Raw genomic sequence first — 243,793 nt, 5'->3', positions numbered from 1 at the left:
TTCACATAACAATTAATCCCTAGCTCTTTATGAACAAGATAACAATATAGCACAGGTGAGGATGGTTTGGATCATACTTGTGTCTCCACCTCTTGTATTCCTTTTCCTAGTCATATTGCTCAAATGGGAGGCACTTGCGAGCAACTGAAGAGGAAAGGGCAGGACTGCGAGGCATTAAGAAATGAGCGGAGAACCTGCTCTTGGGCAGATCACTGCTACATTTCAGATTTTCAGCAATGGCAGTGTTTTGCTAATGGCTCTGATCCAAGTTAGCTTTAACAACTGAGTCACTGGAGGAAGCTTAAAATCATATTTTTTATATTAACTTACACTAAAAACTATTGTTCAAATATAATGCATTGTGGTCACATTACAGTGCATGCTTTAAGTCATTACTGACTGACAACATCTCTATTCTGGGATCCCAGCAGACTGATTTTGGGAGGACTGATCAGACTGGTTCCTCTGCAAGGGCTGCTCCTCAGTGCGCATGTGCCTCATCCCCGCGGGCGGTTACTAGGGACGCGCCTCTGTTACCAGGGCCACGGCAGGCCTCCGGCAGGGCTCGGCTTCCATCTCCGGCCGAACAATCGGCTCCGGCCCGAGGCCGAGGGTCCGGCGATCCATTCAGGGAAGCGGCGGTTCCGACACCTGCTTCAGGCTGTTGTCATGGCGAAGAGTCAGGTCGGAGAAGAGTCGGCCGTAGGGTAAGAGAACTGGAGTTCGGTCAGTCTCTGGGGCCTGAAGCCCTGTATGTCCGGCATCCTGTCATTTGGCCAGGGTCCTATATTGTGTGCAGTGTCCTATATTATGGCCAATGCCCTATATTGTGACCAGTGTCCTGTATCCTGGCTGGTCCCCTGTATTATGGCTAATGTCTTGTGCCCTGTAATATGGCCAGTGTCCTGTATTATGGCCAGCACCCTATATTATAGTCAGTGCCCAATATTGTATCCAGTGTCCTGTATTATGTCCAATGTCCTGTTCCCTGTATTATGGCCAGTGCCCTGTATTATGACCGGTGCCATATATTATGGCCAGTGCCCTATATTGTGTCCAGTACCCTGATTCATGGCACTGCATTGTGCCCATTCACCACAGTAAACAGAAGCCGCTTGTCAAATGAAGCTTTAAAGCGAGACTCAGTTTAATGACATGTGGTTGTAGCATCATTAACATTTGGCTTTTACAGCAGGACCATGAACCAATCCATGACCAGTTTCTACAAGCATTGTTTTCAGGCTACAAAAGAGGTGCATGTTTTGTACTTTGGTCTACACAGAATCAGTTGCTCTTAGTTTCTTAGTTAAAAGAAAAAAATTGCATTTATATTGCATCTTACATGGCCTCCGGATGTTCAAAAATGCTTTGCTACCAGTGAAGTACCTTTGAAATGTAGTCTTTATTACAATGTAGGAAGTGTGGCAGCCTATTTTCCCCACAGCAAGCTCCCAAAAACACAAATGTGATAGTCATCTGATAATCTGTTTTTAGTAAAGAAGTTTAAAGTAAAAAAGTTTGAACGATATATATTTTCCATGGTGTCGGGAGAACTGTGCTGCTTTTCTTTGAATTGAGCTGTGCGATCCACTTGAGAAGGCAGATAGGACCCCGGTTTAATGACTCATCCAAAAGATGGCACCTCTGATAGTGCAGCACTGCCTGAGTACCACACTGGATTGTCAGCCTGGGTTATGTGTTCAAGTTTCTAGTGTGAGACTCAAACCCACAACCTTCTGACTAAGAGGTGAGAGGGCTACCAGTCAAGCAACACTAACGCCTATACAAGTTGGCAAAGGGAATGGAAATGATAATTCTGAAATATTACTTTAAATGCTAAGAGTAGGACAATGGGTCTCAAATTCAAGCTGGCAAAATATCAATTTAGGACAATCAAGGTATAGCAAAATATCTTTGTTCTTGCAGTTTGTCAGTCATGAGTTTTTGAGTTTTTATTTATTAATTTTTTTATTTATTAATAGATTTTGAACATTTCTGCACTGTTTTTATTATTTATTTAATTTATAGACAGATTTTCTACATCTAATTTTCCTTCAAAAATATGGTTCACATCACTCTGGTGTTGTTGCTTGGTGCATAGCCACCAACAGTTGTATTAATCCATGTAAACTGTTGCAGCCAACGTCAGCTGTTCTGTTTGAAGCTTATTGATACCCGTTATTCGTTACATGTCTTGGTCCAGTAACAAAATATCTACTTTGAGCCATCAGAGAAGCTGCAAACACTCTACAAATAGTAACAGGTTTTTCATATTGAACGATGGATGGCCATAACAAAAACAGAATTACCTGGAAAAACTCAGCAGGTCAGGCAGCATTGGCGGAGAATAAAAAAGTTGATGTTTCGAGTCCTCATGACCCTTCAACAGAACTGGGTGAAATTAGGAGAGGGGTGAAATATAAGCTGGTTTAAGGTGGGGGTGGGGGTGGGGGGAGAGAAGTAGGGGGGGTATGGTTGCAGGGACAGGCAAGCAGTGATAGGAGCAGATAACCAAAAGATGCCACAGACAAAAGAACAAAGAGGTGTTGAAGGTGGTGATATTATCTAAACGAATGTGCTAATTAAGAATGGATAGCAGGACACACAAGGTACAGCTCTAGTGGGGATGGGGTGGAATAAGACTAACCGGGCATAAAAGGTATAGATTTAAAAATAATGGAAATAGGTGGGAAAAGAAAAATCTATATAAATTATTGGAAAAATCAAAAGGGAGGGGGAAGAAACGGAAGGGGGGTGGGGGTGGAGGAGGAAGTTCAAGATCTAAAGTTGTTGAATTCAATATTCAGTCCGGAAGGCTGTAAAGTGCCTAGTCGGAAGATGAAGTGCTGTTCCTCCAGTTTGCGTTGGGCTTCGCTGGAACAATACAGCAAGCCAAGGACAGACATGTGGGCAAGAGAGCAGGGTGGAGTGTTAAAATGACAAGCGACAGGGAGGTTTGGGTCTTTCTTGCAGACATGGCCATGATTAATGCTTGCACTATCTGTCATCTAAGCAGATGAACAAACATGATACATTTCATGAGCTAATTTATGCAATTCACAAATCAGGTTTGTTTTAAATTTACTATCATTGATATATTTCCTGACTATAAAGTATTACCAGAAAGATCTAACAAAATGAATGAATGTTTGTACATCTCACGTGTGTGTATTCCTGATTTTGTTTTTTAAATTAATTTATTGAGTCCAGAACTCAGGGCCATGTATATGTGCCCACTCCCCAGTATTGTACCCAGACGTGTTCTGCCTGGGAACCTGTATTGTGCCCAGGACATGGGGCCCTGTATTGTGCTTTGGTTCAGGGGACTGGTGCCTTGCATTGTGTCCGGCGCCCCTTTATTGTGCCAGGCACCAGGACTTCTTGTTATTTCACAACACATGTATATCTGTTTTTGTTTATTTTAACTGATGTTGCACAGTTTGGAGTTTCCCAATGGCATTGTGTGTAAATGCATTACCTGATATGTACTTGAGCGATACAGACCAAGGACGTCCTGTTATGACACAGCAGTTGGTAAAGGCTGAATTATTTAAAATCACAGAAAAAAACTTTAAACAACTGTCATAACCTTATTTTCAATTGGTATGTTTGAGATGCAGCTCTGAATTCAGAAATGAAACCAACAAGCCTCCAGATGTTTTTATATAAATTAAATTAAACATTTATTAATTTAACAAGGAATTAAACATATACACATGTCTACAAATTACTACCATAATAACTTTTGAACAAATCCCCAAATTAATCACTCCAAGGTAAATCTTCACCTGGGCAACAATAACCCATAGACTTAAACAGACCCAGACAAAGCACATTTTATCTTACAAATTCAAAATGAGGTTCCTTTCAATTTGGTTCCTTTGCACAGTTGTAGGCTTACAGGCAGCATGCCTCTGACTTACACACAAAAAACTCTTTTCTGTATATGCCTATCCTTTCCTTTGAATGTAAATTTTCATTGTATCACCAGGCCCTTTGAACTCCACCTTTTCTAACAGTAAAACCCCTTGGTGCTTGGTGTCTCCTAGGTTCCCTAGGTTCACACCCAGTCTTTGAATGGTTTATTCAACAAAATGTAAATGTACCCCCTACCTTACTGTTTAATATCTCAAAACTACTATATACAAAAGCACCCAGACTAGCTGGCTTTAATCCAGTTAAGACACACACATTCACACCCACAGACACAGACCCTACTACAAGTCCAATTTTAAATAATTTCCAATAACATTATATACATTAATATCTTCATGACAATCTGAAGTTTGACCCCCATCCTCTCTACTAGCACCCTACTCCCCACCTAAGCTCAGCTCAACCCAACCCCAGTATTTGCTGTGTTAGTGATTTCAACCAAGTAGCAGTTGGGGTGCCTTAAGTGTCAGGAAGATATAATAATTCTCGTACTGTTATTGGAACTTATTGTAAAATAATGGTGTGCATGCATCCACCCGCCCTCCCTCACTGGATTAAAGGCAGTTGGTCTGAAGGCTTTGATGTAAATATGGAGGAAGTTTAGAAACATAAGTGTCAAGGGAACATTTGCATTTTTAAATAAACCAGACTAGATTGTTTTCAAAGGAGGGTTGAAGTGTGTCACCAAGCCAGGTCAAGTTTAGAAACAGTGTGTTTATTTTTCCCAAAGATTACTTATATAACTTAGTGCTATGAGAGGTTTTTATTATCAGAAAGATAAAGTTCAAAGACATAGTGAAACAATGGGAATTTGCATTCAGAGGGGAAAATATTTATAAAGGAACCAAGATTGTGTGTAAGGGAAGGCATTGTAAGATCAAACAAGTGTGAAAAGCCTTCAGCATCTTTGCCTTAAGCTGCTGTCTTCAAAGAACTGAAGTTAAGAAAACTCATAACAAAAACAGAATTACCTGGAAAAACTCAGCAAGTCTGGCAGCATCGGCGGAGAAGAAAAAAGTTGACATTTCGAGTCCTCATGGCCCTTCAGCAGAACTGAAGTTTCTGCTGAAGGGTCATGAGGACTCGAAACGTCAACTTTTTTCTTCTCCGCCGATGCTGCCAGACTTGCTGAGTTTTTCCAGGTAATTCTGTTTTTGTTTCGGATTTCCAGCATCCGCAGTTTTTTGTTTTTATTATTAAGAAAACTCATGTTGAATTTGATTGGTTCAGGGTATCATGTTTCTTTGCCTGGGTCTTTTAAAATCTATGTGTCTTACTGTTGCCTTAATGAAAGTGTAACTGGGAGTTAGATTGATTAGTGGATTTAGAAGTTATCATAGTAATTTGTAGATCTATATATGTGCTTAGAAGTCATTTTTCTTGTCAATAAATTTTTAAACTAGTTTTTAAAAAATGATAAGACTTGGTGGTCTTATTACTACTGAATTCAAGGCGTGCATCTTGAAATTTATGCAAATTGCAGAACAAGTAGTGGCAGTTGTTTCAAGTTTCCCTTTTGGATTTGAACAACTCAGCATTTGCCATCGACTGTGTCATAACACAATTCATCTTCTTATTGCTGAGATGGAATGGGGAGAAAATCGGTTAGGAAACTCATTACTGAAGGTTATCCACTGAAAATTGCAGGAAAGTATATGACTATGTGTAATGTGACAGGATTAATTAATGACCTCAGTGTAAAGGCAACCCTAGGTAGCAGCGATCACAAAATGATCGAATTTTACATCCAATTTGAAAGGAAGAAGAGTGGGTCTAAGACTAGTATCATAAACTTAAACAAGGGCAATTTTGTAGGCATGAATGCTGAGCTAGCTGAAGTGAACTGAGATACTAAGCTAGGGGATCAATAGAGAAGCAGTGGCAGACATTTAGGGAGATATTTCAGATGATTCAGAATTAGTATATTCCTATTATAAAGAAAAATTCTAAAGGGAGGACTCACCTTCCATGGTTAACTAAAGAAGTTAAGGAAAGCATCAAACTTCAGGAAAAAGTATATAATTCTGCAAAGATGAGTGGCAGATCAGATGATTGGTCAATATAAAGAACAGAGAATGACCAAAAGGTTAATCAGGAGAAAGAAATTAGAGTATGAGAGGATTGTAAAAATGGATAGCAAGAGTTTATTCAGTTATTTAAACAGGAAAAGAGTAGGCAAAGTGAGTGTTGGTCCTCTAGAGAGTTAGAATGGGGAGTTAAGAATAGATAATAAGGAAATGGCAGATGAAATGAACAAATATTTTGCATCTGTCTTCACTACAGAGGATACAAAAATATTCCAGTAATAGCTGTAAATTGCAAGGTAGAGGGGAAAGAGGAGCTTGGTGAAATTACAATCATACGAACATACAAATTAGGAGCAGGAGTAGGCCACTAAGCTCCTTGAGCATGCTCTACCATTCAATAAGATCATGGCTGATCAGAATGTAACCTCAACCCCACATTCCTGCCTATCCCCAACAATCTTTCACCCCCTTGTTAATCAAGAATCTATCTAGCTTTGCCTTAAAAATATTCAAAGACTCTGCTTCCAACGCCTTTTGAGAAAGAGAGTTCCAAAGACTCACAACCTTCAGAGAAAAGAATTCTCCTCATCTGTCTTAAATGAGCGACCCCTTATTTTTAAAGTGACCCCTAGTTCTGGATTCTCCCATGAGGAAAGTTCCTCTCTGCATCCACCCTGTTAAGACCCCTCAGGATCTTAAAGGTTTCAATTAAGTCGTCCCTTACTCTAAATTCCAGTGGATACAAGCCTAACCTGTCCAGCCTTTCCTCATAAGATAACATAAGAAGGTATTAGACTAGTAAACCTTCTCTGAACCGCTTCTAACTCATTTACATCTTTCTTTAAATAAGGAAACCAGTACTGTACACAATACTCCAGATGTGGTCTCACCAATGCACTGTACAACCAAAGCAACCTCCCTGCTTTTATAATCAATTCCCCTCACAATAAATGATAACATTCTATTAGCTTTCCTAATTACCTGCTGTACACGCATACTAACCTTTTGTGATTCATACACCCAGATCCCTCTGAATCTCGGAGCTCTGCAATCTCTGCCCACTTAGATAATAAGCTTCTTTTTTATTCTTCATCCCAAAATGAATGATTTCACATTTGCCCGCATTATACTCCATTTGCCAGATCTTTGCCCACTAACTTAACCTATCTATGTCATTTTGTAGCCTCCTTGCATCCTCTTCACAATTTACTTTCCTACCTAACTTTGTGTCATCAGCAAATTTAGCCACCATTCCTTCACTCCCTTCATCCAAGTCATTTATATAAATTGTAAAATGTTGAGGCCCCAGCACTGATCCATGTGGCACACTACCTGTCACATCTTGCCAACCAGAAAAAGATCCATTTATGCCAGCTCTCTGCTTCCTGTTAGCTAGTCAATCTTCTATCCATGCCAATATGTTACCCCCAACACCGTGAGCTTTTATTCATTGCAATAACCTTTGAGATACCAAATGCCTTCTGGAAATCTAAGTACGGTACATTCACCGGTTCCCCTTTATCCACAGCACATGTGACCCCTTCAAAGAACTCCAATAAATTGGTTAAATGTAATTTCCCTTTTACAGAACCATATTAACTCTGCCTGATTGCCTGGAATTTTTCTAAATGTCCTGCTATAACACTTTTAATAATAGCTTCTAACATTTTGCCTGTGACAGATGTTAGGCTAACTAGCCTATATTTTCCTGTTTTCTGTCTCCCTCCCATTTTGAATAAAGGAGTTATATTTCCAATCTAATGGAACCTTTCCCGAATCTAGGTAATTTTGGAAAATTAAAACCAGTGAATCAACTATCTCACTTGTGTCACGACTCACTGGGGATAGTGTACTGTCATATCAAGCCCCACTGTTCCCCAAGCCGCGACAAATGTGAAAAGTTTGATCAAACAACCAGATTGCCCCAATTCTACCTAACTGTATAATTTAGATGAACAGAATACGAACACCAGGTTTGTAAACTTAATAAGTAAATAACTGTTTATTGAACAAACTATCTTTAACCAGTGGCAAAAGAAAGAAATATGAACTGCTAATTTCTAACTCTATAACCTAAACTCTACCCTTCCTTAAATCCCTATGCAAACACATACAAGACACTTAAGACAGACAAAAACATGGATTTTAAGGGTGGGATAAAGCAGTTCAATAGCACCAATTCTGGAGTGTAGGATTCGATGGGTTGATTTTGATCAATGTCTTCCAAATTCCTTTCAGTTCTTGTTGATAACACAAGGTGGTCTTCCAGCACTTTTACTATTTAGTTCTCTGGTTGAGCACTTGCCTTTCAATGCCTCTACCAGTGATTTCCCCCTTTGCTTTTTGACAGTGGTTTTCAGAGAGAGAGCAGGTTATAGAGATGTGAGAAGGAAAAACCAGCCAACTATCATTGTGGAATTACTGGAATATTCCACATACAGGAGCAAGAGGTTTTAGGTCTTTTTCCTTTCAGGCTAGGAGCTATTCTGCTGCACTGCCCTCACGCAAAACCTGGTCATCTGGTCAGGAGCCAATTAAAATGTTGTTGCTAGGCAGCTTCCTTCATTCAGGACTCCTTTCTGGCACCATCCTGCCTTTCATGGCGCACTCTGTTTCAGGACTGCAACATTGTATATATCTCTCATCCTGTTTCAGTGGACATGTCTTTCAAACTGCAGCTATTGTAATTTTAATCCACAATCCCTTCAGAAAATAAAAAGATATACTCTTTACGACAGTCCAACAGAAATAAAATACACTAGCCACTTCCTTCAAGTTAGGGCGAAGTCCATCCAGACCTAGGAGATTTGTCAGCCTGCAGCCCCAACAATTTGCTAAATACCACCTCCCTTGTGATTCTAATTTTCCTGAGTTCCCCCCTCCCTTCCATTTCCTGATTTGTAGCCATTTCCGGGATGTTATTTGTGTCCTCTATAATGAAGACCAAAGCAAAATACCTATTTAATTCACCCACCATCTCCCTACTTTGCATTATCAATTCCCAATGGCCTGTATAGGACAAATGCTCACTTTGTTAACAATTTTCTTATTTAAATATCAATAGAAACTCTTACTATCCATTTTTATATTGCTTGCTAGCTTTCTCTCATACTCTAATTTTTCCCTCCTTATTAATCTTTTTGTCACTCTTTGCTGTTCTTTATATTCTTTCCAATTTTCTGATCTGCCACCCGTCTTTAGGTATTTATATGCTTTCTTTAAGTTTGATACTATCTTTAATTTTTTTACTTAACCACAGATGGTGGGCCCTCCCCTTGGAATTTTTCTTTCTCATTGGAACTGATATATTCTCTGTATTCTGAAATATCCCTTTAAATGTCTGCCACTGAACTTCTATTGACATATTGCTTAACCTCTTTTACCAGTTCATGTTAGCTAGCTCTGCTTTCATGCCCTCATAATTGCCGTTATTTAAGTTTAAAATATTGTCTTGGATGCACTAATTTCTCCCTCAAAATGAATGTAAAATTCAATCATATTATGATCGCTGCTACCTAGGGGTGCCTTCACGAGAATGTTATCAATTAATCTTATCTTGTTGCTCAATACTGGGTCTAGTATAGCCTGCTCTCTGGTCGGCTCCAGAACGTGCTGTTCTAAGAAACTATCCCAAAAACATTCTATGAACTCCTCATCTACGCTATTTGCCCATCTGATTTTTCCCATCCCCATGGTTATTGTACCTTTCTGGCCAGCTCCCATTATCTCTTCTTTTATTCTCTGTCCCACTGTGTAGTTACAATTAAGAGGCCTGTACAACACACCCACAAGTGACTTCTTGCCTTCATCACTCCTCATCTCAACTCAAACTGCTTCTACATTCTGGTTTCCTGAATTTAGGTCATCCCTCTCTAACGTGCTAATACCGTCATTAATTAACAGAGCTATTGCTCCACCTTTTCCTAACTTCCTGTCCTTGCTAAATGTCACGTACCCTTCAATATTCAGGTCCCAATCTATGTCATTGTAGCCATGTCTCTGTAATGGGTATCAGATTGTACTTATTTATTTCTATTTGCATTATCAGTATGTCTGTTTTGTTACGAATGTTACGTACATTTAGATATAGAGCCTTTAGTGTTGTCCTTTTATATTTTTGTAGTGTGTAACCTTATCTGCTGATTTACTTTTAGAATTGTACTCTCTGTCCCTTCCCACCAGTCTGTTTATCATTTCCCACTTTAATACCTTTCTGTCTTGCTTTGTCTGTACTCTTTGGTTTATCACATCTTCCCAAATTTGATCCATTGCTCCTGCTATTCAGTTTAAAACCTTCTCTACTTCTCTAGTTAGGCGGCTTGCGAGTACACTAGCCCCAGCCCGGTTCAGGTGTAGCCCCGTCCCATGGTACAGACCCCACTTTCCACAATACTGGTGCCAGTGCCCCATAAACTGGTACCCACTTCTTCAACACCACAGTCTTTCAGCCACGCATTCATTCCTATAATCTTATTTGTCCTTATGCCAATTTGCATGTGGCTCAGGTAATAATCTAGAAATTATTACCTTTGAGGTTCTGCTTCTTAATTTGGTGCCCAGCTTGTCATACTGACTATACAGAGCCTTCTTCCTCATCCTGCTTATGTCATTGGTAGTCACATGGACCACAACCACTGGATCCTCCCCCTCCCACTATAAGTTCCTCCAGCCCTGAGCAGATGTCCCAAACCCTGGCACTAGGCAGGCAACAAAGCCATCTGGACTCTCGCTCTTTGCGACAGAGAACAGTGTCAATCCCCCATACTATTTTGTCTCCTATTACTGCTACATTCCTTTTTGCTCCCCCAACTTGGATGGCTTATTGTACCACGGTGCCATGGTCAGTTTGCTCATCTACCCTGCATCTCCCACTCTCATCCAAACAACCTAGAGGACCTCAAACCTGTTGGACAATTGCAGAGGCTCACACTCTGCGCTTCTGCCCTTTGGTCTCCTTACCTACCTCATCCGCAGTCACACCCTCCTATCCCTGGCCACTGGCCAAATCAGAAGACCCTATCCTAAGCGGTGTGACTGTCCCCTGTTATAAAGCACCCAGGTAATTTTCCCCTCCTTGATGTGTTGCAGAGTCTGCAGCTCAGCCTCCAAATCAAAGACTCTGAGCCGAAGTTCCTCAAGCTGCAAACACTGACTGCAGACATGTTTGCCCTGGATCACAATGTTATCCAGGAGCTCCCACATGCTGCAGCCTTGACACATCACCTGTCCTGCCATCCTTAATGTGTTTTAAATAATTGCTTAGTTATATTAATCACTCATTTAATATTGCTTTCTTATATATTTAATTAACTTTACCACCAAATTGTGTACTATTTTAAATCTTAGGGATAGAATATAACACTCAATTACCACTCACCAAACAGCTAGCGCCTTTCCCTGTGGTAGAGCAAGAACCAATTTCTATGGGGTGAGAAAGATAGAAAGAGGAAACTAACAACTCCCTGTTTACCCTGTCTAAACTGCAAGAAAGAAAGAACTTAACCTGTTTACACAGTACTTTCCAGTTACTGCTAATTACAGACTGGATTAGATTTTAAGAGCAATATTTAAGAACAAAATTAACACTTAAAACTCTCTCTCACCAAGCTCCAAAGGCAGAATCTTCTGCCTGTCACGTGGGCTGGCTGGGAGTGGGCGCGGAGCTGATCGCCGCCCGTGATTGGCTGTGTGCTGCCATTTTATGTGGGCGGGCCAATTAAGGCTCGCCCGGCAGTGCTCAGTGCTATCTGTGCGGATGGAGGGAGGAGGGTGAATAGGGGCTTGCGCTCTTTCATGCACGTGCGCGAAAGAGCGCAGAAATCTCCTTGAGGCACAGAGCTGCCTCAGGAAGATTAAATTCAAATTGAAAGCTCAAAATAAAGAAAGATTAAAATTATTTAGACATGTCCCACATGAGCTGGGACATGTTTATGAGATGTGTAAAAAATATTTATTAATTTAATAAAACCTTCATGAAACCTCATCCCGCCCGCGGATGAGGTTTCATGAAAAATGTGAAGGCTGCTTGGGCTCTTCACCTGCCCGCCCACCTTAAGGTTGGACTGGCAGCATTGAGAATTAGTTTAATTGGTTTATTAATGGCCTTAACAGTTCGGCGGGCACACAGCTGCCTCCGGCACGGGCCTGTTGAACAGAAGATCTGAATGATGAGTGGTGACATAAGGATGCACGTCTGACATCACAGTGCGTCATTTTACGTGACGTGACAATTCTCCCCCAGGTCTTCACTCAGTTTGTCAGCTGCACTCACTGGGGAAGCAGTACTAAACAAACTGATGGAGCTGCGGGACTTCATCCTAGGGTCTTAAAAGAGGTGGCTAATGAGGTAGTGGGTGTGTTGCTGTTAAATTTCCCAATTCCTGGAAAGGTTCCATCAAACTGGAAAGTAGCAAATATAACTCCACTATTCAAGAAGGGAGGGAGGCAGAATACAGGAAATAATAGGCCAGTTAGCTTGACGTCTTTCATGGGGAAGGTATTAGAATCGATTATTAAGGAAGTTATAAAGTTGACAGAGGAGTTAGAGAGCTGTTTCTGTTGGATTTGTCTTTCTCAACTTTTCTCTTGTGTGGATCTCTTTTTTTCCTATAAAAGCAAAAGGATGCTGGAAACCTGAAACAAAAACAGAAAATGCTGGAAAAACTCAGCAAGGCTATGAAGAAAGGTCATAGGGACTCAAAATGCTAACGCTGTTCCTCCCTGCACAGTTGCTGCTAGATCTACTGAGTTTTTCCAGCATTTTCTGTTTTTTTTACCCTTATGTTCTCACCCCTCCCCCCATCTCTCTCATTCCCTCTTGTTTCCCGCTCTCTCTTTATTCCTTTCTGTTTTGTGAGTGAGATTGTGGCATCCAATACACTTGGTATGATTAAATATTGGACTTTGCTTCTGATCATAGGGAACACAATGTCCAATTACTGGAGTGACTGGGAATGAGGAGCTCCAGAGATTATCAACTGTAGATCTAGGAAATTTGTAACTCTATTTGTAACATTAAGAATAGTCACTTGGATTATGTAATGAAGGGCTACTGAGACTCTTAAGACTGTACCTTGGCAATTGTCTGTATTGTTCCAGGGCGCTTAATAACATCTTAGAACTCAAGAAACTTTTATTTGAGTCTTTAGTACAAAAAGCTTTTCAGAATCTGCTGGCTTGGATATAAGAGTGTTATGACTGTTAGAAGTTATAATGTTTTAAACTGTATCTTTTAATTTAAACGTAAAATGGAGTAGTGGAGAGGGACTTGTGACTCCCTACTAGGTCCGCCAGGCAATAAGCCTATGTGAACTGGTTGGCATTTGGGCAAAGCGCCCAGGGCAAGTCCTGTTGAAAATCAAATGCCAGTTTTTACACTTTGACACAAAGAAAGGAGAAGCTGGCTTTGCTGAGTGCAAACTTATTGACTTAGACCCTGGACAGAGAGAGAGATAGAGATTCCTAGAGAGACAGAGAGAGACAGGGAAACAACAGCTGCTATGAACAGCTGGGGAAAAAGGCTGTTCTGTGTTGGCCACCAGGCATGATGCTGTTGGAAGCTCATCCTCTGTTCAAAGAGATGGGATCTGCAGAGATTTAAGGACACTGGAAGATTCGCCCTGGAGTGGTCAGGAAAAGGAGTTGCTGGAGTAGGCCCTGTTGCTGGAAGTTGGTTCAGGGATTCGCAGAAGACTGAGGGAAACAACTTTTAAACTGCACTAGATGTTACGGCTCAGCAAAACGGGGAGAAGTGAGCCTGTTGGACGCTGGGAGTAACTTTGGACTGGTTCTATTCAAGACTTCAATTTTGTGGAGAGTGCATTGTAACGTATAAAGGCAATGGAGTTTTTGGTCATGTTAGGAAGTTAAGGAGTAGTATCTTTTCTGTTGTTTAGTGTATTAGTCACCTACTAATTAATGTTTAGTTGCTGTTGATTTTAGCCTGTTTGTTATAGTAAAAGGGTTAAAATGTGAAATTTTGTTGTGTGATCCTTTGAATCGGTCACTGCGAATTCAAATATCTTTTTAAAAATTATTGGTCTCTATGGGGATTGTAATAATTAAGACAACTGTGACTGTCTGATAAAGCCCCATTTTGCATTTGCTACATAAAGAGTCTATATCATATATGATTACAAATTCAGCATCCTCAGGAGAGAAGTTTGAATGATTAGGAGAAAGAGATAGAGAAACAGGATATATTTTGGTGGCAGATTATATTGTACTGTACTTTTTTATTTATATTTTGTTTTAAAGTTAAATTATCTATCCATTCCCTAGGTGTCAAACCAGAGTGAAGAGACTACATAGCACTCAGGTTGCAAGATCAACCTGTTCCAAAGCGAAGCCGTCTGCTACTGTTAAAGATATTACAGCAGATAAAGATACTTCAAAAGACCAGGTTAGTGTAAATGTAAAAATATTTGAACTTGTAATGGTTGCTTTTTTTAAATTTTAAGTTCCTGTGTAGTAAAAGGGAAAGTACAGCCTAAAACTCAAAAATGTTTTAAGTGGATTTTCCCTCTAATTGAAGAGAAAAACAAAAAAAAAGTAGACTTAACATCATTAACATAATCTTGAAATGTGTAGGTGAATGTTAACCTCACCATATTTATTTTATTTAATGATACTTCCAGTTCTGGCTATTTTCTGCTCGTTGATGTTGCTTCACTGTTGGATTTCATTAGCCTCAACGGCAGAACCTCGGGCAGTCTGAACTCACCACAATAATGTACATTACAATTGTTTTAACTCATATAACTTGTAAAATAATGATCAAGGATGTTAGTCTGTTCTGATGGGCATAAGGTTAAGTAGAGTAGCAAATTTAAAGAATCTGATTGTTAAGATTAACATTTTCATAATTCGCCTCTGAACTTTGAAACATAAACAAAGAATAAACTGGAGTTCAAGTTCTAAACATTGTTTGGCATCTGCTTATGCAGTCTGTTGGAAAATTATATTTAAAGGAATTTCTTGATTCATACTGGGTTTCTTTTTATTTGTGAGGTTTTATGAAAACAACTGCATCTTCAAATTTTCAATTTCCCATGAAAGAGAATGGGAAAAAACTTGCTGAGCAGTGCATGGAGGCTTTTAGTTTGTTCCTGCTTTTAAAGTGTTAATGGGTAGACTGTTACTTAGTTGGTCAAAAATGCTTGTGAACAACCATAGTAGACTAACCGATCACATAGTTGACAGAGTCCTCAGTAGATCTACTGCCTCCCGCTGCTGCCAGGAACATGGGACCAGTTAATGTGACAACTGCAGCAAAATTCATGTTGTGCAGACACTTTGTCAAAGTGTTTAACTGTTCCATTGTTCAATTAACTGCAAATCAGTTGATGAGATCATTCTTACCTGGGTTGATTTCATTTTTCCTCCGGTGGGAAAACTGCCACATCTTTCTTTGAAAGTTAACTAATGAAGTCTGAAACAAAAATAAAAATACCTGGAAAAACTCAGAAGTCTGGCAGCATCTGCGGAGAGGGACACAGTTATATTTCACCTATTTTCTATTTTTACTTAGTTCTATTGAAGAGTCATATGGACTCGAAACGTTAACTGTGTTCCTCTCCGCAGATGTTGTCAGACTTGCTGAGTTCCAGGTATTTTTATTTTTGTTTTGGAATTCTAGCATCTGCAGTTTTTTGCTTTTATCTTAATCAAGTCTAAACATGCTAAAATTTCAGCATTTTAATAAATTTCACTTTCTGTTTTTTGGGAGGGAAGCCAGGATTAGTACATTGTTGGGGAAAAAATTGTTGGTTTCAGTTTGTTTCATGATTTTCCACATGAGTATCACCCCTGTTTCATTTTATGGAGTAGATTTGCTGTAAAATACTGCACAGAATAAACATCCAACAATTGAAAAATCCATTTCCCACACCAATCTCTGAATGAAGATGCCAAATTACAGGCAGTTTTGTGCTGTGGACATGTGCCCAGGAACCAGCTTAAGATTTCCTAAGCATATTTCACACTGGAGCCTTGCAATTAGAAGGCGGGGGATACTTTCATCTGATGTAAACTCAGTTGGCAAAGATGAGAGAAAGCACTCTAACCTATGACAGAAACAGGAAATTGAGTTCAACATTAATTATTATTTTGTAAAGGCTCAATTCATCCCTTCACAACCTACACCCCTGGCCCCTCCCACCCATCCTGATAGCCTGAAAACATATCAAAACATTTGTTTTTTCTCCTGGGGCATGGAGGGTGAAGAATATGAAGGTTTATATGCAGTAAGAAATGCTGTTATTAGCTGGAATTCTGGTACATCTGGGGCAATCCAAAGCCCCTTACGCTGAATTCTGAAAGACATAAAGTAAAAAAAGTACTATTGTTACTGGAATAATCAGGATTTTTTTTGTTAGTACACAGCAGAGGTAACATGCAAGTAAGTAAATGAATGCAAAAATAGATGAAAATCTGATGCTAACAGAATCTTAATGTTCTGTCTGTCTCTCTCTCTCTCTCTCTCACACACACACACACAAACACACAACGCAATCCTTATATACATGGCTGTTTCACTTTGCCCTCCAACTAATGCAACCTAACAGCTGTTATCCCTCAAGCTTTCCTTATCAACAATGCAAAGGACATATGCTTCTCTAAGTGAGGGCACTCTCATACTTTAGGATACACAAATGTTATAATTCCTTAAACTCATTTCTCTTACCATCTTTATAGCAAGTACAGGGAGGATTCCTTTAATCAGTTTGAACCAAAATGAAAGGCCAGTGGCTAACTCACTATGCCCACACATTCTCCCAATTGAGAACACTGATATTCCATTAACTAGCTCTTGATTATTTTACAAGTTTTCTGTAGAAAAATTGGATGGATGTAGGAGTGGCAATACATTAGACCTACATGGAAAAGGAATTAACAAGATACATAAGTTTGAAAAGGTAAGCATTCACTAATCCGTTATCATACTTTTCCTCTCATAAAAATCTTTTATTAAGTCACGAAATAAGTATAAATACTTTCTGGATGATTTTCAATTTAATGCTTCTGCTTCTTGAAGATCTTCATTCCTCATGGATCCTTTTCCAAGACAAGACTTTAAAGGTCCATAGTTTAAGCACTAGATAAAATTTGTTTTGTTGAACATTGAATTATTTTTCTCCATTTGTGATAATCAACGCAGTAGGGGCTAAATGGATCGATCTTTCATAGAGCTGGCAGAGGCATGATGGGTTGAATGGCTTATGCTGCATGATTTTCTATCAATCATGTTACGTGATAGGGTGGAGTGGGGGTTGAGGGTGGGGCGGCAGGAGGGCCTGTGGCAGAGGAGGACAGGGCAAAGAGATAAAAGATTTCCTTACTTCAGACCTGTTAAACCTGCCCATGAAAACAATGGGAGCTTCATTCTCTCAGTTTTCATCCAAGTTTGGAAGTAAATAATTTCCTCTCCATTTAGAATTTTTTGACCATACCTCCTTTGACCATGTGGAGCTAGATATGCTAAAGTGCAATGAAATGGAAATGGTAAAATTGATCTCTTTTGTTTTCTAATTCTTAGTGAGAAAACGCACATTAAAGCTAGCCGCTAGAATTTGTTAGTGATATTGTTACTGTGCAACCCACTCCATCAGTGGGTTGCACCACTGTTTATAGAACTATGCAAGTCAGTTGGTTTGTGTACCACAGAAGCCCATTTTAGCTTAATTGAGCAATGTGCTGCAGTAATAACGTTTGGTTTATCAAGTTTAGACATAAGAGGACATGTTGCTGTGTTCCTCAGCTTATCACATTTTACTTTGTGTAGGAATAATCGTGGATAAAGAAACTCCAGAATTATCTTGATTTTTAATACTGTTCTGTCACAAATTTGGTAAATTTGAGAAAATACTTCTTACCATGACTTCCTCCCCTCCAGCTGCTGCTTTGCTAGAATTAACCAAAACCTTGGAGAGGTTTAGGAAGGTAATTCCAGAGTTTAGGGCCTAGGCAACTGAAGATGCAGCCCCAAATAGTGAAGCAATTGAAATCGGGGATGCACAAGAGGCCAGAATTGGAGGAGTGCAGATATCTCAGAGGGCTGTGGGACTGGAGGAGATTACAGAGTTAGGGAGGGGCAAAGCCATGGAGGGATTTGAAAACAAGGATGAGAATTTTGTGTGACTGGGAGCCGATGTGGGTCAGTGAGCACAGGCGTGATAACTGAACGGGACTTGGTGTGAGTTAAGACATGGCACTGGAATTTTGGATGAGCTCAAGTTCATGAAGGATAAAATGTGGGAAACAAGCCAGGGTTGCATTGCAGTCATCAAGCCTAGAGGTAAACAAGGCATGAATGAGGGTTTCAGCAGCAGATAAGCTCAAAAGGAGGTGAAGTTGGGTGATGTTACAAAGGTGAAAATAGGCGATTTTAGTGATGGTGCGAATATTTGGTCGGAAGCTCATCTTTGTGTAAAAAGGGTGTGAACAGACTGGCTTAGTCTCAGAATGTTGTCAAGGAGAGGGATGGACTCAGTAGCTAGAGAAACCGAATTTGGAGTAGAGACTGAAAAAAATGACTTCAGTCTTCCCGATATTGTTCTGTAAGTACTTTAAGCTATTGACACCCTTTATGCAGAAGTACGCCTATAATGTTCTGACATCCCTGCTTATTTTAGCAAACATAATGGGGACTTGAAACAGGTTTTCATAAATCAATTATTTATCTGCTCAAGTTGCAAAATTTAATATCCAATTTTCTCAAATCTGGTTCAGATAAAGTAATGTACCTTTATTTCCTGTTATGCAAAGATGGAGTATATTCAGAAATTCTGCAATTTATTTTATTATAGTTGCCTGGAATAAAGATTTTGGACTTGTCCTGTAATTCCATAGAAGAAATTGAGAATTTGGACAATAATTATGAAATTACAGAGCTTAAACTATATGGTAATAATATCAGGAAAATCAAGAATCTAGAGAGGTAGGTGATGGGAAGACTATTTTATTGCGAGATAAATATTACTATTGTTTGGAATTTGTAATTGAGTTAGTTGCAGTTCTTTACTTAAACATTCAACCTGTGCTGCTGTGGTGAATGGTCTTTCAAGAATTTAAATGAAGTTTGAAGCCAAACTATGCTGTAATGATGTTCATTACAAAACCAAATGTATTTGATTCATATAAATTCATATACAATATATAATTGGAGCCAATGGCTATAAGTAGCATTACAGTAAAATGATTGCTGGTACGGTAAATTACCTGACAAATACACACAACATATTTTGTTTGTGTCAGTACCTGGCTTGTAATAGCATGTTTTCAAATCAGGGATGTCCAAATTTTTGATTAAAAGACGTGCGCTTTTTACAATGGGTTAGAATGCCCAATGTGGTAGGATTTCTGGTCACCTCAGTGATACCTCTCTGACTTTAGCCAAATCTTTAATCCTAAAGTCAATTGATTGCAAGAGATTGCAGGAGATTTGCACCAGGCTGGGAGGAGAGACTTCTTATGGTATGTCTTCAGGGGTGGGGAAGGGAGGGGGCCTGCCTCAGCCAGAGGTAGAACACAGTTCCCTAGTTGTCTGAAAAAATAATGATTTTTCACTTTGTTGAAACCCTTGTAATGCTGCTGCGGCTTGATCATGACTGCAGTCTGAGTGCACTAGCCCAAGCCCATTCGCCTCCTGAGGTTTCCTCTGTCAGCCTTCAAACATTGACAGATATAATAATGACCTATGTTGAACTGAGGAGGGAGGAATTGGATGTGATGTGTGTATGTGTGTATGTACATATGTACTCGCACAGCGGAATATTCCCTGATTTTTAATTTAATTTCCATGCACCCTCCCATATATGTGTGATGGGCAGGTGTATTCCAAACTGGCATTTCTGCAGATCAGAAAATTGGGGGTGTTTGGCGAGGGAACCATTTCTGTGTTGGAGCCTATCTGTGAGCAAGTCTCTGCCTGTGTCCACCCCAGATATACCTGAGATATGGAGCTGTGTGTGGGCAATAAACCTAACCCTGAGTTCTAGTCCTGGAGAGCAAGAAAGTAAAAATTTTTATATTATTACTTTGTTTTACTACCCCTTTTTCTTATTACCTGGCTGAGTCACTGTTTAGTTATGTCATTCCCCATTTGAAAAGCATAGCAGCCTTCAGACAAGCGTACAAGCCAAGAAAACTGTAAACAGCCACAAACCCTGTTCTGCTGTGCAACAGGCATCCACCTAATGCAGAGTACTTCTGTATTATTGTGGAGTACTAACTTATACTGAACCCTTCGAGTCATTTTTTTTGTGTTTCAGAGAATCAGTACTGTATATCACGATGTTTTATTGTTTACATCTTTTATAAGTTTAGTGAATGGACCAGTTGGATGTTTTTGTCCACCATTATTGGTTAACTCAATTAAACATTTGCGTGGAGAATAATATTCAAAAAACATATGTTCAGTCTGTTGAATTCTCAATTTGATGCCTCCTAAGCTGTCAGAAGATACAAAGGGGAATTCTGCATTCCTAATGGGGAAACTGTGCTTGAAAGGAGTGAGGATTGTAGAGAGAGCTATTTTGTTATAGCCATAATTCCCCATTCCAGTCTCCCTGTGTGGGCAGCTTCCTGCTAGATTGTAGCATTATCCCTATACTGTAATAACATTTTTAATTATATATTTTTTTAAAGATTGCTCAACACATTTAGTGATGCAAGGTTGTTTACAAGAGTAAAATTTTATTATATCAGAAATATTTGCTCTGTACTATGTGTATATAACTGAATTCAATCTGGATGCTTTTTAAGAAAAAAATCAGATGATTTTTGTGTCAACCTCCATCCCAACTCTCCTGTAGGCACTGTTTTACAATATCAACCCTCTAAGTTACTGTTATTCATATGTGAACTTAAACAATGTCTGCAGGCTATTTAATGGTGCAGCTGAACCTGATCTGGTGCTCACCTCAAGCCCAGGGGCAGTTAGATAAGGCTCAGCTAAACACCATTGAATACACTTTTCAGCAATTGCCACAGGATAGGGTTCAGGGGCAAGCAAGTTAATGATTTTAATTTTTAAAAAATATTTCCTTAGTCCAGGTTAGTGATGTCAGTTGCATATCCCTACTACCATTGCAACTGCAGTCAAATAAATCAGTGCACAGGGAAATAAACTTGGGTGGTTTTGGATGGTGTTAAGTACGATGCCAGTTGGTGCCTTGACGTAGTAGATCACAGTGAGCTGTCAATTAAACACTGTTGTCATCTCCTGTGGATAATATTGTAGGGTTCCATAATTTTCATGTACTAAATTGCACACAGTTAAGCATTGTAACAATATGAAAGCACATACGTGTGGGGCAATCTACAATGTAACTTATGGTACACAAGCATATGTACCACACAATACTTAATAAAGGCTCCCGAACAATTGCTCTAATCGGAACTCGGTCATGTCAGGAGACTCACAGGAGGACAGCGGAAACACTTTAGGGATGTCCTCAAAACATTCCTTAAGAGGACACACATTCCTGCTGACCCATGGGAAGACCTGCTTGTGACCGAAGGCTCATCCAACAAGGCACCAAAAACACAGAGACTTCATTGGGAATATGCAGAGGTGAAGTCGAGGCATTGGAGGGAGTGTACAAACCTTCAAACAATGCATCTACCCACCCCTTCAAGCACCACCTGCCCCACACGTGGTGACATCTGCAAATTGTGCATTCGACTTACCAGCCATCTCAGAACTCATTGAACTGGAAGGGAAGCAAGTCATCCTCGATCCCGAGGGACTGGATACCATATCTCAAAATTTTAACATCGTTTTTGCTTTCAAGTGTACTCAAACCTTCCTATTACAACTTGACATCAAAAGCTCTAATTTGGAATGAATTTGATATCAAATTTGATAGTGCTCTCAAACCTATGTCCATTGTGCTCAAAGCCATCAAATGCGCGTAGCAATCTACATTGAGAAATACAAGGAAATTAATTACTTAAATAATATCTGAATTTATTTAGTTTTTAATTTTGTGCAAAAAAAAATCATTCCGCTATACAGCACATGCTTGAGAACACCCCCCAGCCTCTAATATCAGGGTCTAAACTCCTTCCTCTCTCCCCCTCCAGTATCAACTCCCTCCCTCCATCCTCCAAACTTTCCCCCCCCCTCCCTCCAGGCTCCAAACTCTTCCCCCCTCAACCCCAGTCTCCAAACTCTCCCACCTCCCTCCAGCCTCCAAACTCTTGCCCCCCTCCCTCCAGGCTCCAAACTCTTCCTCCCTCAACCCCAGTCTCCAAACTCTCCCACCTCCCTCCAGCCTCCAAACTTTTCCCCCCCACCAGTCTCTGGGCTTCGGGACTTGCCACCCTCTCTTGACGCCTCCCACCCCCCTCCCTGCCTTCCCAAGCCCCCCCCCGCCACCCTGAAATCCCCAATACTTACCTCATTTTCAAGGTCCTTGCTGCTCCCGCGCCGACTTCAAATCTGCACCAGGGCTGGCTGGAAAACATCACTCCTGTTTCCAGCTGGTCCTGTGAACAGAGATCTCTGGTTGGTGTGTGTGTGTGTGTGTGTGTGTGTGTGTGTGTGTGTGTGTGTGTGTGTGTGTGTGTGTGTGTGTGTGTGTGTGTGTGTTGGGGGGGGAGGTGGAGGGAGGAGAGGAGGAGGAGGAGGAGGAGAGATGGGGAAGCGGGAGGGAGCAGGGGAAGAAGGGGAAGGGTCAGGGGAAGGTGAGGGAAAAGGGAAAAGAGGGGAGAGGGCAGGGGAAATAAGGGAGGGGGAAAGGAGGGAGGAGAGAAAGGGAGGGGAATAAGAGGAGTGTTGGGGAGGGAAATAAGCGGTAAGATAGGAGGGATGGGGAGAGAGGAAGGAGAGAGAACCAGGGGTCATAGTCTGAGGATATGAGGTAGACCATTTAGGACTGAGATGAGGAGAAATTTCTTCACCCAGAGAGTGGTGAGCCTGTGGAATTCGTTGCCACAGAATGTAGTTGAGGCCAAAACATTGTACGTTTTCAAGAAGGAGTTAGATGTAGCTCTTGGGGCGAAAGGGATCAAAGGGTATGGGGAGAAAGTGGGAGCAGGCTATTGAGTTGGATGATCAGCCAAAGTAGTAGGAGAAAAGATTAGGTGAAACAAGAAGCACCGAGTCTGGCTGCAATGTGGCTATAGTCCCACATCAATGTGGTTGACTCTTAGTTGACCTCGGAAGTGGCGTAGCAAGCCACTCAGTTGTATCAAACCAGTACTTGTGGTTCTAGAAAAAGGCCCCATTTGTCCACCATTTTCTAACTAGGGGGAAGGTAATAAGTGCCAACCTTGCCAGAAATGTCCTTAACCCAAGAATGAATTGATCGTAATGAATGGTGGAGCATGCTTGAAGGGCCGAATGGTCTACTCCTGCTCCTAGTTTCTATGTTTATATATTTCAATAAGATCAGCTCTCTTCCTTCTGAACTCCAATGGGTATAGGCCCAATCTGTTCAATGTTTCTTCATGAGAATAAAGGCTTCATTGTGAATCCCTGATTAGTTGTACTTATTCAATAGAAAGAGAGCATATGGACATTAAAAAATCATCTTTATTCATTGGGAAGTTTGAGAAAAATACTGTTTTAATCTTGACACCTATTTTGACCAAGGTGCAGTGGTGGAAGGGTTGAGTCAGGACTTCTTCCCTAGCAAATTTGAAAAGGGAAAGGGCTTGATTGGAAAAATAATACATCATCCCAGGTCTTTCAGTTAGTCAAGACACTATTGTGAATGCCCATGAGTGTGCTGTGCCGTATGTTCCAGGTACCTGTACTCTTTAAAAATTTAATGGACAAAAGCCTTCCTGTCAGTTTCTTTCTTCAAATCAGTCTCTCTGCTACAACAAAAGTGAAAGATCTGCAGCATGTGAGGCATAAACTGGAATGTGCAAGTAGGCTGGTTATTATTAGTCAAAAACCTAGAGGAGGGACGATATCCCAATATGCAGCACCCCACCAAAGTAGTAGGAGAAAAGATTAGGTGAAACAAGAAGCACCGAGTCTGGCTGCAGTGTGGCTACAGTCCCACATCAATGTGGTTGACTCTTAGTTGACCTTGGAAGTGGCGTAGCAAGCCACTCAGTCGTATCAAACCAGTACTTGTGGTTCTAGAAAAAGGCCCCATTTGTCCACCATTTTCTAACTAGGGGGAAGGTAATAAGTGCCAACCTTGCCAGAAATCCTTACCCCAAGAATGAATTGAAAAAAAAGTCTGAAAATACAATAAAGTGATGCTAAGCTTTAATTTTAAAACATTGAAGATCGTAGGGGGAAAGGACGAGGAGCAACGAGATGTTCCAGTCTTGAAAGCTTTAATTCTTGGGAAAGGATGCAATGAGACTTGATTTCAACAATATAGGGATGCAGAGATGAAGAAGAATATGTCGATTAGTGTACTTGGATACTGGAGTGAATAAGACATCCCATTGCTATGATCTATTCCCCATTTAAGTAGCTAACTTCTGGCAAATTACATTGCAGAATGGTATACTGAAAATGCATTGAACCTTTTATGTAATAACACCTTTTACTACTGTACTGGATGAATGTAGATCAGAAGTTAGCCTAGGACTGTGTGGCAATATGAAATTCATAATTTTGTGATTTACCATGGATATCTGATTTAAGCAGATCAACTTTAATTGTGAACTATTTTTCATTACTTCATATTTTATTTATAGGTTGCAAGAGCTCCAAATTCTCCAGTTGCAGTTTAATCGCATCACAAGTCTAAGTAAGTGAGACTTGCCACAAATTTTCAAAGTTAGAAGAGAGGTGCAAAAAGTGGGGTGATGCACAACAATAGTTTCGTTTATTTGTCTTTCTGTTGGTGGAGCAGACAGCAGCAGCAACAATAACAGCAACACCACACTGGTCTGCAGTTAGGCATGTTACTTTGGGGGCAAAAATTGCACAGGGGTCACCCCCAGGGCTTGCTCAAATTGCTTTTTGGGAAATTATGTGCTCTCAGCTACTGATTTCCCATACATTTAAAGGCAGTGGATGAAAGAATCAAAAAAGGGAATATGGGCTGAATTTCATGTACTGCTTGATAAAAGTCCCGAACTGACCAACTTTAAACAAGGTCACCCCGCAGCCCATAGCGAACTCCGGGCGGCCTTAATAAGATGAGGGAGGAAGTCCTGTCCTCGAGAGTTGTTGTTGCTGTCCAGTCTGATTAGCCAGAGTTGATCCATCTAAATCACATGGCTATTTGTGTCTACCAGAAACTCTCTTCACTGCAGTGCCCGTTGATTACAGAAGGTATAACAGTGCTGCTGATTAACCCATATGCATCACTTTTTATTTTCAATCATAGTACACTAATACAATAATAATACAGGGATCCAGACCTATCAAATACTTTCCTATAAATTCTTGTGAAGAGAGAATACAAAAGTCCTGCTCTGCATTTAGCTGCTTCATGGAGCTTTGTGTCTATCCAATCCAGGGAATTAATGTTTGCTTCCCTCCTTTCCTGAAGGTGCATATCCAAGTGACCATTATTTATGTGTGAGCCCAAGAAGCAAGTGTCTGCAAGCTACATCTGTCACAGCTAAGCACATTCTTGTCCTCATGCAACATGCACATCATAGCAATGGATATTGGATAGCAATAAGGATTGAAAATGCTAGCTGATTTTTATTTTCATTTCTCTCTCTCTCTAGCTCTGAGATGTTGATGCCATCTATAATGCCCCAAGGTATCAACCAAGGCTCAGCGCTAGCACTCTTGACCCTGAATCAGAAGGTTGTGGGCTCAAGCTCCTTTCCAGAGACTTGAGCGCATAATCCAGGCTGAAACTCTAGTACATCATTGAGGGAGTGTGGCACTTTAAGAGGTACCATCTTTTGGAAGAGACATTAAGTCAAAGTCAAAGCCCAATATGTTTTCTCAGATGGACATAAAAGATCTTGTGGCACCTTTTCCAAATAACAGAAGAGGAGTTCTCCTCAATGTCCTGACCTATATTTAAACAAGTTGTCTAGTCGACATTACATTGCTAAAACACTTTGGGATGTTCTGAAGTCCTCAAAGGCATTATATAAATGCAAGTCTTTGAGAAACTAAGATCAACTGACTCATTGTAAACTGGGGTTCAAAACGTGCAACCTTCCTGATGTGTTTGGCACAGCACCATATCCAGGCCACAAATGTACTTGTTGAGTTATTGCGGAAGTCCTGATGAGCATTTTTATGGATGCAGAAGTACCAATTAAAAGAAATTGCAGTTGAGGTAGTAGATGCATTGGTGTTCATTTTCCAAAATTCCCTACATTCTGGAAAGGTTCCATCTGACTGGAAAGTAGCAAATATAACTCATCTAGTCAAGAAGGGAGGGAGACAGAATACAGGGAAACTATAGGGCAGTTAGTTTGACGTCTGTCGTGAGGAAGGTGTTAGTGTCAATCATTAAAGAGGTTATAGCTGGGCATCTAGAAAAACCCAAGTTATCGGGAAGAGTCAGCATGGTTTTGTGAAAAGGAAATCATGTTTAACCAATTTATTATCGTTCTTTGAAAGAGTAATACGTGCTGTGGATAAAGGGGAGCCTGTAGACATACTGTACTTGGATTTCCAAAAGGCATTTGACAAGGTGCAACATCAAAGGCTGTTGTGGAAAATAAAAGCTCATGGTGCAGGGGATAGAGGATTGGCTGGCTGGCTGGCAGAAAACAGAATATGCAGAAATAGATCTTCGATTGGCAGGATCTGACTGGTGGAGTCCCTCAGAGGTCGGTGCTGGGGCCTCAACTTTTTACAATTTACTCAATGACTTAGACGAGGGGAGCGAAGGCATGCAAGCTAAATTTGCAGATGACACAAAGATAGGTAGGAAATTATGTTATGAAGAAGACAGAAGGAGTTTGCAGATGGATATAGATAAGGTGAGTGAGTGAGCAAAAATCTGGTAGATGGAGTATAATGTTGGAAAATGTGAAGTTGTTCACTTTGGCACAAAGAATAAAAAGCAGAGTATTACTTAAACAGAGAATGACTGCAGAATCCCAAGGTGCAGAGGGATCTAGGTGTTCTCGTGCATGAGTCACGAAAGGTTAGTATGCAGGAACAACATGTAATCAATCAAGAAGGCTAATGGAATGCTATCCTTTATTATGAGAGAAATTGAACATAAAAGTAAGGATGTTATACTTCAGTTATACAGGGCATTGTTGAGACTGCATCTTGAATACTGTGTGCAGTTTTAGTCTCCTTACTTAAGGAAGGATCTAAATGCTCGGAAGCGGTTCAGATGAGGTTTACTGGATTGATACCTGGAACGAGGGGGTTGTCTAATGAGGATAGGTTGGACAAGCTGGGCTTGTTTCCACTGGAGTTTGGAAGAGTGAGGGGTGACTCGATTGAAGTATATAAGATCCTGAATGGTCTTGACAAGGTGAACGTGAAAGGATGTTTCCTCTTGTGGGTGAGTCCAGAACTAGGGGGCACTGTTTTAAAATTAAGGGTCACTCTTATAGGACAGAGATGAGGAGAATTTTTTTCTGAGGGTTGTGTGACTTTGGAACTCTCTACCTCAGAAAGTGGTGGAGGCAGGGTCATTGAATATTTTTAAAGCGGAGGTAGATAGATTCTTGTTAGGCAAGGGAATCAGTTGTTACAGGAGGTAGATGGGAATGTAGAACTCGAAACACAAACGGATCAGCCAAGATCTTATTGAATGGCAGAACAGGCTTGAGAGGCTGATTGGAATACTTCGGCTCCTATTTCATACATTCATATGTTCATAGTTGCATTAAATCCATGGTTGACTGCGGCATTGGACCAAAACTAGAATGTTAATTGTTAACCTTTATCATGCTTAGGGAAAGGTCTTCTCAGACTCCGGAAATTACAGCGATTGAGGCTGGACAGTAATCAGCTGATCTGTGTGGAATCACGAGAGTTTTCAGGACTATCCCAACTGACGTCTCTGGATATCAGTCATAACCAGTTATCTGACATCACTGTAAGGAGAACTGCAACGGTTACAGGGATTTGGGAAAATGGTGCAATTCCCCTGTTGTGAATTGCTTTTGTTAAGTAGCCCAGTATATGAACTGCTCTTTAGATAACTAACTGGAGTTTACAAGAGAGTTACAAGCTGCATAATTGTTTTCAAGTACTTTTTAAACAAATGCTCAGAATTTAAGAAAATTATCCTTGATTTGTAGAAAACAAGATCACAATCAGTATGTATAATTTACCATTCCTTGCTTCACTTCAACTCATTGAACGATTTTTAGGGTCCGCTGGGGCTGGGATTAGAGGCGGGTAGGGCTAAAAATAGCACTGCCGGCCAGCGTGACTGTTGCTGGTCTCCATCCTACCCCTGGTCCATTTTTGCTGAGGAGGAACAGGGATTGGGGATGCAGCTACCCGTCCACATGTCATATGTTTGTTAATGATTACTTAAAGCCAATTAAAGAAGGCTGACTGGGATTTCCCAGTCGGCCTCTAGGTCCCTGCAGCTGACGGGGGACCAGCTTAGCTATTTGGAGGTAGTTGGAAAAAGGATGCCTGCTGGAAAGCCTCTGACTGACCCTCCGGCCATCTTTAATTGGACAACGAGCCCATCCTCTGGTCATTAATCAGTCATCGTGAGGAAAATTACAATGAGTGACTGTTTCCCACACAATATAGGTTTCTCATTTAAGTCTGATGGCGGGGTTCAGAAGCCTGCATGGAAAATCCTGTCTATTCTTCCTTCCCAAAGGTCCCACCAGTCTTCCCTTTTCTTCTATAATCTACAGGTTTTATAATCATAGGCTTAGTTTTATATAACCATGATTTCTTCTCAACCTTGGCAGTGTTTGATAAAGAAGGCTTAAGATTGTGACAAGTTCACAAATTTCCTCTTATTAATTTGCACAAACCCTGTTCTTTGAAAAGAATAAAGTTTTTACTTCAACTCAAAATGTGGAAGGATTGGTGGAATCTTTCTGAAATTATTATGATCCTGTTTTGAAATGCGTATGTCCAATTGTGGGAAGTGAGAGGAATAGACAGAATAATAAAGAAAAGACATAATGGCATCTATATTATTTGGTTATGGGGCTGGAGTAGTTTCATTAACTCCCCAAGACTGTTAGCTGCAAACAACCTAACTTTATTGTAGCATATCACAGAATTGTTACAGCGCAGAAGGAAGCCATTCACTCTATCGTAACTGCACCAGCTGTCTGAGCGTTTTAGTTAATGCTATTCTCCTGCCTTCTCTCCGTAACCCTGCACAAGTCTTCCTTTTCAGATAACCGTTTTAATTTATTTTTGAATGTCTCGGTTGAACCTGCCTTCACCACACTCTCTCAGGCATGCATTCCAGACCCTAACCACTCGCTATGTGAAAAAGTTTTCACATATCACTTTTTTGCTTCTTTTGCTAATACTTTAAATCTGTGCCTCTCGTTCTTGATCCTTTCACAAAGTTTCTCCCTATTTATGCTGTCCAGACCCCACGTGATTTTGAATACTTCTATCTAATCTCCTTTCAATCTTCTCTTGGGAAATTAGCCCCAACTTCTTCGATCTATCTGCATAACTGAAGTTCCTCATCCCTGGAACAATTCTCGTAAAACTCTTGTGCAATCTCTCCAGTGTCCTCATATCCTTCCTAAAGTGCAGCGCTTGGAACTGGACACAATGCTCCAATTGAGGCCGAACTAGTCTCTTATACAAATTCAACATTATCTCCTTGCACTTGTATTCTATGCCTCTATTACTAAAGCCTAGGATGTTACTGAAAAAAGGGACAAAGGCATTTTGTCTTGCACTCCTCATCAGGACAGATTGTAAGATTGCCAGTAGTAAAGGGGTTATGCTGCATGAGAAGAGAATGCTGATTGGCTGACAAGTGGACTCTGATTGATAGAAGCAATGTCATGGAGAATGCAACAGGGAACAGTTAACTGCCAAGCTTCTGTTCAAATTCAAATCAGGCAGGTCAACTCTAATTGGTCAAGGCATTACCATGGGGAATGAACCAGGGAATGGCTGTCCCCCAAGATTTTGTTTAATTGAAAAAGGCACAATGAGTGGACATGCTCCTTCTGTCCGTAAGGGACAGGGCCCTGTGTGTGAATATAAATGGCTTCTAGCATGTATAAGTGAGCCACGGTCCGAACCCGACTGATAATCTTAAATTGGTTTTCAGTGTTAGCACAGTTCTTAGCACAATCAGGATTGTTTGGCAAGTGTTGTCTAATTGCGAAAATCACATCTAACATTGGACACCATGTTTTGCATTTTGCAAGCCTGGATTAGTTGGGGACAGTCAATACTTGTCTTGTTGTGAACAGCCGAAGGTCCATGCGGTTTGATATGATCCACCAGTTGTTGGGATGTATGGCCTATGTACCTGGCATCACACCAGCAATTAAATTCATATACTACATTATTCATTTGTGTGATAGGCAAAATGTCTTTTTGGCTTAATGGCAGCATCCTTTTAGTGGAAAATACCACTCATGTTGCTACTGCATGGTAACACCATAAAACAGCTAGTTTCACTTGTTGCTCAAATTTTTGAGACACCTTACCCTTCCAGGTAATCTGAAGTACACTGGGTACTTTTCAGGATTGAAAGGGGCGGCCTTAGGCTCATTCATGAGTTTGAGCGATATACAGCGAGCAATGACCTGATCAAGGTAGTCATTATTCTGCAGGATGACTTTGATGCAGCTTATTTCAGCATTAAGCTTGCACGGTAAGCAAATGGCTCATGATCTATTTATAAGATTGCTGATAAGGCTAAACTTATAGCGTGTGGAACTGTAGGAATCCCAACATGGCCCACTTACACATGCTAGAAGCCACATATGTTCACACGCTGGGCCCTGTCCTTTGGAGACAGAAGGAGCATGTCCATCTATCGGACCCTTTTTTAACTAAACAAAAGCTTGGGGGACAGCCATTCCCTGGCTCATTTCCATGGAAGTGCCTTGACCAAACCTGCCTGGTTTGAGTTTGAACAAAAGCTTGGCGGTTAACTGTTCCCTGCTGAATTTTCGATGGCAATGCTTCTACCAATCTAGATCATTAATATATATCAGGAAAGCAAGGGTCCCAACACTGACTCCTGGGGAACTCCACTCCAAACCTTCCTCCAGCCTGAAAAACATCCAGTAAGTATTACTCTCTGTGTCCTGTCACTCAGCCAATTTTGTATCATGTTGCAACTGTCCCTTTTGTTCCATGAGCTCTAACCTTGCTCACAAGTCTGTTATGTGGCACTGTATCAAATGTCTTTTGGAAGTCCATGTGCATCACATGAACAGTATCGCTATCATCAACCCTCTCTGTTACCTCTTCAAACAGCTCCAGGAAGTTCGTTAAACACGATTTTCCTTTAAGAAATCCTGGCTCTGCTTAATTTGCATTTGTCCATGTAACTATTAATTTTGTCCTGAATTATTGTTTCTAGAAGTTTCTCCACAACCAAAGTTAAACATATTTACAGTTATGAGAACACTCCCTTACACGAGCTTCTTTCCATTCTGCTTTATTCTAGGCATTCAGATCACATGAGCATGTGTAACTTCCTTCTATGGCATCACAGACTATTACAGTTAACCTTTTATGGGACTTAATCTAACGTACTCCATTATACTACATTTCCCCCCCAGTTCTCTGTTCAGACTTCAGTGTTCTCTGACCTTCCTGGAAACCCAATGCTTCAGTCTTCTAGTCATTCTGAACATTTCAGTGTTTGAAGTCTCATAAAATGTAGCCTCTTTTTGCTCTCTTAGGTAAATGTTGTTTTTCTTTCTCTCCCTACGTTCTCTTCTTCTCTCTTTTCTCTCCTTCCTCCAGTATTTTGAGATTCCCACCTTACACTGATGAGTGTTTTGGTGCCTTCACTAGTCTACCGTACCTCGTTCCCCTTTTGTTCATAGGGAATAAGGCATTTGCATTCTGCTGTTGGTCCTCTGGATGCTGTTGAACAGAATTCAAATTAGCAGGTGGTTCTTTTGATTCCTGTCTGTGAATTGTATATGTGATACATCTGGATATCATTTCTTCCAATGACTTCAAGAGACCTGACCACCAAACTGAATACCGTGCTCTGGCTCTGCACTTGATAATACCTAAATGAGCTTGATGTGGCGTTGTGAGATTTCACATCTCAATGCTCTTGGGATTACTATTCTATCAACGTATACCAATAAATTATTGTTCAATGTCAGATGTGCTCTCTGCTCGAAATACGGGCTCAAGATAGGACTATGTGGTATATATGCTGGCTATCCTGCAATGCAAAATTCTTTGATCTTCGTACAATCCTCATTTGATTTTTCAGCCTCTTTGATTTCACTCATTCTTTGTGCAGTTGCTGGTAATGTATGGTCTGTCATTATAGCAAACTCCTTGGCTTCTTCCACGAATTCAATATCGCATTTTTCTGGATTCTGTTTCAACGTGTGATAATGCATCTACTGTGCCCTGTTGTTTCCCTTGAGCATATACTGTATGAGTGTCAAACCTCATCAATCTTAATTTAAATCTTTGGACTCTTGATGGCATCGCTGCAAGCTCTTTCGAATTCAGTAGTGTGACTAAAGGTTTATGGTCTTTTTCTATCATAATGTGAAGACCTAAGGCACAGTTCAGCAAATTTCTTGCATGCCCATGTGATTCCTAATGCTTCCTTTTCGATTACTGTATATCTGTTCTCTGTATCTGTTAATGATCGTGATGTTTAATAGATTGGTCTGCGTTTTCCATCTATTTGTACCCGAAAAGTACTTGCCCAATCCTGTAGAGGATGTATCCACTGCAATAATTGTAGGGAACCCCAGATCGTAATGTGCTAAAATCTTTGGTGACGTCAACCTATCCTTGATATTTTTGAACGAATTCTGATGTGCTTCTTCCCAACACCATTCATTATTTTGGTGTAACAACTGGCATAGTGACTTGTTAAGTTCTGTTAAGTATTTTAGAAATTTTGCCACTTGATTCACCATTCCCATGAATCTTTGTTCCTTGGAGCTGGAAATTATTTTCTGACTTTGGTCTTCAGTTGATCAACCTTAATTCCTCATACACTCACTATGTGACCAAGAAACTTAATTGTTGTCTGTGAAAACTCACGCTTACTGTTGAATGTCAATCCTGCCTCTTGTAGTTTTCTCAGCATTGGTCTCATTCTCATGTCATGCTCAGTTTGAGCGGAGCTATGTATCAACACATCATCCATGTGGCAAACAACTCCGTGAAAGCCATCTAAAAGATTTGCCATTGTTCTTTGAAAGATCTCTGGTGCTGCTGTTATCCCAAAGGGTAATGTGTTAAAACAAAATCTTCCAAATGGTGTTATGAATGTTACGAGAAGCTTGGACTCCTATTCTAGTGGTATTTGCCAGAATCTGCTCTTCCCTAATTTTGCTAAGCTCTAATCTACTGATACCATTGAATGGGCTTCTATTTTCACAGCTTTATTGAGCTGTATGAGATCAACACATATTCATATGGAACCTGTTGGCTCTTCTAAGGGTGAAATGACTACTTGTCTTACCTTTGAGTTGATCTCTTTTTATTTCATCTTTGGAAGTAATGGGTGTGGAACCTTTCTGGGTGTTTATAAGCATATTGTTTTCCATTCTGGCTTATTGTTATACGATATGCTGTTCTCAGCTTTCCCATCCTGTAAACATATTTGGGAGTTCTGTTCTGAAGTCTCCTGATTGACCTTCACCATTCTTTATTTCTTCTATTCTGCTGATTAGATTCAATTCCATAAATGCCCTTCTGCTTATAAGTGAACAACTCTGATCTTGAATTACGTACAGTACTTCATTGCTTTCTCTCTCTGCTGTAAAAAAGCTGTTGATTCTCCCAAAACTTTCTGTTCTGTTCCTCCTGGTCCATTTGGCTTTTTATAGGATGCTTGAAGAACTCTGAGCCACTGAACCATGGTTAAACAAGAAATTTTAAGAACTGAAACTGCTGCTCCAGTATCTGGTTTAAAGTGTGTCCCATGACCTCCTACCAGATTCTTGGCATTCCAATAGTTTCCACTTCTTCAATCTCCCCTAAGAAGAGTATCTCAATGTCTTGTAAATCTCCAACCTCCTTTTAAAACTTTTTTTTTTCTGAGTGTTCTTCCTGTTTTTTCTACTGCAACATACTGCCTGAAAATGCCCCATCTTTTTGCACCAATGGCATTGCATGCCTTTAATGGGACAATTCTCACACCCGTGCCTTTCGCTGCTGCAACAGCTGGTCTGGGCTGTTGCCATGAATTGCTTTTCATGCTGTACGTCTCTCCTCCTCACTATTTTCAATTTTATTATGTCTGACAAATTCGCCTGTATCTGTTACTTTGAGAATTGGGTTGTCTCTCTCTCTTTCTCCTCTGACTACTGATTGGTTTTGCCTCCATATCTATGTATGTCTACTTAATCAATTCGCCTTTGCCAATGTCAAGTCATCTCGGGATTGCAAATTATCTGATAATGCATCATCCACTACTCCAACAACTATTTTGTTGTGAATTAGCATCTCTTTCAGATGACCACACTTTCAGTCTTCTGCTAATCGGTAAAAATCATTAATGAATGCATTGATGCTTTTCCTGTGCCTCTGGGTATGTTTATTGAACTTTGCGTGTTCCACAATGGTTTTTTTGTGGAGACTGAAGTATGTCTCCAGTGCATCAATAGCCACAGCATAAGTGGCTTTACCCTCATCGATCTCCAGGGTAACTAGGATGTCGTCCATATAGTTGCCAGTTGTGTACAAAAGTGTACTGACCTGCTCGCAGTCTGGCTTCGCTGATGTAGTGTGAAATCAAGTGAATCTCCTGTACCACTTTGGCCATACTTCAGCCTGATTTAGGCCTGTGACTGTCACAAAGCGTGCTGGCAGAGGGAGAGATTTTTCTATTGCTATCCTTTTACTGCTTGCTGCCATATTACTTTGTTGGGTTGGAGTAGTCGCAATAACTCTCGAAGATTGTTAGCTGCAATTACTTTAACTTTATTGTACCATATTTATAGTTATGAGAACAATCCTTTACACTAGCTTCTTTCCATGCTGTTTTCTCTTAAACTCTCAGATCACATGAGTATGTGTCGCTTACTCCTGTGACGTCACAGGCTATTACAGTTCACCCTTTATGGGACCTAGTCTAACATACTCCATTATATAACAGAAACAAGAGAAAAATACATATGGATAGAAGGGAAAGGTAGCATAAGAAGCATATATAGTGAGAATTTACCTTTCTCATTACTCCCTATTTGAGTTCTTCCAATTTGGTTTCTGCTCTTTCCATGTCACCAAACCAAGCCTGGTCATAGTCAGCAATGATATTCTGCATAACTGAAACTCAATGTCCCTCCTTGACCCTAATATCCTTTGATACTATTGATCACTCTTTACGTGGTCAATCTACAAGGTACTGCTCTCTCATGAGTGCCCTCCTATCTGCCCCAGTCCTGTCATTACAGCTATTCAGAATTGTACGTAGGATTGGAGAATTCATCCAGAAAAGGCAATTGGAAAATGTAGTAAGAGCCATGGACTCAATGATAGTCAATGTAGTGTTTCCTCGCTTGGCGTTTGTACAATTACACCCAGCATGTCCCAGGGAAACTTGATCTTCTTCTATTTGTTATTTACATTCTACCTGTTGGCAACATCTTCTGAAGGCACAGAGTTAGTTTTCATAAGTACACTGATGAACCTCGTTCTGCCTCACTACATTGACTATCATTGACTCCATGGCTGTTACTACATTTTCCAATTGCCTTTTCTGGATGAATTCTCCAATCCTACATACAATTCTGGTAAAGCTAAAGCCATAGTATTTTTGCCCACCAGCAGCAACTGCATGGCTCTGGCCTGGACTCCTCCATTAACATCTGGGGCTAAGTCCAGTGGTGTGCAGATTTTGCATCCTACTTGATCTTGAAGCTTTCAACCCCACACCTGATCAGTCACCAAGATTGAATGTTTTTACTAGATTGCACTAGTCGACCTCTAGAAAAACCCTACTTTACCCCGTTATCTATGTTTGTTTTTTCTACCCCCTCGCCAATTGAAATCCTAGTCCACATCTTCACCCTTTTCAGCACCTTTTTTCACTTGCCTGCTGATCACACCCACAGAGCTCTCTGGCCCTAATCCACACCTGCAGGTTCATTGCTCTCTACCTTGCTGAGGTCCCTGAAATGGAAGAATGTTTTGTTGTTTCGTATAGACATTATCACCTTGTTAACTTCCTTCAGATAAATCTAATGTGAATAATCGTAGGTGGGAAGGTGTAATGGGAAAGGTTTTAAAGTTAATGGAACTATTCACATGCGAAGATGCGAACCATTTCTTGGACTGTTGGAAATTTCTGGTTTGATTTGGATCAAGCCAGGATGTGAACAAGAGTTAGTCTGTAACTTAATTAACATAAAAAGCCATGCTGTAGATGCAGAGATTCACTGAGGTGTAGTAACTACATTATGTTTTCATTCAGGCCGTGAATGTGTTGCCCTGCCTCGAGGAGCTGCTTGCATCCCATAACAAGTTGTATGGGGTTATTGATCTCAGCAAATGTAGTAAGGTCAGTATCAGATGCACAAATTCAAAAAACTTCGCTGAATATTTGCTGCATCTTTAACAGTTACACAAATAGCATTATTTCACCACATTTCTATTTCTCTTTAGTTCTGATGAAGAGTCATATGGACTCAAAACGTTAACTCTATCTTCCTCTCCGCAGATGCTGTCAGACCTGCTGAGTTTTTCCAGCAATTTTCATTTTTGTTTGACACAAACAGCATTGATGTTTTCTTCATTCTCTGCGGATTTGTAGAATTGGACTGAGAATTTTGAGTACAGCATCTATCTCGTTGCCTGTGAATTTTTTTTAATCCTCATTGGTGAACTGGTTTGTGAGCACTCTCCTCCAATAATGGATTTTCTAGGTTTGTAGAAGTGGTTTTATTGCTACTTAAATTATGAAGTTTCTGTGAATTCAGCTGTGATAAGGAACGAATGTATGCATTGCAACTGTTTTATACAATCCTTTCTGGCGCAAAAACACAACAGGAAAAGTGGCCCAGCCATGGCTATCAAAAGAAACTCAGGATTGAATTTGATCCAAAAAAAGAGTAATTTAAAGTTGCTAGAAAAAGTAACAAGTCTGAGAATTGGAAGCAGTTTAGAATTCAGCAAAGGAGGACCGAGAGATTGAATAAGAGAGAAAAAATAGAGTATGAGAGTAAACTTGCAAGGAACATAAAAGCAGACTTTAAGTATGTAAAAAAAAAAAATTAGTGAATTCAAATGTGGGTCCCTTAGAGCCTGAAATGGGAGAGTTTATAATAGAGAACAAGAAAATGGCAGAGCAATTAAACAACTACTTTAGTTCTGTCTTCACGGAGGAAGACACAAATAGCTTCCCAGAAATACTAGGATCTAGTGAGAAGGAGGAATTGAAGGAAATTAGTATAACTAAAACAATAGTGCTGGAGAAATTAATGGGACTGAAAACCAATAAATTTCAGGGCCCGATAATCCACATCTCAGGAAGGGGCCATGGAAATAGTGGATGTGTTGGTTGTCATCTTCCTAAATTCTGTAGATTCTCGAACAGTCCTGGGAGATCGGAGGGTGGCAAATGTAACCCCACTGTTTAAAAAAGGAAAGAGGGAGAAAACAGCGAAGACCAGTTAGCCTAACCTCAGTAGTAGGGAAAATGCTACTATCTATTATAAAGGATGTGATAACAGGGCACTTAGTAAATATCAACAAAGACAAAATCAGCATCAATCAATGAAAGGGAAATCATGTTTGACAAACCTACTGGAGTTTTTTGAGGATGTAACTAGCAGAATAGATAAGGGAGGACCAGCGGATGTGGTGTAATTTGATTTTCAGAAAGCTTTTGATAAAGTCCCACGTAAGAGGTTTCTGTGTAAAATTAAAGCACATGGGATTGGGGGTAATATATTGGCATGGATTGAGAATAGATTAGCAGACAGGAAACAGAGAGTAGGAATGAATGGGTCTTTTTTGGAGTGGCAGGCGGTGACTTTTGGTGTACTGGAGGGATCTGTGCTGGGGCCCCAACTATTCACAATATATATCAATGATTTGGATGAGGGAACCAAACGTGATATTTCCAAGTTTGCTGATGACATGAAATTTGGTAGGAATGTGAGCGATAAGGAGGGTGTTAAGAGGCTTCAAGGCAACTTAGATATGTTGAATGTTTGTGTAAATACATGGCAGATGCAGTATAACGTGGATAAGTGTGAAGATGTCCACTTCGATAGGAAAAGCAGAATGGCAGAGTATTATTTAAATGGTGATAGATTGGGAAATGTTGATGTACAAAGGGACCTGGGTGTCCTTGCACACCAATCACTGAAAGCAAGCATGCAGGTGCAGCAAGCAGTTAAGAAGGCAAATGGTATGTTGGTCTTCATTGCAAGAGAACATGAGTACAGGGGTAAGGATGTCTTATTGCAGCTGTACAGGGCCTTGGTGGGACCACACCTGGAGTATTGTGTGCAGTTTTAGCCTCCTTACCTAAGAAAGGATATACTTGCCATAGAGGGAGTGCAGCAAAGGTTCACCGGACTGATTCTTGGGATGGCAGGATTGTCGTAAAAGGAGAGATTGGGCCGACTAAGCCTGTATTCACTGGCATTTAGAAGAGTGAGAGGGGATCTCATTGAAACATATAAAATTCTGACAGGAATGGACAGACTGGTGCAGGGATGATATTTCTTCTGGCTGAGGTGTCTAGAACATGGGGTCACAATCTCAAGATACGGGGTAGACCATTTAGGACTGAGATGAGGAGAAACGTCTTCACTCAGAGGATGGTGAACCTATGGAATTCTCTACCACAGAAGGCTGTGGAGGCCAAGTCACTGAATATATTTAAGAAAGAAATAGATAGATTTATGGACTCTAAAGGAATCAAGGGGACAGGGAGAGTGCGGGAGTACGGCGTTGAGATAGAGGATCAGCCATGATCATATTGAATGGTGGAGCAGGCTCAAAGGGCCAAATGACCTACTCCTACTTCTATTTTCTATGTCTCTATATGTACAAAACCCAACAGTATCCCAGGCAAGGACCTCTGTGTCCTTATTGATTTGTTACCTTGATCAGCAGTCTGTAATTTTTGTCCAGCCCAGTTCATCAATATGATTTGGAGCCAAAGAGCTTGGCAAACCTTTGAACTCAGAGTCCATCACTTTTTGGACCCTGAAGGAGACCTGTGAGAAGTTTCATGACTGTCTGAAGAGAACCAGGGTAGTGCAAGGAATTTCTGTGTTATGCAAAGGATTATGAGGGGCCTATTTGGCTATTAAAGGTACAGTTATGACTGTAAGACATGTGAATGAAAAATAGTAAGTGGTATATACTTGAAATACATAAACGTGCTGTTGAGTAAATGAGTACTTTTAAAAAAAAATCTTAATTGGTTGTCACAGTTCGGTAGGCACTATAATTTGTGAATTAAATATTGAGAGATTTAAGTACTTATATGTGCTACTGAACAAATAGCTACTCCAAACATAATGGTTGAATATTTTTGTTTCTGTGTAAATTTCATCTTCTCACTTAATAAATAATCACACATACAAGTTAATGATTATTTGGTCATATGTCAAATTAGCCTGGTTCCTGTTTTGCTCTGGTTGCTCTGTTAACAAGCCAAACTAGCCTTGACCAACATAGCAAGAAACTCAACATGATGCTGTAAGGAAAAATCAAGCAATTAGAGAAAAAGTGTAATCAGGCCATAATTTTTTAATATTCTATCATGGGAAGTGGGTGTCACTGGCAAGACCAGCATTTGTAGCGCAACCATTTCTAGAAAAATAGCCAAATTGATTAGCATGCTTAGATACAAATAAGGTGCCATCTACTCTCTAACAGTATGGCAAACTAGTGCTCTGCAGCAGGACACTGAATAACATAATTCACTTCACAACAACGCATCGAGGCCAAGTAGGGGCACATAGATAAATAGCTCATGGAGATTAGTGATGTGACTAAAGCAGGTTTAATGGAGGTACATATTGCGAGTGTAAGTTGAGTGGCTAATACATCATGGCTGGAGATCACAACTGCTATTTGCCCCTTGAGATACATCTGGGAAAACTAATTAGTGGGCTTGCTTTTCAAAGAAAGCTATTGTAGCACCTGGAACATGTTGAGCACGCACTTGACTGCACACCCATGACTTTGCAAGATATGGAAGAACAGTTGGCTGCATTACAGATTGCTATTGGGTGAGAAGCAACACCAGTGATCACTCTCATTAATGCATGTCATAAACACATTAGATGCATCCTCGGCTTCATTAAATGCTTTGAGGTCCAGGATTCAAGAAACAGACAAAGGCCAATATATGTTCCGTGAGGCAAACTTTGTATGCACTCATTAGGCAAACCTTTGAGGGAGTCTCAGAATATTGCGCACTAACAGATCTTCAGACTTCCTCAGGAAATTTCTCTAAATGCTACATATAGAGTAACATGGGAACAGCCGAGAGCTATTGCAGTCATGACAGCACAAGTAGAAGTGAGCAATAGATCAAAAAGTATTGGTTCCCAGCAACTATAATACAGGATTTTTGTAGGCTCTGGCTAATAGACCACAGTTACTTACATGTGCAAGTAGTTGCAAAACCAGCTCAGCCATTAAGTTAAGGGAAGATTTTAGTATGGTGTATATGAGGAAACATGATGTCAAAGTAGACACAGGGAACAATCCCTGTGTTTGAATGGATGGGCCCAAGGTGCACTTCATAGGCCTCATTTAAATGACATTAACAAGTGACAGACACCTGCTGGGTGTCCCCAGGAAGCTCCCTGGTGAGTTACTTCCACTACTGGGGTGCTGTGTCTTTGGCAGTATGTGCTTGTAAGTAAGTAAGTGATTGGGAGAGAGAGGTCGATTGGGGGTGCTGGGAGGGACGGTGATGGGCTGCTGTTTTCTTTTAATATTTGATTTAATCAAGGTTGGTGGGTGGCCTCACCTTCAAAGAGGACAGTATCTTTACAACAGAGTGCCTCCAGAATCCAGCAATCCTCTTGATTTATAAGTGTATCAGAATGAAGGAATTCCTTAATAGATAGTTATTTTGTCCCTGTAAGTTGTCCATTTACAAATAGTCAGAACATTTACAAATCAGAAACCGAATGGACCAGCCATACAAACATTGTGGCTGCAAAAGCAGGTCGGAAACTGGGAATTCTGCAGTAACTCACCTCCTGACTCCCCAAAACCTGTCCACCATCTACAAGGCACAAGTCAGGAGTGTGATGAAATACTCTCCACTTGCCTGGATGAGTGCAGCTCCAACAACACTCAAGAAGCTCGATGCTATCCAGGACAAATCAGCCTTCTTGATTGGCACTGCATCCACCATCTTCAACATTCACTCCCTCCACCACCGACGCAGAGGCAGCAGTGTGCATCATCTACTGATGCACTGCAGTAACTCACCAACCCTCCTTCGACAGCATCTTCCAAACTTTCTACGATCCCAAGGGACGAGGGCAGCAGATGCATGGGAACACCGCCACCTGCAAGTTCCTCTCCAAGTCACACACCATCCTGACTTGGAACTATATCGCCGTTCCTTCACTGTCACTAGATCAAAAATCCTGGAACTCCCTTCCTAACAGCACTATGGGTGTACCTACACCACATGGTCTGCAGCAGTTCAAGAAGGCAGCTCACCACCCTTCTCAAGGGCAATTATGGATAGGTCATAAATGCTGGCCTAGCCTGGCCAGCGCCGCCCATACCCCATGACTGAATGAATAAATAAACTAGAGCAGTAATTTTTAGACTGCAGAGTGGGCCTAGCTTTTGATGTATTCCATCTTCTTGATTGGTAATGGTGGTGGAAATCCTACTTAAGTTGCCATCCATATAGGATAAAGGGCACAGAATTGGGACAATCAGCCCAACAAGTCCATGTGGGGAATTGTGCTCCACACCAGCTTCCTCCCATCTTTCCTCGTCTAAATCTATTTATTTCCTTCTCCCTCATTTTCTTGGCTAGCTTCCCCACATCTTTACTATGTGCTTCAACCATCCTCTGTGATAATGAGTCCCACACTTTCACCATTTTTTGGAAAATAAGTTTCTTTTGGACTTCTTGACTATCGTATAGTTATGCTCTTTTCCTACAAGTGGAAACATTTTTCATGGCTGGCATTTTCTGGTTCCTTTAGCATCATCATGCATGGAAAAATTTGGAGAGTGGCCACAAGTCAATTGACTTTTGGCTGCTCTCCAAATTTTCCTGTCCGCCCGCAACAATGCCCACCGCCAGCGGGGCTGAAAAATCCTTCCCTTGTATCTACTCTATTAAAATCTTTTTTTAATTCCACTATTAGGTCACCCCTTAGCTTTTTTTTTTCAAAAGAAAAGAGACTCAGTCTGTTCATCCTTTCCTGATATGTATACCCACTCGTCTTTGATATCATTCTTCTAAATCTTCTCTGAACCCTCTCCAGTGCCTGTATATCCTTTTTATAAGATGGTGACCAGAACTGCAATCAATACTCTAAGTCTGGTCTAACCAAGGGTCAATACAGGTTTAGCATAACTTCCCTACTTTTCAATTCTATTCCTCTAGAAATAAAGAGTAGTGCTTGGTTTGTGGTATTGCTGCTAAATTGGATGTTGTTGGCCCTGTGCTGCGCATCCTGTGGTGTACCCTATCTAATCACAAGGAGTGCAGCACATTCATAGATTTTCTGATATGCCTATTAGGACAGAAAACCCAGAGTGTAACATCACTCAGCAGTTATCTGGCCCCCACTGACTGCAGAAGATTGTGTTGTCTTGCAATGGTGATAAAAATTATTTGCTTTCAGCCGTCTTACATAGAAACTTTGGTCATTTTTCTCATTACTTACTCACAGGCCTGATGTGTATAAATAGCTAACCTTGTGGTTTACTAAGCCAAACACTCAAGTTTTCAGACAGATTAGTCTTTAGCAAAGCCCTTAACAAGCAAAATGTTTTTTTCTGGCCTCATCTCCATTCACACTTCTGGCATGTGAGAAAAACTGAATTGCCCTTTAATAATGAAAGGGAAGTTATGCCTCTTCCCAATTATTTTCCTCTCAAATTTATTCATACCTAGGTGTTGGTTAAATTCAGCTTAGTTTGGATATTTTCCCCGTGGAAGGTGAAGTGGAACAAAAATTAGACCATGGCTCATTTGCTCAGCTCCTAAAATCACTTCCAACTGATTTCAGCTAGAGTAGCTATAGGGTTGATAGTTACCCTCAGCATTCCTGTGTTAAGGAGGAAATAAATTATTGGGTTACATTATTAACCGCTATTGCAGTGTTTGCAAGTAGGCAGCAGATAAGGATGAGCCACTCGGCTGTGATGCTGCTGTGGTTGAACAGTCTGCTGATGCTTATTGTCTCATGTGAAGAATTAGCACTTAGTTGAGCAGCTGGCACTTGCAGAACTACACTTTAGCACAAGTTACTGCCTTCAGGATAAGAGATTTTAAACTAAAACATAATTTTTTTTTAAGTTCAACTGTACTCCCACTTTTTTGACTCACTTCAAAGAAGAATTAGCAAAAAAAATGCTTTTTAAAAGTGGTTCACATGCTGATTTTCTCAGCTTCCTTCCTTCCCTGAAGGTGTAGACACTTTGGCAGGGGACGATTCCACAGGGGTTTGACTCCAGTACTTGATTCCGACCATTATTTGTGTGCCTAAGGCAGGGGTGGGGAACCCCCGGCCCAGGGGCCGGATGTGGCCCGTTGCAGTTTTTCATCCGGCCTGCGGTGACATTTCAAAAACTATATCAGAGAAAACAATTCCTAAATAAATAGCAATAGAACAAAGAGCACACAAATAATTAGGGACTTAACAAAAGATTATTTAAATATTTTGATTAGTGTTTTAAATAAGAATGTTTAATATTTCAGCCCGTGCTGACACCATGGGAAACGAAATGACAGTGTAAATGAGCCCCCTGCCCAGACTTCAGGAAGCTACTGTAAAGGACAGGAACAGAACCATAAAGAAAGGGATTAATGATCGGAACCACATTCAAAGCCGCTTATTTTTGTGTATCATACATTTCCTTTAACAGATTTTTCCTGTCCCATTTTCTAATAGTTCAAATGCCTTTTTCCAACACTTAGAGCAGTGTCTGTGGTGAGAAATCAGTGGCATATGCATTGACACTCCCAGCTGATTTATGGTCGGTCTGCTGATAGATGGTCGGGTAAAGCCATGAATATTTTCAGAGAATTGTTGGAACCTAAACAGAAACACTGTGTTAAAATCTCCACCTGTATCAGGTTGTACTTCCATTCGTTACATCTCTCTGGGCTATCTCAGTGTTATGGAAAACGCCTGCATTAAGCTTCTGAATATCTCAGTGCTCTAGCGGTTAATTCAGAAAGTAACACAATCTGTGAGAAGCAAATTTCGTTCAGGAGTTCAAGGAAGTAACTTCTATAGTTAAGCCAGTTAATCTTAAAGCAAACCTACTCATATCAGAGAAAAAGAATCTTTTATAAGGTGACCTCCATGGATGGTGAGAAGTTTCCTCGCAGCGATTAAGTATTGTTTGGGATGGTTGAATATTAGCTTCTCAGCTCGTCCTCACCAAAATCTCCCCCACAGTAGAATGATTGTACCTTCACTCCCTCCCCCTCTCTCTGTGTTAACATAGCTTCTGCTGAGTGGTTAATATTTTATTCTTATTTAATATGACAAAGAGAACACCTCTGTCCTGTTCTGCCATTAACACTCTGTGTTTTTGGTTCTAAGTTGTAAATCCAGAACTCAGTGGTGCCTTATGAATCCCCCAGCCGTTTACCTGATTGTGTGAGTTTTTTTTTAACCAGTTCAAGGCTACACATTGCCTGATGGGGGTATCCTGTGATGTTCCTGCTGTTTAACAGCAGGCTCATTTTTTTTACCATTTCAGTTGCGTTCAGTGCAGATCTGGTTCTGCTCTTTCAAAGTGACCCTGTCCATTTCTGTTTGCCGCCACTCTCCTATAACGTCATGGGTATTGACCTCAGGACCATATACTCCCTAGTGGATGAGAAAAAGAGGACGCCAAGACAGATTGGAGGACCACCCCATAATGAAATCTAGTCTCAGAACCTAACTGAGTTTAGCAAGGAAGGCAAGTTTAGACTGTGCCATCCTTTTATTATTCAGTCATGGGGTGCGGGTGTCACTGGCTTGGCCACCATTTATTGCCCTTGAGAAGGTGGTGGTGAGCCAAACTCCACCATTTAAAGGTCACCACCAGCGGCACTTACAGCCCACAGTGTTCATGCCTCTACAATAACAAGGCTCATTAAGAAAAAGCAAACTCAGCCATCGTATTAAAGCAGCGGGTGAGTTGAATGTTTCTATATTCTCTCTCAAAAAAATTAATTAATTTGGTTCTTATATGTGTTTGGCCTGCAACTGGTTTTATCTATGTGTGAGTGGCCCTTGTTAAGAAAAAGGTTCCCCACCCCGGGCCTAAGGTGTTATTCAAAACCCAGTGCTGTTCTCAGCCAACACTCACACACCCATATTTCCAGTCAGGGATCTGTCTTTCTCTCTCTCTGCATAACAGTCAGCAACAAGAATCTTTCTCTTTTCTCTAACCTTCCAACTCCACTCCAGTCCATAAGCACTGAGGTTAAATGTATGTTATACACTGGGTATCATTGGTTTGCTTGGTGCAAATTATGGGGATCAAACGTGAGACCTTTCTGGCCTCCTTCATTAGGGAAACTATAAACATGAATTTAAATTAATTGGTACATTTTATAATGGCATACAATATTATTTTTCCTATCAGTTACAGGAACTGGATTTATCCAACAACAAAATATCAGAGGTCCAAGGGTTGTCTTTACAGGAAATGTTAACTGTGAGTGATGGAAAAAATCAGTAACTGTAATTAAACTAATCGCATATATTTTGCCGGTATTATTATTGCATTGAATTGTGCTGCTTTTCTGTCTCCACCACAGTCTGTCAACCTCTCTAGGAATGTCCTACGCAGTGCCGAATGCCTTGGATCTCTTTGGTGAGTTTGGAGTCATTCCATAAAACTGTTAAGAAGGCTCAGAATAAGAAAAGACCATTCATCCGGTTCCTTCCACAGATCATGCTTGACTGCTTCAATCATGAATTACCCCACTCTCCTCCTCCCCTTTCTAAACGTTGTGGTTAGACCTGTTAATCTGAAAGGAGGTTTCCTCTGTGCACAAAATGTGACAAGACTGTAACCGTGTTTGTAATCAATGTCTTGATAGCCTTGTTGCCCTTATTGCACAGAAGAAATCTCCCTCAATATATCTGTAGCCCTCAATCCCCTATTTTAACCTAATGGGTATTGATTCTGTCTCTTTTGTCAGTATGGTTTCTGTTTATGTTTTTATAACCTGCCCAGCTTCATCCTTGAATTATATTTACATGAGGGTTCAAATTAAGTAAATTAACTAAAATACTAGTGAGCTGGTATTCCCTCTCCACCATACCGTCTGGTCTGCAGTTTGTCATATAGTCCAAACCTGACGGCTGTTAGCTTTTGTGAACTATTTCATGCTCCATTATACATAAAAATAGTATTAAATGATCAACAAATGATTTTATTTTGGGCATTTGATATTCATCCAAGTGTTTATTGCAAAACCAGTTACCTAAAATTTATTCCCTTCCCCATAAGCACTAATCTTTCTCATTTGTGTGCACACCAGATGGAGTATTGGAAGATAATAAATCATCTTGTCCTCTGGCGCTTTCAGCTGCTTTCTAATGTGCTGTTAGAAAAATTTATTCAGGTTTTTCTGTTATTGCTTTCATGTGTCACCCTTCTTCACCCTGGAGGCTGTGCAAGTGAGACACCGTGTCCCTAAGACTGCTGCCACTGCTTGAAAATACAGCTCTGTACATATTGGCTGCCAGACAGTATACACCGTGTAGAGTTGCTAAATATTGCATGAGGATGACTGGATTTACAGACCGGATTTGTCTTTTGATTTAATCCTGAATATCTGAGCATTTACATTCATAAACTCTGAGGTTGGAAAGGGTGGGGAGCATTGGGGAAAAAGAACACTGAAAACTGTGAATGATTGCAGTTTTGACTTGTGTTGGGGGATGTTATGTTGAGTGTCTGTTGCCCTTCTGTGTCTCGTTTAAATGGTAACCTTTGGTGGATGTAAACAGATGGTGATTGTTGACTGGATATTTGATTGCAAGGATCATTTGATATTAAAAGGTTTAAACATAACCTCCAAGAAACAAGGTATCGGTTGCTACCTTCCTGCACAGCCCTCCGCCCCATCCCCAAAAGAAATTCCCACTGATTCTGCCAATGCTGTCACTGTGTGGGTGCCCTCTCCCACATGGTTTCTGAATTTAAATCCCAGCTGAACTGTATTCTTTGTCTCCATATGTATCTTTCTTTTGCACTTGTGTGCAATTCTCTCTTTATCTTGCTGTCTGCCCCACCTTCACCGGTCTCTCTCTCTCCCTTATTCTTTCCTGCTCTCTCTGCTATCTCTGTTCCACACCCGTATTCTAGCAGGGGTCACTGAATGGCGATGGGAATGCTTACCATTTTATCTCCCCCGCACCCCGTGCTCAGGAGTGCTTTGTTATGGCGGTCTAACCACTGCCCTGGCTGGAATTGGCTAATTTAGCACAGACTCTATATTGCCCTGTTTTTCTCTGCTAAGTTATTGACTCTTTTAGCTCTCCCTGTACTCTCAGACCCTAGTCTGTACTACTTTACCAGCTGCGTAGGGTTTGGGACACTGGTGCAGGATAATTCTGTTGACCTTTCCCGTTTTCTGCTGTGCATGGACCTGACTTCTATTTCTGCACATCTTTGTAACAGTGGAACAGAGATTCTGAATTTGTGGTGTTTGTACTAAATGGTCCCCATGGCAGCTCAGTAATCCCCAGTAAAGGAAAACAAAACAATCCACAAACTGCAGCGCACTAATCACAACCACCAGACGCCCCAAAGCACTTTACAGCCAATGAAGTACTTTTGAAGTCACTGTTGTAATGTATGAAATGTAGTGGCTAATTTGCACACAGCAAGCTGCCACAAACAGCAATGTGGTAATGACTACATAATCTGTTTCTGTGAGGTTGCCTGAGAGATAAATATTGACCAGGACACCAGAGAGAACTCCTCTGTTCTTCTTTGAAATAATGCCATGGGAGCTTTTACATCCACCTGAGAGTGGACATGGCCTCAGTTTAAAATCTCACCTGAAAGACAGCACTTCTGACAGTGTAGCCTCCCTCAGTGCTGCACTGGAGTGTCAGCCTAAATTTTATGCTCGGGCCTAGGAGTGAGACTTGAACCCACAACCTTCTGACTCAGAGGTGAGCGTCCTGCCAGCTAAGGCATTGCCTGACACACAGGGTGGAGAAAGTCATCTAGGGCTCCTACTGTGGCCACTACTAAGTGACACACAGTCCCACCCTCTGACACTACCCCTGCCCTTTAATTGCATAATGTGTGTTTGTGTGGACATCCAGTGTGGACTGCATCATGCTGATCCATAATGTCGCATGGTAGAAAAGCTTGCTAGGCTGCCGTGTGCATAATGATTACTTGGTTGAGGACCATAAAGTAACTGATACCAATAGAACTATATCTTACCAAGAGTCATCACTTTAAAAAGGGAGGGGAGAAATCTAACATTAGGATAAATTCACAGAGGAAGTGTTGTTAAGGCCTGTGATAATACAGCAGGACTACCCTGGGATGCAGATAACTTTAAGGCAGCTTTCTCTTAGGGGTGTGTTGCCCCCTGTGTCGGAGATTAATCACACCAAGGCATCATCTCGTATGTAAAAACCCCATTTATTACTTGTGCACAAGGGAGACAGCACAATGACAGCTACTGTATAGTCTCGTAGCAGAATACATGCAGACTTGTTAAAAGCATTTTTACAGCCAATCAGTAAGTTTTGCACAACACTCTCCGTTAACTGACCAATCGATGTTCCAGTAAATTTTCATTTCCCTCACAACAGATGTTTGGTTACGCAGTTGCTTATCACAACCCTGATTACATTCGGCCTGAGAGAGAACAAAATGGAATGTCTCAGGGCTCGTCCTACAACTGTGGTCAGACAAGATTGTATTCTTCTCAAGGTTGTAGTATTTTTCTCTTAGGCCTAGGCATACAATTCAACTTCTCATTAACCCTTCCAGCACCAAATGGGCTCCCTGCAGTTGCCTAGGCCACCACACCTGCAGATGTGTGGCTCTCCCATTGTTATTCATACAATTCGTGACTCCAGTAGTTCTGACTACGAGTGGAGGTCTGTATTCTCATGGGTGTCTCATGTCATTGTTGGATAATCTGGCCCTGCACTATGCTACCAAACGCGGAGCCAGGTCCTTTCTCAGTTTTGAGAAGCTCAGGGTGAGGTCTCTGTATCAGCCTCTCAACACATCTGAAGAGAGCAACAATGGATTATATTTCATGGGAGTCTCTCTAGTGTCGCCACCCAAGATCAGAGAATAAAGGACCAAAGGCCCAATTATACAAGACTTGGACTCAAAACGTCAACTCTATCCCTCTCTGCAGATACTGTCAGAGCTGCTGAGTTTTTCCAGGTATTTTTGTTTTTATACAAAACTTGTGTCAGACACACTATACTGAGGTGGGATTTCCCTCAATGATACAAGAAATGCATTTACGGAGAATTTGTGAAACCTGTTAATTCATGTAGCTGTTGGCTGTATCTGTCAGGCTGAAGTTCCAGTACTGGTTGTCATGAGGGCTGAGTAAGTAAGATTGTTTATAATTCCGATGCTATTCTCAAAAATTCACAAATTTTAAATCTCACTTCCAAACCTACATTTTAGTATCAAATACCACGACTTCAGAAAGGACAATGATGGCAATATTATTTGCAGTTGGAATTTGTTTCTTTTTTGGAAGGTGTGTGGGAGGGTGCTGCGGTGGTGGTGCAGTCACGCACATTTTTGAGTGTGTTGTCTGCAGATTTCTGCAACAGTGAAATACTGGTTTTACTCTAACAGGGCAAGTTCAGGTTAGATGCCTGTTTTACACCTTGCTTGATTTCACGTTCCATTGAGGTCATCATAATGTGAAATTGGGCATGGAATACATCAGGCAGCTGACCTGAACCCACCCTGTTCCTGCCCGTAAGATTAAAATCAGGTTTAAAATACCTGCATTTTCTTTAAGTAGAATTTTTTGCCCCCAGTTCTGTGTCTTGTAACGTGAATGCAATGGTTGCCTAGGTTTAATCAAAATCAGAAAAAACCTCAGATTTCAAGTTATGATCCTGTCCTATCCAAATTTGCATTTAGATTTGGCAAATTCTCTTCTGGAAACCACAAGAGTACAGATTAATCAGGCAAAATGTTGCAATGATGGTAGTGCTTCTTGTGATAAATTTTACTGGCCGCAATTGCATTTGCTGTCCAGTCTTCATGCCTTTGCTCCCTATAGCCATACATTTTCAGCACCAGATGTCCCTGGTGATGTATTGTTTCAGCCTTCAGGTCTCTGGAGATTAAAATAAGTCTTTTATGTAAATCCAGAGTTGGGAGCTTTAATGTGAAATCTGCGTGCATGCATGTAATTACTGAAAAGTGGCATCAGCTGCAGAGTCAAATCTCATACAATTGCAGCAAGATACTTTTTTTTCCTCCATTTACTAAACATAAAAGCTGTTTGTCTACAAGCCCCAATACCTGAAAGAGTGTATTTAAATCCAGATGTCTTTTGGTTTATTTAAAACTTTGGTGAATTTGCCTTGAATACTTACTATGTAAGAATGTCCAGGTAATTTCATTGTCTTATTGTAGTCTTTTACTCTTATGAGGCTGAGGCTGCAAGTATGTCACATACATCAGCGGATAATGCAAGTTAAGCTCAGTCCTCTAAAGGCCACTCTAGTTTAACTCTGTCACTGCGCAAATAAAAACAACTTTTATTTATATAGCACCTTTAACATAATAAAGCCTACCAGGGCACTTCACAGGAGCAATATAAAACAAATTATGACATCCAGTCACAAAAGGAGATATATGGACGGATGACCAAAAGCTTGGTCAAAGAAGGAATCTTTAAAAGCATCTTAATGGAGGAAAAAGAAGTAGAGTAGCAGAGAGGTTTAGGGAGGGAATTCCAGAAAGTAAGATCTTGGCAGCTGAAGGCATGACTGCCAGTGGTGGAGTGATTAAAATCAGAGATGCTCAAGAGGCCAAAAAGAGAGGAACCCAGCTATCTTGGAGGACTGTGGGACTAGAAGAGATTACAGCGATAAGGAGGAGGGAGACCCTGGAGGGATTTGAACATAAGAATGAGAATATTCAAATGGAGGTGTTGCTTAACCAGGAGCCTATGTAGGTCAGCGAATACAGGGATGTGTGAAGAGAGATCAGAGGCTGGGAATTCTGTGGCGAGTAACTCACCCCCTGACTCCCAAAGCCTGTCCACCATCTACAAGGCACAAGTCAGGAGTGTCATATAAATTTTCCACTTGCCTGGATGAGTGCAGCCATGACAACATTCATGAAGCTCGACTTCATTCAAGACAAAGCAGTCTGCTTGATTGGCACCACATCCACCACTTAAACATTCACTCTCTGCACCACAGGTGCACAGTGGCATTAGGGCGCACCAGCTACAAAATGCACTACAACAACTCAAGTTCGGCAGTATCTTCAAAGCCCATGACCTCTACCACCTAGAAGAACAAGGGCAGGAGATGCATGGGAACACTGCTATCTACTTGCAAGTTCCCTTCCAAGCTACACACCATCCTGACTTGGAATTATATCATTGTTCCTTCACTGTTGCTGTGCCACATTCCTGGAAATCCCTCCCTAACTGCACTGTGGTTGTACCTGTGCCACATGGACTTCAGTGTTTCAAAAATGCAGCTAAACATCACCTTCTTGAGAGCAGTTAGGGACGGGCAGTAAATGCTGACCTTGTCAGTGATGTTCCCATCCCAAGAACGCTTAATGAAATCATATTTTCTTCAGATACCCAGTATACTTTAATTATAGTTTTGTCATCAGCACTTTGGGAATAGAAATCTGGATTTTTGTTCAAGAAATTTAATGTGGTGTGAAATAATGAAGGAAAATAAATCACTATGCAAGCGCTAACAAAACAAAACACTTTTTATACAAGTAGGTTTTGCCAGCTCCGGATGCAGTGCAATTGAATCAAATATTCAGTGCAACCACGCCAAAATAATTTACTGCAAGCTGAACATAAACTTCTGTGTTTTTAGCCTGTGAGTTCAGTGAGCACCCGTTTGGTTTTGGCCTTATGCGGGGTACAGATTTCTCATGCCCTGTGATTGCAAAGCAAAATGGATATGTGGTGGGTTTGACATCATGAAAGTCTCAGCCTGGCTCAGTTGGTAACACTTTTACCTCTGTGTCAGAAATTTGTAGCCCAAACCACACTATGGAGCTGAGTACATTGCCTAGACTGGCACCTAAATGTAGTACTGAGAGAGTGCAGCACTGTTGGAGGTGCTGTGTTTTGGGTGAAATTTTGTGATCAGTGGCCTCTGTCCCTGCTCAAATGGATGTCAAAGATCCCACAGCACTATTGCTCATGTTCCCTCAACAGCAATACAGATTATCTGATCATTTGTCAACTGTGGAACCTTGCTGTGTAGAATTCGACTGTTGCTTTTCCCTACATTGCAACAGTGACTGCATTTCAAAAGTAATCCATTGGTTGCAAAGCACTTTGAGATGTTCTGAGGACCTCAATAAATTCAAGTTCTTACTCCAGGGAGCTTCCTCAATCCTTCTCTTGAAATTGGGCCTATTCTGGTTTCCTGGGATCAAGTATTCTTTGGGATATAGGACAGCAAGATAGGGTGGTAAGGATTTTTGGGCCCCAAGATCAGGAACAGATCGACGGGGCCCAAAAGTACTGGTTCAATCGGCATGTTGGTTTTGCTATCTATTCCCAGCATGGCCATTTTAGAGGAGATGGGTTTGGGGCCTGGGAAGGCTGCCCGTCCTCTTGAGGTGGGCTGTCATGTTAACGATAGGTAAAGGAGGTTGACTGGGATTATGCAGTCCTGACATGATGGGGACTGTTCAGCTGCCTGGAGGCAAGTACCCAGCAACAGACCAGGGGACCAGTGCTTCAGGCAGGCCTACAGACCCTCCCTGCCTGGCTGGAGGCTGTCCTGTAGAGGGATTTCTCCTCCCCCCCACCCTCCCAAACCCCTGCCCCTCTGCCCCTCAGCCCCTCAGCAATGGTGACTGGCTGTTTTTCTAGTTTTCATTTTTTTTTTTTAAGTTGCTGAGAGGGCACCTTCATGTTAAAATACCCTATCAGTTACTTACACTTTACTGCAGCCAGGTGCCTTTGAAGCTGGAAGGAATATGGTTGGCCCTCCAGCTTCGAGAGCTCACCCACAGCCCTAACCTGTCCCTATAGCAATTAAGGAGGCACCACAGCCAAAATTCCAACAAGTGACTGTATTCCTCTGAAAGTGGGTTCAGGATCCAGAAATATCCCAGTATCACAGCTTCTATTTTCCTGTCCAAAAAGCTGAAATTCAAAAGAGTGGTTTTGGGGCGATTGTATATTTGAGCGAATAACACATCAGCTCCATTTTGAATAGGAGGTGTTCTTGCAAATGGTCCATTGGTGGAATATTGTTCGGCCTTCATAACTGGCCTGTAGTCCTTCAAACTTCTGTAAAGGAGCTAGCTATTCTTTCTAAGGTAAAAGCAAAATACTCTGGATGCTGGAAATCTGGAATAAAAACAGAAAATGCTAGAAAAACTCAAGCATGTCTGACAGCATCTGTGGAGAGAGAAACAGGGTTAACGTTTTGAGTCTGTATGAACTAAAACTTCTCTTTAACTCTGAAGAAGAATCACATGGACTCAAAACGTTAACTCTGTTTCTCTCTCCACAGATGCTGTCAGACCTGCTGAGTTTTTCCAACATTTTCTGTTTTTATTTTATATTATAGAGCTATTCTCTCTCTTGTCTATATTTTCATTTGCTTTTCCCATTTTGAGGAGTGGTTGTTGCCAATGGTACTGCCATTTTAACTCATTATTTTGGATATGGATCATACATAAATTACTGAGGGGACCTGACTGTTTGGCATTGAGCAATATAATCATAACCTGCACATCCTCTTGGTATTGTTTTCCCTTCTTGCAGGCAAATTTTATAATATATTCTTGCCCAACTTCCTGTTCTACTTTTGAAAATAGTATTTTGTTAATTAAAAATGTATCAAAAGATTAATATTCAAAACTCATTTCTGCAATGTGTTGAAGGCAGTTATTTTGATGATGTGCATAAGGAGGCACATGATCCTTCCTGTGATTTCTCAGTCTTCAAGCTACAGGTACTATTTTTATTGTGCTCACAGTTGGTGTTTCTCAGTTCCTTGCAGGAGTTGAATCTTGCTGATAATCAGCTGAAGTCTGTTTGCAGCTTCTCTGAACAATTCCCTAACCTCGAAGTCCTTAATGTAGTCAACAATTACATTGACTTCAGGGATGGACTGGTAAGTAATATTATTTAATCTACCTACAAAATGATCATCCTGAATGATAATTGTAACTGTGTATAGATTTTTTTGATTTGTTTTTCTACCACAGAACAAAATTGTAATTTATGATTATGCGCGTGTTGCATGTTGTATTATGTAGACTGGAATGCCTATCCAATGCAAATTATGTTTGACTTGATGAGTTGCAGTTGCTCTGGGAACGACTGAGTTGAAGAGCTAATTATGTCAATGTTCTTTCCTTCAAGAAATCTCTGGCGCAGTGCTTCCACCTAGTGGAACTGAATTTAGATGGCAACATAACTGAGACATCAGAGGAAGAGCAAACGATGTAAGAACAATACTATATACCTGTAGACCTATATATTTATGGAGAGATGGTGACGTAGTGGTGATGTCAGCGGACTTGCAATCCAGAAGCCCCAGGCTAATTCTTTGGAGACCCGGGTCTCAGCAGCTGGTGGAACAATTAATAAATTATTAATGATGACCATGACCATTATCATCGATTGTTGTAAAAACCCATCCGGTTCACTAAGGTTCTTTAGGGAAGCAAATCTGCCATCCTTACCTGGTCTGGCCTACATGTAAGTCCAGACGCACAACAATGTGGTAGAGTCTTAACTGTCCTCTGAAATGGCCTAGCAAGCCACTCACTTGTATCAAATCACTACAGAAAAGTCAAAAAGGAATGAAACCAGACGGACCACCCGGCATTGACCTAGACACCAGAAAGGACAATAGCACACACGGCTCTACTGATCTATATAGACTAACTGGGGCAGGTGCCAAAATTGGGAGAGCTGTCCAACAGACTAGCCAAGCAACAGCACTCATCGAAAATACCTTAAAGACAATGTTCCAGACACTATCATTACCATAACAAATACAGAAACAGAAATACCTGGAAAAACTCAGCAGATTTGGCAGCATCGGCGGAGAAGAGTACAGTTGACGTTTTGAGTCCTGTTTAATTTAATTTAATCCTGTGTTTAATCTCTGCACTATCACCACCTCCCTGGCACAGGGATATATAGTCGAGAAGGAGTTGCCCTGGGAGTCCTCAACATTGACATCAGACCCCATGAAATTTCATGGCATCGGGTCAAACATGGGCAAGGAAACCTCCTGCTGATTACCAGCTATCCCCCCCCCACCTCGCTCAGCTGGTGAATCAGAACCCCTCCATGTTGAACACCACTTGGAAGAAGCACTGAGAATGACAAAGGCACAGAAGGTACTCTGGGTGGGAGACTTCAATGTCCATCGCCAAGAGTGGCTTGGTAGTACCACTGTTGATTGAGCTGGCTGAGTCCTATAGGACATAGCTACGAGACTGGATCTGCGGTAGGTGGTGACGGAGCCAACAAGAGCGAGAAACCTACTTGACCTTGACCTCACCAATTTACTTCACAGATGCTACATGACAGTATCAGGAGGAGTGACCACCACACAGTTCTTGTAGAGATGAAATCTGGCGTTCATGTTGAGGATACACTGCATTGTGTTGTGTAACACTACCACCATGCTAAATGGGATAAATTTCGAACAGATCTAGAAACTCAAGACTGGGCATCCATGAGCTGCTGTGGGCCATCAGTAGCAGTAGAATTGTATTCGACCACAATCCGTAAACTCATGGCCCAGCATATCCCCTACTCTACCATTACCATCATGTCTGGGGATCAATCCTGGTTCAATGAAGAGTGTAGGAAGGTATGCCAGGAGCAGCACCAGCCATAAAAAATGAGGTGTCAACATGGTGAAGCTACAATGCAGAACTACATGCATGCTAAACAGTGTAAGCGGCATGCATTAGACAGAGCTAAGCAATCTAACAATCAATGGATCTAGGCTCTGCACAATCAGATCTAAGCTCTGCAGTCCTGCCACGTCCAGTTGTGAATGGTGGTGGAGAATTAAACAACTCACTGGAGGAGGATGCTCCACAAATATCACCATCCTCAATGATGGGGGGCTCGGTATATCAGTGTGAAAGGCAAGGCTGAACCTTTTGCAATCATTTTTAGCCAGAAGTACCTAGTGGAGGATCCATCACGGCCTCCTCCTGAGATCTCTAAAATCATAGATGCCAGTCTTTAGCCAATTCAATTCACTCCACGTGAAAGCAAGAAGATCCAGAACTAGCTGCCTCCCTACCCAAGCTGTTCCAGTACCACCACAACACTGGCACCTACCTGGCAATGTGGAAAATTGTCCAGGTATGTGCTGTCCACAAAAAGCAGGACAAATCCAACCCGGCCAATTACCATTAGGAAAGTGATTGTAGGTATGGTCAACAGTGCTATCAAGTGGCACTTACTCAGCAATAACCTGCTCACTGTTGCTCAGTCTGGGGTCTGCTAGGGTCACTTAGCTTCTGACTTCATTACAGCTTTAGTATAAACAGGGACAAAAGAGCATAACTCCAGAGGTGAGGTGAGAGTGACTGTCCTTGACATCAAGGCAGCATTTGACAAAGTATGTCATCAAAGATCCCTAGCAAAACTGGAGTCAATGGGGAAAACTCTCCACTGGTTGGACTCATACCTGGCACAAAGGAAGATGGTTGTGATTGTTTTAGGTCAGTCATCTCAGTCTCAGGTCATCACTGCAGCTGTTCCTCAGGATAGCATTCTGGGCCCAACCGTCTTCAGTTGCTTCATCAATGACCTTCCCTACATTATAAGGTCAGAAGTGGCGATGTGCAGCCATCAGTGAACAATGTTCAGCACCATTCGCGACTCCTCAGATATTGAAGTAGTCTGTGTCCATATGCAGCAAGGCCTAGACAACATTCAGGCTTGGGCTGATAAGTGGCAAGTAATGTTTGCGCCACACAAGTGCCAGGCAATGACCATCTCCAACAAGAGAGAATCCAACCATCTCCACCTGACATTCAATGGCATTACCATCGTCCCCCACTATCAACATTCTGAGGATTACCATTGACCAGAAACTGAACTGGACCAGCCATATAAATACTGTGGCTACAAGAATAAGTCAGAGACTGGGAATTCAGTGGTGAATCTCTCACTATCTGATTCCCTAAAGCCTGTTCACCATCTATGAGGCACAAGTCATGAGTGTGATGGAATACTCGCCACTTGCATGTTTGAGTGTAGCTTCAACAACACTCAAAAAACTTGACACCATCCAGGACAAAACAGCCTGCTTGATTGGCACCCCATCCACCACCTTCAACATTCACTACCCTCACCACCACTGATGAGCAGTGGCAGCACTGTGTGCCATCTACAGGATGCAACTAACTAAGGCTCCTTCAACAGCACATTCCAAACTCGAGCTCTACCACTTGGAAGGACAAGGGCAGCAAATGCTTGGGAACATCACCACATGCAAGTTCCCCTCCAAGCCACATACCATCCTGACTTGGATCTATATTGCCGTTCTTTCACTGTCGTTGGGTTAAAATCCTGGAACTCCCTTCCTAACAGGGTGTACCTACACCACATGGACTGCAGCGGGTTAAGAAAGTAGTTCACCATCACTTTCTCAAGGGCAAATAGGGATGGGCAATAAATGCTGGCCAGCCCAGCAACACCCACATCCTGTGAAAGAATATTACAAAATATACCGGCAAATTATTACAGTGAGCAGTCTGATTCCAACATGTTCAGTAGCCTCCCCATTATGGGGGCACATCTCATGCAAAATTTTTTTAGAATTGTTAACAGTGGAAAAGTACTATGTTTAATTAATCGAGGAAAGCCAGCACAGGTTTGTTAAAGGCAAGTCATGTTTAACTAACTTGCTTGAGCTTTTTGAGGAAGTAACAAGGTTGATGAGGTTCTGAAGTTGAGGTGGTAGATGTGGACTTTCAAACAGTGACAGGAAGAGAAAGTAATAGTGAACCATTGATCTTTGGACGGGAGGAAGGTATACAGTGGAGTTTCCCAGAAACTAGGACCACTGCTCTTCTTGATCTATATTAATGATTTCATTTAATTGTTAAAATGTGTTAGGAAAAATGTAATAAAGGAAGCAGTGTCCTTCGAGGCATCTAGAGGCAGAGTCCAGACATGCCATTTTCATTTTTGCCTTTGCTAACGATCAGTGCAGGACCAACTGATTCAGTTGCTGTAAATAACACATATCCAACTTCTTCAGTGAGCTATCCTATTGTGGACTATTCAGCCACTTGGAGCATTGCAGCCAAGCCCGATCTTGCTTTGGCCTAACATGGCCGCTTGGGGAAGGTACCAGAGGGCTGGCAGCAACTGTGGAAGTCTTTACAGAAGGAGGGAATAAAATAGATTCATAATAGACATGAATTATCCAGGTTATGATAGGCTTTTATCTGCATTTACAACTTCAACATTTGTATATTGGATAATTCGGAAAGACGACACAATAGAGAGTAGTCAGGGGTAAGAACGTCGTCATGAAACCAATCACGCCATATTGTCAGCTCACGCAACTGAACACGCCCGACGCGGAGGGCACGGAAAATCTCGGCCATAGTCTCAGGACAAGAAATTGACTATTTAGGACTGAGATTAGGAGAAATTTCTTCACTCAGAGTGCTGTGAATCTTTGGAATTCTCTACCTCAGAGGGATGTGGATATTCAGTTGTTGAGTCAAGACAGAGATCTATAGATTTTGGGGCATTAAGAGAATCAAGGGGTATGATTTTAGAATGGGAAAGTGGAATTAATATAAAAGTTCAGTTATGATCTTACTGAACAGTGAAGAGGCTCAAGAGGTCGTATGACAAACTCCTGCTCCTATTCCTTATGTTCTTAATCGATGCCAGAGTTAGTGTTGTATTTTACAGAGTCTGTATAGTGTTGCACTTGTTTCATTCCATGCTGTCAATTAATATTAGTAATGACTTTCCCCAGGCACTTCATGGAAATCTCTTACCTCATGCCTCAGCTAGAACGGTTGGATGGGGTAAGTATGTTGAGATTCCTTTTCTAGATCAGATGAAAACCTGAAGTTGAATGAATTTGGATTAGGATTCTTTTTCTAGCTTTCTCCCCCTCTTCTGAAAGTGTAGGTGTACTCAGACATGGTTCCATAAGCATATGTAAAACTGAGCTAAATTATAAAAGCAAAATACTGTGGATGCTGGAAATCCGAAATAAAAACAGTAAGTGCTGGAAAAGCTCAGCAGGTCTGGCAGCATCTGTGGAGAGAGAAACAGAGTTAATGTTTCGAGTCCAATATGAGTTGAACTGTATGAGTAACATCACATCTGAGTCCAACATCTATTTGGACTGCTGAGCTCTAATTGACCAGCTCTAATTAACCAGGCTGAGCAGCCTGGTTCAGTCCCAATCCCTACAAATTGTGCTGTGTGTACATTCAGCTCCCATTCTGTGATATAGTGAGCTGATTTGGGGCACTGCTGTTGGCTGCAATTCTCCCGGGATGGCAGGGAAGGGAATTGACTACTTTTCCTGCTTCTGATGAAGAAATGCTGGAAAGTGTGGCTGATTTCGGCTTGGCTGTGATACCTGTCCAGGTTGAATAACTCAGCAATGATGACCATCAGGGCAAACCCATGAAGGGTGGTCACTTCAATGGGGCAGTGCAAGCTAGCTGGGATCTGTGGAAGCCTAACCTTACATGTGCCAGGAGAGGTAAGAAGAAAAACAAAATTACTTAAAATACCATAAATACCATATTGTCCAAACTGCAGAGTGGAAAGAGCAAAGCATTTAATGCAGCGGTCTTATCTTTAACATTCCAAAGAAAACAAAAAATCATCTTTATTAGCTGTGACTTACTATGTCAGACCCAGGATTGAATTGAAATAAGGTTTCAACATTTGGTATTCATTACTTCAGTCCCAGATTGTGCAAATAGAGTGAAGCTTACTTACAATGAATACGCAATGAATCTCTGATTGGATTTCCAGAAGGCATTTGATAAGGTGCCACATCAAAGGCTATTGCGGAAAATAAAAGCTCATTGTGTAGGGGTAGTATATCAGCCTGGATAGAGGATTGGCTGCCTGGCAGAAAACAGAGAGTATGTATAAATAGGGCTTTGTCTGATTGGCAGGATGTGACTAGTGGGGTCCTACAAGAGTCTGTGCCAGGGCCTCAACTTTTTACAATTTACATCGATGACTTAGATGAGGGGAGCAAAGGCATGCTAGCTAAACTTGCAGATGACACAAGGATAGATAGGAAAGTATGCTGTGAAGAAGACATAAGGAGTTTGCAAATGGATATAGATAAGTTGAAAGAGTGGGCAAAAATCTGGCAGATGGAGTATAATGTGGGAAAATGTAAAGTTGTTCATTTTGGCAGGAAGAATCAAAAAGCAGAGTATAACTTAAATGGAGAACGACTGCAGAATTCTGAGATGCAGAGGGATCTCGGTGTTCTCGTGCATGAGTCACAAAAAGTTAGTAAGCATGTACAGCATATAATCAAGAAGGCTAATGGAGTGCTATCTTTTATTATGAGAGAAATTGAACATAAAAGTAAGGATGTTATGCTTCAGTAATACAGGGCATTGGTGAGACCGCATCTTGAATACTTTGTGCAGTTTTAGTCTCTTTATATAAGGAAGAATGTAAATGCATTGGAAGCAGTTCAGAGGAGGTTCACTAGTTTGATACTTGGAATGAGGTGGTTGTCTTCTGAGGATAGGTTGGACAGGCTGGTCTTGTTTCCACTGGAGTTTGGAAGAGTGAGGGGTGATTTGATTGAAGTATATAAGATCCTGAATGGTCTTGACAAGATGGATGTGGGAAAGGATATTTTCTCTTGTCGGTGATTCCAGAACTAGAGGGCACTATTTTAAAATTAGGGGTTGCCCTTACAGATCAGAGATGAGGAGAAACTTTTTCTCTGAGGGTTGTGCAACTTTGGAACTTTGCCTCAGAAGGCAGAGGTAGATTGATTCCCTTGCCTAACAAGAATCTAACGTTCAGCAGGTCTGGCAGCATCGGCGGAGAAGAAAAGAGTTGATGTTTCGAGTCCTCATGACCCTTCGACAGAACTGTCGAAGGGTCATGAGGACTCGAAACGTCAACTCTTTTCTTCTCCGCCGATGCTGCCAGACCTGCTGAGTTTTTCCAGGTAATTCTGTTTTTGTTTTGGATTTCCAGCATCCGCAGTTTTTTTGTTTTTATAAGAATCTAAGGTTATTGGGGGTAGATGGGAATGTAGAACTCGAAACACAAACAGATCAGCCATGATCTTATTGATTGGCAGAGCAGGCTTGAGGGGCCAAATGACCTACTTATGTTCCTATCTTGTATGTTCGCATGATTATGTTGCTTAAATTAATAAAATATTGCTGCACATGTCATTTCCTCAGCAGCTTCTAAGTTATCCTAAACCATTTAAATAGGCTAGACCAGATTGAAGGGTGGATTTTTGTGATCCAGTGACATTCAGTCCAGTTTAATTAAGAACTGGTGTAAATCTAGCCAGAGGTGTAGTGCACTAGTAATAAGTAATTTTTCCAAGTCATCATATTTACATAGCTTGCAATGCAACATAGACCAGTTGTAGGAAGCTACTCCAGTATGGCATCAGAGAATCATATTATAGGTGCAATTTAAATGGATGTAGCCTCATAAAGGGGTGGTTGATTGGGAAATAATTCTTAACATCCGTTAGAAAGATTAAAAAAATCACAATTTTCCACAATGCTGATAAAGGAGAGGGGGAAAGACGTGACGGACAAAAAATGAAAACCTGTGTAGAAGTACCATGTACACTAGGGGGAAAGTGATGTAATAATATGTGGTACATCTACATAGGGTTTTTCCTTTTTACAACTCATTTCTTTCCTCTTTTTTAGTAGAGTGATCCAGCATCCATATCCACTTCATGCCTGTAAAACACCCTCACTAGGGCTATCTGTACCTCGCTTGTCCTGCTTTCTACCCTTAATTAGCACATTCCTTAGATAATATCACCCCCTTCAACACCTCTTTGTCTTTTGTCTATGACATCTTTTGGCTATCTCCACCTATCACTGGCCCTCTATCCAGCTCTACCTGTCCCACTCCCCCCCCTAAACCAGTTTATATTTCACCTCTTTTCTATTTTTACTTAATTCTGTTGAAGAGTCATATGGACTTGAAACATTAACAGTGTTCCTCTCTGCAGATGCTGCCAGACCTGCTGAATTTTTCCAGGTATTTTTATTTTGGATTTCCAGCATCCGCAGTTTTTTGCTTTTATTTTATAGTAATGATGTGGGAGCTGCTTATAAGAACAGTTGCCCCTTTAGGCACCCCAGGGTAACAATTTGTAACATGCCTGCAATAAGCTGAAGTGCACCAGGGTAAGGACTGAAGAGAACCTTGCAGCCACTGGCAGTGTCCTGACTGTACTTTGGGTCCAGATCAGCTTGCAGACTGCAACACTACCCTGCCACAGCCTCCCTGGTGAATGGTAGTGTTGACAAACATTGTGTCTCAGACAATTCCACTGGCCTCCTATGGTGTAACCTAGCTTGCCTGAAACCCATTTATTCTTCTTGCCCCTCTCCTTCCTCCAAGTAGCACAAGTAAAGAGAGATTTTTATCAGGATACTCATTAAAGACTGTTAGCAAACATGTTTGTGCTGAAACTCATTACTACAAAACCATTTCACCTGGTGAGGTTAAAAAACAGCAGCAGCAAAAATTGCACCCTACCCTGTCTCTTGCGGCCCAACACTATTTGTGTAACTTCACTGAGATGACAGTATTGGAAATACCACACTGATACTGCAGCAGACACTTTGCATTAAAATATTTGGTGAATAATTGGTCTTTGTTGTTCTGCTGTAGGCTCCTCTTAACCCATCCAATAACAAGAAGCAGAATGTTCCAGTTATGCAGAAAACACCGGCTAGCGGTAAGTTACTTTGTAGGAATTACTAAAACCCTTGAACCTTTGACTTAGTTTATATAATCGTACTTAATTCCTTACTTATCCTCCGAGGGGAAAAGGGCACCTCCATCATCTTCAGTATGGAAATTCACCTAGAGACATTATTCCTCTAGCTCACTAGCCTTCCCCACCATTCATTTAGAAGTAAAGGTCTTGTTTTGCCAAATCTTTGATCATCTATGTTCTACTTTATTGCACTCAATACAAAGAAAATCAAGTTTCTTAACACGTTTATTATGCTTCCTACATTATTGCCTTTTTCTTTGGGTAATTCAGTTATGTGGCTTTTGAATGTTTAGTTGTTAACATTCTTTTTAGACTTTTTTTTTTGCAAATTTCAGTGCAGTCCTCCAGTTTTAGGCTGAAGCCCAATTCAGTTGTCAGGCGACCTTTGTTCAATTTCAGCAAGTTCCAGGTTCAGCATGTTTATTGATGCATGTATCCCAGGAAAGTATTGACATTTGTACATGTCATCCTTCAATACTGCACAGCTTCTTTTAATGTTAAAAAATACACATTGCCCCAAAGATAGCAAGAAGGGATTCTCATTATTGTATGAGATATGTAGGAAGGTTGTCCTGACGACATGGAAGTTGAAGTTTTGTTACTCGGAGGTCACCTGGTGCTTGGGTTCTGTCAAAAGCTATTTTATTCCAGCATTGTGTGAGGCAGAGTCAGCATGTGTCCAGGAGCACTTGCAAAAGATACCTGGCTGACTGGAGTTCTGCTTCATCTGGTGTGTCCAGAGTGGGGAGCTGTAGATTCTCTGGGACTCAAGCCATATCTTCCAGCAACACCCACAAATCTGTTCAATCTCAGGGTCTACAGATAAGTGGAACTGTGCACATGTCAGAGCTTTCCACCAGTATTGGTAGGAGTGACCACTGCACAGTCCTTGTTGACCAAGTCCCATTTTTATTCTGAGGACACTCTTCATCGTGTTGTGTGGCACTACCAAATGCTCAATGGATATATTCAGAGCAGATCTAGCAGCTGAAAACTGGGCATCCATGGGGTCATCAGCAGCAGCAGAATTGTATTCCACCACAATCTGTATCCTCATGGCTCAGCATTTCCCTCATTTTACTGTTACCATCAAGCCAGGGGACCAACCCTGTTTCAATGAAGAGTGTAGGAGACCAGGCCCGGAGTAGCACCAGGCATACATAAAAATGAAGTGCCAACCTGGTGAAGCTCTAACACAGGACTGCTTGCATTCTGAACATTGGAAGCTGCATGCAGTAGGCAGAGCTAAGTGATTCCACAACCAATCAATTAGGTTAAAGCTCTGCAGTCCTGCCACATCCAGTCATGAATGATGTTGGACAATTAAGCAACTAACAGAAGGAGGCTCCACAAATATCCCCATCCTCAATAATGGGGGAGCCCAGCATATCAGTGCAAAAGACAAGGCCAGACCATTTGCAACCATCATCAGCCAGAGGTGCCAAGTATATGATCATCACAGCCTTCACCTGAGAGCCCCAGCATCACAGATGCCAGTTTTCAGCCACTCACTCCACATTGATATCAAGAAACAGCTGAAGACATTGGATACAGCAAAGATCCTGACTATTGTGCTGCAGATCTGTGCTCCATAACTAGCCATGCCCCTAACCAAACTGTTCCACTTCAACTACAAAACTGACATCTACCTGTCCACGTGGAAAATTGCTCCCAAAAAGCAGGACAGATCCAATCCAGCTGGTTATCACTCCATCTCTCAATGATCAGCAACGTGACAGGAGGTGCCGCAGACAGCACTATCAATAATATATCTGTTAGTAGATGTTGATAAGAAATAATTGTAGGGGAAACATTTTAATTGCACTATCAAGCGGCACTTACTCAACAATAACCTGCTCACTGATACTCAGCTTGGGTTCTGCCAGGACCACATGGCTTTAGACCTTATTATACCCTTGGTCCAGACATGAACGGAGAGGTGAATCCCGAAGTGAGGTGAGAGCGATTGCCCTTGAATTCAGCCAGCATTTGACCATGTTCGGCATCAAGAAGCCCTAGTAAAAATCAATGTGAATCAAGGGGAAAACTCTCCATTGGCTGGAGACATACCTAGCATTAAGGAAGATGATCCTGGTTATTGGAAGCCGATCATCTCAGCCCCAGGACATCACTGTAGCAGTCCTTCAGCATTGTATCATAGGTCCAACCATCTTCAGCTGCTTCATCAATAACCTTCCATCCATCATAAGACCAAAAGTGGGGATGTTTGCTGATGATTGCATTATTCATTTCCATTCTCAACTCCTCCAATACTGGAGCAGGCTGTGCCTGCACGGAGCGAGATCTGGGCAACATTCAGGCTTGGGTTGATAAATGGCAAGTAACATTTGTGTTAAACAAGTACAGGGCAATGACTATCTCCAGAGGGAATCTAACCATCTCCCCTTGTTATTCAAAGTGAATGTCAACACACAGTGGCAGCACTGTGATCATCATCGAGGCCCTCACCTGGGGGGTTATCATTGACCAGAAAATTAACTGGACCAGTCATATAAATACTGTCCACCATCTACAAGGCACAATATTCCGACAATAGTACTGAAGACTTATGCTCCAGAACTTGGCACGCCCCTAGCCAAGCTGTTCCAGTACAGTTACAACACTGGCATCTAAATGGCAATGTGGAACATTGCCCAGGTATGTCCTATACATAAAAAACAGGACAAATCCAACCCGGGCCAATTACCTCCACATCAGTCCACTCTCGATCATCAGTAAAGTGATGGAAGGGATCATCAACATTGCTATCAAGCGACAGTTGCTTAGCAATAACCTGCTCACTGATGCTCAGTTTGGGATTAGCCAGGATCACTCAGCTCCTGAGCTCATTACAGCCTTAGTTCAAACATGGACAAAAGAGCTGAACTCCAGAGGTGAGGTGAGAGTTACTGTCCTTGATATGACGGCAGCATTTGACCGAGTATGGTATCAAGGAGCCCTAGCAAAACTGGAGTCAGTGGGAATCAGGGGGAAAACTCTCTGCTGGTTGAAGTCATATCTAACATAAAGGAAAATGATTGTGGTTGTTGGAGGTCAATCATCTCAGTTCCAGGACATCACTGCAGGAGTTCCTCAGGGTAGGGTCCCTGACCCAACCATCTTCAGCTGCTTCATCAATGACCTTCCTTCCATCATAAGTATCAGAAGTATGATTGTGCAATGTTCAGCAGCATTCGCGACTCCTCAGATACTGAAGCAGTTCATGCCCAAATGCAGCAGGACCTGGACCAATATCCAGATTTGGGCTGACAAGTGGCAAGTAACATTCGCCCCACACAAGTAGGCAATGACTATCTCCAACAAGAGAGCATCTAACCATCACCCCTTACATTCAATGGAATTACCATAGCTGGATCTCCCATCAGTAACATCCTGGGGGTTACTATTGACCAGAAACTGAAGTAGACTAGCCATATAAATACTGAGGCTACAATAACAGGTCAGAGGATAGGAATCGTGCAGAGAGTAACTCACCTCCTGACTCCCCAAAGCTGTCCACCTTCTAGAAGGCACAAGTCAGGAGTGTGATGGAATACTCTCTGTTTGCCTGGATGAGTGCAGCTTCAACAACACTCGAGAAGCTCGACACCATCTAGGACAAAGCAGCTCGCTTGACTGGTAACCCATCCACAAACATTCACTCCCTCCACCATCAACACACTGTGCACCATCTACAAGATGCACGGCAGCAACTCACCAAGGTTCCTTAGACATCACCTTCCAAACCCATGACCACTACCATCTAGAAGCACAAGGGCAGCAGACACGTGGGAACACCACCACCTGGAAGCTCCCCTCCAGGCCACTCACCATTCTGACTTAGAAATAAATCAATGTTCCTTCACTGTTGCTGGGTCAAAATCCTGGAACTCCCTCCCTAATAACACTGTGGGTGTACCTACACCACCTGGACTAATGTGGTTCAAGCTGGCAGCTCACCACCGTCTTCAAGGGTAATTAGGGTTGAGCAATTGTCAAGAAGTTATAATAATTTTTATAATGTTATTGGAATTTATTGTAAAGTAGAATAATAGTGGGGTGTGTGTGTGACTTAATTGAATTAAAGGCAGCTGGTCTGAAGGCTTTGATGTATCAGAAGATAAGCTAAGTTTGAAATGTTAAGTAGGTAAACATGGGAGAAGTTTAGAATGTAAGATGTAAAGGGAACATTTGCATTTTCAAATAAACCAGCCTAGATTGAATTCAAAACAGGGGGTGAAACGTTACACCTAGCCAGGAGAAGTTAAGGAATAGTGTGTTTATTTTTCTTAACAATTACTGGTAAAATTGGTACTTTTGATGGATTTTTATTATTAGAGAGGTAAAGCCCGTAGGCATAGTGAAATAATGGGAATTTGCATTCAAAGGGGAAAATGTATAAAGGAGAGAAGGCTGTGTGTAAGGGCAGGCATTCTAAGATCTAATACAAGTGTGAAAAGCCTCCAGCATCTAAGCCTCAAGCTGCTGTCTACAAGGAACTGCAGCTGAGAAAAACTCACTTTGAATTCGACTGTTTAAGAGTATTTTGAGTTATTTTGCCTGGGTCTTTTAAAAATCTGTGTCTCATTGTTGCCTTAACAAACGTTTAACTGGAGTTTAGATTAATTAGGGGATTTAGAAGTTATCATAGTAATTTGTAGATCTATGTATGTGCTTAAAATTATTTCTTCTATTAATAAAAGTTTAATTTAGTTTTGTAAGAATCCTCTTAGATTTGGTGGCCTTTTTACTTAATCCAAAGCTCGTATCTCGAAACAAATGCAAATTGCAAATAGTTGTGGCAGCTGCTTCAAATTTCCCTCTGGGATTTGGGCAGCTTGACATTTACCATCCGCCTGCCATAACAGAATAAATGCTGGCCTATCCAGTGATGTCTACATCCCATGCATGTATAAAAAGTTAGGAATATGATAGAGTACTCGCTACTTGCCTGGATAAGTGCAGTTTCAACACTCAAGAAGCTCAACACCATCCAAGACAAAGCTGCCCCCTTGGCTGGCACTCCATCTATCACCTTAAACATTCACACTCTTCACCACTGGCACACACTGGCAGCATTCTCAGCCACTTTTAAGATGCACTGCAGCAATTTGCCCAGGGTCCATCAACAGCACCTTCCAAACCCATAATCTTTACCACCTCAGAGGACAGAGCAGCAGGCCCAGGGGAACACCAGCACCTGCAAGTCCCCCTCCAAGTCACATACCTTCCTGAGGTGGAAGTATATTGCCGTTCCTTCACTGTCGCCAAGTCAAAATCCTGAACTCCCTCCCTAACAACAGAGTGTATCTGTGCCACAATGGACTGCAGCAGTTCAAGGAGGCAGCTCACCACCATTTTCTCAAAGGTAATTAGGGATGGGCAACAAATGTTGGCCTAGCCAATGATGCCTACGTTCCATGCACAAATTAGAAATAGCAGGTAGCACTGTGATGATTCCTGGTTCGTTTTCACCCAGTCTGCCTCTGCTTTGTTGAAATGTCAGTTGTGTCAGGCAGACCACAGCATCAGACAAGAATAAGCAGCGAAGAGTAGAACCACCTGAATGGAGTTGCCAATTCTAACTGGATGTATTCCCAAAGTTTTAATCCTGTGATCTCCTGCCTTCAACTGGTCCATCCATGCTCCTGCCATTGGTCACTCTGCAGGTCTATCTTTGTGAAGCACCACCTTCTCATACTGATTGGAAAAACAAGACTCTCCCTCACCTGATTAGTGAAGCTTGTTGGTCAAACAGCTTTTTGTTCTCCCATCTCCAATACTTTTAAAATTAATAAATGAAAGTTAGTTTCCAAAAAATGAAAAGGAAAAGCAATTTAAAAAAAAATCCTTGTGAGCTCCAGCAGTTATTGCTTACTGCAATGTCCTGGCGATTAATCTTTAATTCCTGCAGACCCCAGGACAATCCTGGAGTGTGGCAACCCTGCACTTCTTGCTGAAGTGTATTTACCAGTCACATAATCCATCACATCAGTTACGGTGTTAAAATTAAAGACATTTTTTCATTAACAGTCAGGCTGCCAATAACCTTCGCTCCCTCAGTCTAATTCCTGGCCTCAAAAGTATAATAAATAGCATAATTATCCATCATTTGGCATTAACATATCAACCCCAGAATGCATCCCTTGATATTCGTTCTCTATTAACTTCATTAAGTTCTCATACTTCTATCGGCATTGCATTGTTGTTTTCTAATCCTTTGCTAAAATTAATCCCTTCCTTTGTTTAAACACTTGTAGGTTCCCTTGAGAGTACGCAAAAAATTGCAAGCTGCATGATGGATTTTGAGTCCCAAGTGGAGGATCTGCAACAATCACTAGCCGAAAGGTAGCAACTCCTTTTAAACTGAATACAACAGACTTTGAAATGCAATGCATTCGTTTGAACCCAGATTTCCATGCTCCTCCCTCCCCCGACCATGGAATTTGGCAGCAAATTGAGAGATGAGCTGTATACTATGTCTCAATTGGGTCTTTATTTATCTTGGTGAGCCAAGTGACTCACAAAGAGAAAGATGGATTAAAAGCCATTTCCTCCTGAAATTCTTATGAAAGCAACAAGTGCCATCTGATAAAGATTTGAGTTATCTTAATCAGATTTGTGCTCCATTATAGATGTTGTAATTGATTTAAACGTTTTCTTGGTTTTTCCACGAGATATTCCTTAGGCTTTAACATTACCAGCCAATCCCAGAAGTGGACCTTGCATCCTCTGTGATCAAGAATGCACCATTCACTGCCTATTTCTACTTAAACAATTGCATCACGTAGGAGTTGTAATTTGGAACTCTGCTGCATGTGTCACTATCTGGCATCAGATGTACCGTGATATGTATTTTCCTGTCTTTACAGAAAGTGGGCTGAAATTCACTTTGGTGAGATTCAAATCACAAACTAATTTGTTTCCCAAAAAAAAATGAAGAGATGATACTTTTAATTGTGTGATTTGTTAATTTCCTATGTGTCTCATTTTCTGAAAAAGTAAAAATGATGTCACGTTACTGATGCTCTAGGCATAAGCCAGCCCACTTTAATGATAGCACATTTATATAACCTGAGTTTTGCTTTACTTCTTGCTTTTGATGTTTGAGTAAGCTTGGTTTCTTCAATATCCTTATGGGATACTAATTCAAATGCAGTCACACCTTAGACTATTAGGTCGAATGTTATTAAAATTCTTGGACTAATACAGCACAGGAGACCATTCAGCCCATTGAACTTGTGATGGCTGTTTGAAAATTATGCAGCTAGTCCCATTCCCTTGTTCATTTACCATAGTCATGCACATTTTCCTTTTCAAGTATATATCTAATTCGCTTTTGAATATTACTATTGAGTTTGCTTGCACCACCCTTTCATACAACGTATTCTAGGTAATACATATAAAAAAATCTCATCTCCCCTCTGGTTCTTTTGCCAATCACCTTAAATCTCTGTCCTGTGGTTACCAACCCTCCTGTCGCAAGAAACCGTTTCTCCTTATTTACTCTGTCAAAACTGATCATAATTTTAAACACTTGTTACCTTTCCAGGTTGGAAGCAGAGCAACCGTAGTTTCTTTAGTGTCCCTACATAACTGAAGTCCCTCATCCCTGGTACCTAGTAAATCTCCTCTGAACCCTCCCCAAGACCCTAACATCTTTCCTGAAGTATGGCTTCAAAATTGGATAGGGTGCTCCACTTGTGGTCTAACGAATTTAAAGAAGAGCCAAGCCTTAGTCAAGTGTAGACAGAAGTACTGCCAGAGTTAAAGAGGCTAATACCATGCAGCTTACCAGCAGCAGATGACTGATAAGGTTCCCGCCATTCAAGCTTGGATTATTGTTCTTATAAGGGTAGCAGAATTACTGGATGGTAAGTGGGAAGAATCCTAACCCCCAGCAACACATCTATTTCTCCAAGTCCCTTTAACAAGCCAGAAAGGTTGACCAGTCATTAAGACTCTCCATGAGTCCTGCAGAGCTGTCTGCCTCAGATATTGGATTACTGAGTCTGCCATGATTGGCAATGAAAGGTCAGAACAGAGCCAGATCTCACTCTGCCTAGAGCAACGAAGAACACAACTCCTAAAGGTGAAACAATCTCATTTATCTCAGACACACTAAGCAGAAGTCAGACATTTCCTTTAAGGCACAGCCATATGGAGCCTCCCCAATGCATTTCCCAGCTGTCAGTTTTGGTACAGCAGTAGTTAAGTTCTGGTCACAGCTTGTCCACAAACTTTGAGCCTCAGAGTGCATGATGGATGGAGATAAATAAGTGGAAAATACAGATAGCGTGAGAGAGGGAGATTGGTTTTCTAATGAACCACTAAGAAACACTTTGGGTTCCACCTCATGACTTTTAAGATTGTGACACCATTCAATTTGTCTTTGCTTTATGAATATCTCCATGTTTTCTACAAACCTTACAGCAGTGCTATTTGACTAAACATATGTAAATAACTGCTGAAAATGGCCTTAATGCCTTCCTATTTTCCTTTGTTCCATTCAAAATTAAAAAGGTGGGAATATTGAATAAATGTGAACCAAAAGTAACACGCAAGAATTTTTATAAGTCAACCTTTAGTCAGGGTTTATTAGTTTGTCACTCTTTGTACCAAGGTGGGACTTGAGACTAAAAGTTGACTGATAGCTGTATTAAATCAAATAGAGGGAAGTTGCAGCAAACTGGAAAAGCTCAGTAAAAAATGACTGACATTGAACACCTCAATGTCATTTATTCAAATAGACCAATATGCTTTCTTGTAAGAATTCCAGAATGAAAGCCTGGTGTGTATCTTGTTGAGACTACTGGTTGCTTATAAACTAAGTGTACAATGTCCATCACTTCCTGTAGTAGATGTTTTACCACATTGCTATTTTATTTTTAAAAATTCTCCTTGCTCTTTGCTTCACCTACTTCTATGTCTATTCTCCAACTAAGGCAAATTCAATCTGAATGCCTACTGACTTGTGGCTCTGTCATCTTATTTGAAATAGTCATCCCAGGAAATGATAGCCATGCTGTTTTATTAAAAGCTAAGAGCATTGATCATAAGCGGAACTGCCTATGTCCCAAACATAATGGTGTTACGATCACAGCAGATGTTATTGTTGAGCAAGCCAGACCCAGAGTGAAGTTTGTCTCACTGATCACAAACCTTTCTTTTTATTATGAAAATTAGAATGAAAAGCTATTGATCTCAAAAGCACAGAACTCCAGTGACACCTTTAGAATTTTAAACAATAAAAGTTTTATTAAAAAGAAATAAAGAACTTAAGCACACAAGATTAAAGTTACACAGTTGAAACAGTCTTACAGAACAACCCCCAAAAACCCTGCTTGGTCAAAAGTATACAATTAAACTACCTTCTTGGCAATAACTCCTTTATTGATTTTAACTAAACAAATCCAGTAATATTACCCAAATCAAGTAATGGTTGTCACATTAATAAGGTATAACTCACTGCTTCTCAAATATCTAAAACTCTAATGTGGAATTCCAAAAAAGGTTTAGAAACAAAGTGTTTTCTAAGACAGACTTTCCTGGCTCAACACTGGGTGGCTGCCTCCAATTCAAAACTTTCACAGCTTTTCAATGGCTCACAAACTAAGGAGCTGGTCTTCAGAGCTTCTCTTCCACAGCCACCACCCCTCGGTTAAACACCCTTCCTTAAAAATCTTTTTTCCCCTTCTTTCATCTCAGATTCCATTGTCCACAAACACCTTTTTGAACTCAACTTCTCCTCATATAAAAATCTTTCATGTTTTCTATTTTACCTCTACTTTTAGGTGAATAAAATTTAATATCTTCCCCTGTTTACTCATGAAGCTTTTGTTAGATGCAGATGTTCCTTGCTACCTCTGAAAATTTTCGAAATTTAACAGCTGAGAAACCAAGTTTCCCACTTATCTCACAATGCAAATTTTAAATCTACCCTATTTACTTGTAACGCAACCTCACCATAACCTCTCATTACAAATGCATCAACCTAACAATTTTTATCTTTCATCGTTTAGCCCTCACAACCTGACTGTAGTAACCCCCCATCTTTTTAATTAACCCTGAACACAGAAACACACACAGCTTTCTTTACCTATACAGAATACCAACAAAATCTCCCAAAAAATGTCTTTCATCACAATGGCCCAGCAATTTTCTTAATGCCCACCTCCATATTTGTGGGTAGTGATAGTACAAAGATACCCAAATCGTATGCAGTGTCTGCAATAGAACAAGTTCCAGACTGTCACAATAGACAGTGGGCAAGGTGGAGTAAAGGTTCAATGCATTGTCCTGGCTGAGAACTGCCAAATAAATGACTAATATACTTTAGTATCCACTCAAACTGGGTCTCAAGGCTTCATTGTGAAGTGATTTCTAAAATATCCAGGAACAATAATATTGCAATCTTATTACCACAAACTAATTTCCCTAAAAGTTATAGAATTAGCATTGTGATAGTTCTTTATCTGCCATGTTTTGTGCTCTCTTGACTCAGGTTTAGTCAGGTAAAGAATCTGATGGCGTCCTTGCCTAAAAAGTTGCCATTCAAACCTTCACGTGAGTAATCATTTAGCTTTTCTGTATCCTTGGGCCTTTTTTAATTGTAGGCTGTAAACTTATCCTATGTTGTATTATACAATAGTTGTGGGCATGGGGGTGGGGGTGGATTTTCATGTCAAATTTGTAGGCTGGAATTTTATCGGCATATTGTGGGTCCTGCTGTTAGGACCAAATGCAGGTCCTGAACCCACGCGGGTGAATGGCAGTATTGTGGAGGGGATTTTACTGGCAGCGGACAATTAAGGGGACGCCGCTGGGACTGCCGTCCCATTAAGGATGGTGGCCTGCCTCTCTGAGCTGCCAGCACAAAGGACCAGCAGTGTCACCAACAGGTGTAGCTGCTGCTGATGTTGCATTGGAGGAGGGAGTGTCCATTAGTTACTTTTAAGTTTTGTTATGTATAAAAAACATGCGTGTTTTATACCCTGAAAGATCTCACAATAGCAAAACAGGAAAAGAGAAAAGATGAATCATTTATATAGCACCCTTCATGATGTCATGTGTCCCAAAAGTGCTTTACAGCAAGTGAAGTACTTTGGAAGTGTAGACACTGTTGTAATGTAGTGAAAAACAACAACCAATTTGCCCACAACAATATTCGGCATAAAGTAGAGATATAATAACCAAATAATGTTAATGTTAAAGGGATAAATATTGGCCAGGGCACTTGTTGAATTCCTCTATTTTTCTTTGAATAGTGTCAAAGGATCTTTTACAATCTCATGCGAAATCAGATAAGGCCTCAGTAATGTCTCATCTGAAACACAGCACCTCCAACATTATAGCACTTGCTCAGTAGTGTTGGTCTAGATGGTACATTCAAATCTCTAGAGTAGGAATTGAAACCCATAACTTTCTGACTCTGAGGTGAGCCATGGCCTTCAATATTGTGCCAGCCAGGACATCAGGAAAAGTCCTTGCTCTTCAACTTGTGCTGTGGATTTAATATTCACCAGAATCACTGAAACAAGGCAACTTGCAAATTGGTTTCAGGAGAACAGTCATCAGTGCAGGACTCGAGTGTCACCCTAGCTATACTCAAGTTCTGGGTCAGGTCTTAGACCTTTGACTCAAGTGAGAATATTCCCAAATGAACCAAGTCACCACAAGCTGGGTGGTACAGAAATCTGTTTCTAATTTCAGAACACATCCTAGTATTATTAGGCAGGGCTTGTGTTACTGACACAATAATGAGAAAATGTGGTAGAAATTATACTCTCAAACTACTTTGTAGCTTAAATTACAAAATTGTTTTTTCAAATGGCTAATGTATAATGGAAGCCGAATGATTTTGAACAAATCAGGGTGAAAACTGAAACTTGCTGCACAAGTTTAACTCACCATTTGTTGGAGATTTAGCCTAATTTGGAAGCTGCCTTTTCAACAGGCAAGCTCAAGAAAGGAGAGAGAGCTTGCATTGTAAGCTATTTATCAGAACTTGTTTTCCTTCTGAAATTTCAGACCTCCCAAGGACAAATGTTGCTCTTGCTAAACAAGGTTTTTTTTAAGAAAAGCACTTGGCTATCCTATATATTCTATATCTTTTGAAACACTGGTGTTTAATGGATACCATTGGAAATAGTGGTACATAGCCTGATAAATGTTTATTCATTAAAAACAAGTGAGTTGATTACTTGTATATAGTATGCAGCTTGCCCAGTGGTTACAGTTATACTGTATTTGTATGAACCTACAGATACACTAACAGCGAGATTGAGCCCAGTGCCTATCTATGGATCCCAGCCACAAACAAGCTGCAGGAGGTATGGAGCAATATTTAAGACATATCATTCAAGTGGAATGCTAATTAGATTCTTTCCCTGGACAAGCTTTTTAATTGCTCCTGGCTCACCCTCCTTTTGCTGTACCCCTGCTTCGATATGTGTCTCTTGAATGCTTTAGTTGAGACATCATTCAGTGCCCCAGTGTGAATCTATGAAATAATTTGTGAAGGAGTCACTCAACAATCTTGCTGTGGAATTGCATTGTTAAAGGACAGAGGTTTAGTTAAAGTAGTTCATCTTATTCAAATCAACAAATGTATATTCTACAACTTGTATTTATATAACACCATTAACAAAAAAAATCCCAAAGTGCTTCACAGGATGTTAGAAGACACTGCCACTCAAGGTGATATCAGGACAGATCACTAAAGAGGGGGTATCTTAAAGAAGGAAAGGAAGGCAGAGAGTTTCAGAGTTTAGGGCCTTGGCAGCTTGAAGGCATCACCATCAATGGTGGAGTGAATAAAATCGGGGATGCTCAATAGGCCATAAGTGGACTGGAGATGTATGGGAGGGTTGTGGGGCTGGTGATTATAAAGCTATGGAGGGATTTGAAAACAAGGAAGAGTACACTATTTAGCACCTTGAGCCTGCTGTGCCATTTAATAAGATCATGGCTGATCTGATCCCACCTAGTGCCGATAACTTATCACCCCTTGCTTCCCAAGAATCTATCCACCTCTGCCTTAAGAATATTCAAAGGCTCTGCTTCCACCGCCTTTTCAGAGAGATCCAAAGACTTACAACCCTCTGAAAAAATTTCACCTCATCTGTTTTAAATGGGCGACTCCACCTCTAATTCTAGGTTCTCCCACGAGAGGGAGCATCCTCTCCATGCCCACCCTGTCAAGACCCCTCAGAATCTTTTATGTTTCAATCAAGTCACCTCTTACTCTTCTAAACTCCAGAGGATACAAGCCTAGTCTGTCCAAACTTTCCTCATAAGACAACCCTTTAGTCTGGTAAACCTTCTCTGAACTGCTTCCAACCCATTTACATCCTTCCTTAAATATGATCAATACTGTACACAGCATTGCAAATGTGGTCTCACCAATGCCCTGTACAACTGAGGCATGACCTCCCTACTTTTGTATTCAATTCCCCTCTCAATAAACAAAAACAATGATAATATTCTATTAGTTTTCCTAATTAATTGCTGTACTTGCATACTAGCCTTTTGTTCTTCATGCACTAGGACACCCAGATCCCTCTGCATCTCAGAGCTCTGCAAATCTCTCACCATTTAGACAACATGCTTCTCTTTTATTCTTCTTCCCAAAATGGACAATTTCACATTTTCCCCACATTAAACTCCATCTGTCAGATCTTTGCCCACTCACTTAACCTATCTATATCTGTTTGTAGCCTCCTTATGTCCTCTTCACAACCTATTTTCTTACCTATCTTTGTGTCATCAGCAAATTTGGCGACAATCCCTTCATCCAAGTCATTTAAATAAATTGCAAACAGTTGAGGTCCCAGCACTGATCCATATGGCACACCACTCGTTATCATCTCAGATACTGAAGAAGTCTGTGTCCAAATGCAGCAAGACGTGGGCAATATCCTGGCTGGGGCTGACGTGTGGCACGAATGTTACTTGCCACTTAAGTGTCAGGCAATGACCATCTCCAACAAGAGAATCCAACCATTGTCCCTTGATATTCATTGGCATTACCATTACTAAATCCCCCACCATCGACATCCTGGGGGTTACCATTGACCAGAACACAACTGGACTAGCCATATAAATACTGTGGCTACAAGAGCAGGTCAGAGGTCAGGAATCGTGCAATGAGTAACGCACCTCCTGAATCCCCAAAGCCTGTCCACCAGCTACAAGGCACAAGTCAGGAGTGTGATGGAATACTCCCCACTTGCCTGGATGAATGTAGCTCCCACACTCAAGAAGCTTGATACTGTCAAGGTCAAAGCAGCCCACTTGATTGGCACCATATCCACAAACATTCGCTCCCTCCACCACCAACACAAAGTAGCAGCAGTGTGCACCATCTACAAGATGCACTGCGGGAATTCAGAAAGGCTCTTTCGAAAGCACCTTCCAAAACCATGACCACCATCACCTAGAAGGACAAGGGCAGCAGATAGATGGGAACACCACCACCTGGAAGTTCCCCTCCAAGTCACATCATCGTGACTTGGAAATATATCACCGTTCCTTCACTGTCGCTGGGTCAAAATCCTGGAACTCCCTTCCTAACAGCATTGTGGGTGTACTTGCACCACATGGACTGCAGTGGTTCAAGGAGGCAGCTAGGGATGGGCAATAAATGCTGGCTCTGCCAGCAAAGCCCACATCCCATTAATGAATAAGAAAAATAGTCCATCAGGATCTGGGCTCTTGTCAGCCCGCATCTCCAAAAATTTACTCAGTACTTCTCTGGTGACTGTAATCTTCTCAACTTCCTTCCCCACTTCCATTTCCTGGTTTATAGCTACTTCTGGGATGTTACTTGTATCCTCTATAGTGAAAACTGATGCAAAATATCTGTTCAATTCATCTGTCATCTCCTTGCTTTCCATTATCAATCCTCTAGTCTCACTTTCCATAGGGCCAATGCTCACTTTAACTCTATTTAAAAAAATATTATAGAAACTATAACTATTTTTATATTTCTGGCTAGCTTTCTCTCATACTCTAATTTTTCCCGCCTTATTAGTCTTTTAGTCATCCTTTGCAGTTCTTTATATTCTGTCCAATCTTAAGACCTTCCATCTATCTTTGCACAATTACATGCTTTTTCTTTAAGTTTGATACTATCTTTAATCTATCTAGTTAACCATGGACGGTGTGTCCATCTCTTGGACTTTTTCTTACTCGTTTGAATGCATCTATTCTGTACATATCCCCTTAAATATGAGCCAGTGCACCTCTATTGACCTATCCCTTAACCTAACTTGCCAGTTCACTTTAGCCAGCTCAGCTTTCATGCCTTCTTTATCGCCCTTATTTAAGTTTAAAAACTTACTCTCAGACCCACTCCTCTCTCCTTCAAACTGAATATAAAATTCAATCATATAATGGTCGCTGCTACCTAGGGGCACCTTCACTATGAGCCTATTAATTACTCCCATCTCACCACACAATACCAGGTCTAATATAGCCTGCTCTGGTTGGCTCTAAAACATGTTGTTCTAAGAAACGATCCTGAAAACACTCAATGTACCCCTCATCCAGGCTATCTTTGTCCATCTGACTTTTCCAGTTTATATGTATTGTGCGCTTAGGTCATTGAGCACATAGGCAATGGGCGAATGGGACTTGGTATGAATAAGGACCCAGGCAATAGAGTTTTGGATGACCTAAATTTTATGCAGGGCTTAATGGAGGCCAGGAATTCAATGTAGTCAAGTCTAAAAGGTAAAAAAGGCATGGATGAGTTTCATAAGCAATATGCTGAGGCAGGAACAGAGTTTGGCAATGTTACAGAGCAGGAAATATACATTCTCAGTGATCACACAGAGATGTAGTTGGAATCTCCAGGTCAAATATGATGCCAAGGTTAGGCACGGTTTTATTTAGCCTCACACAGTTGAGGGAGAGGAATGAAATTGGTAGCTGGATAATGGAGTTATGTCAGGACTGCTGATGAAAGCTCCAGACTTCCAACTATTTCATCATCAGAGGAAATTTCTGCTAATCCAGTATTGGATGTTGGACAGGTAGTCTGATAACTTAGAGCCTAGAGGGATCAAGAGAGGTAACAGTGAGCTTGGTATTATCTGAATACATGTGGAAACTGTTTTTGCTACGTCTCCGATGGGCAGAAATCAGATGAGAAATAGAAGATCCTTGGGGGACACTGGGATAATTATGTAGAAGCAGGAAAAGCTGTTGTTCATGGTTTTCTGGCTACGATAAGAGCAGAACCAGGTGAGAGCAGCCTCATCCAGCTGGATGAGTGACAGGTGCTGAGGATGATAGTGTGCTCAAGCATATTAAAGCCTGTAGACAGGTCAAAAAAGAGGTGGGACTGTTTATAATGGTCACAGTTACATAGGATGCCATTTGTGACTCTGATATGAGCAGTTTCAGTACTGTAGCAGAGGGAAAGATGGGCATTGATTTGGGAGGTGGTGACAATACGTTTAAGGGCTTTAGAGAGGAAAAGGAGGTTGGAGATGGGGCAATAGTCTGCAAGGACAAAGATGCCAAGTGTTAGAACATTTAATAAATTAAAACCATCCTCTAACTCATCCTCAAAATAAAGTTTCTTACTTTACCAGTACATACAGTAATCTACAACCATACCAAGTGTTTGGAGATGCAAATGTTAGTTTCAAATCAATACACAGGTTGATCGAAACCTTAGAACCCAAATACTCAATCCAATTTGTTGCTTTTATACTTTTCTCTTACCTCTATGTAAAATTTGCACGTTTCTATTCTTTTTTAACTTCTGGTATAATGTAAAACAAGAATTGCACTTATATAGGGCCTTTCAGAACCTCAAAATGTCCTAAAAGCAATTTTCAACCAATGAAGTACTTTTGAAATGTAGAGGGAGCATGACAGGTAATTCACCAACAGTAAGTAATGAAATAAATGATCAGATCCTCTTTTACAGGTTGATGGGCGCTGAATGCAAAAACAAGGATGTGATGTCAAATCACTGGTTAGGCCTCAGTTGGAGTATTTGTACAATTCTGGGTACCACTTTGGGAAAGAGGAACATAGCAGGAGTAGACCATTCAGCCCCTTGAGCCTGCCCGGCCATTTAACTAGATCATGGCTGATCTTCTACCTCAAAGCCATCTTCCCGCACTATACCCATATCCTTTAATATCATTGGTATCTAGAAATCTATCGCCCTCTGCTTTGAACATACTCAATGACTGAGCCTCCACATCCCGGTCCTAAATGGCGCCTCTCATTCTGGGATGGTGTCCCCTGGTTCTAGACCTCCAACCAGGGGAAACATCCTTTCTACATCTACCTTGTCAAGTCCTGTAAGAATTTTGTAACTTCAATGAGATCGCCTCTCATCTAAACTCTAGAGAATATAAACCCAGTCTCCCCAATCTTTCCTCATAGGACAATCCCACCATCCCACACCATCTGTGAACCTTCATTGCACACCCTCTATGGCCAGTATATCCTTTCTTAAGAGACCAAAAACTGCACATAATACTCCAGGTGTGGTATCATCAAGGCTCTATACAACTGCAGCAAGACTTCCTTATACCTATACTCAAATCCCCTTGCAATAAAGGCTAATGTTCCATTTGCCTTCCTAATTGCTTGTTGCATCTACATGTTGGCTTTCAGTGATTTATGAAGAACACCAAGGTCTCTTTGGGCATCAACATTTCCCAATCTCTCCCCATTTAAGATATACTCCGCATTTCTGTTTTTCCTATCACAGTTTGTCAAATTAGATTCCATCTTCCCTGTTCTTAACCACTCACTTATTCTGTGTAAACCTCCCTGAAGTCTCTTTGCATCCTCCTTGCAACCTTCATTCTCACCAAGTTGTGGCAAACTTGGAAATATTACATTTGGTCCCCACATCCAAATCATTAATACAGATTGTGAATAGCTGGGGCCCAAGCACTGATCCTTATGTTACCCTACTAGTCATACCTTACCAACCTGAGAATGATCTGTTTATCCCCACTCTCAGTTTTCTGTCCATTAAGCAATCCTCAATCCATGCCAGTATACTTCCCCCAATCCCATGAGCTCTAACTTTGCTTACTAACCTTCTGTGTGGGACCTTATCAAAAATCTTCTGAAAATCCAAATACACCACACCACTGGTTCTCCCTTATCTATTCTGCTAGTAACATGCTCAAAAAACTTCAACAGGGTATAGAAGCAGTTTACCAGAATAGCACCAAGGGTGAGGGAGTTCAATTATGTGGAGAAATTTGGAGAAACAGATTGTTAACCATTGCTGCTCTAAGGAGAACGTGATATCTAAGGAGAACATGATATCTAATACAGGTTTTAAAAATTGAAGGGTTTTGATAGACCAAGTAGTGAGAAACAATTTTCCCTGGCAGGGAGTCAGTACAGAGGTCAGATTTAAAATAATTGGCATAAGGGTGTTGATGAGAAATTATTTCTCAGCATTGTTGAGATATGAACACAACCTGAAAGTGTGATGCAGTCAGATTTCACACCAACTTTCAAAAGTAAACATGCATTTGAAGACCAATTTCCAGATTTATGGAGAAAATGCTAGGGCATGGGAATACATTGGAGAGCTCCTACAAAGCCTCTTCTGTGCTGTAAGATTCTGTACAGCATTGTGATAATGATCAGATAAACTGTTATTTCAGTGATGTTGATTGGAGGGACAAATATTGGCCAAGACACCAGTGCGCCCTCACTAGCTGTCTGAAATAGTGACATGGAATCTGTGGTATTCACCTGATGGGACAGACTGGACTTTGTTTTTTAACATCTCATTCAAAAGACAGCACCTCTGACAGCGCAGCACACCCTTAGTATTGTACTTTTTATATGATCAAGTCTCTTGGAGCAAAATTCATATTTCCACAATCATGCTACCACTAACCCACAGATGACATCTCAGCGAACAGTAATAAAACATCTAGGGCCTATTTTTGACCACAATTCAGTCAAAGTCCACACTTATGCTGGAGTGAGATACAAAACTGGCAGCTGTGCATACTGTCACAAGTGGACACCTTCATAAAAGGTGGAAGGGAGAGGATTATTTGTTTCAAGAAAGGATCAAATTGCAGTCTATTGTCCTATAAATAAGAAACAATGGACTGCACAAACTTTTGTGCAGTGTTGAAGCCTTTTGAAGTCATTTTGTAGAAACATTATGTAGCTTGGCAATTTCTAGGGGGTTAGATGTTGTCATTTTTAACCAGCACAGACATTATTACAAAGCGTACGACAGAAACTGACATCGGTTCTGTAGCAATTCACATATCAGTTGTTCAAAAAAAAAATGAAGCTTTGAAGTTTTCACATTAATGGGCAGAAGAAGAAAGGGAGGTGTAACATTGTAAATTCATTACCCATTGCTGCCAACACACGAAAAAGATAGATTCTAGCTTGCTAAATAACCACAGATGCATGGAAGTCATCCAAACATGGTTTTAATTATATACAAATTTAACAAAAAAGTTTTCGTTTTTACACTGGTCACGAGCATTAACTTTTCCTAACAACATCCCAAGGGAGATTGTAATGGTGCATACATGCACCACCAGAATGGTACAAAGTACCTTCCTGACAGTTATAGTGCTGGTGAAGGTGCCAACCAGAGACAATACAGGGGAAGGCCAGCAGCTATTCAATTACCTTCTGGAACTTGGTCCAACAGCAGCATTACCACTAATTCTGTCAGATATGCAATTCAACAGCGAGAGTTTGGGAGAGAGATGATTTAAAAAAAATAGACAATTCACAAATGCAAACAGTTAACTCACATCAATGACAATCTAGATGGAAATTGGTCTGTAAAAATGCCTTGGAACAGTGGAAACACAAAAGCACTCAAAATACTGCAAGCTTATAGGGAGTCAAGCAAAGAGATTGAAAACCACATTCTGTGGCTTTGTTACCATTAGTTTATATTCTGATTCAGTATAAAAATTGTTGAATATGCCACAAGTAATTTCACTTACCTTGATGTGCCACAGATCATGTTGTATCTTTATAATTACAATCTATATTTACACAGTAAAACAAAACAGTGCATAGTGTTCCATGGAAAACAAATGAGCTCATTTGAAAGGCACTGCACAAGGTCACCAAATTAACCAACAGAACCTGGACTTTGTAGTACATTACAGCATAAAGTATGGTTTTTAAAGCTATTTTGGACTGTGCTTTATCAAAGTACCTCATTTACCTTGTGCACCACTAATTATGTCGATGCTGGTAACTCAAACAAACACCGTCGTCCAAGACAATGCGGACTTGCTCCCCATTTCTTGCTGAACTCCACTCCACCCTCCAAAAGAATCTTTACAATCCTATAAGGGGATCTGACCCTCTCTCCTCCTCCCAAACTTTCTGGGGAAGAGGATTTCTCTCTTTTCCCCTGAAAAGGTTAGCCAGATGCTTTCGGAAAGTCTGCAGTTGGAATTGTAGTCTTTGAGATGCCACCAAACAAAATTTTGCTTGGTTATCTGCACCAGAGGCTAGGCAGGCTGTGTTATACTGTCTGTGGGAAAACTGGAGAAAGATTCTACTTAAAATGTAATTAGTGTAAAAAAAATACAAATAACCAGTTAAAAAGGGGAACTTGTTGGTCACGACATGGCAGTAACCTTAAATTGCATTTAATAAATCAATATGAACATTCGTTCATTTTGCCTGGATGTTTGCAGGAAGGAGAGAGAAAAAGTGTGTAACAATTCAAAGGCTCAAAGAAGGGATTTTCCAGTTTCTGAAACTCTAACATTATCTTCTGCACCCACAATTCAGCAAAATTAGTTCATTTATATGCTGTTCTTCTGCTGGGCAACTTCAATCTCCCACTTTACAAAATCAGTGTCAGCAGCCAATCCCTAGCCCAATTTTACTTTCCTCTTGTGAACTTCTAGTGCAGATTTCAGCCAAATTAGTGTCACGTTCAAGACAGTGATGTTCACCTGCTCTCAGATTTTAACTGTCTAACTTCCCTTTTTATGCCACAGTGCCCCATGTCTTGTCTTCTAATAATCATATTCACAAGTTAAAATGCATTTTGGTTAAAAAAGTTAATACTTTGAATGGTGGAAAGTTGGTTGATGTGGAAGAGAAGGATTTAGGGGTAAGTTTCCCTAGGTATTAAAGAAAGCAAAAAGACTTGCATTTATTTAGCACATTTCATTGTCATCAGATGTTTCAATGTGCTTTACAGCCAATGAAATACCTTTTTGTGAAGTGTAGTCATTGTTGTAATGCAGGAAATGTGGCAGCTAATTTGTGCACAGCAAGCTCCCACAAACAGCAATTGATAATGACCAGATAATCTGTTTTTTGTGATGTTGATTGAGGGATAAATATTGGCCAGAATACTTTATTAAAAGCTGCTTGTGGATAAGGCCATTAAAAATTTGCAATAATAGTGTTTTATGGCAAGAGATGTCGAATATAAAACTTGAGATGTATTGGTGAATCTGTATAAAATCCTCTAAGATCACTGTTGGGAGTGATGAATCCAGGTCCCAATCCAAACGATTATAAAGGTATTGAGGCAATGAAGTGCCTGGTATGAGAAAATACAAACAGAAAAGACTTACAAAAATAGGAGATTACGGTGTGATTTGATAGGTGATAGGTGTTTAAAATTAAGGGATGAGACAGAAACAGTGCTTAAGCAATTGAAGGATTTAGAACAAGGGAATGATTTTTTTAAAAAAGACAAATGAAATCTATTCCTGGAATGACTGACTGAAAGCAGAAACCATAGGATAGATTTTTACATTTACCACTTAGGTGCTATACACCAATCAATTCTAGTGTAAAAAGCAAAATCAAGTGGAAGGATTCTATGCCAGTTAACATAACCTGATTTTTAAAATTTGCATATTGTCCAGGTAGCAAATACAGAAAAATTTGCCCACTTGTTAAGATTGTCGTCTGAGAGAGAGATAAAGGGATAGGGACTATTGGTTGTGTTGGAAGAGAAACGCCATCATAGACTGGTTGGGTTTAAAGACTGTTTTCTTTGTTGTAATTTTCATTGTAAAATTCAAATCCCTCCACAGGCACTATGGATTGTAAAATACAATCTAATCTTGTGAGAATAAATGTTCTTTGGTTTTATTAGTTTAATTCTGTATTATCTGGTATTTACACTGCTGTTATTAGGGGGATGATGCAAATAATTGATCAGTTGCCAGTGGCAGATTGGCCATATACCTATAAATGTAAGTGGAAAAAATTACAAATTCAGACGGTCTTCTCACCACAGTGAGAACCACTTAATTAGAAGGGCAGGAACCAAACACTTCCAAATTAACATCCAATACAGTACTGTGGTCTGTGGCCGTGGAAATATTCATCTCCAGATGGTGTTGAAGAAACATTTCTCCTATTGCTGCTGTTGGAGAAGGATGTAGATTTTCTTACTAAGTTATATCTACAAAGATACAAATAAGCATTTTGTACATAGCTGTCTGGATACTTTTCTAGTCTGCAAATGTATTGAATTATATTTCGACTTCAATCTATTGCTCACATTTATAAACCAAAGGTAAGAGAATTCTCCCTCACATTATGTGTTGTGAAGCTGTGAACCAATCCTTTGTATAAAAGTAGTTTACAGATATACACACAATGCACAAAGGAAATGCAGTTGGTGTATGGTTATATTTCTGAAACTGCAATTTTGTTTTTGAAATAGAAGTTGCCTCCACTTCGCTATAATACAAAAGAATTTTAGAGCTGGTCCTGTAATAATAATTAATAAATAATGTCTTTACAGTCGCTCCAGAATTGAAGAAGCTAGATCATTTGCTGCCCAGCACTTTGAGAAGTAGTACGACTGTCAGATCGAACATTTCAATCAAAATCGCTTGCTTAGCCAGGACAAAAACAACAAAGAGCCAAAACACAAAGCCCAAGGAGGAAGCAGTTGTTACTGGTCCAGACGCTTGCAACTAACTTGTATGATGTATAACCAGTAAAATCGATTTTTCCACTTCAAAGTTTATTAGATGAAATCAGGTATAGTGCTCATACCTGTTTCACCAGACTGGCAGAAACAGCCCGTACACAACTTTGCTCTGTTAAGCTGAAAAAAATTTTGCCCAACACTATATAAAAGATACAATTCCATTTACAAGTCTCTTGCTATTACATCTCCTGCAACATGGATCTTTACCCAGATCAATCAGATCACTTACAACACCAAGACATCCGTGCTAAAAATAAACTGAATTTGACTACTACAAACCTATCCAAACCTGTGCCGTTTTATACAAATCTAGTAGCTATAAACAAAGCTTTTTAGTCAGAAATGCAGGCAGCATGTTGGCCCCGCCTGGGATGTGTTGTTAGAAGTCACGTCTGTGGTACAATTCTGGGTCATAGTACTTGGTAACTACAACTCTGTTGGCAAACTTTCGGCCTGTTAGTGCTTGCATTGCTTTTTGGCAGTCTAGAGGAGAGATGAATTCTACAAATATCTGTTCAGGAAAAAAAAAAGCAAAAAAAAGTTCATCTTTATTAAGCAAAATAAACTGGTTATTTAAGGTTCAGCAAAAAGGTAAATCAGCACTGCAATAAAGGATCTTCCTACTTGGAACCACAGGTAAAGGCCCTTGGACTGAACTGCTCATTTTTGCAGTTATCAGCTTCACCACTGAACAATTAAGTCAGTTGATATTCCCCAGTTTTAGGTGCGCTTCCCAGTTACTGACTGCAATTGCTGTGAACATTAATATCAATCATTTACTGTAGTCTTAATCTTCATTTATCACCTCCTTGGTAATTTGTTCAGCAAAGACAGCTTGCTGCACAAAGCATAAATAATTCTGTATATTTCAGCTTGACTTTCTGCTCTTAATTATACCATTAGACCAGGGGTCAGAGAGTGGTGTTGGGGGCTGGGAGAGAAAGAAAACAAACAGTCGGTCATTGGCGACTCTATTCTCACCTAGAAATGGGTTTTCTGTTGAGCAGGAATAGTCAAAAGATCTAGCCCCTGATAATACAATGTACATACTTTCCAGCTGCAGCTGTTTCTCCTCCACACCTGTTCCCTATATTGGAACCGAGGGCAACAATAGCACTTGATAAGAGATATTATCGACATGAGCACAGATCCACGTTGGCCGGAATTTAATCAACTAATCCATCTGGACAGCCAAGTTTATATTAACCATGTGGGACTTTGGAAACCTCAAATTCCTGTTTTTGTTAGACTAATTTTTAATTGATGTCTAAGAAATCTTCAGCTGCATTCAGATACCAGAGCCACCTCCAAGTATAAATAGTTGAATTCTACTTTGCAGAAGAATTAATTAAATAAATTAGGTTCCATAGATTCTGATTCAAATACTAACTTTTAAAACTTAATCATCCCATTACATTTGCCAGCTTGCTGTGTAACAAAGTTAAGGGGAAACTGTTAAGTGATTCAAACATTCATTCTACTACTCTAATTTCAACAGCAGCTTAATTGGTTAGAGATTTTAGCCTGTTCTAACCTAACATAGCCATTCTTTTACCTTGCCGCAGCCAGGCACTTCTAGCCCATCCAGTGGTCGTGGGATTTCAATGGATTTCACAGTCCCATATTTGCTACACTCTTCTCTAATGTCCTCCAGGATTTCCTCATACTCCTCATCATCGATAAGTTCATCTGGTGACACCATGTTTAACAGGCACAATACGTCAGTGGGCAGCCCCGTGCTCTGAGCTTGCATTGACGGAAGGCCCGGTACCTGCACAGTCACTGGTGTTTGGATAATGGCACTCTGCAACAGAAAATAAGGGATTTTCAGCAAATTAACTCTTTTCTTTTACACTGTCAGCTACCACTCCACCACATTATATCCCCACCCTCCTAAAGCTATAATCATGTTCCCCAACATCAGCAAAGGTTTGAACCAAGTTCCCTCACTGCAGCTGAATATTACAGCTAACACTGGAGAAACAATAACAGGATGGCACTAGAAAGAAAACGACAGCATCCCATCGCAGCTGACAACAGCATTGCTAATAGTAATGGTCACACAGTCTAAACTGGCAGCCATTTTGTGAAAAAATTCAACCATCATACAGCGTGATGATTATTGACTTAATCCATTTCTGGTTTTGTCGAGTGAAAAGAAAGTGGGTCAGAACTCCAATGTTCATCATGAAAGTTTGTCTCTGAACTCACAGGTGAGGCCTTGGTTTAACGTTACATCAAGATGATGGTACGCCAAGCCTGAATTATCTACTCAAAGCCTAAAACAGCATCTTAAACCTACCACCATCAGATACCAGTAAAAGAGCTACACCAACTGAGGTAAATAACATGAAAGGAAATGCGCTGCAGTTAGGTTTATACAGTGGAGGTCACAGGATTCAATTCAGATTGACTTCTTACAGCACAGTGGAGGCCATTCAGCTCACTATTTCTATACTAGCTCTTTACCCATAACCCTATAAATTCCTCCTAAAACCTTCTAAATTACATATTCAATTGCCTTTTGAAAGTTCAGATGGAATCTAATTCCACCACCCTTTCAAGTAGAGCATTCCAGATCTTAATAACCGAGTCAAAACGGGGGAGGTGCCAGAGGACTGGAGAACAGCTAATGTGGTTCTGCTATTTAAGAAGGGTTGTAGAGATAAGCCAGGGAACTACAAGCCAGTGAGTTCACGTCAGTGGTAGGGAAACTATTGGAGAAAGTTCTGAAAGAGAGAATCTGTCTCCACTTGGAGCGGCAAGGTTTGATCAGGAATAGTCAGCATGGCTTAATCAGAAGGAGGTCATGCCTAACAAATTTGATTGAATTTTTTGAGGAGGTGACCAGGTGTGTAGATGAGGGTAGTGCAGTTGATGTAGTTTATATGGAAAGCCTTTGACAAGGTCCCATATGGGAGACTTATAAAGAAGGCAAATGCACATGGGATGCAGGGTAATTTGATAAGGTGGATTCAAAATTGGCTTAGCTGTAGAAGACAGGGTGATGACAGAAGGATGCTTTAGTGGCTGGAAGCCAGGGTCCAGTGGCGTACCACAGGGATCTGTGCCGGGTCCCCTATTATTTGTCATTTATATAAAAGTGACATAGATGACTATGTGGGGGGGTAGGATTAGTAAGTTTGCGGATGACACAAAGATTGGCCAGGTGATTAACAGTGAGGTTGAGTGTCTTGGGCTACAGGAAGATGTAGATGGGATGGTCAAATGGGCAGATAAGTGGCAGATGGAATTTAACCCTGAAAAATGTGAGGTGATACACATTGGAAGGAGTTATTTGACAAGGAAGTATTCAATGAACGGCATGACACTAGGAAGTTCTGAGGAACAAAGGGACCTTGGCGTGTGTCCATAGATCTCTGAAGGCAGAGGGGCATGCTAGTCGGGTGGTGAAAAAGGCATATGGGACACTCGCCTTTATCAATCGAGGCATAGAACAAAAGTAGGAAGGTCAGGTTGGAGTTGTATATAATCTTGGTGAAGCCACAGCTGGAGTAGTATGTGTAGTTCTGGTCGCCACATTATAGGAAGGATGTGATTGCACTGGAGGGGGTGCAGAGGAGATTCACCAGGATGTTGCCTGGGATGAAACATTTAAGTTATGAAGAGAGGTTAGATAGACTTGGGTTGTTTTCGTTGGAGCAGAGAAGACTGAGGGGCGACCTGATCGAGGTGTACAAGATTATGAGGGCATGGACAGGGTGGATAAGGAGCAGCTGTTCCCCTTAGTTGAAGGGTCAGTCATAAGGGAACATAAGTTCAAGGTGAGGGATAGGAGGTTTAGGGGGGGATGTGAGGAAAACCTTTTTTACCCAGAGGGTGATGACGGTCTGGAATGCGCTTGGTGGAGGCATGTTGCCTCACATCCTTTAAAAAGTGCCTGGATGAGCACTTGGCACATCATAACATTCAAGGTTATGGGCCAAGTGCTGGTAAATGGGATTAGGTAGGTAGGTCAGGTGTTTCTCACGTATCAGTGTGGATTAGATGGGCTGAAGGGCCTCTTCTGCACTGTGAGATTCTGTGATTTCTTATTTTTCCTCTCATGCTTTAGCCAATTATTTTAATTCTATTTAATTCTGAGTCTGGTTAAAACTCACTTGTCAGAGGAATTGCTCTCATGCTACTGGCTCTGAAATTTTGAATAGCTTATTAAGTCACCTCAACCTTCTCTGCTCAAAAGAAACCAACTGCAGATTCTCCAATCTTTCTGCACAACTGAAGTCCATCATCCCTAGTATTATCCTGGTAAACCTTGCAAAGCATTATATTCTTGGGTCTTAGCCTAGGCAAAATAATTCTCAGTAAAATGTTAAACAGCACTTCTCATTTCATGTGTATAAATGGTACATGGACTTAATGGGCCGAACAGCCTCCTCCTGTGCTGTAAATTACTCTTTATGACTCTACTGAATTATTTTTAGTTGACTTGCATGCCTGGATCAACTGGATGAACAGCTGAGATGTATAGTGCCATATGTCTAGTTTATAATTATATCACTAGCTGATTTTGACTTTTTTTTAAAGCAGTACAATTTCAAGCTGAAGCAGAAGTAAACACATTTCAGCTGCCCATGAATTGCTAATACTTAGCCACAGGGAGTGACAGAGGCCATAGCTTATTTTAAAAGGGTGAAAAATTAAAGAACTTTAAGGGACATTGCAGTAGGATTAATTTTGGATTACTCTAGCAAAGAGCTGGCACAGACATGAAAGGGAAGATTGCTTTTTTCTGTGTGTAAATACCCATGGCCCTATCATTTGCAGAATGACTTCCAGGCACCTACCACAGCATGGCAAGAAACCATCAATTCAGCTACCAACTGTATTGCTGAGGTCAAAGGGTTACCTTATCTAAAAATGTTTGCCAAATGAAGCTTACACAGCCATGAAACATACTGACATAAAATCCTTGATGGCAAATACAGCTGAAACACACACACCTGAAACCCTCAGAATGGATCTCCACTAAGTCAGCATAGGTGTCAGGAGGAATATTACAATTGGCCTCAGTACCCAGGATTTGAGAAGAGGAAAAAATGATGGGTTCCACCACCTATCCCTATTTCACGACTGCCCTACTGGAAGCATATGTGTGGAATTCAGGGGAGGACAGGATTAACCCCAACTGTGACGCTCTTTCCCCAGGTGAATAGTTTGCTGACCCTCAAGGTTTAAATATAAATAATTAGATACTTGGTTAAAAATACAGCAAGTTGATCACTTTATATGGAATCTGTGTCCAACAAGGAGTCAGCATCTTCAAGGGGAAAAAATCTGACACTGGGAGGTATGGACTCAACTAGTCATGTGGTCATTATTTGGGGAACCTCAACTTCCACTAACCTTCTACATTCGTAACAAACAGGTCACACTCTGGTTTTCAGATTTGTAAGTGACGCTGCTCAAAGTTACATGACATTTTTTTTTTAAAATGAGTATTCAAAACATTCCAGCTGAATTCTATATAAACGCAATCCATTTTAGTATAGACTTCATTTAATATATACTCTATGTTAACTACACAAACCGGGGTAGAGTTAGCTTAATATAGCCTTGCTGTCCACCCAAATTTTCATCTGATTACATAATTTTATCTGGGAGTCACAGTTCCACTTGGTTAAGTTGCTTCAAAACTCACTCAAGATTAGGATCAGCCCAACCATATACTAGATCAAAAACAAAAAAGACCTGAAGGGGAGAGGGGCAGGTATGAGCAGATTTGCTGATTTTACAAATATAACAGATGGCTGTTCAATGGATGGGAAGATACCTAGCACTGTGCGAACATCAGACGGACAAAGAGAATGGAACTATAAATTAGTTACCGGATTGGCATTCTTTGCACCAACGCTGGCCCTCTGCACTATAAGCTTCTTATCTCCAAGCTGCATTCCATTCAGCCCTGCAATAGCCTAAAAAGAACACACATCGTTCAGAACAGACAGGACAGAAGAATGTTTGGTGAAAAATGTTCAAGAGCTGCATCAATTTTCAAATGTTTCAATACAGACTAGGCTCAAAACACGAACACAATTGGGAAAGATTTCCTTTGTGGACTTTATGCAGCAAACTGCAACCATATTCTTTACAATCCAGTTTATGATTTCATTGCACATAGTGGATAAAGCAAATCATCCCCAATATCAGCTGATTTAAAAACATCGTTCTGAAAAACACAAACTGCACATTGTTACAGATGCTGTACAACAATACTGAGCAGCATGAATGTCGGGCCTCAAATTACAGTTTTTTTTTTACAAACATTAATAGGCTTACTGCAGTTCAGATTTTACCACCTCCCCATTTTGAATCCCAATTCCCTATTGACACTCTTCATTATAAACCTACCAAGAAGCAGGCAACTGAAACTGTGGGCTTCTCCACAACTTTGCAAGGATCAGCTGGTAGGAGGTAAACATACCTGAAGCCCCTGGTGGAGACCCAGCAGAAAACTGATGAAACTCATCATGCTTATGGTTTGCAGGCTTGAGTGTTGGTCTCCACAGAAGTTTAAGCCTGCAACCAGAGATGCAGTGTGATCCCAGGCTATAAGAACCAAAAGGCTGGCCGTCACCAAGCTCTCCTAGAAGCCAATGACTAAGGTACTCCTCAGGACGGTGGTCCACTTTCCCCCTTACCTGTGGCCCTCAGGAGACCCCCATTGCTCCATGTACGTGGACCTGCACTCTCAGTCCATCAGCACGGAGAGTAAATGGAAAGGTGCAAGAGTGAGAATGACAGTTAAGATGGCAATGCTCAAAATTGAGTCACACTGCCTTGAGAAGGAAGCTACTGGCTGTAAGTCATCAACAGCTCTCCATACAGAAATGTTAATTTACATCAGTGGTACATTTAGCATACAAACTGCATGCAGCATGTTAGAAGGCTGATGTTCTGGAACTGCTGCTGGTTTAACAGTTAGAATTGGCTTGTTGAAACAAGTTGCTATTTCTTATTCCTAACTGTTGCCTTGTTAGCACTTCTACCCTTGGAAATCGATATTGGGGAAATCCCTGATCAACTGGTGAACCCAATCATTGATTCTTTACACATTTACTCAAAGCCATGAAAAGTTGTGATTGCACAAGTTTGAAAAATTGTCTGGCATCATTGGTCATTTTAGGTTTGCACCAGTTACAAAGTAAGGATTTCCACCCCTTTTTAATGTTATATATGACAGCATTCATGCAAACTTACCAACTGTAGTCAGCCGAAGCACAAGTGTGTTGACCAAAAGCGATAAAAGTGATGTGAAAGGATGACACCCACCATGCAAAACAAGGCAAGAGACACAGTGTACAATATACTGCAATGATGCATTCAACATCTGATCTCCAGTAACCACATGAGAGTTTTGAAAATAAGTGAGGATCATGTAGTTAAGTGAAGCAGAGCAACCAAAAATAAAACAAAGAGCAATTGCTGAAATAAGACACAAAGAGAAAGGAGGTGTACTAAGCAGTGTAACTTCTTTAGATTGCAGCCAGAGGGAGGAACAGCACACAATGCGACAAAAGCGAGTGCACAACAGAATGAGGAGTGGGCAATCCGCAGCATTACAAAGTCCACTTTATTTAATTCTGATATTCAATTGTATGAATCTTTTATTCAAAAATGTCAAAGTACATTCCTTACCTTTTATCCAACACACCTGAGATTTTACCGTGCATTCCTGAGATTTTACCGTACATTTTTTAGGCCTATCGCCATCTGGAAAAGGTTGCGTCTGGTTGACTTAAAGTTAGCCCAAAGACCCATCCCTCTCAGTCATTTGAATTCTACAACTCCAACGACCAACATGGTCACATTACAGACACGATCAGGTCAATTTTCTGACATCAAATTAGGACCTCCATCATTGCACGGTTTTTTGCCTGCGGCACTAGCAACATGCATGTTCCCAGATAAGATAACTCGAAGCACAGAAACAGTTACCACACTATGAATTGACAACATATTGTTCCAATTATCCAAAACACGTTATTCCATAATACTCTGTCATCTATTATGAAACTGAGTGATATTTAAAAGAAACTAAATATGCTATTTCCAATGCCAATAATATAGAATTGATCATACCTGATCAGTAACATTGACATCCACATATTCACAGAAGGCATAACCTTTGGATAGAGATGTCGCACTGTCCTTTACTAGGTTAAAAGCTTTCAGAGGGCCAAATGAAGTCAGAAGTTCTTTTACCTGCAAACCAAACCCAACAGTGCAATAATGCATGAGTAATTCTTCAAAACTGCGAAAATAAAGTATTAAAAATTGTACAACTTTCCCAAATTAGTATCAAAGTTTGGAAATAAAAACTCTACCCTTTTTAGGTACTGGGCTTAAAACGGTGAAAGAGCCAATTCAATAAACTATCCCTTTTGCCTTCAATATGATTTTACACATCAGCAGTTCAATTATATTTAGACAGTCTGAAGTTTAAGAACAGGCCTCTAGTCAACATTTGGCAATTGGATATTGATAGATAAGTAGTTCTCCTTACACCTAAAGGGTGAAAAGATTTCTAGTTTAAACAAGCAGCAGCCAGCACCAAGGCACTGCAGGGGATGGGGGTCAGGTTGGGAAATGGAAGCCTGAGTCCAGGCTCCAAACTGACCCACCTCCATGTTCCCACCAACAACTCCCCCATCCCACTCCTATGGGTCAGTCAGCAACCCCACCACCAACCTCCAGTCCCTGCAGTACTTCCCCTACAGGCCCTTCAGAACCCAACTCCCCTACAGTCCCAGCAGCACTCGCCCTTCTCCTACGGTCCCATCAGCAACACAGTGAAGTGTTCCTTATTTTATGGTTTGAATAAAACTCTCCAAATGCAGAAAATAAAGAGGAAAATCAGCCATATGACAAACCCCACAAAGCTAGCAAGATATCCACAATTTTGAGAGACAGTTCACACGCAACCACTTAGTTTAAAAAAAGTTCCTTTCTTGTTCAGCTTACATAACCTAAAATAGTAAGCTTTTGTCAAATTTAACAAAAAAGCTTCCTTGATTATTGCAGCAATAGAAAATAATACTGATTTTAAGTCCCTTTACAAATTTCTACCAGTTAGCTAAAACTCAGAAGTGATTTTCACAGCACAAATGAAGAAATGTGGAATTGGAAACAGAGGGAGAGGTGGAAGGACCAGGGATATCTTGGATTCAGAGGCAAGGACGATTTGCCATATACGTTCCTTTTATACAAATGTAATCTGACTGTAGGTCTGTTCTTATACTTGCACTGTTCCGCTAATTAAAATCAAGTTGGATAACAAGGACCGAACTGGATTATTATTAATTTTAACAAAAAGACATTTGAGCATATGTATAAAAAAAACACCCAGAATTGGGCAGCAAATGACCCAATCAAGGGTTTGCATTAAACCATACCACTAAAACAGTTTGCAGACCATTAACAACAGGTATTACACAGACCATCAGAAGAGGATAAAACAGGCATGTCACCCCGACACCCCAACCCCATCAAAAACGTTTCTAACAATTTACTTTCTGGCCCCAGTATTGCGCATTTCTTCCTTCTCGCTAATATTAAACCACACCATTACCAACTTCTCCAAATTAAATGCTGACAATTTGAAGCACTTACACTCAAAATAGGTGAATAATCCCATTGGAATTCATACAAATACATATGCAATCATCAGGCAAAATGTATGACTGGAGGCCAGAGTTCTGTTTTACCAGATTGCTTGTTCCCAACTGTTCATAAACTCATACTCACTTCATGTAAAGAAGGCTACATTTTTCTTAAGGAAACTAGAAACTGAAAACCTTACATCAATGCCATTTGTTTACACACATTTATATCCATGGAGTAGACAAGAGGAGTCATGTACTTCTTTTACCTGGTCATAATATCTGTGACAGCTATCAAGACCGTTCCTCAACCTGCTGATGGCAAGTACACTTGAATATATTATGTCACTCCCACCCTTCTCCTAACATGAAACAGTTCACTCAAGCTGAGATACTCTGTCTAGCAGGCTGGCAAAAAAAAACAATGCAACTTAATTCAACAATCTACATGAAAGGCATGCAGGTTGTCTAGAATCACAGAATGCAGAAAGAGGCTGTTCAGCCCGTCACGTCCATGCTGGTTCTCTGTAACAGCAACTCAGCCTTTTCCACTCACCCATTCTTCAAGTGCTTATCCAAACTCTTTTTGACAGCCATGATCGAATCTGCCTCCACCACATGCTCCAGCAGTGCATTCCAGTTTCTAAGCACTTGCTGCGTAAAAATAATTCACGGCGTCATTGCTTCAACTCTTCTACCAATGGAACAGTTTCTCCCAATCTACTATATCTGGGCCCATCATGAGTTTGAATACTTCTACCAAATCTCCTTTCAACATTCACTTCTAAGAACCCCAGTTTCTCCGATCTACCCACACAATTGAAATTTCATATCCCTGGAACCATTCTCATAAGCCTTTATTTTCTGCAGCCTTTATAAAACCTCACGTGATGCCCAGTATTGGACATAATACTCCAGTAGAGGTAAACCAGTGTTTTATAAAGGTTCATCATAACTTCCTGGCTTTTGTACTATATCCCTTTACTTATGAAGTTCATTTGCATTTTAACTGTTTTCTGAACCTGCCCTGCCACCTTTAATGATTTGTGCATGTATAGCCCCTAGACCTCTGTTCCTGCACCCACTTTTAATTTATATTGTGACTTTTTACCAAAATATATCACTTCACATTTAACTGAAATAATTTAATCTGCCACGTCTGCTCATTCTACTAGCCTGTCTGTATCAAGTCTCTCACTATGCTTCTCACAGTTCACAATACTTCCAAGTTTAATGTCACCTGCAAACTCTGAAATTGTACCCAGTGCACCCAAGTGTTAGTCACTTATATCAGGAAAATCAGTGGTCCTAGTACTGACCCCCAGGAACCCCATTGTTTACTTTCCTCCTATCCAAAAAACTAATTCACTACTCAGCACGTCTATCAGCATCTGTGGAGAGGAAAAAAAGTTAATGTTTCGAGTCTGTAAGACTCTTCATCTGAAGAAGTCATATGGACTCAAAACATTAACACTGTTTTTCTTTCTCTCCACAGATGCTGTTAGACCTGCTGAGTTTTTCCAGCATTTTCTGTTTTTGTTTCAGATTTCCAGCATCCGCAATATTTTATCTTAACTGTTCACTACTATTCTTCTTCCTGTCAACTTTGTATCCATGTTGCCACTATCCTCCTTATTCCATGGGTTTCAACTTTGCTGGCAAGTCTACTATGTGACACAACTTCAAACACTTTTTGGAAGTCCATGTACACCACATCAAAATCATCACCCTCTCTGGGGTGGTGGGGGTTTGATGTAATCTCATCAAAAAACTCAATGAAATTATTTAAACATGCTTTACCCTTAAACCCATGCTGGCTTTCCTTAATTAATCCACACATAATTCATCTACTTCCTCTTTCACTGTGTCTTCAGCAGCATCTTCTTTCTTGGTAAGGGCAGATGCAAATTACTTATTTAGTACTTAGTTATGTCCCCTGCCTCCATACATAAACCCTCTTCTTGGTCCTTAATTGGCCCATCCCCATCTCTTACTACCCATATATTATTTATCTGCCTATAGATAACTGTTTTTATTCATTTACGGGATGTGGACGTCACTGGGTAGGCTAGCATTTATTGTCCATCCCCAATTGCTCTTGTGAAGGTGGTAGTGGGCTGCCTTATTGAACTGCTCCAGACCACATGATGTAGGTACATGCACTATGCTGTTAGGGAAGGAGTTCCAGGAGTTTGACCCAGTGACAGTGAAGGAACGGTGATATATTTCCAAGTCAGGATGGTGAGTGGCTTGGAGGGGAAATTACAGGTAGTGGTGTTCCCATATATCTGCTGCCCTTGTCCTTCTAGATGGTACACACAGCTGCCACTGTTCGTCAGTGGTAGAGGAAGTGAATGTTTGTGGAAGGGGTGCCAATCAAGTGGGATGCTTTGTCCTGGATAGTGTCAAGCTTCTTGAGTGTTGCTGGAGTTGCACCCATCCAAGCACATGGAGAGTATTCCATCACACTCCTGACTTGTACCTTGTAGATGGTGGACAGGCTTTGGGAAGTTGGGAGGTGAGTTACTCACCACAGGATTCCTAGCCTCTGACTTGCTCTTGTAGCCACAGTATTTATATGGCTATTGCAGTTCAGTTTCTGGTCAATGGTAACCCCCATGGTGCAGATAGTGGGGGATTCAGTGATGGTGATGCCATTGAATGTCTTGGGGCGATGGTTAGATCCTCTCTTGTTGGTGATGGTCATTGCCTGACACTTGTGTGGCACAAATGTTACTTGCCACTTGTCAATCCAAGTCTGGATATTGTCCAGGTCTTGCTGCATTTGGACATGGACTGCTTCAGTATCTAAAGAGTCATAAATGGTGAACATTTCCTTTTATGTTAGTTTCCAGTCTCTTCTCAAATACTCTTTGCTTCTCCTTTCTTTTTTCACTTCCCCTATGAGTTTTCTATATTCAACCTTGCTTTCACTTGTATTGTATAGCTGGCATTCTTTTCTTCTTCATCCTACTTTCTATCTTTTGCATTATCCAGGGAGCTCTGGGCTTGTTTGCCCTAACTTTCCTCCTCCTGGGAATGTACCCCAACTATCTTCTCTTTATCGGCAACCCATTATTGTGTTATAGTTTTACCTGCCAATCTTGGATTCCAATTTACCTGGATCAAAGCTGTTTGTATCCCAATGAAATTGGCCTTCCTCCAGTTATGTGTTTTTACTGTAGATTGCTCCTTGATCTTTTCATAGCCAATCTAAACATTATAATTCAATGGGAAAAATCTTCTGCTTGGCGTGCCAGGTTGGGCAAGTGATGCGCGGTGACGTCGGGTGTGCATCCCAACGTCACAGCGTATTATTTGGATCTTCCGTTTAGCTGCTCGCACTGGAGTCGGCTGCGTATCTGCCAAACTGTCAAAGGCCATCAATTAAACAAATAAGCTAATGGAGAAAGCTGCCTGTCCAACCTTAAGGTTGGTGGGCAGACGAGGAGCCCAGGCAGCCATCGCATTTTTCATGAAACCTCATCCACAGGTGGGATGAGGTTTCATGAAGGATTTATAACATTAATAAATATTTTTGGAACATTTGAAAAACATGTAACGTTGTCACGAGGGGACATGTGTTAATGATTTTTCAGCTTCATTATTTGAAATTCACATCGTCAAATTAATTTCCCTGAGGCAGCTCCATGCCATAGATTGGGCCATAATTGGCCCGCCCATGCAAAATGGCGGCGATCGGCTCCATGCCCACCCCCAAACGGGTAGAAAATTTTCCCCAATTATCACCACTGCCTAAATGTTCCCCTACTGGCACTTGATCGATCTCATTCCCCTGAATCAGATATAGTAACGCCTCCTCCGCATTGGGTCGGAAACATACAGATCAATAAAAGTCTCCTGAACACACTTCAGAAACTCATTTCCCTCTTTGCTCTTTAATTATGCAAATGTAGGCTCAGAGTGTGTAAAGTCCCCCACGATCACTACTTCCTTGCAAATTTGTCCTTTGATATCTTTCCCACCAGTTAGTGGCCTATAGAATATATCCAGTAGTGCAATGCTTCCCTGGTGGTCTAGTGGTTAGCATTCGGTGCTTTCACCACTACGGCCTGTGTTTGATTCTTAGTCAGGGAAAGATTTATTGGGAAGGAGGTGGCATAGTGGTACTGCCACTGGACTAGTATTCCAGAGACCCAGGGTAATGCTCTGAGGACCTGGGTTCAAAGCCCACCATGGCAGATGGTGAAATTTGAATCCAATAAATATTTGGATGATGACCATTAAACCATTGTCGATTGTTGTAAAAACCCATTTAATTTACTAACGTTTTTTAGGGAAGGAAATCTGCCATGCTTACCTGGTCTGGCATATATGGGACCCCAAACCCACCATGACTCTTAAAATGCCCTTTGAAGGGCAATTATAGATGGGCAATAAATGCTGGCCTAGCCAGTGACACCCACATCCCATGAACAAATAAAAAAAAGCACCTCCACTGCTTAAGCTGCCAAGCAGCGATTTCAATAATATTGAGGAAGTGCACAATACTTGAAAATGCCAAACGTAATCATGGCATACATACAAGCTCTTTTACTACTTTTAAAAACATGGAATCTCCCTCCCATATGATCCATTCATTGATCCAGAACCAAAGACAGCTTTTCAGAGAAGTGTCTTCATAATTGTCCTGATTACATTTTAAAATTTATATCATCAATAAGAAAAAGGTAATGGATGAGAGAGAACTGGTTCAATTTCATTTAACAAAATTACATGATTACAAATGAGCTGTCACCTTTGATTTAGTTCTTGAAGAAAGACGTGAGGCAGGATAATTATATAACCAATTTACTTATAGTTATAGAAAGACACCTCTGTTCAAAATAGTCAGGAATTTCAGGAAAATGCGATAACCTGTTATCCCAAAGCATACATTAAGGCCTAGCTTTATTTTTTTAATCCTTCAAGAGCACAGGGATTCAAATATGTAACAGACACCCTTTACTGCAATTCACACACCTTAGTTCCCCTTGTGTACTTGGGTTTACACGTCTCTCGGATCCCGTATCCAAAATACCAACAGAATCCAGGTACTTTTATAGTTTTCAGAACTCTGGACTCCAGACATGGGTTATTTTTCTACAGGAAAATCGAGGCCTTTTCAGCCTTCAAATTAACCCATTGAGGACAATCTGCACCGATTCAAATCATAGAATTTTATGTTTATTATTGTAGATGAAAAAATGTTTGTGTTGTTTCTAAACCATGACATTTTGAGGATTCAAAGTGATGAAGCATTCTTACCAATCAAACAGCATAACATAAATGTGGTTCTCAAGGGGTTAATAAAGGCAATTGAGAAACTATAGGCTCAAAGGTCTCTCCCAACAAAAAAAAACTTCATAAAGAAACAACCCTTGACTATATGAAAAGTTGGAAAAAAAAAGAAAAAATTCTTACCTCCTACAGACATATATACCATAGGTTTATACGGACTATTTACACCACTCCTTAAAGTGGTTTATTCATTTGTACCAAAAACAAGTTAAATTTGTTTTCTTTGTTTAGGTCTACCCTCAAAGCCAGCGAATGCTCCCAGGAAGGCTGGGCAGGTCCTAGAGTTGAGGGCAGAGCAGAGCAGCTGGCTCCGAGGGTATCCGAGTGCGGGACATGAGCTCTTACTTGCCTTGTCTTACAGGTTGGCATGGCAGCAGTAGATCAGTACTACTGAACAAACTATGCGCCAAGACTTACGATCTTACAGGCCCCTAGCTGGGGACAAAGTGGGGGAACAAAAATGAAAGAGCCATGAGTATCAACCAGCAGTGACTACAAAGGAAGGAGTCAGTATAACACTGGCTCACAAATTTAGAATTAGAAAGCAAAACTCCCTGTTCTCATTAAACCGTGCATTTCAGATTTTCTAATGTTGAATATCAATTACAGATTAATATCAATTTCTCCAATTGTTTCCCCCCCTTCCAGTTTTAGGTGAGTGTTACGATAGCTAATATAGATAGCTACAGAAATTAAATAAAGTGTTGCCAAGGATCATATCATGTTTATAACTTTACAAAATTTGGAATCTATTAAATATGTAGCATGACATTAGGAAGTGAATGTGCACCTTAAACAAAGGTTTGCTATAAGCACAGAATTGAACTATCCAGTAAAAATAGTTAATTTATTGGTGCAAGGCACATAAATTAGGGCTTAAAATTAACAGTGATCCAGTATTTACAAATGGAAAAGTAAATTCAAAGTTTTTAAAAAAAATAAACAAAGCAGTCCCAGTGCAAACATCCATCCATCAATTAATAAATTCTACAAGAAGTTAATTAGAGTTGAGTTTTCCAAGGGCTTCTTAAGTAATTGGTTTATAACCAATGGTTATAATTAGTTTGCCAATTTGTATGGATTGGCTTTGAATTTACTTGCAACAGTTATAGTCTAGTGCTTCAGGCATGCATGAAAGTATCCTTCGAGACTGTCCAAATTATTTTTATGTTTTACCTCTATGAAACTTATTTGCAGATAGGCCAGTCTGGGGGAGAAAATATTCAGAAGGTGCTTAAAGCCATCGATGCATTAAAAAATTGAGAAACAAAAACTGTGTATTGGCCAGTACTCTATGTACAAGTGGATCCGAAAGTTAAGTCTCAGCCCAAAACTTGAGTGCCCTCTGCTCATCTCTTCAGTTTAACTAAAAAAAAAAGACTATTTAATAAAAATAATTAATAAGCCAACATGATATGGTCCTTCAAAGGCAATTTTGTAGTAAAACCAAGCTTGAACTATACAAATTTACCAAAGTGTTTTTAACACTACATATCATAAGGTAGTAAAGAAATTGACTGTAATTGCATCTCACCTTTAAGTGCCGAACGGTTTAGGAATCTAAAAACCTGTAAAAACTGAACTGAACTGCTGTGAAAAGAAAATGGGGCTAAAACGAAAAGCTTTACCACTGCAAAAATATGCCATGTCGGCAAACTGAAAACTCTACAATTCAAAATACCTACACTAATTTACAAACAATTGAAATACTAAAATGGAAAACAAAGCCAAATTCAGGAGTCCTAAAATAATGGGGGAAAAAAGCAAACTCCTGCAAAGGGGAAGAATCGGCCCTCTTAAGATGCAAATATCTTCCAGTAATGTTGTTACAGAATGGACTTCGCTTTCTTGTTTTGTTTGTGGTGCTGGTATTGCAGATCTGGATCTTTAAGACATTCTGTCACCCTTCAGCAGCCAGATTTGCTATTTCCCTTGCTGCAAAAGGAAGCTAGTGAAATTTGCTTGAGCAAAAATGTTGATTTTATATAATAGGTAACAAATTCTCCACCAGCCATTTTATTAAATCAGCATTTTCACACAAGCATTTTCACATTTAAAAAAGATTTGGGGAGAAAGTGGGATGGAAAAAAAGAAAAAACGCTCCATTATCATTTCCAAAACATGCAACAATCTGATTCACCCATTAGCTTCACCATAAAACAACAAATGTTCCTTGCTCAGTGAATTATCCAGAAATCTCAGTATAAGGACTGGTCCAATAATACTGGCTTAAAGAAACCAATTAGTGATTAAAAAAAGCCATCCTCAAAAATTAGTTTGGAATTACATTGGAGAAAGCTGACACCTTGAAGAGTCAATAACTGCTACATAACTATCAGACCAGCCATATTTGGTCAGTGGCATAAATCAACGCAGCTTTGGATGTATGAAATTGAAGAGGAGAAAGAGCAAGACCACACTGTCAGCTTTCTCCGAGTGGGTTGTATCCATAGCTACCTGATCATCATTGAGGTAATTGGGCAAACCGCCAATGAAAAGCTTGTGTGGAGAATCCGGAACCACTGTGGAGACAACACCTACAGAGAGACAAGAGAAACAAAACATGGCAATATAAACATCCTGGACGAAAAGCTAGTGGGAGTATGGATCATTATGTCGCACATTTAACAAAAAAATTAAGGAAGGAAATATATCAGGATCACACAAAACATTTTACCTCATGGTGGGAGGTAGGCAAGGGATTCAGAATGTCTGAATCACCATGGAGATTTCTATTTAATGGATAGGAAGACATGTTGCAATGAGATACATAGAAACTATACCCTAAAAGTGAGATGAACTGCTTCCATGGGGTATACAAGTGCAGCTACAGGTTTGACGATACCATCATGCTTATGGATGATGTGCGCCACCACTCGGTCTCGAGCAATCTTAACTTTGAGGAGGGGACAAAGGAAGGGTTCAGATAATGGACCTTAATTATGTTTTGTCTCAGAGAACAAAAAGATAAATATATATTATATTGAACACTTAGGAAAGCATTATATGTTGGAAGTTTCTTCTTGCACCTTAATTTGAATGAACTCACCCCTCTTGTTTTAAAAAAAAAAAGCAAGCCACATATGGGTCAGAGGAAAGCAGAAGCGTAACTGGTAAAACCTTCTGACTTACAGTGTTGCGAATGTGGCCCTAGTCACATGCGCACGTTCCCAGGCTGGCGTAGAATCTTGCTGCGCCAGCTGCTCCAAACCGGAACATAAAGACTCTGCAGGTTTCCAAAATCCACAAGTGAGTGAACTTTTAATAGTTGCAGGGATTAAGAACCGGTGAGGATGGAAGAGATTAAAATGAAGAAAAAAATTGAGAAAATGTCAACAGGAAAGAAAATAAATGTTCAAAAGGCAAGAGAAAAAAGACAAAAAAAAGAGAAAAAGAGCAAAGTGAAGGTGAATTCTTTTCATAAAGTGTATTTCCTCCACCACCCCACGCCCAACAAGAGCTAAAGCAGCATTTTGTTTCCAAATTCCAAACCTTAAATAATGGAAGCCAATAAATTTACGTTTTAAACATTATCTGAACCCATTTACCATCATTACTAAATCTCTGTTCAATTTACTTTCTGCTTAATTTCACAGCATCTAATATAACAGAAGTAATAGGGGCTTAGGCCAAACCATTGCCATATTTCCTCTGAAGCAACTTGGCTAAAGATGCATAGTCACTTATCAAAGTCAGACCTTATCAGCACCTTGTGAGTTGGAGTGCTGCTAGTGTTGCAGGCACATGAGTTTCACAACTGCAATGTTCCACCTTCCACTATGGGAATCTGGCAGAGTCAGCAGTCCCCTGGGAGGGGAGCCTCAGTACACAAGGATCAAACAATCTTGGCTTAATTCTTGATCACTGGAAATAACACCACCACCCCCACCTCCTGCCCCAAAATATTTGAAGTTATTTTAGGTAACAAGAATAGCATTGTACAACATTTTGTGACCCATTTTAATGTCATTTCTGATGTCAACGTTATTTTCCTCATTGCAACTCAGAGTGTTCATACAATCCGAGTCAGATAGTCACCCTGAGCTTTTCATCCACAGAATTATAATTCTGCTGTGCGAATTCTGACACTGACTTTCCTTGCATTTTGTTTGAAATAGTATCTGCATTTTTTTCAAATTTCGTTTTTGTAGATGTTTGTTTAAATATTTTGTTTTATTCCACTTTAGCCAACAAATAGCTGATGTGAATAACATTTTGGTGACCTGACATTACATCTGATGCATGCAGTATACTTAAACCTGCAAAGGAAGTCCAGCACACAGATGTTGCATTTTTTGACGGACCTGGAACATGGAAAGAAGGTTGCTCAGACATGCCTGGCAGAGGTTGGTAATCGTGGGGACGTCGGATCTTCAAAGATTGACCCTGGAAGATGATGCCATCGAACGCCATGGCTTGTGTAGTTTCATCCACTGAACGGAACTAGGAAGAGACCAACAGTATAATATTAAAGATAACACGTTTAAAAGAAAGTCAGAGCAAACAGACAATTAAACCAGATGCATAAAGTGCCTCAGTGCTTTTAGATGGAGCAGATCTTAATTGAATCAAAACTCAAGGTAAAGTTGCAAAAGCAGCCCTGTCCTCTGGCAAGACATCAAATAAAGATGTGACTTTCATACAGGGAGAGGAAAAGAGAAAGTTGAGGGCAATTCAACCTGCTCCTTATAGCAACGATTCAAGACCAGCACTGTATTACAATCTCTTTAGAGACCAATAACATTTAAAAAGCAATTTGAACTTCCAGTTAGTAGCTGAAAGGATGACACAAGAAAGATTTCATGTTACTGTAACAAAAGACTAAAAGCACTGTTGACTAAATATCTCTCCCCTCTTCTTTTAGCACACCCAAAAACGCACTTCACAGATATACATTACACGGTCCTTTAAATAGACATTCAATTCTCCTGGAACCAGTCCAAGGTGATTCTTAGATCCTGGGGGTTTACTTCTGTTCTTTTTCTCCCTCAGCCTGGGAACTTTGAATCTCAGAATTATCTTTCATAGTGAGATTGCTCCCTCTGGAGATTCTTTCTCTAGTGTAAGCTAGGAAAATTTTCCAGTCTTGTTTTAACTCCTCATGAGTGAACCACAGTGTCCTGCAACTTATAGCTGCACTCCCTCTCCCGGATCCTAACTTTGTTTTGAGTTTTCTGAGATATCTTAGACCCTTTCCCTCTCAAAAGTCCAGTGGTTTGAATTGCCCTCTGTGGTAACGTGGCTACAAGGCCCATGTGATTCAAGGAGAAATGTTGATTAGCTATCCTTGAGGCCCCAACTCTCTTTTGAGACCTCAACTCAATTGTTTACAACTTGACATTCTCAATACTTTTTTGGGACTTCAGACTCAGTCTTAAGTTAGTACATAAGCTGCCGCCACCGTGTCTTTTAAGTGCACCTTCTTGCTAATAAAACAACCTCCCTTTAAGTTCTAACAATCAAACCGCCCAGGCATGCTGTCTTGAGGACTTCAGAACAGGTCATATTTGTCCCCTCATTTTATCCTAAATTAAAGAGACAGGTCCAAAACATAATCTTATAAACCTTATATTGTAACAAATGCCAGAGACTTGGAAGCAATTCGCCTGCTTACCCTCTCCAATGGAAACATGTATACTGCATAAGCAACTAAAGATAAATAGTAATGAAATTCTTACGTAAAGTGTTTAAAAAAAAAGGAACTCATTTTATAAGTAGTTAACTTACCAGGCAGCAAATACAATGCATTCCTTCAACGATTGTTATTCACTCATATATTCTTTTCACCGGTTACAGGTTTTCCTCCAGTAATTAGTGTGTGTTTAATGGCATACCTAATTATAGCCTAAGATGACTCGAGTTCAAACTCAGTTTAGGAATTCAGTTCAACCATTCAATTAGACTACTGCCATATCATTTCAAATATCTATTATTCTATATTTTGACATGCACATGTCTTCAAAAGGATTAACCCCAAGCTGTGCGTGAGGAACAATTAATTTGGTGGCAAATCTCCACTTGAAAATAAGGATCTTAATCAAGGATCACTGGACTTAGGCTATTTTTATTCCATTTAAATAACTGACAATTCGCCCTACAAAAGTAAAGAAAGCTGGGCACTGAAGACAAATATTTGTTTTAGAAATAATTAAGTAGAAGTTCAGGGCATAGACTTACCTCGAGAAAAGCAAAGTTTTTATCTTGGTTGATCTGCACAGCCAATACAGGGTTTCCTGGTGCCTGCGACAACCCAGCAAGGCGCATCTGAGCGTTAAAGAAGTCTGCCATAGCTTCCTAAGAGAATCAAAGGTATTCATAGGCATTTTAAAATCTGCTAGAGAACACAAATGGATGCACTTTTCCCACATTTTGATATGCCATCAACACTTAAAAACGTCAACCACTAACATTTCAGTTTTCTACGAAATCCATACAATTCTATCCACACAAGAACCATTATCAAAGTTAGTTCTTCTGACAATCTGCAAACAGGTTGCACAATTGCTTTTGCTGGGTAGGGGTGGGTGCAGGGTTGGGGTGGGGTGTGGGCTGATTACCAATTACAGAAAGTTATAAAAACAGCTCAAATGGCTTTCCTCTCTCTCTGCCTTTTCAATAGATGCTATGGGATGAAAATTGAAAAGGTGCGAGATGGTACAGTTCTATGGATGCTTTCCAAATTGAAGGGTCTATTTGACCATCAGAAGCAAGAGTTGGCACCAGACATGTTCACTTCTGGCAAGGATTGCCTACAGCAATCATAAAAGAAACCACAGATGAATTTTACATTCTAGTCTAAAGATTCTAATGTCAATTTTAATCAGCTCAGTATGACACACTGACCCATGACATTTTGCAGGGGGTTGGGTGCAGCAGGGAGGAAGTGAATAACATTAGAGAATCCAAAAGCCCCATGCTCAAACAGTTAAATATAATTGGAAAACTATTAACGCTGTTGTGTAATACCAAGCTGTTGTTAAACTCACCACATCTTATTCCCACAAACTGCAAAGCAATAATCTTTTGAAGACAGAATTATTAGACACTGACCCATGGCGGATATAGCAACCTTAGTATCTTGCCCCACACTAGTTCTGTTCATACCCAATTTGTGCTGATCTACACTGTCATACAGGTCTAAGGTTTTATTTAAAATTCTTCTTCTTATATTTAAATCCCTTTATGGCCTTGCTACTCCCTATCTCTAACCTCCTTCATGCCCTGAACTTTTCACTCCTCTGACTCTCGCCTTTTCTGTCTCTGTTCCACTTTTATCTTCAGCTGCATCGGCTCCATGCTCGAGAATTCCTTCCCTAAATCCATCCATTTTTCCACCTACCATCCCTCATCCAAATGTAAGCCTTGCTCAGTAGTAGCGCTCACATCTGAGTAAGGGCATGGATTCAAGCCTCACTTCAGAGGCTTGAGCGAATAATCTAGGATGCTGCTCCAGTGCAGTACTAAAAGTGCTGCAATATTACAGCTATTGGCTTTTGGATGAGGAGATGCTAATCTGAAGCCTTGCCAGCCTTAAAATGGATGCAAAAGATCCCATGCACTATTTGAAGAACAAGGAAGTTGTCATGTCCTGGCAAACATTTATCCCGCAACTAACACCTTGCAGTGCACAAATTGGCACATTCCACATTACAACAGCGATTCAACTTCAATAGAAAGCTCTTTGAGATGTCCTGAGGTTGTGAAAGGTACTACAAAAATGAATGTCTTCCTTCCTCAACAATGGTTTTTATTGTTGCACGTTTTCATCTAGGCCATAAGACATAGGATCAGAAGTAGGCCATTCGACCAATCAAGTCTGCTGCGCCATTCAATGAGATCATGGCTGATCTGATAATCCACAACTCCACTTTCCTGCCTTTTCCCCATAACCCTTGATTCCCTTACTGATTAAAAATCTGTCTATCTCAGCCTTGAATATACTTAACGACCCAGCCTCTACAACCCTCTGTGGTAAAGAAGCCCACAGATTGACTACCCTCTGAGAAGAAATTCCTCCTCATCTCGGTTTTAAGCGGGCGCCCCCTTACTCTGAGATTATACCCTCTGGTCCTAGACTCTCCCACAAGGGGAAACAACCTCTCAGCATCTACCCTGTCAAGCCCCCTAAGAATCTTATACGTTTCAATAAGGTCACCTCTCAGTCCACTAAACTGCAATGACTACAGGCTCAACTGCACTCAACCTCTCAACTGGCTCAACCTCTCCTCATAAGGGAATCCCTCCATCCCCAGGATCAACCTAGTGAACTTTCTCTGGACTGCCTCCAATGCCAATATATCTTTTCTTAGATAGGGGGACCAAAACTTTTCACAGTATTCTAGGTACCAGCTTTTTGGACGAGGCTCCCAAAACCCTCTGTGCTGCAGCTTTCTTCAGTCTTTCTCCATTTAAATAATATTCAGCTCCTCTACTCTTCCTGCTGAAGTGCATAAACTCACATTTTCCCACATTATATTCCATCTGCCACGTTTTTTGCCTACACAATTAACCTGTCTATATCCCTCTGTAGACTCTTGGTACCATCCTCACCATTTGCCTTCCCACCTATTTTTATGTTATCTGCAAACTTGGTGATAGTACATTCATTTCCCTCATCTAAGTCATTAATATATATTGTAGATAATTGTGGTCCTAGCACTGACCCCTGTGGCACTCCACTAGTTACAGGTTGCCATCCTGAAAATGCCGCCTGTATTCCAAATCTCTGTCTTCTACTAGTTAGCCAGTTCTCTATCCATGCTAATATACTACCCCTAAAACCATGGGCTCTTATCTTATGAAGTAACCTTATGTGTGGTACTTTATCGAACGTCTTTTGGAAAGCCAAATATATTACATCTACTGGTTCCCCTGTATCTTTCCTGCTCGTTACCTCTGCAAAGAATTCTAATAGATTTGTCAGGTATGAGTTCCCCTTCATGAAGCCATGCTGACTCTGCTTGATTAGATCATGCGTTTCTAAATGTTCTGCTGTTACATCCTTTATAATAGACTCCAACATTTTCCCAATGTCAGATGTTAAGCTTACTGGCGCCCTTTTTGAATAAGGGTGCTACATTGGCAGTTTTCCAATCCTCTGGGACTTTTCCAGAATCTAAGGATTCTTAGAAGATCACTACCAGTGCATCCACTATCTCTGTAGCTATTTCCTTTAATATCCTATGATGCAACCCATCAGGTCCAGGTAACTTATCGGCCTTTAGCCCCATTAGTTTCCCTAGTACTTTTTCTCTAGTGATAGTTATTGTATATATTTCCTCCCCCACTTTTGTCCCATGATTATTGAATATTTTTGGAATGCTATTAATGTCTTCTACCATGAAGACTGATATTTATTCAACTCCTCTGCCATTTCCTGGTTCCCCTTTATTTTCCCAGCCTCATTCTCTAGGGGGTCTATATTGATTTTGGCCTCTCCCTTCTTTTTTATATATTTAAAGAGACTCTTACTGTCCATTTCTAGTCCATTGCTCGTTCACCCTCAAATTTTGCCTCCCTGGTTATTAATTTTTTGGTCTTCTGTAGGTTTTTAAAACTTTCCCAATCCTCTGGCTTACCACTAATCTTTGCCACATATGTTTTTCCTTTTAACTTGATACTATTCTTAACTTCCTTGGTTAACCATGGTTGGTTTATTCCCTTCCTACAATCCTTCTTCCTCACTGGGATATATGTTTGTTGCGACTCTTGAACTGTTTTCTTAAACATCTGCCATTGTTCATCAACCGTCTTTTCTGATAAACTCCTTTTGCAGTCCACTCCAGCCAACTCTATCCTCATTCCTTTGTAATTACCCCTATTTAAGTTTAGCACAGGTGTTTCCAAATTAAGTTTCTCACTCTCAAACTTAATGCTAAATTCTACCATGTTATGGTCACTGTTTCCTAGGGGATCTTTTACTCTTGAGATCATTTATTAAACCAGCCTCATTACACATTACCAGATCCAAAATAGCCTGATCCCTGGTTGGATCCACAACATATTGTTCTTGGAAACTATCCCAAATACACTATGAATTCTTGCTCGCTGTTACCTCTGCCAATTCGATTTTCCCAATTTACATGGAGATTAAAGTCTCCATGATTAATATACTGTCTTTTTTAAAACATGCCCTCATTACTTCCTGATTTATTCTCTGTTCGACAGCAAAGCTACTGTTAGGGGGCCTACTGTCAGGCTACTCCCACCAGTGTCTTCTTCCCCTTGTTATTTCTTACCTCAACCCACATGGATTCCACATCTTCTAATCCAAGATCATTTCTTGCTATCGTACTTATTCCATCTTGTACTAACAAAGCTACCCCATCGCCCTTTCCTTCCTGTCTGTCCTTTCGAAGTCACATACCCCTGAATATTTAGTTCCCAGTTTTGATCTCCTTAACTGTTGGGCAATTTCAGGGGCTGAGGCTCCTTGAACGCTACCCCTTGGGTCCCCATACCTGCCTCACCTGCAGTCACACTGTCTTGACCGTGATCACAGACCAAATTTGAATGATCTAACCTGTGAAATGTACAAGATCAGGAAATCATGAAGTATAATTTTTATTCTTTTTCTCAGCTGCAAAACCAACACGGACTGGGCTTTTCCAACTCCTGTGCTTGCAACCCTGCAACTTAATATCTACAATTTATCCCAGCATCTAATTTGAAAGTGGGAAGGCAAGCACACAGGTAATGATTTTTTAGCTAGATGATCTATTTCTTCTCCAGAATTCCTAGTATCTTGACCCTCCACATGACCTTTTCTTTCAAACATTTCAATGAGATCTGTTGCTGTCATGTCATTAAGCCAAACCAACATGATGACAGTAAAATGCATTTAGAAACTTTGCACTTGCCTCTGTGACACCAAAAGGTATGTTGCCAACATACAGTCGTCTGGCCTGCCTGGTCATTTGGCTGCCAATGATAGGAACTTGTGTTGGTGTGATCGTCACACCACCTACTGTGGAGGTCGCCAACAGTGCTGTAGCAGGGATCTGACCCGCAGCTAAGGAAAACAGAGGGAGACAAGCTGATTCTTTTTCTTAGTGCAATATACATGTATTCACAGAAGAGCAACACTACAACAGTCAGAGCATCATGTAATGGTTTGACTTGGTTCTCATTAAATGCAACATAATAAGTTGGAAGAATCTACCTTGCATTGCCTTGTACTGCATTGGGGTAATGTGCTCAAAGCCTGGAGGAGGCACATCCCAGTATCTGTAAGGCTTCTTTCTGCGAGAACGACGGGGAGACCGACTGTAGGATGAAAGCAAACAAAGCTTGCAAAACTTAATGCTTTCATGGAGAAATGTATGCTACTGAAACACCAGAAGTTATATCACACCAAGGTAGGATAATTTTATGTGATTTGAAATATTTATCATAGTCATACTACAGAGCTTCAACAAAAGGGTAAATTATAAGAAAACTTCTTAGATCCAGTGATACAGTCTGCCCTACGAGCAATATAAATGTATGGATACTACCACTCTGCTCCAGAGAAACAGCAAAGCTATCAACAGAATAAAGAAATGCACCCTGCAAGGGAATGGTGGGTTGGCAGGATGGAATCTTGGTATGCAGAATACCTTATGTTGAGCAAGATAGATTCTTCCATATTTGGTAGTATCAGATATGGAAGATATGAAAATGAAACTCCATATACCTCTGGGAACTTACTGGGCTTAACCAAAGAGACATATTAAGAGCAGATTGAACATGCTGCAGATGGATTTTAAAAGTAAAAATTGTTTTAGTAAGATGCTCCACGTGGCTATCTTGCTGAGTTCTTCTGCCATTTTTTTTTTAGCTAGATGGTCCATTTCTTCTTCAGGATTCCTGATACCATGACTCTTCCTCTTTTTCAATTACTTTAAATGAGAACAGCTGCTGCAACAAGGATTGTATATCAGTCCTCTTAGTCTCTCATTGTACTTACTCAAATCTGAGTACTCTCTTGGGACTATAGCTCTCTGTTCCTACTTGGACATTCCCAAACATGATAAAAAAGGTGGTGTCAGTACCATTACCTGGAAAAAACAGAATTATCTTGACTCCTCTATCTGTCAGAGACTTCTGTAACTCTTCTACATACGCAAAGCACCTATTTCCACAAAGACTATACAGCCTCTGGTTAATCCTGTAATAATTAAATGACCAACTTCCACTTTGTTAACAGGGTTCACCATTGGATTCAAGATCATGCAAATTGCCTTCACCTGAGTACACCACTACATCAGAGAACACTAAGGATTCATTGGCAGTCAGTTGTCATTTGGTTATGGAATGAGAAAATTACTGACTTATTTTTGACACCAGTGCCCAGGAGGACCAGCCCTTATGTATCTGTGCACTGCCATGTCATTCACCTTTGAAATACATGAATTGCTTCTGGACTAGTGCATTATATTTTGTCAAGGTTAGTAGTATAAATTGGAGTTTGAACCAGGAGACAGAAATCAAGTCTACCTAACTTGTCAGAGTTCATAACCCCATCCTGCTCCTGGAGCCACTACTTTAAATCATGGGATGATATAGTTGCCCCAGACAGAAACAAGTTTAAAACGATATGAGGAAAAAGGACAGTAGAATGGGACTAAATAGCTTCTTGCAAAGAACCAGTGCAGACATGACAGGTTAAATGAAGATAGTGGTCAGCAGCAGTCAGGTTTTTTTTCTTTCAAGAAGGCAACATATTCTGAAGGATGAACAAGCTGACCAATAGCATGGAGATCCTTTCCAGATTTGTCCAAAGATGAATGTCTGCAGGTGTGGCATTCTGCTTTGGCTCCAGTGTAATCAAAAACTAAACACTGGAAAAGATGCAGGCAACCCACAGGATAACTATCCAGTTTGTTGAAATAATGCTCAGATGAGCTGGTCACATAATCATATGTTTGAGTGTTTAGGCAATGGAAATAGGTATGTATAAGGAGAAACTCTCTGCACTGGCAGGGAGTGCTGAGAATGATCAGGTTTGATTGTGATGCCTCGTCACAGTAGCATTTAGCCATTGAACCAGAGTACAGAGTGGAGCTGTACTCCAGCATGAGTTTGCACCTTCTGTTTGGGCAGCAAACAAGTATCTTTTCTAGCAGGAGAGGTAAGCTGATCTGTTGAATCAACCACCAACATTCAAGACTGAATGACATAATTTATTTAATTTCTAATTTTTTTTAAAAAAAGTAAAAATTAATTTTTTTTACTCTTTCACAGGATGCAGGCATTGCTAACTCATCCAGCATTTATTGCCCATCCCTAATTGCCCTCAAGAAGGTGGTTGGCGAGATGAGCAGCCTTAATCCCAAATGGCAAAACGAAAGAGGACTAAATATAGTGTAAACAGTTTCCTGGTTCTGATTTTTTCTAGAAATTGTCAGCTAATCAAATCCTCCAGTTTTCACTCTGGATCATCCACTACCAGCATCCGACCTGTTTCCAGTCCACTTCCATGCTGCTCTGTGATGGCTGTCGGCAACACATGAATCTCATGATTTATCCTTCCTTCTTGGGAACCATCTGGCCTTTGCCACGAGCCTCTCAAGGTGGCATAGCTATGGTCAGCACTGCTGCAGCGTGCACACTGATACTCTGCAAGTGTTATGCGCCTGTTGTGAACAGTCAGGAAACAGCAAGTTACCTGTGACGCTTCCGTTCTCGTGAAGTGCTTCGCTTATCCCTGCTTCTGCTTCGCCCTCCTCGACTTCGGCTGCGCTTGTCTCTGCTTCGACTTCTCCGTTTTTTATCCCGGCTTCTGCTTCTGGAAACGCTTCGACTTTTCTTCTTGTGCCGTTCCTTTTCCCGTTCTAAAAACAGAGGCAGTGAAATTTACAATCAAGTCGCTCAACAGAAAGGGAAAAATCTGGCAAGTTCCAAAAGGGGCAGATAATCTGATATTGCCTGCTTTAAACCATCACCCAAAGTTTATTCCACTTGTGGGGTGCAATTCTGAATTTGAGTTGTTTCTAGTGGAGACACGAAACGGCCAATCTCACACACACCAAAAAGGAAGATTAGCAAATTTGACACACCCCCTGGTGCAGCACAGATATTCTTCTAGAGGAGATGGGAGGAGAACTGTTAGAACACATTGCTGGGGCAGCTCCCCATGCAGGGAGCACGACGAGCAAACCTGTGCAGGGTTGCCTGTGGGCTCCTAGGAAGGGGGTGGGGATCAGTTCCTGATCCAGGGGCCTGCAATTGGGAAGGGGGATGGAGCCCCCTGACAGCCAGCCCCCTCACACCACATCTCACCTTCACTCACCTGTGGCCTAAGGTTGATGCTGAGCCAGTCGTGGATAGCACGTTTAGCGAGGTGGTCACACCGCAGGTGAAGATTACACAGGCAGAAAGGGAATGGGTGACCATCAGGAACAGTAAAAGACTCAGGAAGGTAGTGCAGGAGTCCCCTGTGGTCATCCTCCTCTCTAACAGACATACTGCTTTGGATACTGTTGGGGGGGGGGGGGTTGCAGAATGGCATCTCAGGGGAAAGCAGCAACAGCCAAGTTCACAGCGCCATAGGTGGCTCTGCTGCTCAGAGGGGCGGGAGGAAAACAAGTGGTAGGGCTATAGTGATAGGGGATTTAATAGTTAGGGGCACAGGCAGACGCTTCTGTGGCCACAAACGTGAATGTTATGTTGCCTCCCTGGTGCCAGGGTCCAGGATGCCATGGAGCGGCTGCAGGACATTCTGGGGAGGGAAGGTAAACAGCCAGTGGTCACGGTACACATTGGTAACAACAACATAGGTAAACTAAGGGATGAGGACCTGCAAGCTCAGTACAGGAAGTTAGGAGATAAATTAAAATGCAGGACGTCAAATGTAGTTATCTCAGGATTACTCCCAGTTCCACGTGCTAGCGAGAGCAGGAATAAGAGGATAGACCAAATGAACACATGGCTGGAGAGATGGTGTAGCCGGGAGGGATTCAGATTCTTGAGGCACTGGGACCGGTTCTGGGGAAGGTGGGACCTGTACAAACCGGACGGGCTGCACCCAGGCAGAGCTGGGACCAATGTCCTTGCGGGGGCTTTTGCTAGTTCTGTTGGGGACTATATAAACTAGTGTGGCAGGAGGATGGGATCCCAGGAGTAGAATCAGATAGGTCAGATTCAGATCGTAAAAATGGAGGTAGAATATTAACTAGGGATGTTGTGACCGACATGGAGTTACAAGAGAAGCAAAGTTTAAAACGTGTCTAGCAAGGGAAATTGACAGGGTTAAACTGTTTATATACTTCAATGCAAGGAATATTACAAACAAGGTAGATGAGTTAAGGGCACAGGTAGACACATGGCAGCAGGATGTCATTGCTATAACGGAGACCAGACTAAAGGAGGGACAAAACTGGCAGCTTAATATCCCTGGTTATGGGGTCTTCAGACATGATAGGAGATAAAAAAGGAGGGGAGGTAGCACTAATGGTTAAAGAATCAATTCCAGCTGTGAGAAGGGATGATATACTAAATGGGTCAACAAACGAGGCTTAATGCATTGAGCTTAGAAATAAAAAAGGGGCAGTCAGACTACTAGGAGTACACTACAGACCCCCAAATAGTGAAAGGGAGATAGAAGAACAAATATGTACGTAAATTTCTGCTTGTAAGAACAAGAGGGCAATAATAGTAGGAGACTTCAACTATCCTAATATCAACTGGGATTCAAAAAATATAAGGTGCACTGAGGGAGAAAAATTCATGCAGTGTGTCCAGGAATTTTTTTTCAAACAATTAGTGACAAACCCAATGAGAGGAGAAGGAATTCTAGACCTAGCCTTGGGGAACAAAGAAGGGCAAGTGGGTGAAGCGACAGTTGGCAACCATATCGGGGACAGTGATCACAATTCAGTTAGATTTAGCATTACCATGGAAAAGGACAGAGATAAGGCAGGAGTAAAAGACTTGAACTGGGGGAAGGCAAATTTTGCAGAAATGAGAAGGGACTTGGCTGAGGTGGACTGGACAGTACTGCGGGGGATAAAAGAGTGGAAAACCAGTGGGAAGCACTAAAAAGCAAGAACCTAATTGTACAAAGTAGACATGTCCCCTACAAAAATAAGAGCGGTACTGCCAAATCTCGACCCCACTGGTTGTCTAGAGGAATACAGGGGAAGATCAAACAGAAAAAGAAAGCGTACGATAGGCACAAAGAACTAAGCATTGCAGATAGCCTAGACGAATATAGGAAGTGCAGGGACGAAGTAAAAAAGGAAACAAGGAAATCAAAGAGAGGGCATGAAAAAAGATTAGCAAGTAAAGTTAAAGATAACCCAAAGATGTTTTACCAATACATTAATGCTAAAAGGTTAGTTAAGGAGATGAAGATGGAAACTTGTTTGGAGATTCAGAGGCCGTGGGAAGGATTTTGAATGAATATTTTGTCTCTGTGTTTACAAAGGAAAGGGAGGATGTAGATATAGTAGTCCAGGAGGAACACTGCGAGATACTGGATGGGATCGTCATAAAGAGAGAGCAAGTACTTGAAGGGTTGAAATCCTTGAAAGTTGATAAGTCACCAGGGCCAGATGGATTGTTTCCGAGGCTGCTGAAGGAAGTCAGAGAGGAGATAACAGATGCTCTGAGGATGATTTTCCAATCTTCACTAGATACAGGGGAGGTACCGGAGGATTGGAGAAATGCAAACGTAGTTCCATTGTTTAAAAAGTGATCAAAGGAAATGCCAAACAATTATAGGCCAGTTAGTCTTACATCGGTGGTGAGCAAATTAGTAGAATCAATCCTGAGAGATAGGATTAACTGTCATGTGGAAAGGCATGGAATAGTCAGAGATGGTCAGTATGGATTTGTTAAAGGAAGGTCCTGCCTCACAAATTTGATTGAATTCTTTGAGCAAGTGACTAGAAGGGTTGATGAAGGTAGTGCAGTGGATGTTGTGTACATGGATTTTAGCAAGGCATTTGACAAGGTCCCACATGGCAGATTGGCCAGGAAAGTAAAAGCCCATGGGATTCAGGGTAATGTGGCAAACTCGATAAAAGGTTGGCTTTGTAACAGGAAACAAAGGTTGATGGATGCCCTTGCGAATGGAAAGTTGTCTCAAGTGGTGTTCCACAGGGCTCGGTGTTGGGACCCTTGCTGTTTGTGTTATATATTAACGATTTGTACGTGAACATGGGGGGCACGATTGGGAAATTTGCAGATGACACAAAGATTGGCCGAATAGTGGATAGTGTAGGGGATAGCCATAATCTCCAAAATGATATAGATGGGTTGGTGGAGCGGGCGGTAAGGTGGCAGATGGATTTTAACATAGAGAAGTGTGAGGTCACACATTTAGGGAGATAAAACAGTTACAGGGATTACACAATAAAAGGGAATATACTAAGAGGGGTAGATGAAGTGAAAGATCTTGGCGTACAAGTACACAGGTCCCTGAAGGTAACAGTTCAAGTGGACAAGGTTGTAAAGAAGACATTTGGAATGCTCTCCTTCATTGGCAGAGGGATATAATATAAAAGTAAGGATATAACGTTGGAATTGTATAAGACACTGGTGAGGCCACAACTGGAGTATTGTGTGCAGTTCTGGTCACCACATTACAGGAAAGACATAATAGCCCTGGAGAGAGAGTGCTGAGGAGGGTTACAAGAATGTTGCCAGGGTTAGAAAATTGTAGCTACCAGGAGAGGTTGGATAGGTTGGGGTTATTTTCATTAGAACAAAGAAGGCTGAGAGGTGACTTGATTGAGGTGTACAAAATTATGAGGGGAATAGATAGAGTGGACAGGATAAAATTGTTTCTCTTGGTAGAGAATTCTAGAACCAGGGGACATAGATTCAAGATAAGTGGCAGAAAGTGTAGGGGAGACATGAGGAAGAACTTTTTTATGCAGAGGGTAGTGGGTGTCTGGAATTCACTGCCCAAGTTGGTGATAGAGGTAGAAACTCTAAACTCTTTTAAAAAGTACCTGGATCTGCACCCTAAGTGCTGTAAGCTATGGGCTATGGGTTGGGTGCAGGAAGGTGCAATTAGAAAGGGCCCCTGGGTGTCATTGGGCTGGCATGGACAAGATGGGCCGAATGGCCTCCTTCTGTGTTGTAACTTTTCTATGGTTCTAATACTCGGCCTCAGGCAGGTGTCATACCAGCAGCAGCCCCCAGCACCCTGGTGGTGCTACTGTTCAATACAGCTGCTGGCCTTTGATTGGCTGGCAACTCGTGGCAGACGGGATTCCACCCAGGGTCCTTGATCCCAGGGGAAAATCAGCTGCAATCCAGTTACGTGTCCAGTGGCACTTAATACAGCGGACTCTTCAGCAAGACCCCTGTTAATTTAATTAAATTAAATACAGCCCTAAGACTATAAAGCACACAATGCAAATAAATAAGAACCCATTTCACCACATTTTATTGAATTCAGGGGTGAGTATATATCTTTAGAGATATAAAATTGAGCAGCTTGAAAATATGTTACTGGCTGTGAGTTACCAGCACTCTAAGAATTCCAAGGAGCACTGATAAGAATTTTCCAATTCAACAGCAAAAGTAATGTAAATTCAAATCCAAAGTTGCTCTATTGATAAAGCAAGTCTTATTCTGCAAGTTGAAACATTGTTATACTGACATGTTATGATACAGGTTATCATAGTGTCACACTGCCAATTTTCTTTAAATTGACACCTTTAAAATTTCGAAGCCTAGCTTCGCTTTATCTCAATTTAGCTCATTAAAACTTTGAAAGTACTCTAGGCCTGACATCTCAATTTTTAACTGTGAAAAACTGCCGCGGACGCAAACAGGCAAGTAAAATGTGCAAATAGGTGGCAGGTTCATTCATATAGAAAAAAAAAGAAATATGGAAAAGAAATATATCTTAAGAATTTAAAATGGAGTAGAGAATCAGAAACACCATCAGCACAGATAAAGATCATAAGAGGCAGCAACACAAGCAACTAAGGCTATTAAAAGACATGGAAATCTTGTTTTGTATTTAAAGGCATAGCATGAAGATAGCATAGCAAGAAAGTAACAGCTTAAGTCCTAAGTTAGGCTTCAGAAGCAATACTGGTTACCCCAATGCAGGATGATTTAAAAACAATGTAAATTTAGAAGGATGTTATTACAGATGAAGAGCAACAACTACAAAGACAGATGTAAGTTAGGTTAAAAGCAAAAAACTGCAGATGCTGCAAATCCAGAACAAAAACAAAAATACCTGGAAAAACTCAGCAGGTCTGGCAGCATCTGCAGAGAGGAACACTAAACGTTTCGAGTCTGAATGACCCTTCAACAGAACTAAGGAAAAAAAGAGAGGTGAAATATAAGCTGGTTTAAGGTGGGGGGGAACAAGTAGAGCTGGATAGAGGGCCAGCGATAGGTGGAGGTAACCAAAAGATGTCACAGACATAAGGACAAAGAGGTGTTGAAGGTGGTTGTATTATCTAAGGAATGTGCTAATTAAGGGTAGAAAGCAGGACAAGCAAGTACAGATAACCCTAGTGGGGGTGGGGTGGGGTGAAGGGAAGGGATCGAAATAGGCTAAAAGGTAGAGATAAAACAATGGATGGAAATACATTTAAAAATAATGGAAATAGGTGCGAAAAGAAAAATCTATATAAATTATTGGGGGGAAAAAAGGCGGGGCAGGGGGGGTCAGAAAGGGGGTGGGGATGGAGGAGAGAGTTCATGATCTAAAATTGTTGAACTCAATATTCAGTCTGGAAGGCTCTAAAGTGCCTAGTCGGAAGATGAGGTGCTGTTCCTCCAGTTTGTGTTGAGCTTCACTGGAACAATGCAGCAGGCCAAGGACGGACATGTGGGCATGAGAGCAGGGTGGAGTGTTGATATGGCAAGTGACAGGGAGGTCTGGGTCATGCTTGAGGACAGACCGAAGCTGTTCTGCAAAGCGGTCGTCCAGTCTATGTTTGGTCTCCAATGTAGAGGAAACCGCATTGGGAGCAACGAATGCAATAGACTAAGTTGAGGGAAGTGCAAGTGAAATGCTGCTTCACTTGAAAGGAGTGTTTGGGCCCTTGGACAGTGAAGAGAAGGGAAGTAAAGGAAGGTTGCACCTTCTGCGGTTGCATGGGAAGTTCCGTGGGAGGGAGTTGAGGCGTAGGGGGTGATGGAGGAGAGGACCAGGGTGTCCCGGAGAGAACGATCCTTGCGGAATGCCGTAGGAGGGGTGAGGGGAAGATGTGTTTGGTGGTGGCATCATGCTGGAGTTGGCAGAAATGGCGGAGGATGATGGGGTGATAAGTAAGGACAAAGGGGACCCTATCATGTTGCTGGGAGGGAGGGGAAGGTTTGAGGGCAGACGCGCAGGAGATGGGCCAGACACGGTTGAGGGCCCTTGCAACCACCGTGGGTGGAGAACCTCGATTAAGGAAGAAGGAAGACATGTCAGAGGAACTGTTTTTGAAAGTGGCATCATCAATAGATGCGACTGAGGGGAAGGAACTGAGAGAATGGGATGGAGTCCTTACAGGAAGCGGGGTGTGAGGAGCTATAGTCGAGGTAGCTGTGGGGAGTCGGTAGGCTTGTAATGGATATTGGTGGACAGTCTATCACCAGAAATTGAAATAGAGGTCAAGGAAGGGAAGGGAAGTGTCAGAGATGGACCATGTGAAAATAATGGAGGGATGGAGATTGGAAGCTAAATTAATACATTTTTCCAGGTCCAGACGAGAGCATGAAGCAGCACCGAAGTAATCATCGATGTACCGGAGAAAGACTTGTGCGATGGGGCCGGAGTAGGACTGGAACAAGGAATGTTCCACATACACCATAAAGAGGCAGGCATAGCTGGGGCCCATGCGGGTACCCATAGCCACACCTTTTATTTGGAGGAAGTGAGAGGAGTTTAAGGAGAAATTGGTCAGTGTGAGAACAAGTTCAGCCAGATGGAGCAGAGGAGTGGTGGATGGGGATTGTTCGGGCCTCTGTTCAAGGAAGAAGCGGAGAGCCATCAGACCATCCCCATCCACCACTCCTCTCCTCCGTCTGGCTGAACTTGTTCTCACACTGACCAATTTCTCCTTAAACTCCTCTCACTTTCTCTAAATAAAGGGTGTGGCTATGGGTACCCGCATGGGCCCCAGCTATGCCTGTCTCTTCATGGTGTATGTGGAACATTCCTTGTTCCAGTCCTACTCCGGCCCCATCCCACGTCTTTCTCCGGTACATCGATGATTACTTCGGTGCTGCTTCATGCTCTCGTCTGGACCTGGAAAAATTTATTAATTTTGCTTCCAATCTCCATCCCTCCATTATTTTCACATGGTCCATCTCTGACATTTCCCTCCCCTTCCTTGACCTCTGTTTCAATTTCTGGTGATAGACTGTCCACCAATATCCATTACAAGCCTACCGACTCCCACAGCTACCTCGACTATAGCTCCTCACACCCCGCTTCCTGTAAGGACTCCATCCCATTCTCTCAGTTCCTTCGCCTCCGTCACATCTATTCTGATGATGCCACTTTCAAAAACAGTTCCTCTGACATGTCTTCCTTCTTCCTTAATCGAGGTTTACCACCCATGGTGGTTGACAGGGCCCTTAACCGTGTCTGGCCCAGCTCCCGCGCATCCGCCCTCACACCTTCCTCTCCCTCCCACAAACATAATAGGGTCCCCCTTGTCCTCACTTATCACCCCCTCCAGCCTCCACATTCAAAGGATCATCCTTCGCCAACTCCAGCATGATGCCACCACCAAACACATCTTCCCTTCACTCCCCCGGGCGGCATTCCGTAGAGATTGTTCCCTCCAGGACACCCTGGTCCACTCCTCCATTACCCCCTACACCTCAACCCCCTCCAATGGCACCTTCCCATGCAACCACAGAAGGTGCAACACCTGTCCCTTTACTTCCCTTCTCCTCGCCGTCCAAGGGCCCAAACACTCCTTTCAAGTGAAGCAGCATTTCACTTGCACTTCCCTCAATTTACTCTATTGCATTCATTGCTCCCAATGCAGTTTCCTCTACATTGGAGAGACCAAACGCAGACTGGGTGACCGCTTTGCAGAACAGCTTCAGTCTGCCCGCAAGCATTACCCGACCTCCCTGTTGCTTGCCATATCAACACTCCACCCTGCTCTCATACCCACATGTCCGTCCTTGGCCTGCTGCATTGTTCCAGTGAAGCTCAACACAAACTGGAGGAACAGCACCTCATCTTCCGACTAGGCACTTTACAGCCTTCCGGACTGAATATTGAGTTCAACAATTTTAGATCATGATCGTTCTCCTCCATCCCCACCCCCTTTCCGATCCCCCCCCACCTTTTTTCCCCAATAATTTATATAGATTTTTCTTTTCGCACCTATTTCCATTATTTTTAAATGTATTTCGATCCATTGTTTTATCTCTACCTTTTAGCTTTTTTTGATTCCTTCACCCCACCCCCACTAGGGCTATCTGTACCTTGCTTGTCCTGCTTTCTACCCTTAATTAGGACATTCCTTAGATAGTATCACCACCGTTAACACCTCTTTGTCCTTTTGTCTACGACATCTTTTGGTTATCTCCACCAATCACTGGCCCACTATCCAGCTCTACTTGTCCCACCCCCCATTAAACCAGCTTATATTTCACCTCTCTCCTATTTTTCCTTAGTTCTGTTGAAGGGTCATTCGGACTCGAAACGTTAACTGTGTTCCTCTCCGCAGATGCTGCCAGACCTGCTGAGTTTTTCCGGATTTAAGTTAGGGCTCTTTCTTCCTCCCCAACTAATATCAAGGAGGAATCTTTTTTAAAATAAAAGAGATCTTCATGGCAAGAGAAATAGACTAGTAAAAATAATGGTGTTTGTGAGAAGGTGACAAGAGGGAAAAACTATTTATTATACAAGCACAGAAACAGGTCATTTGGTCCAATCAGTCCATGTCGCAATTTACGCTCCACTCAAGTCTCCTCCCATTTTTCCTAATCAAAATCCATCATTGTAACCATCTATTCCCTTGTCCCTCATAAGTTTGTCTTGCCTCCCCTTGAATGTATCTATACTATCGGCTTAAACTACACCATGGTAACGAGTTCCATATTCTTAACACTCTTTGCATAAAGAATCTTCTTTGGAATTTCCTATTGGATTTCTTGGCAACTATTCTATATTGATATCCTCTAGATATGCTCTCCCCCACAAGTGGACACATTCCCTCTAATCTACCCCATCAAAGCCTTTCATAATTTTAAGGACCCCTAAGCGGTCACGCCTCAAGTCTTTATACAAGAGTCAAAATTAAAAGAAAATGTTTCTTTGCACAGGATAGTTAGAAGGTACAATTCACTGCTATAAACCATTGTCGAAGCACAGTTCAGAAAATTAAGAATGAGTTGCTTGAAAACTAAGGATATTGCAGGAGATTGGCATTAGACTAGGTGGCTCATGTGGATAAACTGCTGGCACTGACTCAAAGGCCCATCTAATCTTCTCCTGCATTGTACATACTATAATTCATTACTTATATTGTAAACTAAGCTTGCAGCATAAACAAAGGCCTGACAGTTGGAAGATAACACTCAAGCCCTCCATTTTGAACACCAAAATCCAGGCAGTTTGTAGCCTTGATGACATTGGTAGCAAAGACCACAGCTCATCCTGTTACCTTCCCCATCTTTGAGCCTTATTGAGCACTAAGTAATAACCCATATGTAGAATACCTTTGTCTTTATTCATGGTATTTCTCATCTAGGTCACCTGGTCCAAATTACAGCACCCCCTCAACCCCGAGGTCAGAATGTTTGATGGGGAAGAAAAGAAGTGCATGACGAGAAAGAAACTTGATGTCCTCTCAACTGCTCTGTGCTATGTTTAATGTCATGCTAGAGTTCTGTGGGTTCATTAAAGAATGGACTCTGGCCTCAACATAGCTGCATGCAGTGTTATGATTCTATGCAATGGGGACGAAAGCAAGCAATGATCTGAAATTAGGAGCTTCAGATGAATGTTCAAAGTTTCACATTTACATTGCACTTACATTTTAATTTGTGTCTCTTTTAGTTCTGCTTCTACCCCATTAATCAAATTATTGAAATCTCTAGAACCTTCCTAATCTACATGCTCAAGCTCTGAACATTGCTAAAAAGGTGAAAAATAACATTTCCACAATATGCATTTGGCTTTGCAAATCTTATAATGTGAAGCAATTAATTGGCTTGGTGATCTCCTGCAGAGTTTTTCACAAGGGAGCCTTGGGTTCAAAATTGTTATTTTGTTTCATTGCCAACTTTACATATCTTTTAAAAGGTCCTTAATACAATGCTGTTATTTGTTGTGGGGACATTAGAGACAAAATACCGTTACATGTCTTGGAAATTTCCCTAGATTAGCTGCAGGGCTCCTCCCATGTTAGCTCAATAGCTGCTCTAGTCTCTCAAATTTGGGAAAGAAATGATGATTTTTATTTCTATGCTTAAAAATACCAAAAACACACAAATAAAATTTGGAGTGTGAAGTAAAACTTTTATGCAAAAATATATCGTTAATCTCAGTATTGGGTAGTAAATTGCATAGGACAGAATTCATTCATAAATGTTAGAAGACAGGAAAGTGCCAATATTTCCAGGGGTCTAAATTTGTATGACAAATTTGCCCAACAATAATTCTAATTCCCTGTCTGCACAAAAGAACCTCACCAAAACCACATTCTTGGTGTGCAACAATGTTGATTTGTCAATCTACATACGAGAAAGCAGAAGATATACAAGTCAAACAGTTCTTCAAGGGAGCCAAGACTATATAAGAGTACCAGACCCTGCATCCAGAAGCTTGGGACCAGACATGTTCCAAAAAAGAGGATTTTCCATGCAGGGGGAAAATAGGCCAGACCCAAAGAGCAGGGCATCAGCGTGCTGCGACCCAGATATATAGTACCCCATCCACCACCAATGCTAAAAGAATTAGCAAGGTACTAACTCCATCAATGACAGAGCGATTGTGGTTTTGTTTCTTGTGCACCTTTCAGCTGAATGTACAATCTGCAAGAATATGTTTGAATGTTCTGTGGGAAGGAAATGTTAGTACCCCTCCACCACCAATAATAAAAGTACTACTAATGGGAGGTGGGAATAATCACGTTTGGGACCATCAATGGAATCCTGTAAACCTTAATAAAAGATATGATGGACAGCAATGCCTGATCTGGTATTCTGGATGCCGGGTAAAGGGTCCTGTACCTATAGTTTAATCCATAATGTCATGCACTGAAAACTCAGTTGGCAGATACCTATTATTAAATTTTATTTTTATTCTTTGATGGGATGCGGGCGTCACTGACGAGGCCAGCATTTGTTGCCCATCCCTAATTGCTCTTGAACTGAGTGGCTTGCTTGGCCATTTCAGAAAGCAGTTTTGATTATTTGGAGTCACATGTAGGCCAGATCAGGTAGAGATGGCAGATTTCCTTCCCTAAAGGACATGAGTGAACCAGATGGGTTTTTATGACAATCGATGGCAGTTTTATGGTCGACATTACTGACACTAGCTTTTAATGCCAGATTTTTTTTATTAATTGAATTGAAATTCTAAGTGTTGCCATGATGGGATTTGAACCTGTATCCTGGGTCAGGGTCTCTGGATCACTAGTTCAGTGACATTACCATTACGTAATTTTACCACAGAAAAATTCATCAATAGCTTGGCATAGCAAGGGCCAAGTGAAACTCAAAGGAAACTTGTATGGGTTGGCAATTTAGTAAGTGCAAAACTCAGAATGTGCAAGTTGGTCAAAACTGAATGATTCAGAGGAAGGATTTAATTGCAGTATCTGTGTTATTGGATTTCTGCACCTGTTGGCATTCTCGGCTATTGAAACAGCTGGGGGCAACAGCAACAGCTCCTATCCTGCTACAGGCAATCCTCAACTTTACAACATTAGAGTTATGACGATGCATTTGTGACATTTATAAATTGACACCCTGTTTTGACTTTCCAACGTCAGTTTCGACTTTATGACACCATGCCAGTGAACAAGTTCAAACATTCATGTGTGCTTTGACGGTGTGCGCCACCCATCTGTCTCAAGATGCTCAGTTGCTGTCCCGATGCCATTATAGATTTCTATGTATTTTTAGCTTGCGATTTTTTTAATGTCAACATGATTGCTATTTACAACATAAATACATTAAGTTTGCTGTATTATTTGTCTATGATTGAGTACAAAATTCGGGGTTATTTTGGTAAAAATAGGGTATTGGGCCTTGGCTCAGGAACCAATCCCCCATTTAGAACACCATTTTTATGGGAAAATCAGTTCCGAATTACGATGTTTCAACTTAAGACGCGATTTTCAGGAATCACTTGTGTCATAAGTCCAAGGACTGCCTGTACACAAAACTTAGCAGGTTAGCCCTCAAAACAATAGCACAGCACTACTCAGAACACTTGGAGATTGATAGTCCACAAAAATCCAGACCTGCAAATGCTGAAACACTCCTAGAGAAACAGATTCAGAAAATTTGGGGCTTTACACAATTAAAAAAAAATTTTTCAAATGAGTCCAATTAATAATTATAAATTCGACTAGAAAAAAGTACATTGCAACTGAGTAAACTCAAATACATAATCATTTATATAGAATTGAAAAACGAGGTGAGAGTTAAAAATATTTGGGTTGGGGAATTATATCAGCACTCTCCCAAAACAAATTGTGGGCATCAATTTACACATGTTTGAAGTCTCTTTTTATTCGCTCATGAGATATGGGTGTCACTGGCTAGGCCAGCCCGCATTTATTGCCCATCCCTAATTGCCCTTGTTCAGAGGGCATTTAAGAGTCAACCACATTGCTGTGGGTCTGGAGTCACATGAAGGCCAGACCAGGTAAAGACAGATTTCCTTCCCTAAAGGATAGATGGGTTTTTACGACAATGGTTTCGTGGTGATTAGACTTTTAATTCCAGATTTTTATTGGATTCAAATTTCACCACCTGCCATAGTAGGATTCAAACCCAGGTCCCTAGAACATTACCCTGGAATACTCGTCCAGTGACAATACCACTGTACCACCAACTCCCCTTTTTAAGCATACATTTGATACAATGTCATACAGACTCAGTTGTTACTTATCTCACACTCACACGTTTGTGGGTTTGACTTTATACTAGAGACGAGTGCACAATCCAAGCCAACACACCAATGGAGTTGCCGGAGTGCTGTCCTTCAGGCAAGGATCCCACCTACATACATACATACGGATCTAGATGCATGAAGAATCCATGGCATAATATGGGGAGGTGGTGGCATAGTGGTATTGTCACTGGACTGGTAATTCAGAGACCCAGGGTAATGTTCTGGGGACCCGGATCCCACCATGCAGATGGTGGAATTTGAATTCAATAAATATCTGGAATTAAAAGTCTAATGAAACCATTTTTGATTGTCATAAAAACCCATCATGTATGTAGGTGGGATCCTTGTCTGAAGGACAGCACTCCGGCAACTCTATTGGTGTGTTGGCTTGGACTGTGAACTTATCTCCAGTATAGAGTCAAACCCACTACCATCTGTGAGTGTGAGATAAATAACAACTTAGACAGTATGACACTGTGGCAAATGGATGCTTAAAAAGGGGAATTGGTGGCACGAAGGTATGGTCACTGGATGAGTATTCCAGGGTATTGTTCTGGGGACCCGGGTTTGAATCCTACTGTGGCAGGTGGTGAAATTTGAATCCAATAAAAATCTGGAATTAAAAGTCTAATCACCAGGAAACCATTGTCGTAAAAACCCATCTGGTTCACTAATGTCCTTTAGGGAAGGAAATCTGCTGTCTTTAGCTGGTCTGGTCTACATGTGACTCCAAACCCACAGCAATGTGGCTGACTCTTAAATGCCCTCTGAACAAGGACATTTAGGGATGGGCAATGAAAAAATCCCTTTCCCTCTTGAGTCTTGACCAAAACTCCACATTCAATCAACATCAGGATAAAAAAAGGTCAACAGCTTGCTGCTCTTGTAGGATGCAGAATGGTTGCAATGTTTATCTCCAAAATAAGCCACTGCACTTCAAAGATATCCATGTTATAAAGCACTTTGGTGAATTTCAACATAAGGGCCTATGTATATTACAGGCAACAATTTGTTTCTTTTTCTTAACTGTTTAAAAAATTGGAACAGTCTGAACCACACATGTCTAAAAGTTGAACAGAACAAGTTACCAGGATTAACAAACAATGACAAATGACAAAGTTCAATTCAGTAGTGGGATCCAAGTATCCTCTGGTACCATCTCCTCATGAAGAGAAAACTGGAAAATTACGGCTAGTAACTCTGCACCCTTATTGCCCTCAGTATTCTCAGATGCTTGCCATTTGGCCCTGCTGGTTTATCAAGTTATCAGCCTAATACCTCCAAGTATTAATTTTTAGCCACTCCAGTATCTCAAGATCCTCATCTTTCACTATGACTTTGACCCACATCTTTTTCCTTGATAAAAGAAAAACATAAGACACAAAGTACTCATTTAGTACCTCAGCCATGCCATCTGCCTCCCTGCATAGATCCTTTTTTGGGTCCCTAATTGGTTCTCCTCTTGTTTTTACTACTTATATGCCTATAGAAGACTTTTGGATTCCATTTTGTTATCTGTCAGTCTCTTCTCATACTCTTCCTTTGCCCATCTTTTTCATCGTTAACCTTCCACTCTGAGCTTCCTATATTCAGCCTGGTTATCACTTGTATCATCAAACTGACATCTACCATACACACCATGTTTCTGCTACATCTTACTCCCAATCTCTTTCATCATCCAGGAAGCTCTGGCATTGAACTGATGATGATTCAAGTTATCAACATGAAATGTTAACTCTAATTTCAGATTTCCAGCACCCACAGTAATTTGCTTTTCCGCCAAAATCATTTCCTCCTTAAAGGTTGTTCATTGGCTGGCAAAGCTATAACAGAACAATCTTTGATTCCAGGTATAAAGATACACATCATATCAGCCATGATCTAACTGAATGAGGGGAGGTGAAGCCAGCTGGAGGGACTGAATGAGGGGAGGCGAAACAGACTGGAAGGGGACAGAACATTGAGCCATAGAAAAGTTACGGCACAGAAAGAAGCCATTCAGCCCATTGCGTCTGCGCCAGCCGAAAAATAAAAAATAAAAAACTAGCTGCCCATTCTAATCCCACCTTAAAATACCCAGTCTGTAGCTTTGTAGCTTTCAGCACTTTAGGTGCAGATCGAGATACCTTTTAAATGAACTGAGGGTTTCTGCCTCCACCACCAAATCAGCCACCGAATTTCAAACACCCACCACCCTCTGAGTGAACAGGTTTTTCCTCATGTTCCATTTAATCCTTCTACCAATCACATCTATGCCACCTTGTAACTGACCTCTTGGGTAGGGTAACATGGCATCCCTTTCTACTCTATCTAGGCCCCTCAATCTTGATCACCCCTCAGCCTTAGCAGCTGCAAGGAAAACAACTCCAGCCTATCCAATCTTTCCTCATAGCTGCAATTTTCAAGCCCTGGCAATATTCTTGTAAATCTCAACTGTACTTTCTCCAGAGCTGTAATGCCCTCTCTGTAATGTGGCAATCAGAATTTTGTACACAAAATTCCAGCTATGGACTAATCAGTATTTTATACAGTTCCATCATTGCATCTCTGCTTTTGTATCCTATACCTCATCCAATAAAGGAAAGCATTCCATATGCTTTCTTCACCAGCTGATCCACCTGTCCTGCTATCTTTAGGGGCCTGTGGACATGCACTCCAAGGTCTCACTTCCCTCACCCCTCCCAATAATTGAATATTCCCTAGTTTTGTTTGCCCTCCCCACACTTCTCTGGGTTGAATTCCATCTGACACTTTTCTGCCCACTCAACCAAACCATTGATATAATTCTGGAGAAAACAGCTATCCTTTCCACTATCAACTACACGGGCAATTTTTGTGTCATCTGCAAATTTCCCAACATGTCACCCACATTTAAGGCCAAATCATTAATATATACAACAAACAGCAAGGGACCAAACACTGAGCCCTGTGGAACGTCACTAGAAACTGTTTTCCATTTGCAAAAACATCCAACCATTACCCTTTGTTTCCTGTCGCTGAGCCAATTTTGGATCCAACTTGCCACATTCCCTTGTACCCTATGGGCTTTTACTTTCTGACCAGTCTGCTATGTGGTACTTTGTCAAATGCCTTACTAAAATCCATGTAGGCAACATCCACTACACTACCCTCATTACTTCAAGAAATTTAATTAAATTAGTAAGGCACCACTTTCCTCTAACAAAACCATGTTGACTATCCCTGATTAATCCATTTCTTTCTGGGTGACACGTTTATCCTGTCTCTCAGAATTGATTCTAATAGTCTGCCCATCACCGAAGTCAGACTGACCAGCCTATAATTATTTGGCTTATCCTTTGCACCATTTTTAAATAATGGTACGTTTGCAGACCTCCAATCCTCTGGATATCTTGCCTATATCTAATGAGGATTAGAAAATGATCCTCAGAGCATCCACTATTTCCTCCCTGGCTTCCTTTAATAACCTGAGATACAATCCATCTGGCCATGGTGGTTTATCCATTTCCAAGGATGTCAGTCCCTCCAGCACATCCTCTCTCACCATGTTTATTGTACCTAATATTTCACATTCCTCCTCTTTGACTAGAATATCTGCATCATCTCTCTCCTTAGTGAAGACAGAGGCAAAGTACTCATCGAGAACCTTGCCCACATCTTCAGCATCAGCGCACAAGTTATCATGTACACCTCGGACAGGCCCTACCCATTCCTTAGTTATTCTCCTGTTCTCAATGTACTGGCAAAACAACTTGGGTTTTTTTGATTTTACTTGCCAATATTTTTTCATATCTGCTCTTTGCTTTCCTAATTACCTCTTTTTACTTCACTTTGTACTTTCTATACTCCTCTAGGCTTTTTAAAGTATTAAGTTTTTTGTGAGTGTGATAAGCTTTCTTTTTCTGCTTTATCTGACCTTGCATACTTCTAGATAAGCAAGGGGTTCTAGATTTGGCAGTACTGTCTTTTTTCTTTGTGGGGGACATGTCTGAGCTGTGACTGTAGAATCTCGCTTTTGAATGCCTTCCATTGACCTGTCACTGACCTCCCTTGAAATAGCTGTAACCAGTCCACTTTCGCCAGAACACCTCATCTTCATAAAATTGGTCTTTCCCCAATTTAGAACTTTTACTCCTGTTCTATCTTTATCCTTTTCCATAATCATTCTAAATCTAACTGTATTATGGTCACCCACTGCTACTTCATTCACTTGCCCAGCTTCACTCCCAAAGACTAAATCTAGAATTGCACTCCCTCTCGTTGGGCTTATTACATACTGGCTAAGAAAGTTCTCCTGAATACAATTCAAGAATTTTGTGCCCTCTGTGCCCACTACATTGTTCGTATTCCAATTGATATTAGGGGAGTTGAAGTCCCCAACTATTATTGCTCTATTGTTTTTGCCTTGAGCTTTGCTTACATATTTGCTCTTCTATCTCCCTCTCACTATATGGGGATCTATAGTACACTCCTAGTAGAGTGGTTGTCACCTTTTTATTTGAGCTCAACCCATATAGCCTCATTTGATGATTCATCCCTCCTCACAGCTGTAATTGATTCTTTAACCATTAATACTACACACCCCCACCCTTTTTAACCCCCTTTCTATCCTACCTGAAAACTCTACATCCAGGGATGTTAAGCTTCAATTTTTGCCCCTCTTTAAGCCAAGTTTCCATTATAGCAATTATATCATGCTGCCACGTGTCTATCTGCACCCTCGGCATTGTTTACACCTTGTATTTAAAGAAATACATGTTAACATTGCCAAATTCCTGTGCTATAAAGCCTTTAACCTTTGTTTCTTCCATCTTTCAGAGTCACTCACTAATGTTCAGTCTCCCGCTCCAGGCTCTGAACTTATCCTATCTGAATCTGGCCTCCGGCTCCCCTCCCCTGCAATTTTAAGGTCTGAATGGAAGGGGACAGGCTTGAAGGGCTGAATGGCCTCACTGATCAAAGCCGGTCAAATACCGGCACTGAGCGTGCGCAGTGCCCCCCACTCCACTCCCCTCCCCCTCTCCAACCTCGCTCGATGACTGGGCCATGAGTTGTAATTAAACTCCTGTAAATACGTCTCGAACCGTCTCCGGGCCGCGGTTGGAACCGGATATTTTTTAAAAAAAACAAACGCACAGAAGCCTGTTCCTGTAGGCCCACTCACCTTGCCGGTTCTCATGCAACTGTTTTTCGAATTCGTCAAAATCTGACATTTGTGTCGGTGTAATCTTAACGTTTTTTTTAAAAAAAGAAAGAGGAAATAAAACAAAAAAAAACCAGAGGTCTTTTATTAATTTTCTGATTGTGCCTTCATCCACCGTTTACAAGCCGGCGGGGGCCCCCCGGCTCGATTCCCTCACACACACAATGGCCGCTTCACCAAGCGGCTCCCAGATTGCGCTCGCCTCACCCCTAGCTTGGCTTGTGACTGACAGCCCGCTTGGCCAATCCTTGCCCGCGCCAGGCCTGAGCGCCTCCCAGTTGTCCAATGACTGAGGCGCGAAGGCGGGACCTTGGCAGCCGCTGTTGAGCTGCGGCCGCACGGTGCACGCGGAGGGACAAACGTCCTGTCAACCTGCAACGAAAAAGACATCTCACACCAAATTTAAACCCATATCCCCTCACATCGTCCAGTCGCACACGTGTGTGTGTGTGTGTGTGTGTATATATATATATATATATATAAAAATACTCCAAGTTACACCTAGTAAGGTGTAAAGTTTTAAAATTAATTTTTTTCCAGATTTACAGCATTTTGAATTTCCATAATTCACTTGTTCTCTCCTCAGGCTGTTCCTCAGGATAGAGGACGAATTGCTGCCACTGCGGTTCAATGGGTTCTGAGATGGCTGATAAGTCCACCACATGATCTACCAATTCTGCCACGTGTAGGACATGGAGGGTCGGGCAGATCAGGTGTTTGGAGGTTTGTGCTCTGATGCCTCAACTTTGCCTCTGTGTAGTCCCACCGAAGTTCAGTGCCTTCCCAAATAAATCTCCATTTTGGTCAGTCACAAGCCAGGGCCTCCTATGAGTTGGGAGGGTGCTTCCTCTCTTCAGGGATGCTTTGAAGACATCCCTAAATCATTTCCACCGCCATGGGAGTGCTGTGACTGACTTCCAAGTAGAACAGTTGCTTCATAACTAAATGGACAACCTTTAATGTCTTAAAATCTTGTTTCCAATCTCCCATTGGATTAGGCTTGTAAAAGAGACAACGCAAGAAACAATTTAAAAATACTATTAAAGACAAAAAGGGAGTTTCCTGTTGTATATGCAATTTTTCTGACTTTTCATGTTTTAATCTTTTTAGGGTGGCCAATTTTAAATTCTTCTGAAGTCAATATAAATAAAAATCAGGAGATTTGTAATCATTTTATACTGTTTCACAAGGTCAAGATCTATCCCCTCATATATTATGGCTGAATTAAAGTGAACTACTGTCCATATAATTCTGGGTAAAAATACTCCATGTTTGTTACAATGGGCAATAATGAAAATTGTTGCAAAGGGAGACATATTGCCGAGCCCTTTCATCTTGCATTCATCAGGACAAATGCAAGAATGCCAAATTTCAAATGATCACAACAATTTACACTACAGGAGAAAAGGGTGCTGATTGGGTTGGCAAGTTGACTCTGATTGGGCAAGGCATCACTATTAAGAAAGCAGTGGGAAACTATCGGCTCCACAAGCTCACGGGTAATTCATAAAAAGGATAAGGCTTGAACATATTCCTTTTATTTGCAGAATGTGTATTGCTTCTAGCAAGTGTAAATGAGCCACCTTACAAGCTCAACTGATTATCTTAAATTGGTTGTTAGTGTAGCTATCAGTGCAGTCAGGATAATACAGCAAGTGCTGCCCAATATCAGAATCCCATCTAACTGTTGATATTTGTTTTGGATTTTGCAAGTATGGGCTGGTTGAGTACAGTCTGTACTCTTTCTATTATGAACAACTGGAGGAACATGCTCAAAAATAGCTGGAAAAACTAAGGAAGTCTGACAGCTGCTGCGGAGAGGATACATTTAATGTTTTGAGTCTGTATGACTCTTCATCAAAACGAAGGAAATATAGAAATGTGGTGAAATATAAGCTGGTTGAAGGGGGTGGGACAGGTAGAGCTGGAAAGAGGGCCAGTGATAGGTGGAGGCAAAGAAGAGATTGCCAAAGATGTCATAGACAAAAGGACAAAGGGGTGCTGACAGTGGTGATATTATCTAAGGAATGTGCTAATGGTGACATTAAGGGTAGAAAACAGGACAAGCAAGTGACAGATGGCCCCAGTGGGGGTGAGGTGGGGGGAAAGGATCAAAATGGGCTAAAAGGTGGAGATAAGATGATAGATTGAAATAAATTTAAAAACAGGTGGGAAAAAAATATATTTGTAAAAGAAATTATAAATTATTGGAAAAAGAGGGATTGGAAAGGGGGTGGGGATGGAGGAGAGAGTTCATGATCTGATGTTGTTGAACTCAATGTTAAGTCTGGAAGGCTGTAAAGTGCCTAGTCGGAAGATGAGGTGCTGTTCCTCCAGTTTGCGTTGAGCTTCACTGGAACATTGCAGCAGGCCAAGGATGGACGTGTGGACATGAGAGCAGGGTGGAGTGTTGAAATGGCAAGCGACAGGGAGGTCTGGGTCATGCTTGCGGACAGACAGAAGGTGTTCCGCAAAGCGGTCACCCAGTATGTGTTTGGTCTCTCCAATGTAGAGGAGACTGCATTGGGAGCAGTGAATGCAGTAGACTAAATTGAGGGAAGTGCAAGTGAAGTGCTGCTTCACTTGAAAGGAGCGTTTGGGCCCTTGGACGGTGAGGAGAGGGGAAGTAAAGGGGCAGGTGTTACACCCTCTGGGTTGCATGGGAAGGTGCCGTGGGTGGGGGTTGAGGTGTAGGAGATGATGGAGGAGTGGACCAGGGTGTCCCAGAGGGAATGATCCCTGCGTAATGCCGCCAGGGGAGTGAAGGGAAGATATGTTTGGTTGTGGCATCATGCTGGAGTTGGCGGAAATGGCAGAGGATGATCCTTTGAATGCGTAGGTTGGTGGGGTGATAAGTGAGGACAAGGGGGACCCTATCATGGTTCTGGGAGAGAGAGGAAGGAGTGAGGGTGGTTGCGCGGGAGATGGGCCAGACACGGTTGAGGGCCCTGTCAACCACCGTGGGTGGAAAACTTCGGTTAAGGAAGAAGGGGGACATGTCAGAGGAACTGTTTTGGAAAGTGACATCATCAGAACAGATGCGACGGAGGGGAAAGAACTGAGAGAATGGGATGGAGTCCTTACAGGAAGCGGGGTGTGAGGAGCTATAGTCGAGGTAGCTGTGGGAGTCGGTAGGCTTGTAATGGATATTGATGGACAGTCTATCACCAGAAATTGAAATAGAGGTCAAGGGAAGTGTCAGAGATGGACCATGTGAAAATAATGGAGGGATGGAGATTGGAAGCAAAATTAATAAATTTTTCCAGGTCCAGACGAGAGCATGAAGCAGCACCGAAGTAATCATCGATGTACCGGAGAAAGACTTGTGGGATGGGGCCGGAGCAGGACTGGAACAAGGAATGTTCCACATACCCCATAAAGAGACAGGCATAGCTGGGGCCCATCCGGGTACCCATAGCCACACCTTGTATTTGGATGAGGTGAGAGGAGTGTAAGGAGAAATTGTTCAGTGAGAGAACAAGTTCAGCCAGACGGAGGACAGTATGGTGGATGGGGATTGTTCGGGCCTCTGTTCGAGGAAGAAGTGGAGAGCCCTCAGACCGTCCTGGTGGGGGATGGAGGTGTAGAGGGATCGGACGTCCATGGTGAAGAGGAGGTGGTTGGGGCCAGGGACCTGGAAATTGTTGATATGATGTAAGGTGTCAGAGGAATCGCGGACGTAGGTGAGAAGAGACTGGACAAGGGGAGAGAGAATGGAGTCAAGATAGCAAGAAATTAGTTCCTTGGGGTAGAAACAGGCTGACACGATCGGTCTGCCAGGACAGTCCTATTTGTGGATTTTGGGTAGGAGGTAGAAGCAGGCGTCCGAGGTTGTTAGACGATGAGGTTGGAAGCTGTGGAGGGAAGATCTCCAGAAGAGATGAGGTCAGTGACAGTCCTGGAACAATGGCTTGATGTTCAGTGGTGGGGTCATGGTCCAGGGGTAGGTAGGAGGAAGTGCCTGCGAGTTGACGCTCAACCTCTGCGAGGTAGAGGTCAGTGCGCCAGACAACAACAGCACCACCCTTGTCAGCAGGTTTGATGACAAAGTCAGGGTTGGACCTGAGAGAACGGAGTGCAGCAAGTCCAGAAAGCGACAGGTTAGAGTGGATTCCAGCATCTACAGTATTTTGCTTTTATATTATGGAAGAACATGACGTTTGATTCAGTCAGCCAGTCATTGGGACATACGGTCTACTTGCTTGATATCCCACCGGCACTGAAATTCATACATGGCATTGCTCAATTGTATGGTAGGCAGAAGTCTTTTTGGACTGATGGCTGCATCTTGTTATTGGAAAATACCACTCGTGTATCCACTGCATAGCAGCAGCGTGAAACAGCTTGCTTAACCTGTTGATCAAATTTTTGAGATGCCTTGCCTTTCCAGGGTATTTTGAGGTAGACCAGGCACTTTTCAGGCCCTAAAGTGGCAGCCTTTGGCTCATTTGTGAGTTTGCGTGATACACAACGAACAATGATCTGATCAGAACATGGTCCCGTGGGATAGCTTTGATGCGCTCTATTTCTGTGCCAAGCATGCAAGGTGAGCAAATGGCTAGGGCCCTATTTACAAGAGTGCTAATGAAGCCAACCTTATAGCATGTTGAGCTATACAAACCCCAACTGTGTCTATTGACTGGTGAAGGTAGGCTTGCAGTAGATAGTAATGAAGAATCCAATAATGGATTTCTCAACTAGCATGTCAAGGAAAGACAGCATGTTAGACTGCTCCATCTCAAAAGTAAATTTAAGCATGGGATGGTGTGTGAGGAAATCCTTACAAGCAGCTGGAGATTAAAAGATTATATATGTATCATCCACAAGCAGGCATGTCACAGTTATGCAGTGATAAGATGTTCTCAAAAGCTAATCTTTCATGTTGCATTACAAATTTATTGGTACATCCCATATACTTAGTTCTCTTTGTAAAGTGTTGCCTGGAAGGTGCTATGGTATATATTGCGAGACTGAGCAGTTCCGTTGGACATTAAGGAAATCCAGTCAATTAATGTAACTAAGTAGAAATGGCTGGAATATGGGGTAAATCATGCAACTCCTTGGATCCATGAACTTCACTACTCTTATGAACAAAGGTAAAAGTCTAACCATACAAAGTGTTGCATATGATGGTCATCCATTTTAAAGCACCCATGGTTAAAAAAAATCTGCTCTTCTGATCTCAACCAAGCATGATTTCTTACCTTCTGCCTTTCAGCCCACTCTGCTGGTGCAATCTTTCACTCTAGGTTCATGTGTGTCCTCATTGCCATTCTCCTGCAAGCACTCTTAACCTGCCTCACCATACCTGTTGCTGAAATGTTTTGTTACCTCTAGACTTGACTATTTCAGTGCCTCCTTGCTGGTTTTCCATTTTCCACCCTCCAAAAACTTGATCTCATCCAAAACACTGCTGCTCATAACCTAACTTGCACATAGACCCATTGATCCATCACCTGACCCACATTGGCTCCTGGTTAAGCAACGTCTCGATTTTGAGATTATCTTTATTTACAAATCCTTCCATGGCCTTACCCCTCCCTATCTCTGAAACCTCCTCCAGCCCTGCAACCAGCTGAACCTGCTGCACTCCTCCATTCTGGCCCCTGGCGCAACCTTGATTGTAAGCACACCACCGTTGGCAACTGATCAGCTCCCTAGGCCATAACCTCTGGAATGTCTCCATGAACCTCTCTGCCACTCTAGTACTCTTTCATCCCTTAAAATGCCCCTTAGGACCTAACTCTTAAACAAGTTTTTGGTCATCTTCTCTTATATCTTTTTATGTATCTTGGTATCAAATCTTGTTTGATAATGCTCCCATGATGTGTCTTGGGACATTTTAATATATTATAATGCAATATAAATGTAGTGTAAGCTGTTATTGTCCAACAGGGTTTATCTATTTAATTTCACAACAATTCACATCAATTGCATCTATTGATTCAACTGAGTGATACCCTACTAATAACTTTCCACCCCACAAACAATCTCGACACAGCATCACTATCAGGAATATTCTTCTCTGCACTCATTGACATTGCATATATACTAAATAACTTAAGAAAGAGAATGATGGTACACATGACTTTTGGTAATCTGTTATCATTTGACATATACAGTGTTGCATCTATTTTCATAAAGAATTTACCCATTGCATAGACATGTTAAAATATTTTATAACACATACAGGGTATAATATTCTCTTGCAGTCAAATAAATCCCAATGATATCGAAAGAACTTAATTAAAAATGAAGCTACTCCACACATTTCCTTCTTTACAAAATAGCTCTGCAACAATACTTAATATTACCAAATCCTCTACTTAAATAACCACTTAAATTCAGAACTTATATTCAGAACGGCCCTTGAAACTTGAATAATATGGAATAGATCTTCCAGAATTCCTACATTTTCCATTTTGTTTGTACCTGCTCTCGGTTATTCTTTGAGATAAATAAAAAAAATGTAGCTTGTGCAAAAATGTGCATGAAGCGAAGCCAAATTTCAAAGTTTCATTGGTCCCAGATATAAAAAACATTTATTTGCTAGACAAACAATCTATTCAATGCAGAAACCTATTTTTTTAAAAAATTAGTTCAGAAAAAGTTGAAAGCTTATTGTTTAACTTGTTTTGATGTGATATATAAAAATCTTCCAGTTGCCTTTACTACTCTTTAAAATGGTTTCCTTGGGCAAAAGGGAAAGTTGCCTTCAATAATTTTGCATCAGTACACAAAAAGACAGTAGGAGGGCTTATAAACAGGAAGTCCTGGCATGATCCGTGAGTGGCCAATATTGGCATCAATCAAAATATATTTTGAGTTCCAGGCACAGGTATGTGCTAGGAGCTGCAGCCTGCAACCTTGTTGAGTCACTTCATCAGACAGCTATTGGCCTGGGAAGACCCATGAACTGAAACCTCAGAGAAGCACAGGCCTCTTAACAGAAAATGTATTTATCAGCACTTCAAACACTGAAAATATTATTGTACATATAGAGTTAACATTTTCTTGTATATATTGTAATTGTTAAGGTTTTTTAATGTTACTGACCATACTCGTAGTTGCTAGACTTCAGCTCAGCTCCATTGTCAGAGTGGTATCCTCCAACTTTCCTGACGGCTATCAGGGCAGCTGGTTCTCTGTTGTGCATGGACTGTACAACCCTATGATTTGGGACATGGTCCATGGTGAAGGATGACTGCAGACAGGAGTCCTGCTCGGCTGTACATTTGCTGGAGGAGCAGGACCTCTCAAATTTTAAGAGGGCAGATAGGCAACAATATAGTAGATAAACAGGTTGGCAACTAAATATGTGCTCGTAGCACAGACGACTATTTGCTTAACAGCTTCTCTATTTTGTTTTCCTTCCATTTTTCCCCTTTTGTAGGATGTCCTTGTTCAATGGTAATCAGTAACCTCACGGCCTGGCATAACCCCCATTCTACCATCAAGCGTGGGGGATCAATGAAGAGTGTAGGACGGCATACTTAAAAATGAGGTGTCAACATGGTGAAGCTACAAGGCAGGAATACATGCAACTACGTGCATGCTAAACAGTGATGGCAGCATGCAAAAGACAGAGCTAAGCGATCTCACAATCAACGCATCAGATCTAAGCTCTGCAGTCCTGCCATGCCCAATTGTGAATGGTGGTGGATAATTAACTTGCTGGAGGAGGAGGCTCCACAAATATCACCATCCTCAATGATGTGGGGGGGTGATGGGGGAGGGCGCAGCATATCAGTCCAAAGGACAGGGTTGAACCATTTGCAACCATCTTTAGCCAAAAGTCCCTAGTGGAAGATCCATCTCGTCCTCACCCTGAGATCCCCAATATCACAGATGCCAGTCTTCAGCTAATTCAATTCACTCCACATGATATCAAGAAATGGCTGAAGGCACTGGATGCCACAAAGACTATGGGCCTGACAATATTCCGGCAATAGCACTGAAGACTTGCGCTTCAGAACTTGCCGTGCCCCTAGCCAAGTTGTTCCAGTACAGCTACAACATGGCATCTACCCAGCAATGTGGAAAATTGCCCAGATATGTCCAATCCACAAAAAGCAGGACAAACCCAACTCAACCAATTACCGCCCTATCAGCATACTCTTGATCATCGGTAAAGTGATGGAAGGGGTCACCAACAGTGCTAATAAGTGGCACTTGCTTAGAAATAACCGGCTCACTGATGCCCAGTTTGGGTTCCACCAGGGCCACTCAGCTCTTGACCTCATTACAGCCTTGGTTCAAACATGGACAAAAGGGCTGAACTCCAGAGGTGAGGTGAGAGTGACTGCCCTTGACATCAAGGCAGCATTTGTTCGAGTGTGGCATCAAGGAGCCCCAGCAAAACTGGAGTCAATGGAAATCGGGAGGAAAACTCTCTGCTGATTGGAGTCAAACCTAGCACAAAGTAAGATGGTTGTGGTTGTTGGAGGTCAGCCACCTCAGCTCCAGGACATCACTACAGGAGTTCCTCAAGGTAGTGTCCTCGACTTAAGTGAGTGGGCAAAGTTTTGGCAAATGGAGTATAATGTGGGCAAGTGTGAATTGTCCATTTTGGAGGAAGAGTAAAAAGAAGCATATTATTGAAATGGTGAGAGATTGCAGAGCTCTGAGATTCAGAGGAATCTGGGTGTCTTAGTGCATGAATCACAAAAGGCCACAGTGCAAATACAGCAAGTAATTAGCAAAGCTAATAGAATGTTATTGTTTTTTGTCAGGGGAATTGAGTACAAAAATAGTGAGGTTATGCTTCAGTTGTACAGGGCACGGGTGAGATCATTTCTGCAGTACTGTATACAGTATTTGTCTCCTAATTTAAGGAAAGATGTAAATATGTTAGAAGCAGTTCAGAGAAGGTTTGCTTGACCAATACTAGAAATTGGTGGGTTGTCTTATGAGGAAAGGTTGGATAGATTGGGCTTCTACCCACTGGAGTTTCGACGAATAAGAGGTGACTTGATCAAAGCCTTTAAGTTCCTGAGGGATCTTGACAGAGTGGACGTGGAGAGGATATTTCTTCTTGTGAGAGAATCTAGAACTAAGCGTCATGGTTTAAAAATAAGGGGTTGGTCATTTAAGACAGAGATGAGGAGAAATTTTTTCTCTCAGGGGGTCATGAGTCTTTGGAACTCTCTTCCTCAAAAGGCAGTGGAAGCAGGGCCTTTGAATATTTTTAAGGCAGAGCTAGATAGATTCTTGATTAACAATGGGGTAAAAGGTCATTGGGAGTAGTTGGGGGGATTACAATCAGATCAGCCATGATCTTATTGAATGACAGAGCAGGCTTGAGGGGCTGAGTGGCCTACCCCTGCTCCATGTTCATATGTTCACATGCCTGGATGAGTGCAGTTCCAACAACACTCAAGAAGCTCGACATCATCCTGGACAAAGCAGCCCGCATGATTGACATCCCATCCACAAACATTCACTCCCTCCACCACTGATGCACAGTGGCAGAAGTGTGTACCGTCTACAAAATGCACCAAGGCTCCTTAGGTAGCACCTTCCAAACCTATGACTGCTACCATCTAGAAGTATAAGAGAAAAACCTCCTACTGCGCTCTACCCAGTGCATGAGGCTTTGTAAAAAAAAGAGACTGCATCTGTTGACTACTGCACATGGTAGGGCAAATAAGATATATCAGGAATTTTCTGATCGACAAGAAAGTCCATGATTAAAAGGTCCATTTCTCTTGCAGATAACTGCAAGAAGTTGGTTAAGCAGTTAAACACAATGGAGCAAATGTTGTTGTCTTCAGGAAATTCTGTGCTGCAGCAAGGAGCAACAGAATCATTGGACTCAGCTTTTGGCTCAGGACCTGTGTGAGAGTGAGAGACTTATGATAATAGAGAACTGGGGATCTTTTCAGCAGTAAGTAAAACTTTTTGAGAGGGCTGACTTCTATATTAATCCTCTGGGTGCACAGTGCCAAGATCAGTGCTTGGGCCTCAGCTTTTTACAATCCATTTCAATGATTTAAATGAGGGGACTCAGCATCATGTATGGAAATTTGCTGATATTACAAAGTTAGGTGGGAAAGTAAGATGGGAGGAGGATGTAAAGAGGCTGAAAAGAGATATAGATCAGTTAAGTGATCAAGCATGATGGTGCCAGATGGTGCACAATGTGGGGAAGTGTAAGATTATGTACTTTGATAGGAAGAATGGAAAACAGAACATTTTTTTGAAAGACTAGGAACCGTTGGAATTCAAAGGGATTTGGGTATCCTTATACAGTACACAAATCACAGAACATTAACGTGCAGGTACAGCAAACAATATTGTTGCAAAGGAACATACGTGTAAGAAAGATTTGCTGCAATTAAATAGGCCTTTGGTTAGGCCACACTTGGAGCGCATGTACAGTTTCGGTCTCCTTACTAAGGAATGCAACAGAGGTTCGCTAGATTGATTCCATGGGAGTCCAATGTTCAGTGAGGAAAGATTGAGTAAAATGGGCCTTTATTCTCTGGAGTTTAGAAGAATGAGAGGTGATGTATAAAATTCTTATAGGGCTTGACAGTGTGGAAAATGAGAGGCTATTTCCCTTGTCTAGAATTAGGGGTCATTCTCGCAGGTTAAGGCATCTGCCATTTAGGAGTGAAATGAGGAGAAATTTCTTCATTCAGGGGTTTGTGAATCTTTGGAATTCTCTAGCCATGAGGGATACTAAGAGGATTAAGAGGTATGGGGATTGAGGTGGGGGGTGATGGGGGGATGGGAGGGGTTAAGTGGAGTTTATGTAAAAGTTCAGCCATGTTTTCAGTAAATGGTAGAGCAGGTTTGATGGGCCATTTTTTATTTATTCATGGGATGTGGGCATTGCTAGCTAAGCCAGCATTTATTGCCCATCCCTAATTGCCCTTAAGGTGGTGGTGTGCTGCCTTCTTGAACTGCTGCAGGCCATGTGGTGTAGGTACACCCACAGTGCTGTTAGGGAGGGAGTTCCAGGATTTTGACCCAGTGACAGTGAAGGAACAGCAATATATTTCCAAGTCAGGTTGGTGAGTGGCTTGGAGGGGAACTTGCAGGTGGTGGTGTTCCCATGTATCTGCTGCCCTTGTCCTTCTAGACAATAGCAGTCATGGATAAAAACAAAAAAACTGCGGATGCTGGAAATCCAAAACAAAAACAGAATTACCTGGAAAAACTCAGCAGGTCTGGCAGCATCGGCGGAGAAGAAAAGAGTTGACATTTAGCAGTCATGGGTTTGGAAAGTGCTGTCGAAGGAGTCTTGGTGAGTTCCTGCAGTGCATCTTGTAGATGGTACACACTGCTGTGACTGTGCGTTGACGGTGGAGGGAGTGAATGTTTGTGGATGAGGTGCAAATCAAGTGGGCTGCTTTGTCCTGGATGTTGTCGAGCTTCTTGTGTGTTGTTGGAGCTGCACTCATCTAGGCAAGTGGAGAGCATTCCATCATACTCCTGACTTGAGCCTTGTGGACAGGCTTTGGGGAGTCAGGAGGTGAGTTACTCACCACAGGATTCCTAGCCTCTGATCTGCTCTTGTAGCTAGAGTATTTATATGGTTAGTCCAGTTCAGTTTTTGGTCAATGGTAACGGGATGTTGACAGTGGGGGATTCAATTATGGTAATGCCATTGAATGTTCCAGTGGCGATGGTTAGATTCTTTCTTATTGGAGATGGTCATTGCCTGCCACTTGTGTGGCATGAATGTTACTTGCCACTTGTCAGCCCAAGCCTGGATATTGTCCAGGTCTTGCTGCTTTTGGACCTGGACTGCTTCAGTGTCTGAGGAGTTGTGAATGGTGCTGAACATTGTGCAATCATCAGTGAACATCCCCACTTCTGACCTCATATGGAAGGAAGGTCATTGATGAAGCAGCTGACGATGGTTGGGCCTAGGGCACTACCATGGGGAACTCCTGCAGTGATGCCCTAGAACTGAGATGATTGAACTCCAACAACGACAACCATCTTTCTTTGTAATAGGTGTGACTCCAACCAGTGCAGAGTTTTCTCCTGATTCCCATTGACTCCAGTTTTGCTAGAGCTCCTTGATGCCACACTCGGTCAAATGCTGCCTTGATGTCAAGAGCAGTCACTGTCACCTCACCCAGAGGTTCAGCTCTTTTATTCATGTTTGAACCAAGGCTGTAATGAGGTCAGGAGTTGAGTGGCCCTGGTGGAACCCAAAATGAGTGTCAGTGAGCAGGTTGTGGCTAAGCAAGTGCAGCTTGACAGCGCTGTTGATGAACCTTTTATCACTTTCCTGATGATTGAGAGTATTCTTATGGGGTGGTAATTGGCCGAGTTAGACTTGTTCTGCTTTTTGTTTACAGGACTTACCTGGGCAATTTTCCATATTTCCATGTAGATGCCAGTGTTTTAGCTGTACTGAAACAGCTTGGCTTGGGGTGCGGCGTGTTCTGGAGCACAAGTCTTCAGTACTATTGCTGGAATACTGTCAGGGCCCATAGCCTTTGTAGTATCTAGTGCTTTCAGCCGTTTCTTGATAGCACATGGAGTGAATCGAATTGGCTGAAGATGCTGGGGACCTCCGAAGGAGCCAGAGGTGGATCATCCACTCAGCAGTGATAATACTACTACGCCACCACCTACTTGTGCTCCTTTTTCTTATGTTCTTATGTAAGAGCAGGAATAGGCTGGATGTTACTCAGTTTGTTTGTTTTTTCAGAAGAATTGTAAGATACTGGAATCCATTGTCTCTGGTGTTTTGATGTGACTCTGTTTGCCTTCAAGAAGGAGCTGGACTGGTTCTTGTCTAGGGCAGAGATCACTTCATATAGCTGGTAAGTCATTTAATGATTAATGTATGCTTGATCTATGTGATCTCCCGGACTGGTTTTGAATGCCAAAAGGGATCAGAAAGGAATTTTCTAGAATCCTTTTCCCCTTATTGGCTCTGAGTTTTCTCTCTTTTTTTTGCTTCTCCCAGGAGACTGCATGATAGGTGTGAGATAGAGAGTATGGGGATGCAGTGGTGGGAAGAAATGCTTAGCCTTGAAGGTCCAGCTGATATTTTCCTTTCAGTCCATATATGTTCATATGACCTCATTCTCTGAGATTCCCTGAAATCTTGGAGATTTAGAGCAACCTGACAGTATTCTACTTGTCATTGACATTTCAATGGAATTCAGAATGGCCCACCAAAAGGAATTTGGAGTAAGCCATCCAACTCCCTCCCTACTGTGGACCTGATATAAATCCTTATTCAGTTCATTTTCACTTCTGCTCGTTGTTTGCACCAGGACAAATTCTTTTACATCCTTTCGAGTGAAAGTAGGATTACTGAAAGGGTGCAGATCACTTTGCATAGGAAAGAGGAACATCAGAAGCCGTGATCCATATGGGACTAAGGACTTGGATACATAGGGAAAAATGTCAAAATTTGTAAGTGAAGAAAACATTCAGAAATATAGTAAACAATGAAGGGCATATTTAGAGACTCCTGGAGGATATAAACAGACTAGTTAAATGGGTGGCAGATAAAATTTAATGCAGAGGTGTGAAACGATATATTTTGGTAGGAACAATGAGGAGGGTTGATATGAACTAAATGATAAAATTTTAAGGGTGGTGCAGGAATAGAAAGTCTTGGAGTTGTAGTTATAGAAATCCTTAAGATTGCAGGACAAGATGAGAAGGCTATTAAAAAAAGCATGTGGGATCTTGTCTTTGTTAATAGAGGAACAGAGTAGAAAAGCGAGGAAGTTACGCTGAACATTTACAAACTTTGGACAGCTCAACCCAGCACAGCTTCTGAGACAGACACAAGCTCTTGGCTTCACCTGAGCCTGAAGGAAACCACGTATGATTAAAGTTTTCACTTTTATTACGAGTATCAGCTGGAGTATTGTGTTCAATTCTGGATAAACATACTTTAGGATGGATGTGAAGACCTTGAAGAGGGTGCAGAAAGGATTTACTAGAACGGTGAAATATGGATGATGGGCCTCAGTTATATGGAGAGACCAGAGAAGCTGGCGTTGTTTTCCTTATAACAAACAAGGTTAGGAGGAGATTTAATTAAGTTGTTCAACATCATGAAGGGCTTTTAAAGAGTAAATAAGAAACTGCTTCACCTGGTAGAAGGGTTGACAACCAGAGGACACAGAGTTAAGGTGAAAGGCAAAAAAACTAGATGCAACATGCAGAAACATTTTTTTTACACAGTAGTTAGTGTGATCTGGAACGCATTGGCTGAAAAGGCAGTTGAAGCAGAGTCAGTGGTGCCATTCAATGAAGAACTGGATAAAAATATGAAGGGAAAAGATTAATTGGGCTCCGGGGAAGAGTAGGGGTGTGGGATTAATTGAATAATTTGACCAAATAACCAACAAAGGCACGATGGGCTGAATGACCTTTTTTTGTGTTGTATCATTCAATAATTCTATAATTTCTTGTCCTCCCTCTTTCCCGAATTTTTCCACCTCAACTGCCTGTGTTGACCAATTGGAAGAATCAGATCATTTTAGGTATCTTATTGTACTGCGTGATGCTCTAACTTTGAGACTGCCTGGAAAGGGGGTTGCCACCTTGAGCTGTATTTAGTTGTTGGGTCAAAGCACTTGTGCAGCTGATATACTGTACACAGGCTCGTGTTCATAAGTAACACATAGCTGTTTCTGGCTTATATATTATTAGAATGACAGCTGGATCACATGACATTCAGAGAGACAGAAACCAAGGCTGGTATTTGGGAAAGGGTTCAACTCAGCTGCGTTGAAATGACTGGCTCAGCCTTTAGCTATTAAAACACTTTCTAAGAATTCCTTTGGTGCACGGCTCACCAGAAAGTGTGAAGCTTTGAATGTGGACAGACAAAGGTTTCTAGCTGACTCACTTGGGAATATTAGTTTATTCTGGAAAAGCAGGGCCCCATTATCATCTTTCAACGTTTGGTCAGCTTTAACTGTAAGTCAATCTTTCAATTCAATGTGGTTTTAAAACATGACTATATTTGTAGGTCTGTATGAATGATTTGATCTGATCTAAAATAGTTTCAATTAAAAAAAAAACACATAAGAAATTATTCTGCTGCTTTCTAAAGAAAGAAACCTCCTTACAGTTCAGGAAAAATCTATCAACTATTTTATGGAGGTTAGAGGATTAAATTACTTGAAATGTACGTATTATACTTAGAAATTGCAACTGGGCACTTTTTTTAACCAGTGAAGCAGAATAGAGGGGGCATGTTACAAATAACAAAATTCTGAAAACATTGCTGAAGAACACATTTATTTTGCACGTATCACACAAGGTAAATCTGATAAAGAAAAAAATGAACTTGCGTTTATACAGCACTTATCTTGACTTTGGGAAATTCCAAAGCACTTTTCAGTTCATTAACTGCTTTTGAAGTGTATAATCACTGTTGCATTGTAAGGAAAATAGCTAACTAACTTGTAAACAGCAAGTGCCTACAGATAGCAATAAGATAAACAACCATATAATTTGCTTTAGTGATGTCAGTTGAGGGATAAATATTAGCTGGGATGTTGGGAGATGTCCCCTACTCTTCTTTGAATAGTATGACAGGAACTGTGACATTCACCTGATGGGGGAGCCGAGGCCTCCTCATACTCATTCTGAAATTTCAGTTTAATTAAATAATTCATGCCTCTAATATGCAAAGTTTTGGGTTCCAGGCTCACTCAGAAGTTCAGTTCTCTAAATTGAGACTCCTTTGTGAAAGGAGTTCTGCATGGTTGGATGCACAGTCCTCTAGATGTTAAACATAGAAATACATCCATTCAAATACATGTTAAAGATTCTAATGGCATTGTTCAAGGAAGGGCAAGGACATGGTTTGGGCAATCTTCCTCTCTCAATGAACACAAATTAAATAGATTAAATAGTCATTTTGTTTGTGACTCTTGATGTATGCAAAATGGCTGCCTTATTTGCCTACATGCACAGCCACTACACTGCTAAGTAACTCGTCACATTCAGATGAATCTGAATGTGCTATTTAACTACAAATCCTTATTCTTTTTTAATTGGGAACAGCTGGTAATACAAAAAAAGCTCTCTAATAGTATCATAGAGCATAACTCTACAATCTGTGCCTACTTAATTCACATTTAACCCTCAGTGAAGTTGTGTTTTTTGACTTAAGTGGGCTATTGCTGCCATAGGTGGAATCTTTTTGGACTAGTATTTAAATTTGCATGTTTGCGATTAAATACTTGTGTTAAAGTTTGTTTGACGGTGCAAGCAGTTTAATTTTTACAATGCCTTTATTAATAATGGCTTTAGAATTGGCTCCCTGTCTATCTGAGGCTAATTTACTGGATATCACTTTCACCCCACATGGGATATAAGAGCCCTAAAAAAACTTGGATACTTTTGTTTTGAGAAAAATAGGAATTGGGTACCACTGGTAGCATTCATGGGCTGAAGTTTTGCCCCCACATGGAGGAAGAATGTGAAGGCGGGTGGATGCCAAAAAATTCATGCCGTCAGCCAGTGTGCCAGTTGCTGGCACCTTCTCAAAATCATTTTCCCAGAGATGGGATCAGTGGCCAAAGGTCTACCCACCTGCAAGCAGTGGCTAACCAATTAAGGATAGTTAAAGGCCTGTTAGGGACTATTGTCAGAGGCTGTCTGGAGTTTTCCACTCAGTCTGTGAGTGGAAATCACAGGCATTATGGATGAGGTCACCTACCTGGAGGTGGCCTCCTGGCAGTAGACCAGGGATCTCAGTACTTCAGGCAGGCTTTGAGGCCCTGCCAACTTGCTAGATCATAGTGGCAGCTGCACTGGGCCCCTTCCACAATAGTGCTCTGGCTGCTGAGTTGATTTTTTAATTCAAAAGTTAAAAAAAGTTGGAGATAGGGCGTCTCAAGAGGACTGGCCCCTTTCTCTCTCTCTCTCTTACCTGAACCTGCAGGCTACAGCTCTTTTGGAATTGGGGGCACTCCAGCTTTGAGAATCCATCCACTGCCCATGAATTGGCTAACTTGTGGAAAATCACTGCCTGTAACTGTTTCCCACACAGTGTGGAGTTGTGACCCCTATTTGACTCTGACTTTGACTCTGCCCCTAAACCCAAAACCCAAAATCCTGCCCCTTGTCTCTCAGTCAGAGGTTATGGGTCCACATTCTAGTTTAGCACTTGATCACACTATCTAGTCTGACGCGTCAATGCAGTGTTGAGAGATTGTTTCACTAACAGAGGATGTTAAATTGAATCCCCATATGCCTGTTTAAGGAAAAATAGGGGACTGCATTTTATGTGGCCCTGCTGGGTGTGTTTCGGGGTTGGGGGGGTGGGGCTGCATGTAAAATAGGGTGGGTGCCTGCCCCACCACCTTCCCACCCGCCCTCCATAATATGGGCCGATGAAATTGCCAGCCTGCCCACCAAGCCAATTGACCCTGATATTACACAGCCCATGACATAAAATATTTGGTGTGGGCAGTCGGGCAGGAGTGGGTAGCCCAAATTTAAAAATAAATTCTTCAAAGGGGGGAAAGAATGTGGGGTTCTATCTTTGGGGTTCTATCTTTGGGGACTGTCCTTTGCTAATCAGGGGTTGGGGGCAGCCCCCCTAAGATGGAACCCACTCTTTCTTCCTACCAGCCTGCAGCTTTAAACCTACACCCCTGCCAATTCCCCCCACCCACCTTGCCCAAACTCTCTCTGACCAAGACTCCAGACTTACCTGTTCCAGGGATCCATCGGGCCTTCTTCCTCCTCCTCTTGCACACTCGCCAATGTCCACTAATGCACTCGGCACTGCCAGGACTGATGGAGCTGCTGGCCAATCGGTTTGGACAACAGCTCTCGAGACAGGACTTCCTCCCCAGTGAGGGGCAGAAGTCCCACTCTGTCCTTGATAAGCCTGCCCACAGCGCATTACAGCTGTAGTGCGGGCCAGTGTGGAGCGGGTCAGCTCCATACTGACTTTGCTTCTGAGGTGGTGGGTGAGTCATCTGCACTCCCCCACCCCCCGTAATATTCAGCCCAGGGAGTTCTCCGAGTGTCCAACATTCCTCATTCAATCAACGCTATCAAATACAGGTTGTGTTGTCATTCACCTCAGTTCTGTTTGTGGGATCATGCAATCTGCCTACGTAACCGAAATCATTGCATGTCGCTATAATTCACTGAGTGTAAAGCAATCTGAGACATTTCTGAATGACAGTGAAGATCTATTTTCTGGAATAGATGTTAGAATGAATGAAGAAAAAACTTGCATTTACATGGCGGATTTCCCAATCTCAGGATGTCCCAAACATTGTTTGGGTGTTGGCTTCCTGTATTATGGCAGGTAGTGGCCTTAGTTCTTGCTGAATTCATTCAGTGCAGGACAATGTATCCGGGAAGCATCTGGTGTGCTAACAGACTATGCACTGAGCATTGAAGAAGTAGCACCAGCAGTACCTTCACAAGACCCTCCAAATTCATTGGTAAGAAAGGCGATCCAACAGCAGTGTCCTCTTCCAAGCCAACATGCCCAGGACTCAGCCGCTAGTCACTCAAATCCAGTTCTGCAGGGCAGAAGATGTTTTTTGCATGCCTGATGTTATAAGATCCAGACTTAATTCATTGTTGGGAGGCTGGGAAGTACAACCCCCAGCATTCCTTGGGGAGTTTCACACATGCACAGACTGGGAGCAGGCAGTTTGTAGTTCTTCTGGCCAATGATAGGCCCAGTGCAACTCTATAAAAAGAAAAACAGTGTGAAAACCATGGCATGTGAACCGAGATCAGGGCACCATTTTCAGAGAAGAGTCCCAGTCCAGACAAGGGATAGGAAGAGGTTCCAAAGGGAGTCCCTGACATGGGACATGGAGAGGTCCCAGTTAAAAAGAAAGACAGGGGACCAGAGAAAGAGGCTCCAAGCAGATAAAGGGCTGTGGTTGGTTGAGTTCAAGAAATTGGGCTCAGGAGAAGACCTGAAGGTGTAAGCAGGCAGCATAAGGTTGGTGGCTCTGCGCTGCAGGCTGTTGGGGCGGAGGTATCCCTTTTGAGCAGAAGTATTCTACTTAGCACGGCCAAAATGCTGAAGTTGTGCTTGTGAGTTTTGCTGAAGTGCGCAGTCAGGGATCCAGAGGACCAGAGTCTCAGGAGATGAGATTGTAACCCTGCAAGGTGGGCCATTGTTGAGGCCATCCAAGTTGGAGCAACTTTCGGAGAGAATTCCAAGGTGAGATCTTTGAAGGTGAAGATTGGAATCCCTCTGGGAGACAGAGTTCCAATGACATTGATTGACTTGCTGCCTGGGTGGTTGCTGAGAAATTCGTGGGATCGGTCTTGGTTGAATTTGATATTTAGTGTGCAGTGTGATGTGTTCAACCAGTTTGCCTGTTATTTCACATGTACCTCATATTAACTCTGAATATTAGAATTTACAATAGATATTATAATTTTTAAAATCTTTCTGACCTGGTATAGTAAAGCTTATTTTGTTTGTTCAAAATCCATGGGGTTTTGTGGATTTATTTTCTTAGCAAGTATTTGAATCTCAAACTTTCTCTACTTTAAACAAAAAGTCACTGGTTCCTAACCAGATTGTACCAATAACTTGGAGGTCTGGTCCAGGATCATAACAAAAATTGGGGGCTCGTCCGGGATTTGGAATCCACAGACTGATACAAGTGCTGATACTTGCTGAGATTATGATTTCCATGGTAAGTTTTACTGTACTGATTGAAAAGCAGAATGTCTTTGTCAATTGCTATAACTTTTCTGGAGAGGGAAGATTTATCCCTGAGTGATTTGCAACAATTAATCAAGACGCGGTTAATTGCATTAGCAGAAGAACTAGAGTCAGAGTTAAAAGCAGGGGCTAAGAAAGCAGACATAATTGAGGTAATAGCACAGCATTTGGTATTGGAAGGCATAAAAGTTAATCCAGATAGCAATCCAGTTGAGTTGGTCAGAATTTAGTTGCAGATGAAACAGCTTGACATAGAAAAAGGAATGAAAAAAACTTGAACTTGATAAAGAAATGAAAAAAGCTCAAATTGGAAAAAGAGGAAAAAGAGTGAAAGAAATGGAATTATGAAAGCTTGAACTTGAACTTCAGAGAGAGAAATTAACAAGGGGAAAAGAGGAAAGGGAAAGAGACTCAGAGAGTTTCAAAGAGAGAGAGAAATCAGACTGTGTGAAATGGCTAAAGAAAAGCTTAGGTTACATGGTTTAAGAAGCTGTTCCAGACAATAAAAATGATAGTGTAGAGAAGAAATGTGATGCAAAGAAACTAGTATGTTTTCGTTGTCAGAGGGCATGTAAAAGCAAATTGTTTGAAACTGAACGGTAAATCAGTGTCAGTAACAAAGATGCCTATAAGGAGTCTCTGGGAAAGCTATACCAGTAAAAGAAATGGTGGTAAAGTGGTAGCAATGATACAAGTGAATCGTTTTCCTTCAGAATCTACTAGAATGGGGAATGTAGTTCAGAATAGTCAAGGGGATTCTTCCTTGATTATTGCTGAAGTGAATTAGGTTACTAGAGGTTATAGAGGTTTTGTCTCTACGGAAGGAGTATTCCCTTGCTCCTCCAAGAAAACAAGTAAACAAATTAATGTTTTGAGAGGCACTGGGGCAGTTCAGTAATTGATGGTGGCGAATGATACTATTTGTGTTCCAGATGGTTTGATGGAAGAAAAAGTATTAATAGGGGGTATTCATGGGATTTATGAACCCCTTCCCTTGTGTAAAATCAATGTACAAAGTGACTTAGTAAATAGAATTATTACTATGGCAATTGTTGCTAGTTTACCTATTGAAGGGGTAGATTTTATATTATATAACGATTTGGCCAGCGTAGACAGTAACATGGCAACAACTGGATTGCAGCAGTTGCTTGATCATGCTGATCTTGCCAAACTCCTCAAAATTACTGTGGCCAAACATGAAAAGCTTATTGCTGATAATGAGCAACTGAAGGAAAGGCTGATCAGTGTAGAGAACTAACTTTCACATACGTAAAGTAAGTTTGCTAATGAAAAATGAGAATTGCTGAGAACATTGGAGTATTGGTCATAGGAAGTAGCACATTTGAATGAGGACTTAAGAAATCTGAATGGTAAACTTGTAAAAGCAACTTCAATGAAGATAGATCTTCAATTAAAACTGGACGAACTTCAATCATTAGTCTCTATTAAGTATCATGAAAAATGTCTTGAACAGGAAAAGGGATTGCTGATGAATCAGAACGGTTGGTTGATAGCAAAATTAAAAACTTCTGAACTATTGGAACTTCATTGTGAAAGAAGCAAGGGAATTCTTGAACTCCAGTACAATCTGGAGAACAAGAAAGATGAGATGTATGGTATGGAAGAGCAGATCCAGACTTTAAAAGCAGATAATGAAAATTTTAAGAAACAGATTGAGGATTTAATGGTAATTGGAAAAGTCTAAGGAACAGTCAGTAACCATGGAAGAAAGATTCAAAAATGAACAAAATGTCCATGTGAAGTTGTTAAGCTTGTATACAGGTTCCACAGATGACTGAAACAAAGACAACTGAACTCACCAGAGCAACTGCTGAGTTGAATGAAAAGATTAAAAAGCTTGGGACAGAATTGGAAAGTAAGAGTAAACAAATATTTGGATGAAACATTGAAAGAAGTGGAGATGAAGCTTTCATTTTTCAAGCATTGTCATGAAAGTATAATCATTTTCATAATATTTTCTGGTTTATTTTGAAGTAGGTTTATGAGGTAAGTAATTGGGTCTGTCTGTGTGATTTAATTATATTTGGAGTCAAGTAGACTGCAAACTTTAATTCATCAAAAGAAGCTAAGTGCTTGACATGCTAATGAGAAAACATGGATGCTGGTTTAGCATGTAAGGTGTGAAGAGAATTTGCATTTTTAGATAGATGAAGGGACATTTGGATTTCAAAGGGATTTTAATCTGTTTACAACTAGCCAGATAAGCAAGGCTAAGGAATGTGTTTATTAAGGTTACTGACAATAAATAGTAGCAACTTGAAAGTTTTTATATTGTGAGGAAGATAGTTTCAAAGACATATGTATCAATAGAATTTACATATTAAAAAGAGAGAAACATATATAAAGAAGAAGAGGCTATGTGTCAGGAGAAGCCCTGTGAGATTTCACACAAAAGCCTTAATGAAGCCTCCAGCATTTGTGCATAAGCCAGTTGTCTACCGAAACTGAAGCTGGAGAAAGCTTTTGGAATTCTACTGTCTAGGGTATCATGTTAATTTACTGGATCTGTTTAAAATCTCAGATCAATTTTTGGACCGTTGCCTTAAAGAGGGTGTAACTGGGAGTTAGGTTAATTAGGAATTTTAGGAATTATTATAGTAGTAATTGTAGTCTTATGTATGTGCTTGACATCTTTTAATTTTGTTAATAAATATTTTAATTTTATTTTTAAAAAATCTCTAGAAATCTTGATGGACTTATTACTTCTGAATTCAGTGCACGCATTTCAAAATAAATACAAATTGAGATTGTGATAGTGTGACCATGTTTCACTCATGGATTTGGTCTGCCTGGCACATATCATCTGCCATGTAATAACAATCATCAGCAAGAAGAATATGAATGTGTGCAGAAGGCTGTGGCACATGTCTTGGATAAACTAGAAAATGACTTGAGTAAAAGGAGGAAAACTCACTCGGTGCAGGTTTATTCACCTGGTGTTAATCAAAGCAATGAAACAACAAAATTGGTTTTGGAGGAAGTGAGTGAACAAGATAATCTTGAAGCTGGTTGTCAATCAGACATACAAGCTTTCTGTAGCAAACTTAAAGGACCCATTATAAGCATGTTTCCATCAACTGGGGAGAAAAGTAAGAAAAACCCCATGTTCGTCTATATTGAAGTTGAGAAACCCAGGTGAACGTTATTTGTATCATATAGTGTAGCCCATATGTATCCATGTGTGAAGGGGGGAAGAACATAAGTGTATTGATTTGTAGTTGCACCAGAAAAGTTGAAAACCCATGGTACAAAACAGAACTACAAGCTGGTTAAGATGTTTCTAAAGAAAACTTTAATGTATCTTCACAGCTTTTAGTTGACCTTGAAAAGTTTATGGAAAAACCATGTAATTGTTAATATTCTGTCCAGAGTTAAAGAACAGGTATAGGAGAAAAGGTAGGTTCTGAGTTGTGATAGTTGCATGATGATTAAATCTTGCTAATTCTACTTGTTACATGTACTGGCTTTTGTTTTTCTTAAACCTTTATAACTTTATAATATAAGGTGTAATTGTGGATCAAAATGAAAAGTTATTACAGTGTGTAATAAGTTATTTGTTAGTAGTTTATGATATTATGTATTTCATATAAAGAAATTGTAAACCCATTGTAAAGAAACCTTCACTATGGTGAAGCTTTCTTTATCCCAAAGGAAAGGTGTTATGAGATCCAGACTTACCTCAATGGTTGGGAACCACAACTCTCAGCATGCCTCAGGAGTTTTGCACATACGTGGACTGGGACCAGGTAGCAGATGTGCAATCCAATATTCTGTAGCTCTTTGGACTGAGGTTGGGCCCAGTGAGGCTGCATAAAAGGAAAAGCACATGAAAATCGAATCATGTGGCCAGAGGACGGACACCATATTCAGAGAAGAGACCCAGACAGGGGACTGGGTAAGGGGACAGGAAGAGGTCCCACTTGAAAGGAAAGAGAGAGGAGCAGAGAAAGAGGCTCCAAGCAGAAAAAGGGCTACAGTTGGCAGACTTTAAGAATTGAGGCTCAGGAGAATCTCTGAAGATTTTGGAAAGAATTAGAAGGTTGCTGACTCCATGCTACAGGTCGTTGGGGAGAAGGTATCCCTTTGGAGCAGTAGTATTATGTTCAGTGTGGCTGAAGAGCTGAAGTTGTGTTTGTAAGTTGGCGCTGGAACGCAGACTTGGAATCCAGGGGAATGGAGTCTCAGAGATGAGATTAAAACCTGTGACGTAGGCCAACATTGAGGCCGTTTGAATTGGGTTGACTTTTAGAGAGAATTCTGAGGTGAGATCTTCAAAGATGAAGACTGGAATCCCTCATGAGAGAGACAAAGTTCCAATGACATTGGTTGATCCATAGTGTTTACTGATGTCTGGATGGGTTGCTGTGAAATACATGGGGTCTGTCCTGGTCATGCTTGATATTTAGTTTGCAGTGTGGTGTGTTTGACCACAGTTTGCCTGTTAATTCATGTATATCCTATATTAACCCTGAATGTTAGAGTATAAGATAGATACTGTAAGTTTATTTTTACCTTTCTGATCTTGTATGGTAAAGTTTATTTTGTTTGTTCAAAACCTGTGGAATCTTGTGGCTTTCTTCTCTTAGCAAGTGTCTTGAATTGCAAATGTTGTCTACTTTTAACAAGAAGTTACTGGTCTCTAACTGGATTGTACCAATAACTTGGGGCTCTGGTCCAGGATCATAATACTGACATGAGACTACCAAAGCAACTGTTCTACCCGGAACTTGGTCATGGCAGGAGACTCCCAGGAGTACAGCAGAAACACTTTAAGGATGTCCTCAAAGCATCCCTGAGGAGATCAAACATCCCCACTGACTCATGGGTGTCTCTGGCTTATGACCGACCAAAACGGAGAAGGCTTATTCAGGAAGATACTGAACATATGGAGAAACTTCATTGGGAATATGCAGAGCCAAAGTCGAGACACCAGAGTGAGCTCAAAAAACCTCCACCCTTGAAGAACTACCTGTCCCATATGTGGCAGTGTCTGCAGATCAACCACCTCAGAACCCAACAAACTGGAGTGGAAGCAAATCATCCTTGATGCTGAGGGACTGCCTAAGAAGATGGATTATGTGGAAGGCTCATTAAAACCAAGTCCACCTCCATAATATTGCCCTTGCCTTGCCCATCTGCTGATGAAACTGTTCCAATGTTATCTTGGCCGGCTCCCCATCTTCCACTCTCTATAAACTTGAGTGCATCCAAAGCTCATACCAAGTCTCATCATCCCTGTGTTTGCTTTCCTACTTTGGCTGCTAGTTCACCAAAGACTTGACTTTAAAATTCTCATGTTCAAATCCCTCCATGGCCCTGCCCATTCCTGTCTCTGTAATATTCTCCAGTCCTACAACTCTCCAAGAACTCATGTTCCTCTAACTTTGACCGCTTGTGCATTCCCACTGCCTTCACCCTGTCATCAGTGACTGTACATTCAGTGTCTGTGTTCTGGAATTTTGTCCACAAACCTCTGCACTTCACCACCTCTCTCTCCGCTTTAAAACCAACTTCTCCAATCAAGCTTGTGGTCTTCCTGTCTTCCTAAGTTCTGTTTCAAATTTCATCTGATTCTTGCTATTAAATGCAAGTTGTTGTTGATTTTTATTCTAATAGAGTTGAAACCCCAAGTCCTGACACGAGAGCCTGGACATAAATTCAGATGTTCAGTGCTTATTGACAAAGGGAATCCTGAAAGTGAGCCCTGATTTTAAGATCCAATTGTTTTTCTGCTGGGTGGCCTTTTCTTGAAACAGGACCACATAATTTTTTGTGCCTACGTTTTCTTGCCCTGCAGTGACTATTCTCATGTTGGAACCTGAATGAAGTGTGGCATCAAGTAAGCATCTATGAATGCGTAATTCTGTTGTTTCATTATGAAATTATAATTCCCCTGTCAGAACCTACAGATTGAATAAACCAATTTTGTGAGAATGTTCATTTCTCCCTCCCTTCCTTCCTCAGGATGAACTGTGTGAAGAAATGTTTTCTTGATCCAGAGAATAAGGTTAAAAGTCACTCGCAATTCACAGGCCGTCTTGGCTGACATGTTTTTTTTAAGCTGAGAAATTAAGGTTAAGGGACAAAGCTTGTAGTTCAGGATATCCTTAAAGATGAAAAAGCATGAGAGAAGACAAGATAAATCAGGATGTAGTGGTGAGTGAAGCAAAAATTAAAGCTTATCATTTTAACAGTGGGAATGCCTACACCTACACCTAGTAGGAGATGATGGAGTAGTGGTAATCCACTAGACTAGTAACCCAACAGCCCAGACTAATCCTCTTCAAATCCAACATGGCAGCTGGTGGAATTTAAATTCAATTCATTAAAAATAAAAATCTGTAATTGAAAGCCAGTCTCAATAATAATGACCATGAAACCATCACTATGATAAAAACAAAAAACTGTGGATGCTGGAAATCCAAAACAGAAACAGAAATACCTGGAAAAACTCAGCAGGTCTGACAGCATCTGCGGAGAGGAATACAATTAATGTTTCGAGTCCATATGACTCTTCAACAGAACTAAGGAAAAATAGAAGAGAGGTGAAATGTAAGCTGGTTTAAGGGGGGGCGGGGAGGTGGGACAAGCAGAGCTGGATAGAGGGCCAGTGATAGGTGGAGATTGCCAAAAGCTGTCAGAGACAAAAGGACAAAGAGGTGTTGACGGTGGTTATATTATCTAAGGAATGTGCTAATAGGTGACAATAAGGGTAGAAAGCAAGACGAGCAAGGTACAGGTAGCCCTAGTGGGGGTGGGGTGGGTGGAAGGATCAAAATAGGCTAAAAGGTAGAGATAAAACAATGGATGGAAATACATTTAAAAATAATGGAAATAGGTGGGAAAAGAAAAATCTATATAAATTATTGGAAAAACAGGGGATCAGAAAGGGGGTGGGGATGTTCATGAGAGAGAGTTCATGATCTAAAGTTGTTGAACTCAATATTCAGTCCAGAAGGCTATAAAGTGCTTGGTCGGAAGATGAGGTGCTGTTCCTCCAGTTTGCGTTGAGCGTCACTGGAACATTGCAGCAGGCCAAGGACAGACATGTGGGCATGAGAGCAGGGTGGTGTGTTGAAATGGCAAGCGACAGGGAGGTCTGGGTCATGCTTGCGGACAGACTGAAGGTGTTCTGCAAAGCGGTCACCCAGTCTGCGTTTGGTCTCTCCAATGTAGAGGAAACCGCATTGGGAGCAGCGAATGCAGTAGACTAAATTGAGGGAAATGCAAGTGAAATGCTGCTTCACTTGAAAGGAATGTTTGGGCCCTTGGACGGTGAGGAGAAGGGAAGTAAAGGGGCAGGTGTTGCACCTTCTGCAGTTGCATGGGAAGGGGTTGAGGTGTAGGGCGTGATGGGGGAGTGGACCAGGGTTTCCCAGAGGGAATGATCCCTGTGGAATGCCACCAGTGGGGTGAAGGGAAGATGTGTTTGATTGTGGCATCATGCTGGACTTGGAGGAAATGGCAGAGGATGATCATTTGAATGTGGCTGGTGGGGTGATAAGTAAGGACGAGGGGGACCCTAACGTGGTTCTGGGAGGGAGAGGAAGGTGTGAGGGCGGATGCGCGGGAGATGGGCCGGACACGGTTGAGGGCCCTTTCAACCATTGGGGTGGAAAACCTCGGATAAGGAAGAAGGAAGACATGTCAGAGGAACTGTTTTTGAAAGTGACATCATCAGAACAGATGCGACGGAGGCGAAGGAACTGAGAAAATGGGATGGAGTCCTTACAGGAAGCGGGGTGTGAGGAGCTGTAGTAAGGTAGCTGTGGGAGTCGGTAGGATTGAAATGAATATTGGTGGACAGTCTATCACCAGAAATTGAGACAGAGAGGTCATGGAAGAGAAGTGTCAGAGATGGACCATGTGAAAATGATGGAGGTGTGGAAATTGACAAATTTTTCCAGGTCCAGACGAGAGCATGAAGCGGCACCGAAGCAGTCATCAATGTACCAGAGAAAGAGTTGTGGGATGGGGCCAGAGTAGGACTGGAACAAGGAATGTTCCACATACCCCATAAAGAGACAGGCATAACTGGGGTCCATGCGGGTACCCATAGCCATACCTTTTATTTGGAGGAAGTGAGATGAGTTTAGGGAGAAATTGTTCAATGAGAGAACAAGATCAGCCAGACGGAGGAGAGTGGTGGTGGATGGGGATTGTTTGGGCCTCTGTTCAAGGAAGAAGTGGAGAGCCCTTAGACCATCCCGGTGGGGGATGGAGGTGTAGAGGGATTGGACGTCCATGGTGAAGAGGAGGCGGTTGGGGCCAGGGAACTGGAAATTGTTCATATGATATAGGGTGTCAGAGGAATTGTGGATGTGGGTGGGAAGGGACTGGACAAGGGGAGAGAGAATGGAGTCAAGATAGCAAGACATGAGTTCCATGGGGCAGGAACAGGCTGACATGATCGGTCTGCCGGGACAGTCCTGTTTGCAGATTTTGGGTAGGAGGTAGGGAGACTTTGAGGCTGGAAGCTGTGGAACAGTCCTGGAAACAATGGTTTGATGTTCAGTGGTGGGGTCATGGTCCAGGGGTAGTTAGGAGGAAGTGTCTGCAAGTTGACGCTCAGCTTCTGCGGGATAGAGGTCAGTGCGCCAGACAACAGCAGCACCACCCTTGTCAGGAGGTTTGATGACAATGTCAGGGTTGGACCTGAGAGAACGGAATGTAGCAAGTTCAGAGAGAGACAGGTTAGAGTGGGTGAGAGGAGCAGAGAAATTGAGACGACTGATGTCACACCGACAGTTCTCAATGAAAAGATCAAGAGAAGGTAAGAATCCAGAGGGAGGAGTCCAGGTGGAGGGAGATGTTTTTTGAGTATGGTGGGTGTCAATAAGCTGATGAAGAAAACAATTTAAATACCTGTGTCTCAGGAATCATGAATTTATGTTTACTAAAGAAACATAGCCCGTGAATTTAATAGTGCAAGCTTCCTCAGCTCAATTAATTTTATTTGAAAACTTCTGTGATGAATTCGAATTTCAGAAATGACACTGATTTGTTAGCTCCATGTTGTTTCTTGTACTGATCGATATTTCGGTAATACTAATCCCTATTTTTTTGAACTAATGATCACTATGTTTTATTGTAAAGCTCATTATGTTTTGTTGTAACAATTAATGTTTTGTAATACTGTATTAGTTATTTTGATCAATTTTAACTGTACTAATCACTGTGTTTGCAGTATTGATTGCAATATTTTCACCAGAGGTGACTGTCTGGTTGTATACAGTTAGAAGGGAGTGCTCCTGGGCATCCTCAACATTGACTCCGGATACCATGAAGTCTCATGTCATCAGGTCAAATATGGGCAAGGAAACCTCATGCAGGACAAATCCAATCCAGCCATCTATTGCTCCATTCGTCTACCCTCAATCAACAGCAAAGTGATGAAAGATGCTGTGACAGTGCTACTTACTTACTCAGCAATAAACTGCTCACTGATTGGCTTTGGATTCCACCAGGGCCACTTATTACAGCCTTGGTCCAAACATTCCCAAAAGAGCTGAATTCCCAAGATAACATGAGATTGACTGTCCAAGACATCAAGGCAGCATTTGACCAAGTGTAGCATCAAGGAGCCCTAGGTTGGAGTCATACCTAGCAAAAAGGAAGATGGTTGTGGTTGTTGGAGGTCAATAACCTCAGTCCCAAGACATCATTGCAGGATTTCCTCAGGATAGTGCCCTAGGCCCAATCATCTTCAACTGCTTCATCAAAGGCCTTCCTTCCATCATAAGGTCAGAAGTGGTGATGTTTGCTGATGATTGTACAGTGTTCAGCACCATTCATGACCCCTCAGATACTGAAGCAGTGTATGTCCATATGCAGCAAGACTTGAACAACATTCAGGTTTGCGCTGACAAGTGGCAAGTAACATTTACACCACACAAGGGCCAGGCAATGACCATCTCCAATAGGAGAGAAACTAACCATCTCCCCTTGACATTCAATGGCATTACCATTGCTAAATTTAAAAAAAAATCCTTTCTTTGATGTGTTGGAGGCAAGGCCAGCATTTGTTGCCCATCACTAATTGCCCTTGAGAAGATGGTGATGAGCCAGCTTCTTGGATCACTGCAACCCATCTGGTTTGACTTTTCTGTGGTGGTTTGCTATGCCATTTCAGAGGGCAGAGTCAACCAATTGCTGTAGGTCTGGAATCACATGTGGGCCAGACCAGGTAAGGATGGCAGATTTCCTTCCTTAAAGAATTTTGGTGAACCAATGGGTTTTCACTACAATTGATGATGGTTTTGTGGTCACCCTTACCAAGGCTAGTTTTCAATTCCAGGTTCATTAATTGAATTAAAAAAAAATTCCACCAGCTGCCATGGCGGAATTTGAATCTGTGTCCCCAGAGCATTAGGCTATGGATTGTGGGCCCAGTGACATTACCACAACACTACCGCCTCCCCATAAAACTCTCGCTATCAACTTCCTGGGGGGTTACCATGACTAGAAAATGAACAGAACCAGCCACGTAAATACTTTAGCTACAAGAGCAGGTCAGATGCTGGGAATTCTGAGGTGAATAACTTGCTTTCTGACTCACTAAAGGCAGTTCACCAGATACAAGACAAAAAATCATCGGTGTGATGGAATAATCTCCACTTGCCTTGAGTGCAGCTTCAACAACAATCATGGAGCTTGACACCACCCAGGACAAAGCAACTACTGCCTTAAACATTCACTCCCTCCGCCACAGATGTACAGTGGCAGCAGTGTGTGCCATCTATAGCATACACTGCAGCAACTCGCGAAGGCTCCTTTGAAAGCAACTTCCAAACCCGCAAACTCTGCCACTGAGAAGAACAAGGGCAGCAGATGCAAAGGAACACTAACACTGCAAGTTCCCCTCCAAGTCACACACTATGACTTTTAACTATATCACTGTATTTTCGCTGTTGCTGGGTCAAATGACTGGAACTCCCTCCATAACTGCACTGTGGGTGTACCTATACCACAGTGATGACAGAGGTTCAAGAAGATGGCTTACCACCACCTTCTCAACGGCAACTAGGAATGGACAAAAAACGCTGGCTTTGCCAGCGATTTCCACATTCCATGAATGAATTTAAAAAGCGACAGATCAATATTAATTGTAGCTCTGATTATTAATTTTTATAATACTGATTTATGCTTTTATAGTTCAGATTACTGTGTTTATGTAATACTGATCATTTGATTTTTTAGTGCCAATTATTAATTTTTGTGGCACTGATTGCTGTGGTTTTGCTGATTGCAGAGAGATGGGTGCTCTGGCTTTATTGATCCTTCCATTATTGCTGGTTGGGATTGCTGGCATTGCTTACGTTTACAAAAGAATAATGCAACTGATGTCCAAATCAGCTGTGCGGAACAAAGTGATCGTGATAACTGACGCTATATCAGGACTTGGGAAAGGTGAGCAATCAATTGTTCTTTGTTTCTTTTGTGAACAGTACCTGTTTTTATTTTAACTTGAAATTATATACAGTAGTGGCTTTAGCAGAGTAAAACATCTCAATGTATTTCACAGGTGTGTTGTCAGACAAAATTTGACATCGAATCACATAAAGAGAGGTTGGGACAAGTAACCAATAGCTTTGGTCAAAGAGGTAGATTTTAAGGTAGATCTTAGATTAGGAGAAAGGTGGACAGACAGAAAGGCAAAAAGGTTGAGGGAGGGAATTTCAGTGCTTAGGGCCCAGACAGCTGAAGGCACAGCCTCCAAGGATGGAATGATTAAAATCAGGGAGGTGCAAGAAGCCAGGATTTGAAGAGCACAGAGAAGTTGTAGGGCAGCAGAAGGTCAGAAAGTTAGGGAGGAGTGAAGTTATGGAAGGATGAGGTGTGATACTTCTAACTAACGGAGCTAAGACCTCATACTATATTCTTATGTTATCAACATGGCTATTTCCTAAAACTTTTAAAATGGAACAAAGACTTTAAAGTGACTGAAGCTATGTCTGCCTTTAACCCTGAACAAGTGGAACTAATCTGGTAGTATCAAAGAAATTTGTGCCTCATTATATCTGAAGACATGCTAACAACCCTGTGGACTGCGGAGACCAAATTCAAGGGGAATTATACAAAGGCCATCTACATTTCCTAAGCCAGGTCTGGCTAATGGAGTCTACCGGTCTGCTCGGAGAAAGGACCCTGCAACCTCCTTTGAAATTCTTAATGGATGGATGGAACATTAACAATCACAAGAATCCAGACAGAGGAATATACATCCTTTATCAAAGCCAAAGTGGAGAGGTGGGATTCACATGACCTCTCCCCTAGCTGGGAGACCCAGTTACACTGTCTTGTTGTAATCCATTTAGTCTGCTATCTTCCATCTAGCAAGCAGCAGCTCAGATCAAGGGCTCAGTCCAGGTGAATGCCTGCACCCCCCCCACCTAGTGTTTACACTGTAACTTCTGTACCAGCACCTACAAGACTAATTCATCTCTATGTGCCCATCCCATTGTGGAAGTCACCTCTACTGGAAAAATGAAACATGAACAAAACAGCTGAACTCCAGAGGTAAGGTGAGAGTGACTGCCCTTGACATCATGGCAGCATTTGACCAAGCATGGCATTAAGGAGCCCTAGCAAAACTGGAGTCATTGGGAATCGAGGGAAAACTCTCCGCTGGTTGGAGTCATACTTAGCACAAAAGAAGATGGTTGTGGTTGTTGGAGGTCAATCATCTCACTTCCAGGACATCACTCCAAGAGTTCCTCAGTGTAGAGCCCTAGGCCCAAACAACTTAATCTGCTTCATCAATGACCTTTCTTCCATCATAAGGTCAGAAGCGGGGACATTCGCTGATGATTGCACAATGTTCAGCACAATTTGCGACTCCTCAGACACTGAAACAGGCCTTGTGCAAATGCAGCAAGACTCGGACAATATCCAGGATTGGGCTGACAAGTGTCAAGTAACATTCGCGCCACACAAATGGCAGGCAATGACCATCTCCAACAAGAGAGAAGCTAACCATTGCCTCTTGACATTCAATGGCATTACCATTGCTGAATCCCCCATTATCAACATCCTGAAAGTTACCATTGACCAGAAACTGAACTGGACTAGCCACATAAATATTGTGGCTACTCGAGCAGGTCAGAGGCTTGAAATCCTGTAGCAAGCAACTCATCCCCTGACTCCGCAAAGCCTGATCACCATCTACAAGGCACAAGTCAGGAGTGTGATGGAATACTCTCCACTTGCCTGGATGATTGCAGATCCAACAACACTCAAGAAGTTTGACACTATCCAGGACAAAGCAGCCTGCTTAATTGGCACCCTGTCCACAAACATTCACTCTCTCCACCATTGACATGCAGTGACAGCAGTGTGTACCATCTACAACGTGCACTGCAGGAACTCACCCAAGTTCCTCAGACAGCACTTTCCAAACCCAAGTCCGCTACCGTTTAGAGGGTCAAGGGCAGCAGACACTTGGGAACCCCACCACCTGGAAATTCTCCTCCAAGGCACTCATCATCCTGACTTCACTGTCGCTGGGTCAAAATCCTGGAATTCCCTCCCTAACAGCACTGTGGGTGTACCTACAGCATGTGGACCATAGTGGTTCAAGAAAGCAGCTCACCACCACCTTCTCAAGGGCAATTAGGGATGGGCAATAAATGCTGGCCCAGCCAGCGACACTCACATCCCATGAATGGATAACAAAATAAAATTATTGTTTCCTCCTCTCAAACACGACATTGAACGCGATCACATTATGATTGTTATTAGATGAATATTCTTCAACAGTAGACTGTTACAAATACAAACATAGGAGCATACTAACATATTAGTTAGGAGTAGGAGTAGGCCACTCGGCCCCTTAAGCCTGCTCTGCCCTTCAATAAGATCACGGCTGATCAGAATGTAACCTTAACCCCACATTCCTGCCTATCCCTGACAACCTTTCACCCCCTTGTTAATCAAGAATCTATCTAACTCTGCCTTAAAAATACTGAAAGGCTCTGTTTCCACTGCTTTTTCAGGAAGATTTCCAAAGACCACCATCCTCTGAGAGAAAATATTTCTCCTCATCTCTGTCTTAAATGAGCAACCCCTCATTTTTAAACAGTGACCTCTAGTTCTAGATTCTCCCACAAGAGGAAACATCCTCTCCGCATCCATTCTGTCAAGACCCCTCAGGATCTTAAAAGTTTCAATTAAGTCACCTCTTACTCTTCTAAAGTCCACTGGATACAAGTCTAACCTATTCAGCCTTTCCTCATAAGACAACCCACCCATTCCTGCTACTAGTCGAGTAAACCTCCTCTGAACTGCTTCTAAAGCATTTACATCTTTCTTTAAATAAGAAGACCAGTACTATACACAATACTCCAGTTGTGGTCTCACCAATGCCCTATACAACTGAAGCATAACCTCCCTACTTTTGGAATCAATTATCCTCACAATAAATGATAACATTCTATTAGCTTTCCTAATTACCTGCTGTTCCTGCATACTAACCTTTTGCAATTCATGCACGCGGAAACCCGGATCCCTCTGAATCTCAGAGCTCTACAATCTCTCACTATTTAGATAATAAGCTTCCTTTTTATTCTTCCTGCCAAAATGAACGTGAGTTTGCTCTGGACCTCCCTGCTCGCCATTGATGGACGGACACATAGGTGGGATGCTGGGTGCCTCATTCATCTCCCACACTGGCACTGACAACCTGAGTCATTCCCTGTGTGAGGGCTTGCAGGTCCGAGCACAACCCCAGGAACCCCTGATTCTGTCCCTGGATGCCACTCTCTCAATGGAGGAGGCAGTAAGCTTGGCACTGAGGGTTAATGCAGTGCTGATGCTCCGCATGGACTCCTCCACAACAGAGACCATGGCATGCAGACCCTCATGGAGATCCGCCAGATCTTCCTGCACACCCTACTGGACATCCAGCATCTGCCGCCTAATGGATGACTCCAGGGGCTCATCAATTGCCTTCGACTCAGCATTGTTCTGGTCTCCCAGCAGTCCTCCGACTGCTGTCGCCCTGGGCACTCTCTGCCTCCACCTACTCCTCAAGTGAGCGTGAAGTGCCCTCACCACTGTGCATTGACCTTTTAGTCGACGATCTAATGCCCACCGAGGTGCTGGTATCTGTGCTAGTGCCTGGTTTGGAGAGCTGGTGTGACGCAGGTGCAGCTGCAGCCCAGTAGACCTCTGGCATCAAGGGTGGCTCTTCGGGGTCCTGCATATGAGTGTGTACTGGTGAATCCAAGGGGGAACAGCGACATATTGTTAGTTTAAGTCATCACACTGTCACTGTGCATGCCAGGCATCCTGGTGAGCCAACAGAAATCTGCATCATGGTGCCATTGTCTTTCAATGATCAATGGGGGCTCCAGTTTTAAGGCTCGCATTAATGATGAGATTATATAAGAATATTTGCACAATCTGACACTCTCACCTCTGTGCACTGCACTCTTACTTTCGTCAGAGACCCCTGCCTCTACATGACCAGATGACCCAGGTGGGTGGTGGCGCTCCAGTTCCAAAGCATTCATTTCAAAGCTCATCATGATTAGGAGGTTTGGGGGGCCTCTGCCTGTCCATGACCTCTCTTTATTGTTATGGCTCCTCTTCTCCTGAAAGGGCAGAGGATCATTGATTAATCCACTCTCTACCTACAGCGCCATTGCAGCCTGGCCAACCCCACCTGAGGAACACCTTGAGTTTGAGTCGTGGCCCTTGAGCCGCAAGGCACTCAGGTCAAGCAGCTAGCGCTCACCCCCTTGACCAGCTCCAGCATCACTGACAGTTGGCACTCAGACTCTAGCACCCCTGAGCTCCATGGGGGGGATGGTCAGACCTTAACAATTCTCCACACTGATCCGTGCCAACACAGTGCTTACCTTTGCCAAGCACAGCATGTCGCTGAACCTGTTGCGACACTGCACCCATGGGCACCTCATGATGTCTTGGCTGCTGACCTTGGCTGCCACCTCCTCCCCAAGCTTTTTTAGTCTGATGCAGTGGCCTCCTTCTGCCATCCCTGGGAAAGAGGATGAGCCGCCTGACACCCACCTCCTCCATGAGGACCGCGAGGCACTTGTCCGAGAAACGGGGGCTGAGCGCCCACGCGACCTGCCCTCCAGCCTGACATCTCCAGTCGCTGTTGAGGCCATTGCGCCAGTCTCCAGACTGCAGAAAGTTTCTCTCCTGGCAGCCTTCAGGGAGCTGCCTCTGCTGATTTTAAACCGCCCGCTGGGTCGCCATTGGACCCGGCGCCCGACAGTTCCCTGCCCGGCCCTCCATGACCATTAGGAAGAGGCGTTTCCTGCTGGGCGGGCCTTAATTGGCCAGCCAATGTGAAATCGCGGACGTGGACTGATCACTGTTGGGGGCCTGTTTCCCGACTGCTCCCGGGTCTGCCAATCACGTGCTCCAAATGAGGGAAACATTCAGTCTTAGAATTGTACTGTCTGTACCTTCTTGTTGCAGTCTGTTCATCATTTCCCATATTAATAACTGTCTCCTTTGCCTTGTCTCTACTCTTTGCTTCACCATATCTTCCCAAATTTAATCCCTTGCCCCCATTATTCAGTTTAAAACCCTCTCTACTTCCCTAGTTAGGTGGCTTGTGAGGATACCAGCCCTAGCACGGTTCAGGTGTGGACCATCCCAACGGTACTGATCCCAATTTCCCCAATACTGATGCCAGTGCCCCACAAACTGGAACCCACTCTGCCCACACCAGTCTTTGAGCCACGCATTCATTCCTCTAATCTTATTTGTCCCATGCCAATTTGCACATGGCTCAGATAACAATCCAGAAATTATTACCTTTTAACGTTCTGCTTCTTAATTTGGTGTCTAGGTCGTCATACTGACTACGCAGAGCCTCCTTCCTCATCCTGCCTATGTCATTGGTACCTAAATGGACCATGACCACTGGATCCTCCCCCTCCCACTGCAAGTTCCTCTCCTGCCCTGAGCAGATGTCCCGAACTCTGGCACCGGGCAGGCAACAAGGCCATCTGGACTCTTGCCCTTTGCGACAGAGAACAGTGTCAATCCCCCATACTATTCTGTCCCCTATTATCGCTACATTCCTTTTTGCTCCCCCCACTTGGATGGCTTCCTGTACCATGGTGACATGGTCAGTTTACTCATCCACCCCACAACCCCACTCTCATCCAAACAAGCTGAGAGAACCTCAAGTCTGTTGGACAATTACAGAAACTCACATTCCTGCACTCCTGCCCTCTCGGTCCCCTTACCTACCTCACTTGCAATCACATCCTCCTGTACAAAAACAAAAATAAAAATACCTGGAAAAACTCAGCAGGTCTGACAGCATCTGTGGAGAGGAACACAGTTAACGTTTCGAGTCTGTATGACTCTTCAACAGAACTAAGAAAAAATAGAAGAGAGGTGAAATATAAGCTGATTTAAGCGGGGGGTGTTGGGCAGGTAGAGCTGGAGAGAGGGCCAGTGATAGATGGAGATTGCCAAAAGATGTCATAGACAAAAGGACAAAAAGGTGTTGACGGTGGTGATATTAGCTAAGAAATGTGCTAATAGGTGACATTAAGGGTTGAATGCAGGATGAGCAAGGTACAGATAGCCCTAGTGGGGTTGGGGTGGGGGGAAGGGATTGAAATAGGCTAAAAGGTAGAGATAAAACAATGGATGGAAATATCTTTAAAAATAATGGAAATAGGGGCGAAAAGAAAAATCTATATAAATTATTGGAAAAAAGGGGGATCAGAAAGGGGGTGGGGATGGAGGAGAGGTTCAGGATCTAAAGTTGCTGAACTCAATATTCAGTCTGGAAGACTGTAAAGTGCCTAATCAGAAGATGAGGTGCTGTTCCTCCAGTTTGCGTTGAGCTTCACTGGAACAATACAGCAGGCCAAGGACGGACAAGTGGGCATGAGAGCAGGGTGGAGTGTTGAAATGGCAAGCGACAGGGAGGTCTGGGTAATGCTTGCGGACAGACCGAAGGTGTTCCGCAAAGCGGTCACCCTCCTGTCCCTGGCCACTGACCAAATTAGAAGACCTTGTCCTAAGTGGTGTGACTGCCTCCTGGTATAAAGCACCCAGGTAACTTTCCCCCTTCCTTGTGTGTCGCAGAGTCTGCAGCTCAGCCTCCAGCTCAATGACTTTGAGCCAAATTTCCTTCAGCCACAAACACTTACTGCAGACGTGTTTGCCCTGGATCACAATGTTATCCAGGAGCTACCACATGCCGCATCCTTAATGTGTTATTAATAATTACTTAACTATATTAATCACTTATTTAATGTTGCTTTCCTATATATTTTATTAACTTTACCACCAAATTGTGTACTGTTTTAAAACTTAGGGATAGAATAATACTTATCAGATACTCACCAAACAGCTAGCGTCTTTCCCTGCGATAGAGCAATAACCAATTTCTCTGGGGTGAGAAAGATAGAAAGTGGGAAATAGCAACTCCTTCTCCGCCTTCACTGAACTCCTCTCTCACCAAACTCCAAGTCTTCACTCAGTTAGTCACCTGCACTCCATTTCCCAAAGCTGTACTAAAGAACCCTGAAATTATAGTAAACTGAACTGAGGCTGTAGCAACCAGTTAGCTAATTAACTACTCAGCTGCTACAGCTGAGAGTGAGCTTACCCTGTCTAAACTGCAAGAAAGAAAGAACTTTGCCTGCTTACACAGCTCTTTTCAGTTATAGTGAATTACAGACTAGATTAGATTTTAAGAGCAAAATTTAAGAACAAAATTAGCACTTAAAACTCCCCTCTCACCAAACTCCAAGGGCTGAATTTTCTCTCCGTCAGCAGGGGTGGGGGGGGGGGTGGAAAGTTGAAGGGCAGACGTCCACAGACGCGCTTCTGATCGGTGCCCCCAATTGGAGGCACAGTGTCATTTTATGTGGGCGCGCCAATTAAGGGCTGTCCAGTGTGGCATGAAAAAGCATACTTATCTCCCTGAGGCTAAGTGCTGCCTCAGAGAGATCGGCTCTAAATGTACAAAACCTAAAAATAAAAAAGTAAAATTTCCCTAACATGTCTCCTCATGTGATAATGTCACAGAGTTGGGACATGTCCATAATTGTCACAGAAACTTTATTAAAATTTTTTAAACCTCACATGAAACCTCATCCCGCCCGTGGATGAGGTTTGATGCTTTTTCTAATTCCCGCCGGGGCTCCTGGCCTGCCCGCCAGCCTTAAGGTTGGACAGGCAGGTCCTTTAATTACATAATTGACTCTGTCAATGGCCTCAATTGGCCATTGACTGGTTGGCAGGCACGCAGCTGATTTCGCTGCGCCCCCACCTTCCTGAAAATTTAAATGAGGTGTGGTGACATCAGGAGTTTCCCTCGATGTCACCGTGCATCATTTTACACGTCTGCAAGCAGGCCCCGACCCCGCTCGCCGATGCGTAAAATCCTGCCTCAAGTCTTCCCTCAGTTAGTACGCTGCATTCCATTTTTTTTCATTGCTCGTTACTAAATGTAATGACTTGACATACTGGACAGGTTTCAACTAGAAACAGATAACTTTATTACAGAGAGATTTTCAGATGCAACATGCTTGAACCAGGTCCTCAACATAAGCCCTGCCTCCCCAGATTACTTGGGCTTAGGGGTCATTGGTGAGAGCCTCCAAAAACAATCACGTGACCTCGATAGGCTGTAGGAAAGGCTATACCTTCAATTACTACATTTCCTCCCCCTTTAGTGTTTTTACAGTTTCTATTTACAGAGAACATTTGAATATCCAACAACATATTTGTATATACAACTTAGGTGATTAAAGATTAAGCCTCTGAGGTGGTTTCTGTATTCAGTTAGAGCGGCGTAGCTCTACCACTTGAAGTTCTTTCACTGGATCAACATGATCAGGAACTACAGCTGCAGATTCATCATTAGAACGTGGCAATTCAGTGTTTGGCAAATCTACAGAGATGTCAGGCATGTCTATTCTAGGTCAATTTGTCATCTCAGGGATTAATGGTTTGACGTTAATCACAGGCGGAATAGCTAGTTGTTGGAATGTGTCTCTACTCCTAAGATGGTCCACGTATTTTCGAACAATTCGGTCTTCCACTTCCACCTGGAAGGACAAGGGATCAGTTTCTGAGACAATTGTACCAGGAACCTAACAAGGTCTGCTTTCAAAATTCTGCACCAAAACTGTCTCCTACAATGAATCTTCCAGCTCTGCTATGAATATCGTGATTCAATTTTTGATTACTCTGATTCTTCTCTACCTCCCCCTCTAAGTTTGGAAACACCAGACTTAACCTTCTACAGTGGTGGCGTTTCGTCAATACTTTGGATGGCATTGAACCTGTAGCTGAATGTTGTAGGATAATTGAGAAGAAAGCGGGAAATCCAAGTTTCTAGAGTACCTTCGGAAGACCTCTTCGTTCTAGATTTGAAGGTTTGCACAGCTCTTTTAGCTAAACCATTTGATGAGGGTTGATGAGGTGCTGTTTTAAGATGTCTGATTCCATCTAAACTCACAAAACTCTGAAACTTTGTACTTGTAAAAATTGTACCGTTATCAGAAACAATGACTTAGGATAGGCCATGTATACGAAAACTATGGCGCAGCTTTTTGATAGCTCGACGTTGGTGATCTGACTTCATGCACTTCCATCCATTTAGAATGTACATCTATGATCAATAAAAACATGGTACCTAAGAATGGACCTACATAATCAATTTGTAGTCTAACCCAGTGTTGACCAGGCCGCTCCCACAGATGCAGTGGAGTTGAAAACAGGCAACTTCTGTTGTTGCTGACAACGGAGACAGTGCTTGACCATGCTTTCAATGTCACTTTCTATGCCTGGCCGCCAGACATAGCTTCATGCAAGCATTTTCATCTTTTGATATGCCTGGATGTGCACTGTGAAGCTCTGTCAAGAGTGGTTCTCTTCCTTGTGCAGAGGCGACAACTCTTGATCCCCACAACAAGATTCCATCTGGACAACTTAACTCTGTTTTTCAGACATGGAATGGTCTCATGTCTTCAGACACTGGTAAATTTGATCACCCTTGCAATACAAGGTCTCAGACTTTTGATAATATTGCATCTCTGTTCGTCCAATTTCTAATTTGCTTCGCACACACAGGTGAAGAATCCAAGAAATTCAGTACAAGCACAACTTCTTGTAGTGCCACAGGGAGCATGTACAATGTTATCTCATAACAGGGGATGACTGAGTGTGCCCACATTTGCAATATGCAAGCCAGGACGATGCATAAAGCTATACTCATACGCAGATGATATCAAAGCCTAGTGTTGATTTCTTGCTGATGCTATTGGCGGATTGGCTTTATCCTCACTGAATAAACCCATTAATAGTTTACGGTCTAACACAATGGTGAAATGTCGTCCATACAGGTATTGTTGGAATTTCTTCACTCCGAATATCGCCAATAAACTTTCCTTTTTGAGTTGGGAATAACCCTTATTGGCTGTGGAAAGGGTTCTGGAGACAGCCAATTGGCCTTTCTGATCCATCTTCCATCCTATGTGAGAACACAACTCCCACACCATAAGGAGATGCATCACATGTTAATACCAATTCTTTTGATGGGTCATAGTGTACCAATAAACATGATGAATATAATCGACCATAAGGCACAGGAACAGAAGTAGGCCATTCAGCCCATCAAGTCTGCTCCACCATTCAATGAGATCATGGCTGATCTCATAATCCACAATTCCACTTTCCTGTCTTTTTCCCATAACCCTTGATTCCCTTACTGAGTAAAAATCTGTCTATCTCAGCCTTGAATATTCTTAATGATCCTGCCTCTACAGCCCTCTATGGTAAAGAATTCCACAGATTCACCACTCTCTGAGAGAAGAAATTTCTCGTCATCTGTCTTAAATGGGTGACCCCCTTACTCTGAGATTATGTCTTCTGGTTGTAGACTCTCCCATAAGGGAAACAGCCTTTCAGCATCTACCTGTCAAGCCCCCTAAGAAACTTATAGCCAGAATTTTGCCCTTGACGGGCGGGCGGGCAGCCAATTGCTGCCACCGAAACGTGCTGTGCCACTATTTTCCGTGGGCGGGCCAATTAAGGCCCGCCCAGCAGGTTAGCGACTCCCGTGGAGAACAGGAAAATAGTCATGGAGGCGGGCGTGCTTAGACTGCCAGTTCCAATGGGGAACTACAGTCTGTATAAAGAGTGGCCAGGCAGCCTGCTTGAGGCAGTGCACCATGGCCACTTGGGGAGAGAGAGAGGCATCTGTCACAGGACAGGAACATGAGCAGGAGGAAGGGGGCAGGCTGCAGGAGAGGCCAACGGGGGGCCAGTGTGCCCCTTGCTTTTCCGATGCCTGCCTTGCTATCCTCCTCCAAGAGGTTTCCAGCCGTCGGGTTGTGTTGTATCCAGATGATGGGAGGAGGAGGGCCCCCCATGTCACCAGGCAGGTGTGGGAGGAAGTTGGTGACACTGTAAGTGCCCATGATGATGTGCGGCACACAGGCACCCAGTGCTGCAAGAGATTCAATGATCTGCTGCGCTCTGGAAGGGTAAGTGCCATGGCAGCCTTGGCCATTTGACCCAGCAGGTAGCCTTAATCTTTGAGGCTCCCCACCCCCCACACATGTCTTGCTGTTGTTCCTGCATTGGGCATTTGGCACATGCTGGGTGGGCAAACGGGTACTGACCATGCTTACATCAGTCTTAGTGGTTGAGAAGAAGATGGGTTCTCCCTGCAGCATATGTTGGTGTTTGTCGCATTTGAGTAGCCTGGGGGCAACCTGCAGGGGAGGCAGCTAGACACATACTCAGAACTCCAACACGTCTTATTGATGGTGATGAGATGGTGGAAGGGGAGCCTCAAGGTGACGTGGCCAAGAGCTATCTGGTGGCCTCGGTGCTGCACCTAGTTGCGCCTTCTTGCCATGGGTGCTAAGACCCGTGTGATATTCAAAGTGATGGACGCCGAATGTGTCCGTGATGGCTGTTGGGGGAGGGGGTTCGGACCAGCCGTACTATCTTCTGGGGACTGATCACCAGTAGTGTGGACAGGAGCCATTGGAGGCCTCAGATGGGCCACTGTGATTGGGGTGTGGTGTGCGCGTGCAGAGTACATGAGTGATCAGCCCCAATAAATCTTCTTCTCTGCTCTGCAGGCAAAAAGTGATCACAATCAGTGGATTCGAAATTGGCTGTGTGGGAGAAGACAGAGAGTGGTAGTGGATGATTGCTTCTCAGACTGGAGGTCTGTGACTAGTGGTGTGCTTCAGGGATCTGTGCTGGGACCATTGTTGTTTGTTGTCTATATCAATGATTTAGATGATAATGTGGTGAATTGGATCAGCAAGTTTGCTGATGACACTAAGATTGGAGGTGTTGTGGACAGTGAGGAAGGCTTTCAAAGCTTGCAGAGAGATCTGGACTAACTGGAAAAATGGGCCAGAAAATGGCAGATGGAATTTAATGCAGAAAAGTGTGAGGTGTTACATTTTGGAAGGTCAAACCAAGGTAGGACATACAAAACAAATGGTAGGGCACTGAGGAGTGTGAAGGAACAAAGGGATCTGGGAGTTCAGATACATAGTTCCCTGGAAGTGGCATCACAGGTAGACAAGGTTGTAAAGAAAGCTTTTGGCATACTGGCCTTCATAAATCAACATATTGAGTATAGGAGTTGGGATGTTATGGTGAGGTTGTGTAAGACATTGGTGAGACCAATTTTGGAGTATTGTGTACAGTTCTGGTCGCCTAACTACAGGAAGGATATCAGTAAGATTGAGAGAGTGCAGAGAAGATTTACTAGGATGTTGCCGGGTCTTAAGGAGTTGAGTTACAGGGAAAGATTAAACAGGTTAGGACTTTATTCCTTGGAGCGTAGAAGAATGAGGGGAGATATGATAGAAGTTTACAAAATTATGAGGGGTATAGACAGAGTAAATGCGAGTAGGCTCTTTCCACTTAGATTAGGAGAAATAAACATGAGAGGACATGGCTTTAGGGTGAAAGGGGAAAGGTTTAGGCAGAACATTAGGGGGAACTTCTTCACTCAGAGAGTGGTGAGAGTGTGGAATGAGCTACAATCTGACATGGTAAATGCGGGCTCACTCTTAAGTTTTAAGAATAAATTAGATAGGTACATGGATGGGAGAGGTCTGGAGGGTTATGGACTAGGTGCAGGTCAATGGGACTAGCGGAATAATATTTCAGCACAGATTAGAAGGGCCGAATGGCCTGTTTTCTGTGCTGTAGTGTTCTATGGTTCTATGGGAGCGCCAGAGGACTGGAGGTGGGCACGCACTGCTCCAGCGCCTCACGACGTTTGAGGAGCAGGCCATGGAGCTGTGGAGGAGGCAGGTGCCAGGGCGGCAGGTGGCGACGAGGCTGGGGTCCAGTGGGCAGGTATTTGAGGTCCACAGTCCCATCCACTCTTTCTGCTCACCATCCAAACCACTGATGGCTGCTGCAATCGTTAATGCTGCAACACTGCTCATTCACAGACTGAGACACTCTGACGTGTGGGTCATACACAAAGGTCCCTCGTCCCCTTGAGGAATCCTGTCTCCACCACCTTCCAAAGTCACCTATCCCCATGGCCTAACATGCCAAGGCATCGCTGCTGCACAGCCAAAAAGTTATTGTATCTTTCAGCCAGGGCGCCCCACATTACTCTGTCCAAAAGGTCCTCAGCACCTCAGCTGTCAACCTCATGGCACTCAACTTAAGTAAATGCCACCACATTACTCATCCCTGCACCAAGGGGAAATGTTGCCTTCTGCCTATCCGGTCTTTGCCCCTCCTAACGGTAAGAAGGTCAATAACGTGACCTGTCAATCTCCTGTGATCCACGGCAAATGTCGTAAGTGTTTGCGATGTTTCCTCAGCATCACAAATTCTCCAGGCCAGCATGCATCCAGGTCAGGTACCTCTGCACTCTCCCCACTCTAATGGCACATAACATTCCATGTGGCATTCCTGAGGCCACCTGACCAGCCTGTCTGTGGGCTTCCTCTTGACTCTTTTCCACCCGTCTCCTTAGGATCTTGAAGGGTGAGCGACTTATAAGGCTGGGGGGGAAAGGGATGAAAGGTTTAACTGACTGTACGCTAACTGATGCACTGTCCTTGTTGTTAATTTCAGCATCACCACCCCATGGCCGTGCCCAAAGACATTGCAGCACCCCCCTCCACACCTGAGGCCCAAGGTGTGCAATTGCGGCACATCATTTCAGCCAGCCAGGCATCAGCGCAGACACAAACACCTCGGTGGGGTATTTACCATTGGCTAGTGTGCCGGGTCACAGTGGAGAGGGCACTTCACAATCGCTGGAGGAGGTGGTAGGGACAGAGATTGCCGATGGCATCAGCAGCCAGAGGGCTGCAGGGGACCAGGCTCATGCTGAGTCTGGCACTGATGACGTGCCTCTGGAGTTGTCACCAATGCAGCAGCTGCAGGACAGGCGGCAGGAAGCGCGTTTACATCTGGCAGGGTTCCATGAGGTTATGCTTCAGTTGGTCTCTGCGATGGCATGAAGGCATGAACCTCAGGGCAGAGCTTCAGGCTTCCTCCACTGAGAGATTTGTGACTCTCATGTAGAGGGGGTTCGATCAGATGGAGAATCTTCTGATTGGGTTACGCTCTGACCTGCAAGCCCTCACAACGGTACTGGCCATGGGTGGTCATTCCCAATGTGGGAGATGTTGTGGGCACCAAGCGTCGGCACTCAGTGCCCATGCATCTGCGGTGAGCAGGGAGGACCAATGTGTCCTCACATTGGCGCAGCAGCTGCCTGTCTTCGCTGCGAGCTCCTCTCAGGGCGCTCTGGATGAGGGCAGCAGCTCCTCTGCCCCTCTGCCCCTCTGCCCCTCTGCCAGTCAACGTTGCTTCCGTTGAGGCTGCGACAACTGGGGATGTGCCAGTTCTGGAACTGGCCACTCCCTCCCAGGTGGGGCCATCACAGGCTCCACAGGCCAGAGGATGCCCACTAAGGTCATCGAGGCCAACAGGACAGCAGAGTCAGCAGGCTGTCTCACAAACCACTCCGAGCGATGGGGCGGCACCTAGACGTAGCACCTGGAAGTGAAAGCATAAGGCACGTTAGGCACTCAACAGGTATGTCACTGGTGGTGTTGTGTTGGCCTTAGAATAGGGAAAAATATACTTATGTTTGCAATAGAAACGTTTCTGTTATATGTTGGACATAATAAAGTCCACTTTTCTGACCATGGCTGAGGGTGTTTCCTTTGTGCTGCATTTGTCTTTTTCACAGACATCTCATGAGTGTTTGAGTGGACATTGATGTTTCTGTACTAAGCCCTTAGTTGCAGCTGATGAGGTGGAAGATGTAGCACCTAAGTGCCACTTCTGGAACCGCTAGGCAATGTTGCTCCTGCTGATCAATGTGTGTGGAGCTAGCTGAAGGTTCGTTGGATTAAATTGTCCCGGGTGTCCCTGCCTCCTTGGCGTAGTAGCGGGTCGGCGTGCTGTCCCTCATCATCGCCCTGTGCTTCCTCATCCTCTGAGCCACTGCTGGATTCAACATGTGCAGCCTCATCCAGGGCGTCAAGGTCTTCATCATCAGCTGCATCCCCCCTTTCCAGCGCAAGATCGTGCAGAGTGCAGCATGCTACCACTATCAGAGAGACATGATCTGGGGCATAGTGGAGTGCACCTTCTGAATGGTCCAGGCATTGGAAGCGCATCTTGAGAAGACCGATGGCTCTCTCCATCACAGCCCTTGTGGGGACGTGGCTCCTGTTGTACAACTGCTCAGCTTCTGTTCTTGGATGGCGGAGAGGCGTCATGAGCCACCTTCTGAGGGGATAGCCCTTGTCACCCAGCAGCCAACCATCAAGCTGAGCCGGAGCACTGAAGAGCCCCGACACCTGAGAGTGTCTGAGGATGTAGGTGTCGTGGGAGCTGCCTGGGTTCCTTGCACAGACTTGTAGAATCAGCATCCTGTGATCACACACTTTCTGCACGTTCATGGAGTGGAAGCCCTTCCTGTTGACGAAGGCACCGGGCTCACCTGCTGGCGCCTTGATGGCCACATGTGTACAGTCTATTGCACCCTGGACGCGGGGGAAGCCAGCAATGGCCGCGAAGCCTCTGGCTCGCTGTGTCTGGCTTGTCTGGTCCCAACGGAAGTGGATGAAGGTCAATACCCGTCTGAACAGAGCATCTGTAACCTGCTTGACACAAGTGTGGAGAGCTGATTGGGAGACACTGCAAAGATCACCACCGAGCCCTGGAAGGAGCCAGAGGCATAGAAGTGGAGGGCAACTGTGAGTTTCAGATCCACTGGCATGGGGTGTCCACCCACACAGTTAGGAGATATCTCAGGGCCAATTATCTGACAGATATAGTTGGCTGTCTCCCTTGAGAGTCGGAGTCTCCTTTGGCACTGCACCTCAGACATATTGAGGTAGCTGCTTCGCCACCTGTAAACCCTGGCAGCAGGATAGTGGCGTTTTCTGCGGCCCCTTCCACCTTGGACAACCTCTTGGTCCTGCACCCCTTATGCCTGCACCTGACCTCCCAAAGGTGGCTCCCCTGGAGGCTGATTGTCCACTCCTGGCCTCCTCCTTATTCTATCCCTCCCTTCCTCCTCAGAGGAGCAGCCTCCAGTGGAGATGTCAGAACCCATACCCCCAGGCTAAATGGAGGCCTCCGGAAAGCTGCAGGCCCGAGAAAGATTACTGACTGCAGACTGGTTGCAAAGTACACTAAAAGCTCTTGGAAATTGATGTGAACTGCTAACAATCACACAGGCAACTTTAAAACACTTTCTGCAATTAAAACTTCGTGGAAAACATGAACAACTCCTCAGAGTCCACATATCCCACCAGTGCATGAATTTTATTAAAAAATCTCCTACCCGCCTGCCCGTTGGGCCTGTGCACTGACCTGAAGTTTGCACGGGCCCCTCAAAATCCAGGACAACTGGCAAGTTAAGGGCCTTAATGAGGCCTTCAATTAATGGCGGGCACGCATCCCGCTGCTTTGCGCGACTGCTGACTTAAATATTGCAAAGCCGCACGCTGACTTCAGGACGCTCGCGCGACATTTTAAACGCTGATGTGCGGGCTCTGCTACCTGCACGTCAGCCAGAAAATTCTGCCCTATATTTTCCAATAAGGTAGCCTTTCATTCTTCTAAACTCCAGTGAGTACAGGCCCAACCTACTCAACCTCTCCTCATAAGAAGATACTTCCATACCTCGGATTAACCTAGTGAACCTTTCCTGGACTGTCTTCAATGCCAGTATATCTTTCCATAGATAAGGAGACCAAACCTGTTCACAGCATTCTAGGTGTGGTCTAACTAGTTCCTTGTATAGTTTTAGAAAGACTTCCCTATCTTTATACTCCATTCCCTTTGAAATAAAGGCCAACATTCTATTTGCCTTCCCTATTATCTGCTGAACTTGTATGCTAGCTTTTTGTGATTCATGCACGAGGGCCCCCAAAATCCCTCTGTGCTGCCGCTTTCTGCAGCCTATCTCCATTTAAATAATATTCATCTCCTCTATTCTTCCTGCCAAAGTGCATAACCTCACATTTTCCCACATTATATTCCATCTGCCAAGTTTTTGCCCACTCCTTTAACCTGTCTATATCCCTCTGTAGATTCTTTATGTCATCCTCACCAGTTGCCTTCCCACCTATTTTTGTGTCATCCACAAACTTGGTAATAGCACATTCACTTCCCTCATCCAAGTTATTAGTATATATTGTAAATAATTGTGGCCCTGGCACTGATCCCTGTGGCACTCCACTAGCTACAGGTTGCCATCCTGAAAATGCCCCCCTTATCCAACTCTCTGTCTTCGATCAGTTAGCCAATCCTCTACATGCTAATATACTACCCCCAATACCTTGGGCTCTTATCTTATTAAGTAGCCTTATGTGCGGTACCTTATCGAACGCCTTTTGGAAACTCAAAAATATTACATCTACAGGGTCCCCTTTATCTATCTGCTTGTTAACTCCTCAAAGAATTCTAATAAATTTGTCTGGTATGATTTCCCCTTCATGAAGCCGTGCTGACTCTGCTTGATTATATTATATATTTCTAAATGCTCTGCTATTGCATCCTTTATAATTGACGTTAACATTTTCCCAATGACAGATGTTGAGCTAACTGGCCAATAGTTACCTGTTTTTTGTCTTCCTCCCTTTTTGAATAAGGGTGTTACATTTATAAGATCATACCCATTAACCTCTATTTGTGCCGTTAATTCATTTATATTTTCTGAATGCTACATGCATTTAAGTAAAGAGCCATTAATTTTGCCTTTTTACCATTTTGTCCCCCTTGACCCTATTTGCTGCTGTTTTTTTTATGTTTGTACCCTCTCTGTCCCTTCCTGCCACACTCTGGGTATCATTACCTAAATAGCTGCCTTGTATGCTGCCATATCCTTTTGCTTTGTAAGCTTATGTATCCCCTCTCCAGAACCCTCCCCCACCACCATCTATTTAGTTCAAAGCCCTCTCTACAGCTCTAGTTATTCGATTTCCTAGAACACTGGTCCCCATACGGTTCAAGTGAAGCCCGTCCCACCAGAACAGCTCCCTTCTACCCCAGTACTGGTGCCAGTGCCCCATGAACTGAAACCCATTCCACACACACCAATCTTTGAGCCCCGCATTTAAATCCTTGACTTTATTTACCCTATGCCAGTTTGCCCGTGGCTCAGTTAGTAATCCTGAGGTTATTGCCTCGGAGGTTCTGCCTTTTAATTTAGCTCCAAACTATTCAAATTCTTTCCACAGAACCTCTTTTCTAGTCCCATCAATGTCATTGGTACCAATATGAATGATAACAACTGGATCCCTCCCCTCCCACTCCAAGTTCCTCTCCAGCCCTGAGGAGATGTCCTTAACCCTAGCACTGGGTAAGCGACACAACCTTTGAGACTCACACTCACATCTGTAGAGAAGGGTGTCACTGAACAGCTGCAGGGCATTCTAAAGGGGGAGGGCAAATAGAGACCGTGGTACATATTGGTACCAACGACATAGGTAGAAAGAGGGTTGAGGTCCTACAAGCAGACTTAGGGAGCTAGGAAACAGATTAAAAAACAGGACCTCAAAGGTAGTAATCTCTGGATTACTTCCGGTGCCACGTGCTAGTGAGTATAGAATTGGGAGGTTAGTCCAGATGGATGCGTGTCTGGAGAAATGGTGCAGGATGGAAGGCTTTAGATTTCTGGAACATTAGGACTGTTTCTGGGAGCAGTGGGACCTGTACAAGGTGGACGGGTTGCACCTGAGCTGGAATGGGACCAACATCCTTGTGGGGAGGTTTGCTAGTGCTGCTGGGGAGGGTTTAAGCTAACTTGGCAGAGGGATGGGATCCTGGGAGGAGGTTCAGCAGGGGGAGATACACAGCCAAAATTAGAAGAGAGAGCAAGTGATTCTGGAAGGCATGGAAATTATAGGCCAGTTAAGGCACAAGGGAGTTTAGCAAGATTGGATGGTATTGATTTTAATGTAAGGAGTCTGACGAATAAGGCAGATGAGTTGAGGGTACAAGTTAACAAATGGAAGCATGATGTCATTGCTGTCACAGAGACATGGTCGAGAGAGCGACAGGAATGGCAGCTCAATATTCCAGGATATAGGGACTTCAGGCGAGACGGAGAAGGAGGTAAAGGAGGAGGGGGTATCGCAATATTGATCAAGGAATCAATGACAGCAGTAAGGAGGGATGACATCTTAGAAAGCTCCTCAAATGAAGCCATAGAACTGAAAAACAAAAAAAAAGCAATGACATTTCTGGGAGTGTACTATAGGCCCCCAAATAGTCAGAGAGAAATGGAAGAGCAGATATGTGGGCAAATTTCAGGGAAGTGTAAAAATAGGGTAGTAATAGTGGGGGATTTCAACTTCCCCAACATTAACTGGGTTAGTCATAGTGTGATAGGTTTAGAGGGAACGGAATTCTTATAATGCATCCAGGGGAGCTTTTTAAGCCAGTACATAGAAGGCCCTTCAAGAGAGGGGGCGATCCTGGACTTAATTTTAGGGAATTTGAAGCCGGGCAAGTGGTAGAGGTATCAGTGGGGAAGCATTTTGCAGATAGTGATCATAACACCGTTAGATTCAAGGTTGTTATGGAAAAGGACAAAGATGGGCCAGAAATCAGAGTTCTAAATTGGGGGAAGGCTGATTTTAATAAGATCAGATATGATTTGGCCTGAGTGGACTGGGAGCAGCTACTTTTAGGTAAATCTGCATCAGAGCAGTGGGACTCATTCAAGAAGGAAATAGGGAGAGTACAGGGCCAACATATTCCAGTAAAGACAAAGGGTGGGACCAACAAATCCAGAAAACTCTGGATGTTGAGGGATATACACGATTGGAAAAGAGAAAAAGGGAGGCTTGTGGCAGATACCGAGGGCTCAAAATAGCGGAAGCCCTAGAGGAGTATAGAATGTGTAGGGGGGACTTAAAAAGGAAAGTAGGAGAGCAAAAAAGGGGCACGAGAAAACATTGGCAGGTAAAATAAAGGAAAATCCAAAGTTATTTTACAAGTACATTAAGAGTAAGAGGATAACTAGGGTAAGAGTAGGGCCCATTAAGAACCACAGTGGTAATTTGTGTGTGGAACCGGAAGACATAGGTAGGGTTCTAAATGAATACTTTATGTTGGTGTTCATAAGTGGTATAATTAAAGAAATTAGCATAGAAAGGGGGGAGGTTCTAAGTGGTCTGGCAGGCTTAAAAGTAGATAAATCTCCAGGCCTGGATGAAATGTATGCCAGGCTTTTGAGTGAGGCGAGGGAGGAGATAGCAGGGGCGCTGGCAATAATTTTCAATACCTCTCTGGCCACAAGAAAGGTGCCAGAGGACTGGAGGACAGCCAATGTGGTACCATTATTCTAGAAGGCAGGAAGGGATAAACCAGGGAACTACAGGCCAGTCAGTCTAGCCTCAGTGGTGGGGAAACTATTGGAAGCAATTCTGAGGGACAGAATTAATCTACACTTGGAGATGCAGGGATTAATCAAGGACAGTCAGCATGGTTTTGTTAAGAGGAGGTCATGTCTGACCAATTTGATTGAATTTTTCGAAGAGATGACCAGGTGTGTAGTTGAGGGCAATGCATTTGACGTAGTCTATTTGGACTTCGGCAAGGCTTTTGATAAGGTCCTGCATGAGAGACTGATGACAAAGTTAAGAGTCATGGGATCCAAGGCACTTTGGCAAACTGGAACCAGAATTGGCTGAGTGGCAGGAAGCAGAGGGTGATGGTCAAGGTGTGTTTTTGTGACTGGATGCCTATGTCCAGGGGGTTCCACAGGGATTGGTGTTGGATCCCTTGCTGTTTTTGGTATATATAAATGACTTAGACTTGAATGTAGGAGGGTTGATCAGTAAGTTCGCGGATGACATGAAAATCGGTGGGGTGCTAAATAGTGAGGATGATACCATTAAATCACAGGAAAATATAGATGGGCTGGTCAGATTGGCTGATCAGTGGCAAATGGAATTTAATCTGGATAAGTGTCAGGTGATGCACTTGGGCAGGACAAACAAGGCACAGGAATACACAATAAATGATAGGATCCTGGGAAGGACCGAGGATCAGAGGGACCTTGGTGTGCATGTCCACCGGTTCCTTCAGGTAGCGGGACAGGTGGTTAAGGTGGTTAAGAAAGCATATTATTAGCCGAGGCATAGAATATAAGAGCAGGGAGGTTATGCTGGAACTGTATAAAACACTGGTTAGGCCACAGCTAGAGAATTGCATGCAGTTCTGGAATCCGTATTATAGGAAGGATGTGATTGCACTAGAGAGAGGGCAGAGGAGATTTACCAGGGTGTTACCAGGGCTGGAGAGTTTTAGTTATGAGGAGAGATTGGATAGACTGGGGTTATTTTCCCTGGAACAGAGGAGATTGAGGGGGGACATGATTGAGGTGTATAAAATTATGTAGGGCATAGATAGGGTAGACAGGAAGGAACTTTTCCCGTTGGTGGAGGGATCAATAACCAGGGGGCATAGATTTAAGGTAAGGGGCAGGAGGTTTAGAGGGGATGTGAGGAAGAATTCTTTCACCCAGAGGGTGGTGGAAATCTGGAACTCACTGCCTGAAAGGGTGGTAGAGGCAGAAACCCTCATAACATTTAAGAAGTATTTGGATGTGCACTTGGGATGCCATGGCATACAAGGCTATGGGCCTAGAGCTGGAAAATGGCATTAGAATAGTTATGTACTTGTTTGACTGGTGCAGACTCAATGGGCCGAAGGGCCTTTTTCTGTGCTGTAGACCTCTATGACCCAATAACTCTATAACCCTATCTATCACCCTAATTATACTGATCCCTACCACTACTATGTTTCTATTTCCTCCCCCCACTTGAATGGCTCCCTGTACCATGGTGCCATGGTCAGTTTGCTCATCCCCCCTGTAGTTCCCCACTCTCGTCCACACAGCCTGCAAGAACCTTGTAACTGCTGGACAATTGCAGGGGGTGAGGCTCCTCGAATGCTGCCCCCTGGGTCCCATACCTGCCTCACCTTTGGTCACACTCTCCTGTCCCTGGTCACAGAGCAAATTGGAATGACCTAATCTGAGGGGTGTGACTGCCTCCTGGAGCAAAGTGTCCAGGTAATTTCCCCCCTCCCTGGTGTGGCACAACGTCTGCAGCTCAGACTCCAATTCCTCAACTTGGATCTGAAGTTCCTCAAGCTGCAAACACTTACTACAGATGTCTTCGTTCTGGACCATCTTGGTGTCTCGCAGACCCCACATGCTGCAATAGCAACACATCACCCATCCTGCTATCACTATCATATTTTATGTAATTTATTAATTAATTACTCTAGTATGCCTGCTCTTTACACTTTATTGTAATTAATTTATTTTTTACACCGGTATCGATCTTATACTGAACAATCTATTTTTGAGAAAAAGACTAGAGACCTAAACACAAACTAAAGACCTTGCTTTTACTTTAAAGACTAGAAATTCTCATCAACCCTACTCACCAATCAGCTGCTTTCCCTGCACTCATGTCATGTTGTGGTTCGTGATGTCACTCTGCTGCTGGTCTCACTGCAGGTAGGTATCTCGATCCGCATCTTTTATCCTCTTCGGCTCACCCCTTGCTCAAAATATACTATTTTGAGCCTTAGGAATAGGATAAACCTTAATTCCTTACTGGGCACTCACCAATTAACCAGCTTCTTCTCCTGTAGCAGCGCAAGAATGAATTGCTGGAGGCTGATAAAGTTTAGGCAAAAGCAACCAAACACCTCTTTCCCTTCTTCCACTTATGTCCCAGAAGTGCTCAACTCTGGCACTCTATTGTAAGTCGTACTCAATAGCTTCTTAACTTTCACAAAGGCGTCTTCCTGATGTGAATTCCATGACCAACATTGATTCTTTTTTAACAACAAGTGTAATGGTGCTAACACTGTTGACAAGTTTGGCAAGAAGTGGCTATAATAGTTGATCATACCCAGAAAAGTTTGGGGCTGTCAGGCTTCAGATGAGATTATATGTCTTTCTACCACATGCACCCAAAAGGATTGCTTTCTGCTTTTCCTCCGCGGTAATTTCATTTGCTACGAAATAAAAACCAAAGCCCTCTACATACTGTCTCCAGTCTTCCATAGTCTCAACACAAGGATCGTCTGCCAAAGAATGGCATGACTGGTGAGTATACTTTGCCAGGTAGACATAGTCATTTTCATAATGTTATTGGAATTTATTGTAGAGTAATAGCGGAGTCTGTGTCTATATCTGTGTGTGTGTGACTTAATTGAATTAAAGGCAGCTGGTCTGAAGGCTTTGATGTATCAAAAGATAAGCTAGGTTTGAAATGTTAAGTATGTATACATGGGGGAAGTTTTAGAATATAAGGTCTAAAGGGAGCATTTGCATTTTTAAATAAACCAGACTAGTTTGAATTCAAAAGAGGGGGTGAAATGTTACACCTAGCCAGGAGAAATTAAGAAACAATGTGTTTGTTTTTCCCAAAGATTTCTGGTAAAATTAGTACTATGATAGATTTTTTTTATTATTAGAGAGGTAAAGACCAAAGAGATAGTGAAACAATGGGAATTTGCATTCAAAGAGGAAAATATGCGTAAAGGAGAGAAGGCTGTGTGTAAGGGCAGGCATTCTAAGATTTAATACAAGTGTCAAAAGCCTCCAGCATTTAAGCCTCAAACTGCTGTCTACAAAGAACTAAAGGTGAGAAAAATTCACTTTGAATTCGATTGTTCAAGGTATTGTGTGTTCCTTTGCCTGGGCCTTTTAAACCTGTGTGTTTTATTGTTGCCTTAATGAACATATAACTAGGAGTTAGGAGTTAACTAGGGGATTTAGAAGTTATCATAGTAGTAATTTGTAGATCTATGAACGTAGTTCAAATCATTTCTTCTATTAATAAAGGTTTAATTTAGTTTTGTAAGTAACCTATAAGACTTGGTAGTCTTATTACTACTGAATTCAAAGCCAGCATCTCAAAATACATACAAATTGAAAACAGAGGTGGTAGCTGCTTCAAGTTTCCCTCAGGGTTTTGAGCAGCTCAGCATTTACCATTGTACCATAACATCTTTTCTTTTTTCTTAAGATTTGATGTACTTATGTTAGCAAGGCAAGGTGCAGCGTTGGAGCTATTTTACCCTCATCGCCAAATGTAATGACGACTACTGGGCAGGTTTCAACTAGAAGCAGATAACTTTATTACAGAGAGATTTTCAGATGCTATAAGCTTGAACCAGGTCCCTGACAAAAAGCCTCGCCCCTGGATTACCCCCATTTGGGGCTCATTGGTGAGAGCCTCCAAGAACGATCACATGACCCCTGATAGGCAGTAGGAAAGGCTATACCTTCAATTACTACACTAAGTCTAATATGAGATGACTGCTTGTTCGCTTTCAGACATATTGTTGCAGAAAACTGTCCTCGACACGCTCAAGAAATTCACTACTTTTCTGACATGCACTAGTTTGCTTGTCCTAATTTATATGAAAGTAAAAATCTCTCATTAAAACCACTCTGCCTTTGCTACATGCTTGACTAATCTCTGTATTTATGCAATCTTTCACTTGACAGCTGCTACCAAAGGACCTATACACAATTCCCTCGTAAACATTTTCCTATTTCTTAATTCTACCCATAAAGCCTTCACTATCTGTTTACTCCTTGTTATGTCCTCTCTTATCATTGAAGTGAATTCAACCTTAATCACTAAAGTTACTTCTTTCCCTCTACCATTTTTGCTATCTTTCCTGTAGAACTTGTGATCTGGTATATTTAGTTCACAGTCTTGACTGTCTTGCAGCCATGTCTCAGTAATGACTATTACGTCATACCTTCCGAATTGAATTTGTGCCTGCAATTGTTCCCAATTGTATGACATCAACAGTCAGCAGCTTCTGGTGATGCTGGCAGAGAAAAAGTACAAAAAGGTGAAAATGTTCAACCCACAAGTTCTTCTTCACTTGCATGGATGCAACATTTATCAAAATTTAAGACAAATGAATTTTGTCGGTCTTAACTTACCCCTCAGATTGTTGTGCCTACAGTTTCATCTCTGCAGTTTCCTCCGGAACTTGAGCACATTATCTGGGCAGCCAGTTCAATACAAGATTGAGAAAGGGCTATCTAACCGTCTGCCTGTTTGGGTAGATGAAAATGATCCTAGGACAATATGTGATTCCAAGAATGGATTAATTGGTCATCAGGTTATTTGCTGTTCATTGGGACCTTTTCGTATTTAAATTGGCTGCTGTGTTTGTCTGTAAAGCAACAGTGACTAGATTAACAAGACCCGTTGAATCTTAGTTCCATTAAAGTAAATGTTAGAGGATGGGTGTTCTTACCTATAAATCTATAAGTTGTTCCTCAAAATAAGAGAGTTAAAAAGTATTCATTGCTTAATACTCTGCGTACATCAGCATGGTGATAGTAATTACACATACAATTAAGTGTACATTTATTGCAATATCTTGTGAGCTCACTGGAGATGCTGACATGGACTCAATGGGCTGAACAGCCTCCTTCTATGCCATAATTGCTCCATTTCACATGTTACAGTGCACAAGCCTGATGCTGGGGAGGTCTCATGTAATTCTGAGATCTCCCTCTTTTAAACTGTTTCTTTTTCATCCCAGCTACACGAATCCACATTTTCCTAGCATTATCACATCCAATTAACTGTTCTCCTTTATCAATAATGGTGCTTTAACAAAAATCATTCCCAACTTTGTTTTAGCTTTCCCTTGGCCTTGGACAGATTAATGAACAAAGGCTCCCCTGAAGATGACATTGTAACTTATCTTGTATAGAAGTGGCCTTGTCCTAAGAGGCCAGCTGAGAGATCTCAGGACAAAGGAAGTTTGTAACTGGATTTTGATCAGCTAGACACCTCTGCCTGGTAACTTTTAAGAGAGTGTCCACTAACACCACTTGAATGTCTGTTGACACTATTGTCCCAGCCAAGGACTTGGATATGGGATGCAATTTACAGCCAGGACAACCTGCATCAAACAGTGCATGGCGGGAGGAGGGTGAGTGTGGATGTTCGCACGTGTGTATGAATGTGTGCAATGAAAGCTCCCGAGGCACAGAGCTGCCTCAGGGAGTTGAAGATTCAAAAAATCAAAACTAAAAAACTTAGCGATGTTAAAAACTTGTCCCCTCATGTGACTCTGTCACATAAGCAGGGACATGTTATAAATGAAATTTAAAAATTCTAATTTAATTTTTAATGGCTGTTAGAAACCTCATCCTGCTCATGGATTTTCCTAAAAAATTCAAAGGCTGCTTGCCCGCCAACCATAAAATTTCATTAAATTATAACTTTAATGGCCTTAACAGGCCTGTTAATTGCCGCCGGGAATGCTGCCGACTCCTGTGCGCACCCGCCGACTGAAATATCGCGCGAGTGTGTGATGACGTTGGGACGCTTGCCTGACGTTATCGCGCATCATTTTATGCTCAAGCAGGTCAGGCGCACACCCGCCTGCTCAGTGTGTATTTCTGCCCCATGTGTGTTACGGACAGGAGAGAGGCAAGCTGAACTTCTTTATCCTCTCATCATCTATCCATAAGCAGAGGTGTTTTGAACATTTATAAAGTAGGCTGTTGCGTGTTTCCCCAAACCCTCAGTTTGAGTGGTCCAATTTTTGAAGTAATATGCAGCAAACTCTCATTATCATTTACACAGATGGTTATTTCACATAGAAACCTTGGGGTCTGGGGCAATGTTTGCAACCTCACTCTCACACACACAAAAATACAGTAAGTGGGATAGAAAAGAGGGAGTGTTTACAATTATGGATAACAACAGTAAAAGAACCACAGTAATGAATATTATTTCACGTGATGTCCAGGGCCTAGAAAGTAAAAGCCCAGAGGGTGTTTCCTTCATGGTCGAGTTCAGATAAGTTCCTGGTTGGAGACAGCAGCATGAAAATCCTTAAATGACAATGCAGCACAATGAGGTTTCTGTATCTAGACTGCTTGGCCAGTGATGGTCAGATGCCTTTAAAATACAACAGGTTTCAAGGAGTTGAGAGATGGTGGCTGACAGCTTGATCAGTGACCTGCTGTTGTTCCTTTCAGATTGGGGGTAATCAGCAGACTAATCTGTGAGGCTAGAAATGCAATAGTAAAACTCTCCCTGGTTGGGAGCAAATTTGTCTGTTAGCTTTCTAGTTTCATGATTATAATGTGGCCTTACAATGGGGTGTGAGATTCCATAAGGATGAGACTAGAACTCTTTTGTTCTTGTAATCTCTGTTGGAAACTTCCAGAACAGAAGGTCAATCTTGTAAGTCATGTGACCAGTAGCAGCCATCTTTTTGGTTCAGCAAAAGTCCATTTAAAAATAGCAAAAGAAAAAAATTAAAGTTTTGATGTACACAGTTTTGATTTCTTTTCATGCTTTATTGACATGATATTTGCAACCAACTTATAATTGCCACAGACTAACTGAACTTTTTTAAAGCACCGACTTTAATATTAAAATTTTATATATAGACCTCAAGACAATTAAATTAACTTTTATAATGGGAGTAGAATCCGACAGGTTCTGTAAGAATGTGCGACTTGCCCCACTGGACTTGCCTTTCTGGGCTCCACCCAGATAATGCTCAATGGACAGGCATTAACGTCAGCTTCAAAGTGACCAAACCAGAGTAGCTGTACTCATATCAGCATGGCCTCAATGCCATTAGTCTTGGCAGATTCAATCATCTCACAAACTGGCCATTTTGCTTTCCAAGGTCATGTGTGTGAGGGGCCCGGGTTCTGGGGGATGGAAATTGTTAAACTGTTGAATTTGACAGCAGTAAAATTTGAAAGATTTATGTCATGTAGAACGATGGTAATGACAGCAAATGTATGTACTTTTAACTTTGATTGAAACTCAATATCTTGTTAGTTAGAGATGTTCTATTTCAGTGCTCCAAATACAGAACTACATTTTTGAATATGAGAGTTTTTTATTATCAATATCAGTACATCGTTTGATGACATGGTACCTAGATTAACGAACCAGTTGACAATATTTAATGAAATGTGTAATATGGACTGAAAAGCCTGAAATAACGATGTAACTGGTTAATTTTTGGGCTGCATACTATGACTTCAGTTATGCCTGTTATGGTATGAGATTGCACATAGGCTTGATATATTAAGTTGGATTGACCACTGTTGACTTTGCCAGCTTGTTTTTTGTGGGAATACAAGCGTTAAGTGAGTGGAAAATAGTAACGGTCCACTAAGCAAACAAGCACTTCAGCAGAATTCAATATAAATTGTCTTGTGTCCTGTGTGTGCTGCATTCTTAAGGCAGGAAACAGACAATGAAAATACCAAAAGCCTGTGATTATATGAGGTCAGGAAGCATGCCAATGGTACAAATACCTACGATTATCAAGACACTGACAGGACGGACCTCAATATGGGAATTTTAAAACTTCTTCTGATTTTATGGGGTTATCATTGTGGTCAGAGGTGTGAGAAACCTTGAAACAGAATCACAGGATCTTTATATAATAGGAGGCCATTCAGCCATCGAGTCTGCACTGGCTCTCTGAAAGAGTATTCTACCTAGTCCCATTCCCCTGTCTTATACCGTAACCTTGCACATTGCTTCTTTTCAGCTAGCAATTCAATTCCCTTTTGCATACCTTGGTCAAACCTGTCTCCACTGCCCTTTCAGGAAGTTCGTTCCAGATTCCAACCACACTCTAGGTGAAAAATCTTTTCCTCATCACTATTACTCCTTTCGCCAATTAAAAAAAATGTGAAGATATGCCTGGGTGATGCTTTTCAAACGTATGAAATGTTTGGGGGTCTTACAGCAGTCAAAAAGGGCATTTTGAAACAGTTCATAGAGATGCTGTCCATAAGGGATGACATTACCTTTGACAATTTACAGAACTGACCATTCAGGGAGTAACCAATCCCTGATTACTACAGATTTTGAACACATGAGAAAGTTGTATCTTTCCTTTGTCTCTTGCTGTATAGCTGGATTTTGGCCAACAAGCCAGAAGTTACATTTTTCACCCTGGGTGTCAGATCAGTGGTCCAGGTGTGAACAGGGTCTAGAAGAGGCCAGCTGGGTTGGGTATTGTGAGTATCATTCAGGGAATGCGTAACCCCTTAGTCTCCTGGTTGAATCAAAGCAGAGATCTGGAGGGGAAGTGCCAGGTTTTCTGTGGGTTAAAGTTGTTAGGGGAAAATTAAAAATGCTAAAAGAGAACACTATAAGAATTTACTGAAGAGCACTTAAAATCTCCAAGCAGCCATGGACGTTAGACCTAATGACAGCTGAGGGTAAGCAAATGGACATTGCACACAAAGGGGCTTTGAGGTTGTGTGATTTACACAGTTTCAAGAGGTGAGCCAATGTCCAGTCCCAGGCAGAACCATTCAAGTGGTGCAACGATGCGATGAAGCCTTGAGAGCTGGACTGGAGATAAAACATAAAATAAAGTTAGTTTAGATATACTCCTCTCTCAGATAAGGACAGGGCAGATGGTTTTAGCTTAGATATGGGAAAACATACAATGGACAGAGGGGTCTTTGATGAAACAACAGCAGTCTTGAGTTGTGAGAACCAAGGTCTTGCGTACGTGTTTTAATTTTGATTGGACAATACAATTATTAATATACCTTTTAGCAAAATCACAGTTTATGTACTCAATAGGATAGTTTTAAATGGTACCTATGTGTAGGTTACCGATTGGATATATTCAAATGTATTGTGATAAGAAAAAGTACAAAAGTAGTGAAATGTAATCGATCTGGGAGCTGGGTCTTCATTCTTAGGAATGATTGCTGCTCCCTTGCATATGCTTGAATAAAATTGGTAAAGGAAGCCTGAACAAAAACAGAAACAGAAATACCTGGAAAAACTCAGCAGGTCTGGCAGCATCAGCGGAGAAGAGCACAGTTGACGTTTCGAGTCCTCATGATCCTTCAACAGAACTTAGTAAAAATAGGAAAGGGGTGAAATATAAGCTGGTTTAAGGGGGAGATGGGGGGGGGGGGGGCGGGGGGTGGTTGTTGGGACAAGCCTGAGTCTCTCTCGTTGCTATGTGGTCAAGGATTGTAGTTTCTCCTCTTCAACTGGTCTATGTGGTAGTTGCAGGATGGGAGGGAATACCCTCTTCAAAGTAAAGAGTTTGAAGGGCAAGGTTGAGAACTATGTGGAAAATTCAGCTTTGTGGATATCATTCAGAAAACTGATGTGTAAATCTTTAATCTCAAAATAGTTTAAAGTAAGACAGGGAGCTGGATGAAAGAGGACAGTTGTTCTGTTTAAAAGGTAGAACACAAATTAGATTGGGAGGATTCAGCTCCTGTGGGGTATTTATAAAATGAGAAGACAACTGAATTGAATGGGATCAGTCTGTAAGTTTTATTTTTCATTGATGGGTCCTACATGATGTTACTCACCTATTCATCAGTTACCAATGTACTATTCATATCTTTGTGATTTTGAAATGTAGGTCAATAAAATAAGTTTGAGAATTTTATGATCCTATACCTTTGCCAGCATCATTATTTATTCAATTTAAGTCTGAAGCCTCATAACAATTCGTGTGTTACAAGTATCACCAGTGATTTCGCTTGTTGTTTCCATAGAGTTGGATGGTGCATGCTTCCTGTTTTCTTAAGTCACATTTGCTTTCTACATTGAAAAATTGGTTGGTAATTAGCTGTAGAGATCCCTGATTATGTATCCCTCAAACACAGTCATTCTAAAACAAAAGGTCTTGTATGGCTTCTTCCGTGGCCCTTACTCCAATTTTGATAGTTGGAAGTTGTGTCTTCTAGTGAAAGAAATTAATTACTCTGACATTATTTCAGTGGTGGCACTCTCACCTCTCAATTAGAAGCTTGTGGATTCCATTCCCACTCCAGAGACTTGAGCACTTAATCCAGGCTGACACTCCAGTGCAATACTGAGGAAGTACTACTTGGTTGGAGATGCTGTGCTTCTGATCAGATGTTAAACTGAGGTCCAGTCTGCCATTGCAGATGGACTTAAGAGATGCGAACAAGAGCAGAGTGCTCCTGGCCAATATCCAACTCTCAACTAACCCATTAGAAGAAATTATCTGGTCATTGTCGCATTGCTGTTTGCTGTGCACAGATTGGCTGCTACATTTCCGATATTATAACAGTGTCTACACTTCAAAGAGCACTTCATTGGCTGTAAAGTTCTTTGGGACATCCTGAGGTTTTGGAAGGTAATATATATAAATAGATAAAGTAATATATATAAATGCACATCTTTCTTCCTAGTGGATTTTAGAATTGGGGATAGAAACACTAGGGGTAGGTTGCTGTACTGTTGGTGTGGATAACCAAATCATTAATTTAAATATCACATTAATCAGGGGCATTCCCAATTCGGCATTCTGACCTGTATGGCCAACTCTCCAACCCACACTTGCATCATTTAGTACTGACTCACTGGCTATGCCAGCATTTGTTCCTAATTGCCCTTGAGAAGGTGGTGGTAGAACACCTCTTGAACCGTTACAGTTCACGTGGTGTAGGTACATCCACAGTGTTGTTAGTGAGGGAGTTCCAGGATTTTGACCCAGTGACAGTGAAGGAATGGCACTATAGTTCCAAGTCAGGATGGTGTGTGGCTTGGAAGGGAACTTGCAGGAGGTGATGTTACCATGCATATGCTGCCCTTGTCCTTCCAGGTGGTGGAGGTTGCGGATTTGGAAGGTGCTGTCGAAGGAGGCTTACTGAGTTCCTACAGTACATTTTGTAGATGGTTCACACTTATGCCACTGTACGTCAGTGGTTGAGGGAGTGATTGTTTGTGGAAGAGGTGCCAATCAAGTGGGCTGCTTTGTCCTGGATGGTCCTGAGCTTCTTGAGCGTTGTTGCAGTTGCACCCTTGCAGGCAGGTGGAGAATATTCCATCGCACTCCTGTGCTTTATAGATGGTGGACAGGCTTTGGGGAGCGAGGGGGTGATTTACTCTCCGCTGAATTCCCATCTTCTGCCCTGCTCTTGTAGCCACAGTACTTATATGGCTGGTCCAGTTCAGTTTCTGGTCAATGGTAAATGCTCAGGATGTTGATAGTGGGGATTCAGTGATCATCATTCCATTGAATGTCAAGGGGAGATGGTTAGATTCTCTCTTGCTGGAGATGGTCATTGCCTGGCATTTGTGTGGTGCGAATGTTAATTGCCACTTATTAGCCCAAGTCTGAATATTGGCCAGTTCACTCACAATATTCCAAATGTGGTCTGACCAGAGCCTTATAAAGCCTCAGCATCACATCCCTGCTTTTATATTCTAGTCCTCTCGAAATAAATGCCAACATTGCATTTGCCTTCCTAACCACCGACTCAACCTGCCAGTTAACCTTAATAGAATCCTGGACTAGGACTCCCAAGTCCCTTTGCACTCCAGATTTCTGAATTCTCTCCCCATTTAGAAAATAGTCTATGCCTCTATTCTTCCTACCAAAGTGCATGACCTCACACTTGCCCACATTGTATTCCATCTGCCACTTCTTTACCCATTCTCCTAACCTGTCCAAATCCTTCTGCGGTCACTCTCACCTCACCTCTTGAGTTCTGTTCTTTTGTCCATGTAAGGCTGTAATGAAGTCAGGAGCTAAGTGGTCCTAGCGGAAGCCAAACTGCGTATTAATGAGCAGGTTCTTGCTGTGTAAGTGCTGCTTGATAACACTATCTACAACATCTTCCATTACATTGCTGACGATCGAGAGTAGACTGATGGGGTGGGGGGTTGGGATTGGATTTGTCCTACATTTTGTGTACAGGACATACCTGGGCAATTTTCTATATTGCTGGGTAGATGTTGTAGCTGTACTGGAATAGCTTGGCTATGGGAGTGTGTAGTTTTGGAGCACAAGTCTTTTGTATTATTGCCAGAAAGTTGTCAGGGCCCAGAGCCTTTGCAGTATTCAGTGCCTTCAGCCATTTCTTATATTTTTGTGTGTGTGTGAGAAATTCCATTCAAAGTGTAGGCAAATTAACAATCATGTAAAATATGCAAAACAAAGACATTTTCCCATTTTTTTCCAAAGAAGCTATTTACTGGTCAAAAATGCTAACCAATGCTAGCTCTGCTGTGTAGGCTCATACCAATTAAGAAATGGGGTAAGACAACCACAAATCATTTCACCTAGAATTATTCCCATGAACACACAGAGGAAACTTTAATTCATTCAGTCTAAACTAGATTCAAACCCAAGTCTAGAGGTGGGAAGGCAGTGTGTAGAACAATTTATCATGTAGTCCCTTAGTAGTTGTTGCAAATAAACAGGGCAGTCTTTTTTTCAAAATACACTGTGTTGGACACCAAAGGTTCATATTAAATGAACAGTGTCTAAATTGGTGGGATTATTACAACATTTGATAAACTTTATCTCAGAAATTGAACAATTTGACAATGCAATGATTTGACCCAGAAAAAAGAATTGCTTCAACTCCATGATATATCCGGGGTCCCTTATTGAAAGTATGTTCCCACACATACACCATACTCACAAAAAAAATGGGAAAATGCCCTTGGAAGTGATATGACCCAAGCCACTGACAGTTGATATAAGAGTCTGCGACACAGCATTTCATCAGCATAAATGGTTTAAAGCTATATATAGGGCTGATCAAAATTCCTTTAGGGCAGTTGTAAAGTCTATATTTAGGTATGAAGTCTGCTCTTCCTGTTCTTGGCAATTAACCTGTGACATACTGTGAATGAAGGATACAAAAGTCCTGTTCAACCAGTAAAGTAAATTTTACTACAAACTCTGTTGTATTTGTGCGACTTTCTTTGTTTTCACATGGTGGCGGTTTGGATTGAGGGCTCTAAAACAAAGGGTAATAAATACAAGATTAAATGTAAATGACTTAGTGCAGAATAAAACTATTTTTCAGAGTGTTGTGAGATCGTGGTATACACCACTAGGAGTAATGATTGAAGCAGAGACTACGTCAACATTTCAGAATAGATTAGACAGGTAACTAAAGCAAAGGGGAATAAAGGGGTAAGGACCCGAGATACCCCCCACTGCCCCCCACCGCGCCCCCCCGCCCCGTCCACGCTCTTCATTAAATAACGTTGTGAGATCTTTCACATTCACTGGCAGAGTGGGTTTAACATTTAATGTGACAGGCGGCACTTTTCACAATGCAACACTACCCCCAGTACTGTACTGAGGCATTAGCCTGGATTGTGTGCTCAAGTACACTTAAGAACTTTGCACAGTTCTAGTTTCCACGTTATAAGAAGGATACAGAGGCAATGGAGAAAGTGGAAAAATTATTCACCTGGATGATAACAGAGCCGAGAGGACATACTTATCAAGAAAGGCTGAACAGGGTGAGGCTCTTTTCTCTAGCAAAGGGAATTTTGAGGAGTGACCTGATAACCCTGTAGGAAAACCTGTAAAACTTGGGAAATGATTGGTACTGGTCTGAACTGGTGTTTTAAGGTGTACAAGACCCTTTCAGACCAGTACCAGTCATTTCCCAAGTTTTACTGGTTTTTCCTTCTGGGAAAGGTCTTTATGCTTGTGAAAGGGATTGTTTGGATAGTTGGAATGAAGATGTTTTCACTGTTCGGGGGAGAGGAAAAGTAGGGACCATAAATATAAGATAGCCATTAATAAATTCAATGGGAAGTTATTCTTTAATGGGAACAAAATATGACCCAAAGCCCTAAATACATGACTTTGCAGCAAATAGAAATGCATCTTTCCAATAGACTAAAAAATCTGAAATAGAGTTTAAGTTTACTTCAATTTAACACAATTTAACGCTTTATTTAATGCTTAACAGAATGTTCCAGAGTATTTCACAGTGGAGGAGGTCGAGTAGTCTTGTGTGGCAATGACTGGGAAAAGTTAGAAGCCCTGCAACAAGCCCTAATTGATGTTGCTGACCCTAGTCGTGTGAGTATTGTTTTTTTTTAGAAATATACATCTCTCTGATAGTTTCAGCATCTACTTTAAACACATTTATGGCAATGGGTTGAAAAATAATTCAATTTCCTCCTGTCACTTTTCTCTTCATCATCAAAATTTTTAAGTGAGGTGAATATATGCATTCGATATTGTGATTATGTAACTGGTTACTTTGTTGATCGATACAAATATAAACAGAAGTGGTGACATTAAAACACAAATCTGTAGAAGACTGAAAGAAAACATGATTCTAATTACCTAGCCATGCAGTACAGTAAATATGGGCTTCCCAACCAGGGGCACTGTGTTCAAATCTGAGGATCCTCTGATTTGGACTGTACCTTGAAGGCACGCCTTGTTATTCTTTAAGGAGAAAAACAAACAGTTAAAAAGGCAATAAGATAGGTATTTACCAGATGTAACTAGATTTACCAGACGGCAGCTGGCTGCAGTAATTCATCTGTTCTGACAAAGCTCTAATATGGAATGCACATCAACTCATATGTTTGGTACTTTATTACATTTTTATATTCAATCCATTTTGATTGAAAAGAAAAACTGCTACTGTTTGGATCCGGATAGACGATGATTTATTGATGACTTTTTTTTGGTAGACATTCAGTCCAAAGCTTGTGCTTTTGGACCTCAGTGAAACAGGGAATATTCCTGAGGTAGCTAAGGAAATCCTCGAATCCTATGGGTGTGTGGACGTGCTAATTAACAACAGCAGTCTGAAAGTTAAAGGAGATGCTCTCAATGTCACTTTGGAAATGGACAAGAAGATAATGGATGCAAACTACTTTGGACCAATATCCCTGACTAAAGGTAACTGTAGCCTAAGGTTTACTGTCAGTAGGATGGCTCAAGCAAGATTGTTTATATGATAAAAGAATTACTTAAAAGTTGTGGACTTGGTAGCACACTTAACTTTCATAAGAAACTGGCATTGTATTCAGGAATAAAGGGACTTGTAATGGAAACAAGGTGCAGCAATAAAGGGCAGGACCCATGAGAAATTCATGGAACATTGAGGTGACTTTTGAGAATCATTTCAACTTGATGGAAAGATGGATAACAGAGAGGTTGCCAAACAATTCTGATAACAATGGATGACAGTCAGCAGTTGAAAATCGACATGGTAGTTCAGAGAGAAATACTGGAACCAGTTCCTGGTAACATGCAAAGAGTCAGGGCTCTGACTCTGACTCAAGAGAAGGTAAATTAATAATAAATATAGTTACATGATTGTGATAGAAGCATTAGAAATAAGGTACCAAAACCTTAGGTCTTTGAGGCAGAAATAAATTATGGGTTAGTAGGGATATCAGAAACCAGGTTAACTCTTGAAGATGGTAATTAATACAACAATCAGAGGTACATAAGAAATAAGAAATATGACCAGGATTAGGATTTGTTATGGTTCAGCAAGCTGCTCTGCTGAACCTGTACATCAATTTCACTTTCCTGACTTAACCATATATCCCTTGATTCCCTTAGTGACCGAAAATCTATCAATTTCTGTCCTGAATATACAGGGGGCATTCAATAAGGTACCACACAAGAGATTATTACACACAATCAGAACTCATGGGATTGGGGGTAAAATATTAGTATGGATTGAGGATTGGCTAACAGACAAAAAATAGAGATTAGGAATAAACAGGCAATTTTCAGGTGGGTGGTGCATAACTAGTTGGGTACTGCAAAGATTGGGTTACAACTATTTACAATCTATATCAATGGCTTAGGTGAGGGGTTTGAATGTAATATATTCATGTTTTCTGATTATACAAAGCAAGTGGGAAAGTAAGCTATGAGAAAAACACAAAGAGGCTGCAAAAGAAAATAGACAGGTTAAATGATTGGCAAAAATGTGGCAAATGGAATATAATGTGGAGAAATGTGATGTTATCCACTTTGGTAGGAAATATAAAAAAGTAGAACATTAAAAAGTGAAAGACAGAAATGTTGGTATTCAGAGAAATCAGGGTGTCTTTGTACATAAATCGCAAGAAATTAATATGCAGGTGCAGCGAACAATTAGGAAAGCAAATGGTATATTAGCCTTTATTACAAAACAATTAGAGTATGAGAATAAATAAGTCTTAATGCAATTATATAGTGCCTTGGAGTAATTACACCTGGAAAACAGACAGGCCAAAAGTAGAGTTGAGGTAGAAATCAGCCAGGATCTTATTAAATGATAGAGCAGGCTCAAACAGCTGTATGGCTTATTTATATTCCTGTTTCTTATGTTCATATGTTAAAATGCTGCAGCTGCTGGAAATCTGAATTTCAGGCTATAGAAGTTGATCCAATAGATACAGAAAACCATAGAATGAATTACTCTAGTTCACATTTTTAAGGTGAAAATAGCAAAATTAACAGCAGGGATATAATACAGACTACAAAGTTAGAATAAGATGGTAGTTTACTCCATGAGAAGATAAGTGGAGTAATTAAATAATCCTGCAATCCTGGAGAGGAGCTGTGCTCACAGGAGGTGAATTTAAAGTGATTTAGTTCAATGTTTAAAAATTTATCAATGCACAATGTCATAGGGACATACATGAAAATGGAATAATTTCAAAACAGGTTTTTACAGCTGGCAAAACAAAATTCTCTTCCCCTTCACAGAACTTCTTCCCTCAATGATCTCCAGACACAACGGCCAGATTGTGTTAGTCAACAGCATCCAGGGGAAATTAGGACTTCCATTTCGTTCAGCCTGTAAGTTTTACACATTCTCTGATTGACATGACTATTAATATACTAAATGAGGGTATATCTGTGCATACAGATGTCACACTTCATTACACATGTGAACAGTCTTAAAATGGTGGGTGTTTCTGAGCTGCGCTTCTAATTTTCAGCCTGAAACACAGTTTGATTAAGCAATGATTAACCCCACTGATTACTTTGCAAAAATTAGAGTTAAAATAATTAAACAACAGCATCTTAGCGGAGTAATCATTTGAGCATTACATGGTATCACATTATACTTCCCCATTTAAAGCAGTGTTTTATGCAACTTAATGTGAGAAACATCTTGAATGTATGTCTAATATTTTCTTAACTGTTATGGAATTTGGAGAGGGAATGAATACAAAGACCATTGGAAATCTGGAATTTATGGCTTTCAATAAACAAGTGCCATAAACCCTCTGATTATGTTCACTGTCATTTAAATTCCATTACAATTTCCCATGCCAAAATGATTAATTTTCAATGTTTCAACAAGAAAAAGACCATGCCCCTATGATTCTTTAACTGGTAGACCCTAAGCATGGGATTTTAATTAGATTTCAAATATTGTCATGTACATTGAGTAAATAAATAAGGGAATCAACAGGGGCAGGGATGATCCTGTTAACATAAATTCAAAATCTGCACCCGACAATTTATTTACTAATTGCATACTGTGGGTTCTAAAGGTTCAAAACCTGCCACATGCAACATTCCTACAACCTTCCTCTGAATGTAACCAAAAAACAACACAAAAATTTTAGGGGGCGCTGAGGAAAGCAACAAGAACAATCCTGAATATAAAGGTTATGGGAGATCAAGGTCTACAGTCTAGAGGGAAGGATAAACACATACATAACATGAATTTTGGTAATCACAACCCGATTCCTTGTATGATCTGGTCACCCTAGCACAAAACATTTGTGAACAACATTTGCAATCTTACTCAGGATGACTGTAGAGGTGCTGGATGTGGAAATTGTAATTAAAAATTGACATTGGTGAAGTAACAGATGCTGTTCCGAAATTGGGGTCAACCTTCAGAGTTGATGCAGAATAGAGGAAGCTTTATTTTTATCTGGTCATATTATAGGTTACCCAAGAATGCTTGATGTTGAACTGGGTGCTGAAAATAGGATCGTGTTCATTTCCAATCATGATATCATGGAATCTTACAGCCCAGAAGGAGGACCTTCAATCTATCATGCTGTTGAAACAGCTATCCTATTAGCCACACTCCCTTCCCTCTTTAACCACAGGCCTGCAAATATTTCTTTTTCAAGTATATATGCGATCCCCCTTTGAAATTACTTTTGAAACTGATTCCACTGCTTTTTCAGGCAGTGCATTCCAGATCATAACAACTCAATGGCGAAATAAACAATCTCTTACTTTTGATTAGAGCAACTTACCGAAAAAGTAGCGGTTCCCATTTATGGCAGGATGTTTCATTTACAAATACAACTACCGATTCCTGTTAACATATTCAATGTACTACAAACTTATATTCTTACTGTGTACTTTTCCCCATGTAGATGCTGCTTCTAAACATGCAATACAAGCTTTTTTCGACTGCCTGAGGGCTGAAGTTGCAGAATTTGGGATCACTGTGAGCACCGTGAGCCCAACATTCATTCGCTCCTATCACCAAATGCCAGAGGCTGGGAATTGGGAGGCGTCTATTTGGAAATGTAAGTATCCAGCATCTTTATTCATTAATTTTAAACAAGGCCCCAAAGCTCCTGAGAAAGAAAAAACAACTGTCCATATAAGCATTTATTTAACTGATATGTATCTCGCAAACCCGAGTGTGCCTGAGTCTTTGGGTGGTTGAAACCAATTTTATTTTTGGTGGGATTGTTGCCTTTGCAGAATGACTGAGACAACTGAGTTTCAAATTTGCTCTTGGAATTTCAGTAAAGCCGAGGTCAATTCCTCAGGTTCATCTCTAAATTCAGCAAAACAAAAAGGAATATATCTTTGTCTTCACACTGATTTTCAAACAATTCAGCATTTATGTCAAGGAACTGAGACCTGCGACCTATGTGATAATCATTAACCCAGACCCAATTTGTACTATATAACCGAATCATTTTTATTCTATTCCCAACTTTCTGTTTTAACTATTATTCTTTCATGGGATGTGAGTGTCGCTGATTATGCCAGCATTTATTGCCCATCCCCAATTACCCTTTAGAAAGTACTGGTGAGCTGCCTTGTTGGACTGCTGCAGGTAGGTACACCCACAGTGTTCCAGGATGTTGACCCAGCGACAGTGAAAGAATGGTGATATAGTTCCAAGTCAGGATGTTGTCTGGCTTGGAGGGGAACTTGCAGGTGGTGGTGTTCCCATACATCTGCTGCCCTTGTCCTTCTGGATGGTAGAGGTCATGGGTTTGGAAGGTGCTGTCAAAAGGAGCCTGGTGAGTTGCTGCACCTTGTAGATGGTAGACACTGCTGCCATTGTACATCAGTGGTGAAGGAAGTGGATGTTGAAGGTCGTGGATGAGGTGCCAATCAAACGAGTTACTTTGTCCTGAATGGTGTTGAGCTTCTTAAGTGTTTTTGGAGCTGCACTCATCCAAGCAAGTGGAGGCTATTCTATCAGACTCCTGACTTGTGCCTTGTAGGTGATGGACAGGTTTTGGAAAGTCAGGAAGTGGGTTACTCTCCACAGAATTCTCAGCCTCTGACCTGCTCTTGTGGTCACACTATTTATGTGGTTAATCCAGTTCAGTTCAGTTTCTGGTCATCGGTATCACCCAGGATGTTGATAGTGGGAGATTCAGTGATTGTAACGCCTTTGAATGTCAAGGTGAGATGGTTGGATTCTCTCTTGTTGGAGATGGTCATTGCCTGGCACTTGTGTGGTGCGAATGTTACTTACCACTTATTAGTCCAAGCCTGAATGTTGTTCAGGTCTTGCTGCATATAGCCACGGACTGTTTCAGTATCTGAGGAATTGTGAATAGTGCTGAACATTGTGTAATTATCAGCAAACATCCCTACTTCTGACCCTATGATAGAGGAAAGATCATTGATGAAGCAGCTGAAGATGATTGGGTCTAGGACACTACCCTGAGGAACTCCTGCAGTAATATCCTGGAACTGAGATGATTGACTTCCAATGACCACAGCCATCTTCCTTTGTGCTAGGCATGACACCAACCAGCGGAGAGTTTTCCCCTGATTCCCATTTACTCCAGTTTTGCTAGGGCTCCATGATGCCGTGCTCGGTCAAATACTGCCTTGATGTCAAGGGCAGTCACTCTCACCTCACCTCTGGCATTCAGTTCTTTTGTCCATGTTTGGACTAAGGCTTTAATGAGGTCAGGAGTTGCGTGGTCCTGGCAGAACCCAAATTGAATGTCAGACAACAGTTTATTACTGAGTAAGTGCTGCTTGATAACATGGTCCACAACACTTCCCATCATATTGCTAATAATTGAGAGTAGAGACAGTGAAGGAATGGCAATATATTTCAAAGTCATGATGGTGTGTGGCTTGGAGGGGAACTTGCAGATAGTGTTGTTCCCATGCATCTGATGCATTTGTCCTTCTAGATGGTAGAGGTCATGGGTTTGTAAGGTGTTGTCGAAGGAGCCTTAGTGAGCTACTGCAATGCATGTTGTAGATGGTAGAGGTCACGGGTTTGTAAGATGTTGTCGAAGGAGCCTTAGTGAGCTACTGCAATGCATGTTGTAGATGGTACATACTGCTGCCACTGTGAGTTGGTGGTAGAGGGAGTGAATGTTTATGGATGGGGTGTCAATCAAATGGGCAAATGGATGGTGTCAAGCTTCTTGAGTGTTGTTGGAACTGCACACATCCAGGCATGTGGAGAGTATTCCATCACACTCCTGACTTGTGCCTTGTATGTGGTAGATAGGCTTTGTGGAGTCAGGAGGTGAGTCACTTTCCACAGAATTCCCAGCCTCTGACCTGCTCTTGTAGCTACAGCATTTATATGGCTAGTCCAGTTCAGTTTCTGGTCAATTGTAACCCCCTGGATGTTGATAGTAAATTACATATATTATGTACTTAACAGTTATGTAAGAAAATACAGTAGACCTTTGTGTACAATAATAGCTAATTCATATTCTTAAAATAAAACAGCTAATTGTTTCTATGAGCTAACAATTGTTGACCAAGAATATTGGTCAGGACACTGGGAATATCCATTGTTTTTCTTTGAATTGTGCCATGTGATTTTAAACCTGAACAGGACAAATGAATGAAATCACAGTTGAAAGATAATAATCCAAGAATAATCATAGATGAAGCAATGGGTAAATCTGAGGGAATGAGATTGGGAGAAATGTTAATTGTGTTCTTTCTTTCATTGCTTTGTGCTATTTAGTTTTTTTCAGGAAGTGGGCCTATGGTGTTCACCCAGTGGAAGTAGCAGAGGAAGTGCTATACACAGTGAACAGAGGCAGCAAGGAAGTGATGATCGGAAACCCAATGCCCAAAGCATTTGTCTTTTTACGAACATTCTGCCCTGAGATCTTTTTTGCAATTGTTGCTGCTGGAATTTCAAACCAATCCACAGCAGAAGAAGATCAATAATCTTCTTTGCTTGTACTTTACTGTTTCTACATCTTTACTGCTCCATCTTTCCATCTGTCTCTTCCATGTCTTACGTTTATTGTTTCTTTCTGATCCACTTATCTCTCCCAATTTGCCTGCTTTTAGAATAGCTTCTTCCATAAACATCACTCCAATTTCCTATTTTCTGTTTTGTTTTCCTATTCTGATGTCTAATATCATCTGTTTCACCTTTAGAAGCTTAGTGGTTTAAATTGAGGACAGGTCACATAAACTTGGCTTGCATTCTCTTCACTATAGGAGATTGCAGATAATCTGATGGAGGTGTTTAAAATGTGAAAAGGATTTGACAGGGTAGATCCATATGACCTATTTCCTCTGGTGGGGGAATCAAGAGTAAAGGGAAATAATCTTAAAAATAAAGCTAGACCATTCAGGAGGAAAATCAAGAAACACTTTTTCCACACAAAGTGTAGTAGGAATCTAGAACTCTTATTCCCTAAAGAGTTTGTGAATGCCAGGACAATTGGTGCTTGTAAGATGGAGAAAGACAGATTTAAGTTAGGTATGGATATCAGGGTATGTGGAGCAAAGACGGGTAAATGGAATTGAGGTGCAGATCAGCAGAGTAGGTTCAAGGGTCTGAATAAACTAATAGTTATATCTTTGCATTGTTTTATCTCTCTTTTGCTCTCTAACAACAGTAAGAGTCAATTTATTTTTGGTCCTAATCTTCACACTGTTACAGTACTATGCTCCTGTGCCATTCCATTACTCTAGCTTCTTGGGATTGTTAACAGCAACATAATGGTACAGGACAACAAGGAGGAAAAGGGATACCCCCAGCATGTTGGCAAAGATCGCTAGCTGTACGTCTGTGATCATCCTCCCAGGGGTTTACAAATTAGATCCCACTCCCAGTCCTGACTCCAGGCCACGTCTCTCGAACAGCGGTACTCTGGCTGCATCCAATCAATTTTACTGATTGTACATTGAAACAATTAATCAGCCTTATATAACAGGTGCTGTAAGTACTTGGGAAAGCAGCACTAATGTTGTACCTTTGGAGACAGGCTGGATAATTTGGCCTTCCAGGTCAGAGAAGGACAACTGAATTACAGGAAAAGAAAGTTAGCCAAGGAAATGTGTACCCTGATGGAACTGAAATATTGAGGCAAAAAATTATATCGAACACTTTTCTAACTTAGGTGTTGCTTATGAGCTTTGTGGGAGTTTTGTAGCCATTTCCACATTCAGATAGGGAGAAACTATTTCCTCTGATGGGGGAGTCCAGAACAAAGGGGCATAACCTTTAAATTAGAATTGCGCTATTAAGTGGTGCTGTTAGTTACCACTTCTTCACACAATTGATACTGTAAACCTGGAACACACACACTTAGAAAGCTTTTGAGCCTAGGCCAATAGAAAATTTCAAAACTGAGATTAATAGATTTTTGTTAGGCAAGGATATTAAGGAATGTAGAACCAAGATGGGTAGATGGAGTTTAGATATGGATCAATTATGATCTAATTGAATGGAGGCTAAAGCTTTAGGGGCTGAATTATCCCCTCCTGTTCTGAGATTCCTATTTTCCTACAATTTACACTTGCTCTTGTTGATTCAGTTTTCAGCAACAAAAATAAAACTAAGTAGATTAAATGGTTTGTCACAAGAGATATATTGGTATAAATGTAAATTTTAAAAAACATGTAACACCAAGGTGCAAACCTGCTCCATAAACAATAGTCCCTAATTGAAATCAGTACGGTATTTTTTGTTTTATGAGTAACCTTAATTTTGAATGAAAGAGAGGAAATTGGGATTGGAGTATAATTAAACACACCTTCTATCTGATACATGTCCGCGATCGCTGTAAGGCACAGAGACAGCTGACTGGCTATCATTTCACAGTCACTGAACAGAAAATCAATCAAAAGAAAAACACATCAGTCCTCACAAGCACTTACACAATGTACCTCATGAGTTTAGAAATTCACAGCACCTTGGGGCTATTTCATGAGGTATCTGTTTATATCATGTGCATTTTAAAATCTTATCTTCGCATTTGTAAATAAAAATCATGAAGCAATTATCGCTGTCACACCACATCATGATTTAGTATTTACACAATAATAAATAAAACTAACTTTTTACACCCCTCCACATCTCTCATCCTCTCCTGATGATGCTGACTCATAATAATATATGGCTCCACATGGTACCACAACAGTTCTCCGGTAGGGAGTTTAGATGGTTAGTGTTAGTACATTATCCGACTTTGAAAGGTGCCACAGCTAAATTTGATCCTATTTTCACTGATGTTCCACACTCATGCATGTTCCAATGTATATAAAGCAGCCAAATGCAAGAACCCTGACTAGATTTTCTGCTTCTATGGATTAGATGCAACTGAAGTACAATTGCGTTACTTCCATTGTCATCACTACTGAAATTAGTCAACTCAGCATCCATTAAGATTAAACCTGAACCGCCCTGATCAGTGTAGACTAGCGGTGCATTCCCCCGCCAAGTAATTTAGGGAGCCTCATCCTTTTTTTAATTAAATGTAGGAACTTGAGAAACATGTCCTGAACTCAGTTAATTCTGCGTTGATAAAATTACTCTTGGCGATATTAAAGAAGACATTGTGCATCCTAAAATATTCCTGTCCTCTAATTTAGTGGAAGGATTAAGCCACTTAAAATAAATGGGTTAACGCTTGCAATTTAAACAGCTGACAGCAAAACGGAGGATAAACATATTAAGCTTTGCTCTGCTAGCTCTGCCAACTCTGATTTCTAGTCCATAATTTTGACTGAGCAAGTTTGTATGCAATATTATTTATGTAAGAAAAAATATACAATTTGCTTGCAAGTTCTTAATGTTCCAGCTTCAACATGCAATCTCTTATTGCTCTGTGGAGTTTACCACTAATAAAACAACACATTTCATTCTCTCCTCTGTGGTTTGTTCTCAATGACCTTCTGTATGAATTACATGGCAGAGAGCATCTTATTAAGAATAGTTAGAATATAATAATTGCTGAAATGACCACTGGGCTTCTTATACTGCAAGTACTAGCTTGATAATACTTGTCTTAGAGTGATATGAGTCGGCAGCAACGAGTTATACTACAAGCACTGCATAGCTCTTTGGTCAAGCAAAGCAGGGCTCTGAGTTGATATGCACTTGTACCAAGCTTTGCTTACTGACCCACAAATACCAATTAACTCTTTAATGCCTAGAGAGAAACCAATAGATGTTACAGACTCATTTTGCTTAATTTTAAATATTTCCTCAGGAATAACAAAAATGATAAACCATGCTGCTTTGCCTGAGCTAATGGTGTACTTTCTTTTGTCAGTCTCCTATTGAAACATTCTAATGTTTGCAATAAGCTTGGCCAGCACAAGCCTTAGAAATAAAGGCCTTAAGAGAATTAGATTTCAAATGTATTATTGCAGCAAACTTCCTATAGTATCTTAAGTTGTTTTGAAGATGTAGTTTTCAGATTGGACTGTTGTTTCTTTACAAACTAGTGATACAAATCAGGTAGAGATCACACGTGGAATACTGTGTATAGCTTTGGTCTCCTTACCTAAGGAAGGCTATACTTGTCTTAGCGGGAGTGCAACAAAGATTCACTGGACTGATTCCTGGGATGAGGTGTGACTGTTCTGAGGTGAGACTGAGTAAAGTAGGTTCATATTCTCTAGAGCTTAGAAGAATGAGAGATGACCTTTCTAAACTTGAGGTCAGCCAAAACTCTGCTGCCTGTGTTTTAACTCATAGCAAGTTCTGTTCCCTTATCACTCCTGTGCTTGCTGACCTACATTGTCTCTGGACAAACATCTTGATTTTAAAATTCTGATCCTTGATTTCAAGTCCCTCCATGGCCTTGCCTCTCCCTATCTTTGTTATCACCTCCAACACTACAACTGCCTTGCGTTATCTGTGCTCCTCTGATTCTGACTCTTGTGCATTCCCAATTATAACTGTTCCACTATTGGTGGCCGTGCCTCAAGTTGCCTAGGTCCCAAGCTCTGGAATTCCCTCCCACTTCTCCACTTCTCTACTTCGCTTTCATCCTTTAAGGCATTTCTTAAAGCCCACTGCTTTGACCAAGCTTACCTAATATTTCCTTATGTGATTCAGTGTCATACTTAGTTTTATAATGCTCCTGTGAAGTGCCTTGGCACATTTCATTACGTGATCTCAATGAAATACATAAAATACTTAAGCAGCTTGACAGGATAGATGCTGGGAGAATTTTTCCCTTGGCTGATGAGTCTAGAACAAAGGGTCCTAGTCTCAGAATAAGGGGGTGGCCATTTAAAGCCAAGATGAGGAAAAATTTCTTCAGTGCATTGTGAACTTGCATTCTCCACTTCAGAGATCTGTGAATGCTCAGTCATCGAATATATTAAAGTCAAAGATCGACAGATTTTTGGATACTTAGGGAATCAAAGGGTATAGGGATAGTGTTGGAGTGTATAGCTGAGGTAGAAGATCAGCCAGAATCCAACTGAAATGCGGAACAGGCTCATGGGGCTGAACGGCCATCTTTTGTCCTATTTCTTATGTCCTTGCTCGTATTTGACACCCAGGTGAAAATACCACCTGGCTCCTCTGCCTATCCTCTCTTCCAAAAAAGTTTACTGCCTTTCCTAAAGGTTCCCTTTAATAACCTGAAATAAATCTCAACAACGCCTCACACCCATAAAAATAAATAATTCTCTCTGTATCATTAATTTAAATTTAAGCGTATTATTCATTCATGACAGAAGCAAGATATTTAATATAACATGAATAAAAGCTTTGTTGACTCACTTTTAATTGACGGAAATTTGAATACTGAGAGTAAGGATAAGTGGCTCATTTTCAGGTTGGCAAATGGTAACTAGTGCTGGGGCCTCAACTCTTTACAATCTATATTAATGACTTGGATGAAGGGACCAAATGTATGGTGGCTAAATTTGCTGATGTCACAGGTAGTTGTCTAGAGGACATAAAGAGTCTGCGAAGGGATTTAGATACGTTAAATGAGTGGGCAAAAATTTGGCAGAATGTAAGGAAATGTGAACTTGTTCATTTTGGCAGGTAGAAAAGCAGTATACTATTTAAATGGAGAGAGACTGCAGAACTCAATGGTAGGGAGAGAAGTATTGCTGCAGCTGGTACAGAGACTTAGTTAGACTGCATCTATAATAACGTGTAGAGTTTGGTCTCCTTACTTAAGAAATGATATAATTGCATTAGAGACGGTTCAGAGAAGGTTCACTTGGCTGATTCCTGGGATGAAGGGATTATTTTAGGAGGAAAGCTTGAGCAGCATGGGCCTATACCCATTGGAGCTGAGAAGAATGAGAGGTGATCTTATTGAAACATATAAGATCCTGAGGGAATTTGACACGCTGGATGCTGAGAGGATGTTTCCCCTTGTAGGGGAGTCTAGAACTAGAGGACACAGTTTAAAAATTAGGGGTCTCTCATTTAAGACCAAAATTAGGAGAATTTTTTTCTCTAGGGGTAGGTAGTCTGTGGAATTCTCCTCCCTAGAGAGCAGTAGAGGATGGGTCATTGAATATATTCAAGGCTGAGTTAGATAGATTTTTGATTAACAAGTGAATCAAGGGTTATTATGGGGGATGAACAGGAAAGTGGGAGTTGAGGTCACAATCAAATCACCCATGATCTTACTGAATGACGGAGCAGGTTTGAGGATCCGAATGGCTGACTCCTGCTCCTAATTCTTGTGTCTGAAGTTCTCAAACACACCCATCTGGTATAGTGGGTATAGTGATAAAATAACTGGAGAAGTTAATCTAGCTACATGTTAAATAATAGTGTGCTCATTAGTGGCAGTAGCACAGCTTCTCCAGTGAGTGGTACCAGATCACAACTAAATAAGATATACTTTTGCACTCCAGTGGCCGGGAATCAGTACTGCAGGTGCTTGGCCACTTGCTGACTTTGCATTCCTGAGATTTTAAAAAAAGCACTTTTATTTTCTGTTTTATCAATAGAATAGTGTTTTCACGATGCTACCAGAAGCTGCAATGTGTTGGCCCAGCAGTCAGCATACTTAGAATGTGTAGAATTGATCTCCTCTGCAGAATAGCTACAGGAAGAGATCTGCAAGCACCTTTGGGACTGATCCTCTAGAATAGTTCAAACTGTTTTTAGGGATGGAGGAAGATGCTGAATTTTATAAGCATCGTCATTTTTGCATGGGTCTATTTCCCACTTGTTGCATCAAATCCAGCATTAAACACATGTGGGATGCTGGAAAAGATCCATCTGCTCTGCTCCTACAACCTTTAGGAAGAAAAGAAAGAATAAGAATGATTATAGAATCATAGAATGGTTGCAGCACAAAGAGGTCACTCAGCCCAATGTGTACATGCTGGTTCTGAAACAAGTGAGGCACTATTTGTAGAGTAAAGGGTTAACATCAGAAGCATACATGATACTGATGTAATAATAATGTCTGAGACTGAGACATGTCACATGACTGAGAGGTGAAAAAGATCTGGAAGGAGGAGAAGCTCCAACCTCATGTAGCAGTCCAAATGTGTAAATACTTGCTGTAAATAAAGAGATTTGAGAAAATGCAGACTCAAGCAGCATATTTTGGGAGAACACACAATCCCCAAAACCCCCGTATAGACCCCGACCACACAACAAAATATTATTAAAGTCAAAAGAGTCAAACAGAGGAAATGAGAACATTTAGAATAGACCAAACTGTCATCAAATTTAAACTTTCCCCCAAATTTCTTGTGTTATGGATTACCCAAGGACCCCATTTGTGCATCTAACAACATTGCTATTGTATTCGGGAATAGGAAGGGCCCTGCAAATTATGCGTGAACACTAGCGATAAAAATGTTGCTATTGCCCATTTTTTTATTCTTTCTTGCAATGTGGGTGTCATTGGTAAGGTCAGTATTTGTTGCCATCTCTAATTGCCCTTGAACTGAGTGGCTATTAGGCCATTTCAGAGGGCAGTTAAGAGTCAACCAATTGCTGTGGGTCTAAGTAAGGATGACAGATTTCTTTCCCTAAAAGAAGGAATGTCCACTCAAGTGGATTAGTGAACCGGATGGGTTCTTACAATAATCAATGATTGCTGATGTATTAATTGAATTCAAATTCCACCAGCTGCAGTGGTGGGATTTGAACTTGTGTCCCCAAGGCCATTGGATTACTAGTCTAGTGACATTACCACTACACCCCTATATATATTACCATTGTTCTTACTACAGTCTGTAACTCTCTGCACTGCTCCAGATTAAGATTGCCTCCTATCTGACATGTCATTGATTTTAAATGCCACTATGAAACCCTCACTGCTTTATTCAGGTGTAGATCAGTCCCCTGGTCATTAACTACCCACCAGGCTAACCTCGCACAAAACTTCAGAAACAATCTCGCTGAGTCTACAGTAATGAGAAAACCTGCAGAAGAAAACTCTTAAAATAATCATTTGGAAAGGTTGTGCAAAAGATTGACATCGGCCCTTAAACTTTCGGAAGAATTCCTAAACTACCTTATTCTCAATCTGACATTTGTAAAAGGGTTTGTTGCAGTATGACAGAAATCTTAATAGGGCCTGCCACCTTGAAATACCTACTTCCACAAGCTCCTGTGCTGTGTCAGCTCAATGCACTGTAGCTTCAAGCTATGATATTAGTCATAGATCAAATGTTAGATTCTTCCCTTTCTGCAGATGAAGATCAGCCCATGCAAAAGCCTCTCCAAAATAGCTTCTATGAATTGACCTATTAGAAACTTTCTTTCACATTAGAATTCTGTAACAAATAGCCCAAAAAGGAAATAAATGGCAAAATGACACTGAAAGAAGTACAATGAAAATCAGTGCAGCCTGAAGGACAAGCCACTCAAAGTACCCTGGCCTGGGGTTTCCTGCATTCTGGCAGCCACATACATGCTTAATGGGATGTAAAGCAAATACACGGCCTATAAGATTATGGACAAATGGGTAAGTAATTTACCTGCATAATTATAATACACTGCCATTTCCTCAATCTGTTACGATCATTTATCAACCCCTCTGCCCAAACAGTCCTCTACTTATAATAGCCCCGTCTCCAAGATACATTATGTGCAAATGTCCAATTGCACTTGTTCGGGGAGTACCTTCATATTGTGACCAGATTTTCTGGCACAGAAACCTGCAATCTCCTGAAGCAGGTGCAGATTCAGTTGCTCCACCAAGCACTGAAGGAATTCTCATCCCATTAGTGCACACCCCCATTTTCCAGCCCTTTTTGAGAAATAATAAATGGTTCTTTATCTGGTTGTAACCTGCTTACTGCTGTAATGGAAGAGGAGATAGAGAAGCAGAGGCAGGAGGCCCAGAGATTGAAGCATCAACAGCATGGACAGCATTCCATACACAAGGCTCATGAATAGGAATGAGTGGAAGGATGGATTCTTGGTGGTGAGGCTTACCTCTTGCTGCTGTGACTGATGATGACTTTTAGCGCCCCACAGACCAAAGCAGAGCAAAGACACAACCAAATATATGCATCCACCAAGCACTATCAGGCTGATGAACTGCTGCTTCAGGTGCTTAGATAGGTCTGGGGTTGTCCTGCAATGGCTCACCAGAGAAGGTAACGAAGATAGTCTTGACAGCTTGTCTGGATCTTGACGTACTGGGGGTGAGGTGGGGAAGGGGTCGATGGTGGGAAGCCAATTAAAGCAGACGATCCTGGACTGTGGGAGCCAGTGCCAAGGAATGTCAAGTGTTCACAGGAGGCATCTCCTCAAGAACAAGGGCTGTCAGAGGCAGCTGAGGCACTGGCTTTTATGCAATGAGCTCTGCCCACAGAGGTCACAACCAGGAGAGTCAGACACAGTTCTCTTAGATCCCAAATTGACTTTTTATAAAAGATGTTACATATGATTAGTGAACTGATTAGTGAACTTGAAATGCAATTTTTTTCCAAATAATTACAAATGTTTGATAAATAAGGTAAATGCTAATAATTTCAATTATCCCTTATAGGAAATCCAAAAACTAGGCTCTAAGAAACATATTTCAATTATATTTCAATTACAAAGTGTTTGGTGGAAATGCTAAACACCTTTTAGAAAGTCGAACAATTATGCATAACATAAAAGAAAACTTTAAAATGAACATTAATCAATGTTAGAAACTGTTGGAAACCCGAGATAAACTAATGAAAACTTCAACAAATGTTACAGCTTTGGCAAATTTAGACAAATATCTAGCCTCTTTGAGTCATTTTTTTTTTTTACTTAGCAGCTGTAACAATTCAAAAACAAGGCAGTCATCAATAAAGCAGGATGTGACAGTGATGGTCACAATTTTCCAATCAGGCAGCCTTCCCAATAAAAGAGAAAGAGAAATTCTCCTACTTTCTTTCAAGGCTTGCTTTGAATCCTCTAGCTTCACTCCAGAAGAAAGACAACCCCCCATTTTTATAACCTGCCACCCGTTGGTTATGTTCCAACTATGTTCAAACCACAGTGGTTACTTGTCCTGATTTACAGCCATTTTATGTTTGAGTTTAACTTAACACTGGCAGAATGGGCATAGTTTTGGGTGGAACTTCTGGGTTGTGGCTCTGTAGAATACCTCAAGCCCCTGGAGGGTAATATTATTTATTATAAGTGATGACAGAAAATTGGAGAGGCATAAATAAAAGGATAAAACAAAACAAAAAGAATACAGGACAAACAGAAAGAGGCAGAAAAGGAACGGCAAAAGAGTGGCAAATAAGCAGCGATTCAATTAGTGGAAGAAAGAGAGACATTGTTTAATTTTGAATGTGAGCATTAGATAACTTCATTAGATATATTAATTAAGTTAGTTCCTTTTCAATCAATCTGATTGATATTCTGAATAAATATCGCATCCGATTGCTCAGTAAGAATCATGCAATCCACCCATTGAATAAAATGTCTACTCTTCCATTAATGTGATTTGTCCATGGGAACAATGTTTCCGGTTAGGTAGCATTTTTGCAATAATTTGTTTTTTTTCTCTTCCAGCAATGTCAACTTAACCATATCACATACACAGGAGATTACTAAGGCTGGACTCAGTTGGCAGCACTCTTGTCTCTGGTCAGAAAGCTGTAATTTTGTTACGATCTCTGTGGAGGCTGATAACTTTTAAAAAGAAATTTGTCTTCCAGTTAACAGCTGAACAAAATATCACATTAAGGTTTCATGTTTTAAAACTTTTACTGTATCAAATGACTAAAAACAATATTGACTAAACACTATTTTCTTTTATCGGAAACTTATTCATTAATCATAAATCGTTCCTTTTTACTCATCACACACACACTCTCCAAGGAATTATCGTTCTTATCTCAAACATTTCACAGGTACTCCCAGCTTCCAATTGGTTGGTTCCTTTTCACTTTCCCAGCTGGGTAACTTCAAATTCCAGAATTATCTCTCATTGTGAGGGTTACACTGTAGACTTCTTCCTCTAGCTTTATGCTAGGCAAGTCTTCCAGCCTCCTTCAACTCCTTCTCATGAACTCAGTTTTTAATCTGACCGTAAACTCCCACCCGCGTTCTGCATGATGAACGGTAGAGTCAGCGTTTCTCCACATATGGTGCAGGCCTAGGTGATCCTATCTATTGCTCTTTACTTCTCAGTTGACTACAGACCACTCAAGGCAAATCTGCAACTGCTGTCTGACTGTGATATCCCTGGGATCAAAGGGAAGCCTTTAACTTAACACCTTTCCAGGACTTTGGAAGATTCTGGGTCTACTCATTGTGGATTTAGAAACTGCTGTTTGTGGCCCCAAGAGTAAATACCTTCCACCTACCTAGTAATAAAACAATCTGGGTCTTCCTCAGATCTTCAACAATTAAAGCACCAGGCTTACTGTCAGGCAAACTGCAACACTGGTCAGAAAACCCCCATCGTCTACCCTATATTTAAAGCTACAGTTCCAAAATACAATAATTTTAGAAATCAAAAGGTACAATCCTAAAACATAACAATCTTGCAAACCTCTCACAAGTGTAAAAGGTTCAAGTCCCACTCCTGACACTTGAGCACAAAATCTAGGCTGACCCTACAGTGTAGTACTGAGGGATTGCTGCGCTGTCGGAGATATCATCTTTTGGATGAGACATTAAACTGAGGCTTCATCTGCTGTCTCAGGTGGATGTAAAAATCTCACAGCTCCCTTTAAAGAGTAGGGGTGTGCTCCCTCAACCAACATCACTACAACAGATTATATAGTCATTATCTCATTGCTATTTGTGGGACCTTGAATTGGCTGCTGTGTTTCGTTGCATTAATTCAAAGTGTAAAACACTTTGGGAAGTCCTAAGGTTGTGAAAGGTATTCTATAAATGCAAGTCATTCATTCTCCTTCTCCATCAGGAGCCATGCCGAAAGGGCGTTGGTGACCATGGACTTCCATTACATTGGTCCATGTTTATGCTTGGCAAAGTACTGCAGTTGCCTTCTGCAGTGTGGCTGACCAGGAAAGTCTCCTACTCTTTACTACCTGCCTTCAGGCGTACTGGAAGGATTTATAGGCTGATACTCAACCTGTTTGGCTGCATTATTAATGTAAGTTCCATGGCTATCAAATCCGGAAGTGGAATTTGAAACCCAGAGGTAGGGGCACTATTACTGCACCTTAAATCCCCCTCATTCATATTAGAAAAGCTAATTATTTATTCATAATTCTGTGTAGAAGCAGTTTGGGATTATTATAAAGACAGTCATGATTCAACTTCCTGCAACAATATAAGCATTTTGGTGAAAAATAATCTTATATTGATGAATGGTGTACAAAGTTATTTTTGTATTATGAAAATATGCACGTCAAATTTTTTTTAACAACTCTCCTGTGAAGCGCCTTGGAACGTTTGACTATATTAAAGCCTATATAAATATAAACCTGCGTGTTAAGTGACTATATAAATTGTTTCTCCATGTGAAGATTTTATGATTTCTAGGAGCACTAATAAGAAAAAACATTAGAAATTCAGTCTATTGCCCCCATTCTACAACATGAAAATAAATGTAGTATTATTGCATTGTAATCAAAAAGTAAATCCTTAAACTTAATGACTAACAAAATAAATTGTTATTAAAGATATTCCTTTTGCAGCAATACACTGTAATCCTATAAAGCAAAATATTACACACGTTATAGGTTTACACTAATATACTCTAACTTGATACTGATTTTTTTAATGTCAATATAAACACATAGTTATTGCAATTTGCAAAAACTACATTACCTCAGGCGATTTTCCTCATTTATGTTTAATGGGCTATCATTTTCCAAATGGATTTGCATTAAAAATATTAAGGTACTACACTAATTAATATTTTAAATGGTACTTAAGTTGTATGGTCATTTTTGGAATAATTTCAGTTCTGTATTTACTCCCTAATGACATATGCAGGATTGAGCAGAACCCATTGTTGAGCTTTATGCTCTTAATTTTTCTTTTAGCATTACACTAATTTGTGGATAAATCACGGCCTTTGCCAGTTTTATGCTTGATGGGTGTATGTGTGATACACCACAGGGGCTCCTTAATAACTCAAGTGTTTTTGCTTGAGTGAAGTCCTGAAGAAATTATTATATTATAAGCAAATTATCCAGTGCTACTGATCCCTGGTTATCCTCATCACCAGTTACAAATTGCCAGCCGTTGGCAGTTTTGAGTCTGACTGTATATATACACTTTGTGCTTCAGTCTTGCTTTGTCAACGTTGAATATCAGTTTACATTCTCTTAGGGTCAGCATCAGCTTTGTCTTCCACAAGCAGATTCCACATCTCTAGCAAAAACCCAGCTCTTTGACTATGGATTTTAAATGTACGCCGCCTTGTCCTACCCTTCCTATCCATCTCAAATAACTATTCAATGGAACTGAATCCAACTCCTTCATCAATTTAAACACCTCAGTTATATATCATGTAAACCTTTCTTAAACAGTCCTAACCTTGGCGCTTTTCCTGATAACTAAGAGCCCCAAGAACGAGGTATTATCCTGGTCAATAATAATATACAAAATAAAAACAGAAAATGCTGGAAAAACTCAGCAGGTCTGGCAGCATCTGTTGAGAGAGAAACATAGTTAATGTTTCAAGTCTGTATGACTCTTCTTCAGAGCTAAGGAGAAGTAGAAATGTGAAGGAATTTATACTGTTTAAGGTGGGGTGGAGCAGGTGAAGCAAGATAAAGGGGCTAAAGAGAGATTGACCAAGATGTTGTGGACACAAGACAATGCTTGGATTCATGCAAGACAGGTTTAGAGCCAGTATGAAGTGAGTTTATTTGAAGGAGGGTTGGGATTGAGTTTAGTTAAGGAGTTGAAGGAGGTGGTGGTTTAGAGCTAGGTTTGGGCAGGGATTAGGTTTTGAGTGGAGGATAGAGGCTGTTTTCTCAGGCTGAGGTTAGCATAGGGTAATGTTGAGGTTGGGTTTAGGGTAACATTATTTGGAGCAGGCTTAGCGTTAAAGTAGGTGACTTTATTTTGGAGGAGGGTGGTTAAAGTTTGGGTTTCTTGGAGGATGAAAGTTCTCTGCGTTTTGGATATAAGGGTAGTTTTGGAATTAGTGGTCAAAGTTAGGCAAGGGGGAAATCATTTGCAAGAGGAGGGGTGGTTGTGGGTTGAGGTGGAATTGGGTTTTAGAGGGAGGCTCTGTGCTTGGACTGATGTTCAGAGAGTCTTGAATTTAGGGCTTTAAATTAGATTAGGGTGACTTAGTTGGGTTCAGGGATGGAGGAGGAAGGTTCTGTGGCAAAGCCACTGTTAGAGTCAGATTTAACAATTAAAGAGTTGGCATTGGTGACTTTGTCCGTAGAAATGGGGTGGGTGGTGGAAGGAGGTTTAAGGTTAGATTTTGGTTGGGATTCAGGTGGAGGAGGGAGACTCTGTGCCAGTCCAATGTTATTATAGGGTGGGAGTTATGGATTATAGTTTAGGGTAACTTTATTTGTAGGAGGAGGAGATTTAATGTTAGACTGAGTTTGGGTTGCAAATCATTGGGGTTGGAGTTAGGTTTCGGATTGGGTTAAGGAAGTAAGATTTGTGGTTAAATGATGCATTTTACAATCTCTGAATGTCCCAAAGTGCAGTCGCTACTGTAATGTAGGAAGCACAGCAACTGATTTATCCACAGCAAGGTCCCTTATACAACAATGGGTTAGATTAGATATTCATTTTTGTGTTGTTGGTTAAGGAATACATTTTGACCAGACACCAGGAGACAACTCCCCCACTCATCAAAATAATGCTATGCGATCTTTTACATCCACCTGATCGTGGATGTGGCCTCAGTTTGATTTTCATTCAAGAAACAACACTTCCAATACTGTTGCACTCCCTCAGTATTACACTGAGAGGGTTAGCCTAGATTTTGTGCTCAACTCTGGAGAGGGGTGTGAACATTTCTCACTCAGAGGCGAGACTGCTACCTTAGCTAAGGCAACCTAATAATCTTGGATGTGCATGATATGGTTAAATTGACAATGCCAACAGAGGAAGAACCAAATCATTGTAAAATGCTACTCAATTCGACACATGGGACACATTGTTTCCACGGACAAGATTTGTGCTCAAGTATCTGGATTGGACGTGAACCTATGACTCGTGATTCCAAGGTAAAAGTGCTACCAATTGACCCAGATACTGGGATTCGATGAAATTGGGGCTAGGTTTTTGGTAACCCCCCCGCCCCCCCCCCAACACTTAGAAATTCATCCTCCTGAGAACTGACAGCCGAAGGAAAGCCAAGATCCTTGTTTATAATTGACTTGCATGTAATTGTGCAGATAAAAGTTAAGGAAATTGGCATTAAATAGGGATGAATTTCTGGTGTTGATGTGTTTCTAAATAACTCTGTTGCATAGACAAAGTTTGATTATATAAAAGCAAAATACTGCGGATGTTAGAAATCTGAAACAAAAAGAGAAAATGTTAGAAAAATTCAGCAGGTCTAACAGCATCTGTGGAGAGAAAAAAAAGTTAACGTTTCGAGTCCATATGGCTTTTCTTCAGAAAAGTCATACAGACTCAAAACATTAACAAAGTTTGGTTATATCTTGAGTTGGGTTTACAGACTGAGTTGAGGTTTGGATTATGATTGAGTTTGAAGGTTGGGTCCAGTTTGTGGTTGGAGTTGGGTTCAAGGTTAGGGTTGAGTTTTAAGGTTGGAGTTGGATTTCAGTTTTGGATTAGGGTTGAGTTTGAGGTTAGAATTGGATTTCATTTTTGGATTAGGGTTGAGTTTGAGGTTAGAGTTGGATTTCAGTTTTGGATTAGGGTTGAGTTTGAGGTTAGAGTTGGATTTCAGTTTTGGATTAGGGTTGAGTTTGAGGTTAGAGTTGGATTTCAGTTTTGGATTAGGGTTGAGTTTGAGGTTAGAGTTGGATTTCAGTTTTGGATTAGGGTTGAGTTTGAGGTTAGAGTTGGATTTCAGTTTTGGATTAGGGTTGAGTTTGAGGTTAGAGTTGGATTTCAGTTTTGGATTAGGGTTGAGTTTGAGGTTAGAGTTGGATTTCAGTTTTGGATTAGGGTTGAGTTTGAGGTTAGAGTTGGATTTCAGTTTTGGATTAGGATTGAGTTTGAGGTTAGAGTTGGATTTCAGTTTTGGATTAGGGTTGAGTTTGAGGTCAGAGTTGGATTTCAGTTTTGGATTAGGGTTGAGTTTGAGGTTAGAGTTGGATTTCAGTTTTGGATTAGGGTTGAGTTTGAGGTTAGAGTTGGATTTCAGTTTTGGATTAGGGTTGAGTTTGAGGTTAGAGTTGGATTTCAGTTTTGGATTAGGGTTGAGTTTGAGGTTAGAGTTGGATTTCAGTTTTGGATTAGGGTTGAGTTTGAGGTTAGAGTTGGGATTCAGTTTTGGATTAGGGTTGAGTTTGAGGTTAGAGTTGGATTTCAGTTTTGGATTAGGGTTGAGTTTGAGGTTAGAGTTGGATTTCAGTTTTGGATTAGGGTTGAGTTTGAGGTTAGAATTGGATTTCAGTTTTGGATTAGGGTTGAGTTTGAGGTTAGAGTTGGATTTCAGTTTTGGATTATGGTTGAGTTTGAGGTTAGGGTTGGATTTCAGTTTTGGATTAGGATTGAGTTTGAGGTTAGAGTTGGATTTCAGTTTTGGATTAGGGTTGAGTTTGAGGTTAGAGTTGGATTTCAGTTTTGGATTAGGGTTGAGTTTGGGGTTAGAGTTGGATTTCAGTTTTGGATTAGGGTTGAGTTTGAGGTCAGAGTTGGATTTCAGCTTTGGGTTCAGTCTGAGGGTTGGAGTTGCATTTCAGTTTTGGGTTGAGTTCAGTTTGAGGTTTGGTTTAGGATGCACTCCCACGGGGGGCGCCACATTCGGACCCATTGCTCCTCGCGCGGTGGAAAGTTCCAGACGGCCATGACTCGGAAGGTTGTTGCTAACCTGTTGAAGGTGATGTTACCTAGAAAGAGTACGGCCCGCCCGGGAACCAGCTCCACTCACCCCTCCGCTCACCCAGCCGTCAAACACGATCGAGAAAAGTACCAGTTCTCAATTAAACTGGGCGGTAAGTACCCTGGGCTGGGGCAGCCTCCGATTCGAGGTCAAGCAAGAAGCCGGCGACTAGGCCGAGCTCCTCAGCAAATGTTTCTATCCTTCACCAGGGCCGCTGGATTGTACCCGGGCCACTGAATAAATCACAAAGCATCCACCGCGCAAACTCAGAGCCGGCCTCCTCTCCGGGAGCTGACGGTAAATGCGCACGCGCTTATTCTCACTATTTCAGACCTCCCACTTCACAAGTCTTGACCTTTTTCTCGGCTGCCATTCAGCCATTCATTGGGATGAATTTCGAGATATCGGTGGGTTTCTAAATAACGTATTTTTGTTGTGCAAACACTTTCCTCTCACTGCAGGCCATTGCAACGCAATTTAGGAATGGAACCAATCCCAGCAGTCCAGTGACTTATCACACCTTCATCACTTGACCATCATTAATGAGGACTGAAATGTTTGTGGATTCATCATATACTTCAGAAGCCATGGTTGGAAAGTATTAAGGGTTTCATGGACATTGATTCTGGAAGAATTACCTCCTGGTAATTCCTTCAACTTCAAGTCTTAAGTGCACGACAGCAAATCTGGAGAGGGGTGCCCCCTGAAAGATGTGATGGGAGCTCAGGACAAGTTTCCATATCAAGAGGTGCTGCCAGGTGTACAAGACTGCAGATTGTAAACCACAGCCATCAAAGTACCTGCATAAAAGAAGGTATTGGGGAGTGCCAGATGATTTGGGTTGTCTACCAGTGAGTGCAGTAAGTATCTTCCCTCCTACGTTATGCTTTCCCTTGTACTTTGAGGGCTTTGAAGGTCAAATTATGAGGATAGGTTGCAGAAGCTTGGCTTGTATTCCTTTGAACATATGATTGAGAGACGATCTGATCGAGGTATTTAAAATGTTAAAAGGAATCAATAGGATAAGTACAGAGTAAATATTTCTGCTGATGGTGGAAGGGGAAACTAAGTTTGTTTCATGATCTTAAAATTAGATCTAGGTTATTTAGGAATTAAATCAGGAAACACTTTTCTCATAAAAGGATGTGAAAGGGAGGCAGATGCATGATTCTGACTGCAGTGGAACCTGACTGAAAGGAATGAGAAACATGGACAGTTTGTTAATTATGTTACTCCCTTCCAGTACAGAGCAGTGCTTCAATAAAATGGGGAGAGCACCTTGAGTTTCCTTTTGAGGGCCTCTGTTTGTGGACCCAAGCCATGAGCTGTGGACCATAGGAGTAGACAATGAAAGATCCCACTATTTAAAGAGTCCCCTCCCCTCTGCCTGGTAAATATTAACCATCAACCAACACCTAGAACACACAGTACCTATGACATTACCTAGATGAGTGCAGTTCCAACAACACTCAGGAAGCTCGACACCATCCAGGGCCTGCTTGATTGGTACCCCATCCACCACCATCAACATTCACTCCCTCCACCACTGATGCACAGTAGCAGCAGTGTGTACCAACTACAAGATGCACTGCAGCAGCTCACCAAGGCACCTTCGACAGCACCTTCCAAACCCACGCCCGCTACCATCTAGATAGACAAGGGCAGCAGATGCATAGGAACACTACCACCTGCAAGTTTCCCTCCAAGCCACTTGCCACCCTGACTTGGAAATATATCGCTGTTCCTTCACTGTCACTGGGTCAAAATCCTGGAACTTCCTTCCCAACAGCACTGTGAGTGAACCTCACCACATGGATTACAGCAGTTTAGCAGAAGGCATTTCTTGAGGGCAATTAGGGATGGGCAACAAATGCTGCACTTGCCAGCAATGTCCACATCCCATGAATGGATTAAACAAAAATTAACACTCAGCAACAGCAATGTTTCCTGTATTACATTTTAAAGGGCTACAGGAATAGAGATTTCTGGGGGTTCACATACACAAAAGCTTTGAAGGACAAGTTGGGAAGCAGTTTTTAAAAAAAAGCATTTGGGATATTTGACTTTATTAATAGATGCTTAGAGTAGAAAAGTAAGAAAGTTATACTAACCCTTTGTAATTCACTGTTTTGGCCTTAGTCTGGGATGTTGTGTTTAATTCTGAATGCTACACTTTAGAAAGAATGTCAAGGCCTTTGAAAGGGTATCAAGGAGATTGACAGGGATGATATCATGGAAATGCTGGAAAGTGGGATTAGGCTGGTGGTTTGTTTTCAGCTGGCGCAGACATGATGGGCCAAGTGGCCTCTTTCTGTGTTGTAAACTTTCAATGATTCCATGATAGTGGAAATATGGAATTCTTTCTTCAACAACCCCCCCACACCCCCGTCACCCCACCACCACCTACCAAAAGGCTGTAGATGTGGGGTCATCTATTTTTGATATTTAAGGAATATGGATGGGGTTGATGTACATGCCGGCCATGCTCTAATTGAACGGCAGAACAGCCACGAGAGGCTGAACAACCTATTGGTGCTTAAGTATAGTCAGGCAAGAGTGGAGTCCTGACTCTCTACAGAAATGACCAATGTTACGGTGCTTATCAATAAATGATACTGTGGACTCTAACATAACTGCCCCTCCAGCAACTCAGTGTTTGTTCTTGTGTTCTCTCCACAGAAGATTCTGAACCGTCCATGCTACAGAACACCACTGCACCAGAAGTTGCTCAAAAGCTGCCTCCACTATACTATACCAGACCAAGACACCTGCAAAAGGAATGTTTCCATTGTATTGCAATTACCAGTGCACACAGAGTTTCGGCACAGCAGGCTCCAGACTAATACTTCACTCTTTTGCCAATATAATGTGCCACTCAAGCTCTTAACGTAGTACAGAACAATGTCACAAGGCTGATCCAGGGGAAGGAGATATAATGAAGGGAAATACTCAATTAAAAACAAAGTGCTGTAAAAACTCAGCAGGACTGGCAGCAGATGTGGAAAGAGAAACAGAGTTTATGTTTCAGGTTGGATGACCTTTCGTCAGAATGGGTTGGACCTGAAGGAACTGAGTGCAGCCAGTTCAGAGGGAAACAGCTTAGAGTGCATGAAGGGAGCAGAGAAATTGAGATGGTTGATGAGACCTGTCCATGCTTTGATGAGACCTGTCCATGCCATCAGCTCTCAAAGAAATGATCGAGGGGATAAGAGGCCAGAGGGAGGGGTCCACGTGGAGTGAGAATACTGAAAATGGGTAACAGTGTCCACTGTGTGGTGGGAGAAGACTCCTGACCAAAAAAGTGGGCATGGAAGCAAAGGTGACTGAAGAAAAACTCAACGTCACAGTGAGCTCTGTTCATTGCAGTGGGGGAGTACAGCAATAGAGCTGACCTCTTTGCTAAGGATAGGTAGTTCAAGTTCAGAAAGGAGAAGTTGGAATCAATACCTGCCAAGAGATGAGAGTAGAAGGAGGGAGGGCATCAGTAGCAAGTGAGAGGGAAGAAAGATCTGGATGGGTGGTAGTAACCTTAAGTTGTGGGAGCTTGTGATCCTTAACACCAGAAAGGCAGAACAAATGTTTTTTAAGGTGTCTGTGTTATGATCTCATTGAGACTAGTAACTTATTTTAAAAAGAAGAAATCTGGAATTCTAGCTATTTACTGAAAGAATTAAGCCACAAGATTCCACAGTTTAAAACAAAATAATTTTTACTATACAAGAGTCAAACAAAGCAAACACCTATTACTAATTGGGTAACCACATATACTCTAAATGACTGAACATAAATATGAGTTGACAAGAAAATTGTGGTTGATTGTAAACTATAAATTACACAGTAATTGGCAGATACAACTAAGACAGATCTTTCAAATTGGTTCGGCAGTCCACTCAGCATAAAATGCCATGAATTTCAGTCACAAGGCCATTCCAAACCTTGTCTTCCTCACAAAGGATTTCAGCTTCTCCTCTTCTAGGATTTAGCTTGAACCCCAGCCAACAGCAGCGCACAACTAACCCAAGTTCCATGGGCATGGTCTCTGCTAAAAATGGCACATGCTTGCAGAACCTTGTCAACTCTGCTTACAACGTCCTGGTTGGTGTAGATCCGCTAATGTTACCTTTAAGTAACAGAAGCAGCTGCAGCAACTGTATATTTGTCTATTCTCGGCTTCTGGATAGAGCTCCAACATCTTCAGCTTGTCGGTACTGCACCACTGGAATCGTCATCTGAGCTCTGATGGGTCTTGTCCTTTTATATGGTTTCAACCAATTTCAGTCTCCCCAGAAGTTTTGGTTTCCAATTTCAGTTTCAGTCTTAATGTTCTTAAACTGGAAGGGTCAATTTCCTTTTTCAGTTTACTTTTTTTAATTGGGGTCTGTCTCAGAAAATACAACCTTTGAAACCATGGATTCCATCACAGTTCCAACCCACTTTATGGGAAAAAAAGAGCTTTACTGTAGTAAAGTTTTCTTTACAACAGTTCTGAAATGTAGCAAGTTCTTTTCATCCTAAATATTTTAACAAATAGCTTATTACATACCGTACAAATAACCGTTTCATATTTTTCAATGACATGCATCCATACATATTTCCAAAACTATAACGGCTTAGCCAAAGCAAAAGTAAGTGTAACTTTTAGGATTAGCAGGATTCAAACATCATAGAATTATCATAACTCAAAGCCTGCTGTCACGACCGTGTAAAAGGCATTTCCTCAAAGTGGTTCATGAGCTAAGAATTAGTGTGTGTATGTAGCCCCCTTTTAATTTGTGAGTGATTCAATTTAAAAAAATAACCAGCAATAAAGCTTTAGGGCAGGATTTTCCACACCTGCCCGCTGCCGGGATCTTTTTGTCCAGCCGTAAGTCAATAGTCTTCTGGCTAGGGTGCTGCCTTGCCTGTGGCGGGACCCATCAGCGACGGGGCCGGACAATCCGGCCTTAGTCTTAAACAAGATAAAGGTTCGTTTAATACAAAACACTGCCTTAAGTTACTTAAGTAAAAGTAATAAAATTACCAACTAAATATGTACAAAGAGCAAATGCAAATAAGGATAAAGGCTATTTATAAAGATGAAATTCATTTCAGTTCTTTAAGATATAGTTGCAGGTGGTAGCTTGCAATTCAAGTGTTGGTTGTCTGGAGTGAAGGGGTGAAGTTCAAGAGTTGTGTTTAGCAGCTATGACGGCAGCTGTAGTCAACTTGTCACAGGTTGCCTGTGTTGGTGGACTCAGCAAGTCAGCAAGTTGTTGGGGGAGAGAGACGGTTTCTTGTTCCTCACTAGTTCTGTGGCTGTGACACCTGCAGATTGCCTGGACTCTTTCAGTAGAGCAGCAGTTGATTTCTGAATACCATCCTTTTTGCCCTCTTATCATTCCTAGAGGATTATGTCTCTCTCATTTCTTCCTGGGATTTTGCACAAAATGGCTGTTCTGAGCCAGACTTTACAGTTCAAAATTCAAAATTGTTGCTATCCCAAACTGTCAGATCATGCTTCTGTGTTAGGTATTGGATGTATGTAATATTCTATCCAAATTCCATTAACACCTCTGGGATTGACTAATTTCATTACTGGGGTTTCAGAAGAAGAATCAGAAAGGGTCCCTGAAATATTATTGAATATAAGATGGCATATTGATGAGGAAGTTGAAACCTCCTCAGAGACTAATGGATGACAAGTGGACAGGAGTCCGTCAAATTATTCTGACGGCATGTCATGTAGGAATAAGAAAGACTCAGACTAAATTAATTAAGCACTTTTATTGGCCAGGAATGCATGGAGGTGTGGTTGAATTCTGCAAGACGTGTCATGCGTCAACAATTTGGGAAGCCCCGGCCTTCAATTAAACCAGCTCCAATGATCCCAGTGCTTGCTTTTGATGAATCATTTAGTAGGGTTCTAGTGGATTGTATGGAACCCCGACCCAAAACCTAATAGCAATATCTTTTAACCATCATGGATTTGTCTACCTGATTCCCAGAGTTAATCCCATAAGAAAAACTACTGCAAAGGTGATAATTCAGTTTTTTTACACAGGTATGGATTACTCAGTGAGGTCCAGTCTGATCAGAAACAAAATTTTACATCACGAGTACTCTTAAGAGGTAAATTATGTAATTAGTACCCTGGACAGGAGGAAGCATCAACAAGTTTGTTATATAAATATGTTGAAAAGGTATTATAACAGGGAGGGGAGTCAACAAGTGAGTGTACTCCAGGTTTTAAAGAAGCAAAATGGTGATATGAATACACTTGAGGATTCAAACGATGAGTCAGGGGTTGAAAGTTGTCAAAATACACAGAGACCATCCTTGCAAATGAGGCTCTGCCTCCTAGGCTTCAATCAAATAATTTAGCCTTGCAATTCTTCAAGGTCTTTAAACTCATTGAAATTTCTGGAAAAAATGTCACATCTAACCAAACACCTGAGGGAGGAATCTCCTTGACTGTCCTGAGCTACGTGCGCCACTTTAGCAGGTTTTGAGGGAACACTTTGCAAGTGTATAATTACTACTGTTTTATAATCTGTTTACTGGTGCAGTTTTTTTTCCAAAGACTCCTTAGGTATTCCTATTACTGCTACTGATTTAATTTTCAGCTTCCAACAATTCACTTTTAAATGCCCAGCCTTACAGCAATGAAAGCATACTGCTTTCTTTATATCACTTTAAATCTCCATACTAGCATTCATATTGACTAAAGCCAGAATATTTTCTATTCTGAAACATTCAAATCCTTTGGTTTTTCCTGTGAGTTTACAAATAGAGATCTGTCCCCTAGCTGCTTATGTGAGAAATCACGCCCATCTGCCTGACCTGCAGTTTCCTTTGTTTCAGAAATCTTATGGTCTTCCAGGTATGAATTAATAGTTATTGGGGTGCTGGTATTACATTCTTCCATTATTATTACTCCTCCCAGATTCTCAAAAATTCCCTCTTATTGGTCAAACAACATTCCTTCCTCCCTAGCAAAGTCTGCAAATGTTTGGTTTTGTATTTTCTTTAAAGCCTGAAGTTTTTAACTGAATCACTTGGGGCACAAGCTCGTAAAATAACATAATAGGAGTAGGAGAAGACCATATGGCCCAGAAGTATTAAGTACCACAGTTTTAATCGTTTCAGAATCGGAAGACTGTTCATCTGAAAGACTTGAATAAACATCAAATGCTTTTTCTACTAAGAAAGTTTGCAAAAGAATGGTCCACTTGTGGCCACGCTGATTTTGTAGCAGTTTTTTCAAAGGACACAAAGTACCTTTCAACTCCTTCCTCACTAAATATAGGCACGAGATGAATATTCCTAGTTAAATCAAAACCCAGAGATGAATTAAAATCATCATCCAATCTACCAGTCATTCCCTGTCCAGGTAAACAAAGCCTTTCTTTATCCAGTTCATGCTGCCTGATTTTTTCATCTCTTTGAATCTCTCTTTCCTGTTCCCTTTCCTCCCTTGGTAACATCTCTTTCTGGAATACAATTTCAAACTTCCGCAATTCTCTTTTTCCATTTCAAGTTGCTTCATCTGCAACTGAATCCTAGCTAACTCAATCTGCAATTTATCTAGGTCAAGGATTTTCTTCTTCCTCTTCCAAATGCTGTGCTATTGCCTTAATTATTTCGGCTTTTGAGCCCCTGCTTTTAACTAGTCAGCTTTTCTGCTAATGCTATTAACCTAACTTTTATTAATTGTTGCAAGTCACTGAGGAATACATCTCAAGAGAAGCCCCAGCAATTGACAAACCCATTTTGCTTTCCAATAGAGTAAAATTCACCATGAAATCAGGTTGACCTAAACTTTAGCAAAACCCTGCAAAGAGCCTTACATTTTGTTATGATTTAATTAGAGACAATGAGCGGAATCATCCCAGAATTGCATTTTACCTGGCGGGTTTTCACGCTGTATTGACCCCTTCCTGCCTCATAAATAATGCAGTCATGGAGGACACACCATCTCCTTACTACCTGACATTACTGCTTCCTATCCTCCCTACAATAGTATGGTTTTAACATGTTGATGTGACACACCAATTCTTCTTCCTGCGATCTTGGGTGTCTATCAAATTATTTACTGACCCTCTTAACTACCCTGTATGGACCGTGCTTTCCTGTAAAGGTAATAACGTTAACGCTTCATCCCTGGTTGAAATGTTTGGGTCTCAGTTTTTTTTATCCGCCCATTCCTTCACCTTTGTTCGAGAAACTTTATAAGATGTTCTTGAGCCACTTTACAGGTTCCTGTGAGCTGTTCCTGGAACATGGACACACAGGGCAGAATTTTCCTGTCGGCGATTTGGGGGCGGGGCCTGCTCGCCGACAGGAAAGTGACACGGGACGACGTTGGGAGGAACCCCCGACGTCATCCTGGTCCATTTAAATATTGAGGGAGGTGGGCGGACAGCGAAATTAGCTGTCTGCCCGCTGACCTGTCAATGGCCAATTAAGGCCATTGACAGGATAATTAAGATAATTAAAGACCCTGCCCGTCCAACCTTAAGGCTGGTGGGCAGGCCAGGAACCCCAGCGGGCTTCTGATAATACATGAAACCTCATCCAGTTTCGTGTTCCTTTTTAAAAACTTTAATAAAGTTTGTGCTTCTTATTAACGTGTCCCATCTCGTGTGACACATGTGGGGAACATGTTAATCATTTTTATATTTTTCAAGTTTTTTGCACTGTCAATAATCTCCCTGAGACAGCACTTAGTCTGAGGGAGATGTGCGCACTTTGACAGATGGGGAATCCCAATCCCTCCCCCGTACAGGAAGTGCATAGTGCTGCCTGTCGGGCATGCCGTTGGGCGGGCCTTAATTGGCCTGCCCAGTCAAAATGGCGGTGGGCCCAGTTTTGGTGGCGGAGTTCGGCTGTCCGCCTACCGCCGAGCTGGTGGGGCCTGCCCGCCCATCAAGGGAAAAATTTTGGCTGTAATCTATTATACATGTTTTGTCCCTCTGTCCTAAAAACATTTATTTGATTAATTTCAGAGGACCTCTTATCTCATGTCCATAGATTAATTCAAAAGGTCTAAAACTGGTAGATTCATACAGTGAATCTTGGGTGGCAAATAAAAGAAAGTCCAATCCATTGTCCCACTCATGGGGATATTCACGACAATATGCTTTAATCATTGTATCTGTGGATGGTATGCCTTGGACTTTAACTGTTTTATATCCAAACTACTCATTATGTTTTGAAAATTTTTAGACATAAAATTGGAATCTTGATCTGACTGGACCTCCATCGGTAATCCAAGTCTCGTAAATAATTGGGTTAACTCCTCTACCACGGCCTTAGTTATAATCGTTCTCAAAGGGATGGCCTCTGGAAATTGAGCTGTCATATCTGTAATAGCAAAGGATATATTGGTATCCCACTTTCATTTTCGGTAATGATCCCACACAGTCTACTAACACCCTACTAAATGGTTCTCTCAAATTTGTTATGGGAGTTAAAGATGCAGGTTTGATTGCATGCGGTGGTTTTCCCACCATCTGGCATGTTTTACAAAACTGCACCATGTCCTTGTGAAGACCTGGCCAGTAAAAATGTTGACTTCTACTTGCTTGGGTCTTTCGGACCCCTACATGTCCTGCCATAGGAATCTCATGAGCTACCATTAATGTTTCCTGACTATATTTGGGCGGTACCACTACCAGATGAACCACTGCCCACTCTTCGTCCGCAGGTCTGTGAGGTGGTCTGCGCTTCCTTATCAGCATCATAATTTTAATATAGTAGCATTCTGGAACCCCTTATGCTTTAGCTTTGGTTTGAGCTGATTGTGCCACTCTACTTAACTCTGGATCGGCTTGCTGAGCTTCAATCAGAGACGATTTACTGATCTTTTCCTTTGGATTATCCAAATCCCCAAAGAAAGTTTCAGATAGCGAAATATCTGTGATGCCAATTTTACCTCTGACAATGGAACTTGTTTAGCCATTGCTCAGGTCACTACACTGGAAGGAAAAATTCTTGGAATCTTTTCCTGCAACCGCTCTGTTTCCTCAATTTCACTTGGTCTTTCTGTAACTACAGGAGAAGCTACTATTTTTCTCTGGCCAAATCATTTCCGAGGAGTAAGTCAACTCTACCTACAGGCAAACTATGAATAGCTCCTACTGTTATCAGTCCAGGTGCACCTGACACAAAAGTACAGGTGTATACTCCCTGCCAATACTATTCAGTAAAATGTTGGCATCTAGTGAACTCTGGTGGAAAGTCAGGCCTTTCCCCAGAGAAAGAATTTAGGTAGCCCCTGCATCCCTAAGTGTAACTATAGGTTTACCTGTTTCATTTGAAAAATAAGGAGTTACTTTTCCTTTTGACAAGAATTTCCTGTAGCTTTCAGATGTCTTTTTCACCCCACTGCATTCTCAGCAACGTTCACACTCGGACTCACAGCTGCAATTAACATTACAACTTCAGCAGCTGTATTTTTAGTCGGGGCTTTTACACACCCCAAAAAGTCCCGTGGATTTCCCATGCAACTTCCAGCAATTTTTCTGAATTTGTCCACCTTGTTACAATGGAAACAATTAGGACTTCAGGATGTCACTCTCAACTCAGAATGTTCCTTTCTAGTTTGAGGAGGAGATTTCAGCATATTCCCAGTTCCTTCTCTTCCCTGGATACTTGCCTTCCTTTCGCCCTCCCACTTTCTATCCTTCTCTGGTCTGTGGGGGCGATGGAAAAGGGTTTGGATTTATGGACAAGCTCCTAATCATCAGCCATCTCCACTGCTGTCTAGCTGGTGAAACCTTCTGGTTCTCTACATGAGTTCCTGCTACTGGAGGAAATGAATTTTTAAATTCCTTCTGGAGAATTATTTCCCTAAGGGTCTCATTTGTGGCCTCTACCTTTAGTGCCCATATCCAACGATCAAATCTAGTTTGTTTTACTCGGGGTGGAGAGTTTGGGGGGGCGGGGAGGGGGGGCGGGGGGAGGGGAGATGGTGGCATAGTGGTATTGAGTAATTCTCTGAGGTACCCGGTTTCGGTGAAACTTGAATTCAATAAAAATCTGGAATTAAAAGTCTAATGATGAGCATGAAACCATTGCCGATTATTGTAAAAACCCATCTGTTTCACTAATATCCTTTAGGGAAGGAAATGTGCTATCCTTACCTGGTCTGGCTATGTGTGATTCCAGACCCTCGGCAGTGTGGTTAACGTTTTAAAAAAATGCCCTCTGAGCAAGGGCAATAAATGCTGGCCTGGCCAGTAATGCCCACATCCCAAGAACAAATGTAAAAAACCTCACAAATTCAATATAGGCTTGCTCAGGCTGTTTCCCTATTTTACAAAACTTGCCTGTATACCTCAGACAAATGCAGTAAGAATAGCTTTCTATAGCACCATAATCCATAGACATCTGAAAGTGATGCATAAACCTCATGAGCTCTGCCCACTAATCTACTTTGTAGGAGCAATGTCCAGTTTCCTTTTGGCCACTTCATTTGCTTAGCTACCTTCTCAAACAAAATGAAGGGTGCCTCTACGTTCCTTTCCTCAAACTTTGGAAGGACATGTACAAATTTAAACATCTCCACATTGGACTCTGGGTTGGGAAAAGTTATTCCATCCGCAAAACAATCCCCAACATCTGGTACTTCTATTTTAAATTCCAGCCTTTTAAGCTGGTATTCCCTTTCTTGTTCCTCTTCTCTTACCTGAACTTCCAGTTCCAGCTGCTTAAATGTTCTTTCTCTTTCTGCTCTTTCCTGTCCAAATTTAAGTTTCTTCATTTCTTTTTCGTGTTCAGACTACCTCATTTGCAACCGAATCCTAGCTAACTCAATTGACTCATCCCCTGGAGAATGTGGTCTCTCTCATATCCCTTCCAGTTTCAAATGCTGCGCTATTACCTCAACCATCTCTGCCCTCCTCACCTCTTCAGTTAATTCTAACTTCAACTTATCTGCCAATTCCCTTAGCTCAGCCTTGGGTACTTTTTGACATCTCATATTCACAAACCCATCACACATCCACAGGGCCCTCACTCACTGCCAGTTCAAAGGACATCACCATTCACAGTCTCACACACGCCTTCATTGTCCTCAGCCTGTCTATGGGACCACTCACCACCTGCACAGGCCAGGCATACTTATCATCTGGCCCGGCAGGTGTCCTGCTTACGCTTTCTCCATCTCTATCCATGTAGGACAAGCTGGCACACGACAAAAGAGAGAGGACGCAGACTGGTGGCGGAATGCTTGAAATCAAGGTTCTCATGGACTTAAAAAACAGAGCCAGCCAGCTGGCTGGTGAGAACCTGGACCGGTCCTGTGCTGATGGTGAGGTTGGCACTGCTCTACTAAGTGAGGATCCAGCAGTGCAACATCCATCAGACAACCATGCTGTGAGTAATGAGTCTTGTTTCTCAGGCCACTGCCATGCACTAATTATCTCTCCTTGCTTTCACAGGCACATCTGCCAAACAGCCGATAGAGTCCATGACCTAGGGCCTCCAACCAAGCCCCTCTGACGAGGCCCCAAGGGAGCTCTGAAGTGGAATCTGAAGGCTTCTCGAAGTCCTGTCACAGCGCTCACCTGCACCCTCCACCAGCGTAGAGAGACACACCTCGGTGGGACCTAGCTTTAGAATAGACACGGGATAGCAATCTGATTGTGCCTGATTGATAGCAGGTGGAGGCAGGGACTTCCCAGATTTCTGGCACCCGGAGGACTGCTGGATGCCAGAAATTTGCTGAGTCCGAGTTAGATGATGGACTCAGTCATGTCACAGTTGCTGGAATTGCAAAGGCTAGCTCGGGAACATCAGGTAGGGATGTCCGCTGCACCCCTCAGATTGCAAGGCACGATGGAAGAGTCCGTCTGCCTTCAGGCTGAGGTGATAGCGCTGGCAAGCCAATGCCCTGGGGTCAACACTGGTAGGATGGGGCCACCATGGAGACCTTGGACCAAGATGTCGCTCCTGTGTTGTTGTGTGGGTTCAACTCCATCGCTGACACTGTAGTTGGCCTACAACAGTGTGTACGTGAGAAGGGTGTGGGGCAGCTTGGTCACACTCCAGCTACCTCTTCCCCTCAAGGAGTCAGCCAGGGACCTGTGGGCACCCATAGGGAGGAGATCAGCAGGTGCACACTCCGGGCCCATCCACCCAGGTGACTTCGGGAGTGACCGGCCCATCCGAATCCCCTCTTCCTATGACCTCAGCAGCTGCAGCTTCACAGGGCGAGGAGGGTGCCGCCACACAGCAGGACCCCGAGAGCAGGCTGCGGCCCTCCAGAGGACACCCGTCAAAGTCATCACAGATAGGGCATCAGTCAGCAGGCTGCCTCCACCTCCGCTGTGGATGTCCGGGGAGCACCAAGATGTGGAGGCAGGGTTAGAAAAGTTAAGGAGAATTAATTGGGTATGGGCGTTAATCACTGCTCACTATTGTCAATAAACTCTCAAGAATGTCTCCCTGCCTATATCTCCTTGTTCTGATGAGCAGCATTCTTGTCATTCAGATGTAAAACCTTTCTGCACAAGATAAAGGCAGGTGTCTCAGTCCAGGGCCTCTTCCCTGTGTCTGTGCAGCCTTTAGACCAAAGTGATGGTCCGGCCCCTCTCTCCCTGGAACATTGCTGATGCCTGCACCTCAGCAGTGTTGGTCATTGCTGCCAGAATGTAGTGGGCAGTCACCACAGAGTTCTCTCATTCTCTCGATGTGCTCTCAGCACCTATAAGGTGGGGCTGGCCCCCAACTCTTCAGCATCTGTGATCACTGATGCTGTGCTCCAGCTCCTGAAGGGCTCAGGTGCTGAAGGCAGACAAAGCATCAACTGCTTCTAAAGCTTCTTGGCTGCGTCTCTATGATATAACCCTGATCATGGAATGCAAGCGAGTTGCCCTCAGCCAGACAGGAGTCAGACATTCTCAGAGGCTACGTGAAGATTTATGGAGTGCCCTCACTACATGTCATCTTCATCCTCCTGCAATTGAGCGACTATTAGGGCCTCCACTGCATCTCCATGACAGGAGCAGTCTCACAGAGGTTATTCGTGCTGCCATAGCCAGACTGGAGTCAAACATTCACAGATGCGCTGTGAGGATCTGTGGGTCCACCTCACTGTATGTCGTCATATTCCACCACAAATCTAGCAGCTATGAGAGCCTCCAGAGCGTGCCTGCCTCGTCTAGCCAATGCAAGGGCCTCATCCCCGTCATCATCGCCTCCGAGGACTTCCTCACCCTCACCCCTATCGGCGGCATCCTCATTGGAGGAGACATGCAGCTCCTCCATCTGCTCCTCAGCCAGCCTGTCTCCCCTTTGGAGTGCCAGGTTGTAAAGGACACAGCAGACGACAATGATGCATGACACCCTCTGTGGACTGCGTTGCAGGGCTCCACCAGACTGGCCTAGGCACCGGAACCTCATCTCCAGCACCCGGATGATCTGCTCCACCAAGTTGCGAGCTGCAGCATAAGCCTCATTATACCATTGCTGTGCTGCAGTCTGAAGCCGCCGCCCGGGTGTCATCACCCACGGCTTCTGTGGGTAGCCATTGTCCCTGTACAGCCTTCCCTGCAGCTTTTATGGACTCTGGATGACTCCAGGGATCTGTGATTTGAGGGCGTAGGCATCATACACATTCCCTAGAAAATGTGTACACACTTGCAGGATGTGTTCCTGGTGGTTGCATACTAGCTGCACATTCAGTGAGTGGAATCCCTTGTAGCTGATGTAGTCTGCTGTGTGCACTGATGGAGGCCTGAGCGCCACATGGATGCAGTAGATTGCAATCTGCACCAATAGGAATCCCGAGATCCGGGCGACTCCAATGGCCCTTGCATCCTGATTGTCCCGGTCCCGGGTGAAATGCACAAAGTTGTGTGCTCTTGAGAAGGTGGCACCCGTGACCTTATGGGTTCATTTGTGGCGGTGGCTTGTGATATCCCACAGAGGTCTCCTGTGGAGCCCTGAAGGGAGCCACTGGCATAGAAATTGAATGCCACAGTCACTTTCACAGCCACTGGCATCAAGTCCTACAGTAATTGGCAGATGTGAGGGACCAGGTCCCTCGACATGCACAGTCGTCAGTAACACTGGTTCCTGGTCATCTGCAGGAATGACAGGTTGTGACTGTAGACCCTGGGCGTGACTAGGCACTGACCAGCCACGGCTTGCTGTCACTCCTGGACAGCGTGTTCGGGAGCTGCAGCAGCCCTTTCTTCCTGAGGTTGCTGCTCCTGCCTTTACGTGGCTAGGTGCCTCAGTCACTCCCTCCTCCGCCTTAGCACTCTGTGGGCCATCAGGCATACAGCTAGGTCACCAGGCTCCATGCTCCTGATGTGGTCCTCCTGCGAAATGAAAGAGAGAGAGACATGGTTGGCATGGGTGAACTTAGTATCTTTCCTGGCCCTGTGTGATGGCCCCTTAACGCTTCGTGGGAACTGCTGGCCACCCCTCGGATGGCCAGAAATGAGTGCGCTGCATGGCTGCCCTGTCAGCCTGTGACATTGGGGACAAAGCTCCTAACTGGGTTGCAGAGATTGCAAAGGGCTGCGAACACCTCCAGCAGAGACTGCTACATGGCCAGCATTGTGGAGGAGATTGTACGATATCTGCAGTCCAACTGCTCTGCGGTCCAGTAAAGTGGTCACAGACTTGCAGTCTGTGCCAGGAGTGGGGGGCTGGGGAGGGGGTAGGGGGTAAGATCTGGAGCACTTGGTGGCACTTTGGTGCCTCCACTTTGCTTGTATTGGTGGGCAGACTTGGAGCCTGACCCCATTCATATCAGTGTGACTGTGCCTGAACTGTCTCAGTTGCAGAGGAATGCTCAGTTTATAAAGGTGTCCCTACTGCATGGCCACTTCCCTCGCATATCCTCCCCCCACAACTCAATTTCTTATCTGTGGGATCCAATGCCAGGGAAGCAGTCTCCCCCTCCACCCCCCCAGACAACAGCAACAGTTGCCTCTGAGGCTAGGCAGCAGACCCCCCCTCCCCTCCCCCCGGCAACAGCAACAGTCGCCTCCGTGGGTGAGCAGCAGTTGCCCCCGGACACCCCATGCCCGACAACAGTCGCCTCTGAGGCTGGGCAGCAGTTGCCCCTGGACACCCACCCTCCCTCCCCACAACAGCAGTCACCTCTGTGACAGGGCAGAGTTGCTCCCTGACACCCCCCCCCCGCCCCACCCCCCGAAAGCAGTCGCCTCCGAGGCAGGGTGGCACCTTACCCAGGGCCCCTGGCACCCCTGAAGCCTGCAAAGCAACAGGCAACCCTAGCGAGATGTGGAAAATGATGCTGTTCACTCACCTCAGTTCCCCCAAAGTGAAGGCCGCCAAGTACACGTCGCCCATTGTGAAACACGTCAACATGCTTTCCCGCCAGCGTGGACAGATGATCCAGCGGGGGGGGGTCCAAGAGCCTGGTGGGATGGCCTCTTAATGATATGCTGATGTATTACAGTGAGCTCCCCGATGATTGTTGGTGAGAAACACGGCCTGCCGATGGCGGGCTGAGAGGACCTGCCTTCCTGCCATCGTGAAACTGATCGCCCTATTTTCTCCACGCACACCACCTATCACACCCTCTGCTAACGGGCACGGAGAATTCCACCCTTGGTATCTGTCTTTTTATCCTTTAACAATTATTAATCTGTATCTAATCACTCTTAGTCCACACTTTAAATCCCGGACGAACCCCCAATCTTATGTTACGGACCGTGATGGGAGGAGTGTGCAGTTAATTCTAACCCCACTTCTCCGCAGGTCACTACAATAGTTTAAATGTTTAACTCACCCACAAATCTGGCCAATTTTTACCTTTGACACTGTTACTCCCAGCATAAAAAGACTCTCAGAGTTAACATTTTGAGTCCGTATGACTCTTCTTAAGACCTCTGAAGAAGAGTCATATGGACTTGAACAGTTAACTCTGTTTTTCTCTCCACAGATGCTGTTAGACCTGCTGAGTTTTTCCAACATTTTCTGTTTTTGTTTCATATTTCCAGCATCCGCAGTATTTTGCTTTTATAAAAAGATTCTCACCAGGCTTCTTTCAGTAAAAAAAATTGATTTATTATAAAACAAACTACTATTTCAAAAATAAGTTAATAAACTGGTTAACATACAAGTTGCAGTTTAGAAATGTAACAATTTTCTCTTTAAAAAAAACATATTTGAACCCCCCATAAATTCACGCACAAACACAAATAACAAAACCAAAAAACACAGTCCCCTCCAGAAGTTGGAGTATAGGAACATTCCTTTTAAAAGGATAAAATTCAAAGAGATCGCAAAGCAGTTGACCTAACAGAATTCTGGTCACATTTGGTCTGGAAGTTCTTTCAGACATTTTTTGGTGAAAATGTCCTTGATGACTCTTACTTATCACAACTTCGCGAACTCTCAAAAAAACATGATTTATTCTAATGAGATGTTTCTGAGGAAGGTTTAACACAAAGGTAGGGCAGAGAGAGAGTATTTTTCTTGTAGCCTGCTTCTAAGGTCACCTCACCCCTCCCCCCACCCCCGACAATGGTACTGTTTCTCTGAGAGTTTTAAAGATTAAGATTTCAAAGAATACTTCTTTTGGGCCAGGTGTTTTTGACCAATCAGCAAGAACCTTTAGCCTGGAAACAGCAGTTCTTTGTTAACTTTTGTTAACTTTGATATACAAGTATCTCTTTCCCCTCCAGGTGTTCCCTGCTGGACATCTATGTTGACCTGATTTCTTTAAGAATGGCATATTCACAGCCCTGAATTAATATTGCAAACTTTTAAAAATAACTCAGGAGGAAGCATGTCCAAAATTCAATATCCTTCACTTTTTCTAAAAATGAGTTCCTCACATAAGTCAACCATCTCATCACTCTCAACTCATCCATTTACATACCCATCACACATTCACTGGTATCTCTCTCACTGCCAGCTCAAGGGACATCACTACGCACTCTCTCACACACATCCTCACATCTCCATTTGGCCTCATCTCCTCTGGAAATCGCCTCCTCATCCCGTCCATGGCTCTACTCAGCACACATGCACACCTGGCATCCTTCTCATTTGGCCTGGCATGCACCTTGCTCACACTTGCTCCATTTGTCTCTATGCAGGACAAGGTCACGCAAAATCAACGGGAGAGGTCTCAGACCGGAGGTGGAGTGCCAGACATCTCTGTTCGAGCGTTGCATGTTGGAACTGGCCAGAGAGGACATGGACCACTACTGCGGAGACAGTGAGGTCAGTGGCAAGCATCCCTGTGAGGATTTGCACCAGATCATCCCCCTGTCAACGCTGCCCTGAGTCCATGTTCTGTGTTTAAGATGACTGCCAAGCACGAATAGTCTCCATTTTCTGTCCTAGGAATATCTGCCATGCCGCCCTCAGACAGTGCATTTTTTGCCCATTCCTAATTGCTCTTGGGATGGGCAATAAATTTTGGCCAAGCCAATGATGCCCACATCCCATGAATGAATAATAAAAGGAAGCAGATGATGTGTCATGTCCTCTGCTTCAACATGAAGTTTTCCCTTTGGGTCCTTAGTAGATCCATATTTTTCACTAGCTAATCATATGTTTATAACATATTTTAGCATTTCATTTAATGCTACAAGCTAATCTTCTCCCGTGACTTCTCTTTGTCTCCTGTATTATCTTTTTCAACCCTTCCTACAATATCTACAATCTTTCTGGTCATTAACTGAATCTTCCCCTGATATTTGTCATAAGCCTTTTTCTATTTTATTTTAACATTTATTTCCTTTGTTTTCCAGGACACATTAGCTTTGAATGTTCAACCTTCTCCCTTCAAAGGAATATGTCAATCTACCTGAACTATCTCTTCCCTGAAAGCTGTCCACTGCTGAGTTACTGCTTTACCCAGCAATTGCATTTTCCAATGTACCTGTACTAGGTCCCTTTTTAAAAGACTGAACTTAGGTGTTCCCTAGTTGAGCACTTTTGCCTTTGATATTTTCTAAATTATTTTGATAATTACTCTAAACCTGATTTTATGTTGTAGTCACCACTTGCTAGATGATCTCTTACTGTAATGCACTCTGTTTGTCCAAGTTAATTTCCCAGAACCAGATTCAACATGGCTTCCTTTCATACTGGATCAGAGACATATTGATCATGAAAGTTCTTCTGTGCACATATCAGAAATTTCTCTCCTTCCCTACTATAATGACTCGCTGGAGCAGACAGGTTTCAACAAGAAACAGATAATCTTTTTTACAGAGAGCTTTTCAGAAGTGCACGTTTGATCAGGAAGCCCCACCCCGCAGATAACCCTCCCTTAGAGCTCACTTATTGAAGCCTCCAAGAACATCACGTGACTCCTGATATACAGCAGGAGAGGCTATGCCTTCAGTTACTACATTTCCTCCCCCTTTAGTTTTTTAGTTTCTAATTACAGAGAACATTTGAATATCCAACAACATATATATATATACAACTTCAGGTGATTAAAGGTTAAGTCTCTGAGGTGCTCTCCTTATTCAGTTAGAGCAATGTAGCTCTACCAATTGAGGTTCCTCCACAGGCTTGACATGATCAGTAACTGCAGCATGAGATACATCATTAGAAAGTGGCAGTTCTGGGTTAGGCAACTCTATAGAGACATCGGGCATTTCTATTCTAGGTCGATCTGTCACCTCAGGGATTGATGGTTCGATGTTAATCACAGGCAGAATAGTTGGCTGTCTCCCTATCATGAATATGGTCTACGTGTTTTCGAATGATCCTGTCTTCCACTTCCACCTACAAGGATGAGGGACCAGTCTCTGAGACAATGGTTCCAGGAACCCAGCAAGGTCCACTTCTGAAATTCCGCATGAATACTGTGTCTCCTACTCTGAATGCGCGAGCTTTGCAATGAATATCGTGATTCAAATTTTGATTACTTTATTCCTCTCTACCTTCCCCTCTAAGTTTGGAAATACCAGACTTAACCTTGTATGTAGGTGGCATTGCTTCAGTAATTCAGACGGTGCTGAACCCATAGTCGCATGTGGCATTGTATGATAACTGAGAAGAAAGTGGAAAAGTTGAGTTTCTAAGAGCACCTTTTGATAACCTTTTCATTCCAGATTTGAAAGTTTGCACAGCTCTCTCAGCTAAAGCATTTGATAAGGGATAGTAAGGGGCTGTTTTAATATGTCTGATCCATTTAAATTCATGAATCTCTGAAATGCTGTAATGGTAAAGACTACTGTTATCAGAAACAACAGCAGAAGAGACTGTAGGCCATGTATGCTAAAACAACGACGTAGCTTCTCGATAGTTGCTCTTGATGTTGGCGATCTGACTTCATGTACATCCATCCATTTAGAATGCGCATTTACATTCAATAAAAAAACATGGTACCTAAGAATGGTCCTACACAATCAATATATAGTCTAACTCCGGGTTGACCAGGCCACTCCCACGGATGCAGTGGAGCTGAAACAGACAACTTCTGTTGTTGCTGACAATGGAGACAATGCTTGACCATGCTTTCAA

The 243,793-nt window shown here is 41.9% G+C and overlaps 4 protein-coding genes and 3 long non-coding RNA genes across 15 annotated transcripts; 3 read left to right on the top strand and 4 right to left on the bottom strand.

Moving 5' to 3' along the window:
* The first annotated feature begins 543 nt into the window (after positions 1-543).
* LOC121293760 (leucine-rich repeat-containing protein 49-like) lies at positions 544-86,513 on the top strand. Its single transcript, XM_041217051.1, has 17 exons — positions 544-707; positions 14,244-14,364; positions 16,790-16,879; positions 18,770-18,900; positions 24,633-24,685; positions 27,777-27,919; positions 36,422-36,508; positions 45,775-45,846; positions 45,950-46,005; positions 54,377-54,500; positions 54,752-54,834; positions 59,370-59,421; positions 63,275-63,341; positions 69,644-69,731; positions 73,888-73,949; positions 75,649-75,715; positions 86,161-86,513. Exons 1-17 carry the CDS (start codon positions 670-672, stop codon positions 86,213-86,215), a joined length of 1,389 nt encoding a protein of 462 aa, XP_041072985.1. The 5' UTR covers positions 544-669; the 3' UTR covers positions 86,216-86,513.
* LOC121293759 (splicing factor U2AF 65 kDa subunit-like) lies at positions 82,822-133,693 on the bottom strand. 4 transcript variants are annotated; one of them, XM_041217047.1, is made up of 12 exons: positions 133,463-133,693; positions 114,925-115,090; positions 112,438-112,541; positions 112,136-112,287; positions 107,454-107,570; positions 105,581-105,719; positions 103,734-103,813; positions 94,456-94,578; positions 93,574-93,576; positions 92,202-92,288; positions 87,908-88,156; positions 82,822-86,863 (listed from the first exon to the last, which is right to left on the bottom strand). In XM_041217047.1, exons 1-12 carry the CDS (start codon positions 133,509-133,511, stop codon positions 86,732-86,734), a joined length of 1,401 nt encoding a protein of 466 aa, XP_041072981.1. In that variant the 5' UTR covers positions 133,512-133,693; the 3' UTR covers positions 82,822-86,731. The 4 variants fall into 4 exon arrangements, with proteins under 4 accessions (XP_041072981.1, XP_041072983.1, XP_041072982.1 ...); XM_041217049.1 differs by having other exon boundaries at positions 105,614-105,719; positions 133,463-133,692; XM_041217048.1 differs by lacking the exon at positions 93,574-93,576 and having other exon boundaries at positions 133,463-133,691.
* On the bottom strand, positions 101,625-103,724 carry LOC121293761. The gene is made up of 2 exons (XR_005946596.1): positions 102,811-103,724; positions 101,625-101,711 (listed from the first exon to the last, which is right to left on the bottom strand). It is a non-coding gene; the product is annotated as an uncharacterized LOC121293761 (long non-coding RNA).
* Positions 133,694-134,139: 446 nt separating the features above from the next.
* On the top strand, positions 134,140-209,839 carry dhrs7cb (dehydrogenase/reductase (SDR family) member 7Cb). 5 transcript variants are annotated; one of them, XM_041216869.1, is made up of 8 exons: positions 138,495-138,597; positions 146,175-146,289; positions 164,440-164,597; positions 199,465-199,577; positions 200,204-200,414; positions 202,227-202,319; positions 203,870-204,025; positions 206,695-209,839. In XM_041216869.1, exons 3-8 carry the CDS (start codon positions 164,444-164,446, stop codon positions 206,901-206,903), a joined length of 936 nt encoding a protein of 311 aa, XP_041072803.1. In that variant the 5' UTR covers positions 138,495-138,597; positions 146,175-146,289; positions 164,440-164,443; the 3' UTR covers positions 206,904-209,839. The 5 variants fall into 5 exon arrangements, with proteins under 5 accessions (XP_041072805.1, XP_041072803.1, XP_041072806.1 ...); XM_041216871.1 differs by lacking the exons at positions 138,495-138,597; positions 146,175-146,289 and adding an exon at positions 134,140-134,224; XM_041216872.1 differs by lacking the exon at positions 146,175-146,289 and having other exon boundaries at positions 138,580-138,597.
* LOC121293699 lies at positions 192,034-223,541 on the bottom strand. Of its 2 annotated transcripts, none has more exons than XR_005946582.1 (3): positions 223,325-223,541; positions 199,848-199,952; positions 192,034-194,089 (listed from the first exon to the last, which is right to left on the bottom strand). It is a non-coding gene; the product is annotated as an uncharacterized LOC121293699 (long non-coding RNA). The 2 variants fall into 2 exon arrangements; XR_005946581.1 differs by lacking the exon at positions 192,034-194,089 and adding an exon at positions 198,406-198,492.
* On the bottom strand, positions 207,654-207,767 carry LOC121293698 (dolichyl-diphosphooligosaccharide--protein glycosyltransferase subunit 4). Its single transcript, XM_041216873.1, has one exon. The coding sequence runs from the start codon at positions 207,765-207,767 to the stop codon at positions 207,654-207,656; it is 114 nt and encodes a 37-aa protein (XP_041072807.1).
* Positions 223,542-223,803: 262 nt separating the features above from the next.
* LOC121293872 lies at positions 223,804-227,818 on the top strand. The gene is made up of 2 exons (XR_005946626.1): positions 223,804-224,196; positions 226,016-227,818. It is a non-coding gene; the product is annotated as an uncharacterized LOC121293872 (long non-coding RNA).
* Positions 227,819-243,793: the final 15,975 nt, after the last annotated feature.

This window comes from Carcharodon carcharias, chromosome 22 (assembly GCF_017639515.1).
Source record: "Carcharodon carcharias isolate sCarCar2 chromosome 22, sCarCar2.pri, whole genome shotgun sequence".
Lineage (NCBI taxonomy): Eukaryota > Metazoa > Chordata > Chondrichthyes > Lamniformes > Lamnidae > Carcharodon > Carcharodon carcharias.
This window is presented reverse-complemented; position numbering and strand designations above follow the sequence as displayed.

Bases quoted from the DNA above. Each gene is read 5' to 3' on its own strand.
- LOC121293760 (XM_041217051.1), top strand. From the start codon at position 670: ATGGCGAAGAGTCAGGTCGGAGAAGAGTCGGCCGTAGG. The intron at 18,901-24,632 runs GTAGGTGATGGG...TTTTATTTATAG, and splicing joins AAAATCAAGAATCTAGAGAG to GTTGCAAGAGCTCCAAATTC. The intron at 54,501-54,751 runs GTAAGTAATATT...CTTTCCTTCAAG, and splicing joins TTGACTTCAGGGATGGACTG to AAATCTCTGGCGCAGTGCTT.
- LOC121293759 (XM_041217047.1), bottom strand. From the start codon at position 133,511: ATGTCAGATTTTGACGAATTCGAAAAACAGTTGCATGAGAACCGGCAA. The intron at 107,571-112,135 runs GCAAGTGCAAAG...TGATTCTCTTAG, and splicing joins TACCTTTTGGTGTCACAGAG to GAAGCTATGGCAGACTTCTT. The intron at 86,864-87,907 runs GTAAAAGAATGG...TTTCCTGAACAG, and splicing joins AAGTGCCTGGCTGCGGCAAG to ATATTTGTAGAATTCATCTC.
- dhrs7cb (XM_041216871.1), top strand. From the start codon at position 164,444: ATGGGTGCTCTGGCTTTATTGATCCTTCCATTATTGCTGGTTGGGATT. The intron at 164,598-199,464 runs GTGAGCAATCAA...AATGCTTAACAG, and splicing joins TATATCAGGACTTGGGAAAG to AATGTTCCAGAGTATTTCAC. The intron at 204,026-206,694 runs GTAAGTATCCAG...TGTGCTATTTAG, and splicing joins GGAGGCGTCTATTTGGAAAT to TTTTTTTCAGGAAGTGGGCC.
- LOC121293698 (XM_041216873.1), bottom strand. From the start codon at position 207,767: ATGATCACAGACGTACAGCTAGCGATCTTTGCCAACATGCTGGGGGTA.